The 288,358-nt window shown below is 36.7% G+C and overlaps 4 protein-coding genes and 2 pseudogenes across 11 annotated transcripts; 5 read left to right on the top strand and 1 right to left on the bottom strand.

Moving 5' to 3' along the window:
- The first annotated feature begins 49,065 nt into the window (after positions 1 to 49,065).
- CENPE (centromere protein E) lies at positions 49,066 to 126,750 on the top strand. 6 transcript variants are annotated; one of them, XM_047718123.1, is made up of 51 exons: positions 49,066 to 49,208; positions 50,697 to 50,788; positions 52,867 to 52,956; positions 53,072 to 53,190; positions 53,875 to 53,994; positions 54,406 to 54,487; positions 54,645 to 54,712; positions 54,785 to 54,850; positions 58,448 to 58,499; positions 60,500 to 60,587; positions 60,922 to 61,051; positions 62,436 to 62,555; positions 63,550 to 63,708; positions 66,630 to 66,774; positions 67,415 to 67,503; positions 68,161 to 68,328; positions 72,526 to 72,600; positions 72,821 to 72,940; positions 75,107 to 75,229; positions 75,313 to 75,478; positions 75,873 to 76,027; positions 77,737 to 78,051; positions 78,166 to 78,438; positions 78,594 to 78,752; positions 82,782 to 82,985; positions 84,609 to 84,767; positions 88,401 to 88,691; positions 88,816 to 88,974; positions 89,963 to 90,253; positions 91,700 to 91,942; positions 92,093 to 92,251; positions 92,664 to 92,951; positions 93,097 to 93,201; positions 93,381 to 93,668; positions 94,249 to 94,407; positions 94,575 to 94,856; positions 95,546 to 95,704; positions 96,797 to 97,066; positions 97,727 to 97,885; positions 98,064 to 98,354; positions 100,296 to 100,400; positions 102,742 to 102,960; positions 105,110 to 105,307; positions 105,966 to 106,169; positions 108,377 to 108,595; positions 110,595 to 110,780; positions 117,927 to 118,039; positions 120,079 to 120,176; positions 122,080 to 122,263; positions 123,196 to 123,482; positions 126,250 to 126,750. In XM_047718123.1, exons 1-51 carry the CDS (start codon positions 49,153 to 49,155, stop codon positions 126,342 to 126,344), a joined length of 8,445 nt encoding a protein of 2,814 aa, XP_047574079.1. In that variant the 5' UTR covers positions 49,066 to 49,152; the 3' UTR covers positions 126,345 to 126,750. The 6 variants fall into 6 exon arrangements, with proteins under 6 accessions (XP_047574079.1, XP_047574077.1, XP_047574074.1 ...); XM_047718121.1 differs by lacking the exon at positions 98,064 to 98,354 and having other exon boundaries at positions 93,381 to 93,524; XM_047718118.1 differs by lacking the exon at positions 98,064 to 98,354 and having other exon boundaries at positions 126,253 to 126,750.
- Positions 126,751 to 131,508: 4,758 nt separating this feature from the next.
- On the top strand, positions 131,509 to 154,089 carry BDH2 (3-hydroxybutyrate dehydrogenase 2). Its single transcript, XM_047718116.1, has 10 exons — positions 131,509 to 131,620; positions 134,789 to 134,880; positions 135,784 to 135,862; positions 137,991 to 138,087; positions 139,698 to 139,806; positions 145,486 to 145,546; positions 146,512 to 146,625; positions 149,711 to 149,769; positions 150,523 to 150,615; positions 152,974 to 154,089. Exons 2-10 carry the CDS (start codon positions 134,809 to 134,811, stop codon positions 153,025 to 153,027), a joined length of 738 nt encoding a protein of 245 aa, XP_047574072.1. The 5' UTR covers positions 131,509 to 131,620; positions 134,789 to 134,808; the 3' UTR covers positions 153,028 to 154,089.
- A 1,973-nt stretch (positions 154,090 to 156,062) lies between these two features.
- On the top strand, positions 156,063 to 222,989 carry SLC9B2 (solute carrier family 9 member B2). Its single transcript, XM_047718115.1, has 12 exons — positions 156,063 to 156,197; positions 167,914 to 168,048; positions 168,737 to 168,917; positions 174,087 to 174,257; positions 179,070 to 179,212; positions 180,034 to 180,161; positions 181,576 to 181,751; positions 189,887 to 189,993; positions 194,801 to 194,950; positions 210,943 to 211,051; positions 214,108 to 214,244; positions 217,682 to 222,989. Exons 2-12 carry the CDS (start codon positions 167,959 to 167,961, stop codon positions 217,901 to 217,903), a joined length of 1,614 nt encoding a protein of 537 aa, XP_047574071.1. The 5' UTR covers positions 156,063 to 156,197; positions 167,914 to 167,958; the 3' UTR covers positions 217,904 to 222,989.
- A 1,866-nt stretch (positions 222,990 to 224,855) lies between these two features.
- On the top strand, positions 224,856 to 287,621 carry SLC9B1 (solute carrier family 9 member B1). Of its 3 annotated transcripts, XM_047718104.1 has the most exons (14): positions 224,856 to 225,006; positions 225,261 to 225,386; positions 226,024 to 226,263; positions 242,667 to 242,736; positions 244,458 to 244,596; positions 255,615 to 255,785; positions 256,953 to 257,095; positions 258,350 to 258,477; positions 272,897 to 273,072; positions 279,218 to 279,324; positions 280,470 to 280,619; positions 284,558 to 284,666; positions 285,122 to 285,258; positions 286,888 to 287,621. In XM_047718104.1, exons 4-14 carry the CDS (start codon positions 242,668 to 242,670, stop codon positions 287,098 to 287,100), a joined length of 1,542 nt encoding a protein of 513 aa, XP_047574060.1. In that variant the 5' UTR covers positions 224,856 to 225,006; positions 225,261 to 225,386; positions 226,024 to 226,263; position 242,667; the 3' UTR covers positions 287,101 to 287,621. The 3 variants fall into 3 exon arrangements, with proteins under 3 accessions (XP_047574060.1, XP_047574059.1, XP_047574058.1); XM_047718103.1 differs by lacking the exon at positions 226,024 to 226,263 and having other exon boundaries at positions 286,888 to 287,620; XM_047718102.1 differs by lacking the exons at positions 225,261 to 225,386; positions 226,024 to 226,263 and having other exon boundaries at positions 286,888 to 287,619.
- On the top strand, positions 254,740 to 255,329 carry LOC125093229 (60S ribosomal protein L17-like; annotated as a pseudogene).
- LOC125093230 (60S ribosomal protein L23a-like) lies at positions 260,649 to 261,172 on the bottom strand (annotated as a pseudogene).
- Positions 287,622 to 288,358: the final 737 nt, after the last annotated feature.

Here is a 288,358-nt window from a genome sequence, read left to right as displayed (position 1 = left end):
CAATCTGACTATAAAGGACTCTTAGAAAGGAGATGAGTTTAGGCGATTGGCAGGAAGAGGCACAAGGTCTTGCTTTTTCCAGCATCATTAATAACTTTGTGTATGCATATTCGGAATCAGAAGGACAGATGTGAAATGTGAAATGCACTACCTCAATAAGATAAACAGCCCTTAACTTTGCACAACTGGACTAAGCTAATGACAAATTAGTACTCTTTACTCACCCATGCCTAAGAAGTATGATCCCATTATCCCTGCCTCAGCTGTTGGACCACCCATATCCAATGGCTCCTGGCTACTCACTGCCCCAGGCGAAACCTCCAAAAGACCAAGCAAAAGCTTCTTCTGACTTAGGTAATAAAAATGAAATAAAGTAGGATTCGCCATTTGGGGGAATCTGATGCTTGCTTTACTAAAATGTTGCAAAGTCAGACTTGACATTATTAGTAATATTATTCCTTAGATCAGGCAGATCCATGTGTTTATTTCCTTACTATGTTTCTCTCCTTTTTCTCACTCCATCTGGTCTCACCCTTGTCTCTCAGCAACCAAAGACTCAAAGCTGTGCCTGCAAGAGATTCCACAGAATTTGGAGAGAGCAGACAAGGCTTGCATAACTGCACAGCACCACCAACAATTTAAAATTAAGGATTAAACCTCCCTTCTACCACTTCCAACTTAGAGGAATTTTTCAATGACTGTGTCTTCCCAGGCCCCAGCCTCCTATCAGTCTGCAGTCTCCACCCTCTTCTTACCCCTCTGCTCTCTTCCTCTTCCCTACCTAGATTGCTCAGCTCTGAACCCTCTAAATTTGTTTATTTCTTAGTACAGAGAAGTTTAGCAATCTCTCTATGCTTCACTGAGCCCTATAAAGCCTTATCTTGGTAATCAAATATCTCTATTAATATAGGTTCCCAAATAAAGACAATTCTCTCATTGAGATAAACTCTCTAGCTTTGCTTAGGTTTCTCTCTACCACAACTATGAACGCACTTTATAATGGAATGGATTTTCATGTGCATATTTTAAGAAAACTTGACAAAATCTAATCACTTCCAGCTTACAGACACCATCAGTGTCCATACCATAAGGCTACAGAAAAGATGGAGGAAATACACCATTGGAAACTTCCTTTCCATGATAAGGATTTTTAAATTTTGAGGATTAAAATACACAGTACAAACCTCCAGACTCCCACTCCCTTTTGCACTACAAAGCAAATGCCAGAATTGTTTCACAAGGCAAGCTGACCCTGGCTGGCAGGCACAATCAACACTGCAGACTTTAGAGCTCTTGGTATAGATTTTTGCACACAGTGGGTGCTCAATAAATATTGCTGGCTGATTGATTCAGGCTCCAGTGATCCAGAGAGCTCACACAGAAGCAACCAGTTTGAAAGAGAAATTGTGCATGAGTTGCAAGCTAATAACTATTATACAAGCAGAATCCAACTAGGGAAAACTGATTCTAGAGTAAACTGAATGCAGTTTTCACTTTTTAATTTTCAAACAAGTACTCTTTTGAGGGCTGAACTGTAATCCGCAAATTTATATGTTGACGTCCTAACCCCCAATACCTAGAAGGTCACTGTCTCTAGAGATGGTCTTTAAAGAGATAATTAAGTTAAGAAGAGGTCATTAGTGTGAACCCTACTCCAGTATGACTAGTGTCCTTATAAGAAAAGGTGATTGGGACATAGACATATACAGAGGGAAGAACATGTGAAGACATTGGGAGAAGACAGCCATCCATAAGCCAAGAAGAAGAGACCAACCCTGCTGACACCTTGATCCCAGACTTCAAGCCTTCAGAATTGTGAGAAAATCCATTTTTGTTATTTAAGCCCCCCAGTCTATGATATTTGTCTGGCAGCCCTAACAAAGCCATACAGACTCTCATAACTTTCTAGTAATGCGGTCCTGAATATCTGGGGGAGGGGAATTTGCAGAACTCTCTAAAAGCCTGAAAAAAGTCTCTGAAATCTTCCTAAAATCTGCTCATAAGGGCAAAACCACAATTTTAATTTAATTCTAGGGGATTCATGGACCTTTTTGATCCCAGACCATAATTAAGATTCTCTGTGTGTTGTATCAAAAACTATCAAAAGATATGCATGAAAAATTTGCTTGACTAGTCCTGAGAGTTCTACAATTGGTATACCCAAATCTCCAGTGATTGGTATAAGAGGTATGGTCATTATCTTTGCAACCAAATAATAAATAATACATTAATTAAATGATTAATTATATAATATTTTAAAATTTCACAAAGAAAGGTAAGACACTAAGGAAACAAACCTTGAATATAACTTTGATTCAAAATTACAGTAAAATAGGGCACCTGGGTGGCTCAGTGGGTTAGGCCGCTGCCTTCGGCTCAGGTCATGATCTCAGGGTCCTGGGATCGAGGCCCGCGTAAGGCTCTCTGCTCAGCGGGGAGCCTGCTTCCCTCTCTCTCTCTCTCTCTCTCTGCCTGCCTCTCTGCCTACTTGTGATCTATCTCTGTCAAATAAATAAATAAATTCTGTAGAAAAAAAAAATTACAGTAAAATAGGGGCATGGGGCACCTGGATGGCTCAGTCAGTAAAGCATGCAACTCTTGATATTGGGGTCATGAGTTCAAGCCCCACATTGAGGGTAAAGTTCACCTTAAACAAAATTTTTTTTGTTACAAAATTATAGTAAAAAAAATTGTGAAAAAATAACTTAAGGAGCAAGTTGAATATGCTTAAATATCTCTCCAATCTAATACTCAAAATATTGATTGATGTTGATATTGATATTTAAAGTATTGAGTATATACCAATATTGAAATATTGATACTGATCAGGAGTTTTCAAAAAAGTGAAGAAAACTTCCATGCAAAAATGAAATGAACTAGAAAAAATATATTCTTTTTGAACTACGATATTATATGATTTGTGTCAATAAAAGAGTTTCTGCTGAATAAAAGAGAAGAAACCTGTCTCCCCCAAAACAGGCTATGAGGTAAGATAACTCATGACTGGAAGTGTTGGACCAGGGGACAGATAATCAGTTGTTAGGGGTATAAGAAAATATTCTGGTGGGGGACAGGGAGTTGAACTATATGTCTCAAACACCTACCCTTTACTAATAAGGGAAATGTTACATGCAAAATAAAATTCCACTGCAGAGTGTACTGTGTCTTAAGAAAGACAATTGATAGAGGAATTCAAAGAAAAGTGCTGCCTTTTGTACGTGAACTTCTAACTCTGAGTTCCCTGAACCTCTTTCCTTTGTTGTCCAACTGATCTCAGAGGTGAAGGGACAACATAATCAATTCAAGGTTACATCTCAGGGAGCACAAAAGGGGCAGCTGCCAACAAAAATCAAACCTGCTGCTTTCCCACACAAGCCAGCCAAGAAACCAACTAAAAACCCACATCCACTTTAGAGGAAGGAGAAGGAAGGAACCTTACAGGCACCATCAGCCAGCCACCAGCATGAGCACACATTTCCACACCTGCGACTGATGAGATCTCCAACACCAAAAGAGGGTTGTTCCTGCCTTTTTCCATTTTGTGTGAAGTATTTCTTGTTAATTTTTAGTTTTAAGGTTCACCTTGAAATATAGCTTATTCCAGAATATTTTTAACATATTCTGTTAAAAATAGAATATATTTTATGTATTATTTAATATAGAATATATTTAACATAAACATTCAGAAATAGATTTTCTCCTTAAAAAAAATGAAAATTTTCCCCATAAAAATTTATAATAGTTTAAATATTTTAGACCAAAAAATTTTAAGTCTTTAGCACTAGAGAAACTACCACATTAAAAAAAGCAGTTATTTTTATTTTTAAAAAATTCATTTGCAGATAAATATTACCTATCAATGTCTACTAAATGCCAGAGATGTTTTTTTTTCTTAATTTGTAGAAGTGGAAAGATATGTGTTAGTGAGTCATTTAATTACCTTATCAATATAAGCTAACATTTATTGAGCCACATAATGTGCCAAGCACTTTACATGCTTTATAGCATTTATACTTCACAATGGCCCTAAACATGATTAAAAACTCCATTTTGTTGATGAGACAACTGTAGCACAGAACAATTAAGTAATCTGCCCAGGATTACACACCAAATTAAGAGGTAAACCTACAATTTACCTCTGATTCCAAAGCACATGCCCCCTATGATATTCTGTTTAATTCTTCCCAGTCTTGGTTTGCTTGGTGTTTTTTGTTTGTTTGTTTGTTTGTTTTGCTTTCAGGAAGTGAGGGCCTAGGCCACCTATGGAGTTTTTAATAACCATAACAGAGTAGCTTTGAGAAAGTAGTTAAAAATTAGCAATATGCAGCCTAAAGATACAAGCAAAATAATACATGATACAAAAGCAAATATACAGAAGCAAATCATTTTATAGTATGGGAATCCCATTACTTTCCAATCAAGCACTTCATTTTTCAAGTACTATGCACTGAGCCACACTGCACTCCTCAAAGCATGGCACTCAGGCAACCACCTCCATCCCGTACACTCCACAAACTGCTCTGTCCATTTTTCATGAGTAGATTATGATGATACCATGACAAAGCTAAAGAAAGGTACTTCGGACTTCTCTGTAAGAGGAGGGTTCTCTTGTTCTCCTCACTGCCACCCACCGATCTTCAGGACACCATTTATCAACAGTGAGCTCCTTCTACTGTGGCTGGACCATGAGAGCTAATTTTACTCACAATCATGATTCTCAACAACACCTGCTCAAAGTACATAATTTGATCTTACAGTAGTCCCCCTTTATCTGGGGGAGCCATCCCTCCAGTGAATGCCTGAAACCACAGATAGTATTGAACCCTATATATACAGTGTTTTTCCTATACTTACATACTTAGAATGAAGTTTAGTTTATAAAGTAGGCACAGTAAGAGAGTAACAACAACTATAATAAAATTGAACAATTTTAACAATGTAAATGTGGTTTCTCTCTCTCTCTCAAAATACCTTATGGTACTATATTCATCCTTCTTCTTATGATGTGAGATGGTAAAATGCTCACATGATGAGATGAAGCATGGTAAATGATGAAGGCACTGTCACATAATATCATGCTACTATTGACTTTTAATGATTCATCATAAGGAGGACTGTCTGTTTCTATGGTTGACCTCAGGTAACTGAAACTACTGAAAGTGAAACCATGGCTAAGAGGGGACTTCAGGCATACCTCAGAGCTATCGTGAGTTCACTGCAAGAAAACCAGTATCACAATAAATGAAGTCAAACAATTTTTTTGGTTTCCCAGTGAATATTAAATTTGTGTTTACACTATGCTAGTAAGCCTATTATGTGTGCAGTAGCATTATGTTTTTTTAAATACATACCTTAATTAAAAAATACTTTATTGCTAAAAATATTGCTATCATCTAGGCTTTCAACAAGCCATACTCACTGATCAGATAACTATAACAAATATAATAATAATGAAAAAGTTTGAAATATTTTGAAAATTGCCAAAAGGTGACAGACACAAAGTGAGCAAAAGTTGTTGGAAAAAATGGTGCCAATTGATTGTCCAACACAAGGCTGCCAGAAACTTTCATTTGTGAAAAAATGAAATATCTAAAAAGTGCTATGACGTGAAGCACGATAAAACAAGGTATGCCTGTATTATATTCCCTCCATTCACTGAAACTTATATATGTTTCTTTTTTTTTTTTGCCATTTAATTTTTTTTATTTTTTTTCAGCATAACAGTATTCATTATTTTTGCACCACACCCAGTGCTCCATGCAATCCGTGCCCTCTACTAAACTTATATATGTTTCTATCTTGAAGTTCCACTTACTGCCTTATTCCCAATGGTTTTGAGGATCATCTAAAAACCACTCCAATATTACCTTTACTTATTGTTTATTATGGTCTTGATGTATAATTATATTTTCAGCTTAGTTCCTTCTGATTATTTCTGATTCTTTTTTTTTCTTTTTTATTGCTTGAATCCATACTTATATTTTTCTTTCACTGTATCCTAAAGCAAAGTCCCACTATATTCTAATTCTTATAAGACTAATGAACAAATGTTTTTCCTACACAGATTTTCTACTAAATTTAACCCATATAAATAAACATGCAAAAAACTGGTATACTCTTGTGCAAATTAAAATAGCCAGAATACTAGTCAGAATGTGCCCTAAAGAAACCCAAAAACATTATTCAGAAAAAAAAAAATAGCTAAAGTCCTTCCATGTAAAAAAAACTGATGCTGTCATTCACCCTCAACAATAACATTTAATTGGACATGTTGAAAGATGACATATGCTAGTTTTTTTTTCAAGGAAGCCTTCAGATCTTTTCTTGGCTTGAAAGGTATATTTTAAGGAAAGAAAAACTTTAATAACCTAGGTTAGCCTTGGACATAAAGGTAGGCAGGAATGCGGCAGAGACACAAAGGGGAACAGAAAGAACAAAGGGCCTAGTTAAGCAAATTTTGACACAATAATACAAAAGCCAATTACAAAATGACAGGCATTCTAGGTCATCATGCTTGAGTCCTTTGGGTTGCACTCATGATATTTAAAATCATGTTCTGTCACTGATCTCCTTTATGCAAGCAGTGGTTAATACTCACCCTCCATAAATTATGGGATACCGCAAGCACATACATGATGGCAAGTGGCAAGAAACTAAAAGTAAATATATTCATCAAGTCTACAAATCTGAGCCAAAGAGGAGCAACAGCCATATGTTGAGGCTCACTAAATAAGAAGACATATTCCTCAATACTGAACTTTTCAAATTACATATTATCAAATGTAGTGCCATGATCTTCCAATTGCTCAGACCAAAAACTTTGTACTTATATCAATTGACCAGCAAATCCTATGATACCTACTTTCAGATTGTATGCTGAGTCACTTCTCCTCACCTACACCACTACCTATCTCTTACCCCATTCCAATCCCCTTCCATCTCTTCTCTGGATTATTGCAATAACCGCATTCCTAAATATTCTCTCTGCTCCCAACACCCAATAATCTGTTCTCAACTGGGTAGCCAGAAAAGTCCTTTTAAACATAAGTAACATATCACTTTCTGCTCATCATTTCAACAGCTTCTCATTCCATTCATAGTAAAAGTCACAAGACCCACCATGACAGACAGTGTCTACGTAATTTGTCCACCCTCAGCTCCACCACCACTTTTCTTGTCTCTTTTATCATGCTCTCCTACTCCATTCCAGCCACACTAGCTGCCTAGCTCTTCTGCCAACATTCTAATTCCTTCCCATCTATATTAGTTATGGTTCTCTAGAGAGTAGAACCAATAGGATATATACAAGAGGAGATTTATTCTAAAAATTGGCTCATGCAATTCTGGAGACTGAAATTCCACAACTTGCTGTCTGCAAGCTGGAGAACAAGGAAACCCAGCAGTGGTGTATTCAGTCTGAGTCCAAAGCCCTGAGAACGGGAATGATGTAGTTCTGGAATGTTGGTGAGGTCCAGAGCCAACCACTAAGAATTTCTTGAGATGTTTTGGTGCAAAAAAAAAGGTGATTATAGCCCAAGGACAGGTCCGGTGGGCCAAAGGAGTTGCTACACTGGGGTTGTGAGGAATGGCTGATTACACACTTGGGAGTGAGGGAGATAAGGAAAAAAGGAGGTTTTCAAAAGGACTTTGATATGCCAAAAAAGACTCTCAAGATATTGGAGGCCTTGCCATTGCCAAGGTAAGATTGTTTTTCTTTCTTCTAGGAATTCATTAACATTAAGACAGTTGGGAGTTGAAACAGCTTCTGGAGAATAGGTATTATTTCTTCTTTGAATGTTTGGTAGAATTCCCCAAGGAATCCATCAGGTCCTGGACTCTTGTTTTTTGGGAGGTTTTTGATCACTGCTTCAGTCTTGTTACTGGTTATTGGTCTATTCAGGTTATCAATTTCTTCCTGTTTCAGTCTTGGTAGTTCCCAGGTTTCCAGGAATGCATCCATCTCTTCCAGGCTGTTTAATTTATTGTCATATAGCTATTGATAATAATTTCTGATAATTGTATTTATTTCCTTGGTGTTAGTCATGCTCTTCCCCTTTCATTCATAATTTTATTAATTTGGGTCCTTTCTCTTTTCTTTTGGGTAAGTCTGGACAGTGGTTTATTGATCTTATTAATTCTTTCAAAGAACCAGCTTCTAGTTTCGTTAATGTGTTCTACTAATGCATTTCTGCTTTCTAATTCATTCATTTCCAGTCTAATCTTAATTATTTCCCTTCTTGTGCCTGGGTTAGGTTTAATTTGTTGTTGATTCTCCAGATCTTCAACTATTCTTCTACAGCATACACAAAGATAAACAGACCCATCAATTGCCCTACTGGATATTTACCCCAAAGATATAGATGTAGTAAAAAGAAGGGCCATATGCATCCCAATGTTCATAGCAGCAATGCCCACAATAGCCAAACTGTGAAAAGAGCCAAGATACCATTTATCAGATGAATGGATAAAGAAGATATGGTCCATATACACAATAGAATATTATTCAGCCATCAGCAAGGATGAACACCCAACTTTTGCAGCAACATGGATAGGACTGGAGGAGATTATGCTGAGTGATATATATCTAGCAGAAAAAGTAAATTTTCATATTATTTCAGTTACCTGTGGAACATAAGGAATAGCATGGAGGACATTAGGAGAAGGAAGGGAAAATGAAGGGGAAGAAATCGGATGGGGAGATGAACCATGAGAGATTATGGACTCTGGGAAACAAACTGAGGGTCTTAGAAGGGAGGGGGTGCAGGGATGGCTGAGCCTGGTGATGGGTATTAAGGAGGGCATGGATTACATGCAAACAATGAATCATAGAACACTACATCAAAAACTAACAATGTACTGTATGGTGATTAACATAAAATAAAAATAATAATAATAATAATTTACTTCTTATTACAGAAAAAAAAAATGACAGTTGGGAGTTTCCTGGAGAAATGTTATACTCTTACAAGTCCTTGTCAGTAGGCTGCAGGTCATTAAGAAAGTTAACTTTACATTTCCTTCTGCCTCTGTTTCCCACATCACACATGGAAAGGAAGGTGATGCTAGGACCCCGGGGAGTTGAGTTATGGGACTCTGGGAGTTAGGTTATTGATAAGAATGCTTTTTCCTCAGCTTCCGCCAATGGCTACATCTTATATAATTATAGTCAAGTATCAAAACTAGGAATTTTACAAATAAAGCTATTATAAACAGTAAAAGATTTTTGTGCAAATAGTTTTCATTTCTCTGGGATAAAAGCCCTGGACTACAATTTCTGTGTCATATGGTAAACGTATGTTTAGATTTTTTAAGAAACTGCCATACTATTTTCTAAGGTGGCTGTACCATTTTACACTCCCACCAGCAATGTATGGCAGATTCAGTTTCTCAGCATCCTGGCCAGCATTTGGTATTGTCATATTTTCAAATGTATCTGTTCTTATAGGTATGCAGTGGTATCTCATTGTGGTCTGAATTTGCATTTCCCTCATGGCTAGTGATGCTGAACATCTTTTCATGTGTTTATTTGTCATGTATACATCCTCTTAGTGAAATGTCTCTTCATGTCTTTTGCCTATTTCCTTCAATTGTTTGCTTCTTAATGTGAATTTTCAGAATTCTTTATGTATTCTAAAAACTGGTCCTTTTTCCAACATAAGGTTTGCAAATATTTTCCCCTGGTTTAAAGCTAATCTTTGAGACTTCTTAATGATGTCTTTTACATTTAAAAAAAAAAATCTTTAATTTTGATGATATGCAATTTATTGATTTTTGTATTTTATGGATTGTGGTCTTTTGCGCCATGTCTAAGAACTTTTCACCAAGCTCTAGATCCAAAATATTCTTCTCCTATGCTATCTTCTAAAATTTGTATGTATTATCTTTTGCATTTATATTTATGATGCATTTTGGCTTTTTGCATAAAATGTGAGATTTAGTTCAAGTTTTTTTGTTTTTATTTTTGTCTATGAATAGAAAATTGCTTTAGCACCATCTGTTGAAAAGATTGTCTTTCCTTCACTGAAGTGCTTTTGCACTTTTGTCAAAAGTCAGGTGGTCATACTTTGTGAGTCAATTTCTGGGTTCTCTATCTGTTCCACTGATCTGTGTCCACCTCTGCCAATACCACACTGTCTTGATTACTGGTAATAGATAATAAATCTTGAAATTAAGTAGACTTTTTCTCCCACTTTATTTTTCTTTTTCAAAATTGTTTTAGCTATTTTATTTCCTCTATCTTTCCATATAAATTTTAGAATAATCTTGAGCGTATCCACAAAAAAATCTTGTTGGGATTTTTAATACTTGTATATCAATTAGAGAAGAACTGACCTCTTTATTATACTGATTCTTCTAATCCATGAAATTGTCACATCTTTCCATTTATGTAGACCTTCCTTGATTTCTTTCACCAGCATTGTGTAGTTTTCAAAATAAAGACCTGGAGATGTTTTGTTACACTTACAAATAAGTATTTCTTTCTTTTTTGAGTGATTGTAAATGGTATTGTATTTTTAGTTTCAGTGTCAACACTCATTCATGATAAAAACTCTCAGAAAACTAGGAATAGAAGGAAAGTTCCCCAGCTTTAAAGAACATCTACAAAAAACCCTTAGCTAACATCACACTTAACGGTCAAAGACTTAATGCTTTCCCCTAAGATTGGAGACAAAGCAAAGAATATTTTAACTACTATTACTCAGCATAGTATGGGAGGTTTTACCCAGTGCAATAGCAAGAAATGGGAACAAAGGGCTTGCAGACCAGAAAGGAAGAAATAAAACTGTCCTCATTTGCAGATGACACAATGGTTTACAAGAAAATTTCAAGGAATCTATTTTAAAAAACAAAACAAAACAAAGAAAAACAAACAAAAAATACCTACAACTAGTGAGTTCAGAAAGGTTTCAGGATACAAGATCAACATACAAAATCAATTACATTTCTGTGTAATAGCGGTGGGCACCCTCTCTCCTACCTCCTTTTGGAAGCAAAGACTTGAATTTTTATAGCCCCATCTGTCCCTAAGGCTCTGTTCATTTTTTTCAGTCTATTTTTTTTTTCCTCTGTTGTTCAGATTGGATCATTTCTATTGTTCTACGTTCAAAGTCACTGATTTTTTTTTTCACTCTGTCTTCTCCATTCTTCTATTAAGCCTATTCATTGAATTTTTATTGGCTTTTTTTTTTTTTTAGTTCTAAAATTTCCATTTGGCTCTTTTTCATATCTTCTATTACTTTGCTGATAATTTCCATTTTTTGCCCAGACTTTCTGTTTTTCAATGGTTTCAAGCGTATCTGTAATTGTTCACTGAAGCATTTTTTATGATGTCTTCCTTAAATTCATTGTCAAATAATTCTAACATATTTAACATCTTGATGTTGGTGTTGATTGTCTTTTCTCATTCAGTTTGAGTTCTTCCTGATTCTTGGTATGATGAGTGATTTCCTATTGAAACCTGAATATTTGGGGTCTTATAAGCATCTGGATCTTATTTAAATCCTTTTTAGCAACTTTTTAAAAGATTTATTTATTTATTTAAGAGTGGGAAAGAGACAGTACGCAAGCAGGGGGAGGGACAGAGGCAGAGGGAGAAGCCGACTCCCTGCTGAGCAGGAGCCCCATGTAGGGCTTAATCCCAAGTCCCTGAGATAATGAACTGAGCCAAAATCCAAGAGTTTGATGCTTAACGAACTGAGCCACCTAGGAGCCATAGCAACTTTCCTGTGATACCACTCCATTGCAGGAAAGAGGGCATCACTTTAGTACTACAGGCAGTGATGGATACACAAGTTCTCCACTCAGCCCTCTGTTGGAATCTGAGGGTACTAGGCATTCTTGATACTGCTGGACAGAGTGGGAATTCAGGATCCCACTAGGATGATACCCTGGCTGGGAGGGTAAGGAGTGCCATGTCACTTCTCCACTGACATGGCAAGCAAGGGAGGAGGGATTCATTGTGCCCAGCAGGGAATGAAAGTCTGTTTCTCACTCAGTCTTCTCTGACACCCCAGCATGAAGACTGGGGCAACTCCTACTGTCTGGCAAGGGTGGAAGTCCAAAGACTCTACTCAGTCTTCACTGGAAGGAGTCATCACAAAGCTGCAATTTTCTTCTGTGATATTTGGCTGGAGCAGATCATTTATTGTCTACATGTTTTCTGCCTTTCTAGGCTGCCCTTCCCTCATCCTTTAGTGAGAGAGAACAGGCTTTTCTTGGGCTTTGTTTTGCTTTGTTGTTTGTTTGGGTTTTGTTTTGTTTTTTGGGTTTTTGGATTGTTTGGGTTTGGGGTGGGGGCTATTTGGTTTGTTTTGCTTTTAATTTTATTTTGGTCTGGCCTATTGGCATTCTAACATGTAAAGCTTCTCCAGGACCCAGTTTGGGATACACAAGGCAAAAAGAAAACCCAAGGAATTCACCACTGTGTCATTCCTTGGTCCCAAGATACATAGGCAGTTTATCTTGTTCCCTCTACCTTTCAGGGTCTTCCTATGTTTGTGTTATATTTAACTCGAGAGTTTTTAATTGCTCTAAGAGGAGGAACTAGAGAAAAATTAAATCTATACCATTCTCCCTCAAGTGAAACATCCTTAACTTTTTTATAGAAGAAAATGAAAAATAGTCCACTATAGCCAAACTCAAAATTCCCACCGTTTATCTATTATTGAATTTTACTTTTATTTAATCATCAATAATTACTGAGTTCACCTGTCACTAAGTACCTCTTAATGAAAAACATTATGTTTAGGAGAAAATAGCCTCTGTTGTACCAGCTTTGGAAACACAAACCTGTGAAGTGATAATAAATACTACCCTATATGCAGTAAAGAACATCAGGTTATAAGAATATTGAGTTATTAGGTAAAATTATTCTTAGCTATTTCTGCCTTAAATTAAATATTTTTAAAAAGTGTAGTCTATACATTATCATGAGATGTTTAATTTTCTAATTATCGAAGCATATAATCCCCTCAGAGATCATAATGCTATAATTAACATTATCCTAATATGACCTATATTTATATCATATATCACAGTGCCTCATATTGTTCTTAATTCTAAGATATTTTAATTTTCCCCATAATTCTAAGCTCTCTGCTGAAGATGGCCATTGAAACATAGATTTTCAGAATTGGAATAAATCTTATATCTTAATTATTGATCTACTTTCTACTCATTTTCCAAGAGTTTCTCTGCTAAAACTGAGAAACTTGGCAGACACTGTAGATCACATTCCTCACTATAGGGCTTTAAAATATGCTGGCAGGGCGCCTGGGTGGCTCAGTGGGTTAAGCCGCTGCCTTCGGCTCAGGTCATGATCTCAGGGTCCTGGGATCGAGTCCCACATCGGGCTCTCTGCTCAGCAAGAAGCCTGCTTCCCTCTCTCTCTCTCTCTGCCTGCCTCTCCGTCTACTTGTGATCTCTCTCTGTCAAATAAATAAATAAAATCTTTAAAAAAAATAAATAAAAAATAAAATAAAATATGCTGGCAAAAATGGCCTTCAAATTCTGCTTCTTTACCATACCTATCACCTACCCTCTCCTTTTCCACTGAGAGGTTGCCAATCCAAATTATAAAACAGGTGAGGAAATTTTCTCTACTATAGATCCAAGACCAGGAGGAAAAGATTAGCAAAGCTAAATTCATTATTAACAAGATTGGGAGTGGGGGGTAGGAGGAGAAAGGGGGAAGTGACTGCCTTATCAAACCATGGACAAGAAGTTGGAAAGTACTGCCTTTTCACATGCAAAAAGTTCTTCCTCTCTTTTTTGTTAAGATATTATTTATTTATTTGTCAGAGAGGAGGGGGGAGCGAGCACAAGCAGGCAGAAGGGCAGGCAGGGGGAGAAGCAGACTCCCCACTGAGCAGGAAGCCCAATATAAGATCCAATCCCAGGACCTAAACCGAAGGCAGACACTTAACCAACTGAGCCACCCAGGCGTCCCAAGTTCTTCCTATCTCGAATAATTTTTGCAAATATATTCTACTACTAAACCAGATACTGAAGACAGAAATGTGTATTTATCTTTCTTGTACATGGCAATAGTCTTTCATATAGTGTACTTCTCAAATTGGTCTGTAAGTTTCTCATAGAGGTCATGCCCTACTTCCTGTGAATCTCTAAGCTCCAACCCAGTGTCAAGAACATAGTGATGTTCAATAAATATTTGTGAATAAAAAAATAAATGTACTTGAAGATCATCTACTCACTACCTCCTTAGATTTCAAGGTCAATTTTTCTAATTACTTCCTTAATCATACACACATATTATAACTCCATATGTAGTTAAATCCAACACTCCACCGATAACATTTGCTTTAGCACTGAACATAGATAACTATAAGCCACACTTGACATGTCTGACCACTCTCCTTGAAACACTTTCTATACTTGACTTCTGTTATGAACTGAATTGTATCCCCCTAAAATTCATATATTGAAGTGTTACCTCCCATTGTGACTGTTTTTTTGAGATAGGGCCTTTAAAAAGGTAATTAAGGTTAAATGAGGTCATAAGGGTATACCTTAATGCAACAGGACTGATACCATTAGAAGGGATAAAACACCAGAGATCATCTTTGTACATACACAGAGGAAAGGTGATGGAAAACATAGCCATCCACAAGACAGTTAAGAGGGTCCTCACCAGAAACCGAATTTGCCAGAACCTTCATCATTGAACTTCTAACCTCTAGAACTGTGAGAAAATAAATGTCTATTGTTTATGCTGTACAGTTTGTGGCAGTCCATTATGGCAGCATAAGCAGACTAGTACAACTTCAAACACATCACACTGTCCTGGTTTTTCTCTTACTTCCCTGGAGACTCCAAATCCATGTCCTTTGATAGTTCCTCCTCAGCTCTCCATCTTTCCATATCGGGGTGCCCCAGTTTCATTCCTCAGAAACATTCCCTTTACAATATATACTTCTTGTTTGGTAATCTGTCTCAACCTCTTGATATTCAGCATTAATTATGTGTTGATGATAACCAAATATATGTTTTTTTGCCCACACCTCTCTCCTGTTATCTATTCAGCATCTCAAATTTAACATATTGATCTTTCTCCCACAGCTTCTGCCACATTCTTCTCCATTTCAGTCAGGGGCAAATTCATCCTTCCAGTTGCTCAGACCATAAACCTGGGATCCATTCCTTGACTCCTCCATTTCTCTTATATAGTACATTCAATGTGTCTGAAAATTCTACTGGTTCAGCCTTCACAATTTATCAAGAACCAAACCACATCTAACCATCTCCCATGCCACCTCTATGGTTCAAGCCACCCTCACCACTCATCTGGATTACTGCAGGGACCACTTGGTCTCCCTGCTTCCACAGAGGATTCTCAATAGAGCAGCCAGTGTAACCAGTTAAAACATAAATTTTACCATGGCACTCCTCTAATCAAAATTAACTACAGTAGAGTAGATTTCATTCTTTACAGTCACTTTAAGACCAAAATGATCTGTATCCCACACACCATTCTTTCCCCCACCACATCTTTGTTCTAATAATATGTCTTCTCTCCTTTTTGCTCACTTTGCTCTATCCATAAAGAACTCTTTTATCTTTTTTCTAAAGAGAGAGCATGCATGAGGCAGGGAGGGGCAGAGGGAGAGGGAGAGAGAGAATCCCAAGCAGGTTCCATGCTCATTGCAGAGCCTGACACAAACAAGGTACTCAGTCTCACAATCCCAAGATCATGACCTGAACAGAAATGAAGAGTTGGACACTTAAGCAACCCAAATGCCCATCTTTGATGTTCCTCTAATGTACCAGATATTTTTCACTTCTGAGGCTATGTATTAACTATGGCTTCTTGTCCTATAAAATTAAAATAATATTTACCTTGGGTGGATGTCATTAAGGATTAAAGGTAATGTATAAAAACTAAAACACAAAACAGACATAGCTCTTAACATGGAAATTAAATTTCCTTATAAAAAGTTCAAAGCCCTATTTTTATTGCAGTTAAATAATATCAAATATTTTTCTGTAAAGAATTTAAAGAGTTTATTTAAGTCATTAGAAATTATATAAACTAAAGAAAATATAATAAAAATATCTGAAGTTTGGTCTTATCAAGATGCAGAAAGTCAAAAAAACATACTTCAGATACAAAGAACAAACAGCAAAACATAACATTTAACAGCAACAATTATTATCTATAATCCAGCATTCAAGACACATATCTCCTTGATTTTATATTCTAGGAAAGGGACACTAAGAAAATTCATAATATAAAATTTATAGTTCATTGTATTTTTTCTTCTTTATTTTACTAAAAAAAAAAAAAAAAAAGACATACCTCCTAGAGAATGTGAGAAGATATTTTGGTTTGGTTTGGTTTTTCCAAGACCTGTAACTTCTCACCATGGCACAATCCTTGGAATAAAACAGACTTAGAGACAGACCTCCCTTCATCCCAGTGTGGGCTTTGAATGAGCCTGAAAAAGCATGGGTTTCAGAATCAGACACATTTATATCTGAATCCCAGCTGTGATTACATGTAAGATGCTGGACAAGCCAGTAAACCTCTTCAATCTTTGGCTTCCTCATTTATAAAATCAAGATAGGAAATTTGCATGGGTTAAAGAAAATAAATGTGAACTCGCTGGCCCACTAGAAACTCAGGAAACATCTCTCTTATTACTGTGGAGATTAACTTCATAATATCAAGCTCTAAGAGATGGTGTTTGGCTATAGAGAACTTCTGTTGTACTAAATATTAGTAGCTTTCATTTGATATTCTCTATAACCCACTCAAATGGGTATACTTTCAAGCTTTTTTCCAGATACTTTTCTAACAAAATGGGAGAAAATTCCAACTCAAAGAATTATTGGCAAAAGCTGGTAGCAAGTTGTCTTTAGGTAATAAGCCTTACTACAGTATTTAACAATAGGTAAGAGAATGAATGAATGCTAGAATCACCATAGCTGAGGGTCAACACTGACTCTACTCAAGTGATCTTAGGCAACTCACTTAACCACTCTGCATCAGTTTCTTCTTTGTGAAATAGAGTTAGCTCATAAAATTCTTGAGGTTATTAAATGAAGTAATACATGCAAACTGCCTAGAACAGTGCCCAGAAGGAAACAGACATCCAATAAATGTTTTCTATTAATACTCTGAAAATATAAACTTAGAAACAACTTTCACAATTTCAAATGTCAGATGTATTTTTCATTACCTGATTATTTTTGTCATATGCAGATTTTTTTCTAATTCAAAAACCAGAAACTGGTACAAAGAATTCCTTAAAAATAGAATATATATATACCTATTATCCTTATAATCCTTATTTTTTCTGAGGACAAGGAGAGCAAAAATTTATTTAAATTATTAAACAAGGGAGAAATTCTAGATTTTCATTAATTCCATGTATAATTTCTATATTCTCTGTGGTAAATTTTTAAAAATCAATTCCACATTATTTATATTCAAAATAACATGCTTTGGAAAAGTGTCAAAGCTTAATGTCAATTCTAAACAAAATTCAAAACTAAATTATCCACACGTGATCAATAGATGACTTAAGAAAATAAAACGTCAAGAGTAAATAACGTCAAACTAATCTAATTTCTTTCACTGGCAAGTTTTCTTCTGAAGTGGGAAACAGGAGAATCTTATTGATTTTGTGATCTTTTTTAGATTTTTAATAAGATATTTGATGAAATAGTTCATATTATTTTTATGATAAAAAGAAGAAAGTATTACCTAAGTGAAACTACTACTGAAATGAACTTCCAATAATTTAAAAATAGCAGCCAAATTGGGGTGTCTGGGTGGTTCAGTCAGTTAAGTGTCTGCCTTTGGCTCAGGTCATGATCTCAAGGTTCTGGGATGGGACCCCACATTGGCTCCATGCTCATCAGGGATGCTACTTCTCCCTCTCCTTCTGTCTAGCCACCACTCATGTGCGTGCGCGCTCTCTCTCTCTCAAATAAGTAAATAAAATCTTTAAAAAAATAGCAGCCAAAGTTGGAATTACGCACATAATGGTGCATTAAAATCTATATGAATACACACACATATTTGTGCATTGCACAACCGGTGCAACTAAACAGAGGCAATGAATTATTAGTTTCTTCAACTATAAATGTGAAGGGATTTCAGCATGATCAAAAGTTTGGCATCAATTTAAAAGGGAGTCTCTAATGAAACACAGTAGTTTTCAACCCTTGGCTCTTTCCCACTTAACTTTTCCAAATCAATTACTTATATGAAAACAGAAAGCATTCTTCACAAATTCTCAGAAAGACAGCACTGGGATAATAGCTAATAAATTTAAAAAAATCAAGATCTAAAAGTCTGAATAGGCTGAATCATTAGCATGCAGTAATCAAAATGAAATTTAACAGTGTGGGGGTTTTTTTATTTTTTGTTTTTGTGTTGAGCTCTACACCCAATGTGGGGCTTGAACTCAGGACCCCAAGGTCAAGAGTCACATGCTCTACCAAATGAGCCAGCCAGATGCTCCAAAAGTGTGAATTTTTTTCCCCCTAGTTTTCAAAAAATCAATTGTACTAGTGTCTCAAGGAGAAAACCTAACTTGGTAGAAGTTCTTATGAAAAACACCTGAGAGATTTAGTAAACTTTAAGTTCAATATGAGACAAAAGTATAATGGACTTTACAAAAGAGCTAATGCAATCTTAGATGGTAATTGAAGTATATTGTGCAGGACTAAGTTACTGACAGTACCACTGTATTTTTCATTGGTCAGACTCTTCATGAAGCACTGTGTCCAGTCTGAGTATCAGACAACAAGATACACTGTAATAGAAAGTACTAAATCAGGTTAAAGTTAAATTATGGCCAATAGTATCTTCACAGCTGGTGAATTCAAAAAATCTATACAATTATTTCCTTAACTTTCATCTTAAAATCAGCCAAATCACCATTTAATTTCAATGCATTTTTGAGATCTTTATATCACTATCATAAATGGAAATCCAGCACCACTTCCCAAAAGTAGAGAAAATGAAAATAATACTATTACATCTTAGCTGGTTACTATTGTCAGCCAGGGCTCAGTTTGAGACCTGCTCCCTCTTTATAAGAAGTCACATTATGAAGTATTAGTTGTTAAATATATTCTACCATCAAACTTAGATCTTTCTTTACTAATGAGAAGAATTATAAAAGTTTTAAAAAATCTGTGATTAGATGTTATTTAAGACCATGTCCCTCAGGTGTACTGTCTAAAATTATCTCATTTTTAAGTAGCATGTGTCTCCACTTTGGGAAACTAAATTAAAATTTACTGGTATACCAGGCTATTACAGTCTGGAGATTTAATATGGAGAAGACTAGAAACACTAGAGAGCTCCTTACTCAAAATATCTCCCCTGAATAATGAGAAAATTATCTGGATATGTGTCTATTTGGTAATGGTGCCCCACCTACCATGATTTATCTGCTCTTGGCAACATCTACCATGGAGACAAGTCTCATGGGACAAAAGGATATGTGTCCATGAAAGATAGCGGGCTGAGGGGACGGGGTTGAGAGGGAATGGAAAGAAGTAGGAAAACTGAAGAAAAAGAAAAAAAGGATCCATGGTTTCTACTCTTTGGTTATCTTCTTCATCTTAATTCCTCTCTTTATCATTAACCTAAGTGTTCTGAAGAGACTGATATATCTGTGGAATTCATTGTCCTCAAATGCCTGAAACCAATTCATTCTCTAATCCAAGAAAACATGTTTGCTCATTATAATCCAAATAATTGAGATAAAAATTTCTACAGAATAAAATGTCCTAAATTCACAAATCATTAACAGACTCATTAAGATTATAAATCTTCTTGGCTTAAAGTTCTCTGACCTTGCAACTTGTTCAAAGGATGAATTTTCAATAACCCTAATTGCCTAGATAAATAGATAAATCAAAGAGCATATGAAATGTGAAAACAGCCCATGATAAATCTAAAGAAAGTCTTTATTTTCACATCAAATATTTAACACTAACACAGTGTCATACATACAGTAAGTGTTCAAGATGAATTATTAATTAGCTTTTCAGCATCACTCAAGAAACAACAATAGTCTGATTGAAAATAAAAAAAGAAGAAGAAGAAGTAGCATAGACCAGGAGAAAAATACATATATACTTATTCAGTGTCTGTTGCATAGCAAGAAATTCCCAAAATTCTTTTAAAATCCACTTAAGAAAAAAAATAAAAATAAAAAAAAATAAAATAAAATCCACTTAAGAGTTCTCCAAGTGAGAAAAACACACATACAGAACTGACAGAGTTTAAGTAATTTCTCAAGGCTACAGAGTTAATAAGTAGCAGGGCAGGAATTAAACCCAAGCAGTACAAACTTCCAGGTATAAGATGAATAAATTCTGCGGATGTAATGTACAGCATGGTGACTATAACTAATACTGTATTGTATTCTTGAAAGTTGCTAAAAGTAGATCTTAAATATTCTCACCATAGAACAAAAATTTTTAAAAAGGCAATTATGTGAGTGATAAGGGTGTTAACTAACCTCATTGTGGTAATCATTTTGCAATATGTATGTATTTGAAATAATCACATGTATGTCTTAAGCTTAATATTCTGTACTAATTATGTCTTAATAAGGCTAGAAAAAAAAATGCCTTAAAAAAGCTGAGGCAGCAAAAACTATCTGAGACTCAGTGATAGCACAAGTTATCCTGATCATCATCATCATCATCCTCATAGCATACCTTTCTCATCAGGTCTTCTCAAATTAGATTCTCAAAACTTAGCAGGCCACAAAAGACACATGAAAAAGTGTTCGACATCACTCAGCATCAGGGAAACACAAATCAAAACCACAATGAGGGACCACCTCACAGCAGTCAGAATTAAATTCTAAATTTAAATTAACAAGTCAGGAAACAACAGATATTGGCGAGGATGCAGAGAAAGAGGAACCCTCCTACGCTGTTGGTGGGAATGCAAGCTGGTGCAGCCACTCTGGAAAACAGCATGGAGGTTCCTCAGAAAGCTGAAAATAGAGCTACCCTATGATTCAGCAATCGCACTACTGGGTATTTACCCCAAAGATACAAATGTAGTGATCCAAAGGGGCACGTGCACCTAAATTTTTATAGCAAAAATGTCCACAATTGCCAAACTATGGAAAGAACCTGGATGTCCATCAAGAGATGAGTGGATAAAAATGTAGTGGGTGGGTAAGTGTGTGTGTGCGTGCATGCGTGCGTGTGTGTGTGTGTGTGTGTGTGTGTGTGTTTAGGAATACTATGCAGCCATCAAAAAAAAACCCAAGATCTTGCCATTTGCAGTGACATGGATAGAACTAGAGGGTACCATGCTAAGTGAAACAAGTCAAACAGAGAAAGACAATTACCATATGCTCTCTCTGATATGAGGAATTTGAGAAGCAGGGTGGGGGGCCGTGGGGGGTAGAGAGGGAAAAAATTAAACAAGATGGTACCAGGGAGGAGACAAAACCATAAGAGACTCTTAATCTCAGGAAACAAACTGAGGGTTGCTGGAGGTTGAGGTGGACAGATAGGGTGGCTGGGTTATGGACATTGGGGAGGGTACGTGCTATGGTGAGTGCTGTGAATTGTGTAAGACTGATGATTCACAGACCTGTACCCCTGAAACAAATAATACATTACATATTAATTAAAAAAAAAAACTTAGCAGGCCACATATTTTTTTTATTTTTCAGGCCACATGTTTTCAAAGATCTAGTATCTAATAAATAGAGACAGTAGTGTCTAATAGTTGTTGTATATGTGAATGATTGTGAATAAATACTATTTATGAGAATTATCAGCATCTATTGAAAATTACTTAAATTAGTTGTAACAGATACCCAAAAATTATGAAAATATATTAGTACTCCAATTACTCTTAACTTACAGTGTTTTCAAAGCAATAATGAAGTAAAAAGAGATATAATTAATAAGTGTGATATTCTTTCTTGTACTTCCAAGTTTCTTAACTCATATCTATGGTAAAGCACATACAGTATTGAGACTTTCAAATACGTCAAAGAAACCAGATCAAATAAATAAATAAATAAATAAATAAAATCTTTAAAAAAAAAGAAGTCAGGTTGGGGAAAACATGAATTTTCTAAAAGATGGTTTTTTCCTGTATATTTAAGTAAGGCCAGACATTCTCTGCCAATAATAGCATTCTAACAAGAAAAAAAATAACATTGTTATTGCAGACAAGATTTAACCTCTGTAAATTATGAAAAAAGAAATACATGTTTTCCTCTCTGGAATGACATTATGACATGGTCAAGTATAGGAAGAAAAGTTTAACTTTTCAAAATAATTGCCAGGCTTGTGCTTTCATGACTTTACTATTTCTGGTATTATGTTTATAAAAATGTTAATGAGTCACTAAGAGTATAAAGAATTTGCTTGTTCATCCTTTCTGCAGCCATAGGGAAAGTGGATGAGAGATAATGTATTAGCTCTCAACCTGACAAATCAGCAGTATTAAAAGCCAATGATAAAATTCATTACAGGCTACTGAATAGGTTCACAAAAGGAGAGAGGAGCAAGGGAACCCTGTAACCGTTTTTACTTATAAATCAACAAATATGAATTATAAACTAAGTGAAACCCAATTGCTAAGTGCTGTTGAGAATACAAAAACTTCATGTGACATGCAATTTCTATACTCAATAATGTGATTTTAAATTCAGAGAAATTTTTTAAAACACATAAAAATGAGTAAGCAATATGAGCAAGCAATTATATTAAATGTAAATATTATCTTAGTGCTTCTCAGCAAAGGTCAGCAGACAAAACAGACTACAAGCTTCCACTCTTCTTGAAAAGTAGAGAATCACCTGAAGACGATATTTTGCTTTTATGATGCACAAACGTGAAAGAATTCTGAAACACAGTAGAAGTCTGTGAGGAATTATTTCAACAGAAGATAAAAATAAAGTCAGAAGACTCATTACTACCACAGGCAGTAGCCAGGAAGAGATACAGAAGCATTTACTCTAAGCTGACCGACAGTTCCAACTGCTGAGGACATCCAAGGACTTACAACTTCAAGTAAAGTATCTCAAATGTATTACTAAATACATGCAAATTAAAGTCTGTGGATCAAAGTGTTACTGAAATACGCAAGTAATATGAATTAGAAGAGTACCAATGCTACAGAAGTTTGTGTTTATCCTGTTAAGAACACTATAAGAAATATTTCTCTTACTGTCTAATTTTGTTATTTATCATAGCATTTTATATTTTTAAGTAAAAGTAAAAACTAACCTGTATTTTATATAAAGCACGAGATGAATGAGACTAAAATACCAACCACCCGCTCAAGAAAACATGCTTCATTCAAGACAAACCTTAAAATTTTTAAATGGTAGTACTGTGAAAAAAAACCTAAAACGTAACCACATGTACTACAGACACATAAGCATTTGAGTATAGACATCATATTAAAACAGTGGCTGACCTATATTTTATTTTTGTTGATGTTTATCACCACAGTTTAATCCAACAGAGATTTATTGAGCACCCATTATGGACTAGCCAGTGTGACAGATGCCGGCGTAGAGAGATGAATGAACAAATTAAACGGTGGTTCTGAATCTAGCATCAATTTTCTTCCCACAATTCTCACACTCCCTCTTCCATTCATCTCATCCCACCTAAACTGAATTTTGAACCAATAAAAATTAACCTGATAAAAAGTATTTGGATATGTGCATATCATTTGAGATTCGATCAGGATATTTTCCAATTTCAGTGAAATAAGCAAAGTAACTCAATAATAAAATTCAAAATAGACTATTGCACAGTTTTACTTCCATTTTGCATTTTACAGGAATAGTCACCCTTTTCAAGAGTCCTCTTTTAATCTGTCTCTCTCATGCATACCCTTACAACATTAATCCACATTTAATCTTTTAGACGTCAATCATTCTGAGCTAATTAGCTAGCTTCTTGAATGATCATAATTTCAACATTGTCACTGGGCATGTATATTATTTAAAACCTAAAATCAAATAATGTGCTATCTCTCTTAACAGTATATGAAGTAAAGGCTATTAAAATAGCTGTAGAGTGAGTCAGGCAAAATATAAAACCCATATTGGATGTGAACTCATTTCTGCTGATTCACTGTGAGAAACAACATAGTGGGAAGGTAGAGGAATTTAACTTGAGCAGCCGGCGAAGCCTCACTTAGGTAACAAAGGGGGCACAGGGAGTGCTTCGTCTGCCTCTACTGAATGAAGGTCATGATTTTGGAAATGAAAACTGAACAGCAACTACACAGATGTTGCACAAGAATAGGGTTTATTCATTCATAAACCTTACGGTGCCAGGATAGTGGAAAGCATTTAGACGAGGGAGAAAGAGAATAATGATATCACTAGAGATCCCCACATAGAAGAAAGGAGTGACACTTCCCTGACAGAGGTTACAAATCCAGCACAAAGGCAAGAGATTGTAATCTCAATTAATCAGGATATTATGCTAAAAGTCACATCCTTCTTTAGAAAAAAAAGTACTCTGCTCAGAAATTCTTCCTCTCTCTCTCTCTCTCTCTCTCTCTCTCTCCTGGCACTCTCGCTTCTCTGATAATATCTTCATGCACAAAATTAAAAAAAATTAATATTTTATTTTGGACTCATTTGTAATGTAGATATGATAGAAATTTATATAGGGAATGGCCTCTTCATTTTTGAAATAAATAATAACAGAAGGAAATACTGGAAATGGTCCATCATAATCAAATTGCTGATACAAAATGTATTGAGAGAGAAAAGGAGAGAAAAATATGATGATCTCAAAGTTTTAAACACAAACATCACAACAGTGACATAAAGTCTTAAAATAGCTCTGGAAAGGTTTAAGCCCAGGATGTGCTGAAATTGTGGGAAATACAAAAAGAACTGAAATTCAGCTAATTCCAAAGAAGCAGTAATTAAGGAGTGTCTATTTCCCTGCTGGAGGTAGAGAATGGAATGTTAAGGCATAATAAAGGAAAGGAAGAAAGATCCATTAAGCAATTTCATTTTCATCTTCCCCAACGAGTACAATCTTTATCAATATGTTGTCTCATAAGCTTGCCTGAGCCATTAAGATACCAACTGCAAATGCTAAACGACTTATGGCTAGCCAATGAGGCAGGACTAAGTAAACCTTTCCCGTGGGGAACAAACATCAGACATTTCATTTCACCCATAAATGTTTTAGAATATATGTCTACCAGAAAAGGATTCTTAAAAAAATACCAACATCACTCTTCTTAAGATTAACAACTTTTTCATATTATCAAATACCTAGTCAATGTTCAAGTGTCTCTAATTGCTTCATTAATGTTTTAGAGTTGATTTGTCTCAAACAAGACAAAACCAAATCAGCTCCATATGTTGCATTTGGTTAACATGTTTCATAAATCTCTTTAATTCACACATTCCCTCTCCCTCTTCCTTTCCTCACATTTTATTTTATTTTATTTTATTTTATTTTAAAGATTTTATTTATTTATTTGTCAGAGAGGGAGAACAAGCAGGGGAGGAGCAGGCAGAAGTAAAGAAGCAGGCTCCCTGCTGGGCAAGTGGCCCAATGCGGGACTCAATCCCAGAACACTGGGATCATGATCTGAGTTGTAGGCAGCCACTTAACCAACTGAGTCATGCAGGCGTCCCACAATTTTTTTTTCATTACTTTAAAAAACAGGACTATTTTTCCTACACTTTTCCACATTCTAAGGTTTTGCTGACTATATACCTACGGTGTCAACATATTATTCCATCTCCTATGGATAGTTGGATATAGAGGTCGGATTAGATTCAGTTTGGTATTTTGTCAAGAATAAGTCATATTTTTGTGGTGTACCTCTACTAGGAAGTAGGTGGTATTCAGTTTTCCCTCTTTTTGTGAGTTTAGGTGTTGCTGGCCTGATTCTTCCATGAAAATGTTTTTAACAGCTATTATTGGCCTTTGACTAGATCTATTTTTTATTAGAAATTAGAAAATGATAATGGTCTCATCATTTGATTTCTTCTTTATTAGCTGGAATACTTCAGTAAAGATCTCCTTATGACCTATATGACTACCCTGAGGTTCTTCATACAGGAAAGACATGTTTGATATACTCCCTTCCTTACCAGGATGGAAAAGAATAAGTTGGTTCTGTAACATTCTTCGAAGGTAAAGAATGAGGATTTTTCTTAAGTTTTTATTTAAATTCAGTTAGTTAGCATACAGTGCAATATTAGTTTCAGGTGTACAATATTAGTGATTTAACACTTCCATAGAAGACCTGGTGCTTTTCACAAGTGTGGCCTTAATGCCCATCACCTATTTAACCCATCCCTACTATCTACTCCCCTCCTGGTAATCATCACTTTGTTCTCCATAGTCTGATTCTTGCTTAGCTCCTCTCTCTTTTTTTTTCCCCCTTTGCTCAGTTGTTTTGTTTCTTAAATTCCATATATGAATGAAATCATATGGTACTTGAGATTCTTTCTCTGACTTATTTTGCTTGGCATAATACTCTCTAGCTCCATCCACATCATTGCAAATGGTAATATTTCAATCTTTTTATGGTTGAGTAGTATTTCAGTGCCTGTGTGTATGTATGTATGTGTATGTGTACCACATCTTCTTATCCATTTATTTGAATATCATTATGAAGTCATGAAGTTTAACACATCTGATGCCCTTTTAATCTAATATAGTCATTAATCCTTATATGAGGAAGGCTCTTTAATTTAGTTCCTATGCCATTTTTGTCATAACTCATAATAGTATTTGGTAGCTTCCTAATTTTCTGGTATAACAAGGTCTTTCTGACTCCTCTTGTACACTCTCTGCCCTGGACTTGGAAACACTCATTTCTGCAAAAACTGTGGGGCTTTTTTATGGGAAAAAAAATTTAAAGACCACAGCTTGGGTACTATTATGTATTGTCTCAGGACTTTTATAGCAGACAGGGCTAGGAAACAACTCATTTGAAGAGAAAATATATCATCATGAATTTATGTTAATATTTCCAATCCATATTTAGCTTGATATTTTTAGTTAATTTTTTGTTTGTACTTTTTTTAAAAAGATTTTATTTATTTATTTATTTATTTATTTGAGAGAGAGAGAGAATGAGAGGCGGGGAGGGTCAGAGGAAGAAGAAGACTCCCCACTGAGCAAGGAACCCGATGAGGGTCTCTATCCCAGGACTCCAGGATCATGACCTGAACCGAAGTCAGTCGCCAACCAACTAAGCCACCCACGTGCCCTGTTTGTACCTTTATGTCTCTTCACTTATGCTAAAAATATTGGTTCCTAACAGCCTTAACATAATTACTTATTAATTAGTTTTGAACAATATTATCACTAACACTGATAACTGAAAAAAATTATTGAATATTTCTTTGCAGATCTTTTTCTCCTTGAAACATATTCACCAGAGTTGTACAGTCAAAATTACTATGTTTCAAGGTCCTTTGAAGAATCTACCCCTGGGGTGCCTGGGTGGCTCAGTGGGTTAAAGCCTCTGCCTTCGGCTCGTGTCATGATCCCAGGGTCCTGGGATCGAGCCCCGCGTCGGGCTCTCTACTCCTCAGGGAGCCTACTTCCTCCTCTCTCTCTGCCTGCCTCTCTGCCTCCTTGTGATTTCTGTCTGTCAAATAAATAAATAAATCTTTAAAAAAAAAAAAAAAAGAATCTACCCTCTGTGTCATTAACCTACCAACTCAATTTGTTTCATTTTGCTCCCAATTTTTTAGGAACTCCTTTTAATTTTTTATTAATTTATTATATAGCTATATAAAACATTCTCATGGTTCCAAAGTCAAATCTAAAAATTAAAATTAAAAAGATAAATTCTGAGAACTCCAATTTCCATTTCAACCCCTCTACACTGTTCCTTCCGCAATCATTGTGATTCTCAAAATAGTGTCCCCTTGGAACATCTGGCAATGCCTGGTTGTCACAACTAGGTAGGTACATCTGTAGGTAGAGGTATGGTGTTAACCATCCTATAATGCATGAGATAGTCCTACAACAAGGAATTATTCAGTCCAAACTTTTAATACTGTTACTGTTGAGAAACCCTGCTCTATAAATAACACTTAACTCCTTTTAGTTTGGGGTTACTCTTTCATTTTTCTAATACAAGCCAAAGAAAAATTACTTCCTTAGATAAACAGTAGTCATAATACATAGTTTTCTCCTTAAATTTTTTTTATGTCATGATCTACCCTGGAGCTCATTTCAAAGCAGCATATAGATATATTCTTCATTCTTTTTTTATAGGGGCATAGTACTTCATTATATGGGCACATAATAGTTTATTCAACCACTTCTTGGTAGTATTCTAATTCTGTCTAATTCATGGATATTAGACAGACTTGAAACTTCCTCTATTGAAAACAATTCTGCAATGAATAGTATTGTGCATATGTTCTCTTGTACTTTTGCAATGTCCACACATTTGGATGAACTTCTAGAAGCGAGGCTGTTAGGTCAAAGAGAAAATGCAAATATAACTTGATAGATATTGTCAATTCCCCTCCATACAGGTTGTACCTTTCTTCATTCTCATCAGCCCATGAAATATGTTTTCAGATTCTTTATTCTTGAAGATGGAGAAATCGTATGTTGGTTTAATTTTCTTTTGTGCTTTTCATTACATGTGAGTTGAATATTTTTCATTTCATCTAGGACTATGAGCATTTATTATTACTTTTAGTAGTTAACTTCTGCCAATGTTTCTTAGTGTTAATAGTCTTGTTCTACTGCAGTTTTAGAAGCTCATTTTGCATTAGCAATAGTAACCCTTTGTCTGTAATATAATCCCACTTTTCCCAGTTTTTTTTTAAAGATTTTATTTATTTATTTGACAGAGAGAGATCACAAGTAGGCAGAGAGGCATGCAGAGAGAGAGAGGAGGAAGCAGGCTCCCCACAGAGCAGAGAGCCCGATGCGGGGCTCGATCCCAGGACCCCAGGATCATGACCTGAGCCGAAGGCAGAGGCTTTAACCCACTGAGCCACCCAGGTGCCCCCCCAGTTTGTTTTTTATTTTAATTTTCTTATAGCTTTTTCTTATGTGAAATTTCTTTTTTATTTTAGCACAATCAAATTTATCTGTGATTTCCCAATGTCTTCTAAATTTTTGAATTTTTAGTAAGAAAATTTTCCCATTTATAAATTATAAAGGAATTCCCCCATTTTTTTCCAGTAGTTGCATGCCATTTCTGATACATTTGGAATTTATCCTGGCATATAGTTCAAGGAAGAATAAAATTTTATCATTTTCCATGTAGCTATTCAATTATGCCAATACCATTTATTAAAGTATCCATCTTTTCAGCATGGCTTTGATATGCTATCTTTATCTTACAACAATTTCTATATGCATTTGGGATTATTTCTGGGCTTTTTATTCTATTTGTCTAATTACACTGTTTTATCTATTACATTGGCCTATCTAATTCATGCACCAATAATATCTGCTAAAACTGGCAGCCCAATCATTTCTCTTCTTTTTTAGGGCTTCCCTAACTATTCTTGCTTGGTGTTCTTTCAAGTAAAAATTAAATAAACTAGTGTATCTCCACTTTTCATTTGAATAATAATTTATAAATTAACTTAGGATGAGTTGTCATTTTTCATTTCTCCAAAGAAGACATACAAATGGCTAACAGACACATGAAAAAAAAGTTCATCATCATTAGCCATCAGGGAAATTCATATCAAAACCACATTCAAATACCACCTTACATGTTAGAACAGCAAAAAATTAACAAAGCAGGAAAAAACAAATGTTGGAGAGGATGTGGAAAAAGGGAAACTCACTTACACTGTTGATGGGAATGCAAGTTGATGCACCCACTTTGGAAAACAGGGTGGAGGTTCCTCTAAAAATTAAATATAGAGCTACCCTATGACCCAGCAATTGCACTACAGGGTATTTACCCCAAAGACACAGGTGTAGTGAAAAGATGGGCTATATGCACCCCAATGTTCATAGCAGCAACGTCCTCAATAGTCAAACTGTGGAAAGAGCCAAGATGCCCTTCAACAGACAAATGGATAAAGAAGGTATGGTCCATATATACAATGTATGCCTCCATCAAAAAGGATGACTACTCAACTTTCACATCAACATGGATGGGACTGGAGATTATGCTAAGTGAAATAAGACAAGCAGAGAAAGTCAATTGTCATATGGTTTTACTTATTTTTGGAACAGAAGAAATAGCATGGAGGACATTAGGAGAAGAAAGGGAAAAATGAAGGGGTGGGGGATGAGAGGGGGTGCTGAACCATGAGAGACTATGTACTTTAGGAAAAAAAACTGAGAGTTTTAGAGGGAAGGGGAGTGGGGGGATGGCTGAGCCTGGTGATGGGTATTAAAGAGGGCACAGATTGCATGGAGCACAGGGCGTTATACTCAAACAATGAATCTTGGGACACCACATCAAAAACTAATGACATACTGTAGGGTGACTAACATAACATAATAATAATAAAAAAAAAAAGTTAGGGTTGTCATCTTTACCTTATTCAGTCTTTCTAGTTAATAATTTGGTGTGTCTTTCCATTTCTTCCAATCAAATTTTGTGCATTTTGAAGATGTCTCATAGTTTTCCTCACTTAGGCTTAAATATTTCTTAAGTTCATGCCTAGATACTCTATTTCAGTTCATCTTATTTTCTTTTTTTTTTTTTAAGATTTTATTTATTTATTTGACAGAGAAAGAGAGAGAGAGACAGCGAGAGCAGGAACACAAGCAGGGGAAGTGGAAAATGGAGAAGCAGGCTTCCTGCAAAGCAGGGAGCCCAATATGGAGCTCGATCCCAGGACCCTGAAATCATGACCTGCGCTGAAGGCAGAGGCTTAACAACTGAGTCACTCAGGCACCCCTGGTTCATCTCATTTTCTAATCATAGAGAGGATACTCCATTCCTGTTGTATTCTAATAGATTATTATATGTAAATACCAATACTATTGATTTTTTTCTGTTGATTCTTTAACAAACTATTTTCCTAAATATCAGATGTATTTGAGACAGTTTTGCATTCCTTTATAATAGCTGGAAGAAGTCCAAGGAAATACTGCTTTATTATGTTTGAGAGTTCCTATTTTTAGCTTAGGTTGATGTGGCCAAGGGAAACAGATTGCCATGAATCAGAAGAGTAAAACAAGTACCACTGAGAAAAAATAGAAGCCCCATCAGAAAAGGAAATAGTAAAAGCACACTTAGGGGAGGCAATTTTCTGAAGTGATGGAAATACTTTGTGTATCTTGTTGGATTTGTGCATATGCAAGTAACGCGAATTTGTCAAAATTTATGGGATTGTACATGTAAGATTTCTACATGTCACTACATAGAAATTTTATTTCAATAACCTGTAAATAAAAAGAGTACCTAGGTTTTTTTTTTATTTCTTACTTTTTTAGCCTAAATAAATATCCACTGAAAAACATCAAACCAACTGCTATAGATGGTTAAAAGTTTCCACTCCCTCCCCAAGCCTACTCTTCAGAGGAAATCACTGTCAATACTTTGATGGTCATAGTCCCAGGCTGCCTATAACATATAAATTCTCTCTGCATTCCTCCTTCCCTTCCTCTCTCTCTCCCTTCATTTCCTACCTCCCTTTTCTTTCTATCTCCTCTCCCCTTCCTCCTCCTCCTCTTCATCCCTCTTCTATTTCTTCTTCCTGCCATCCTCTCCTTGGTAAAGCCAAGAATCCACACAATCCAAATTCAAGGAAGAGACACCTAAAGGAAGAATTTTCAGCAACCAAAAGCTAATATCAAGTTCTTTTAGTTCTCAAATATAGCAAACAAGACATATGCTTCATAGTAATATTTCTTACAATCCCCCCCTTTATTTAAAAGATTTATTTATTTATTTAAGAGAAAGAGAGAGTGGGAAGGTGGGGAGGAGCAGAGGGATATAATCTGCAAGCAGACTCCTCACTGAGTATGGAGCCAGACACTGGGTGGGCTTGGTCTCAGGATCCAAGCAATCATGACCTGAGCAGAAACCAAAAGTCTGCCAACAAATCAACCAGGTGCTCCAAAATTCCCCTTCTTCCATCAATTTCTAGTACAAACGAAGGACCTTCATCCAGCTTCTAGGAACAATCCTGTGAATTATCTCTTCCCCCATTCTCAGATTACACTCTTTTTCTATTTTACCTCATTCCTTCTCTCACTTCTACATCACTAACACAAAAAGTACTCACAGCTTAGACTGCTGTTGGACCATTAGAGAGAAGAAAAAATGTGAGAAAGCAGAAGCCACCAAAGGGTGGGAAGGAAGCTGAGAACAATATTTGTCATAATAAAATTATATGCATATAGGTACATAGATACAAATTATCATCGTATTTCACAAACATCCTGCAGTATGATTTTCAATTTACTCAACTATAAATTCAAAATACTTAACTGTACCATAGACAGATTCTTTAATTATTTCAAGTCACTAGACAGGTCACAAGACTCAGAAGTGTGAATTGGATAAAATAGCTAGGTCTGGTTCCTGTTACTGAGAATAGTAACTAGATTGCTGATTAATGAGTACTGTGTTCTGGAGAGTGTTCTCTAGTGACTTGCTGTAGAATTCTATCCTTGTCTCTGCCCTGTTCAACATTTTTATTGCTAATTTAGGTAGTGATATAAAAATCATGCTTCTGAAAATAGTTTGACACAAGTATAAGAGGAATTGCTAATGCAATGAGTGACATAATCAGGATTCATAAGTTTAATTAAACGAAAAATCAACAAGAAAAAATATAAAAGTAAAATACAAAGTTTGAAATAAATCAAAACCTCAATAACTTAAGTGTAAAATGAAAAACACTAACAGCAATTCCAATAAAATAACCAAAAAAAGTACATGACCAAAAGTACAACATTAAGTAATAATAACTCATGAAATCTAAAATAGCTAACAGATTTCTTCATTTGCATTAACAGGAAGTTAACATCCAGATCAAAGGAGGTCATAGTACTCAATACCCACTGTAACCTGACAATGGTCAGCAACATTAATTGACTTAATTCTTGGCACCACATCATAAGAAGGACATTGACAACAGTGCATTGAGAGGACAACAAAAACAATGAGATATACAAAGTCTACTTTATATGGGGTGTGACTTAAATAACTAAAAGTGATTTACCTATAGAGGCCCTAATTAAACATCTGAAGATCTGGCATGTAAAAAAGAGGACAGATACAGTATGTATCATCCAAAAGGGAAAAATAGGATCAATGTATTGAAATTAGTGAAAAGCTATGCTTATTAGAAATAGCCATACACAATTTTAACTGTGCCAGCCTGTATATAAAGAGAGAATAAAGAAAAATGTATATTAATTTTAGAGACAGCACATCATTTATTTAATGTGTATTTTTTCCTTTGTTATCTGAAAAGCAAAAGAAAAGCAAAAGAAAAAAAATGTGTTATTACCAAGATGTCTATTTTTGCAAACTCTGCTTATGTAGAAACCCCCTATCTAACACAAAGTACAACATGTCTAACATGAGTAAGGTTAGTGACATAGAAGAATTGCATCATTTAAACTAGTGGTTTTGGGCCAGGAGTGGTGGTACCATACCACATCTGGAAAAATGTGAAGATGTTTTTATTGTCACAATAATTAAGGATGGTATTCCTACTTATTGGGTGGTACTGTGGATAATAAACATTCTGGAAAGCATGTGAGGCTACCTTAACAAACAAACAAGCAAAAATTACTCTGCCCAAACTCCCAATAGTTGCCATGTTGAGAGACACAGGTTTAGACCATGATTGTGTTCATGACACACTGTGAATACTAGAATTTTTAGCAGCAAATTTAAAGGAATGCAATTGTATCCACATATTATTACAGTATTCTCTTGGATGACCTTTATCTTAACTGTTTGAGTTGAGGTGTTTATTGCCTTGATTTCCATCCCATAAACTCCCCAGCCCAAATGCTAATTTGCTCCAGTAAACATGAACTTTTTGTTGGTGCTAACTCAGTGATATATGATACCTCTTATATGTTCCTTGTGCTCCACTCCTCACATCTTATAATGCTCACAGCCGCAGGTTCAGTCTGTCAGACATTCCTACAATAGTTTCTATTCTCCCTAATAGTCAAGACCCAGTGAGCAAACTCTAGGAACACATTTTGGGAGGATTTATAGCATGCATGCCACAGGAAACCAGTTGAGAATCAAGGACATACAGACCATAAGATTTTAATTTTACAAATTTGCAAGTAAATTCCCCAAGCTCTTTCTTTTCATATGCTAAGACTTCCTTTCATATTTTTCACCTAAATGAATATAAAAGCTCATAAGAATGATAATTTATCGGGGTGCCTGGGTGGCTCAGTGGGTTAAGCCGCTGCCTTCGGCTCAGGTCATGATCTCAGGGTCCTGGGATCGAGTCCCACATCGGGCTCTCTGCTCAGTGGGGAGCCTGCTTCCCTCTCTCTCTCTCTCTCTCTCTCTGCCTGCCTCTCTGTCTACTTGTGATCTCTCTCTGTCAAATAAATAAATAAAGTCTTTAAAAAAAAATTTTTTTTTAAAAAAAGAATGATAATTTATCAAGAGTCTTCAAATTAACACTTTGTTATTTACATCCTTTTCCAAATGAGGTATGCTCTGCTGTCAATAGTGATACCAATCATTGGTTAGTTAGGCCTTCTACTGCCTCCTTACCCTGGTCCACCCAGAGCTAGAACAGTTTCTTTGCCCTAGGATGCTAATCAAACTCGTTTTCAATAACAGATGGTTCAACAGCTGTTACCATTTGAGAAATCCTTTTGTTCTTATTCCAGAAAATTTTGTGTATTCTCACTAAATGCAAAGGGAAGAAATGAAAGAAAACACAAGAGAGAGAATGTGGACAAAACTATTTTTCAGAGAACTTTCTAGCTTAACCTATAAGCCATGAAATTAGTGATGTGCTAAACAAGGTGGAAATTTGACATTTAAAAATCCTCACAATAGGGGCGCCTGGGTGGCTCAGTGGGTTAAGCCACTGCCTTCGGCTCGGGTCATGATCTCAGGGTCCTGGGATCAAGCCCCGCATCGGGCTCTCTGCTCAGCATGGAGCCTGCTTCCTCCTCTCTCTCTGCCTGCCTCTCTGCCTGCTTGTGATCTCTGTCTGTCAAATAAATAAATAAAATCTTAAAAAAAAAAAGTCCTCACAATATAGGGTGGGCTATTTCCTTGCCCATGTACATACAGAAATAAATTACGGACACAAACTGCCATTTATGTAAACACACAAATAGAACCCCTAAGACAGGGTTTAGTAAACAGGCCCACAGGCCAAATCCAGGCTGCTACCCACTTTTGGATGGCCCAGGAACTAAGAATATTTTCTACATTTTTGAATGTTGAATGACTGAATAAAAACAAAACAGAAATATGATATGTAAAAGTTAACAGAAATTTAAGTTTCATTGTTGATAATTATTTATTAGAACATCACCACGCCATTGATTTATGAACTGCATATTCCTGCTTTCACACTGGGATGGCAGAGTTGAGTAACTGCAAAGCCTAAAACATTTACGGCATGGCCATGGCTTTTTAGGGAGAAACAAAGGATGAAGAGTCTCAGAAAAAGTTTAATCATGCAAATAGATGCTTAGTAAATACTTTTGAAACCAGTGGTAATGGGACAGAAGCATCGGAGCTGCACTTCACTTCTCATTCAGTGGCCAACAACTCAATCTTTAAAGTTTAGATAGCTCAACCATGAAATGGAAATGAGAATATTTAACTCGTCTTTTTAAAAATTAACTATGTAACTGAAGTATAATATACATAATATACAAACTACAGGAGTCAGCTCAACGAACATTCACAAAGTGAACACACATTTACAACCACCATGAATATCAAGACATAGAATACCACAGGACCCTCAAAACCCCCTTCTAAAGTACAATGCTCCTCTTCCCAAAAAGAAACTACTATTGTTGGGGTGTCTGGATGGCTCAGTCAGTTAAGCATCTGCCTTGGGCTCAGGCCCTGATGCCAGGGTCCTGGGATCAAACCCGGCATCCAGTTCCCTGCTCTGTGGAGAGCCTGCTTCTCCCTCTCCCTCTGCCTGCTGCTCTACCTTCTTGTGTGCTCTCCACCCCCCACCCACCAGCCCCCGTCAAATAAATAAATAAATAAATAAATAAAATCTTTTTTAAAAAAACCACTATTGCTGATTTCTAACACTATGAATTTGTTTTGCCTATTTCTTTTCTTTATTTAAAGTAGATCAGACAGTATATATATCCTTTTGTGTCCAGCTTCTCCTGCTCTGTGTTGTATCTGTGAGTTTTACCCATGTTACTGTAGGTTGCAGGACTCCCTTCATTTCATGTCTGTATTGTGTGTCATTGTATGAAAATACTATATTTATTCATTCTACTGTTGATAAGCCTGTACTTGTTTCCATGTTTTGGCGATTGCAAATAATGCTGCTATGAACACTTGGGGGGGGGGTTGGTGAGATCCTTAAGCAGCTACATACTCAGCACAGAGCCCAACACAGGGCTACGACTCAAGACCCCTGAGATCATGACCTGAGCAGAAATCAAGAGTTGGATGCTTAACTGGCTGACCAACCCAGGTGCCCCTGTTATAACCATTTTTATGTGTCTTTTGTGCACATATGTATGCATTTTTGTGGCATATACACAGTTTCTATGATATATTTACTTATACCCCAAAGAGTATTAGACAGTTTTAACAATTGCTATAGTCAGGTTGGAAGTATTATTAGTAGCTACTGTTTAAACTCCACCTAAAGAAGTATTGTCTGTTAGGAATGAAAGGTAATAAGACTCTGGAAGTACAAACTGGAGAGAAACAATGAGACCAAAAAAACCACTCTGCATTTTTTTCTTTTAATGAAGAAATGTATGGGTAAGAAAAAGTAAAAGAGAAGAGGAAAGAACTTACGGAGATAGAGGGATAAGACAACATGGCAGAAGGCTGTAGTCTATAGATGTAAGTGGTCTATGAGAAGTCACCAAAGAACTGAAGAAGAGGAATATTAAACATTCAATATTACGTTGCATGAACTGTAATGTGTAAACCATCTCTGTTTACTCCCACCTGAAAACTCTGCAGCTCATGCAAATTCCTTTGTGAGTAAATTGGTCAAATTGTTTCTTTCATGAACAGCAAAAAAAGAGGGAGTTACTACACATCTAGAGTGATATAGCACAGCAAATTTAAGAACATAATTAGAATACAGAACAGCAAAAAAAAGGAATAAGCAAATGTGTTGAGTGTCTGAAACAATTACTGTGTCTTATTTGTTATGGACTATGGAAGCAAACAAAGGTAAGCAAGATATAGTCCCACCTTGAAGTCCTATATAATTGGCAATCTATAAATATTAAGCAAATTATTTTTTATAAGTTATATGGCTTCATTTTTAAAAAAATTTTATTTATGTATTTATTTGAAAGACAGAGCACAAGGCAGGGGAGGCAGGGAGAGGGAGAAGCTGACTCTCCTCCCCACCCCCACCCTCACTGAGCAGAGAGCCCTGGGTGTTCAACATCAGGACCCAAAGATCTTGATCAGAACTGAAGGCAGACACTTAACCCACTGAGCTGCCTGGGCACTCCTCTACAGCTTTCTTTAAACATACAAAAAAACAAAACAACAACAAAAAAAAAATAACAAGCAAAACATTTATAAATGTGTTACCTATAGCATGAAGAGTCCATCTTCCACATTCATAGAAAATCTCTCTGATTAAATATTAATTCAGGGTGTTCAAAATTTTAACATAGAGATTAAAATAATCATTACAAAACTGCTAAACATTAAGTAGACAGCTTTTCAACTTTTAATTTTGAGATCATAGTAAACTCACAGTAAATTGTAAAAAGAAAAGTTAGAGGGAGGTACCATATGCCCTTCATCTAGTTTCCCCCAATGATAACATCTTTCATATTTACAGTGCAATATACCAAAGCCAGGAAAATTACATTGGAACAATCTATAGAACTTATTGAGATTTCACTAGTTTTTTATGTACTCACGGCTGTGTGTAGTTCTATGCTATTTTATCACCCATGTAGATTTCTATTAACACTACCACCATCAAGATACAGAACTGTTGTATCACAAGCTCCCCCCAAGGCCCTGACCTCTTTATACCAACTCCCACACCACACCCACCGCCTATCCCTAATTCCTAGCAACCACCCATCTATCTCAATGTCTCCATTGCATTTACCTCCCCAAAGAAAGCCTGTCCAAGCACATTTCTGCATTCAGGAAGTGGAATTAAAACAAGGATATTTAGATGTCACAATAAAGGACATTCTTAGTTCATCCATATGGCCTAACTTACACATTTTTAACTCTAATTTTTTTATCTAAATATAAAATTTGAGGATCTTCAAACAAGAACCTTAGCATGTTTCAACTACCCATTGAACACTACTCCTCTCTCATATCCCTTATTATTTACGACGGTTTTGTCTTTTCTTTAAAAAAAAAAAAAAGACCCTAAAAAACAAATTCTTTTTTAGAATCAGTAGTTGGTTAAATTTATCAGAATATTTGCCAGTGAATTTGTCACTGTTTCTCCCATTCCACTTCTCCCCTCCTCCCCCACCCAGCCCGGCCACAGCACATGTTTTGGTAGTTTTCTCAATGAATATCTAAGTCCTCTTATTATTTCTATGTTTGCAAATGTCAGTATAATTCTACCCTCACTCTTGTAATAGGTTCACTAGACATAAAATTTTAGATGACAGTTATTTTACCCCAGCATTTTGAGGATAATTAGTATATCACCTTCTGTTACATGTTTCTACTGGTGGGAAATTTGCTGTCTAATGCCAATCCTCTTACTCCTAGGTAATTTTTTTTTTTCCTTTCTGGAAGCTTTAAAAATATTTCTTTTTATTCCTCAATGTTACCCAATTTCACAAATCTGTGACTAGGTTTGAAATTACTTTTAATTATTCTACTTGCTCTTTGCAATACATTTTCAATCTCAGGAATTCTGAAAATTCCTCAAATTTTGAAAATTCCTCAGTCATTTGAATATTGAATATTTGCTTATTTCCTCTATTCGTGTTTGGAATTATTATTAGTATTAAGTGCAAATATTGGAGCTTCTCTAGCTATCCTACATATCTTTTAATTAATCAAAATCATTTTGTTTATCTGGGCTATGTTCTGAGCAAATTCCTTAGTATTATCTTGCAATTTACTAGTTCTCTCTCTGATTTTGACCTCTCTAGGAGGAAGTGAACTTCCACCTACAGCTTTTGTTGAATGTGTTTCCTAAAATAAATTTTCCACATTTTGGAATTTGGAGCTTTTGGGTTCTCTACTTGAAAGACTTGAAAGTCCTTGATGACTTTCTCTTTCCTCTTCTCACCTCTCTCTTGTCCAATATTTTGACACTCCAGAAACAAATCTCCTATCAGCAGCTCCAAGTTCCTCCCTCCCAGTAAATCTGAGCATACTACAAATCAGTTTGCTGCACCAGAGGGAAGCTTGGCTCAAGACTGGTCAAAACATTATTTCCAGAAATCTCTATAGACTCAAGCTTTGCATAAGCCACAGCCCCAGGCAATCAATGGTAGTAAGATTCCAGTCTCCCCAACTGAATAGAGAAGTCCTGTTGTAGCCTCTGGATTCAAACCAAACCCAACTTGTTTTTTTTGTTTTTTTGTGGGGGTTTTTTGGTCCTTACCCCTTTACCTCACAGGAGTCAAACATCCAGAAGATCCTCAGCTTTAAATTTTCATTCCTTTATACTGCTGTATCATTTCTGATTTATAGAAATTCTGACTTTATTTTAATTTTCTCCTCTTATATTGTATCTAGTGTTAATAATAGCTTTGGATGCAGAGAATAGAGTGAGGTTCTGAAATACTCAAAAGAAGGAATTTATAATCTCGGTTCTTTCTGTTTTATATTTATTAAATAATATTTCTTATAAAATAAGGGAACCACTTTCATTACTATATAAGACAAAATCCAATTTCATTAATTTAATTGATACTTAAAGAAATAAAATGATGTACATAATGCTTCAAATGCAAAAACACTGTGCTTGAGAGACATAAAATAAAAAACATGTAAATGATCACTTACCTTTCATTGTCTGTTGGTTGAAAACAACTCCTAACACACAACAGCTTAGCTAAAATAAAAATAAAACATAACAAAGATTCAGAAAGAATATATTAGACGGTCTGTAGCAGAAAAAAAGTAGGAGTGAAAGGAAATCTAATTAAAAGTACATTTATATTTCAGCATTTACCATTAAATACTCCAAATTTTAAATAAATGTGTGTGTGTGTGTGTGTGTGTGTGTGTGTGTGTGTGTCTATATGTCTGTATAAGGAGGAAAAACAGGTCTACAAGGAATGAAAATGCAGTTGCAATTTCAAATATTTTGGTCTAAGCCATTATTAAATGTGAGTAAAATAAAACATGCAAAATTAGGACAAAATATTTTTATGTTTTGTTCAAAGATGATTCCTAAATTCCTAATTCGTGGCACAAAGAGATACTCAATTACTAATTGTTGATCAATCAATAGTATGTGGCTTGACATATTGTATCTTGATTTCATTAACATAATTAACAAGGCTCTTGTTACTTGGGGAAAAATTATAGAAATAAGACTGAATAACAGGTACAATTACATAAACTAATCATTAGTTCCTGATCTTCCTCAATGTTCGTTTATTAGTGAATTGAAGTAATATGAATCAAAATGAAAATAAAATAACAGTTACAGACAATCTAATTCCAGGACAGACAGGAAGAATGCCAACTATAGTCACCCATTTGGAAAACTGATAGGATCCATCTAGAGGCACTTTCTCTAACAAGGTGTCATTAGCTACATGAGTTGCCTTCTATTTTAACAGCCTGCTTCCTACATAATCCAGGGAAACCAGCCAAAATTCTATTTTCCCTTTCCCTTTTACTTCACCTGAAGACCTGCTCTGGGTTGTCTGGCAACCCAAATGGATTTCACTGATGAGAACCCAGAGCGCAATACCTCTAAAAACAATGTGTTCGTAGCAAGCTATACCCAGGTAGCAGGCAGAGGAGGGGAGATGTCATCCTTGTCTCTATCTTTCCTAGCTTTCCTAGCTTTCCCCATGAACCATAAAATAAATCATTCTAGCTAACTTTCTCCAGACTATCAATCATGCTAGGTCAAATTACATAATCTGGTCAAAGAAACAAGGGCTGGTAAGAATTATAATTTGGACAAGCTAGAAACATTTTTATTTTATTTTACTATTTCTTCAATTAGCAATTAGCAAGCAAAGGAGATCAAGCACATTTAGAGGTACAGGTGAATTCTGCTTTCATGCTTCTCACAAAATCAAGACTAGATTTAGTGAAGGATCCACATCCATATACCCAAGTATGCCAGAACTACTAATGTTTGGATTTCATTCTCTTTTAGACAGGAAACATCAGTCCACCACACTAGTTTTTGGAAGCAAGGTGGAGAGGACTGCATTGGAAAGCAACCTTTTCTCTTTGGGAGTGCTTAAGGAATCTCTTACCTATGGTTCATTTGATATAAGTACTGATTCCTCCGTGTTATTTGGTCATAACTGACTCCTGCCTCGGCCACTGATCCCCTGTGTTTCATTCTCCTCTGGGGTCCCCTCACTCTAGGAGGGTCTTTGGAGGAAGACCCGCTTAGGGAGAACCAATCCAGCTTCCTTTCTGTTGGTGTACATCTAACCCATAAGAAATAACACAAGAACAAATGGCCAGATTTAGGGTTGATAAATTCTTTTTGCAATTTTTCTTTTTATAAGTTGGTTTATTTTTATTAAAATAGCATAAGCATATATTTTACAAATCAAGTAGTGCTAAAAAGCTTAAAACAAAAAGAACAGTTCCCTTATGCCCTCTACTCCCTATCTACTATCCACTCCCACTCCTCAGAGACAGCCACTTTCAAATCTCTTAACTTGTAATGTGGGCACTAAGCATGTTTCTAGTTAATAGATACACAAATTTCTACAGGATTAGGTTGTTATCATTGGGTTATTTGTTTGTTTCAGTCTGAAGAAGCCAAAGTTGGCAGTAAGAGAAAGGGATTAGCTACTTCTTAGGGATTCCCTGGGATTTGCTTCTACTTTCAGTTAACTTTCCAACAGTTTCTCATAAGATGACAGGTTATCTCACAAAGAGATCAAACCCGTTAAGAAAAAAACTGAAAAACAATTAAGAGTACATGCCAGCAAAAAGCTCAATGTTTTACTGGGGTAAGTGCTACTATTAGGTTTTCAAATAAACCCATTCCATGATTATTCTGTGTACCAAAAAAATCCATGCTGCTCCCCTGTATATATTTGCAAAAATATTTCAAAATAACTTTCAAAAACTAAAGCAGTCATGCTTACAATACTTAAGAGAAACATTCATAACAGTAAGGTTAAACCAGCATGTTTTACCGGTGAGTGATCTTAAACTTTACCAAATTAAATAAATATTAATTTTAAAAGGTCAGTGTAGGCTCTGGTACTAAGAAATACACATTTAAGATTGTAAAAGTCAAAGAAGCAAAAAACCAAATACATGGAATTCATAATCAAAACAATCATTCTTACCCACCATGCAAATGTAAAAGTATGTGCCCCACATGGTAATTTGTTCTGCCTTTTATGGATCCTAGAATGAAATGATGTGCTTCTCAATATTACTAGTATACACATATTCCGGGGATTACATTTCAGAGACAGCACTAGGCCTGAAAAAATTATGTGTTTAGGGTCCATTCTAGTTATAGTATACTTATTAAACATTTTCAAGAAGACAGTTACTTCATGTATATTTCCAGCTACTTCTCTCAGTACAGAAAGAAGATGAAATTTGATAGGTGATAAGGAATATTCACTCAAGGACTTCAGATAACTTTTTAAAAGCGATTCTTCTTTTTATTATTTTATAGCCTTTTTTCTGAAATAGAGAATAATTCCCGAAGCAAGATCCTGGAGAAGACTGAAGAGGACAGAATCAGCGTGTAAAAAGAAGAATCCACCTCAGTTTCTCAGAGGTGAAAAATGGCTCATTCTCCAGAAGTGTGTGTGAAAATAGAATTGGAGGGATATGGGTCAGTTGGGAGACCATGGGAGACTAAGGGTAGGAGAGCTGGGAGTTGAGACATCTTGCCTGGTTTCTCGGTAAGGATGAGTATGGGACTAAGGCATAAGGAGAGTGAGGGAGGTTTGGAACCATCTCTGAGGGAAAGAGGAGAATTGTTTACCAAGGATAAGGGAGGAAATGTGAGCCCATGAAGTTTTTATTATCTAGGCCTAGAAGTAGCAGCTTTAAGTGCAAGGCTTGCTTTCTGGCCAGAAAGAAAAGAATGGATTTTGGTAGACTCCCACATCTGTCTCTGCAGCACTGTGACTACCTGAGCTACCCTCAGCATGCTGCATGGCTTTGCCTACCCCCTCACTCACTCCTATTCTAGTTGACACTCATCCAAACTCAGTTTTAACAAGTTCCTCTTTTCATGAAGACGTCATAGACTTACTGAAGCTGGCAGGAATCCTAGATATTCTCTCAGCCAATCTCCTCATTTTGTGGATGAAGAAATGGTAAATCACATAGATAAATGATTTTCTGGTATTGTGGCATAGCTTAGAAACAGTGGAGTTGAGCTGACCGAGGTCAGTGCTACTTCCATGATGCCATTCAAATCCCATGTAACTATGATTAAAAGGAAAAGGATACTATGTTTGTGATCATTACAAATGGTTATAGCAAAATTAAAGATAAGACTTGTGCTTTGGAAATTAAACATTGTATCTATTAAAGAAAAAAGCATTCTTGTTGAAGGTAATATATGATATAAATACATATTGTAATTAATTTTATATGAAATCCATAAAGTAAGTGAGGACAAGAGAATAATTTGAATTGATGCTTATTTCTAATATCAGGAGCTTCCCTGAATCATAAAATTTGCTCCACATTTAAGAACTGCAAAACAATCAAGGCTATGCCATGCTTTTGGAAGGAGTATAGTGCCCTCTGCAGCTTCAGCAGAAATAAACACTGTTTGAAGGGAAAAACAGTAATTTAAACATCAACATGGAAGTGTGTGCAATTAACGTGTCTCAAAAATTTACTTTACCTTCCAAAACTGAATGAAAATATTTATGTAAAGATCACATTTTTAGCAAAGTGCGCCAAAGCATGTACAGCAGGTATTTTTGTAAAAAGATACGTAATATAGGAAAAGAAATACATGTGCACATCTACAGATTAATTTGAGGATAACACTCTACGAAATGGCAAAATTGCCTTTGGGAAGACAACAGCACCCTGGGGGTCAGATGTGCCAAGAAGTTTTATTTCTTACTGTGATTCTTCATGTACTACTTAAATGTTTTCATCACATGCATGTATTAATCTTCCAGGTAAGAAAAAAATTAATAAATGTTTTAAGTACCTTTTAGAGAAAGGATATTTATCCAAATCTTAAGCTATGCTCTCCAGAAGTTCCATAACTTCAGACAAGTTGTTCAATCTGTTAAAAAAAAAGGGGGGGGGGACCCAAAATAAAGTCATTTATGCCAATACTCGCATCACCAAACTGAGACTTAATTACGGTTTCAGCTCTCCCAGAAATGGAATCTTCAAATCAATCAATCAATCAGGAATCACCTAATCTGCACTAATTAGGTAATATGCCTAATAAGCCCCTACTATCCCCTAAAGGAAAGTAACTTTTCAATAACTGACCTGCTTTTTTTGGCTTAGTATAACTTCCTTATTCCCTTTCCCTTCTGCCCATAGAAGACTCATCTTGTACAGCTCCTCAGGGCTTCTTTCTGTTAGATTGGATGCTGCTCAATTCGAATCACTTTTTGTTCAAATTAACTTAAAATTTTTAATATGCCAGTTTATCTTTTAACAAATCTCTCTGCTCTCCCTGACATGTTAAAACATAGCTTCCTTCACTTTGTTTTATCTTATTTAGATACAGCCCAGCATCTTCACAATTTAAAGTAGTCTATACTAGTTAACCAAAACCAATCCTGGATGAGTAGATACTTTACATACAGTTTTTAATCTATTAACTAATTTCTTAAAGTTGAGGGAAATAATTAATATTCATTAATTAAGATATTCATGATAATGAAATAGCATCCAATGAAAGGTGAGTCTACTTTCTAACACACTCCCCCTCTCCAAAGATTAGTTGTCCTCTGTGTAGCTTTCCAGAAATTATGTTAATAAGTACTTATGAAGTGACTGAATAAGCAATTTTATAATTGAATGTTTCCTAGACTCCAAGTCTCTTTCTAGGTGCAGGGGGTAAAGGATAAAAACCAAGTTGCTAACCTCATAGAGCTGACAGTTTAGTGGGAGGAGACAAATAATATGTACATAAATTGATACATACATATTATTTCTGAAAGTTATAAGTCATCTTTTAAAAGAAGAGTAAAGAATGCAAAGTCACAGACAAGAGTGTTGTTATTTTATAGACAGAGTTCTGAGACGGTGACATCTGAGCAGATACCAAATTTAAATGAAAGAAGGAAAACATGGATATCTAGGGTAAGAGCATACGAGGCAGAGAACAGCCAATGCAAAGGCCTTCAGAGAGTACCTGTCCAGTATCTAAGAAACTGTCAAAAGACCATTGTGGCTGTAGCGGAAAGAGCAAAAAGAATGGTAGAGGGTAAAGCCAGAGGGATAACAAGGGACAATACCATGTCAGGGAAACAGCTGAGACTGTGGATCTTATTCTGAGAAAAATCAAGGTTAGGGTGATACTGGGGGTCTTAAGAGAGAATTAACATTCCCTAACATATTTTTTAAGGATCACTCAAATCACTGTGTTGTGAATAGACTGGTAGTGGAAGGTGGGCAAAGACAGAAACATGGAGATGAGTTCAGTGAGAGATAAGGATATTTTGGACCAACAGGTAGCAGAAGTTGTGATAGATGGTCATATTCTAGAATATTCTCAAGGTAGCCGCAACAGAATTTTTAGGCATGCCAAATGTACACTTTGAGAGAAGGGAAGTAGCTGTGGTTTGGGTAACTGGAAGGGTGGACTTGCCATCAACTGAGATGTTGAAAATTGCAGCTCCTCTAGATTTTGAGGGGAAGATCACAAATTTGGTATTTTAAGTTTGCAGTATCTATTAGATATCCAAGATGGAAGAAATTAAAGCATATGTTTGCTAAAGACCAGTCTATTAGAGAAGGGGAAATAACAACATCAGACAGAGAGAAATTAAGCAGGAGGGGACACGGTCTAATACAAACACGGAGAATTTTTCAGAGTAGAAGATAGATAGTTGTTCATCTAGTTACAATCTGGAAGATGAGGTAAATGGGCACAGACAAGTAGGTGGGTAACCAGGTTGGCAGGAATCAGTATAAGTTCTGCTATTTGCTTCTATTTTCATAATGAAATAGAAAAGAAAATCTTGTTTCAATAAATTAATGAAAACCTTTCTATCTCCTTGCTTAAAACATCCCATTAACTTTCTCTCACCATTGGAATAACAGCCAAACATTTATCACCGCCCACAAGACCCCACAGGACCTAGCCCTCACCTATCTCTCCATTACCCAAAATGTTTCAGCCACATGGGCCTTATTTCCATGCCTCAGACATGTACAAGACAAACTCATACAAGCCTTGGGTTCTCTGACTGGGACCCTCTGTCTGGGACAAGTAAAAGAGGTACCCTATCTTCCCAAGTATGACTAATTCTTATCATATAGGTCTCACCTCAGAAGTCCCTTCCCCAGACCTTTCTTGAACAACCCATCTAAAGTAGCACCTCCTTTTATCAAAAGTTATTTTACTTATGTGTTATTGTCTGCTTCTTCCCACGAATGTGTTTCATGAGAAACCATCACCCCTGACTCACCTCCACCTTCTCATTCTCTCTCCCCTGATCTGTTAACTCTTCTTCTCAATACTCATTACCACTGTATATATAGGGCATATCCATCTCCCCTGAGAGAATAATAGCTACATCCAGCACACAGTAGATACTCAATGAGTATTTCCTAATCAATATATTTGGGAAATTAAATGAAAAAATGCATGTAGAGCACACAACAGAGCACCTGGCACATAGTAAATTTCAATAAATATTAGCTGCTACAATGATGACAACAAAGACTACCACGGCAACAATCACAAGCACAACTATGAAAGGCAAATCCTCTGTGCTCTTGAACCAATCCCCTTCGTGCTGTCAGAGACTTTCACTAATTGCATGTCCCTCCTTCCTCTTTACAGACTCCTTCCCTTCAGCTAAAATGTGCAATATTTCACCACTATTTTTTAAAAATCAGTTAAAATATATTTTTCTTAACTCTGTCTTATCTTATTAAGTATAGCCAAGTATCTTCACAGGGTAGCTACAAAAAAAAAAAAAAAAAAAAAAGCCTATACTAGCTCGCAGTTGGTTAAACAAACAGATCTTGAAGGATCACTCATTTTTATTTACTATTTTTTTCTATTAGCTAGTTTCTTCAAGTTGAACAAAACTACTTAATATTTGCATGGTTAAAATATTAATAATTATAAAATATTACACCACATAAGGAAGATATATTATCTCTGTCCTCTCTCTCCAAGGAAATCAGGTATATTTTGTGTATCTTTCCAGAAATTATGTATGCATATCCAGACATATAAATATCCTTTGAAATATCAAATAGGATCATATTGTGAACACAATTCCACACTTTGGGTTTCTTTCAGGTTATGAAACACCTTGAATGGCTTTCCAAAGTTCACATTAAGAGCTATATCATTCTTTATACTGGCTACATAGCATTTCGTTGTATTGATAAAATGCCATCTATTTAACTAGACTCAAATGCATTATTTATTGGCATTTAACGTGTTTTCAGCCATTTCCTATTGTAAACAATGCTGTAACCCATATACATAGATCCTTGCACAGTCCTTTAAATACATGTATAAATAAATTCTTAAAAGCAGAATTGCCTGCATAAAAGGCACATGTGCCTTCAGTTTTTTATTGATATTGCCCAAATATCTTCCAAATAGTTTTATTAAATCACTAGAATTTTCTAGTCCTCTAAATAATAAAAATTATTAGTAACTGCAGGTCATATTTTTGGTGCGGGAAAGGGAATAATTCCTGAAGCTCCTTAAATCTACTAAAAAAGCGAATGAAATCACTCCTCAAGAAAATATTAATACTTTACCATGTTACGTGTTTTTTAAAAAGAAAAGCAGCACTATTTCTGGGAAAGAATTATTTTCCCACTTTTGCTAATAAAAGTTCACCTCATTTCTGTTTTTTTAGTCTTCAATAATTCTTTTTTTGGGCAGCCTGGGTGGCTCAGTCAGTAAGGGCCAGGGTCCTGAGATCCAGCCCAGCATGGGGTTCCCTGCTTGAAGGAAGCCTGCTCCTCCCTCTCCCACTCCCTGTTTGTGTTCCCTCTCTTTGTCTCTCTCTGTCAAACAAATAAAATCTTTAAAAATAATAATAATTCTTTTTCTAAACCTCTTAGGAACTCAAAGCCAATGGTAACAGGAGCTGAAAGAAAAAGGAAAACATTAAACTCGGTTTCTAGGGAGCACGACAAGATTCTTATGTTTCTGGGCAGTGCAGTGCAGTGACTTTGAATTCTTGTCGTTAGAGATGTTAATTAAAAAAAAATAAAATTTAAAAAAAAAAAACTGCTAGTGGATTCTTTTAAAGGTCTTAACTCTTGCCGATGAAAAAAATTTTTCTCTGCCTTATTTTCCCTACAGATTGCAAACTCTTGGGGTGAGGTGGACGACGGGGTTTGTAAACGGCTGCCTGCATTTTAGGCGCTTTTGGCGGATAGTAGCTGTCCCAGCTTTAGCCAGAAGAGCCGCTCACCTCCTGCTCCCCTCAGCCCGGCTCTGCGACTTCCTAGCCTGTCTCCTCCACATCCTTTAACCACCCCTTCCACCCTTTATCCGTGGACGCGCCGCCGGCCTCGCGTCCCCCGCGCTGGGCGCCGTGGAACAATCCGTGACGTCATGAGGCCGCGGCTCAATCAGACGCGGCGTTTGGGAAATTTTAAACTTAAAGGCGGGGCGACCCGTGCTCTCCGAAACCTAGAAGGTAGAGCGTCTGGGCCAGTTCTCTGGGGTCTAACCGAGCGGGATGGCGGAGGAAGGGGCTGTGGCGGTCTGCGTGCGGGTCCGGCCGCTCAACAACAGGTACGTAGGCCAGACCCAGACCGGGATCCCGCTGGGGCCTCGGGTGTGGGCCTGAGCCGGAGAGTTCCCGCTGCTCCTTCCCGGTTCCGTGGCTTGGGATCTCGGCCCCTTACCGGCTTTGTGTCCCTATCTATAAGTGACGGAGAAGGATCGGAGGATCTGGAAGATACTTTCCATCTGTAGGAGTCTCTTAAACGTGTAACTCAGGCTGGCCAACGATAAAGACCTTGCCGCTGGCACCGCACTGCCGTTCTCCATCTGAGCCTCCTTACCACACCCCACCCCATTCCTTAAAGGAAGTCGTATCGGGTAATTCTTACAGGCACTCATCACAGTTGGTCATTTTGCACCTAACTCTCTCCCTCTTCACTGTGTATTCCTTGAGAGCAAGGACTAGTCTGTCTTATTGCGCTGTATTCCTAGGCACTCAAGATTTCATTCAGTCAGTGGCTGAATTCAACGTCCGGAACGTTGAATGGCTGAAATTCATCAATCCTTTTTTTTTTTTTTTTTTTTAAGTACAGTGTGCACTATTAAACAGACACTACCATCATTGCCCCTGTGGATCCACATTAGGAGGGCAGACAGGAAATAAAGTAAAAAATATAGAATGTTAAGTTGACATTCATGTTACAGGAGTAATAAATGCTATAGAGAAAAAGCAGAAAGGGGAAGAAATGAAGTCTTTGCTTCTCTAGTCTCTGTCCCTTACCCCAGAATACTAACATACTTTGTGTTTGAGAAATATTTGTTAAATATCACAAGGTGTTTAATAAATGACAATATCAAAATGAGGAATTTCCTATTTTTTAAGGGTTTCTTATCTAATGCATTAGGAGACAGTTACGTAAAGAAACCATTACAATACATGGTAAACAAGTGTTATGATAGGTGGAGAGTGTTTGCTAGAGGAGTCATTAATCCCTCTGAGATGACACTAGTGACAGGGGTGTCAGGAAAATCCTGACACTTCATGAATTAAAGAATAGTTAAATAACTTAATGGAAAGGTTAGTCAGGGTATCCCAGACACAGAGGGGCTGCATTTCTTATTTCGATGGGGACCTTCAGGTAGCTGTATGGAGTTAGGTATATATCAGAATTTAGAGCAAGATAACATTAAAGAGAGAAATAAGCATGATCCAAGTCTAGTGTGCCATATTAAAAATTTTAGGTATTCTTTTTAAAGTTTTAAGCAAGAGGGATATAATTAGAGTTGCACTTTGAATGTATTTTTTTACCAACCAGTACTGGGTAGGAGGGTAGAAATGAAGAACTTGACAAGGAAATCCCCATGTGAAGGCAGGAAGTCACTGGCCCCCACTTAAAAGTGTAGACCCCTCAAAGGTGGATTTTCCATGTTTCTCATATATAGTATAAGTCGATACTGTCTTTTAAAGTATTCTTCAGAAGATGGAATCTTTTATCTGTCATATAACATGACTTCTATGATCAGTTATACTAAAATGCAGTGTTTTTATTGTTTCAGAGAAGAAGCTCTTGGAGGAGATACCCAAGTTTACTGGAAAACTGACAATAATGCTATTTATCAAGTTGATGGCAGTAAATCCTTCAATTTTGGTAGGCTTATAATAGCATCAAAAGTTAATCTGTTATCCTTTTCCTATTAGGAGTAAAAAGGCTTATCAGTGATAGTGGATTTGTCATTAAAGATCAGACTAAGTCTTATATAAACTGCTTCAGTAGAAACTAAAAAATTATTCATCCATCATGTATGATAAGTAAGATAATAAACTGATATTTAAAATGAAGTTATAGTCATAGTGCCTTATGGTTGAAACTAACATTCTTTCCTTTCTTCACTAGTTTTTTTGTGGCCTAAAACTCATAAACCCTAAAGTATGTTGCTTAATGTCAATTCATGTTTATGATCTTTCAATTTAGTATATATTTCCCACAGTTATTTTTGAGAAAATTCTTTAAAGAATAAATAGTAAAGATAGTCCTTCATTTTCTGTTGGAATACAGCAGAGACCTACCCTGGCCTTTGTGGAACTTATCATATGGTGAGAAAGACTTTAAATGAGTAATTATACTTGTGTTGACATAAGCTTTGGGAGAGTTTATAGCGGGTCTAACTAGTCTAAAAGGGTATCTAAGAGGCTACCACTGATACTGGGACCTGCAGGATAAGTGAGACCTAGCTAGGGCAGAGGGACATAGAGATTCCGAAGGTTGACAAGGCTGATTTGTGTATTGGTTTAATATGGATGTATTGGTGACAGTGTGTCAGACACAGTCATACAGACATATTAACTCAATTAACTCAATACTCCTGACAAGTTTATATTATAGGTACCTTTCTATTTCAGTAAGGAACTGACATAGGCCTGGAGTCACACAGCAAGCAAATGGAAGAGTCAGCCTCTAAATCCAGCTGCATTAACATGCTGCCGCTTAGGCACCTCAGAACAACATTGAGGTCTTTTCAAAAACTTCAGGAGTAAGAATGGTTAGGTTGTTGAACAAACATTAAACTAGAAAGCCATCATAAAAGGTTTTGGAGCAAAGATCTATAGAAGAGAAAACAATTTCTGGTAAAGGACTGTTTTAGAGCATTAATATAATTTTTAAAAAGGTAAAACAATATATCCCAGAGATTAAAAAACCAAGAATGGGGGATACACAAGCATTCAGACACATGAACTATAGATTCTCAGTAGCTGTGTATGTCCATAGAGGATTTAGAGTTATCCACCCATCTAAAGCAAATGGCATTAAGATTTGAATCATCCTACCATCTCTCCTTGCTCTAAAATCATAACCCCTAAGCCGCCTTCAGATGGCACTTTGGTTTTCCATTTTGTTCTGCCAAAAGCGCAGATGTGTAGTCAGAATGTAAGCAGTCTGACCATTGAATTTCTTGTTAGAGATAGATACATTTCCTTCCTGATTTACAAATCCATTTCTTGTGAGATTTTTAATATGAGGCCAGCATTGAAAGGTAGGCCATTTTTAATGTGCTAATTATGCTAACAAAAGCAGAGAACCACATCCTAAACTAGTGAACTCATCAGCACAAATGCACTGTAAACCCAGCCTCCTTTAGCAGCCAGCCAACTAGTCATTCCCTGTAACCTTTCAGCTTTTCTCAGGTCTCCTCCATATGTGTGCATTTCTCAGTTTAGTTCGAGGTAGACCTTCTTGTCAAATATGTTATAAACTTTAAAATTTCTCAAAGCATAGTAATAGTTCACATTTCATAAGTATTAACCATATATTCATAATAATTCTATGAGGAAGAGAACACATATCCATTTTGCAGATTAGGTAAGTGAGGCACAGAGACATCAACCACCTTGCCCAAAGTCACACAGCTTATAAGTGGTGGAACCAGATTTGCACACAGTCTGATTCTATACTCCTGAATTCAGCCACTATGCCCTATTGTCTCTTGAAAATGCATAGGATAGCTAAGAAGTCTGATGTGTATTTTTTCTTTGTGAGGACCAACACATCTTACATTATAGAGAAGTATATTTTCAAAGGACCGATAAGATGAAGAGAATATTGTGTCCTAAATATTTAATCTTACCATAGCCTGATAATCTTATTTCTTTGGACAACCACTAGGAAAACAAAGTTGATTTGTTTGATTTAACTTCAGTGTGTATGTGTATGGTTTTTTTTTTTTTTAGATCGTGTCTTTCACAGTAATGAAACTACTAAAAATGTGTATGAAGAAATAGCAGTACCAATCATAGATTCTGCCATACAAGGCTACAATGGTTTGTATTCACTGTAGAAATATCTTAGTATCAGTTCTCTATTCAAGTATTAATAGTTTTACACCCCATAGATTCATTTTTAATCTTTGCATGTGTGTGTGTTTTGTTTTTACAGGTACCATATTTGCCTATGGTCAGACTGCTTCAGGAAAAACATATACCATGATGGGTTCAGAAGATTATTTGGGAGTAATACCCAGAGCAATTCATGACATTTTCCAAAAAATTAAAAAGGTAAATACCTTAGCTAAATTTCTGTTAAATATAGGTAAAAGTATTAATAGTCTCTTGTAATGATGACAGGAAGTAGATTTATAGTTGTCTCTTCATTAGCCATGGGTAAAGAAGACATAACATAGATTCACTTTTTTCCCCACAAACTTACTTTGTAGGGCCTAAAGGCCTTTCAGTCATTCACTTAAATCCTGAAACAATGCTAATCACACCAAAAAGTGGGTGTTGAGGAACAAGAAAATCTTACCAGAATGGTTAGCTCCTCCTTGCTTGTTTGTTTACCTACCAGTGATTATTAAGGAGTAGAGGAAAAGTAGAGGTAGGAAAAAGGCCAGAATAAGCAACCTAACTAAAAGTTGGTTTTAGGTTTATTTTTTCATTACTGTTTTAATGATTTTTAATGTCCTTATTTGAGTATCTGTTGGTGGGGTTTGAGTTTAGAGAGTTGGACTGGGCATTCCCCTAATTATTTGATACTATACTTTTCATTATTTCTGAAACATATTTTTATATTTTTGTGTTTATCATCAATATTAAACCATATGAGGTTTCATTTCTTGTTTGCTTTACAAAGATAATTTCTGAGAATATTTTAATATTTAATGCTAGCACATAAGTATTCAATATTGGTTTTTTATAAATGGATGATCTCTGATGTTTTTATACATTTATTTTTCCCTCTAGTTTCCCGACAGGGAGTTTCTCTTACGTGTATCTTACATGGAGATATACAACGAAACCATTACAGACTTACTCTGTGACACTCAGAAAATGAAGCCTTTAATAATTCGGGAAGACTTCAATGTGAGTTACAGAGTTGAAATAGCTCTAAAAATAGTTGCTTATTGGGATTATTGTTCTTGAACATTTACCTTTAATTTCTATATTTTTAAACTATCTCCTGTTTTATGGTTTATTTTTTCTTTCGTGTTTATAAAGACAACATATGAACTATGTATAATTTTAAACATTGGCAATTGTAATATTTTGGTGTAAGTACCTTAAAAAAGAACAAGATGGAAGTATCAGGTTAGAATTTGCTGTGCTTTGGTATAGGAAATAAATTGTACATATCATAAGTTTACTTGTTATTTTCATACATTTTCCACCAGTAACTTCCACAAATGAATTCTATAATAGTTGACAAATTCTTTTTGAGATGCACACTTTTTAGTGACTTCTCCTCTACTCTTTTCATAATTAAACTTGTTTCAGAGGAATGTGTATGTGGCTGATCTCACAGAAGAAGTTGTTTACACATCAGAAATGGCTTTAAAGTGGATCACAAAAGGAGAAAGTAAGACTTTATAGTGTATTTCCCCAAAACACTTATAAAAAGTATTCAGTTAAACGTATTTAGGCTTCAAGTCACACTTTTCATTCTTAAAAATAGAAGTTAATGTTTTTCTTTGAATTTTAATGTACACAGCTGAAATATGACTTTCTTTTTACAGAGAACAGACATTATGGAATTACAAAAATGAATCAAAGAAGCAGTCGCTCCCATACCATTTTTAGGATGGTAGGTGACTCTCTGTTTGGCCTTTCCAGTTAAAAGTGCACTAATTTTTTACAAGCTTTCTTTTCTTTCTAGATTTTGGAAAGTAGAGAGAAAGGGGAACCTTCCAATTGTGATGGATCCGTCAAAGTGTCCCATTTGGTGAGTATTGATGGACCACGGTACTGTACTGTATGGGCCAAAGCATAATTTAATTTGGCTGCTGAATGTTTGGTTTCATAAGGACTGTTAACTAAATCAAACAAGCAAAAACATGTATAAATTGGTAATTTTAGTCTCATCGGTAAACATGGGATTACTAGCTAAAACATAGGAAGAATTCAGAGGGTCTTTCTTCCTGTTATGTTATGGCTGCCTCTCCTAAAACTTAGATGGAAGGACTTTTCCTAACCAGAGTTGTTGGGGGGAGATTTTCGATATTCATTTAAAGAGTTAAGAGTGTTCTTGGAACAGGAGTGGAAACCGTTCTGTTTTGTTGTTGTTGTTGTTATTGTTGTTATTTTGTCTCAGCCAATAGAATTGAGACTCATGAGATCAACAAAAACCTAGCTGGGACTGTTAAACAATAAATCACATTATTTAAGTATATTCTTAAATATAATAAGAAAATGTTTTATATTATAAACATAGTGTTTTAGACTATAAATTCCTTGAAGGAAAGAGTGATATCTTATCTTTATAGCCTCAACACATTATACATAGTTTATATTCAATACCTGTTTGTTGAATAGTGAATATATACATTATGGAAACATTCTTTTTTTGCACCAAGTAAACCTTCCATTTCCTTCTTGCTGCAATATATTATTTCTCTCTCTTTTTCTGTGCTTCCTTCCGTTCCTTGCCAATATTCTCTGTTTTCAAGGTCTAAATTTTTTAGCATGTGGGAAATGACTTAGGATTATTCTATCCGATTTGAAAATTTCAGGAAAAAAAAATCTATAATATGTTTTTTCATTTTCAGATTTGAAAAATCAGTCTTGATTAAATATCTAATTCTAGTTCACCTCCGTTATTTACTTTACAGCGTAAAATTTCTTTTAGTTAATGACCTTGCTTTGATTTAGCAACAACAATAACACAAAACCTAACTTCTGTTTTGTCTTCTAAACCTAATCTGTGATACTTCACTACAATTTTAACATTTCTCTTATTAATTTGTTTTTAATACTCTTGACATATTCAGTGATCCATTTGGTGACTTTTTCCATATTCTTTGATGCTATATCAAATGGTACTATAGATACCTTCTGGTCCAACCCTTCACCTTCCCACTTACTCTAAGCATCTTCGGAAGAAGTCTTCCCCAAAAAAGTCATTTTCAGGCTCTTTGGAGGTGGCATGCATGCATTTATTTATTTACTTACTTATTTATTTTAGTGTCTTTTGCCCTTTCGGTTCTTAATACCCAGCATCTTTCAGATCCATTCCTTCTTTACTCCCTTTGTGGTTTCTTTTTCCTACCCTCCTACCAAAAACATAGGAGTATTGTGCTGTGGCCTTCTTACTTCTGTTTGCCCTCAGACATCATTGCTATGTTGATGATAGTCAAATATTTATTTAGAGTTTCTGAGTTCTAATTCATGACTGTAAAGATGATTATATTGTGTGTCCCACTGTTGTTTCAAACTTCAGGGTGTCTAAAACAAAATTAATTTCTTCCTATAGTAATGAGTATTCCTGTTTTCTAGTAGTACCAGTGTTACCCTGGTCACCTAGGTCAGACCCAAGTCAATTCTGACTCATCTTTTTCTGCCTTCCCCTTTTGTCCAGGTATTGACGTTTCTTATTCAATATTCCAATGGGTGTCATACTCATTTAGGCTCTCATCCCTTGAATTAGTGTATCATTCTCCTAGACCTGGCCTCAAGACTCTGGTTTTCCTTTCTGCAATCTGTTTGCAGATTTCTAATTTTTCTAATATTACTATGTACTGCCCATGTTGTTTCGCCACTCTTAACTAACATACCTTCACTTCCTTCTACTCCTCGTGAGCTCCTCTCTTATGGATACATTGGGCCTCCTGGTGTCTTTGAACAGCGATACTGGTTCCCATCTTTATTCCTTAATTTATGCTGCCTTTCTCACCATTTTGCCCCTTTATTATGGTTCTAGGTCTTCTGTAATATAGATACTATACAAGAAAGATTACACTTTGAGCATTTTAGAGAAAGTAGTGTCTAGATAGGACATAATTAAAGCAGGAGTACATAATTACTGTCCATCCCTGAAAGTGTCCACAGAGAGAGAGAATTTAAATCTCTGACTTTGTTTTAATGCATTAAGAATATTTGCCGAAACTTCATCATGTTCTGTACATAGTACAGCTCCAAGATTCAAAGAATAAAGAAGATATCCCTCCACCACTTACATCTCCATGACAACCTCCCTAGCCCAGGCCTCTCACTGAGATTCCTGCAGGAGCCTCCTCACTGGACTCCCTCCTTCCACTCTTGCCCCTCTCCAGTCCTCCACCCAGGGACAACAGGCAATTCTTCAGAAAGTTAAATGAGGAGATGTCTGTCACTCTCGTACTAAGACCTTTCCTGTCATATTTAGAAAATCCAGAGTTCTTACTCTTCCTTACAGTACCCTCCACAGTCTGACCCCTACCTATTTCTCTTACCTTATATTGTCCCATCTCTCCTTCACCATGCTGCTCTTGTATTTTTTTGAATACACCCAACTCATTACTGCTTTATGACTGAGTGTACTAGCTATTCATTCTATCTAGAGTATGGTTCCCTTGGTCTTTGCTTGGCTGGCCCTCTCTTCTCTGTCATTCCAGATCCTAGCTTAATGTGAGGCCTTCCCTAACGCCTGGTCCAAAAAACCTGCTCTGTACTTTCCTCTTCCCTCTTCCAGCACTCTTTTTAAATTATCTCTATTACATTTACCATGATGTGTTTTTTATCTGTCTTTTTCTCATTTCTCATGAACATCCTCCTCTCCCCATCCTGCCTCATGTGGAATAAAAGTTCTGTGAGAACAGAGAACTTATTTGTCTGGTTCATTACCATATCCCCACCACCTAACACATGACAAGCAGTCACTTTTTTGTCAATAATATTTGTGAAATGAAGAAGAGACCCATGCTTTTAAAGATGCTGCAGTGTAGTCATAGACATAAATGACTAGCTCGGCACAGGAAGTACTAAAGATTAAGTCGTATCTTTAAAGACCACTGGGTACGCTGTTAAAAGAACAGCTCATTCAAGGTGTGAGAGAGGAAGGGTAAAGGTGGCGAAGTTTTACTAAGGAGGTAAAAATCAACTTTGGTCCTGAATAAAGAGTAGGGACAGAATAGAACATTAGAACTGAATAGACAAAGGGAATGGTGAAAGGTAGCTCTTGGAAGTATAGAAATACATGAGGCATTTAAGGCATAGCGAGTAGGTCAGCTAGAATTCTGAGTGAGTAATGGGTAGATTTAAGGCTGGAGCAACACAAGTGCCAGATTGTGAAGAATCATATTCACCGGTAAGGTTTTGAACTTTGTGTGTGAAATGGAGAACCTATTCTGAGAGCATTATGGAAGATATATCATAAAGAAGGAATAAGGTATACAGATGAATTTGACTCAGAAAGGGGAAAGCCTAATTAGCGCGATGAAAGACAAGCATCTAGATGGGGTATGCAAATAGGCTATATGTTAAAATTTGTTCTTCCAGTAGTTGGGTTTTTTTTTAGTTCAAGTTAGACTTAGTTCAAGTTATCTACCTTTCATCTATCTTACAGAATTTGGTTGACCTTGCAGGCAGTGAAAGAGCTGCTCAAACGGGCGCTGAAGGTAATGGAAACTCATAAATGTGTTGTTCTCAATGTCATCTTGTTCTTTTACAGAATTAAAAAAAAAATGCTACTTACACTTTAGAAACTAATAAATCTAATAATTTTGTGATGAAAGTTTTTAACATAAAAAGCAGCTTCTGGGGGCACCTATGTGGCCCAGTCTGTTGGGTGTCCAACTTCAGATTTCAGTTTAGGTCATGATCTCACGGTTGTGACATCAAGCCCTGTATTAGACTCCCACTAGGCATGGAACCTGCTTGAGATTTTCTCTCTTCCTCCCCTTACCCCTCTCATGTTCTCTCTCTCAAAAATTTTAAAAGAAAAAACATTTTTTAAGTCCATTTAAAAGGAGCTTCTGTTTATGGCAAATTATCTATTTTGGGCTTCTATAGCATCAGTTAAAAAACTAAAACCATGCAGTTGATAGGATTGCATAGCTGCAAAGCTTGTGAGAGTGCCATGAAAACCATCTAGATTTTCGTAATTAGTAAGGAAATTCAGAAAGGTGGTGGAGTACAAAGTTAAGATACAGACATTAATAACTCATAATACAAACAACAAGTTGGAACATTTAGTGTACAAAAAGACTCCATCCATTTACAATAATGACTTAAGAGATCTAATACCTAAGTAGAAACTCAACAAAAATTACCCAAGACCAAAATAAAGAACACTTTAAAACAGACCTAAAGGACATAATCAAATACTTAAACAAATGGAAAAGCATACTTAGATGGGAAGTTTCATAATCATGAAGATGTCAAACCTTTCTATGTCAATTTCCTACAGCCTGACACAGAGACTGCTCATCTGAGCATGGCCTACATCCACCAAACCAGTGGATCCTGCAACTAATTGGCCAAACTAATCTAATGGCCCTCTTTGAACAAGAAATACATGCTCATGTTTTAAGCTGGCATGTTACAGCAATGTAATAGCAGTAGCTGAATCATGCCCCTGTGAAATAGCAGGTGTCCAAAATATTTGTTGTAATACTTTCTGCATATGTGGTAGATTGAAATCCTGCATGTCCCTCAATAGGGTGCAGAGTGAATAAATTCTGATACATCCATTCAGTGGAATTTTATGCTATAAAAAAATGAAAAACACCAATGTTTACTGATAGGCTATATTGCCAAGCTTAAAAAAAAAAAAAGCATAAGACAAATTAGCCTATATAATGTGCTACTATTTGTATAAAAAGGAAAAGGAAGAAATAAATGTATGTGAACTTGTATTTGTAAAAATCTCTACAAGAGTAGACTAATAAAAATGGTTTCCTGGTAGGAGGATAGATCTGTTTGGATGGAGCATAAGAGTAGGAGAGAGCTTTTTCAGTGTCCTTTTGGATTTTTGGATATATGAGCCATGTGAGCATTAATTTAAAAATTAGAATTTTGTTGGTAGTGAGCTGATAGGAATTAATTTGATTAGTCTATAGTTGCCTATATTTGGAGGTTTGGAAAAAAAAACAGATTTGAACTGAGGAGTTAGACAGGCTCTCTTCGGAAATGAACTTCTCTTCCCTCTAATTCTTTTTTTTCTTAGCCATTTGTTTCTTTTTGCTCTTTCTCTCAGGTGATAACATTTCTAGTTTACTTAATAGGTTGGAGGAATAGGGAGAGAGCTCCTTTTACTAGAGGTATTAAAAGTGGGTTTGGGGCGCCTGGGTGGCTAAGTGGGTTAAGCCTCCGCCTTCGGCTCAGGTCGTGATCTCAGGGTCCTGGGATCAAGTCCCGCATCAGCCTCTCTGCTTGGCAGGGAGCCTGCTTTCTCCTCTCTCTCTCTGCTTGCCTGTCTACCTACTTGTGCTCTCTCTCTGTCAAATAAATAAATAAAATCTTTTAAAGAAAAGAAAAGTGGGCTCAGATCGAATCCAAAGCAGAGACTACAATCTGACCCTTTAATTTCTAATTTCTTTTATAACTTACTGATATATAAGTTCATCATCTAATACAGAGGTTAACTTTAGATTTCATATTTGCCTAATAAATACAGGTGTGCGACTCAAGGAAGGCTGTAATATAAATAGAAGTTTATTTATTTTGGGACAAGTGATCAAGAAACTTAGTGATGGACAAGTTGGGTAAGTTTATTCCATTGTACATTTACCTATTGTGCTTAAGGTTGAAAATTATAGTACTTTAGTAACACTCAAATAATGTACTGATATCTTCCCTGTATTAAAAACCTTTTGTGATTCTGTGAGCATGGCTAGCTTCTTAGACATATGACTGTAACCTACTAAATTTACTTTTTATCTTAAATATAATTTAGTTAGTAGTTTTAATGTGCCTCGTGTAACCTGTAAAGAATTAATTTTTAAACTATACCTAATTTAAGGTTCTGCATTAAAAACCAATCACATTTGTTGTATAAAAATTTCTATTTTTTTTTTCCCAAACCCTTTTCTCACTAAGTGGTTTCATAAATTATCGAGATAGTAAATTAACACGAATTCTTCAGAATTCCTTGGGAGGAAATGCAAAGACACGTATTATCTGCACAATTACTCCAGTGTCTTTTGATGAAACCCTTTCTACTCTACAGGTGAGTTTGATTTTTATTTCAATATGGGGGGAAATCATGTTTAAGCAGAGAAAATTATGCACTAAAATTAGGCATCTTTTTTTAATTACATAACATACCTGCTGCAATAAAATTGACATATTGCCTACTAAATACTATTCCTTTATTTTCCCAAATTTCAATCATTCATATCCCACCTCCATAATTTTTGCCACATCCAACACTTCTTTATAAAAAAAAACTCACTTTTTCTACTTATTACAGAAGGAAACTTTGTCAGTCCTATGAATGAAAAAGTAGTATCACTTTCAACAAATAGATGAACCAAAAAACACGTGTGTGTGTGTGTGTGTGTGTGTGTGTGTGTGTGTGTATTTATAACAAAGTAATTCTTGAACTCCTGCTAGCTGGTTGTTGCTTATCTTTGCTCTGAGCCTATGGCTTACATTTTCTGTTAAAAAAAAGGGGGGGGGGATGAGAAGTGTCAATAGAACAGCTGTCTCAATCAAGGATTCAGGGTTATTTAGTGGTCACCTTCATGGACCCACTTACAGTTACTTCTGCTACTCACATGCTAAGAAATATTATTCTAAATAGTTATCGAACACTGCATCAAGGTAGTGTCAGAGAAGCAAAGATAGAAAGTATAGTCCCTGACTTCACAATTTATAGCATCAAAATTTATAGTCTTAAAGGGAAGATGAGACCTGTCTTCCAATGTGATTGCCTTGGATTAATTAACTATTAATAAATAGACTAGAGTTCAGAGGAAGGAGAGATAATTTCAAGTGGAAGCAAAGCTTCAGGATAGAGGGGGCAGTTGTGCTGGACTTGAGAGGTGGCTGGGATTCCAGTAAGCCAGTGTTTGTAGGCTCTCTGTTGGCATGCATCCATCTTCAAGATATTTCCTTCACTCTTCTGAGGACTAGCAGCCAAGGTAAGTTACAAGAACATAGACTAATCTCCATGTTCAAAAGTATTAAGCCACCAAGGAAGAGTATTGATCTTTCTTTATAAAACTTAATTATAAGAAACCTAAATATTATTAATTATGTTAATTTTTTTTTTTTTTTAATGTTTCTGCTGAAGACCTTTTGGCTTACAAATTTCAAATAGGTGGCTGCTATTTGACTTCTGAGGCCCTCTTTTTTTTTTTTTTTTTTTTAAAGATTTTATTTATTTATTTGTCAGAGAGAGAGAGAGAGCACAGGCAGACAGAGTGGCAGGCAGAAGCAGAGGGAGAAGCAGGCTCCCCACAGAACAAGGAGCCCGATGTGGGACTCGATCCCAGGACGCTGGGATCATGACCTGAGCCGAAGGCAGCGGCTTAACCAACTGAGCCACCCAGGCGTCCCAATTATGTTAATTTTTTATTTGAACACTTAACACTTGTATCTTTCCCCAGTTTGCCAGCACTGCCAAATATATGAAGAATACTCCTTATGTTAATGAGGTATCAAGTGATGAAGCTCTCCTGAAAAGATATAGAAAAGAAATAATGGATCTTAAGAAACAGTTAGAGGAGGTATGTATGAACCATGTATTTCAGTAAAGATCAGGGACAGATTGAGAACTAAGATCTGCCCGCATGCCCAGAGATTCTTAATTCATCAGTATCCGAGGTCTGTAACCTCAATTTAAAACATCTTTGAAGGACAGAGAAATCAACTCATAAAAATTTTGGTTTAATTTATTATAAACTGAAAACTTAGATTTCTTGAAATTATTTTAGATTTTGTTTTTCATTTCCAAAGGGCAAAATTTGAGATTTTCAAATGAGTCAAGTAGAAACATTCTTTCTAAATTGTCACAAATACATAGGGAATTAGGTTAAAAAGAAAGACCATGTATAGTTACTTAAAACCTTATTTTTTGTATTTTCACAGTATCTTGAATTCTGACCTTAAGATAAAGTCTAATAAAGTAGCATAATCAGTTGTCATTGTAATTTGTTTGTTTTAACCATTGTGGTTTTATATTTCATAAAAACCTTGTATTTTAGTTATCTTTTTTTAAAGTAAGTTAAAATTTTAAAAAAGTAAAATACAGTGAGCTAAAATATCAAATGGAAGTCTTATGAAAACATCTGTTCTTTTGCCATAGGTATTTAAGTCTCTGCTTTTATGATTTTTCTGCCTATTATTTATATATTTATAGGCAGTTAATAGAATGGCTTTAACAGCCTTGCTATAATCTTATATATAGTATCTAGAATACACAGGAAGAAATGTGTATTTTACTTTATTATAGGTTTGAGAAATTACTGATTATGGTAACTGCCATAGTAGTAGTATTTTGTAGGTAGGGTATATTTCATTTCAATAAAACCCGATGCAGGGCTCGATCTTACAACACTGAGATCATGACCTTAACTCAAATTAAGAGTCAGACACTTAACTGACTGAGCCACCCAAGAGCTCCCACATACAAATTTAATATTCTATTCTTTTAAGTTACTTTCAAGATTTTAAAATCTAGCTACATTTATTACTAACATAACTTAATATTACATTCTATAGGTTTCTTTAGAGACTCGGGCCCAGGCAATGGAAAAAGACCAGTTGGCCCAACTTCTAGAAGAAAAGGATTTGCTTCAAAAAGTACAGATTGAGAAAATTCAGAACTTAACACGGATGCTGGTAACCTCTTCTTCCCTCACATCACAACAGGAATTAAAGGTAAAACTTAAAAGATGACAACTCAGACTTGTTATACAAAGACTAGGATTGGTATTCCTGTATGTTTATTACATAGTTACACATTTCTTATCCTTTGATATAGTATATTCAGAAAACCCGGAACATTTTGTGTGTTAGCCTATTCATCAGCAAAACCTAAGAAGTTCATTAAATATACTGATCTCTGATCCCTTCTCTAGAGATCCTAATTCAAGAAATCTGAAATACTGACAAGGAATCTATGTAAATATGCTTCTTAAGAAATTTTAATGAAGTTGATCAGGTAATTAAGAACCATCCCTATCTAGGTTGAATGATAATATTTTCTATTTAAAGAAACAGAAATATTAATCTCAGGAAAATTGATCTAGAATATAGATCAATATAGTGATCACAATTCTGACTTCTAGTATATGTACTTTTTGTTTTTACTAGAGCTGGGGGTATTTTCAGTCCAGTAGGCATTTTTTGACTGATGGTATCATGATTAAAAGGACGGCCTCTGGAGCTTGACTGCCTAGATTTGAATCCTGGTGCTGTCAATTCCTAATTCTTTACCTTAGGCAATTTCTTAAATCCACTTTGCTACAGTTTCTTTATCTATGAGATAGCTTGATTCCCAACTCCTAGGATTGTTATGAGAATTAGGTGAAATAATACACAGAATGTGCTCAACACTACATTTTCCAAATCCTCGATAAATGAATGGTCTAAAGATAATTATTAATAGTATTAATAGACATTATATTCAAGTCACCATACTAAGTATAAAGAAGACATTCCAAGAGCTATTTGTTGACTAAGTGATGAATAAGAAGCAGCCCAGTGGAACATACAGGGAAGAATATTTCAGGAAGAGATCCACATGTAAAAAAGCTTGGAGTCATAAAAACAACATAATGTATCCCTTAGACTTAAAATGTTTTGGTGGCAGGAGCATTTTAAATCATAATGAAGGATTTGAACATTGCATTATGCTCAGGGCAAGGAAACATCTTGCAGGTAACAGGATCACAGTTGTATTTCAGGAAGGTATGGCAGCTTATGTGCATCAGATTGGTTGGGGCTCTACAAGAACTGTGATTCTGGAGATGGAAAAAAAATGGGTAAATTAGAGACCTATGTGGGAGGTAGACTCAACAGGACTTCGTGATTATTTATATGTGCGGGGCAGAGAGAGAGAGAACAGTATCCAGAATGATTTGCAAACATTGCTGGGTAGCTGGTAGCAGTAGTCATTGTTAAGGAACACCGAATGAAGAGCAGCGCATCTCTCTGGGTTTTGTTTGGGATATCTCCAGTTTAAGATTTCAGACAATGAAAGATGTGAGATAGAGATATCAATTTGGACATTAGCTACTGCAGATCTAAGTCAAGTCCTGGGAATGGATGGGCTAGTTCTGAGAGCATGTTAGGAATGAAAAGAAGACCATATCCCAGAACAACTTTTAGATAAAGGTAGAAGAATCCCGAAGGGAGCCAGGATTCACTCTAGAGTTAAAAAGGAAACCGGGTGAATTGTGGTCACTAAGGGAAGAGAATATTTCAGAGAGGTAGTGGTCAGCGGTGTCCCATTTTACTGAGAAGTTAATTAAGATGAATATAGACAATTTTTTGGATTTGGAAACAAAAACTCATTTACAAAGCAATTTGAGTTATGTAGTAGGAGCGAAACCCACCTTACAGAGGGTTGAGATGACCCCAAGGGATGAGATCGTGAACACAGTAGAGGGGACTGATCTCAGAAAAAAAGGATCATTTATAGATCAGCTCACCTATAAAAAGGATGTAGTAATAGGATAGTTAGAAAGATCACGTAAGAGGAGATAGTACTTATATTTCACAGAGGCTCAGGAGAAGAATGGTAGCTGTGCAATATGGAAAAACACAAGCAGAGGAGGAGAAACCAGCAAAGCCAAATGAGTGGTGAGAAGTGGTGAGGACAGCTAGCTGGGTGGGATTAGCACCAGGAGACAGAGGTGTTCCTGAAAGGATGCGGAAGGAGTAGACAGATGATGAAGAAAGAGCACAAAAGAGAATCAAAAAGAAACTTGTAGCCAGAGAGAAGTAAGGAGTGAAGAGTTTGTTTTTTAAAAACCAAAAGTAGGGGCGCCTGGGTGGCTTAGTGAATTAAGTCTCTGCCTTCGGCTCAGGTCATGATCTCAGGGTCCTGGGGTCGAGTATCAGGCTCTCTGCTCAGCGGGGAGCCTGCTTCCCCCTCTCTCTCTGCCTGCCTCTCTGCCTACTTGTGATCTCTCTCTCTCTCTGTCAAATAAATAAATAAAATCTTTAAAAAACAACAACAGCAACAACAAAAGCAAACCAACTAGAGCATTCATTCATCAGGCTGTTAGGAGGGAGTTGGTGAGGATAACAGATGAATAGATAACCCAGGGAGCAAGGTCCCCAGGGAGAAAGAACAATGAGGTTAGGAGCGCTGAAGGAGGTATTAGTTTTACTTAATTGGAAGAGAACTGGCATTGTGAAGGCTGTGTGGATATTGACTCACTGAAGAAAGTTCAAGTAGACTATCTGTCTGTCCCTTCCCAGTTAGAGCTGGCCACCCCAAAGTGCTTTTGGTAGCTGTGGTGTGGTGGCAGCAGCTTCCCTGCTAGAGAACACTGGATTACTTGGAAAGTTGTAAGCCTATTCCTTTCCATTAAGTCCCAGAAAAGTTTGTAGGGAAACTTTCAAATAAAACATGAATTTTAAATAATAGTTTCATCAAATATTTTATGGGGTTAAAAACTGATTTTAAAGTTCTTAGGACATCCTTAGACTGGTATGTTATTAAAGTAGGCTTAGAAAGAATTCTACCAAGTCCATGGTTTCCAAAAAATGTAAACTAATTCCCTCATTTCATGATATTTGAGCCCAGATCTGTGTGAGGTAATTTTGATTTTTTTTTTTTTCCTCTTTAGGCTAAAAGAAAACGAAGAGTCACTTGGTGCCTTGGTAAAATTAACAAAATGAAAGACTCAAATTATATAAATGAATTTAATATGTCAACAAATGTAACAAAAACACGTAAGGCGGCTGTAAACATAGTGGGGGAAATTGATGAATGTGAGTGCTTTTTCAGCTGTTTTTAATTACAAAAGCATCCTTTTAAAGAACTACATTATTTACAACTCAGTTAATGTGATAAACACATTTAATAAATGTATGCATTTTAGATGCAATCACAATGGAGGTAATGATAAATAATAGTGATTTCAAGAAAGTGAACATTCTATATTATTTTCACACTCTTCAGAATGATACACTTTAGTTGAAACGTGAGACATTTTGTTGCTGGTTCTAATCATTATCCAATTAAATTAGTATCCATATAACATCTGCCTTAAACTTTGTTTAATCTTGAAAGGGTAACATTACACAGGCGTGTTTCAAAATAATGTCTCCAACATCAGCAGTATTTTTAAAGGGCATTTTAAAATCTATTTATAAGGATCAAATCTCAGAGTTAGTATTTGTCCCTGTTACCTATATTTTATCAAGGATCGAATATTTTATTACTAATTCTAACCAGGGATCTTAGTTCATATAATAATATAAATGATCATATATGTTAATGTATTCTTGGCATTCATACTGTGAGCACATTAGCTAATTGGAGCTTAGTATTACCCCTGATCAGATTTTTTTCTTAGTCTTTGACTTTTAAGAATCTTTATGGATAAATTTCTTTTTCTCCTAATTCTAGCTTTCTGCTCAGAGTCTGATATTTTCAGTAATACTTTTGATACATTAAATGAGACAGAGTGGAATCCAGCAACAAAGCTACTAAGTCAGGTAACTTAAATGTATTTTATAAAACATTATCCTCTTACTCTTTAAAATTCACTTTTTGTTCATGTTTACATTGTTGTAGCACCACATTGCTAGCTCTGACTTAATTTCAGTAACAGTTTTGGTTCTAATTACTCATTATACTCCTAGTTGATAACTGGCATGTAGAGGAAACTAAAAATTTTGTAATGCAGGTGTATGGTAATAAGTAAACCTTTGCATCTAGTTCTTTCCCAGCAGATCTTGGTATCTATGATTTTTTTTTTTTAGTTTCTCTTTTTCTTTAGACAATCCCCTAAGGGTTTTATAAAGTGTCAAAATTCTCAGGTATACAGTAGAATGACACAGCAGGGAGGGGGTAATATTGCCAAATCATACTGAAAAATAAAAGTGGTTTCATCAAAATTTTAGGGAATACTACAGTGAATACTTCAGTAGGTATATAGAGTCCATATTGACTTTCTAGACTACTAATGTCCAAAGAAGTACAGTATAGTTTTATAAATGTATTTGTTAAGAAAATTTCATTTTAGTTTTAGAATAAAATTGCAGTGATTCTTGGGAATTATTATTATCATTACTTAACCATTGTATTAGTTAAAATTAGGTGTTATGGTTAAAGTTAGGTGTTACAGTTAAATCTGGTTTTGGTTACAACAGGAAAACTTAGAAAGTGAGCTGAATTCACTTCGTGCCAACTATGATAATCTGGTATTGGACTATGAACAACTAAGACGAGAAAATGAAGAAATGGAATTGAAATTAAAAGAAAAGAATGATTTGGATGAATTTGAGGCCCTTGAAAGAAAAACAGAGAAAGATCAGGAGGTAAGAGATATGGAAACATGAAACTAAAACAATACTCTTAAAAGAAGTATCATTCTCTTAAAGATATTTATTTCTATGCATGATGTATGGAAAATCCAACTATTTTCTATGTGTACACACAATATAGAGAATTTAAGAAGTAATTCATTTATATTATTTTTAAAATATTTAAATCATTTGTTTCACATATGAATTATTTTGCTCAAATGTTAATGTGTTGAGCACACCAGAAATACTGTCTAGAATATAACCATTTCCTGCTGAGACCAATATGAATTTTACTATCTGGCTGAATGTTTTATGCATGGATACTCTGTGTTAATGGATTTCATTTTCTTTAAAAGTATATTCCCGGGGCGCCTGGGTGGCTCAGTGGGTTAAAGCCTCTGCCTTCGGTTCGGGTCATGATCTCAGGGTCCTGGGATCGAGCCCCGCTTCGGGCTCTCTGCTCAGCAGGGAACCTGCTTCCTCCTCTCTCTCTGCCTGCCTCTGCCTACTTGTAATCTCTGTCTGTCAAATAAATAAATAAAATCTTTAAAAAAAAAATTATTTAAAAAAAAGCATATTCCCAAATATTTAGAACATTATTAGAATAGCTGGTAAAGCTGATTTTGATCATGTCTTTTTCCATATCAGAGAGTTATGAAAATTAGTGTAACTAATACTAAATACTAGTAATGAAATTTTTAGAAATGAAACAGATCACTTAAATTTTCTAAATATATAATATTAAGCTACATGTTAAGAGAACCTAATCCAGAAACACTCAGACTTCAGACACTTAGAAATTGCCCAAGAAATTCAAGAGATTTCTTAAGAGCAGACTGTCCTTAACCTAAAGGTCACAGACATTATAAAATTACTCTGCAGAATTTTTAAATGCTTATTCATTACTCTGGAACAAGAATCTATAGCCATTATCAGATGATGAAGCAATCTTTGGCTCCCTCTACCCCTCAAAATAAGAGCCAGTGTTCTGGTGTAGTTAAAATATGAGTTAATTTGCAGCTACTTCTGAGATTTCTGTGAGGATAGCCCAAAGGGCCACAATGTTTTTACCTCGGTATTGTTTCATTTCTTACCCTCTTTTTTTTTTTTTAAATAAGGAAAAAAGAAGTCAGTGCCAAAAGTATTATTTCCATTCTACCTACAAATTAAAGTTAATCCTGGGACGCCTGGGTGGCTCAGTTGGTTAAGCATCTGCCTTCGGCTTAGGTCATGATCCCAGAGTCCTGGGATCAAGTCCCACATCAGGCTCCTTGCTCAGCAGGGAGCCTGCTTCTCATTCTGCCTGTTCTGCCTGCAGCTCTCTGTGCTCCTGCTCTCTCTCTCTCTCTCTCTCTCTCTCTCTGACAAATAAATAAATAAATAATCTTTTTAAAAAAATAAAATAAAGTTAATCCTGCATTTCATGAGTATGTATCCTAAGATGCAAAGTCTATATGTTCTCCACAGAGTTTCATTTAATTTGTTTTAAAATTTGCATGTTAACAAAATACAAAATGTTGTATATTGACCTGTAGACTTCAGTCAATAAAAATGGAGTTTTTCAAGGAAGTGGGTGATCTAGTGTCATGGTTAAGAGCATGGTCTCTGGAGCCAAACTTGCTTCTGAATAGGATACAACGCCTTGAGCGAGTCCCAGAATCTCTCAGGACTTACTTCCTTTTTCTCTCCACCCTGGAGGTTGAACCAGGTGCTTGCCAAGGCCCTTTCTAACTCCAAATTTCATCTAATTGTATCTTACTTATTAGAAATAATATGTCATAAAATTAACTTTGGCCAAAGTATAGCAATAATTTCTCTAAGTTTTTTACATGATTTATATGTCAATTAATAATAAAACTGAAGCTCATAGAGTATATGACTTGACTCACATCCTGATTTTTTTTCCTTTTATCCACAGTCAAGGGGGAAAATAATCCTATTCTTTTCATCTTCACTTGGACACAACTAAAATTCTAGGTTCTATATGGTAACCTAAAATATTAAGTAATATAAACTTACTCTTTTGAAAGGTAGTTCTATTCTATTTTAAACTAAAAATACAAGTCTGTGTATGCAGTAAAATATGTTCCCAAACCTCCATTTTGGGGAAAAGCTTAGCCAAAAGAAGTAAAAAATCAAATTATGGCCTTGGGACATGTGGTCATTGCCCTGGTTTGCCCTAATGGTCTTATAAATCACCAGAGCCCTATATCATTTTCAAATGGGCATATAGGAATACAGTATGTTTAATAATTTTTACAAGGAGGGGTAAACAAAGTCAAGTATTATCAAGCTCAGGGAACAAAGGAATTTCCAACCCTCTACCTGATTTAACTTGCTTAATTTTAGAATTTTAACAACTTGGAGGTTTTTGTCTTGAGGTATTAAATATTTTTTTTAATCTGCTGAACACTACAGTTGAAATCTGTAATTTTTTTTTTATATAGCCACCAACTAACTTTTAATCATATCATATATTTTCTCTTTATGCTTAGCATCCTAAATAATAACTCATTCAGAAGTTGTTGTCCAGGCTTTACAAAAGTTCATCTTTAGATTTAGATTAATGAGAACTAGTACTTAAAGTGCTATTTTAAATGAGAAGTGAGATAAGTTTTCTTTCTAGATGTTTATTTTCTAAAATAAAAGAGTAATTTTGTAGTTCTTCCTTATTGGTAAATGTGATTTTGTTGCACAGAATTTAGAAACAAGGAAAAAAAGATAAAAGATGGAGTTATTTTAAATTATAGCCAACACAAATGTCTAAAATTTTGCGGAACGGTTGATAGCCACTAACCACATGTGACGATTGAGTACTTAAAGTGTGGCTGGTCTGAACTGACTTAAAAATATGAAAAAAAGAGAGTGTAAACTATTTGGTTTTTTATATTGATTACATGAATAAGTAGTAATATTTTGGATATATTAGGTTCAAATATATTTTTTAAATTAGTTCTATTTTTTTAATGCAGCCAGTAGGAAATTTTCAATGACTCACATAATATTTCTGGATGATGCTGACCTACAATAGGAATGTCAACACTAGTCTGAATCTAAAACTAGTTAGAACTGAATTAAGCATTCAGAAAATATTACTTTAAAAAGATGCTACTTTCATAAATCCCTTACATTCTACAAGAATTTGCCTTTACTTTTTTCTTCTTTTTTAATCTTATTTTATTTAAATTCAGTTAATTAGCATGTAGTATATCATTAGTTTCAGAGGTAGAGTTCAGTGATTCATCAGTTGCATGTAACACCCAGTGCTCATTACATCATGTGCCCTCCATAATGCCCATCATTCTGTCACCCCATCCCCCACCCACCTTGCCTTTACTTTTTCAGAACTCATCGAATTATGAAGATTTCATAATTCTAAGAGAAAGTATGTTTATCTATGATAAGTTGTCATTTATGTGTTTTGACACAAAAAAATGTAGTATTCAAATATTTAATGCTCCAGATATTTGATGGAAAGGAAACTTTAATAGAAATATATGTATCTTTAGGTATTCTTTATACTTTTAGACAGCTGAAAAATATAAAGCAATAACATCATCTTTCTAATATTTTCTGTGGAATGAACCAACAAGGTAATAACTGATAATCTTATACATATCTCTGTACTTTAGTGAACAGTGATATTATTTTAAAAGCACCACAGGAAACTACCCTAATCCAAACCTAAATTCTAAAACATAAATCCTTAAAAAGTATGCCAGTATAAAGCTAAATGGCTAATTTGTGGGAAGAAAACAAAAAATCTTGTAGAATGAATACATTTCTGCACTTAACTTCCCCAAAACAAAAATTTATTAAGAGTTTTAAAGTTTGATTACCAGTATATCTCCTCCAAGGGATGCATACTAATTTGCTTTTGACATTTTTATAGCATTATTAACAGACAGCATAACTGTTACTTGGGTCATGCTGAGGTTTTTTTCTTGTTTGCTTGTTTTACGAGGTTTGGGGATATTTTTGTTTGACTTATTGGGTTTCTGTTTGTTTTGTATCTTCAAATAATGAGGTGCTCTGTAACAGTAGCTTGAACAATTGATCTCTCAATCCCTTTTTACTGTTTTGGTGATTCTGAAGCAGTGAATAAATGCTATCTTTTGGGGGGAGTTTCTTTTTTTCTTCTTCTTTTTTTTTTTTTTTTGCTTTATTAACTATTGGTTTGCTCTGTTGCCTGTTCACATGCTCTTACAGATGCAACTAATTCATGAAATTTCCAACTTAAAGAATTTAGTTAAGCATGCAGAAGTGTATAATCAAGATCTTGAGGTGAGCATTTATGTTGATATTTCTATTATAAAGAACTAGAACTATAAAATGTACATCATACATAATTATTTCAGAAAATAAAAGGAACATCTTGTTTTTTAAATATCAACTTTTTAAATTTTACTAACAGTTTAAACTATTAAACATAAGTTCTTTTTAATCTCCTAAGATTTAAATCCAATAAAATATGTTTCACTTTATTTTTGTTTCACACTTATAGAATGAACTAAGCTCAAAAGTAGAGCTGCTTAGAGAAAAGGAAGACCAAATTAAGAAGCTACAGAAATACATAGACTCTCAGAAGTCAGAAGATGTGAAAATGGACTTGTCGTACTCATCGGTAAGAATTAGGTTTATTTTGTTGTTTAATCATGTAGGCATTTGTAGTACACCATCATCATTGTTATAGCAAATGCTTGTATTGAACTTACTGTGTGCCAGATGTAATTTTTTTACATATAGTATTTTATTTAATCTTGTCAATGACTCTATGAAAGAGGGACTGTTAGTATCATTGCTGTTTTATGGGTAAAGAATCATTCGTACAGAGTTGAGGATATCATTCTTTGAATACTAGTAAGTCAAGGATGAGTTTCCATTAAAAATCAGTCACTCAGGGGCACCTGGGTGGCTCAGTGGGTTGAAGCCTCTGCCTTCGGCTCGGGTCATGATCCCAGGGTCCTGGGATCGAGTCCCACATCGGGCTCTCTGCTTAGTGGGGAGCCTGCTTCCCTCTCTCTCTCTCTGCCTGTCTCTCTGCCTACTTGTGATTTCTGTCTGTCAAATAAATAAACAAAATCTTTAAAAAAAAAAAAAAGTAATCAAATTTTTTTATTTTTTTAATTGTTTTATATAAATGCGTGCAGAAGTATGTAGTCAGTATATTCAGGTGAACACTTGTATTGGTATTGATAATTAACTAGAACTGTATATATGGCATGTAACTGAGCATGATTTTATAAATTTTATTAATATTAATGCGTTCTTATAATTTAAATAACTATTTTAACAGTTTGGTATTTTTCAGAAACTGTAGCTCTAGATGATTTTAGTTGGTATCAGATACGTCATTGGGGCGCCTGGGTGGCTCAGTTGGTTAAATGACTGCCTTCAGGCTCAGGTCATAATCCCAGGGTCCTGAAATCAAGCCCCCGAATTAGGCTCCCTGCTCAGCAGGGGGCCTGTTTCTCCCTGCCTCTGCTGCTTTCCTGTTCTCTCTCTGTCAAATAAAATAAAATCTTAAAAAAAAAAAAAAAAAAAGATATGACATTAAGGGTCTCCTGGGTGGCTCAGTAGGTTAAGGGTCTGCCTTCCGCTCAGGTCATGATCCCGGAGTCCCAGGATCAAGCCACATCAGGCTCAGTAGGGAGTCTGCTTCTCCCTCTGCCCTTCACCCCACAGGTGTGCTCCTTCTCTCAAATAAACAAATAAAATCTTTAAAAAAAATAATAATAATGGCATTAAATAACATTTAATCTCATGGCAAAATTGTTCATTTTTGCTACGTGCTTTCTATTCTATTTGCTTCGATATTCCTGATTACTTCAAGAAGGTATCAGTTTGATTCTAGTTTTTAACACTCTTTTTAAGAAGGCAACAGTTTCTAGCTGAAATTTTGGTTTCTGTCATTCTTTGGTTTCCATTTGAGTTTTTCTGGAGTACTTTTTATTACCTTCTATTAGGACTCTTCAGTTACCTGTTATCAATGACAAACGATCCTTTGTAAAAGTAATCTTACTGTTTTAAGGCACTGGGAAGATAGGCACTTTCCTGTTATCATGGAGTGTCTGTTGATAGAGTGGCAAGCAGAATTGCCCACTTTTTAAAAGTTGTTATTTCTTTCTCTTTATTCATCCAGTTTATTCATTCATTCATTTGTGCATTAATATTCTGCCAAGGATATATGTGGTTGAATTTATGTAAGCTGATTTTCAATTTGTGATTTCATATCCTTAATCTTAACTATGAACTACTCACCTGCTATGTTTTAGAATGACTTAAAACTACACAAGAGGGGTGCCTGGGTGGCTCAGTGGATTAAGCCGCTGCCTTCGGCTCAGGTCATGATCCCAGGTCCTGGGTTCGAGCCCCACATCGGGCTTTCTGCTCAGCAGGGAGCCTGCTTCCTCCTCTCTCTCTGCCTGCCTCTCTGCCTACTTGTGATTTCTCTCTGTCAAATAAATAAATAAAATCTTAAAAAAAAAAAAAAACTACACAAGAAATTTTAACAAGCTAGCTGAACAACAATTGTGTTAACCTTTTTTAAACGATAAGTTTTCTCAGTCTACATAATGCCTCTATAACTTGGAAAAGCATAGTCAGAGTTTTTTAAATATTTTTATTATGGAAAATATTATTTCAGCTTTCATAAATAATGAACTTGATAATTAGCATATTTTCACCATTCTTTATTTATTCAGAATAACGTCTATGTACATGTTCTCTAAAATCTTTTCCAACTCTTACCAAGTTAGATTTCACTAAATTCTTTTTGTCGTGTATATAGGAAATCACTGAAGACCTAAGACAAATGAAACAGACTCTGCTTGATGCTGAAACTGTAGCCCTTGATGCCAAGAAAGAATCAGCCTTTCTTAGAAGTGAAAATCTGGAGCTGAAAGAGAAAATGGTAATTGTTTCCTGTAATATTTATAATAAAGCAGTTGTCACAACCAGTACATTTCTGTGAATTTGCAGTGTTTCTCCTAACAGAAAGAACTTACAAGTACATACAAGCAAATGGAAAATGATATTCAGTTATACCAAAGTCAACTGGAAGCAAAAAAGAAAATGCAAGTTGATCTGGAGAAAGAACTACAATCATCTTTTAATGAAATAACAAAACTCACCTCCCTTGTAGATGGCAAAGTTCCAAAAGGTATTTCATAATTTCAGACTTAATTCTTTGCAGATCTGACTTTGTCTAGAAACCTACCTGAAGGATTTTGTGACTACATTCCAATGATTAGAAATTTTTTATTCTCATCTAATTGTTTTAATAGCCTAATAATGAGTTTCAGTATTATTTGAGATCAGTATTTATAACTGCTTCCCTGAAATTCTGATTCATAAGGGTTTAGGAATTATTTTTCAAATAAATTAGACCTGATTTTCAAAAAGTGGTTGAAGAACTATTAACTGTTCACCTGTTAACCAACATTGACTCTTCCTTTCATAAATTTTATACAGTCTGATTAAATAATCTAACTTTGGATGTAATATAGATTGTCCCAATAACTGCAGTCTATTATAATTTACCCAAAATGTCCTAGATTTGCTCTGTAATTTGGAACTGGAAAGAAAGATTACTGACCTCCAGAAAGAACTGAATAAAGAAGTTGAAGAAAATGAAGCTTTGCATAAGGAAGTTAATTTGCTCTCAGCATTGAAATCTTTACCCTCAGAAGTAGAAATGCTGAGGAAAGAGGTAAACACATTTTTAAGCAAATAACTCTTCTTTTGAAATAAAAACCTTTGTAATAGCACTTTAAATATTTTGCTGTAGTATATCTTAAAATAGCAGTTAAGAGACTGTAAAGATTTGACTCAACTTGTTAGGAATAGAAATGAATGTAGTTCCTCCTCTAATTTCCTTATATTATTAGAAAGCACATTTTCAAAGCCTATTTAACAGTATGCTTAGTGACCTGATCAACGTAACAACCATTTCTACAGTCCTCAAATGTTTCACTTAAATAGAATTCTAGGCAGACCTGGGTGGCTCAGTTGGTTGAGCATCTGACTCTTGATTTCGGCTCAGGTTGTGATCTCGGGGTCGTGGGATCCAGCCCCACAGTAGCAGTCTTCTTATCCCTCTCCCTGTGCTCCTCCCCACTATGTCACTCACTGTCTGAAATAAATTAAAAAAAAAAATTTTTTTTTTAAGCAAGGTTTTATGGGGGCATCTAGCTGCTCAGTTAATAGAGAGTATGAACTCTTGATCTCAGGGTTGTAAGTTCAAGCCCCACATTGGGTGGAGAGATGACTTAAAAATAAAATCTTTGAACAGAATTCTATGGTCCATACTTTTTTCATCTTTTTTTTTGGTACTAATTCTGTCACTATGTTGAATAAAAAAGAGCAATGAGATATAAAGGAGGGAATTGATAAAGTTTAGGGGTAAATCTTGCAGTGTAAATCTTGCAGGCTAGTGAACAGTCCTGTAAACCATCTGCCAAGCTTTCCTTTCTCTTTACCTTCCTAAAAGAAATAAAACTGACAAGTGGTTGAAGACCAAATGGCAAATATCATGCTAAAGAACTCTAGGAACATTAATTAGTCATTCTAAAAACTCTTTAAAGTAGGTGCTGTTTTTTAGCTCAGCAAGTAGTTATGAAGCCAATAGTTGAGCCAAACAGAAGTGTCTCCTATCCTGAGTCCATGATTGAAACAACCCTGCTGTGTTACCCCTGTCCTTAGTCTCTGCTTTAAGTTTATTTCTCTTCTTCCCACCATTTCTACTTTACCATTAACAATGATTGTACTGTTCATAAGCTGGATATGGTTTATTTAAATAATAATTCAAATAAACCTTAATTATTTAAATCATTCAGGGATTACATTTTTAGAAATTGGAGCTGCATTCAAAGGCTTTAAAAAAATTTTCAAATTCTAAGAAAAAAACAAAAAATGATACACCAAGAAGTTAGAAAATACTTTAGAATGATAGATAAGGAAATAAAGGCACATCCTGAAATAATGTTTTTCTACTGAGTATCCTTCTCCATTTGATTAGAAAACAAAACTGAAGGTAAAGTTAAAGAAGATAATACACAGGGATGGTAACAATAAAAATGTCTTTAGGGGCACCTGACTGGCTCAGTGGGTTAAGCTGATGCCTTCGGCTCAGGTCATGATCTCAGGGTTCTGGGATCGAGCCCCATGTCGGGCTCTCTGCTCAGCAGGGAGCCTGCTTCCCCCTCTCTCTCTACCTGCCTGTCTGCCTACTTGTGATCTCTCTCTGTCAAATAAATAAAATCTTAAAAAAAAAAAAAATGTTGCCTTTACTTAGTAAAATCTTTGCTTAATTCCAATGTCTTCGCCTCCCCCAACCCCAAGGAAACTTTTTTTCCCCTGAAAGCTGCTTCAGTAGATCCTACAATGCTAACATAGCTAAATTTTACTTCTTTTCCATAGATGCATGATAAATCTGAAGAACTTTGTATAATAACATCAGAAAGAGACAAATTGTTTTCTGAAGTAGTTCAAAAGGAAAGTAGAATTCAAGACTTACTTGAAGAAATTGGGAAAACTAAAAATGACCTAGCAACTACCCAGTTGAATTATGAAAGCACTGATCAAGAATTCCAAGTTTTTAAAAATCATCATATTGAATTTGAGCAAAAGTATAAGATGGTCCTTGATGAGAATGCAAGAATGAATCAGGAAATAGGAAATCTCTCCAAACAAGCTCAAAAACTTGGTTTAAGTTTGGATGCTTTGAACACAGAGGTTGGTACAAGACATCCTCTAGGAAGCAGTCTTTAGCCTTCTGAGATTTGGCTTCCATATATATACACCACAGAATGCTCTGCTTTTCACATTTACTTTTTTTTTATTTTAAAGCTTCCTCCCAAATCTGAAGAACTTCAGCCGAAAACAACTGAGAGTCAAAAAAGTTCAAATGAAGTGGAAGAGCTGAAGGAACAATTAGAAAATAGAGATTTGAGGCTGCAAACTATGGAAAAGGAAAAAACAATGATCGCTGAGCAACTTCAACAAACTTTAGCAGAAGTAAGAACCTTAACCCAAGAAAAGGAGGACCTAAAACAACTCCAGGAGAGCCTGAACATTGAGAGGGACCAACTCAAAAGTGACATTCAGGATACTGTAAACATGGTAAGGCTTTGACTGAGTAAACTCTGAACACTCAGAGCCTCTTTACAAACAGTACCAGAGACTTCACTCATGATTAATGATCAAGTAGTCACTATACAATTACTTCCACTATTTCACATTATTCTAATGGAAATTGTTTTATTTCTCTGACAAAGAATATAGATACCCAAGAACAATTAAGAAATGCTCTTGAGTCTTTGAAACAACACCAAGAAACAATTAACACGCTAAAAATGAAAATTTCTGAGGAAACTTCCAGGAGTTTGCATACAGAGGAGAACCTAGGAGAAACTAAGGATGAACTCCAGGAAAAGGTAAATGGTGTTTTCATTCAAAGTTTTATATATGTGTAGATGAGCTTTCTCTTCTACCTCAAACACTTAAGTACATGCTGATAATTACAATCTTGTTTATTATTCATAATGCTATTAACTAACAATACTTTATAAGCTGTAACCCTAATGTCTTTAAGATAATTTCAGATATAATTGCTTAAAATTAATTTGAAAAAAAAAGGCAAAAATTAATTCAAACTTTGAGCTAATATTTTCTGAGGCCTGACATATTTTAAATGTCTTTAAAAACCCCTCTGAATTCTAAGAATATAAGAGAGATTATTAATTATTAACCATGTCTAAAATATTTGTTTTATGTCAGATTTTACATATTAAACTTGCTTAGAGATCCCTATAAAATCAATGTGTATATTTTATTTATGCCTGTTTTTTAGGGTTTATGCCATAATTTTACTATCAGGTTTTTAAATCTCACCTTAATTTATTCTAAGTAGTATGGTTTATTTTGTTCTGAGATCTTAGGAGAATAAGATCTTAGCTGGTTATTTAATTATGTACAAGAAAGGCTACGAGAGGCTAATGATTTTTTTTTTTTTAAGAGACATGTGTTAGTCAATAGGGCAGCCATCACAAAATATCAGAGACTGCTGACTAAAACAACAGAAATTTACTTTCTCCTGGTTGTGGAGGCTAGAAGTCCAAGATTAAGGTGCTAGAAAATTTAGTTTCTGTTAAGTCTTCTCTTTGCTGCATACAGATGGCACTTTCCTTCTGTGTTCTCACAGAACCTTTCTCCTATGCTCAAGTTGAGAAGGAGCACTGGTGTTTCTTCCTCTACTTAAAAGGACACCAGTCCTGGGGCGCCTGGGTGCCTCAGTCAGTTGGGTGACTGATTCTTGATTTCAGGTCAGGTCTTGATCCCAGGGTTGTGAATTTGAGCCCCACGTCTGGCTCTGCGCTGGGCATGGAGCTGAATGAATGAATGAATGGACACCAATCCTATGGTATTAGGGCTTCAGCTTTATGACCTCATTTAATTACCTTAATTACCCACCTTAAAGGCTTTCTCTTCACATATAGTCACATAGGGTTTAGGACTTCAGCATGAATATTGGGAGGACAAAATTCAGTCTGTAACAGGTAATTGCCTATAATTTCATACAATGGATTCATTTACTATATACATTTCTGTTTTTCAAAAATGCCTTTGATATATATTATCAACAAGATATTTTATACTATCTTTCAGTTTTATGCGCTTAATGCTATTTAATCCAAAATATTTGCAACTAGGAATTTAAAACATCCATCAGTGGGAGACTGGTGAAATAATCTTTCATACATCCATAGCTTGGAATTGCATATGCATATATAATATGTATCTATGTATATAGATAATGCAACTGGATTTATACAGTCATAAAATTTTTTAAAACTGCGTATTACATGCAAACAGAAAAATCACCAGGATGGACATTTGATTAAATAAAAACAAATACTGCTTCAGAATAATTCAGTAAGCTCCAACTTATACAAATAAATCTCTTTATAGATTTATATGCTATTACTTTATATAATGAGCTTTTTTCCCGCATTTGCCCGGGGTACGTATTCTTGCCTTGGAAAAGCTTTTCCTCTCTCTCCCTATGCTTTAGTACTTCTCTCCTAGAAAAGCATTTTCACTTGTTTTATATGTTTTATGTTCTTAGCTTATCTATAGTTTGGATCAATCAAATAAGCCAAAGGCATTTGACTTTGATTTAAAATTTATAACTTTCACTTTCATTGAGGGCAGGTTTTTTGAAAAGATTTTTGAAAGTAAGATACAACAATTAATAGCTGCTTTTAAACAAATGCAAAAATGCAGTCATAGGGCCTCATGAGAAGTGGTGTAATAGCAGAAGAGTAAGGGAAACGAAGAGTTCTATTCACTGGGACCAGCTAAGTTTATGTTAGAAGCATCTATGTTGATAAAAAATGTCCAACAGGCTTTTTTGTTTCCCAGGGGTTTCTCAAATCTGGGATGGAAGGCTGGGGTCAGCTTGGTCTTCTGTTACTATGTTAATGATGGAATCCCACATGGACCCCTCTGTTCATCTGGGCCCCACAGGGCTGCATTAGTAGGTCTCTCATAAATCCCCTAAAAGTGCCCACATTGAATCTTGATGTTTCTCTCTCTAGAAAGGCAGTTTCTCTAGTGTCTTGCAACAGAAAGTTTAAACAATGATTAGTAAGCTTATCTCGTGTAAAGGACACAATTCTTTTTTTTTTTATTTAATAATAAAATCTGTTAGATTTTCTCATGGTAGCTGAAATACTTTCTAGGCTGAGTTTAGTTCTAAAATATCCTTCGGGTGTTCTCACATACTTTGTCTCAGCCTGCTTTATCTTTGTGTACAGTCCTATATTTAGGAGCACAGATGTAAGATTCTGAAGAACAGTATCTGACAAACTCATCCCAATGACCGTATGTTCCTTACATTAAGTTCTAATGTATTAGATCTGTGTTTGCCATTGTTAGAAACTCAAACATACTGCCAATAGTAAGGGATAGTAAAATAAAGTATGATTTGTCCAAACCCATTCTAGAGAATTGAGCAACTACTCAAAATTATAATTTGAAGATTAGGTAACAGCATGGGAAAATGTATGTGCTCTAAGTGGAAAAAAGCAAAATTGAATATTATATATATATATATATATATATATATATATATTAATTACTGTATTCAAAAGAAATTTTTCAAGGACAGACTCTGAAAGGAAATATTCTAGAATTCCGGTAGTGGGTTGTGTGAAGCTGGTATGTTGGATGATTTTTTTTTTTCTCTTTACTTTTCAGTTTTTTTCCAACGTAATTGTAGATTATTATAAAAACTTTTTTTAAAAGATTTTATTTATTGGAGCAAGAGAGAGAGCATGGGGAGGGGCAGAGGGAGAGGAAAAGAGAATCTCAAGCAGACTCCCCACTGAATGTAGTGCCTGACACATAACTCAAGCCAAAATCAAGAGTCGGATGCTTAACTGACTGAGCCACCCAGGTACCCCATTATTAAAATTTTTAAAAACATATTTAAAACTTCATAAAATACAGCCAATATGGAGCTATATTTATTTCCTGGGTGTGTAAGGTTACATAGTGATAACCTAATTTCACACCAATGATTTTAATGTCAGTCTTTGCCCCACTTGATCAAGAAGTATATGTGTTAGGTTACCTTTGCTTAAGACTTATTTATGGATAAATTAATTTATATAACGTGCTTTTTTTAAGCAGAACATAAAAAGTAAGTATTTTTAAAAGGTGGATTATACTACTATAATATGAAATCTATTTTTATCAAAGTTATTTTGCCCTCTCATATGATAAAACTCCAACCTTTTGTGAATACGACTGTTTCTGAAAATAATGATTTGTTGTGAGTGGGGTGATAGAGAATCATTTCCAGCTTTTGATGGAAAGAACATGGTGGAGTTCAAGGTGGCTTACTCTTTCTTTTTTTTTTTTTTTTAAGATTTTATTTATTTATTTGACAGATAGAGATCACAAGTAGACAGAGAGAAAGAGGGAAAGCAGGCTCCCCACCAAGCAGAGAGCCCGATGCGGGACTCGATCCCAGGACCCTGAGATCATGACCCGAGCCAAAGGCAGATGCTCAATCCACTGAGCCACCCAGGCGCCCCTGGCTTACTCTTTCTTAAAATTAGGTTGACCCATCATCATACATGAAGATAATTGTTAATTATCTACAGCTGTTCAGGTAGTTCTTAACCCATGAAAAAGAGTACACTTAAGGACACAAACTCTGGAGCCAGACCTCTTGGCTTCAAATCCTGAGTGACCTTGGGCAAGTGACCTATCATCCTCTCTCAGATTCATGTTCCACATCTGTCGAATGGAAATAATACTCGTACCTACCTCATAAGGTTAGAGTGAAGAGTAAAAATGAGAAGAATGCCTGGTAAATAATAAGTAATGTAAGTTTTGCCAACTTTCATTACTATTAAAATTGTACTTAACTGAGAAATTCTTTATTTACATTTTAGGTGGTTGACACAAATAAAAAACAGAATTTGAAAGCTAAAAATTCTCAAGCACTGATTGTGAATGTTGAAGATAATGAGCTAACTGAGCAACAGAGAAAGATATTTTCTTTAATACAGGAGAAAAATGAACTGCAACAAATGTTAGAGAGTATTACAGCAGAAAAGGAACAATTACAGACTGACCTAAGGGAAAATATTGAAATGGTAGGATTTAGCACTGTATACTTAGCAATATATTCTTGTCTTGTATGTTGTGGATTTTTACAACTTTATTGAGGCATAATTTACATGTGAGAAATGTATCTGATGCAAGTGTACAGTCTGATGACTTTTGACAAATGTCTCTATTTGTGTACCCTCCACCCCAGTCAAGGTGTAGAGCATTTACCTCTCCCTTCAGAGCTCTCTTGCGCCTTGACCCCTGCAATTCTGATCTCACTCTCTACCCCATATAGTCACTGTCCTGATATTTTTTAACCGTAGGACACTTTGTCTCTTCTAGAACTCCATACAAATAGAATCATACAGCATGTACTCTTTTGTACCTTACTTTTTTTACACTCCTTTTTATTGCTAGGTAGTGTTCCATGTATGAATAGGCCACAAGTTGTTTAGCCTTTCTCCTGTTAATAGAAATTTGAGTTCTGCCCACTGTTTGGCTATTTTGAGTGAAGCTGCTGTAAACATTCTTACACAAAACTTTTTATGAACATTTCTTTTTAAAAGTTCTCAAGTGTATCTAAATGGAATAGCAGGGTCATAGCAAATTACTAGACTGATTTCCAAAGTAGTTGTGCCATTTTACATTCCCAGCAGCAAATTAAGAGAATTCTTATGATTTCACATCCTCACCAATGCTTCATATTATTGTTGTTTTCAATGTTAGCCATCCTATTGGGTATATACCTCATTGTTTTCATTTGCCTTTCCCTAACGATTAAGGATATTGATCATCTTTTCATATGCTTATTGGCTATTGCATATCTTTCTATAAATTATCTGTTCTCTCAGTGATGTGTTGTGGATTTTAGTGTACATGTCTTTATCCACGTTTTGTTAAATTTGTCCCTAAGTGTTTCTCTTCATTTATTCTGTTGTAATTTTTAAACTTCGTTGTTAATTATTCATTGTTAATGTTTGCCATATTGTCAAATCTACTTTAGTTTTTGATTCCTTATTTAGAGGCAATATAATATGTATAGATTGAAATTGACATTTTTTGAAGTTTGCTGTGGATTACAGGAGAACCTGAACTTTTGTGTAATTTTCCATATTTCTTGGGGTTTTCTGGTCAAAAGAGCTAAGTTTAAAGAAGGATACAGACAAAAGTCATAGTCTGTTCTTGGTCTCATGTTTGCAGTGTTTTTGTGGTCATGACTTGAGACTGCACTGTTTAAGCTGATAACTAGGGTTAGCCTACGTCATGCTAGCAAAAGATAGCTGCCATTTTGAGCTTGCTGTTAACTGGTGCTCTAAATCATAACTATTCTGGCATATGAAGAGCCCATAACTAGTCTTGTCATCAGTCCATGAAAGTTAGAAACAGTCTCCTTTGGCTTAAGGGTAGAAAATGGGCAAACCTCTCAAGATAAAATACTAAATCCAGTTTTAATTTTCATGATAGGAATGTAAGTGAAGTAATAATGAAACAGCATAAAAAGCAGTTGTTTGGCATCTATATGATTAAATTAAAGACTCTAAGATAATCTTTTCCAATAGAATTTGCCATGATTTCTTCATTTTTAGGCTGAGGTAAATGCTGATTTTCACCTGATTTATAAATGTAAGGTAATATGTATCTTAATCTCAACTTTTTTTAAATTCTAGACTATTGAAAACCAAGAAGAATTAAGAATTCTTAGAGATGAACTTAAAAAGCAGCAAGAGCTTGTCGTACAAGAAAAGAACCACACCATAAAGAAAGAGGAAGAGATTTCTAGGACCTGTAAGAAATTAGTAGAAGTTGAAGAAAAGCTAAAGGAAAAGGTGAATTTTTAAGTTGCCTTCCTAACCATATTATATTTCCTGACTAAACTTTTTTTTTTAAACACATTTTGATTGCTCTAGAGCTAAATTCTAAAAATAGCATGTATCTCCCAAATGAACACATCTTAATGCTAATATTGTGGACAGTTTCAACTCATACCTATATTCAAACCAACATTTTTTTTTTATTAACATATAATGTATTATTTGCTTCATGGATACGGGTCTGTGAATCATCAGTCTTACACAATTTACAGCATTCACCATAGCACATACCCTCCCCAATGTCCACGACCCAGCCACCCTATCCCTCCTCCTATCCCCCAGGAACCCTCAGTTTGTCTCCTGAGATTGAGTCTCTTATGGTTTGTCTCCTTCCCGATCCCATCTTGTTTCATTTTTTTCCCTCTCTACCTCCCATGACCCCCTGCCCTGCCTCTCAAATATCAGAGAGATCATATGATAATTGTCTTTCTCTGATTAACTTATTTTGCTCAGCATAAAACCTCTAGTTCCATGCATGTCATTGCAAATGGCAAGATTTTGATTTTTTGATGGCTACATAGTATTCGTGTGTGTGTGTGTGTATACCACATCTTCTTCATCCATTCATCTGTTGATGGACATCTAGGTTCTTTCCATAGTTTGGCTATTGTGGACATTGCTGCTATAAACATTCGGGTACATGTGCCCCTTCGGATCACTACATTTGTATCTTTTGGGTAAATACCCAGTAGTGCAATTGCTGGGTCATAGGTTATCTCTATTTTCAACTTCTTGAGGAGCCTCCATACTGCTTTCCACAGTGGCTGCACCAGCTTGCATTCCCACCAGCAGTGTAGGAGGGTTCCCCTTTCTCCGCATCCTCGCCAGCATCTGTCACTTCCTGACTTGTTAATTTTAGCCATTCTGGCTGGTATGAGGTGGTATCTCACTGTGGTTTTGATTTGTATTTCCCTGATGCTGAGTGATATTGAGCACTTTTTCATGAGTCTGTTGGCCATCTGGATGTCTTCTTTGCAGAAATGTCTGTTCATGTCCTCTGCCCATTTCTTGATTGGATTATTTGTTCTTTGGGTGTTGAGTTTGATAAGTTCTTTACAGCTTTTGGATACTAGCCCTTTATCCGATATGTCGTTTGCAAATGTCTTCTCCCATTCTGTCAGTTGTCTTTTGTTAACCAACACTGTTTGTGAGGGTTATATTATTCTCGTCTTCAGATGAGAGAGGCCTTGATTCATTTAAATTATCATATAATACATTCATTCATCAGAAACTTTTTGGAAACTACCATAGCCCTAGATGCTGTTCTGGGTGCTTGAGATCCATTAGTCAATAACACAAAGATCCTGCCTTTATTAAGATATAGTAGTGATTCTTTAAAATGTAAGCTTTATGACTGTTACCATCTCTTAGACGTTTACAGTTTCCTGACTCATTTCTTTTATGGAAGTAAGGTGCTGTTGTAGTATTTGTATAAAAGCTAAGACTCTTGTAATAATTGTACCACCCATGTAATTCTAAAATGTACCACTAAGACTTTCTATTTACTCTAAGGACAGTGCCACATGCATTATAAATGATATATTATGATTTCCACTGCACTTCTGTGGAGTGTTTTTCTCCTAGTAAGTATTATTTCTCCTCCCTTTCACTATAACCTAACTAAATTTACTAAAACCTGATGTCTGTTTCATACTCATTCTAAAGAAGTTAAATTAATAGGCTTGTAAATTTAATGCCTCAGTAATGAGCACAAGGTATTATATAAGACTGATGAATCACTGACCTCTACCTCTGAAACTAATACTAAATACATTATATGTTAGTTGAATTTAAAAAAATAAAGAGATAGACTTATTCATATTTATTAACTTAAAAAAAGTTAATGCTTCACTAAAATTAACAACTCAGGAAACAACACGTGTTGGTGAGGATGCAGAGAAAGGGGAACCCTCTTATACTCTTGGTGGAAATGCAAACTGGTACAGACACTCTGTAAAACAGTATGGAGGTTCCTCAAAAAGTTATAAATAGAGCTACCCTACAATCCAGCAATAGAATTACCGGGTATTTATCCAAAGGATCCAACAGATTCAAAGGGGCATGTTCACTCCAATATTTATAGCAACAATGTCCATAATACCCACAATATAGAAAGAGCCCAGGTGTCCATTGACAGACAAATGGATAAAGAAGATGTGATGGTATATATATTTATAATGGAATATGACTCAGCCATCAAAAAGAATGAAATCTTGCTATATGCAATGATGTGGATGGAGATCATTATACTAAGCAAAAGAAATCAGAGAAAGACAAATACCATATGATTTCACTCATGGGTGGAATTTAAGAAACAAAACAGATGAACATAGGGGAAGGAAAAATAAAATAAGACAAAAACAGGGAGGCAAACTATAAATTCTCAACTATAGGAAACAAACTGAGGGTTGCTGGAGGGGAGGAGGGTGGGGGGATGGGGTAACTGGGTGATGGGCATTAAGGAGGAGACTTGAAGTAAGCAGCACTGGGTGTTGTATGCAACTGATAAATCACTAAATTCTACCTCTGAAACTAATACACTATATGTTAATTAAATTGAATTTAAATAAGTTTAAAAAAATTAGTGTCTCAGTGGTTTTTTTGAGCTACCCCATAAGGACCTTATTAGAAGTAAAAAATAGATTATCCAAAAATTTTTAAGAGATGAATTATAGTTATTTGTCAACTATACCTTTATATTTAATTAGTCTCTTTTTGTTTTTCTCATTTTCACTTTGCCTCCTTGATTAACCTACTGACACCGTATTAGTTTCCTGGACCCTCTTTATCAAATTACCATAAACTTGGTGGCCTAAAGAACAACAAAGTTATTGTCAGATGTCTGGATCCTAGAGGTCCAAAATCAAATTGCTGGCAATACCATGCTCCCTCTGAAGGCTCTAGGGAAGAATCTCTCCTTGCATCTAATAACTGTCCTTCACTCCCAGCTGCCCTTGGTGTCCTGGGCTTATAGCTTTATCACTCTTATCTCTGCCTCACCTTCACAGGACTTTCTCTGTGTCTCTGTGTGTCCTTTTTGTCTCTAATAAGGACATTCTGCATTTAGGGCCCACCCTAATCCAGTAGGATTTCTTCTCAACCCTTAATTAATTACATCTGCAAAAAACTGTACTTTCAAGTAAGGTGATATTCTGAAGTTCTGAATCGACTTGAATTTTGGGTAGGACACTATTCAGCCCACTACTGTTACTATGCTTGGAAGGATACTTTACTTTTAAAGCTGCTTGTCTGTATACATTGGGAGTATAGCCAGGGCTGTGATAATGATTATTTCAGTTCAGCAAAGTATATTTCACATGAGATTTTAAGAGTATATAGGGAAATTGATAATTAAAAATTTTATTTCTTGGGGCACCTAGGTGGCTCAGTGGGTTAAAGCCTCTGCCTTCAGCCTGGGTCATGATCCCAGGGTCTTGGGATCGAGCCCCGTGTCGGGCTCTCTGCTCGGCAGGGTGCCTGCTTCCCTTCCTCTCTCTCTGCCTGCCTCTCTGCCTAGTTGTGATCTCTGTCAAATAAATAAATATCTTTTTTAAAATAAATAAATAAATAAAAATTTTATTTCTTAAGAGCCAACAACTACAAGAAAAACAGGTACAACTTCTTAGTATACAAGAAGAAATGAATGAGATGCAGGAAAAGATGAATGAAATGGAGAATTTGAAGAATGAATTAAGAAACCAAGAATTAACATTGGAATGTATAGAAATGGAGAGGCTAGAGTTGGCTCAGAAGCTCCATGAAAATTATGAGGAAATGAAATCCATAACCAAAGAAAGAAATGATCTAAAGGAATTACAAGAATCATTTGAAATAGAGAGAGAAAAACTTAAAGGATACATAAGAGAAATCGAAGCTACAGTAAGTTATTACCCTTTTCTTTCATCTATTGAATGTTTCTTTAAAACGGAGCCAGTTGAAACAGGGGGAGGCAATGTTAAGATGATGTGGTTGAAATATTCATTAAATATCACTTCCTACTAAGGGTCTAGAAACAAAAGAAGAACTAAAAATTGCCCACGTGCATCTTAAAGAACAACAAGAAACTATTGACGAGCTAAGAAAAAATATTTCTGGGAAGGCAGCTCAAATAATAAATATTCAGAAGCGTTTAGAAAAATCCAATACTGAATTACAAGAAAAGGTTTGTCTCTTCTTCTCTCATTTGTCCCTTCTTCTTTCCTTTTTTCTTTGAAGGAAAGATGAGCAATAAGTAGTGACTATGTTAATAGTACATTCATTTATTGGATACTATTTGTTGAGCGTATAATGAGTCCTGGGTTATAGAAATAAAATGGGAACAAGGTGAACAAAATTTCTATGATTATAGAGCTTACTCTAGTAGAAAGAGGTAACTAGTAAATTAGCAAACAAATGAATAAGATAATTTAACATAATGGCAAGTCCTGTAGAGGAAATAAAACATTGGGATAACTGAATCAATTTATTTTAAAGGCTGCTGTGTGCCAGCCATTGAAACTACGGATATGAATAAGACATTGTTCTCTCCACACACAGCCCCCCCTCAGTATGGGCATATAAAATAATCCCTCAGTTTGAGTAGGACAAATGCAGAAATATGATATGCAAAGTTACATGGAACCACAAATGACCATAGGAAAGAAGAATTAATCTGTAAACAAAAAAATTGGCACATAGCATTGGAGCTCATCTGAGAATTAGGGACCATTATTTATTGAGCTATAATCTGCTCAGTGATTATTTCTCTCCTGCAGCATTTGGGAACTAGTATAGAAATGTGCAACTGACAGAATTAACAGTGTGTTAGTCAAGTATAAGAATTGATTCACTTTGGATGTAAGCTGGAGCAAAAGAAAATTATGGCAGAATATGACCAGCAGAAAAGTCATAAATAGCTTCAGTAGGAATCAAGTGAAAATTAATAAGTTGGAGTTCATGATCCATAGTAGGCTATGGTTTCAGGATCACTTTTATTTCTGTGGATAATATCCTCATCTTTTCCCTTTAAAAATTTATGATAATATGGCAGCAGTCTTTCTGGCCATGGGTCCTGTCCCCCTACTTTAATAAAATCACCTTTTTGCACACACACAAAAAATTATGATAATAATCTCTAGATAGTAACCTTGGTATTTTATGCATATCACAAGATCCCAGTGCTTCCTGGGGAACAGGAGCTACTGCGTAATGTGAAAGAAGTCAGTGATACTCAGGGAACAATGGATGAAGTGGAGCTGTTGGAAAAGCCGTCCAAAACCAATGAGTCAGTGACACCGTCGTGCACAGAAATAGAAAGGATCGAGTTGACTGTAAAACTTCCAGAAAGTCATGAAGAAACAAAATCTCTGACTGAGGAAAGAGACAACCTTCAAACGATAAAAGAAGCGGTTCAGGTTGGACAAGATCAGTGGCAAGAAGACATTAGAGAAACGTTGGCTAAAGTAAGTTTCATCCTTTCCTTCCATTTAATAAGTGTTTTATGAGAATCAATCTTGGGGAAAGGAAGCCCTTGTGTTATAGTTACAGTGTTATGATCATGTTTTCTTTAAATGTCTCTTGATTATGAAGTGATTGGAAACAGAACTAAAATTATAAATACTAAAAAACTGCTGAAATTGAGAGAAAACATTTCAGAAAAGACAGCAGTCTTCTTTTTCTTTTAAGATTTTATTTATTTATTTGACAGAGAGAGATCACAAGTAGGCAGAGAGGCAGGCAGAGAGAGGAGGGGGGTAGCAGGCTCCCTGCCGAGCAGAGAGCCCGATGCGGGGCTCGATCCCAGGACCCTGGGATCATGACCTGAGCTGAAGGCAGAGGCTTTAACCCACTGAGCCACCCAGGCGCCCCGACAGCAGTCTTCTTAAATATTTAAAAATGGTTTAGATAAACCAATGCCAAATTACAGGAAAGATAAAGCCAGAAAAACCATGTTTTTCCCTTCTTTAAATCTATTCCTACAGCATCTCATAAAGCACTTCCTCAATCTGAGAATCACCCTTCCTTCCCAGTATCCTTTCCTCGCACTCATTCTATAATCCAGGCACCAAACCTTGTTGATTTTAAGGTGTGTATGTGTGTCTGGGTGCATGTGTGTATGTGTGTGTGTGAAATCTTCCACCTTTTCTCCCCACATTGCCAACACCTTAATCCAAGCCATCATTATTTCTGTCCCTGGCTTTCTGCGGTAGCCTTCTTATTGGTCTACCCATGTTTATTCCTGTACTTCTGTAATTCATTCACCATTCTGAACCCAAGCAATATTTTCTTCTTAAAACCCTTTAATAGTCTATCACTACTCTTGAACTAAAGACTAGAATTCTTCACATGGCCTCTGAGGCCCTGGGTCCCATTCCTAGCTGGTCTCCAGCCTTATTTCTGCTCACTCTTAGCCCCGCTCATGATACTCCAGCTTATGCTTCCTCATCTCATGGCTTCCAGATGTTCTGGTCTCACCGCCTGCAGTATTTCCCTCCGCCCACACCTAATTAATACTCTCACCCTTTAGTTCTCAACTGAAGATTTCCATCCCCCAGGAAGGCATCTGAACCACTCAGGGTAAATTAGGTTTACCACATACCCTGCAGGAACCCAGAAACTCCTTTGGTAAGATTTGGCATAATATCTCTTTCCCTCTGAAGTGCAAGTCTCAAAAAGGCGAAGATCATGTAAGTGTCTTTTACCATTGTATCTCCAGCCTCTAATAGGATAGTAACAACACAGTGAGCCCTCAGGAAATAACTGCTCATACCTGAGTAATGACGAGTGGGAGAGTGAAAAGAATGCTCTGTAATGAGCCACTGAATCCTGACTTGATCATTTTAGAAAAGGTCCTGATTTCCTTTCCCCCAGACTAAAAGATCTTTGGCTGTCAACACTATTGTTTTTAGGATTCACTTAAGATCCAGGATCCTCAAGACAAACAAGATCAGTCCTTCAATGTGAAAGAAAAGGACAAGGAGGCTGAGGAAATCCTGAGTGAGCAGGAGCTACCGCAAGAGCAGCTCGAAGCCGGAGAGGCGGCACCGCCACAAGCAGGCGTGGACAGGCTCGAGATGGGGGAGGGGCTGCGAGAAGTTCTTCAGTCTGAAACTCACCAACTCAAAGAAAACGTGCGAGAAATGACAGCTAGGGTAAATTTCATCCTTTCCCCTGTGTGCTTTTTTTTTAATTATTTTATAAGCAGGTATTTTTGTAAAAATTAAACCTTTGGGAAAAGGAGTTAGAGTATGATGGTTATAATGTTTCTATAAATTTCTCAATAATTTCCTCTAATAATAAAGCACCTAGAAACCAAAGAGGAACTGAAAGTTGCTCGTTGTCACCTGAAAGAACAGGAGGAAACTATTGATAAGCTGAGAATGAATCTTTCCGAGAGGGAAACTGAACTCTCCAGCCTTCGAAAGGAATTAGAAACAACTAATAATGAATTACAGAGAAAGGTAAATTGGGGATGAAGGGCATGTAGGAAAAAACCTGAGGGAACTAGTTAACTGAACTACAGAAACTAATTTTGCATGCTAGATTGTTATGCAGAACATTCTGGGTGTTTTTCCTTTAGAAACAAAAACAGATCTGGGACTCCTGGGTGACTCAGACTGTTAAGCATCTGCCTTCAGCTCAGATGATGATCTTGGGGTCTTGGGATCAGGCCCCACATTCAACAGGAAGCCTGCTTCTTCCTCTATCTCTACCTCTTTCCCCCCATCCTCTTGCTGTCAAATAAATAAAATCTCTTAAAAAAAAAAAAAAAAGGGAAAACAGATCTGTATATATACACACACATACACATATATAAATACACACATTTTATATGTAAGTATATTTTGGCTGTTAATTTATTATTATTTTAAGATCCAAGAGCTTCATGAGAAACAGGAACAATTTATTAACACCAAAGAAATCACTGAGATGCAGGAAAAAATGAGTGAACTGGAGCAATTAAAGGAGCAACTCAAAGTCAAAGATTCATCATTACAAAGTGTAGAAAGTGAGAGGCTCAAGTTGACTGAGAAACTTCAGGAAAGTCAAGATAAAATAAGAATTATAATTAAGGAAAGAGATGAACTGAAAAGGGTGCAGGAGATTCTTCAGATGGAGAGAGACCAACTCAAAGAAAACATTAAAGAAGCTATAGCTGAAGTAAGTGTCCTTCTTCTAATTTTTTTTAGGTACAAAAATAGTGCTAAGGTAGTTAACAGTGATATTCAGTGTTATTAACTTTTATTCAATCAGAAAGGGACTGAAAATCAAAAAGGAACTAAAAACTACTTATGTTCTTTTGAAGGAGTACCAACAAACCATTAGTATGAGGAATATTTCAAAGAAGACAGACCAAAAAGCAAATATTAAGAGAGATGCAGAAAATTCAGATGCTGAATCACAGGAAAAGGTAAGGTCTTATTTTGTTAAGTTGGAAAATGACATCTGATTATTATGTTGCTCATTTCCCTGTGGAAGAAAACAGTATGTACATTAGAAAAAATGTAAAGATGACTGACTTAATTTAGAAACAATTCCTCTTTTTCCTACAAATTTCTGCCTGTGTCCTAACTTGTTTTATTTTCTCAGATTCCAGAACTTCAGGAAAAAGAACATCAGCTTCTTATGATGAAAGCTGTCAGTGAGACTCAGGAAAAAATATGTGACGTGGAATACTTCAAGAACAAGTTTGAGGCCCAAAAGTCAATTCTGGAAAATACAGAAATGGAGAATGTAAGGTTAACTCAGAGACTTCATGAAAACCTTGAAGAAATGAGATCTGTTATCAAAGAAAGAGATGATCTTAGGAATATAGAGGAGACTCTCAAAGTAGAGAGAGACCAGCTCGAGGAAAACCTGAGAGAAACTGTAATTAGAGTAAGTTACCCTCTTCCCCCAATCCCGTAAATATGATTTTGTGTCCTAAAAGAACCATGGGTGATAGGGTTGGTGGGAATGTAAAACTGGTCCAAACTTGGAGAAGGTTGGAGGGGGGATATTTGGTACTTTCTTTCAAATATTTCGGTAAGTTTATTCATTGACCCCAAAAGTCCAGTCATAGCTATTTATCTTGTACACATTAACACAAGTTGTGCAAAGATACCTGTAGAAGGATATCCATTGCAAAAAATTGTAATAATAAAATAAAGCAAACAAAAAAACTAGGAAAAATGCTTAATGTCCATTAGCAGGGTACTGGTTAATTAAGTGCCACACATTCAGACCATAGAATACTAGGCCACCAGTAAAGAAAGGTAGTACCATGGTGCTGATTTGGAAATATCCTATTAAGGAAAAGGGTAAATTGTGGAGTAATATATCTAGCATGTAATGACATTTAAGATGAACTTAGAGGATGAGTCCTAATGGAGGCAGGGGGCATAATTACCTCTTATCTTCTCACTGTTTAAATTTTGTTACTCTAATATATCATTTTCCTCTTTCTAATGTTATAAAGGAGCTGGAAAAACAAGAGGAACTAAGAATTGCTTATATGCATGTGAAAGAGCACCAGGAAACTATTGATAAACTCAAGGGCCTTGTTTCTGAGAAGACGGATGAAATATCAAATATGCAAGTGGATTTAGAAAACTCAAATGCTGCCTTAAAAGCACAGGTATTTTATTTTTTAATTTGAGAGTTTGAATTAGGTCCTCTGTGTAATGAAACAGGATATGAATTATTCTAAAATTAAAGGCAAAGATGAGCCTTCTTAATTTCAAAACGGTTATTTAGCATTTTTTTCAATATCTATCTATATCTTTATTTTATGATTATCTCAAGATCCAAGAGCTTCAGGAGAAGGAACATCAACTTCTGAAGGTAAAAAATGATCTCAGAGAAAATATGGATCAAACAGAGCAATTGAAGAAGCAATTAGAGACCCAGAGTTCAACCCTGGAAAGTGTAGAAACCGAGAAGTTAAGGTTAAGTCTGAAACTTCACGAAAACCTTGAAGAAATAAAATGTGTCACTGAGGAAAGAGATGGCCTCAGAAGCGCGGAGGGAACCCTTAGGATGGAGAGAGACCAGCTCAGGGAAAGCCTCAGAGAAAAAGGAACTAAAGTAAGTCACTCTTCCTATACTAGTGAGTAAACATGATGTTTTCCTGACAGCAATGAGCCTTTCTTTGACATAAGTGACGGTGTTGGTGTGAGTGAACTGGTAATAAAATTTCAGGCGGGTAATTTGGTATTGTTCTAAAAATATCAAATTCTGTAAACAGTATTTTTTTTTGTAGATTTCATCCTACATGTATATTTATATACTACACAAACACACATACACCACAGGTTGTTCATTGTAGCAATTTGTAATAAAAAGTGGGAAACAATCTAAATGTCCATAAGAAGGAAACTGTAAATATGATATATCAGAATACTAGGCAACACATTAAAAAAAAAAAAAAAGAAAGAAAGAAAGCAAGAAATAAATTTGAATGTCCTGATTTGGAAGCCCAAATCACTCAGAGGGAAAAGCAAATTTTGAATAGAATATAGATCACGTGTTTGCCTCTCAAAAGTAGAAGTAGGTTGTGGGGAGGTGAGGACTGGGAAAGGGAGACAGGAAAATCTTATAACTTCCTAAACTTATTCTTAACTTATCCTTATCCTTAACTTATTCTACAACAAAGATGTAGACTAAAAAGTAATAGTTTTATTATTTATACTAAGGAAATATATCACTTTCAGAAAAAAAAATGCTAGTTAATATTAAGCTGTGTCACCATTCTTAAAATTTCTCTAATGATAAAGGACCTGGAAAAACAAGAGGAACTAAGAATCGCTTACATGCATCTGAAACAGCACCAGGAAACTATTGATAAGCTCAGAGGCCTTGTTTCTGAGAAGACAGATGAAATATCAAATATGCAGTTGGATTTAGAAAATTCACATGCCAAATTACAAGAAAAGGTATGGAGAATGTGCTTGTTTGGATATTTGATTTATTTGTGCCCAAAGTCCTTTGGGGATGTAAAACTGTTTAGCCACGTTGGAAAACATCTTGGGAGTTTTTACTAGCGCTGAACATATACCTCCCTGTGGCTCAGCATTTCTGTTCCTGAGTGTACATAAGAGGAAACAATGCATACTTCCACATAAAGTTATGTACAAGAATGCTCATAACAGTTTTATAATCATAATGGCAAAAAAATGGAAGACAAGTGAAATGTCTGTCAATAGGAGAATGGATGAGTACATTGTGATTTTAAGTTCCAAAGCAGGCAAGACTCATCTAGGATGCAAAAATTTCAGAATAGTGGTGAGCTCTAGGAGGGGGTGCACACAGGAACTTTGTGGAGTGCTAGACAGTTTTTAAATTTTAGTCTGGGTTATAATTATATAGATGTATACCATACGTCAAGAATAATTAAACTTTACACTTAAGATTAATGTGCTTATAGGGGCGCCTGGGTGGCTCAGTGGGTTAAGCCGCTGCCTTCGGCTCAGGTCATGATCTCAGGGTCCTGGGATCGAGTCCCACATCGGGCTCTCTGCTCAGCAGGAAGCCTGCTTCCCTCTCTCTCTCTCTCTCTGCCTTCCTCTCCGTCTACTTGTGATCTCTCTCTGTCAAATAAATAAATAAAATCTTTAAAAAAATTTAAAAAATTTAAAAAAATTTAAAAAAAATTAATGTGCTTATATATATTATACCTCAAGAGTGCCTGGCTGGCTCAGTCAGTTAAATGTCTACCTTTGTCTCAGGTCATGATCCCTGGGTCCCAGGACTGAGTCCTACATCGGGCTCCCTGCTCAGCAGGGAGTCTACTTCTCCCTCTGCCCCTCATCCTGCTTGTATTCTCTCCTCTCTCTCAAATAAATAAATAAATGAAAGTCTTTTAAAAAAATTTATACCTCAAAGGAAAATAAATTTTGTGTAAAATTATGCAGAATATTAATGAGCAACATAGGAAGACTATTGTCTTAATCAATTTAAAAACTATTTTTTATTCTTTCCTTAAAAACTATCTGTATCCTAACACATTATTTTATGATTATCTTAAGATTCAACAACTTAAGGCAAATGAACATCAACTTTTTAAGTTAAAAGAAGATGTCAGTGAATCACAGAAAAAAATGTCTGAAATGGAGCGATTGAAGAAACAATTTAAGACCCAAAGTTTAACTCTGGATAAAATAGAAATGGAGAACTTAAATTTGGCTCAGAAGCTTCACGAAAACCTTGAAGAAATGAAATCTGTAATAAAAGAAAGAGATAATCTGAAATTGGAGAGAGACCAGCTCCAGGCAAACCTACAGGAAACAATAAGTAGAGTGAGTTGTGTGTGCTCTTTATATCTATCCAGTATATGTGTTTTTTTTCTTTTTTGTTTTTTGTTTTGTTTTGTTTTTTTCAGTATATGTGGTTTTAATGCCAGAAGCTTCCTTCTTATAATACTGTTGGTGAAAATTTAAATGTTATAACCTTTTAGGGAGACATTTTGACACTGCCTTATTAAAGATTTCTTAGCATATATATCTGCTACAGTGATTCTATCTGTAGTAATTTATCCTACCAACATATTCACACATTTGGGCAAAAATACAACATTTATTGCAACATTATTAGTGCTGACAGAAATCTAGAAATATCCACTAATAAGGCACTGGCTAAGTGGGGTCCATTTGTATAATGGGTTACTAAGCATGAGAATGGGCCCTTTTTATGTGTTAGTGATTTAGAATGATGTCCTAGTGGTATGAGAGAGAAGAAAGCAGTGGGAGAATGCACCAGGCAGCCCAACCAGGATGGAGGAGGCTAGGGAAAGGGGTTTTAGTTTGTATCCTTCTGGATACAATTCTAATCTGGGGGTGGTGTGCTTATTGTTTTTAATTATGAGCATGCACTTTTTAAGATTTTGTTTAACTAGTTCATCACTAAGGAAAGGTAATGTGCCTTGATATAATGATATTTCTCAATTTCTTCTAATAAAGGATTTGGAGACACAACAAAAACTAAAAATTGCTCATATGCATTTGAAAGAACACCAAGAAACTATTGATAAATTCAGAGAAAGAGTTTCAGAAAAGACAACTCAGATTTCAAATATTCAAAAGGATTTAAATAAATCTAAAGATGAGTTACAGAAAAAGGTATGTGTTGTTTTGTTCTTTGGGGTATAACTGTCTAAAACCATTTGTGGAATGAGATAAGATATAGATACAGATATATAGATAGAGACATAGATGTACATGTATAACCAGTAAACACTATTTTCCTTCCTTGAAGGAATTCTATTTGCATTCTAATTTGTTTTATAATTATCTCAAGATACAAGAACTTCAGAAAAAAGAGCTTCAACTTCTTAAAATGAAAGAAGATGTCAATAAAACTCATAAAATTAAAAACAAACTGGAACATTTGAAGCAGCAATTTGAGGCCCAAAATTTATCTATGCAGAGTGTGGAAATGGATAACTTATACTTGACTGAGAAACTTCATAAAAGCCTTGAAGAAATAAGAATTTTAGCTAAGGAAAGAGATGAGCTAAGGAAGATAAAAGAGTCTCTCAAAATGGAAAGAGACCAATTCAGAGAAATCTTAAGAGAAATGATAGCTAGAGTGAGTTCAGAATCTTCCCTTATTTAGTAACTGTTTATAAGGATCAAGCTTTTTTGGAAAAGAGAATAATTTGGTTTTATTTTTGTGGGGTTTTGGGGTTTGTTTTGTTTTGGGGGGACTTGTGGGTTTTGTTTTTTTTCTTTTTGGAAATTTCTACTAACAAATAAAGAATAATGGGAAAACTATAATTTTTCACACAAATAGAAGATTATACTGTTTTAAAAGAAGCCAAAATATTTTTCAGGAAATATCATTTAAATTATTTACTTTTATTTTTTTATTTTTTATTTTTTTTTTAAACCCTGGACTTTCTTTTTTTTTTTTAAGATTTTATTTATTTATTTGACAGAGAGAGATCACAAGCAGGCAGAGAGGCAGGCAGAGAGAGGAGGAAGCAGGCTCCCTGCCCAGCAGAGAGCCCGATGCGGGGCTCGATCCCAGGACTCTGAGATCATGACCTGAGCTGAAGGCAGCAGCTTAACCCACTGAGCCACCTAAATAATTAGGTGCCCCTAAATTATTTACTTTTAAGAAAAGATTTGTTGGGGTGCCTGGGTGGTTCAGTGGGTTAAAGCCTCTGCCTTAGGCTCAGGTCATGATCTCAGGGCTCTCTGCTTGGCGGGGAGCCTGCTTCCTCCTCTCTCTTTCTCTCTGCCTACTTTGATCTCTGTCTGTCAAATAAATAAATAAAAACCTTTAAAAAAAAAAAAAAGAAAGAAAGAAAGAAAAAGAAAAAAAAAGAAAAGATTTGTTACATAATGCAGACTATTTTCTTTAATGTAATTTTTAAAAGGGTTTTTTTTTTTTTAAAGATTTATTTATTTATTTATTTGACAGACAGATCACAAGTAGGCAGAGAGGCAGGCAGAGAGAAAGGAAGGGAAGCAGGCTCCCCACTGAGCAGAGAGCCCAACGTGGGGCTCGATCCCAGGACCCTGGGATCACGACCCGAGCTGAAGGCAGCGGCCTTAACCCACTGAGCCACCCCGGCGCCCCTAAAAGGGTTTTTTAAACTAGGAAATGGCATTATCCTCAATAGGAAAGGATATGAAGGACTAGATTTGTAAAACAATAAGTGCCCATTTCTCTGCCTCCACAGGACAGAATTTTAGGCATGCGGCCTTCTCAGTAAAGTTGGAGGGAGGTGGCCAGACACACAGAGGAAGGAAGTTGAGCCAGTGTGACTGTCTTAATGTATTTACAATCACATCTTAAAAAACTCAGCTGAATCCTCTAGAAAATAACATAAATTTCAGATAAAAAAGAAATTGTATAAAATCTATAAAACTCTTTTTTTATTCTCATAATTCAACAAGAATAGAAGACTGTGTCATTTGCAGTATTATCAATAGAAACATGGACACTTGGGAACCATCCTTATGAGGACCCTAACTAAATTTGTAAAGAATAAAAAAAATTCAACAAATATTTATTAAACAGTCATTCTTCTAAGTAGTGTAGTGAATAAATGGGAGAAAAGGTTTTATTTTATACTTCTAATTGGAAGTACAAAATGTAACAGGATATGCATTTTGTGTTCCAAGGTACTGGGAAGAGTATGAATAGAGATATTTCAGGTGGTTTTGCTAATGTATTATTTGGCAGCAATTCTAGAGACTAATTCTAATTCAGAGACTTGGAATTGTAAGAATCAGGTATAAATCTAATATCAGTTTTCAACTCTGATGGTTACAGGAATAAATCTCACCTCAAAAAATATGTGGTTCTTCCACATTTTTTCTCAATGAGTTGAGGCCACTCACTACAATACTTAGTAGTAGTGTTATTCATTTTCTAGACATTTTTAACTTTGTTTTTGAGTTATAAGTTTATAATTCCATTATTGAAATGATGGGGAAAAATGTAATTAGAAAAACATACAGACATTATATGTGGATGTAGTTATAGTTGAAGCTTGTTTATTTCTTTGTACCAATACAGGACCAACAGAACCATAAAGAGGTAGTAAAATATGAAAAACAGTTACAATGTAATGAAAAACACTACCTCACAGAAAGCCTGAGAGAAAAGTGCTCTAGGATAAAAGTAAGTGCCTTATGTTAAAATTACAAATGAACATTGGTATTCTTCTAAAGGCCTAAATGAAATCCAAGGAACATCTATGGAATGAATAGAAAGTGCTCAGTGTTTTTTTTAAACTTTATGATCTAGTGTAGGTGTGCATGTGTGTGCATATGTGCATACATTAAGACACAAAACAGTGGGGGGTTATGATTTTAAAGCCCTACTGGAAAGGTAGTATTTGAGCAAATATCTAAAAGAGGTAAAGGATTAAGACTTAAAGCTGCCTGGGGGAAGAATAGGATGAGAAGAAAAAATAGGGCGTACAAAGCTCTTGAGGCAGAAGCCTGCCTGATGAGTTCACGGAGCATTAAGAAGGGGGAAAGCTGATAAGAAATGAGGTCAGAGAGCTCATGGGGAAGATGCAAGCTGTGGGGCCTTGAAAGATCTTCGGGTTTTACTCTGAGTAAGATGGAGACCTTTTGGAGGGTTTTGACCATGAGAGAGACGTGATCTGACTTACATTTTAAAGGGATGACTCTGATTGTTGTGTTGAAAATGGACAAAGTGGAAGCAGGAGGAATATTTGAGAGACTAAGTTCAATAATCCAGACCAAGATGATGGTGGCTCAGCCTAAAGAGGTATCAGTGGAAGCAGTGGGAAGTACTTGGATTCTGAATATATGCTGAGGGAAAAGGCCAACACGACTAACTGTCACTCCTCTCTGAATGCAAGATTCCTAAAGAATTTTTGTGTGTGTTTATGTCACTTAGCACATTCCTATCAGAATATGTATTAAAAGTACAAATGAAGTAATAAAAAGTAATATGTATTTTTAAAAAGTATTAAAAAATATGTATTAGAAAGTAAAAAAGTAATATGTATTAAAAGTACATATCAAGGACTACACAGTGCTGTTCTATATCATAATGTGATTCATACTAAGACCAAAGGCAGGAATCCCCTTTCCAACATCCCAGATAAATGAACACCTAGCTTTTCCTTAAATTATTGAACAGGAAGGTCATTATTGTCAACAGCCCCTTATTCCATATTTAGCACCCTGAATTAAATGTGTTATTTATTATATGACTAACAATTTGAACTACTGTGTTCCTCCACTTATACTTTGACTGGTGTGTCCTCTGCGTGGCCTCTAGTCATTTGAGCTCAGAGGCCAGACTTTTTGAGTGTCTACCATATGCACTAATACCAGGTGCTTTTACCTCATGAGATGATCTTTATTGCTCCATTTACAAATAAACTGAAGCTTTGAGAGGAAGTTTAGTAGTTGCCTAAGTTCACATGGCCGACCTTCAAAAGGTCATCTTTGAAATCAGGATTTGAAATCAGGTATAAGTTTAAAACTTAAATATGGAAACAAATAAATTTTACAAATAAAATTTAATTTCCTTTAAGTCATAATGTCTGTATATAATTTATAGATTACAAATAGATACAGATATCCTATAACATTTACTTTCCCCCAGAAAACTTTGTGACAATCACCATAATCTTCATTTTGTAGCTGGGAAACTGGCTCAATGATTTCCCTAGTCAGGAAGTAGCAGAGATAGAACCTGAACTCTAACTCTGATAAAAAGTTAGAAAACTCAGATTCTAGGCAGATAAATAGAAATGTGTAAAGAGGCTACACCAAGCTGGCAAATAGCTAGTGTGAGTCTTTGTGAGCCAGCCTTCGTCTTGAACTATAATACATACTAGATTGAATTCACTCAAATTTATCTTCACTCTTTGTAGATGGTCATTTGAATCACAAGTACTCAAAAAACTTAAGAAAATGTATCAAAATGATAACAGTGGTTGTTTCTGGTTTTCTTTGTTTTGATTAAATTTTTTTTATTTCACAGTAATTAAATATTATTTCTATAATTCAAAATCAACAATAAGACTTTTTTTTTTAAAACACAAAGGTCTTAATTTATTTCTGTACTACAGAAAATGTTAAAGCATAAGTTTTGTTACAATTCTAGGGCAAGGGTCATAGGGAAAGAGAGGGAAAAAAAGAAACAAGATGAAACCAGAGAGGGAGACAAATCATAAGAGACTTAATCTTAGGAAACAAACTGATGGTTGCTGGAGGGGAGATGGCTGGGTGGATGGGGTAATTGGGTGATAGACATTGGGGAAGATATGTGTTATCATGAGCACAGGGTATTATATAAGACAGATGAATCACAGACCTGTACCCCTGAACCAAATAATATATTATATGTTAACTAACTGAATTTACATTAAAGAAATTAATTTAAAAATGAAAAAGAAAAACAATTCTAGGTCAAGGACTATTTGTTGTTAAGTTAGGATGAATTGTTAAACTGAATGATTTCTAATTTTCCTTAGGAGCTTCTGAAGAGATACTCAGAGATGTATAATCATTATGAGTGCTTAAATAGACTATCCCTTGACTTGGAGAAAGAAGTTGAAACCCAAAAAGAGCTTTCAGCTAGAGTAAAAGCAAACCTCTCACTTCCATATCCACAAATCAAACAAATTCAAAAACTTCTCACCGCAAACCAAAGATGTTCAATGGAATTCCACAGAGTCATGAAGAAACTTCAGGTACCATCTTTTTTAGTAATATCTTTGTAAATATTGCTATAAATTTTAGTTTTAACATCAGTGTATTTAAGTCCTATGTCCTACTTTGGGAGTTGGCATATTTGCTATTTAGTATATTTACTGCTTAATTAATGTGCATCTCAGAATAGTATATATAAGACCCACTGTGCCTCTAGGACCTGTTCATTCAACAAAACTTGAGCTCTACCTGTGAGCCTAGAAACCATCATGGTGCTCCAGATACAGATAGAAATAACGTCTCAGGTATATCCTACTCTAGCACACGAGGCAAACATATAAGGAGCCAGTAAATGTGATAGAACCACATGCAGGTTGTGTGACATATCAGATAAAGAGTTACAGAAAAGGAGATTGCAGGAGAAGCTGGAGTCCATAGTAATGCTTAGAGTTCATTTTGCCGAAGATGGGAGCCACTGGGCAGATATTTTTAAGTGGTAGTGGTAGATGACCAGATTACCATTTTAGCTACTGCACCGTACAAAAGCAATGAATTTGTGGCAGAGAGAAGAGACAAGAGGCAGTGATAGTGGTCCAGATGAGATATTTTAGGTGACCATATTACTAGGAAAGGATTCATAGGCACAGGAAGGATAAAAGAAATTAAATACTCAGCAGCTTAAAATAGTAGGTTCACATGATGGAGAGTGGAGGTAAGGCGGGAGATGCTTAGATTGAGTGCTGGGATTTGAGCATGGCCAGGTTTGTGGAGAGTGGTTACCATTAACTGACAAAGAGAAAAGAAAAAGGAGCAAGGCAGGCAAGGCAGGAAAAACGATCAGGTGTTTAGTTTGAGATGTTTTGAGGTAGAAATGATGGAGCCATGATGGAGCATTCAAGAAGAGAAACAAGTAGGCACTTAGTTGTGAGTCTGAGGTTTGTCAGGAGACAAGTCAGGACTAGAGATAAAGGTTTGGAATTCATCAGCATATAGATGTTAGATAATACACATGTGAGTAAGGTCACCCAGAAAGTGTAGTAGAAAAATAAGAGCCTTGGGATAAGATGAGAACTCTGGAAAAGATAAATTTTCAAGAGGCAGTAGCAGAAAAGAGAGCAACAAATGGATTTGAGGTTGGAAATGGCAGAGAAGGAGAAAATCAAGCAAAAGTGGTATTGCTCAAGTCAGTGGAGGACAGCATATCACAGATGAAGTGCTCAAGAGTGGCAGATACTGGGGCGCTTGGATGGCTCAGTCGATTAAGCAACTGCCTTTGGCTCAGGTCATGATCCTGGGATCCTGAGATTGAGCCCCACATCGGGCTCCCCACTCGGCAGAGAACCTGCTTCTCCCTCTCCCTCTGCCTGCCACTCTGCCTACTTGTGCTCATTTTCTATCTAAGTAAATAAATAAATCTTAAAAAAAAAAAAAAAGTGACATATTTCAAACAGCCAGCATATGAATTGGAACCATGCCCTCCGTTTGTTGATAATAGAGCTTATTGTTGACCTTTGTCAGAACACTTTTAATTGAGTGGTTAGGGAAGAGCCAGATTCTAAGAGGTTAAGGAGTGGTGGAAATTGAGGAGGTAGGGAGTTCCTGTCTGTCTTTTCTAGGTAGATTGCCTCTCAGGCCCTGATATTCTTCCACAAATAACTGGCAATCAGATATCCAGAATTTATCCAGGAGGTCCATGGACATATGCCATTCAAATTATTGTCACCTTGAGGCCAAACATCTAACTACATGTGAGAAGTACATCTTGAGGCTGGTATACCCACTTTGGTTACCCAACCAAGGCAGGCAGGAGAGGATGTTGAAAATGAATCTCAGGTATCTAGCTGGGATACCTACGTGATTGGTGATAAAATTAACCAAAAAGTTAGCAGAAGGGAAAGGTGAGTTTATAGGGAAAGAGATTATGTTACATTTTAACAGTGAATCTGAGGTAATTGTAGGACACCCATGAGATGTAGCCAGTAGGGAATCCGAAATAAGGAACATGAAGTCTAGAAGTTATTCTCTCAAGATACTGGGAAAAGAAAACTGGGGCTAGAGAGAGGCTTTTCCTTCTTCCTCACTTACCAGAGGATATAGATAAACAAGAGATGCCATCCCTCTTTGTCTTGAGGGTTTAAACTTTCCTCTAAATGTGATAAAAGGTTCATTTCCCAATTTGTTTTTTACAAGTATGTGTTAAGCCATGTTACAAAGATAAAGGAAGAACAACATGAATCCATCAATAATTTTGAAGAGGTTTTTATTGATGAAATGGAAAAGCAAAATGAATTGCTAATTAAAATACAGCAGCTTCAACAAGATTATGATGTACCATCCAGAGAATTAACGGACCTCAAGTTGAGCCAGAATATGGATCTACATATTGAGGTATTATTTGTTTTAAATGGTTTCATTAGTTTTTAACCCTTTTTATCATATAGAGAAGGTAACTTTGCATGCGCTTAAAACCATTTTCATTTTTCGGAAATCAAAAATACGTTGCAGGGTGACAACTGGCCAGATGTAAAGAGTACGAGGACTCCACAGACACAGAAAAATGGATTTAGTCCCAACAAGGGGGAATTCATAGAACCGCATAATAAGTTTCCAAATGCTTTCTAAAATGTCCTAGATCCGTGGCTGGGAGTCAGGAACAATGTTATTACAACTTGTCATGGAGTATCCTTTCTCTCCCCCAGCAATGTGAGGCTGGCATCCAGTTCCAACATGCGTGGAAGGCCTGGTGCACAGAAAAGCTACATGCAGAAGCCCTGCATATGTATGAGTAGTAGTCACAGATAGTTTTGGTGGTTTTTAATTCCAGCAGGAAGAATTTGTAGACATTCCTTACATAGCTTATACTGCCAGATTTTTATTATTCAAATAACTAGAACAAAAGTTTAAATTAGAATTATGTTTATTTCAATATGCTCAAAATATTAAGATGAGAGTTCAGTAAGGTATTTTCCCCTTTTCCTGATACTTGTATGATATTTAGATAAAAACTCTTAATGTACAGATGACTCAATACTTATTTTTCAAACAGGAAATTCTCAAAGATCTTTCAGAAAATGACTTCCACTGCATAAAGACTGAATTTCAGCAAGTGCTGAGTAATAGGAAAGAAATGACCCAGTTTTTGGAAGAATGGTTGAATACTCATTTTGATATAGAAAAACTTAAAAATGGCATCCAGAAAGAAAATGATAAGATTTGTCAAGTGAATAACTTCTATAATAATAAAATAATTGTAAGTAGTGATTTTTGTTTGTGTGGCTACCTCATTCTTTTTATTGTTTGCTCTAATTTGTCTACCTTTTTCTTAAAAAAAACTTAGAAGAGCAACTTAATCTTAGGTATACTTCTTTAATTTATTTGTATATACTTTATTTTTTGTTTGAAAAAAATGGGTAAACATGTTCTTCCTCTAACATGTTATATATGCTTCCTTATTAAGATAATTAAAAATAACCACTTAAACTTGTAAAGAAGATAAAATCTTGGGGTGTAATAATCAATTTCCACTTAGGGAATCTTGAATGCTCTTCCCTTTCTCACTTCTCACTGCCTCTGGAGGAATTGAGCTTTCCCCCAAGTAGTCTCAGACAGAGTGAGACTTGTAGCTCTTTCAGAGCTACGGGCAGCAGCTGTGGCCGTGCCAGAGACAAGTCTGTGCAGCGACGTCATGGAGATGTGCTTTTCATTTTGGTGGTATCACTGCCTTATGCCCTGATCCTTCAGCTCTGAGGTTCAGAGATGTGGTGTATATCTTTGTTCCCAAAGCGACTGGCTCTAGTGTACAGATTCACAAGAACCAATATGGCTTAAGACCAGCTTGTTAGGGGCGCCTGGGTGGCTCAGTGGGTTAAGCCTCTGCCTTCAGCTCAGGTCATGGTCCCAGGGTCCTGGGATCGAGCCCCGCATCGGGCTCTCTGCTCGGCAGGGAGCCTGCTTCCTCCTCTCTCTCTGCCTGCCTCTCTGCCTCCTTGTGATCTCTCTCTCTGTCAAGTAAATAAATAAAATCTTAAAAAAAAAAAAAAAAGTACCATTTAAAAAAAAAAAAAAAAAGACCAGCTTGTTAATTTGTGTTACTTTCCACCAATCAGAATATTCATTCTGCTCTCAAGTAATCCCTATCTCATATACCTGGTAAAATATGCAATAGTCAGAAAGTTACTTGTTGTATATGTGTCTGGAGCAAAGGGAGCTAGATTAATATTAAAACCTCTAAAATTGGTTTTACATTTCATATGTTTGGGTAGATCTTGTTTGACACTTTAATTTCATCTGAAAACTATACTTAAATCACACTGAAATATAGATAATGTTTTTAAAATATGCTTTCCTGTGAAGTGTGTAAACCTGGTGATTCACAGACCTCTACCCCTGGGGATAAAAATATACTATATGTTTATTAAAAATAATTTAAAAATACATTTACTTTAAAAATAAATAAATAAAATATGCTTTCCTGTGGATATTCCCGTTTGTGGAATACCTCAAGCTACCAAAACAGTAAATGACCTACTTCCCCAAAAAAAAAGTTCACAGCAGAGGAAAAGCATAAAAACCCATATTTGAATAAGATAATCCCCATAAAATTTAGTGCTTTTCTTGTAATATTGAGGACCTACTTGTGAATAGAAGGTGAGATTTCTACCATCTGAATGAGCATAGAGATGTGGCTTCTTCTAGCACCTTGAATGTAGGAATTGATAACTTTATTGGTATGAAGCCAGTAGTCCAGAACAAAGACGAGTCCAATATCCCAGCAAGAACACAACTAATTTAGCATCCAAGTCTGATAGAAGTGTCTTAAAGATATAGATAAAACCAATAAGGCATTAATGATGAGAACAAAAAGTATATCCCATAAGAATTAGGAAATAAAAAGATAATATGAATAATTTCAGAGTTAGCCTTCAGTGTAAAGGAAGGTAGTGATTGTTATTCCATGAACAGAAATACAAGATTTTCCGATTAATTACCAAAGGTCAGTGAATTCTTTCCCCTCTAAACACTGAGGTTTAAAATGAAACAGGAAAATAGATTGCTGTTAAGTTTACTGGATGTACTCTGCTATTATTTGTCAGTTAAAGTTCATACATGACATCATAAATGTCATAACATAATGACTTTAACCAACACAGTTCTGCAGATTTCTGCTTCATATGTTAGCACTGATCCAATAATGTGAGATTTAATCATCTTGCAAATCCATACAAATCCTCTCCAGTCCTTATTCTTCTTTTATTCCCATCATCAACATCCAACGCCTTCTGAAACTCCAGGAACTGAGGCAAACCACAAATGGTCACATTCTTATAAAGTACGGTTCTAGGATGTTCTAAATAATGAATTTCAGCATATGCCTTGTCCTAGAATTCTAGTAGTTTTCATAGTGTTTTTTATATGTAATTCATTTTAGAGTTATAATGGTGTTTTACTATTTAATAGGCTATAATGAATGAATCTACAGAGTTTGAGGAAAGAAATGCTGCTTTAGCCAGAGAATGGGAACATGACCTGAAATCAGTGAAAGAGAAAAATGAACAACTATTCAAAAACTACCAAACTTTGAAGATGTCTCTACCATCTGGTATCCTTGTTCATTCTGCTACAGAGGACAATAAGAATCTTCATGTTACAGCAAGAGCCACACAACTAACTGCAGAGGTGTGTGATTTCTTATAAGATGTTTTTCAATTTGCAATTTGATTAGTTAAAGCTATATTTTATATAACATTTCAGAGCAAAATTATAGTATCAAATGTATTAGACAACATGGACCATGTTTGTGTATGTGATGGGTTTCCTTTTAAAATTGAATTCTATTGTGGCTAATCACTCAAATAACTGCAGAGCTATGTATATTATATGACATCTTCCCTTTGAATTATAAAACAGAAGTAACTCATAGCTTAATTTGATTAAGAGGTATATATACCTCTCAAAGTGCCATTACTGTACATTATAAATTGCTTCAATCATGTAACTTTTTATTGAACTATAATCTGTGTCTATTGATAGAACTAGCTTAGAGGGGAAGGGCAATTCAGGTTTTATCTAATTATCATCAAAGCCTTAATATTGGTTAATGTTACATCAAAATTAAAATGGAAGGGTCTAAAAATATAACGGATGTCTTAGTGCAGATTTACCTGGATCTAAGAATCAATACATTATTTGAATGATTCAGTTATTTTATTAACTAGCCTTACTTGGAAATCTCTGAAGCAAACATGCTATTTTATTTTGTTAGCTCACAAAATGACTTAGTGAAGAACCCAAAAGTAAATTGTAATTTACCATTTTTACCAAAATAAATACCTAAAATATCAGCCACTAGTTTAATGATCAATTACCGGTGGAACCTAGAAGATCACTAGTATAGTTTATTGATTTGCTCATTCCTGCAGACCTCAGTAGCTAGTAAAGTCAAAAATAGCAGAAATATTAACCCCATCTACCAAAGCAAAAAAGAAGCTGAAGGAAATTCCACCTTCAGTAATCCCAGGAAATACCCTATCAGATAATTATTATATGCTATTACTTTGGTAATTATGACAAATTAGAGTATCATAGAATAGTTTGGTAATGATACAGAAATAGACAAATAGAGCAGTGGACCCAAGTAGAGAGTTTAGCAGCAGATGTACTCAGGGAGGAGAATTCAGTGTTTGATAATGGCAGCAGCCTACTCGGTGGGGAAAAGATGATTTAATTAATGTTTGATTCTGACAACCAGCTAGCCACCTGGGAAGAAATAAATCTGGGTTTCTACCTCACTCAAACAAAAATAAATTCTGGATGGGGCAAGAAGAAACAGATATTTTCTAGAAAAACCTGTATATGTGTGTATGTGGGTGAACAATCTTATAAATATGGACAAATTCAGGTATTTAAATTCAGGTGTTTTTTACTTGTAAAAAACTGGAAATAACCTAGATATTCGTTGGCAGTTGATGGGTTAACTAATTTATAGTACCTCTAAGAAACAGGATGTATGTATCCATGAAAACAAAAACGTGGAGAGATCTGTATGTGTTGGTAATGGAAATACATTGTCAGGTTGAAAAAAAAACCAAAACTATATATTCAGTATGTTCCTACTGTATGTATGACTGACCATTTTTATAACTATATATTCACAAATGCTCAGATAGACATAGAAAATTTTTGGAAGGATACACTTGAAAGAGTTCTGTAGTGGTTGCTGCTGGGTCAGCTAGGGTTCTGAGACAGGGAAACTTACCCTTCATTACATGCCTTCGAATTTTTCCATATACCTGTATTTTTGAATTTTAAAACTAGGTAATAAAAATAAAGGAAAAGATATGTTATATGCATTACTTAGAGAGTCAGTTAACGAGTGTATTTCCTTTAAGTGGTGTTAATTTAAATGTGTGTTTAATATGCTTAGCACAATACTAACCAGTACATAAAATAACACTAAACCTTATAATATAAAATTGGGTCTTTTTAATCCAAGAATCATCAGCTTCTAAATAAAGAAAATAACACTTGTATAAATTGAGTGACATTTGGTTTCTCTTCTATCCTTTGTTAATGCAACCTGAAACATTAATACCTATATATGACCATCTTTGTCTTACACTTACATACTGTGATTCTGCCTGCATGGCACATCTCATATGTGGACTTTTTCTAACAGAAAATTCAGGAGCTGGAAACTTCACTGCGTGAAGCTAAGGAAAGTGCTAAGTACAAGGAAAGCAAGATTATAAAGATGCAGAAAGAACTTGAGATGACTAATGACAAAGTAGTGAAACTTCAAGCACAAGTTAATGAATCAAATAAATGCCTTGAAAAAACAAAAGAAATGATCCAAGTACTTCAGGTAACTTAACGAACTCATTTTCTAATAAAAGGGGTTTTTTTTTCTTTTACTGTTGAATTTGGAGGATAATTTGGAACTCCCAATCTTTTACTTGAACTTCCTGTTACTTATGTAACATCTAAAGTTCAGTACTCAAGCTTAAAAAAGCAAGTGGAAATTTAGAAATGAAATGGAAGAGTAGATTTTCATGTAAGATAATGATTATTTTCTATACTCCTAGAAAAATTGTTTTTTAAAGACATATATTCTTTATAATTTAAGATGTGTATTTTTATTTTTCAGAAAAAAAAGCTCATCTAAATATTTACTCTTTATTAGATAAGTATATTTTAAAATTCTTTTTTTTTATTTAATCTCATTATTGAGCCCCACCTGGTAGCCTCTGGGCTGAATCTGATCTGTTTACTTTAGAAAGAACAGTAATTTGTCCTGGGATGCCTGGGTGGCTCAGTAGGTTCTGCTCAGGTCATGATTCCAGGGTCCTGGGATCCAACCCCACGTCAGGCTCTCTGCTCTGTGGGAAGTTTGCTTCTTCCTCTCCCTCTATGCATTCTCTCTCTCTCTCTCTCTCTCTCTCTCTCTCTCAAGTAGATAAATAAATTAAGTAAATGAGGGGTGCCTGGGTGGCTCAGTGGGTTAAAGCCTCTGCCTTCGGCTTGGGTCATGATCTCGGGGTCCTGGGATCAAGCCCCGCATCAGGCTCTCTGCTCAGCAGGGAGCCTGCTTCCTCTTCTCTCTCTCTGCCTGCCTCTCTGCCTGCTTGTGATCTCTGTCTGTCAAATAAATAAATAAAATTGTTTAAAAAAAATTAAGTAAATGAAAGGGGAAAAAAGGAAGCATAGTAATTTATCTTTGACTGTGAATGCCATTACACAAGTCGTACCTTCATTCATCACATCTTTACCACTCCTTTTTGTTTTAGTTCCTACCCTTCTCATGCTTCTTGTGCTTGGGTTTGACCCTAATAGGTACTTAAGTTTGCTATCTCTTCATTTCAGTTAAAATCAGGAGCAAGTCAAGAATGTCTGCTGCTTTCATCATTTTAACACTGTTCTAGAAGTTCTGGTTCATTCAATAAGACATGAAATAGAAGAGGCAATAAAAAATAGTCTCAATCTTTTTAAATGTAAAGCTAAAAAAAAAAAACCAAGAAAATCAATCGTAAAGCTTTATAATTTTTGAGAGTAATTATTTAATATGTCAAATCACATTCTTACTCAATCAAGATAGATTTGTTGAGTATCCGGTATATGTTGGTTTTTGCTCTGGATGTCATGTGTACAGCAGTGGAAAGAAATAAAAGTCCTTCATTTCTTTCAAGGAGCTTACATTCTGGTTCAGGAAGAGAGAAAATAAGCAACTATATATGTATGTCAGATGGTAAAAAGTATGGTAGGAAAAAATTAAGCCAAACTAGACAAGGAGTGTGTGGGTACTGGGTGAGAGTGGGGGTTTGAGGGAAGCAGATATGATCTTAAAACAGGTTGAGCTGAGGAGAGCTGTACCGCTATGCTGACCTGAGGGGATGGGTGAGCTATGTGATAGGGGAGCTATGTGGAAGGGTAACGGCCTTCCAAGCAAAGGAAATCACAAATAGTGTATGTTTAAGAAATAAGAAAGGAAGAAACAAGAAAACATACAAAACAAGTATGTATGTTTAAGAAACATTCTCCTGAGCAGAATGAGCAAAGGGAAGAGATGGGAAATAAGGTGAGAAGTAGCAGAGAGTCAAATCATAAAGGGTCTCGCAATCTATTATAAGAACTTTAGTTTTTATTTTGAGTGAGATGGGAAGTCATCAGAGGATTTTGGCAAAAGGATATAATGATCTGATGTAATTTTTTTTTTTTGAGATTTTATTTGTATATTTGACAGGCAGAGATCACAAGTAGGCAGAGAGGCAGGCAGAGAGAGAGAAGGAAGCAGGCTCCATGTTGAGCAGAGAGCCTGATGTGGGGCTCGATCCCAGGACGCTGGGATCATGACCTGAGCTGAAGGCAGAGGCCTTAACCCACTGAGCCACCCAGGTGCCCCCTGATATAATTTTTTAAAGCCTACTCTTTGAAGATAATATCCAGGAGGGCATGTTTGTTAATGTGACATATCAACTGCTACAACAAAGGGACCCAAACTACAGCAACTCCAACAAGAGGGAATCTTATTTCTCTGTCCCATATAAAAGTGTGAGTTCCACGTGAGTTCACCTCCCTTCCACGTGATCATTCAGAGGCTTACTTCTCTCCCATCCTGTTCTCCACCACCCCCTCAGGGGCTGTTTTTATGTGCGTGATTAAAGCCAAGTTGTAAACTGTCCATGCCTGGGTTCACAGGAAAGGGACAGATGGAGAAGCTAAAAATCGTCTTAAAATCTCTACTCTTAAAGGCCCTGACCCAGAAGTGGCACATACTCTTTCCTCATATTTCTTGGAGTCAGAGGTGATTCCAGAGTTTTTGGCTTGAACAACTAGAAGGATGGACTTGCTATCTATGGAGATGGGAAAGACTGTCAGAAGAGCAGGTCTGAAACCATGGGAGCTAAATCGAAACTAAGTTTTGGACACACTGAATTTGAAATGGCTATTGGGGACTCCCAACTTGAGATATGACTGAAGCAGTCATATGTATACACAAATCTATGTATGTGTGTATGTATGTATGTATACACATAGACTTGAGGTGTGAGTTTGGGGAATTGTCAGCATATAAAAGTCATGAGACTGGACAAAGCCATGAGCATAATGGTTAAGAAATAAGGAGTAACCAAAAGATACCAAGATGGAGCATCCAGTTCATTGGGAGTTGGGGAGGGGTGGGTAACAACACAGAGTGCAGACAGCGGTTTCAGTCTCTTCACAGAAGTGAAGGAAGTGTATCAAGATAGGAAGTAAGCAACAAATTTCTCCACATTCTGTGTAAATTGATACAGACATCTATGGAGAGATAAACATCTTTCCTGCTTACCAGAAATAACTATTTCTGGGGTATGGCATTGTGTATTACCTAAGGGAAAGAAAGCAGAACACAAGATATTCATAAAATCTTCATACAGTTTTGTGTGGGGTTTTTTTTGGTATTATATAAACATTCTATAAAATGCAACAATGTTTTTAACTCAAGACTTGGCATAAGAAAAAAATTTAACCTATTCACCACTATTTTAAAACATCTTGGATATAGCTGTCTAATATAATAATGTAGGGTTTGTTAATTGAATAGAGCAGAAAGTAATTTGAACAAATGAATCATTAACAATTTTGTTTAAATCTTGATACATTTCCTCTGTTACATCATTACAAATTGTTTATGTCAAGTAGCAGTGAATGGATCAAAAATTTAAACTGTAGTAGAACTTTATGGACATCCTGCATGAGGGGGAAAAAAGATCTTATTTATAACGGCCACAAAATCTAAAATAAGATGATTGAATGACTAACCTTAACAAAAAATGAGGGCAACATATATGAAAAGAAAAATAAAACTTTAAAAAGAAATATAGAGGAACATGTGGTTTATAAGAAACAGACCATTTCCTAGATTAGAACCTAAATACTATACAATCCTAAGTTTTTCCCAAATTAATTCCTAAATTTCATGTAATTCAAATCAGAATTTCAAAGGAATTCTTTTTCAGATAGAGCCACTAAAGTTTCTCAACTGAAACTCTCTAAAAATGCAAATGATAAATAGGTGTTGTTAACCATGAACTTTATATTTTCAGTCTTTTCCATTTATTCAGTAAATCTAAGACCATCAGTATTTCTTGAGTGCAGCTTTGGTCACATACTATATGTTTGAAATATGGAATTCTGTTATCTTTCATTTATAATTCAGTATTTTCAGTTTTGATTTCTTTTACGTGAGAATGTTTTAAATAATGTTATATATGACTAATTTATTTCATTATATTGTGGCAAAAAACTAATTTCTGCATTTCTAAAATATATTGAAATTTTCTTTTTAGTGTCATAAGTGAATACCTTTTTTCAAGAGTTCTTTGAACTTTTAAAATAATAATAAAACTTTTAAAAGAAAATTAAATCAATGGAAGAGAATAGAGAGCTTAGATATAGACCAACACAAACGCAGCCAACGGATCCTTGACAGGAGAGCAAAGGCAAGTCAGTGGAGAAGTTTAGTCTTAGCAACTAATGATGCTAGAACAACTGGACTTCCACAAACAGAAAAACAAATCTTAACACAGACCTTCTATCTTCCAAAAGGATTAACTCAGTTGATCAAAAATCCAAATGTAGGGGCACCTGGGTGGCTCAGTCATTAAGCATCTGCCTTCAGCTCAGGTCATGATCCCCGGATCCTGGGATGGAGTCCTGTGTCAGGCTCCCTGCTTCTCCCTCTCCCCACCCCCGCCTTGTGCTTTCTCTCTCTTAAATAATTAAAAAAAAAAAAAATCTAAATGTAAAAGACAAAACTAAAAAACCCTCAGAAGATAAAATAGAAAACCCAAGTGACTGTGGGTTTGATGGTGTCTTTTTAGATATAACATCAAAAGCATGATCCATGAAAGAAAAAATTGGTAAGTTGGACTCCGTTTAAATTAAAGATATCTGCTCTGTGAAAGACAGTTAAGAAAATAAAAGGACAAGTCACAGACCAAAGGAAAAAATTCTGCAAAACACATATCTGATAAAGAGCTGTTGTCCTAAATATGCGAAGAACTTTTAAAACTCGATCATAAAAAAGAAAGTCAATTAAAATAAATAAAATCTTTTTTAAAAAAAAGATTAAAAAACAGACACCAGGGGCACCTGGGTGGCTCAGGGGGTTAAAGCCTCTGCCTTCGGCTCAGGTCATGGTCTCAGGGTCCGGGGATCGAGGGAAGCAGGGAGCCTGCTTCCTTCTCTCTCTCTGCCTGCCTCTCTGACTACTTGTAATCTCTATCAAATAAATAAATAAAATCTAAAAAAAAAAAAAAAAAGCCTCTGCCTTTGGCTCAGGTCATGATCTCAGGGTCCTGGGATCGAGCCCCGCATGGGGCTCTCTGCTCAGCGGGGAGCCTGCTTCTCCGTCTCTCTGTGCCTACCTCTCTGCCTACTTGTGATCTCTCTCACTCTTTCAAATAAATAAATAAAATCTTTAAAAAAAAAAAAAAAGACAACAGTTCTGAGCAGACACCCCACCTAAGAAGATATATGTGTGACAAATAAGCATATGAAAAGATTCTCAGCATGGTATGTCATACCACTGCACAACTATGGTATCTCAAAATGCCATGATGGCCAAAATCCCATGCACCACACTAAAAATGCTGGTGAGGAGGTAGAACAGTAAGAATCCATTGCTGTAGGATGGCAGCTGGGACAGTCAGTTTGAAAGAGAGTTCAGCAGTTTCTTACAAAACTGCCCACGCTCCACCCAGTCACATGCCCAGGGAGGCACTGACATCAGCATCTGACTCAGAAGGTGAGGTATTGAACTGGTGCTGTGACTAAGCAAACACTGGGCTCCTCCAAGAATGAGCTTATCTTATGCAGTCCTCCACCTCCTTAAGCTGATCATCTATCATTTTTGGAGGTTTTGCATCTTTTTCGTCTTTGCTAGCCATGGTATGCATGTAAACGTTTCTCTGGAGGTTGGGTTGGGAAAGCCTAGAGGAATAAAGAGAGCTCTCTAGGTCCCTATTTATTTATTTTTGTTTAAAGATTTTATTTATTTATTTGACAGAGAGAGTGAGATCACAAATAGGCATAGAGGCAGGCAGAGAGAGTGGCGGGGGTGGGGGGGAGCAGGCTTCCCACTGAACAGGGAGCCCGATGTGGAGCTCGATCCCAGGACCCTGAGATCATGACCTGAGCCGAAGGCAGAGGCTTAACCCTCTGAGCCACCCAGGCGCCCCTCTAGGTCCTTATTTAGATGGATTTTATTTTTTGTTCAATATCTATGACTGTGGTACAGTGCTAAAAAGAAATGAGTGATTTATTCAGCAGTAATAAGAAATGAGCTATTGAGTCGCAAAGACATGGATGGACCTTAAATGCACACTGTTCATTAAAAAGAAGCCAAACTTAAAAGTGATTCCAACTATATGATATTCTGGAAAAGACAAAACCAGGGAGACAGTAAAAAGATCAATGATTGCCAATGGTCCAGAAGGGGTAAGGGAGTGAAGGACGAATAGGTGGAACACGGGGTTTTTAAGATAGTGAATGTATTCTGTATGATATCGTACCAAAGAACATGTGTCATTGTACATTTGTCAAACCCCGTAGAGTATGCAATACAAACAGTAAACCCGAACACAGCCTGGAATGTATCAATATTGGCCCATCACTAAAATGTGATGTTAATATATAGGGAAAACGGACAACATGAGGAGGGAGATAGAGCATGACAAGGATATATAGGAACTCTGTACTCTGCTCAATTTTTCTATAAACCTAAAGTTGCTCTAAAAATAAAAGTATTTATAAAAAAGTTTAAATATGTGTATGTATTTACATATGATGTTTTTTCTCTGAGTAGAAAGTAGATGTATTTTCAGCACTGGAATGAACCATCTTTGAGTACAAATATCCCAACAACATTTTATAGTACTTTGTACCTTGAATTCAATTCTAGTTTGATATTTATATTGTCATTCTGACATCTTTTTGTTTCATTTCCTGATTTACCTTTGTCTACCCATTATTTTCAACCTTTCTGTTTCATTTTGTTTATATCATTTTTAATTGGAGAAAAATTTGTTTTAGGAAATGAAGGGGCACCTGGGTGGCTCAGTAGGTTAAATGCCTGCCTTTGGCTCAGGTCATAATCCCAGGAGTCCCAGGATCGAGTCCTTTGTCAGGCTCCCTGTTCAGTGAGGAGTCCGCTTCTCCCTCTCCATCTGTCCCTCACCCTGCTCATGTTCTGTCTCATTCTCCCTCTCAAATGAATAAAATTAAAAAAAAAAAAAAAAAAAAAAAAAAAAAAAAACAGTGAAGGTCATGTGTTCTTAATTCCCTGTTAGCTTCCAATAATTTCATGTATACTTCACATCAAATATGTACATGTTGTTCATTTTAGGGTTAAATTCTGTGCTTTTCACTTTTCATGTATTTGGAGCTTACTGTTTTAAAATGTTCCTACCAAATCCTACAGCTCTTTAAAACTGCTCTGAAATTATTTTTCTTTTCTCTTAAAAAAAAATAGGACAAAGTTGCTTTAGGAGCTAAGCCCTATAAAGAAGAAATTGAAGATCTCAAAACGAAGCTGGTGAAAATAGACCTAGAGAAGATGAAAAATGCTAAAGAGTTTGAAAAAGAGTATGTCAGAATTTCTTATCTTTCAGGTTGCTTACCATACTGTTGAAATAGTTATATTTTTTTTTGTATTATGGAAACCTTCTGTATTATTACATATTTGTTTTACCTGTAGTTGGATATAAGTACTTATTTGAAATGTTTTAAAATCTGTGATTTTTTTCTGTCTTTTTTAGACAGTTATTAGTTAGCGTATCATGTTTTGAAAATGCCAAATAAATACTCACAATTATCATTAAAAAAAAAAGGAAAAAAGTATGTCTTTGCCTTAACTGAACATGACCTTAATAGCTTAAGTTTCAGGAACCCTGGTGGCTCAGTCAGTTAAGCATCTGCCTTTGGCTCAGGTCATTATCCCAGGGTCCTAAGATTGAGCCCCACATTGGGCTCCTTGCTCAGCAAAGAGCCTGCTTCTCCCTCTTCCTCTGCCTCCTGCTCCCCCTGCTTGTGCTCTCTCACTCTCTTGCTCTCTCTCTCTGTCAAAAAAATAAATAAATCTTTAAAAGGAAAAAAAGCTTAATTTTCCATCTAAATTTTTTTTGCATTAAAAAGTTAACTTTTTTAAATATATCGAAGTATTATTACTACTTTTTAACCCACTGAGCCACCCAGGTGCCCCTATTAACTGCTTTTTAAAATAAATACAAACATCCACAGATTTTAAATTTGTTAAATTCTCATTACATCAGTAAAATTTTTTAAAAACAAGCATAGTTATGATCAATTACTAACACATGTCTTTTAATGCTTCTTGCTGTCTTAAATAAACAGCATAAAAAATGGTCTTTTTATGCTTGAAATTGAATGTTAAGAACCTAAATATATGTGTATCTTTGTGTATTTAGCAGTTTGACTAAGATTTCTCTTGGTTCTCTTAATTTAACTTGTTCTTCCTATTGTGTTTTTGTGTAAAATTGTATATCATTTTAAATTATGGTACCTAATACCCAAAAAGCATGACTGAGTTCTTTTTATTTGTATATACTATATATAATGGCATGCCTGAGGTTCTTTATGATATAACATAATGAACATTAAACAGTCAGAGACAGTGAATTAGAAATATAATATTGCCACTTATTATTATATCACCTCACATATAAGCTGTTTAATCTCTCTGGTCTTTGTATTCATAATCAGTAAGGACAGGTTTGTATTAGATGATTTCTTAAGACTCCTTCTGACTCCTAATGCTTTTTGTTCTTCCTCTATATATTTAACAATGATACCAAATTTGCCCAAAAAGTAGCACTCTGAAGCTTCATGCATTCTAACCAGCCTTCCACTGGTAAGACTATGGGTTTTAGTGAAACTTACACCTATCAGTTTCCTCATTACAAAAAGCAATTTCAGGGGCACCTGGGTGATGCAGTCAGTTAAACATCTAACTCTTGGTTTCAGCTCAGGTCATTATGTCAGGGTCCTGAGATCGAGTTCTGCATTCGGCTCCACAAAGAATATTTGAGTTTCTCTCTCCCTCTCCCTCTGGCGCTCTCTCTCAAATAAATAAATGTCTAGCTCTCTCTCTCTCAAATAAATAAATAAATCTTTTTTAAAAAGGCAATTTCACATATAGAATAGAATCAGCAGATACTTTCAGAGTTTCTAAAGGCAGAAAGTCTCGTGATTTAACGCTGCTGATTAACACTTAGGCCAACAATTCCTAAAATGTCACTTTCTACTAGGGAACAGTGAGCAGAATTTGACCTTTGTATCACATTAGACTAGAGCTGCAGCCAGGGTTTGCTTCCCTGACGGTGTTGAAATAGGTAAAAGTTCTTTTCACTTTTATGCTCTGGTAATTGTATCTGATTAACAAAGCTATTGGGCTTCCAGAAATTTAAAAAGAATTTTAAAAATTACTCCCGCAACCAAATAGAATATTTCCAATTTGATGGCGTTACAGCTATAAAATACTTGATACCCTACTGCCATTTATGGGTTTTATGTCAATGTGATATATCTTATTAATAGCAGTTCTGTTTATTCTTCCATCAAAAAGTAGTTACAAAGCTTTTACATGTTTCTGTTGTTCTTTTTAGAATTACTTCTACAAAAGCCACTGTAGAATATCAAAAAGAAGTTATAAGGGTATTGAGAGAAAATCTGAGAAGAAATCAACAAGCCCAAGATATCTCAAGTAAGTAGAAAATACTGATATTGCCAGATTCTTTCCATCTTATTTCTCAATATACTTAGACATTTTGAGGACTGTTATATTTGTGACAGTCAAGAATAAACTGTTAACCACTAAGTTAGAAAAAACTATTTTTGAAATGAATTTATTGGGATCATATTTATCCTGTCATATCTCCTTAGTTTCCTGTAATCTCAACTATTTATCCATTATAGATTCTAAAAAAATAAGAGTTTTACCTTTGCATTATCTGATCTTTACATGTGGGTGAAGATATCTTCAGTACTAAAAAAGAATGAAGTAACTATCAAGGTAAAAGTAACCTTCCCAATAAAAATACAAACATATTGTAATAGACTTTAACCATGTGTACAGCAAAAATACAATCGGCACACGGTGGAAAAAAGGAAATAATATCCTACCTGTTCTTAGTACTGAAAATAGAGTTAATGCTTACTTGCAAAGTCGTTCAAATTTATCTTTTCAATACAATTTTCAAGTCTAATGATCAAATTTCTGCATGTGCATTCCTCAACCTATTCCCTTTTCCATATAACTGTCTCTTTGTTTCATTTGAAAAGAGAGGATGTTGAACAGTACTTGGGACAGCTTTGTGTAGTAAACAAGCAGTGAACTAAGTCAGGACCGGTCCTCATTTGATGGCTTTATGAAATCAAGGGGATGATACCTGACCTCCATATATATATTTATATATATGTGATATATATAAAATATATATAGTTTACATATTATATTGTGTATATATACATATATATTATTACATGTATATACATATTATATTACATATATACACATATACATTTATTTTTTTTACATATTGTGTATATATGTATATATATTTTTACATATTATATTGTGTGTATATATGTATATATATGTAAATATATATTATAATACATATATATGTATTGTAAGGATCAAACTGAAAGTTATGTGTAAAAGCACACTGAAAATTCTGAATGTCAATCCAACATAAGGTAATACTTGTGTGTATTATTATCCACACATTTAAAAAAAAAATGAGATAGTTTTAAAGATGTTGTCTCATACATGTTTGGCCTGAACTTCTCTAGTGTCTGTTGCTGGAGAAGTTCACCCCTACCTGGAAAACTTTAAGAGACAGAACTAGAAACAATCATGATTTGTTGTAATTACTCTTGATTTGTTTCTTTCCCAGGTACATATTATATCTGAACTCAGAGTAATTCAAAGGAAAATGGACACTGAGTATCTTCCCCCCAACATACCTCACCCTGTTTTGTAAATTGTCAGTTAAGCAGTGGCTTGTTCTACTCTATAAGCGCCTCAAATTTTTAGGCATTTTTAAATGCCTAAATTTTTAAATGCCTTTAAATTTTAAAATTTACAAAACATGTCCTTACCTTTTTTCCACACATATAGTGTAGAATACTTAATAATATATGCTTTTGTATCATTCTGAATTTTATTTAGTTACAACTATGTCTTGAGAATTTGGAGCGCACTGAATGACTGGTGGTGGACCCCACACACACATTCTGTGCTATAAGAAGCCCTCCGGGGTATCCACTGATGCAGAGGAGAGAGCAGGGAAGGACAACACTAATGGGGGGGTGGGTCGGGGAGCCGCTGCTGCCCTCATAGTGGACTTCCAGCCAGCAGTGTCGTGCTGATGGAACTGGTGGCTGGAGAGAAGCGGGAGGGTTCTAGAGACAATTAGAAGTGTTGCTCAACCAGGCTTAGGAGAGGAGGAAAAAGGAGGAAGGAAGGATGGCTTCTAGGGACCTGGTGATTGAGATAGTCTGGTTTTTGCATTGACTTAATGGCTCTTCGTAGTATTTCCTCTATTTTAAACTTTGGAGATAATGTAAATGATGCCCTATTGGTGTATTTGCCCCCCTCACAGTTGTGTCAGAATGTACGGACTCTCAGCCTTCAAATAAACCCTTAACTTGTGGAGGTGGTAGTGGCATCATACAGAGCACAAAAGCTCTTATTTTAAAAAGCGAATATATACGGCTAGAAAAAGAAGTCTCAAAGTTGAAGCAGCAAAACGAACAGCTAATAAAGCAAAAGAATGAACTATTAAGGTAAGATATGCTTACGTGATATTGAAATTATGCTTCTGGCTATTACATGTGGGGAGCTTGGTGTATACACTTCCATACAAGTTTTTGCAGTTGGCAACCCTTCACGCATACGGGGAAATAACTTTTAGAATATATGTAATAAATGTTTTTAAAAAGGAATAAGACTGTATTACCCCCATTCCAGATGTTTGCTATCTGTCAATTGACCTATTTTTAACAAAGCCAGAAACAGGAAGTAAACAAAGATCTTTAAGGGGCAACTTAAATCCTTTTTTTTTTTCAAGATTTTATTTATTCGTTTGACATAGAGAGGTCACAAATAGGCAGAGAGGCAGGCAGAGATGGGGGGCGGGGTTAGCAGGCTCCCTGCTGAGCAGAGAGTAAGGGGCAACTTAAATAGACCACAAGTCTGCATACCCAAGTCAAAGGAGAATTCTGTAAGTCCATTATTATTGTAGCCTATTTTCTTTTTATTTTATAAACAATTCTAACAAATTTAATATTTGGCTTTTATCAACAATTAGAATCTTGTGCCAAGCACTTTACTAATAGTACAATGGAAGAACAATAGATAGGAAACAAATAACTGTACAACTAATTTTTTGCATTGAGTGCTATTAAACAGCAAGAACAGAAAACCACAACTAGGACCTTATCTAGATGTGGGGAGGGGTGATGGTGCAGAAACTGATAAAAGAGTAGCTGTGGAAAAGGGCAAGAGTTAGGCCAGATGAAAGGAGAGACTGGAAAGCCTTTTAGGCAGAGGGCAACAAGTGCACAGGCTTTTGGTCACAAAAAATAACCAGTTAGTGGAACTGAAAGACACAGAATGTGGCCAGGGAATAGAGAACGAATGTACCAGGTGAATAAATGCAGGAATTGTACAGACTTAACACTCTCTCTCTCTCTCTCTTTTTTTTCCTCTATTCAAGCAATAATCATCATCTTTCCAATGAGGTCAAAACATGGAAGGAGAGAATCCTTAAGAGAGAGACTCAAAGAGAAGTTAGTTGTGAGAATTCTCCACAGTCTCCTAAAGTGACTAGAACACCTTCCAAAAAGAGGCCACATACACCTTCTCAATGCAAGGAACGGAATTTACAAGATCCTGTGCCAAGGGAATCACCAAAGTCTTGGTTTTTTGACAGCCGATCGAAATCTTTACCAACGCCTCATCCAGTTCGCTATTTTGATAACTCCGGTTTAGGCCTTTGCCCAGGTACGTAAATATACTGGTTCTTTGGAAATCAGGGGATAACTGTCAGAACTTATCTTTAATTTGTGGCCCCTAAGGGCAAGGTTAGACAGGATATAGTTGAGCAAGCTACAGTGCACAGACTTCATTTGGCATTTCTGGAATTTTGGCATTTTGGAAAGTTTCTCCAAAGCACAGCACTGATGTCCATCATTTTTTACCCCAAATTGAATCTTTATTCTACCTCTTAAACCTTCAACTTTTCCCTGAGATATTAGAAACTCTATTAAAAACATGAAGACACTACCCTATAAACAAAACTTTCACTGAAGAAGCCTTTCTTATCAATGCAGTGGGCCAGTATTTCCAATAGCATTATCTTCATTTTACACAAGCGAGATCATAGACTTGTTTCATTTACTTATTAATTTATCCAATCAGCAAAATATTTTGGTCTCCAACTATGTGTCAGAGAAGAGACCCTGATGGTACATTGATAAGCTAAGCCAGACATGGTCCCCACCCTACGGAAGCTTAAAGTCCTGCTGAGAGATACAGTAATCAAGTAATCAAAAATAAAAATAGGTAAAATTCTAGAGTGTAAAAGGCTGTGAGGCATATAATAGGCTTTTGTTTCAGGAATAGTAAGGAAGTCTTCCTTGAAGAACGGCACTGAGATCTAAAAGGTTAATGTGAGTCAGCTTAACAAAGAGAGGAGGGAGACGTATTTCAGGCAGATAGAACAGTGACACCCCCAGGGTAGGACGGACTGTAACCAGGGTCGGGGCTGAAAGAAAGCAAGCTGGCCAGAGCACAGTGAACCCAAGCTGCTGGGGTTGGAGGCAGTGCAGCCAAACAGAAGAAGAGCCAGGTGTGTGGCAATTTGTCGATTGTATAAAGGAATTTTTACTTTTTCCTGAAAACATATAGACAAAGACTTTGAAAGATTTTAAACAACATGATGGGGGGAATCATAATGAGTTATAAATTTTGAACACAGAACCTTAGCTCTATGGTGACCAACAACTAATAGGAGCAAGAGTTGATGACAGTTGTCCAAGCAAGAGGTGTGATAGTAGCAAGGACTTGAGCAGGCTCAAGGGAGATACAGAAAAATGGATGGACGGGAGAGATTTGGGAGTAAAATCAGCAGTGCTAGGCTCCTCACTGGTTGGAGGGAGGCAGTGTGAAGGGTCACCCCCACCTCAGCCCAGGTGCCAGACACAGAGGGGTGGATGGAGGATTAGCAGAGTGCCCCAGTCATACTATGGTGCCCCGAAAAACTGAGAAACTTTTAATCACCTTTTGATTTTATCTGATAGTGCCAGGGACATAGACCGATACAAATTAATTCAACCGCAAATAAAAATGCTTGAGTCTTTTTATCAATATATGCATCACTCTGGTACTGTTTTTAACTGAAGTAAATAAAAGAGTAAGCTGGAAGAATATATGAATCAAAAACTGACCAATTCAGGGGTGCCTGGGTGACTCAGTTGAGCATCTGCCTTCAGCTCAGATCATGGTCCAAGTCCTAGAATCAAGTCCCACATCAGGCTCCCTGCTGAGCAGAGAGCCTGCTTCTCCCTCTCTCTCTGCCTGCTGCCCCCCCTGCTTGTGCTCACTCTTCTCTCTCTGTCGGTCAAATAAATAAAATCTTAAAAATTTTTTTTTTTTTTTTTTTTTTTTTTTTCAGAATTAAAGGACATAGTCCCAGCCTGAATTAGTAAAATACCATTCAAAAAGAACTTTAATGTGGGGCACCTGGGTGGCTCAGTGGGTTAAAGCCTCTGCCTTCGGCCCAGGTCATGATCCCAGGGTCCTGGGATTGAGCCCCGAGTCAGGCTCTTTGCCCGCGAGGAGCCTGCTTCCCCTCTCTCTCTCTCTCTGCCTACTTGTGATCTCTGTCTGTCAAATAAATAAAATCTTTAAAAAAAAAAAAAAAAAAGGGGACGCCTGGGTGGCTCAGTTGGTTGGACGATTGCCTTTGGCTCAGGTCATGATCCCGCAGTCCCGGGATCAAGTCCCGCATCGGGCTCCCAGCTCCATGGGGGTCTGCTTCTCCCTCTGACCTTCTCCTTGCTCATGCTCTCTCTCACTGTCTCTCTCTCAAATAAATAAATAAAATCTTTAAAAAAAAAAAAAGAATTTTAATGTTAGTTTTTAATTTGAATTATAAAAAGATAAATTTTCTCAACAACTTGAGATAATTGCAAAGACCAGGTATGTGAGATTTATTTTAATTAATCATTTGAAAATGAATATTGCTTATAAGCATAAATACAGTTGAAGTGCTTTTTAAAGCCTCAGAGTGTTCAAAGAATGACTAAATATTCTCCAAAATATATACTATTTGCTTAGCACAGCTTTTTTTTTTTTTTTTCCTAAAATTAGGGCCAAGGAAAATTAGACTCAATCTGTGTTTGATTCACTTTTAATCTCAAACTGATGAATTTCAAGTGACACTTTATTACTTCTTGGTTTTATATACAAAACGGGTTAGGGTTAAGGTTATAACAGTTCTATAACAGTTGATTTTATGAGAAAATAGACAGTAAACTTCTCTACCTCAGATGAAGTGACATACACCTTTTTAATGACCAAACATGAGGACATTAATGACCATATTGTCATTTTTCATGCTTTATATCTCTACTGTCTTAAAATTGTTTCCATTTCCAGTTGTATTCAAATTGTGTGTGTGTGTGTGTGTGTGTGTGTGTGTGTGTGTGTGTGTGTCTGTGTGTGGTTTTTAATAAGATTATTTTTGGGTTTTCTTGTCTTTTCTCAGAAGAACAAACTGCTGGAGCAGAGAGTGTGGGTTCTCAGCCAGCTCCGTGGCACACCTCCTCAGGAAAAGATGCACCTGAGTGCAGGACACAGTAGACTCCTTTCCTGTTGCTTTTCTGGAGCCCCAGCATTCCCTGCTTGGACATGACTGTTTATTCCTTCATGTGCCTGTCCCTGGCAACGTTATCACAGCCCAACTTAATCTCAATTCAGTTTTCTTTTTGCCACTTGAAATCGAAGATGAAGGAATAGAGATTAATGCCTTCCAGTAATTTAGAATGGTGATGGCAATATCTTCTTGAATGTGGTAATACTTCAGCAGAAGTTGAATTGTTTTATTTATTTATATATTTTGTAAAGAATAAAATTATTGAAGGAATGTTCCAGTCTTTCCATGTATACATAAAATGTATTCATTTTTATTAATGTAATGTTATCCACATATGACTTAGATAATTCCAAGGCATGATGCATACATTAAAGTGTCATTTAATTAACAGAATTATAAGCTCCTTTTTAAGTACCTTGAACATTCAATAAATGTTTAATTAGTGGTTCTGAATCACAACTCCCTATAATGGTAATTAACGGTTTCTTGGTGGGGTACTCAGGGTATAATTGGCTCTACTTGTTTGTTGAATTTTTCAGAATCTCAGAATTTTGCTATGAGAATATATACATGCTTTCGGGATTTAAGTGGCTAAGGGATAGCAAAGTGCTATGACCTCTTCATTTTCTAGGCTAGTCTTTCTTTTGCTATAATAAATACAAAAATTCTCTCTCACTTTTCTGTCATCCACTAGCGCCCTAGACAAGCACTCTAACTTGGTTTGTTTGTTACCAGATTTTGTAGTCTACTGCATTTTACTCCCAGCTGGAAGAACTTTATGGACCATTTGGTCTACCCTTTTATTTCAGGCATGAGGAAACAGCACCAGAGTTTCTATCGAAGTAGAAAGTCTTCTAAACCGAGAGTCCCCACAGATATATAAGGCATCTCTGGATGGGCTTCTTGCAGTCTGTAAAACCTCAGAAATTTTATGTTAATTTGATAATTTTGTCATTTTTCTAGGATACTTGGATCCATACTTTTGTTATTAAAGGGATCTGTCACCCTACAGGAGGTTAAGAACTGTGCTTTTAGGGAGGTTTTATAGTACTACTTTTGTATCATATGACTTTGAAAAAACACATAAAACAGTAAGTTGCATAAGGTCTAGAACAGAGTTAGTGATTTCAACTCATTCTTGGCTCTTTGGTAAGATTCATTCAAAGGAAGAGATTGTGAATTATATCATAGCCATCATTTTACAATCCATGGATGGATATTTTCCCTTAATATACTATCATAAGAATTCAACAGGGTTAAGGGGAAGGTGTCCCTTTCTTTAATTCTCCCCCAAACCTGCATGTCTCTTCAGAGTCTTGTTTCTCCTTTTCACTCTTCCGCAAATAAGATACTATGACAGAGCTATAGATGTGATTCTTTACAATATCTGCTCCTCTGCTGAATAAAAGTAATTCAAAGTAGTAATTTCACCTGGATAATAAAACTAAGGCCATTAAAAGTATAATCAGTCATCAGGTATCCGTCCAGTCCGTAAAATGTTGGTTAACTCTAGAATTTGGATGTCCATATTCTTCCTCAACTTCAGGAAGTTTGGGGCCATTATTTCTTCAAATAAGTTTTTTGTCCTTTTTTCTCTACTAGAAGTACCATAATGCATACATCGGTCCATTTGCTGATATCCCATAAGTACCTCAGTCTTTCTCCACTTTTCTTTCTTTTTTTTTTTTTTTTAATTTCTTCCCTTCTTCCTTGATTCTTCCTGCTGCTTGATCAGGTCTGCTATTGAACTCCTCTAGTAAATATTTTTAATTCAGTCACTGTATTCTTCAGGTCCAGAATTTCTGTTTGGTTCTTCGTAATATTTTTTTTTTCTTTGTTAATACGTCATTTTGTTCATACCTCATTTTCCTGATATCATTTAGTTGCCTATTTGCATTCTCTTATAGGTCATTGAGCCTCTTAAAAACCATCATTCTGAATTCTTTGGTAATTCATAGATCACTGTTTCTTTGGAGTTGATTTCTGGAAATTTATTTTGTCCTTTGGGTCCTGTTTCGTGTGTGTGCGCGCGCACCTTCTGAGTTTTTGCTGAGTTTTATGCATTTGGAAAAGCAGCCACCTATTCTAGTCTACAGCGATTCTGGGGATCTCTGAAACCTTTTTAGGGGGTGTGACTTCTGGGCTGTGAGTATAGTTTGCCAATTAGAGAAGTTTACTTATTTCTCTTCTAGGAGCTGGGTCTCTTGCTCCCTCTGGTGTCTGTCTGCAATACAGCATGTTCCCTGCTCTTTTCTTCTCATTGGCCCCCAGGAATCCAAAGTCTTTCAGCTCCCCATTAGCATCCCAGGTAGGCAAGACAAATATCAGTCTTCGACAGCCCTCCAAAAAGTTGGAACACCAAGAACATACTCCACTCTTCTCGCTCTCTCCCAACCGTGATGAACCACTGCAGCCTCCATCTGGGGCACTGTAAGCCCTATAGTGCCAACTGTTGCCAGTTCCATCAGCACTCCAAGTCAGGCAAGACAGAAACCCTTGGGATGCCATAGAAAAGGCCAGAACTCTGGGTTAGTTTTCCCACCCTTCTCTTTCCCCCTACTCTCCTGGAGAAACCAGGAGCCAGAGGCTGAGCTGTGATGGCTTGGGCAAAGGGTGGGATGGGTGGAACCAGAGGTAAAGGGAAATGACCCTTCTTGCCCATTTCAATGAAGCTGTTCTCAGCTCTCCCCTGACCTGGGGTACTGCAGCTTCTCAACTGACTTGAGTTCTCATAAAGCTATTTTAGTCTGTATATTGTTTTAAGTTGGTGTCTCTGTGAGAGAAATAGAGGTAGAGCTTTCTAGTCCTCTGTGTTGTCAACATCTCCCTCAGAATGTTGCTTAACTCTTATGACCTGGGTTTCGATATCGTGATAAATGGCTGTGAAAGTCAACAATGAAACATGCAAAAAGGTTAAAAAGCAGTAATGTAGTCAGACACTAAAATGGTCTGGAAAGTAAAGTCAAGACCAAAGAAGACAAATAGATTATTATTCGTAGGAAACATTTTCTGGAGAGCCTGACAAAATTATATCCAGAAAACCTAGTAAAAGCCTACCATTCATACTCAGCAAATAAATTTAACTGCTGTTTACTGTGTGCCAGTCACTGAGCTAGGCACCAAAAGTTACTGCCTTTGCAAACATATTTAGTTGGAAAACAAACATCTCATAATATCTGCTGACTGCAACATAAGGATGAAAAAGATATGGTCCTTAACCTTGAAGAAATTTAGTCCATGGAAAATACACATGGGTAAGAAAAATTTTGCAACACCGTGTTACTTAGTCTGTCAGAGAGTCAGCATTATTGTTGGAAATCAGGACAAAGGGAGGCTCAAGAAAGCTGCACCAAGAAAGAAGTGTAAGACTTGGCCTTGATTAGATAATCCTCATATCCATAAAAAATGTATTCTAAAACCCTCAGAAGTTAAAGACATTGTTACTAAAGCAAGGAGCACAGTTGAGTATTTTTAGAGATCATTAGACTCCGTTAGAAGCTACCCTGGGCAATGAGAGACGGTCTTACCAAAGACTTTATGTGCATATGCTTATATATGCAGAAATTAGATCAGAGATTTTTTTTTCAATCCATTTTTGCCATCTGCTGTAATTGAATTATAGTCATCATTAACACTTATTAAGTACAAATGTAACAAATGGTGTGCTGGTAGTTGTGAATGCCTCGTCCTTTCTCCTCACATGCCTGAGCCAGGTGCTATGTTTACCTTCTTTACAGAAAAGGAAACTGGACCTTGGAGAGTTAAATGATTTACTGAGCTAGTGAAGAATGGGGGACTTATCTTACTGCACAGCCTTTCTTCTGAATCCATTATGACTGTTATGAGTATACTTCGCTCCAAAGACAAAAAACTTGGGGGAAAATGTAATCCAAAGAAGTTATTTTTTCTCACCTAAGAATCCCAATGGGGGACATGCCTGAGTGGGTCAGTGGATTAAGCTTCTGCCTTCAGCTCAGGTCATGGTCCCAGAGTCCTGGGATCAAGCCCCACGTCAGGCTCCCTGCTCAGCAGGGAGTCCGCTTCTCCCTCTCTGCACCCCCACCCACTGCTTGTTCTCTCTCTTACTCTCTCAAGTAAATAAATAAAATCTTTAAAAAAAAAAAAAAATCCCAGAGGAGTTAGTCTAAGGCTGTGGCACAGAGGCTGTCTTCAAGGAATCAGGTTCCTTTCCTTATCCTGCTCTGTCCTTGATGGATGCCTCTGACCTCATGCCAAGTCACACAACTGCTGCCATGTCCCAAGACAGATCCACATTCCAGGAAAAAAGAAGGGAAATCGTTTCAAAGGAGCCCTACCTTTCTATCCAAAAGGAAATCCTCCACAACTTGCATTTCATTGGCCAGCTCTAGCAACAAAGAAGGCTAGGAATGTGAGAGTTTTTTGTTTTCTGGTCTTTATAAAATAAAAGGCAGGGGAAAGTGTGGTGGGTAGATGTTGAGTGACCAACAAAAACAATACATGTACAAAATAACCGACGCAACCACTCTGCTCAATTATACACCTGCTATAGTATGACTTAGTAAGCCTAGCACACATGGCCCAGTTCTTTTCGATCTGTACTGTCCATTCTTTTCGACTAAACTTGATTTGTTGCTCTTACCCAACATGTTCCCTTTCAGGCCTCCACGTTGTAAATCTCAGAGTGTTACCTGGACCCTGCCCCTCCATGTACTTGCGGTGCCTGCACCCCGCCACTAAATATGGACAAGTGTTAGAAGACAAAGAGTGTGACAAAACAACCATAACTATACCTTAAACACAAGGGAATTTTTATTTCTCTCCCTCAAAACAATCTTGGTGAAGGGCCAGGAAGGAAGACTCCACTATCTTAAATGAACTAGGGTCCTTCTATGTCATTGACCTGCTGTCTTCCATATGATGTTTCTGACTCATTAAGTTTTTAATATCCTAGAACAGCACAGAGTAGGCACGAACAAACAACAAAGACTTGGATTAAAGTGACGGAAATGATTCCCATTTCCTAAGTAAGCCCTGAGGTGCCTTTCCATTTTTCACCTTCTCCTTGGAGTTAGCCGTTCTACCAGATGTCCAGTAGATGGCAGCAGCACACACACACACACACACACACACACACACAAACGTGAGCCTCCTTTTCCTAAAACCGAAGGAAACTACAAATCCCGGCGTGCATGATGCGCCTGACTTGCTTCTGCACAAAGGTCTCATCAAGTCTGTGGCTGGCCCAGGGATCTGGAGGACGACATCCACTTGCTGCTCTAAAGTAAGATTTCCTAATATTTTTTAAGTTACACTTCAGCCTGGGAAGGCGGGGGAGGCAGGGGGGGGTTCGATTTGCTTTGCTCTGCGGGGTACCTATTTCAAGATTAATCTTAGCAGTTAGATCAAGATAAGGGTGTGTTTTTAACAAGTTTGAAACTCTGGTATAGGTAAATTTTTCAATGTGGCTTTCACGTTGGATTTATTGAGAGTTGCCTCATTTTACCGTTTCAGGTCGTGTCTGCACTGACTTTCCCAAGTAAATTCATTTTATTTTTTTATATATTTTATTTATTTATTTGACAGACAGAGATCACAAGTAGGCAGAGAGGCAGGCAGAGAGAGAGAGATAGGGAAGCAGGCTCCCCGCTGAGCAGAGAGCCCTATGCGGGGCTCGATCCCAGAACCCTGGGATCATGACCTGAGCCGAAGGCAGAGGCCTTAACCCACTGAGCCACCCAGGCGCCCCAATAAATTCATTTTAGTTTGATAGTATCGTCTATTGTAACAGTAAGGATTTGTCCCCAAAATTTGGTTCCCGAGAGACAGGGCCGGCGAGAGAGAGATTTCAGAGTGAGCGAGGCGGCCCCTCCGTGCTCGAACAGTTGTTCAGCAAGCGCGTCTCCGAGCGTCCCAGATTTGTAGAGAAACCTCTGGTGCGCGCCTTCAGTGTCAGGCGCCTACGGCCGGCAGTGACAGGGGTGCGAAATAATAGCTTCCTAATACACGATGCCCACGATCGGGGCGCGGGGGTGGAGTTTATTGGAGTCTCCTCTTTCTAAAGCCTGTGTATCTCTCAGCTCTTAACGTGTTTACAGTGCAAATGCATCACTCGTGTAAGAATAAAGAAAAGCGAAACAAACAGCGGGACTCCCTGGCATCAGAGTAGGTCGGGCACTGTAAAAGTCGGCCTCCCGGGCCCCTAACGAGCGCAGACTCAATCCGAGGACTTCGGGAAGCTGCAAGCAGGTCCCCGGAGCGGGTTGCTGGTGGGGCCCTCTGGGAGGCAAAACTCCAACCCCGAATTAAGCTTGCGTCGCGTTACGAGAGGAAATGCTAGGGTGAGAGGAAACGAGAGAACCGGCCGTCGGATCCCGAGGGAGGACCACGCACCGCGCGGCTGGGAGGGAGGGCCGTGGCTGGGCGGCGCAGTGGCGGGAGGGTCCGCGAGGTCTCTGTGTCGCGCAGAAATGGTCCTGGAACTCACGCACTCGCCTCCGCGCGGAGGGCGCGCTGCGGCGTGCGGACCTAGGGCGCGGGAGGGCGTGCCAAGACCGCAGGAACAACGCAACCCGCGAGGTCTTCTCTTGCACCTGCAACCTGGAGGCCTAGGTTTGAATTCACAGCCCGGAGACAAGGGGAAGACCACTTAATCCTTCTGAAGGTAGTGCACTGGTGACCAGACTCAGTCTCCAACTGAAACACTGCTGTCGTCCAGCTCCCCTCCCCGTCTCCTTCCTCCCTGCGATTTTCACCCGCCCTTCAGGCCACAGCACACCCTCCCAAGGAAACCACCCGTCCCCGGGGTCTGCCCCATAGTGATCTTTCTAAAATACATGTCAGATTGTGTCACACTTTTTCCGTCAGTCCTTTAGTCCCATTGCCCACAAGAGTAACTGGCGCCTCAGCATTCCGAGCTTAACAGAGATGGGTTCAAAAAGAAAGATGGGTTCAAAAAGAACTGGATCATGTGAGTTCTCTAGGCAAGACTAGCTAGCTATCTGTTCTTTATCAGGCAGGTAATTGAGCAGGGTGATTGTGTAGGTTATCTTACATGCCCATTTAAGGGGGCTAGCTCCCTTTTCTCTTTTTAGAGAATAGAAAACAAAACTCTCAAATTCCTAGCCTCTGCTGCTAGAGCTGGCCTGTGAAATGAGGGTTGGAATTTCTAAGGAGGGCTTCCTTCTTGAATAGAAAGTGAGGACCTTCTGGAAAGCTTTTAGTTTCCACCTTTTTTTTTTTTTTTTTCCTGGAATGGGGATGTGATGACTTGGGACAAAGCAGCCATTGTGTGACTTGTGAGATCATAGGAACCCATTAAGGATAGTGGGGTGAGAAAATGTACTCAGTTCCTTGAAGAAACCCTCAGTTGATCATCATTTGACCTTAACTACCCCAATCCCCCAACCTCATCATGAGCCATTCCTCTCATCCTGAAAAGCTACCATCCAAGATCCAAATATCTTTCTTTCTTTCTTTCTTTCTTTTTTTTTTTTTTTTTTTTTTAGATTTTATTTATTTGACAGAGAGAGCAAGCACAAGAGGGCACAAACAGTGGGAGAGCTGCAGGCAGAGAAGGAGGGAGAAAAGCAGGCTCCCCTATCAGCAGTGAGCCCTCGTGGGGCTGGATCCCAGGGCCCTGGGAACATGACCTGAGCTGACAGCAGACACTTAACACTTAACCGGTTGACTGAACCATACAGGCATCCCAAGAACCAAATATCTTATGCATATCTTATTTCCCCTAGGTCAGAATTCCTCAGTCCTCCGTTCTGAAAATTACTGCTGGTATCTATTAAAATTCAAGTAAATGCTTAAACTTTAAGAGAGGATCAGCAGCGTTGTGGGGTGAAATCTTACATAGCAAAGGAGTCAGGAGGCCTGAGCTTAGTTCTCGCTCTGTCTTAACTGGGTCTGTGACCTTAGGAAGTCAAATCAGTTTTCTCATCTATAAAATGGGAGAATTGGACATGATTTGATTTTCCAGCTCTTTTGTTCAAAGACTCTCTGAGGCCAACCATGAAATCTTTCCAGTGACAAGGAAAAGCCAGAGACAACTGATAGTGCGAACCCCAAGAAAAGTTACAGCAGAGAAATTGAGAAGCAGCCCCCACTAGCAAGGACACATACAACGCCACAGCAGTTTGTAGAGGGACGGTGGGGACAATGGTGATGCTAGGGAGGGGAAGGACCCTGCCTCTGCTATGTCAGTATCAGATGCTATCTTCTCTAAGCCCTCAAGAAACCAAATGGTGGATTAAAGTCCAATATCTGTTATCACTTCAATGGGTTATGCTAAATGTTTTCTATATACTAAGCTAGGTATCTAGAGTCAGCATGCATGGAGAATTCAGATGACAGGTCATTACGTTCTTAAAGAGTTCATCGAACTGCTCAATCTAGAAGTCACTGCACAGGACTATATACTAAGCCGTTACACACATGTCTCTAGCTTAAACTGCAGGCTCCGTTATGGGTCGCCTTGATGGGAAGGTCATCGTCGTGACAGCCGCCGCTCAGGGGATTGGCCGGGCAGCCGCCTTAGTAAGTTATTATCTGTTGTTTGCTTACTAGCTTTTGAGGTATTGAATTATGTGGACAGATCCTGTGGCTATTTAATTCTGCTCTACTTTTTTTTTTCTTTTTTTTTTTTTTTTTAATTTTGTGTTTCTGTTGTCCTAAGTTACAAAAAGAAAAGTCGCTATCCCTCACCCTGGGCAGATGAAGGAATGAACACTTCACATGTTTATTATGTGACATTACTGGTACCTTTTGACTCTGAGAGACTTCTTTCTCTGCTAAGTTTCTGTGCATTATGATATATTTGCTGCAAGGACCCTACCGGAATGCATAGCTTTCTGAAATTATGTCAGTTCAGGTACAGGACTCTAGAGTTATGAGACTATCAGGTTACCTTTACCTTCCAATTTATGTCAACTTCTTGCACATTATAACCCCCACCTGAGCTAATTAATACACTTATGGTATAGTCGTATGGTATGGTTTGACATTTATGAAAACAGTAGTATACTCTTAGGTGAAAAAGTATTGAAATAACCCATTTTCTCTTATTACTTGGAATATAAGAGGAAATGGAAAATAGTAAGAACTTGCTCAGAAATGAAGTACAGGCTATCACATCACAGAATAGTATTTTGAGAGGTGTCAGTAACAGAGTCCTAGTTTTTAAAAACACGATTTTATTTGATAATGCTTAAAGAGACAAAGTCAAATGACAAGCACAATGTATGTCATGTTGTTCTAATTAACGATAAAAACAGTAACATGGGAAAGGTGAAGTGAGAATAGAGAGCTTGAAATTCCACCTATTTTATAAGGAAAACAATGAAAATAAGATGAAGAGGGAAAGGCTAACTGACTTTCTACTCACGAGAATGGAATCAAATCAAATAAACAAAGGATTTACTTGCACATTGTGTCTCTCAGGCTTTTGCAAGAGAAGGTGCCAAAGTCATCGCCACGGATATCAATGAGTCCAAACTTCAGGAACTTGAAGAGTGCCCTGGTAAGCAAGTTGACAGTGTGAACTTGGGATTCAGGTGCTGAAAGAAAATTCCTTAGCTACTTAGTTACACTGGCCTTCTCTTCAGAGCCTGATTCCCTGATATCCAATCCATATTGTGCGAACCCACAAAAATCTATATATTTAAATGTATAAGCAACATTTTAAGATGTATACCTAAAATATTTTTTTCTGAAACATGTTGAAAGATTCAGTACTCAGTGACAAAATAACACGAAAATTTAACAGTTGCTAACTTTTTTTAAGTAAACTCTAGCCCAACATGGAGCTTGAACTCATGATCCTGAGGTCAAGAGTTGCACGTTCTACCGACTGAGCCAGTCAAGTGCCCCTGTTAATGTTAACTTTTTTTTTTAAAGATTTTATTTATTTATTTCTCAGAGTGAGAGCACAAGTAGGGGGAGAGGTAGAAGTAGGCTCCCTGCTGAGCAAGGAGCCCAATGCTGGACTCAATCTCAGAACCCTGGGATCATGACCTGAGCCAAAGGCAGACGCTTAACCAACTGAGCCACCCAGGCATCCCTTACTGTTAACGTTTAATGATGACTTTCCACTTGAGTGCCTCTCTGTGAGGGAAGCACTATCCAATAGAAACATGATGTCAATGTTGATGTCAATGATGACTGTCAATTTTTGTAGTGGCTACATTTAAAAAGTAAAAAGACACAGGTGACATTAATTTTAATAATATATTTCTTAGGGGCGCCTTAGTGGCTCAGTTGGTTGGGTATCTGCCTTCGGTTTGGGTCATGATCCTGGAGTCCTCGGATTGAGTCCCAAATCTGGCTCCCTGCACTGCAGGGAGCCTGCTTCTCCCTCTTCCACTCCCCCTGCTTGTGCTCTCTCTCTCTCTCCCTGTCAAATAAATAAATAAATCTTAAAATAATAGTAATAACAATATATTTACCTAACTCAATATATCTAAAATATTATAATTTTTACATACACAGTATTAAAAAAGTTACTAATGGAATACTTTACATTTTTATACCAAATCTTTGAAATGTATGTGTACTTTACACTTCCAGTACATTTCAGTTCAGACTATGTGCATTTCTGATGCTCAGTAGCCACAAGTGACTAGTGGCTACCATACTGGAGATAGCTCAGCCGTAAAATCACGTATCATGATGAGAAACTGTAAGAGATTAACTTGTCTGGGTGCGTATTGCCCCTCACCGTACCACACTGAACCTAAATCCAGCATTAGAGGTCTTCTAGTAGCGTTACTCAGAAAGAAATCAGGACGTAGAACTCATTTGAAAGCTAACTGTTTCGGCAAAATAGAACTGGTTACATGATCAGATACAACTTAGTCCACTGAATTAGTTAACTGAATTAGACCGTGTTGAGTTACCATTTCAACAAGTCTAAGGGAAGCTGCTGTCCTAGAAAAGCAAGAAGCAAAGGAAGTTCTTCTGAAACTCGGTTTTAGTTTTCCCTTTCTTCATTTATAATCTTTCTTTTCTATATCCAAAACGGAAGAATAAAATAAACCATATATTTTTAAAATAGTAAAAGTAACTGCTTCTTTCATTAAAGCATATTTGTTGGTTTAAGTTGGGGGGGGGGGCTTGTTTGGTTTTTTGGTTTTATTTTAGTAGCTAGTACAACATGTCTTTCTCAGACCCCATGCCAGATCTCTCATGGTGTTTCCATCTTTTCTTCTGGCCTCATGTCTCTTCTTCCAATTCAGTCCAGAAATAAGTGATGGTACCCATGACCGACAAAGTCATTGCTAGTAAATAGAAGAATTGACATAAAGGTAAAGGGCACAAATAGAAACAATCGCTTCTCCCACCACCCCTGTCTTTCCCCCTGAGACAGAATTCAGGATCACTGTAGCAGTGATTCAACCTCTGGGGAAAGGAAGGGCTGGAATGGACCCACTTTCAGATGTTACTGCTGGCTTACAGAGGCATCTGATACAGAGCTCTAGATGAGGAGGACTATAAGATTCTGGGATTCCTAAGACCCTACTAATGGCCAACAATCCTGTGAAGCCTAACTGGACCAATATTGTAGTCTTTACACTTCAAAACAGCTAAATCTTCAAAGCTAAACATTTTTATGAGTAAAGGTAAATCGTGTCTTTTGTTTTATTTTTCAGGTATTCAAATTCGGACCCTTGATGTCACAAAGAAGAAACAAATTGACCAGCTTGCCAGTGAAATTGAGAGACTTGATGTTCTCTTTAATGTTGCTGGGTAATTCACACACTTTAATTTCACTGTCCTTACAGAAAATTTTCTCTTTTATTTAATGACTTTTGATACTATGGCAAAACTAGTCATCATGAACCATAATATATTTCTTAGGAAATACAGCTAGAGTTTAGATAGAATTTTTATTCCAAGATTCAGCAAGTGAGAAAGCCAGAGAAGTGGACATGGGCTGAGTCCTAAGGGGAATCATGGTCTGCTCAAGAGAACTGGTAGTAATCCAAACCTGTTGACGTTCTTAAGGCTGGTAATGCCTCACACTGGACGGGTTATGGATGTTCCACTAAGACGTATAAGATAAAATGAAAAACTGTTTTCCAGTAGATGTCTTTAAAACAAGTATATTTACCACAAATCAAGTACTCAGCCTATTGAAATGCAGGTGTTCCCCGTTTTTTGGCACAACGTTCCAGCCAGTCCTCTACACTGCCCAAGCTCAGGGTTTCTTACTGGAACAATGAGCCCCACCCAGCAAAAGAAGTTTCTGTGTTGCACTTCTGTATAGAGTGCAAGGAGAATGGCTTAATTGAACTTACTAGGGTTGTACCAACAGTCCTGAACCATGTGTGAATGAGGGGAGACTGGAACTGAAGCAGCCACACCGAGGACAGGCAGTGCTACTATTTCTCTACTCAGACATAGCCCAGTAGAGCTGAACCCAACAGACATCTACACAGGAACTAAGTGACATTCCACTTTTCTTGTTATATTTGTACTTACTGTTATATTTGTTCTTAGTGTTATATTTGCACTGCCTCATTGACAGAAAAATTCCAGAGTCTTCTAATATATTTTTGTTCTTCTTGCTAATCATGTTTCAGTGAAAAAAAAAAAAAGTCCATTTGTAGTTTGTCATATGTTAAATTGTGTGGAAATTAACTCAAAACAACAATTTATGATAATCTATTTTATAAACTGCTCATTCCTTATATGAGAATATACTGAGAGCCATCACAAAAAGAAAACCAGGAAAATTAGGTTTTGAACATCTATATATTAAATTTTCAACAAGGTAAGAGGTATAGAAATAGAGCGTGTGGTTCTTGCTGTCATATGAAAGATGAGCAGGTTATTTACGAATGTGACTTGAAAAGGAGTAAAGGCTGCTTGAAAAGTTTGGGTTTTTTTCTGCTTTGTTTACTCAATATGTTAGAACTGTATGATAGCAATATTACCTTGCAGCCCTGAGATTGTGGAGACACTGGTTTTCCTTGCAATTTGATTTATTTCCCTTTGAAAACACTAAATCTGTGTCACCAGAGGGCACTGTTGCTCTTGACATAGGAGTCAGGGCTGGCGTCCTAGTCTCACGTTTGTTTATCATTATTTCCTGTGCATTTGATGTCCAGCTTATGTTTGGTGGCCCCAAACCTCTGCCTTTCTTTTTTAAAAGAAAGATGTTTTCCAATAAATTTATTTAGCTTAAGTTGGATACTCATTAACCTAATGTACTAAGTCATATTCCAAATTGTTAAAATCTTCAAAAGGGAAGGTCAATGGCCTGAGTCAATATATGACAGTAAAAAGTGGTAAGGAAATGGAATACAGATCTTCTTAAATGATCACTTTTCCCCATTGATCAATCCTTCTTCCAGTTTTGTCCATCACGGAACCATCCTGGACTGCGAGGAGAAAGACTGGGACTTCTCAATGAATCTCAATGTCCGCAGCATGTACTTGATGATCAAGGCATTTCTTCCTAAAGTAAGGACCACCACCACTAGGAGAAGCACCACTGGATAAGTAGGCCTCCACACCGGGCACCCAGAAAGGGTCCTCGCATGTGCCGAGCAGTGACAGTAGCTACCCTAATGACTAACCTGTACTGAACACTTATATCAAGCATTTAATATGAATTAACTCATTTAACCTTCCAGTTAAGAAATGGTCAAGAAATATTAAGCACTTTCTATTTGCAGGTCTCTATTCTAGGTGCAGAAGACCCATCAGAAAACTAAACAAAGTCCCTTCTCTAAGAGAGATCCCCATTTTTGAGGAGTGAGACAGGATAATGGGTAATGAGACATATAACTTGGGGAGTGATTAGAAGTAATATGAAGAAGAAGCTAGGATCTCAGTAAAGTCCAGGAGGGCCTCTCTGAGAAGCTGGAATTTTCATAGAGTTCCAACTGAAATGAGGGTGCTAGCCATTCAGATATGTGAGGAAGAGGGCCCCAGGGAGAGGGACAGCAAGGAGGCATGCAGGACCAGAAGAATGTGATGAGGTAAGTGCTACTTTATCACATCCACAGTACAAAGGATAAAACTGGGCGGTGAGATAACTTGCCCAAGGTCACATAACTAGCAAGTGGTTAGAGCAGGATCTGAACCCTGGAAGTTGGGCCCCTTTTCGGATTTCAGTGTCCAGGCACATGCTCTCAAGATGGACGTACCACCATTGCTTTTCTGTTCCCTGAGTATTCTCCTTGTTTTTAGGTGAGCCACAGAGGCACCAGAGAGGTGAGAGACAGTGTATGCTAAAGAGAGAGCATTCCTCCTGGGTCTGCTGCCCTTGAATTCCACAGCCTTCACACAACTCATCAATGTTTTTCATTTTATTTTAGAAACAAGCGTTAAATGCCTTTTGATATAAAGTACACACTGGGTGTTCTGGGGGGAGGGGAGAGTAAATAGGAAAAAAAATGAGTTCAAATGAACTTACAAGCCAGTAGTAAGCCGACCACACAAGCTCAGACGATGAAAGGGGCAGACTCAGTACAGAACCAGCTCAGTCCAAAGTTGCCAACGGAACCCTAGTGAAATGCAGAGGAGCCATTCTTGTCTTCCAGCCCAGCCGGATTAGATGACAGACATGCCGAATGCTGCCAGCCCAGCACAGAGAAGAGCTTTTTTAATGGCAAGGCAGGGCTGATGCTTTGCTCTGAACATTCAACCTAATGTTAAGAAGGATCCAGATGAACATTAAAAGGGAAGTTAGGAAAAATTGACTTAGAAACAAAGAAATTTGTTTTAATCTGCTTGTTGAGCGCCTAAAAAGGATCTCTCAGTGGGTCCACAGGATGTTGACCAGCAATTTTTTTTTTAATACAAATCTCATTTTTTCTGCTTACTTGGAGTTCATGAGAATCTGTGCTATTTGGAACTTGGATTATTTTTTGAAGACTGATTCTAGGATATGGGAAAGAAGCAGAGGCTATGGTAAAAGGAGAAAGTTTAGGTCACAGTCACACCAACATAACCACCCTCTTTCATGTCTGGAATGCTTTACAAATATGAGTGAAGGCAGCAAGGGTGAGGTATGGTCCTGGAGCTAAAATTTATACTTGTCAGTAAGTGTTAACTTTTGAAATAGCAAACACTAACTTGCAAATTAGTGAGTTTACCTATGATTTAAAGCATCTTAACAATAATCTATATGAGCAGTAACACCCACTTATAAAAAAAAAAAATCCCAAGAGATATTAATGACTAGGATGGGCAGGATGAAAGTCACAGTAACCAACCTGACCCCAGATTTCGGACTCTGGCATCACAGCCTGAACTCTGCCCCTCCTTCACTGTGTGCCTTGGGAGATGGCACTTGCACTCTATTTAAAATGAGGGTGAGAAATTACATGATCCCTTCCAGGTCCAATTGTCTGGGATCCTCTAGGTTCAATTACTATGATGCACATTTCCAGGTTAGAACTTTCGGGTGGTGGGCGCCTGGGTGGCTCAGTGGGTTAAGCCTCTGCCTTCAGCTCAGGTCATGATCTCAGGGTCCTAGGATCGAGCCCCACATCAGGCTCTCTGCTCATCAGGGAGCCTGCTTACCCCTCTCTCTGCCTATCTCTCTGCCTACTTGTGATATATATATATATATATATATCTCTGTCAAATAAATAAATAAAATCTTTAACCAAAAAAAAAAAAAAAAAAAAAAAAGAACTTTCCAGGGGAAGCCAGTATTTAGAGTCCAGGCAGATCTGAAAAGTCAGGTGGTCAGAACAAAGAAACACTTTTGGAAATTTTTGTTCATGGGTAGACGTACTAAAAACCATTCCAGAACTGGAATATGAGTCAAGAGGCAAAGAACAATTTAAAAATACTCTAAGAAGAGGTCAGTGCAAAATCCAAAGTCAGGGAAATCTTGGCTATGTGAAGGTTTCTCTCCTTTGCTGTATCTTAGAAGACTCTTAGCACATAGAAGTGCTTTGTCAAGTATTTGTTGAATGAATGAATGAATCAGTCAATCAATCAATCGATCTAGGTTGTCAGTCCAGGAAAAGGTCAGACATGGAATCGCCAAAGACCCAAGAAACCAAGGTCTGCTAGGTTTAGGAGCTGAGGTCAGTGGGGACAAAAAGCTGGGTTGGGGTAAGACTAGTTGATCTAGTTGATGTACAGCTCGAGGGAATTTTCAGAGCTCTTTCCAGCCTCTGCCTGAGTTTCTGGGAGGTGAATCCTACAGAGGATCCCCACGTAGGAGGCATTTCACTTTATACAAGTCGTATTTGCCAGAGAGGGCTGTCGAGTGGGGAGCAAGGAAGAGCACCACACTCTACCAGTAGACACTGAGCCAGCGTTGAGAAGACTGCATGGAAGGAGGCAAGGACAGGGCTCGAGAACCAGCAGACAGACCTGGTTGAATGGATGGCACAAGTGTTAGGGGCAGCACTAACATCTCCTAGGTGACTATATTCTAAAGTTTTGCCTGAGGAACTGCTGCATTTCAGAAGATGAGAGGCTGAACTTATTTAATATTTCATCTTTATACATCCAGTTGGAGTCTATGTATCCTAAAGGCATTAAAAATGGGTTACATATGACAATGATAGCTCAGTAAAATGAAAAAAAAATAAAAAATATGTAAAAATGGGTTATTTGCAAAGTTGGATATGAAAGAATAATAAGGCTTTGTTTTCAAGCCTTGACTTACTCTCCTCGTCTTTTTTATGAGGACCCCATTTCATTATGATCCTCTTTATCACATAGCCAAGCAAGCTGGGTTCAATATGTTCATGCCTACTGCTGTCTTTGACTTGGATGGGTCGCCTCAGCACCCCGCTTGCACCCTTTAATCCAACACAATGCCTTAGCTTGTTTTAGACTCTCTGCTCCTGGGTGCAAATGGTAACTAAGTATCAAAACAGAAGGGAGGGGAATACTATGGGGAGATCTCTGGTGTGGAGGAGGCTCATCCTGGACCACTCAGTTACTCACCTCCATTCCTGCACCTCTCTGTCCAAAAGCTGCTAGAGCAACTCACCCCAGCAGAAGCAACTTCTCTCTATATACTGACTGCTGAGACACTTGCCTTTTAGAAACTTTTTCCTTGACTCTGATGGCCCATTGTGTCCCAATTTTCCTTCCTCTGACCAGCTGTTTTTACCCTTTACCACTCTCAGTGTCCACCATCCCCCTCCTTGTTCTTTGTGGTCATCCTCCGAGCCTCTGATTTCAACGAGAAGGTAATGCCCATTGGGCAGGGATTCTCTCCAGCTCTTGCTTCTTCCCCCAAAGGATTCATGGGTCCACATGCTCGCAGACATACCTACATGCCCTGGAAAACACACATACATGTTATACTTAAGTATAAATGCATCTGAAAACATTGTTAACTCATAGCAATTTTTTTTCATTCATTATATTATTCCTTTAGGTCTGGGGCAGAGTCCAGCAATCTGCACTTTACACTAGCATCCCAGAGTGCCTGCATGGCAGGGTCGGTCAAGCATCTAACTCTTGATTTCAGCTCGGGGCATGATGTCAGTGTTATGAGATCCAGTCTCCTGCAGGGCTCTGCACTCAGCAGGGAGTCTGCTTAAGATTCTCTCCCTCCGGGCGCCTGGGTGGCTCAGTGGGTTAAAGCCTCTGCCTTCGGCTCAGGTCGTGGTCCCAGGGTCCTGGAATGGAGCCCCGCATCGGGCTCTCAGCTCAGCAGGGAGCCTGCTTCCTCCTCTCTCTCTCTGCCTGCCTCTCTGCCTACTTGTGATCTCTGTCTGTCAAATAAATAAATAAAATCTTTAAAAAAAAAAAAAAAGATTCTCTCCCTCCTTCTACCCTTCCCCTACCCATGAGCTCTCTAAATTAATTAATTTTAAAAAGAAGCTTCCACCTCAAGAGATTCTGATTCATCACAGTGTAAGGCCCACCTACTGTATACCACATCTAGGAGGACAAAATAGCCACAGAACCTCCCCTTCAGACCTTCACACTTCGGGGGAATTCTGAGGGAGATGCTCTTAGGAAACACTCCTTCAATGAGGGAGTCAGGCCTCACTGTGTGTAACCCTTCACCATATCCTGCACTTACTACCTCAGCTCTCTCCACCCCTGTTGCCCACAGACATTTCTGCATCTCTGTCAGCTTCCAGTGGGTCTCCTTGACGTAGTGCCGCAGTAGTCTTAGTATTCCGCAAATGCAAACATGCGCTGCTCTGCATTAAACCCCTCATTGTCATCACCACACTGCCTTCAAGGTAAGGCCCAAATTCTTTTTTTTTTTTAAGATTTTATTTATTTATTTGACAGACAGAGATCACAAGCAGGCAGAGAGGCAGGCAGAGAGAGAGGAGGAAGCAGGCTCCCTGCTGAGCAGAGAGCCCAATGCGGGGCTTGATCCCAGGACTCTGAGATCATGACCTGAGCCGAAGGCAGCAGCTTAACCCACTGAGCCACCCAGGTGCCCCCCAAGGCCCAAATTCTTAAATTTAGTCCCCATCGGCCTCAGAAGCCTCATTCCTCCCAGGCTCGGCATTCCAACCAGACCCATCCCTTCCTCCCAGCTCCATGATACAGCCTTTATACATGTGGTTCTTCCTCCTTAAAACACGTTTCTCTTTTATTTTTCTGACTAATGACCCGGTTTTCAAAACTCAGGCCACCTCTTTCCTCTTTTGGATCCCTCCTCTGAGTGTCCCGCAACCTGGATTGGTCCCTTCCCGCCACCCCAGTCCCCCTCTGTGGAGGTCTCTGCTGTCTGTCGCCTGACGCTGGTTGTGTCAACCCCTGAGTCGGCAGGCAGCTGTCTAGAGGCAGGGAGTGTATGGTTTATCTTCCAAACTCCGGGAACTAGCACATATCTGATCATAGTAGGTCTTCAACAAACATGTGTCAAAGTAAGAGTTTTCCAACAAGAATACAAAGTAATGATTAATGTTCATTAACTTTCCATTTAGTTCAGAGCTCCTTGGTCTTGCCGACGCTCTTGGGCCAAAGGAAGGCGGTAATCCCCCTGGGAAATGTTTCTGCCAGTGAGTGCGTAAGCATGCCATCCTCTCCCAGTAATGACTGGGTGACACCGTTAAGACTGCTTAAAAGCACTTCATGTTAATAGCTAATAAGATGCTTCTGCAAACCATAAGTAAATGCAAATCTTTTAAAGAGGTCATATTTTTATCTTGCGGAGTGGCATTTTTTTAAATTTTTTTGCTTTGGCAGATGCTTGCACAGAAATCTGGCAACATTATCAACATGTCATCTGTGGCTTCTAGCATCAAAGGTAAGTCTGTCTTCCTCTGGGAATCACGATGCACAGACTCCCATAACTTCACGATCTATGGGTTTTCACAAATAGCATTGATTATAAAGCCCACACATAATTTCAAAACCACTTTTTTTTAAATTGGTATTATGTTCCTCACTGTCAGTCCTTTTTGCTTTCATTGTAAGCCAATCGTAAAAAATGAATTTGTTTTATTTGCTCTTCCTTGTATTCCTTCTAATGGATATGGAAATGAAAATCAAGCTGGAAGAAGGAAATATTTGTCCATTTAATTAACCAAAAAAAAATGTATTGAACACTATGTGCACCTCATGGCCGAAAGGGGGAGAGCGAGGCAAATGCATGTCTTCTGTAGTGTGATAGTATTACTACACGGGTTTGTGCAAAGTGCTGGCACGATACGGGGGAGTGCTTCACAAAGTCAGCTGATCTGGGCCCTAAACAAGTCAAGTCCATGAGCTAGGACTGTAATGCCAAGTAGAAATGACGTTACAGTCTGGCAAATGATTTGGGAGTTTCAAATGAAAGCGCTACTGCTGAGGTAGTGTCCCTTCTCTCCACAAGAATGCACGGGAAGCCCACCCAAGACAAGAAAGCAAAGAAAGGGCATGGGCCTCTAGATTTTTTGGACCGGTTTGTTCTGTTGTTCTTTCCCCTGATTCTCTTTTGGAATCTGCCCAAGGGTTCTGCCCACCAATGATGAAAACCTAAGACCACTGCTGTCCCCTACGTGTGGGTTCTCAACACCTCAGTCTCAACTGAGTTGTGCCAAGAATGATACTATTTTCCCAGAAATTTCAGAAACCAGCCCTCTTAAGGGAGAAAATCTGATACCAAATTTTTAAAAAGGTGGGATGGGAAGAAGCATGACAGGGGTTACTGGGGACAGTTATTTATGTTCCCTTTCTCAAGGGGACTGTTGTTTTGTTCTTTCAATTGTTGAGCCTTCCTTTCACCCTCAGGAGTTGTGAACAGATGTGTGTACAGTACAAGCAAGGCAGCTGTGATTGGCCTCACAAAGTCCTTGGCCGCAGACTTCATCCAGCAGGGGATCAGGTGCAACTGCGTGTGTCCAGGTGAGGTGGGCACCACAGGACTGCACACCTGTCCTTCCTGACACCCTGGCTGCCACTGTGAAACCTATCCATGGAAGCTTGTTTACCATGTTATATTGTATCCTGTCACTGGGAAAAAGCTCAAATGAAAAAGGGTTTAGGCTTATTAAGGTAACAGTCCAGCAGGGTCACCTGGGTGGCTCAGTCAGTTAAGCATCTGCCTTCGGCTCAAGTCATGATCCCAGAGTTCTGGAATTGAGCCACAGGTCAGGCTCCCTGCTCAGTGGAGAGTCTGCTTCTCCCTCTCCCTTTGCCCCTCCCCCAGCTGGTGCTCTCTTTCTCTCAAATAAAATAACATCTTTTAAAAAAATAGATAAGAGTCCAACAGTAGGCTGGGGATGAGATACTTAGTCGGAATGTACCATAGATGCAAGGGGTTTAAGTGGTATTCGTGTGTGTGGAACAATTCCAAATCTCATGGCCAAGACACGTAACTGGCCAGAGCTTGGTGTTCTGAAAGCAGACCAGAGATGACCTTGTCAAGGGAAAGACAAAAAGTAGACCATGCTCTCAGGACCACAGGAAGAAAGTAAGAGCATCCTCCCAGGACACAGGGAGCTACTGAGTCTTATCAATCACCTGGGGTGAGCCATAAATAAAAAGGAGGGATTAACACCTTCCTTGATGCTATCAAAAGAGGATCAGCACACTGTGGCCTGCACGAGGAATCTGGCCCACCTCCTGTGGAGTAAAGACAGTCATAGACTGAGACGTCCCATTGAGTTTGCATACATATTGTCTATGACCATGTTCCTGCTTCAAAGGACCAAATAAATGGTTCTCGAAGCAAAATTATTCCCTATCTGGCTTTTTGTCAAAATGTAGGCTGACCTCCCATTGAAAAGAAAGAAGAAAAGCAGAACTTAGTAGATAAGACATTCGATCTCTCCAAACAAATGCATTCTGTAACTTACTTCATAGGAATAACTTACTTTCTTAATTACTGTGTGTTGTGTAGGAAGTAGATAGGCCCTTCCACTGGCTCCACTGACCCAAAATGAATACAGGGAGCCTAAGAAGAATTACTAACTTCTTCTCTGAAAAGGAATTAAATATCACACCTCCAGGATCAAAGCGGCCCTCAGGGTTTACAGCTGGTATTGGCGAGTTCAGGATTTTGCGCTTATCTGTGGAACTTTTCGAAACCTAAAATGCATGCCAGAATTGGGGGAAAGAGCGGATGAGGAAAATTTTTGTCATTTGGAAAGTTCCACACCAGATTTTTACATATTCCACCATGCTCTCCCTTCAAGTGAAAAACCACTGATTTATCAGTTTGAAAGAGGAATACAAAACACCCTTCAAGCTACAGAATTTCCAGTTAAAGTGCTCTGCTTGATTTTTCTTGGACTAGAAAAGTAAACCTAGGTAACACCAAGAAAAAGGAGGATGTAGTCAAGCCAGTTTCACTGGGTTTTAACATACCACTGGTGACACTTGACTCTAGCTATTTCGGGTGCCATTTACCCAGTGGAATAAATGTCAAAATGACATGGAAAATGTGGTTGTTTGAGCAGCTGGACTTTTCAGAAGACTGGAAAATATATTATCAAACCGTCTGGAACAAGGAACTAGCTATGACTCAATAGCCAGTCACAGAAGAAAAACTGACAAGGGATGAGTGTGTCTGGGGTGGCGCCAACAGCGGTAGAGTCACAACTCTTCCACCAGGCTCGTGTAGACTGGCACAGGCCATGTCAGTCTGTGCCGTGACACAGGAGACTCAGCACAATGGAATTAAGTAGAAAGCTTGCTCTGTGGTTCCATTTAATAGCCATTAAGAGCAGCCATATGAAAGAGATGATGCTCACTTGTCTGAGCAGGTGGGAAGGTATCAAAGTTGCATTTTTTAAAGCTGGATTTTGAGGATATTGTTTAGTGAAGGCTTCGGGTGTCTTAAGCATACTGTTGGTAGGGTCTTGGACTGTTAGGAGGCTATGGATGAGAGAAGTGAGGAAAATATTATTGGAAGCGGAATCTTTTTTATGTGACTCCAGAACGTTTATCAACACTATTGCCTGCAGTGATGTGGAAGGTAGAAAATGTTCCTAATGAACCAGGTGACCTACTGAAGGCAGTTTTCCACTCTGAGGTCGAAAGGGCTGCCCACTTCTGGTAAAGTGTTAGAGGAGACAGGTAACCTAAAGAAAGGGTGTTAAACACAAAGGAGCTAGAACTTCGTGAATGAAGATTCCCACCTTCTCCAGGGAAATGACAAATGATGCTAAAATTGAGAAATGGTTTCCTGGTAAACCCGATGGCACTCTCAGGACCAGAGGATATGACTCTAAAATCACTTTTTATGACGTTACATGTATCATGTGGTTGCCCAAAGGGCTGTCAGCCCACCACAAAAAAAGGCCTTCTGAAGACAATTTATAGATTATATAAATTAAGAAAAAAATTTGGGCAACTTGCTCTGTGGGAGCCTGAACCAAGTGGGATTTTAAAAATGTTAGCGTCATTCTTACTTTTTTTAAAGTGAAATAATTTCAAATTATATTTTTTATGAGAAACATGAAACCGTTTAAATATAGGAATCTGAAGCCAGTGAAAATAGGCAAGATAATGAGGAAAATGTAGAACCATCTAAATTACTGATGACCACAACAGGCATGGCACAGTCCCCAAGAATCCCCAGAGTGAACCTGACAGCGAAGAATGGTTTTGAGATCATGAAGGCATCCTGTGTTCTTGTACTGGGAAGCACTTATATGGATGTGTGGACATCTCAGGGTTGTTCTGAGAAGTAACTGAGATAATACATGTAAAAGTGACTAAAATCCTTAAAGTGTCATGTCAATGTACTGTGACTAAAATATGTCTTGGGAATGCTGGGCAATTCATCCAGATTCTTTGCCTTGTGTCACAAGGAATTATGATCTGTATTTTTAAATATCATAGAAAATGGAGGTGAAACTATCATTCATATTTATGGAAAAGGGTTTCACCAATTGCTGTATCATATGTAAAGGAAGTTTAAAGTTTGTCAATGTCTTTTTCAGTTTGAGTAATTAACCAAGCTAAATGTCCCCCTTTGATTTAGGAACGGTTGATACCCCATCTCTGCAAGAAAGAATACAAGCCAGACCAAATCCCAAAGAGGTATATCTATTTTAAATGTGTTTATATCTTCTGGTTGAAAAATGTCCTCTTTCTTACCTAGAGTAGACAAATTCATAGAGACAGAGAGTGGCTGCCAGGAGGTGGTGGAGGAGAGAAGGGGGAGTTATTGGTTAATCGGTATAGAGTTTCCATTTTGAAAGATGAAAAGAGTTCTAGAGATCTGTTGCATGATAATGTGAATGAACTTAACACTACTGAACTCTACACTTAAAAATGGTTAAGATGGGGGCGCCTGGGTGGCTCAGTGGGTTAAAGCCTCTGCCTTCGGCTCAGGTCATGATCTCAGGGTCCTGGGATCGAGCCCCACATCGGGCTCTCTGCTCAGCGGGGACCCTGCTTTCTCCTCTCTCTCTCTGCCTGCCTCTCTGCCTACTTGTGATCTCTGTCTGTCAAATAGATAAATAAAATCTTTAAAAAAAAATGGTTAAGATGATAAGTAACATACTATGTGTATTTTACCACAGTTTCAAAAATTTAAAAAAAAAACCCACTTCTTTAACTGATTTGATATAGTGTCTGTAAGTTTAAGCATAACACATAGTTTGAGTACCTTGGAAGTCACCATAGTCCAACTTGGTCCACAATGAATGAAATTAATGATATTCTCATTATAATACATGATTACTCAAGGTAGCACACCACTGGTACCTCTATAGACTCTTCTTGCCTTTGACCTCCTGAGTTCTCACTACACCTTATGTCACTGATACCTGGTATGGTTTCTGGTCTTAGGCACGGAACGATTTCCTGAAGAGACAGAAGACTGGAAGATTTGCAACCGCAGAAGAAATAGCCCTACTGTGTGTGTATTTGGCTTCCGATGAAGTAAGCACTATTCTTCCCAGGGAGTTCATTATCCTCACTTGGCCATGATTGGCTTATCAAAATAAGGTCACATTAGAGAGTTGCAACATACATACGCTAAGAGGTTGCACTTACAAGCTAGGGATCAGTTGTGATTTAATTTGCTCAAAGAAAGACCATGTGATCAGAGCCACCAACTCTTCCTCATTCAACTCTACACGTCACTAAATCTTGTAGCAAATGACGGGGAGGATAGAAAAAATTAAGTTGCTCAATTTTATGAGAGACGATTGCTTTCAAATATTGTAATTGGGGAAAGCCTGATTGAATGTAAGTCAAGCAATGAACCTCCAAAATTATGAAAGCTTCAGGTGAAATGGGGAGAGAGTTAAACAGATGTAATTGTCTCTAGAAGACACAGGATTGGCATCTGGTATTTTTAGTTTAGGAGAATCCTACTGGCTATTTTTTCTATGAATTCTTGTTTGTCATCACATATGGGAATTCCTATCTTTAGCTCTTTCCACTTTGCATCTATTTCGTAACCAGTTTCTCCCTTAATAGCTATTGTATATATTCTTAAATGGCACACAACTACAAAAGCAGAAACTACATTTATAAGGCATAGAGAACAAGAGAATCCCCCTGTTTTATGTGTTTGCATATGACATGACCAGGGAACCGCCATGTATGAGGAGAGAGGAAGAAAGGGACCCAGGCAGGAATAAGGAGGTGTGTTACTGATGCATTAGCTCTTCTTTACAGTAACTTGGTACACACCAGGCGTTTGATGAATGTGACAAATACAGTGGCTGAAATGTGTTAATGACAGAAGCTACCACTTCTCAGATTTGTTAACTACAGTTTTTAGTAGCTGCGGGAATTGCTAAACAAATTACTAATGGAATAAGTTCATTGGCCTTTGTGGTCTCTTTGACTCTGTATCTACAGAAAGGCTCGTTTGATTTGGGGTGCTGCTGAGGACCTAAATTGCCCTTGTTTAGTCAGAGCTTAGGTTATCAAATACTTGGAAATGTTCTGGCTTGAAATGTGCAATAAAAAGATCTTTGGACTTTTAGAGGAACCCAGAGGAGTCCATATGTATCAGAAAGCTTACTTTTTAAAAAAACACTTTGAGATTATGCTGAGTGAAATAAGTCAAGCAGAGAGAGTCAATTATCATATGGTTTCCCTTATTTGTGGAGCATAACAAATAGCATGGAGGACATGGGGAGTTAGAAGGGAGTTGGGGGAAATTGGAAGGGGAGGTGAACAATGAGAGACTATGGACTCTGAAAAACAATCTGAATGGTTTGAAGAGGTGGGGGGGTGGGAGGTTGGGGGATCCAGGTGGTGGGTATTAGAGAGGGCACAGATTGCATGGAGCACTGGATGTGGTACAAAAACAATGAATACTGTTATGCTGAAAATAAATTTTAAAAATGATTAAAAAACATTAAAAAAAACACTTTGAGGATTTGGGGTCATTTCTTGGTAAAGTGCCTGATAACCCCTTAATTTATCTACAATATTTGATCAGTTTTCATAGGTTTAAGTTTAAAAATTTCTGTTCTCATACTATGATGTCTTTCCTTCCTGTCTCTTCCATTGTCTCAGACTTTAGATAAATTTAAAAGTAAGAACAGAAATTTAATATCCATGCTTAAGTTAAAAGATTTTGAAACCTCTACCACAATGATCATTTAGCTTTATTTCTTGGGAAAATGAAAAGTTTTATGGAAAAAAAAGTAATTTTTTAAAATTCCCTTAGTTTTGCACAGATTTAGATATCTGAAACTAGTGTAGAATATTTTTTCATATTTTAATAGCTATAATAATATTATTCATATAAATTTAAAAACACATTTAGTGTGCTTCAGCTCCTGGAAATACCTATCTATTTTGATCAACTAAATATACAATATCTTATATAAAAAATTCTGTTTGGTAATTGACATGATCACTTTATGACTGACACTTGATGTTCAAAAATTTATTAATGTCATAAAACTCAGCTACTTTAGAATAGTTCTGAATTTTAAAATGAAAATGTGCTATTTTAGCCTATACTTTATCCTAATTTAGGGAGTGGCTGCATATCTCTAAACTTAATTTTCTGATTCTGAGACCAAATAGCTGCTTAGAATGTGACATGTGCTAAAACACTAGCCAGAGGCCAGTTAACTCCAGATCTCAAGAACATGCAGCTGTTTCAAATCATCCAAAACTTAATTGACATTTTCCTAAAATGTTTGTTAGGTAAGTATGCCTATTACTATGAATACATTGTTTAGCTATCTCAGTCATGGGGAAATTGGAAAAAACACAACCTGTGTTAAACCTAGTAATTATTCTGTCTCCTTGTGTTTATCACTGCAGTCTGCCTACGTAACAGGTAATCCTGTCATCATTGATGGAGGCTGGAGCTTGTGACTTTGATCTCCTTGCTGGGAAGGAAGGCAGGCCCTTCCCGTCCACAGTGAACCTGGTTATGAAGAAATTCACCCATCATGTCTTTCCTATTAATGGCATATTAATGAAAACAACCCCTTTTTAATGATGTCATTGTTCACGAGAGTCAGATTCTTTAAATATATTAATCTCTTTCTAACCTCTTCTGAAATCATTGTAGGGAGATGACATAAAGGATAATGAACTCACTGCAAATGAGTAGTTTTAAAATAAACCACAATTTGCAAGCATATAAAATGAAAATGGAATATGAAAAATGGAAGGTTTTTAAGAAAAAGGTATTAATTTGTATTTTACTTCTATTTGAAATTATTCAACTATTTTGTACAATTCTGCATTGGTCTGTACATGGATACTAATTTTAAAATTTTCACCATTATAAATGAATACAAGGTAGGAAGGAATTTAGCTTCAGTAACTTACGTTAAAAGGAGTTTAGATTCGGAACTATACTATTGATCTGTTATATAAAAGAAAATAATCATCAAGTGTTTATGCTTAATGGATGTTATCACTCAAAATTTAGTACTGTTTTCTTAGCTTAAGTAAAAAAATATTTCTTAAAATAAGCAATGATCATTAGTATGAGCCTAAGAAACTTATAATGAACTAGCAATATTATCAATTTGAGTGATATTTTTTAGGTTAAGTGTAGATTTTTTTCACCAAATTCCAAGTTAATAGTAAGAGGACATGAAATTTAGAAACAGTCTCTGGATAAATAAATGTAAGTGATTCATATAACAGGAAACAAAATTAAAGAAAATAAAATTTTCAAGGGATAGGTGAAATAGATAAAGAGAATTAAGGAATACAAACTTCCAGTTTTAAATAAGTCACAGAGATGAAAAGTACAACATAGGGAATATAGTTGATAGTATTGTAATAACATTGTATGGTGACTATACTTACCGTGGTAAGCATTGAATCATGTATAGAACTATTGACGCAATAGTTGTACACCTGAACTTAATACAGCATTGTACATTAATTATAATTCAATTAAAATATGGTTACAAAGTTTTTGGGTTTGTTTTTTTTTTTTCCAAGAAAAAGCTTAAGCAGGGCACCTGGATGGCTGTTAGGCGTCTGTCTTCAGCTTTAGTCATGATCCCGGGGTCCTGGGATGGAGCCCCAAATTGGGCTCCCTGCTCAATAGGAAGCCTGCTTCTCCTTCTCCCTATGCTGCTCCCTTTGCTTATGCTCGCTCTCTCTCTCTGTGTCAAATAAATAAAATCTTTAAAAAAGAAAAGAATAGAAAAGAAAAAGCTTAAGCAAATTCATGGATGATAATTCGATAAGAGATTATTGGGAAGAAATTTTTTCTTGTTCTTTTAGTTTTAGCATTTTATGTTTGTTTTTTATTTGTTGCTACTTCAAAAGACTAAATGGTATTATGCACATATAGATACCCAATAAATGAGCACTTATTCTTAGTCTTTCTTTTTAAAACCTTAATTAATAATATTATCATAATCAAAATGCTGTAACTTCTCATCAGGTGAAGTGATGGAAGACTGAAGCTTATAAGTATGTTATGAGGTACTTTCTGCTGTGAGCCAGTATACATGTGTATGTATAGCTATGACAAATGAATTCTAAATAAACACACAATGAATCCTGCAAAATGAATTCTAACATTAAAAAAAGGCTTTCTCAGAGTTCTCTCAGCTAACTATAAACAATAAAACATTATAAGTAAGAGCAGAGGTAAAATATCACCAAAAAGTTCAATGTTCTCCAAAGTCCTATTAATCAAATGGGGTGATGTGTCAATGAAGATCATATGACTGAAAGAAAAGGAAAAATATATTTCATTCCCGTGGTAAGAGGAAGCTGGATACCTCCAGAAATTTCTGCAAGCTTTAGGAGAGGAAGAGCGAGCAGTTTAGGAAAATACAGTAATCACCTTAGATGCCCTGAACATTATTAGATGGATGTGGGTTCACCCACACTACTCACAAAGGAGGACCTGAGAGACAAGAATGAGTGGTTTCTATCTGGTAGAGACATCGCATTGATGTTGTCCTTCTTGCTTGAAAAGTGATGATTAAAACTGACCCAACGAGTGAAAAACAGGTAAGAATTTTTATTCCTGAAGGAAATGAAAATTACCCTGAAAGAGGCACGTGCATATACACACACTCACTTGAAAAGCGGAAATATAAAGGAAAGGAAGACAGAAATGTAAGGGAATTTTTTAAAAAAGATTTAATTTCTTTATTTGAGAGAGAAAGAATGAGAGAGGCAGCATGAGAGGGGAGAGATCAGAGGAGAAGCAGACTCCCTGCTGAGCAGGGAGCCCAATGCTGGGCTGGATCCCAGGACTCCAGGATCATGACTTGAGCGGAAGGCTGGCGCTTAACCAACTAAGCCACCCAGGTGCCCCTGGAAGTAATTTTAAAGGAAAAAAGAAACTGCTGATGGGAAAGTTAAAATCTGAAATGATACAGTAAGACGGGCTGGTGTTAAAGAAGCAATAAAGAAGCGCGGGGAGGGGGACGGAGTCCTTCATCCCACCTAATCGGGTCACCCAAAGAATCCTGTCTTCCCACCGCATCTGAGAAGACACTTCTAAAAAGCACATCTGAAAGGTGGAGCTAAAATCCAAAATGTAGAAGTCAGTTTAGGTAACGTTAAACCTCGTAAGTGGCTGTCCGGCCTGCACCCCTGCGCGCCCTCGCCAGGGTCTCGTAGTCGCCGCGGTCCGAGCTCGCGGGGCGACCTTTCCTGGGGACCCGCTGGTCCGGGCACCGGCGGTCCGCCAGGCCAGAACCCAAGACTGAAACACCGCGGGGCCGCGCCGAGGTCTCGGGAAGGGGGCCAGGGGTCGGCCAGGCTTCCCCGCCCGGAAAGGCAGAGGGCGCCTGGGGCGGCCGCGCTGGGCCCAGAGGAATCACTCCTGCGCCACCCGGCCAGACCTTTTTCCGCCGGGCCGCTCCGCGCGTGCGGGGAAGGCGGAGCCTCGGAAGCCCCCGGCACGCCCAGAGCCCGGATATTTGCATATTTCGCAGCCTTGGGCTCCGCCTGGGGAGATGCTCTGTCTGGAGACCCTGCGCGCCTGGCAGGACCAGGCTTCTCCGCAGATATTTTACCCTGTTTCCCACCCTTCCTGCGCTGGAGACCACGAGGTGAGTAGTCCTCAGAGGATACTAAGGGCCCAGAGCGAGTTTTTGTTGTTTGTTTGTGTTTTAGTTCTCAAATGAACTGGAGGGTGTTGCTACTGTGGGATTCGTTAGCATCGCGAAAAGCTGAGAACCCCAGATCCTACTGGCTGGAAATTACAACCACCTACTCAAAGTGCACACTGCCTGTGGCTTTTTTTTAACTTATCAGCCATCGGCTTGTTATCTCACCCTCCACTCTGGTGATTTGTTGCCCTAAAAGATTAATATCAGAAAGCCACCATTTCCTTTAGCCTCCTGTCAAGAAACGGACACCAGTGGACAGAGAGAAGACAACTACCTTATTTAGCCTGGTTAACCTCTGTTTTCACTAAAAGACTGACACCCCACTCCTCCACTCTATAAGGGGAACTCCACCTGAGGTTATTGCTGCTGAAAACTGCTGTCATAAAATTCTGGCTTTCTGTTTCTCTCTAAGAATGAAATATTTCACTCTATTTTTTTAAGACTTTATTTATTTATTTGACAGAGAGCGTGCGCACAAGCAGGTGGAGCAGCAGGCGGAGGGAGAGGGAGAAGCAGACTCCCTGCTGAGCAGGGAGCCCTGTATGGGCTTGATCCCAGGAGCATGGGATCATGACCTGAGCCTAAGGCAGACGCTTAACCAACCATCCAGGCGTTCCTGAAACATTTCGCTTTAGCAAATACCTGTGTGTCTTCTCTGGGCCAAGCAGGCATGGGAACAAGAAATACAAATATGAATTAAATACAGTTTCTGCCATTCAGCACCTCAAAATCCAGTGAATCAGAATATACTGAAGTAATTAGGTACTGTGATTTGTGCTATACTATTGATGTGAGCAAAGTGGTTGATTCACATAATATATTTTCTAGAATATTAATATCTTTAGAATTATAACCCTATTGACTAGAGTTTTGCCTTTGTTTTTTTTTTTTTTAAGATTTCTATAGAAGTGGGAAAAAGTCTGTGATGTAGGTCTGTCTTGGAGCTACTCTAAAAATTGCTGTGCTGCATATAGAAGGTTGGCATTCACATCCATTCCTACCTACATCTAGTATGCCTTCATGTACAGAACAAACTGAAAAATTAAAAACACTTCCTAGACTCCATTCCAGCTAGAGCTCTAGATGTAAAATTAGGGTCTGGCAAGTAGATGAACTTGTCTGAAATTTCAAAAGCAGAGGTAAGGCACAAGCAATCTCCTGCTATTTTTGGCTGTTTGCTATTGGCAGGGAAGGTCCAGGAGATGCCAGTCCTAGTCTTCAGAACTGTGGGTATGGGGAGAGACTGAAGAGCAGCAGTGACAACCAGACTCAGCATTGTCATGTCATATCACCAGCTCTGTGGCTGTCAAGAAGCAGTTGAGGGAAGTGGTGAACCTTATGTTCCTTGTCCAGGCAGCTTCCAGATCCCAGCTCCTTGGAGTCACAGCTACAGTGGTGTTCTTGAACTCCATAGTCCTTGCGAGGCCTTCAGATTGTAGCAAAAATAGTAAATTCTTCAGTGGCTCATTGGTTAGTGTTCTAGATGTCATTCCTGGAGGCCCAGTCTAGAACCTGCACTTCTAGCCCTTTCAACATTCTCTAGCCTTTAAATAATTCACTTAATTCCCTATGTAAATCTTCTTCCTGTTTAAAATACCTGAAGTGGTTTCAATTTCCTATACTGACTGATTAATATGTTTGCTATGTGGCTTCTGTCACATAGCAAATCTCTTCCATTTCTTTTTTTTTTTTAAGATTTTTATTTATTTATTTGTTTGAAAGACAGAGATCACAAGTAGGCAGAGAGGCAGGCAGAGAGAGAGGAAGGGAAGCAGGCTCCCTGCTGAGCAGAGAGCCCGATGCGGGGCTCCATCCCAGGACCCTGGGACTATGACCTGAGCTGAAGGCAGAGGCTTTAACCCACTGAGCCACCCAGGCGCCCCTTTCTCCCATTTCTTTAGATGGGAAATGAAACCATGAGATTAGATTCAGGGGCTTGCAGGTATGTGAATGCCCTCAGTTGGGTTCCACCCTCTGCAGTTGCCACAGACCCCCCCCCAACACACACACATTTGAGTTTGGTCCCTGAAGGTATTTGAGTTTGTTACCCTATGACTAGGTTAACTCTGAATTCACCTGCTCTAATAATGTAACATCAAATACTTCACTTAAAACTTCTACAGAGTATGTTCCGTAACAAAGGATTGTTGAATATCTATTTAGTATTTTCTAGCCCTGTTGATAACTGGTAGGCCAGCGAATCTTGGTCAGCACACAAACACTAATGATAGAACACATCGTTCCTCTGAGAGAAAAGGATTTATAGCTTTTTCCACACAAAGCCTAAGAACATTATATATGGGAAAACAGAGCTACCTATATATGCACTTGTGTAATGAGGGAGTGTTTTAAGTATTTTGTAGTCATGTGTCACACATGTTAAGAAGAGTACAATTATGAGAAGTTTTAAAGAGTTTTTAACAGCCTCCTAAAGTCATTGAGTGTCTCTTATCCATATAATAAAATCTCTTTACCTTTTTTAGAAATCTATTTTATTTATTTTTCTGTAGTTTAGATTAAAAGGCTTGAATTTGGCACTCTTCCTTATCTGTGCTTTTCAGTACAGTATACATATGCTTTTTTCTCAAGGAAAATCTTATGAAAGGAAGATAAAGCATGGGGAGTACTCTATTAATACTGTATTAGGATTTTCTGTGACAGAGGCATTATCACCATTTTACAGTTGGGAAAAAACCTATCCAGACTGGCTAACTAACTTGCCCAAAATGGCCCAATTAGGAGGCAGTGACCCAAGGATTTACATTCAGGGTTTTCATCTCCATCTTCCTCTGACTGCTCCACATGTTTGCAGCATTATGCTCATTATACTCTAATTAATGCAAATGTGCATAGAATTCCCTACATGCACTTTTCCTTTTCTCTCCTCATCCAATGGTGCCCAACAGCCTTGCCCGCAGATTCTATTGGCAATAAGTAAATCATGCTCAGCCCTAAGCCAACAGCTGGCATAAAGGAATGGTGGCACAGAGATTGATTTAGACCAAGCATGATTTATCCCTAGGGGTGGAGAAGGTACACACTGGCATACCTGAGTAATGGCTCTTAGTAGGTAATAGGTTGCATTGCCACACTTGGGAGATTGAATCTTGGAAATTCTGATTTCAGTAGGCCTAGAGGTAGTATTTTAAACTTTGAATTAAATGCATTTGTCCTTGGTAGGGAAAGGAATTAGAAAGCAGAGAAGCAAGTATTGGGTCTCTTCTTACTAAGAATAATTTGCTTGTTTTCATATCTCATTACATAGTGTTTTACTTCACAATGATTCAACCAAATCACTGTACCAGCTAACCAAATAGAACAGCAGTTGTTTTCCTTTGATTACTTGGTCTTGTGTGGTCGGCACACCTAACACTTTCAGATAAGGTCATTTTGTTCCAGGAAACATTCTTAGTCATTTTAGTAATTAATGCAAGGAAATTTTAACTTGACCTTCACTTGACCTGAATTTCTCACTGCTGGGTAGGTATCCTTTTGGGAAATGAACATGAGATCAGAGTTGATTAGCAGAATCCAGAAACTGGAAGGTTTCTGTATGTTCCACACAGACACTATATCAGACTGCGAAACTCCACTTTCAACAAAAGCGATAAACAACAAAGGTAGGAGTTTTTATTGTCATTACAGTGTACTTAATAAAGAGTCGTGGAGATGTTCTTTCAAATGTATGATTATAGCACATACAGTACTCTAGCCACGTATATAAATTCTCATTAAGATTACCCCATCACGTGTTGGTCTGTCCCCAGCTCAGACAAAAAATAACAAGAATTACCAGCCTTTATCTGTGTAATGATTCTTTTACAGTAATTTAGCTGATAGCAATAAGCATATTTTACTTGACCAAGAGCCTGTGGACATTCACAAATTGAGAGTTCTTTTATTTCCTCTAGAATATTACAGAAAGCACTTTTAAACATTTAGATTACTAAAAAAATCCAAAAAAGAGAAGGCTGACTTAACAGACATCTTTCTATATGTGAAAGCATATTTACAAAAGTGGTTTTCAAAATGTGCTTCACTTGCCAGGAGGAATAGGGGTCAGTGAACAGGGCTCCTGCGGCTCCATCTTTATTGGTCCTATGTGTTAGATTTCAGGATAACGTTTTATTTGATGAAAGATTTCTTTACTTAAAAAATATTTGAAAACTGCTGTAGAAGATGTTAGGCTCTTCTCCATCTTCTTAGAAAAACACAAAAACAAACAAACAAACAAAAAAATACCTTAAATTGTAGCATCAGGATTGAGTTACCTAAAATAAAATTAGTAGATTTTATCTCTGAAAAATATTATTACTGAGGAAAGCTGTATCATTTTCTTTTCACTAAAAGTTTAAGAATTATATAGCTTTTAAAAATGTATTTTGAATTGCATAAGAAAATCTTCTTATCATAAACATCCTAACAATGCAAAAATATGGAGAATAAAAATGAAATTCCCTCTAATTCCATTTCCTTCCCCAAAGGCAACTACTATTAACAGACTTTTTCCATTTATTTACATACATGTACATATACTAATCATTCATATTCTTGATCTGTTATTCTTTTTTTTATATATATTATTTATTTATTTGGCAGAGATCACAAGTAGACAGAGAGGCAGGCAGAGAGAGAGAGAGAGAGAGAGAGAGAGAAGCAGGCTCCCTGCTGAGCAGAGAGCCCGATGTGGGACTCGATCCCAGGACCCTGAGATCATGACCCTAGCTGAAGGCAGCAGCCCAACCCACTGAGCCACCCAGGCGCAACTTGATCTGTTATTCTTGATCTACAATTTTCTCTCAAGTTTAGAGGAAGGATTTAGGAGACTGTTCTTTTCAAGTCCACAGCTCTATGATTTTGGTGGCATATGTCCCTAGTATTGCAACATGAAGTGCAAATTAAGCCAATATGGTTTCTAAGCATGTAGGTGAGTTCTGGAGGAAATTCTGTATACTGGGAAAGTTAAAGAGAGGCATAAGTGGCCAACAACCTTTGCATGTGTTTTTAGAAATCTCTTGACCTGTTAGTGGGGAATCACAACAGTCATAACAGCCACATCCTTTGGCTTAGTTCAAAACACATTCTTTGGGGCGCCTGGGTGGCTCAGTGGGTTAAGCCGCTGCCTTCGGCTCAGGTCATGATCCCAGGTCCTGGGTTTGAGCCCCACATAGGGCTTTCTGCTCAGCAGGGAGCCTGCTTCCTCCTCTCTCTCTGCCTGCCTCTCTGCTTACTTGTGATTTCTCTCTGTCAAAACACATTCTTCTATTGAAATCTATATTTGAGTCACAGAACTTTAATTAAATTAACATGATTTACTGAATTATGAAATCTATAAAATTCTACCATTTGACATGAGATAAATTTTTTCTAATATGGTTTATTGTTATGTATTGGTCTGCATAATGCAATATCTTGATTGAGAGCAGAAAAAAAATTTCTTCTGTTTGTAGACACTTTTAGTATTTATCTAAAATGTGCTTTGCCTTCTTACTTCTCAATAACATTTTTTATATACAAAAATCTCTCAAAACATCTTAGTTTAACTGATATTTTTAAAAAGAGAGTTCCTTATTCCTTAGAATCTTAAGGTATATTAAAATGACAAGTTGCCACTTAGCCAATTAATTAATAATTCATAATATGTAAATAATATTTGTCCTGAGAACAGATTAAAAAGTTCCTGTTTCATTTATTTTGTCACCAATGTTGTGTAACCTAAATGGACTGGTAAATTTTGTTGTTTATAATAAATTGTATAACAGTCATAACAATGAGAAAGAGTAAAGCTGAAGATATTACAGGATAGAAAATAAAAATATTTTCTTGTAGGGTATGTTTCCAAACTTATAATTAATTATAGTTATTTATGAGTAGTATTCTAATCAAAATGTTACAGCAAAAATATAAAATAAAATGCAATGATTTGGTAGAAATGACATGAAATCAAAGATACAGATTAAAGAATTCTCTCATTTCACAAATTTTTACACAGTTTTACTATGATACTTGGCTGATACTGTCTGTGTTTATTGAAAATAGTTATTTAGCTTCGCTAGCCTTTAGTTTTCTCATACAAATATTAAAGATATTGAACCAGGTAATTTCTAAAGATCTTTCCAACTTTTATTATCCCATTAAATTGCAATTCTTAATTACTAGGAAACCATCTAGTCTCTCCATATTTCCCCACTTTTTATTTTTTATTCAAGACATCCAAGCACCTCTGTTTAACAGCTTTCTTGAAGCCTTACTGGAATGAAAGATTTGAAAAGACTTTCATGAATACAGTGAAAAAACAATTGTCTCATTTAAATAATATTGTTGAAAATGAAGTATCTCTTTTATTTTTTTTTAAAGATTTTATTTCTTTATTTGACAGACAGAGATCACAAGTAGGCAGAGAGGCAGGCAGAGAGAGAGGAGGAAGCAGGCTCCCTGCTGAGCAGAGGGCCCAATGCAGGGCTCGATCCCAGGACCTGGGATCATGACCTGAGCCAAAGGCAGAGACTTTAACCTACTGAGCCACCCAGGTGCCCTGAAGTATTTCTTTTAAATTAACTTTCTGGATAACTAATACCTATTTTATTGAATACCACATTTTCTAAACATTCTCTTTACATTTCTAGGCCATACTATATACTTTAATGACTCCTAAAACAGAAAATATTAGTACATCATTTTTTTCCCTTTCATCTTCTTGAAGATGTAAAATCATCTTCCTAAACATCTGTTATTATACAGGGGATCCTTCAGGGTAATTCAGGTATGAAGGTTCTTACTGAGAATTCATTTGGTGACAAGTGACAGAAATTCAACTCAAACTGGTAAGGAATTTATTGGCTTAGCTATAACTGAAAAGGAGCTGCTTCCAGGTATATCAACAATGTGGTTATCAATTTGAGGCTTTCCCTTTCTCTCTTTTCATATTAAGACACTTCATTCTTTGGAAGGCTTTTCTGTACATCACAAGGATTGCCAATAGTGAGTCTGGGCTTAGCAAACCCAACAAAAAGAAAGCTCTTTCTCAGTGGTTCCAGTGAACACCTTAAAGCTGACTCTCATTGGCCAGGTGTGGATCACATTCTCATGCCTAAAACAATCATTGTGACTGGGAAAGAAGTTCCCTCATTGGCCAGGCTTGTCCTTATCTTCAGAGCATTGGTAGAGCATGGGGATTGGGAAGGTGAGGAGGACATGAGTTTCAAATGAACCACATGGATGGAGAAAAGAGGAGATGGGGATTATACAAAAGAAAATTAGTATGTTAGAACCAAAAAGCCAGGGAGAAAGAAGCTTGGCAGGCCAAAACTGCAAATATGGAAAAGATATTTATCCCTATGTTTTTGCCTTAAATTTCTATCTTTCTGTCTCCTTCCTGTCAGCTATCACTCATACTGCTCTCAGTTTGCCTCTATCACAAACTCTTCCTACATTTTATTTTATTTTTTTTAAGATTTTATTTATTTATTTGACAGAGAGAGATCACAAGCAGGCAGAGAGGCAGGCAGAGAGAGAGGGAAGCAGGCTCCTCGCAGAGCAGAGAGCCCGAGGCGGGGCTCGATCCCAGGACCCTGAGATCATGACCTGAGCCGAAGGCAGAGGCTTTAACCCACTGAGCCACGCAGGTGCCCCTCTTCCTACATTTTAACTTATAAATCCTATCTTCTGTGGGTTTGTAAAACCAGATGAGCAAAGTCATTTGAGTTGAGAGTTAGTGGACTCAGTGAGTACTTGATAGCTTCTCCATAAGTTAGGAGTATAAACTTTCTACTTTTTAATGGATTTCATGACATATTTTAGACTCTTTAAAAGGTCATTTTTGCATATTCTCTGATTTATTTGCCAAAATTGTCTTCATGGTTGGGGATACACTATTGTAATGTCAAGACTCAAAATTCCCACAAATAGCATATATTGTGCAACATGCCAAGTTTGGGTTATTTACATTAAAAGAGAGTAGAATAACTAATAAAGTAAATTCTCAAGGCTCCAATTTAGCCAATAGTTTATGTCTATTAGAACTTGTTAGCTATTTAAAAATATTCTACATAAATGGCATAATTGGCTGACTTTGGAAATTTAACAAAGGAGTTGATTCTAGTGACATTGCCCAGGAGTTCTTGTATAATTCTACTAGCAAGACAGATGAAGAAATGACAATGATGAGTGTTACATTCACCTTATCAAGAAGCTGGCCTTGAAATAAAGAGGTACTATCAGACACATGAAAAAATGTTCATCATCACTAGCCATCAGGGAGATTCAAATTAAAACCACATTGAGATACCACCTTACACCAGTTAGAATGGCCAAAATTAGCAAGACAGCAAACAACATGTGTTGGAGAGGATGTGGAGGAAGGGAAATCCTCTTACACTGTTTATGGGAATGCAAGTTGGTGCAGCCACTTTGGAGAACAGTGTGGAGATTCCTCAAGAAATTAAAAATAGAGCTTCCCTATGACCCTGCAATTGCACAACTGGTTATTTACCCCAAAGATACAGATGTAGTGAAGAGAAGGGCCATCTGTACCCCAATGTTCATAGCAGCAATGGCCACAGTCGCCAAACTGTGGAAAGAACCAAGATGCCCTTCAGCGGACGAATGGATAAGGAAGATGTGGTCCATATACACTATGGAGTATTATGCCTCCATCAGAAAGGATGAATACCCAACTTTTGTAGCAACATGGATGGGACTGGAAGAGATTATGCTGAGTGAAATAAGTCAAGCAGAGAGAGTCAATTATCATATGGTTTCACTTATTTGTGGAGCATAACAAATAACATGGAGGATAAGGGGAGATGGAGAGGAGAAGGGAGTTGAGGGAAATTGGAAGGGGAGATGAACCATGAGAGACTATGGACTCTGAAAAACAATCTGAGGGTTTTGAAGGGGCAGGGAGTAGGAGATTGGGGGAGCCAGGTGGTGGGTATTAGAGAGGGCACGGATTGCATGCAGCACTGGGTGTGGTGCAAAAACAATGAATACTGTTACGCTGAAAAGAAATAAAAATTTTTTTTAAAAAAAGGAAAGAAAGAGGTAAAAGGCATCATCAAAGAAAATCAATGGGATTAAGTAGTAAATTCTGTAAGACGGGGTGGGGTGGGGTGGGGTGGGGTGGGGGGGGCCCTGTCCTGCTTAATAAGGAAAGCAAAAAGAATCTTAGAGATTTATATTAATTAGGGAAAAGGATTTGGGTGGCTCATAACCAACACTATTGAATGTTTATCATATGCATGGTTGGAACCACTCTTATCTCCATTTTATAGGTAAGGAATTAGTTACAAGGAGGCTAAGAACTTTGGTATATGATGGAACTAGACTACAGACCCACCTTTCTTCAACTCCAGACCCAGCAGACATCACCACTTACTATATGAGGGGTCATTGTCTACATAGAGTAAAGGCCAAGCGCCATGGTTTGGGATATGATATCCTGACCTTCCAGCCTCATTTCCCATTGCTCTCAGCCTCCCAGCACATGCTGCAACAGAGTTTCCCCTTACATCCCACTGGCTTTCATACCTCCATACCTTTAAGACAAGGGTTCTCTGAACCCAATATTTTTTCTGTCAAAATGCCATTCCTTCTCATCATGAGTCTAAATTTTAGAATGAGTTTATAAATTTTAAAAATCATATCTGCATTTATACACATATATATAATTATACATACATGAACTTATTATATATGATATATAATAAAAACCAAACTGAAGGTTTTTTGAGATGCCAAGCTGGCCAACATTGTATTTTATAAGGAAGAAAAATAGTGGTGGTGGTGATAATGATGGTGGTAGTGATGGAAATGATATAATATTCTTTGCAAACATCTTGGCAATTTGTTAATAGAAAATGATTCCTTGAGGCAGGGGTCCTGTCTAATTAATCCTTTTTGGGTTAATCTTTAATTATTAATTAAATTAATACTTTAATTAATTAATTTTTAATTAATCTTTATGGCATAGTGTAGTGTGTAGGACATATTAGGTATGCATATTAGGTATGTGTTGAATTCAATTATCTCTTCTCCCACATAATTTTCTTTGCTTCTACCAGGGTTTATAGTTCATACCTCCATTAAAATATCTTCAAACATGTTGCATTTGGAGTAAGGTTGATTACTAGTAAAAAGAACACTTGACTAACAGTGGTTTCAACAATTGCGTCAAAGTTTGGCATCCTAGATTGATGGAGCAATTCAAGGATATCATCAAGGAACCAGCTCCTCCTATCTTAATTGTCACCCTTAGTGTAGGGCTTTTAATTCTCATGGTTCAGAGATGACCACTGGCCTTCCAGATGATATATCTACATTCTAGGGAGGAAAAAGAGAAATGTTAAAGGACAAAGAGTAAACAGTATGATCCTCAAGAAAACTTGCCTTATTGTCTGGGAATGAAAGCCCTACCCAGGGACTCTCAATTATATCTCATCACACAGAACTGTGACACTTGACCACCCGGAGTTGCCAAAATGAATAGGAATTGGAGTTTTTGACTTTTCAGCCTATAGCATGGGAAGCCAAGGGCAAAGAGATTGAGGTAGTTGTCTATGGAGTCAACTATAAGTCTGTTGTACAGGGTTTTTTTTGGTTACTTCATGTAAGTTTATTTTTCCTGGTATATTGTCAACCTACAGAGAACAAAAATATGTTTTGGTAATCTCCAAATTACCCACAATGACTATCAAGGGACAAGGCATCTAAGACATTGTGGCCCTTCAGTCAATGCTGTATTATTTTCACTTTAATTTAGAAATATGAACATGAAGGAATTAATGATTCTAGTTTCTCTGAAAATGATGGAATCCATAGATTTCTCTTCTGTGACTCATTTCAACATTGAAAAATTGCTTGGAGCTTTCCTGTTTCGTCAATTTGGCCCATTGAAGAGAATAATTTAACAATAATATTGCTTGGCATATTGAAAGAATAACTCAAAAAACAAGGTGGGAGGGAAACCATATAAAAATATTAATAAGGCCTTTATCAAGAGAGGTAAAGGTAAATAAGAATTAGTATAATATATTGCAATCAAAGGAAAGATTAGCAATTGAAAGTTAAGAATAGGGATTCCTGGGTGGCTCAGTCTGTTAACACCTGCCTTCAGCTCAGATCACCATCCCAGGGTCCTGGGAGAGTCCTGCCTCCAGTAAGTAGCCTGCTTCTCCCTCTGCCTGCTGCTCCCCCAGCTTGTGCCTTCACTTGCTTGCTCTCTCTCTCTCTCTCCCTCTCTCTGAAAGATAAATAAATAAATAAATTTTTAAAAAGAAAATTTTTTTGAAAGTTAAGAATAGTCCAATTTAGGGGCGCCTGGGTGGCTCAGTGGGTTAAGCCACTGCCTTTGGCTCAGGTCATGATCCCAGGTCCTGGGTTCGAGCCCCGCATCGGGCTTTCTGCTCGGCAGGGAGCCTGCTTCCTCCTCTCTCTCTGCCTGCCTCTCTGCCTACTTGTGATTTCTCTCTGTCAAATAAATAAATAAAATCTTAAAAAAAAAAAAAGAATAGTCCAATTTAAAGTATTTTAGACATTGAGAGTTCTAAGGGAAAAAATAAGTGCAAGTCACTCATTTAAATTGCTCAAAGTGCTGCTAAATCCATTCATGTAAATCTCCACCTTATTCTATATCTATACTATTTCTCCTTTAAAACAGATCCTATTCCTCTTCCCTGTATCATCTTGCTTCTAATTGTAAGTCATGGGGGATGAAGATAAAGTCATTGAACATGAAGATTTGGAACCATCCTCAGGAATGGATCACACAGCTTCTGCATATCAAGAAATACAGGTAAACCTATGATCAAATGTAGAACATTCTAACCATTTCCTTAAGGAAGGGACTATCTGTTTCCAAATCTATGATACATTTGTGTTCTCTTCATTCTCCATTACTCAGTTAACAATTCTCCCCATTCTTAATACCCAAACTTGTACTGTAGATGTGACTACAAGTTTTCCTGGTAGTCATTAGTATCTAGACCCACATAAGGCTGGAAAAATAGAGAGCCTGTGAAATGCTTTGTGTTCCCAACCTAACCCCTGGAATGGTTCTGGTTTCTCCCCTCTCTCTTTTTATTGCTTAAATTCAAGTAGATGAATGAATTTGAATTTGTTTTCACCACAAATAGTTCTCTTTTTCTGGACCACTTTGATATATTTACCAACTATTGCCTTGAATAAAACCTTAAACAGGCTAATTTTAAACCCAGTACTACAAAACAAAATGGAGTACTATGTGGCTCAAGCATTTATAATGTTACCAATAGGGACTCAATGTTAAATACTCCTAAACATAGTTTTGATTCCAAGCATTTGCTCATTAGCTATTAATATAGTTGTGCATTTCCACTATAAAGTGTTAGCCTTGATTCTCGCAATGGAAATTTGATCTGTGATGTGATGGCTCTAACTATAAAAATGTACAGCAAATATATTGTTTTCTGTATTTAAGGTTTCTTAAATTGCTTTAATAACAGGAGGAAACAGTTACGAACTCCAAAGCAACAGACGCCAAAGAACCAACAGAAGGAAGTAACCTCCTGAATAGCCATGAAAAAAAGCTACAAAAAATACCAACTGAATCAAATAATTTGCAAAGACTAAGACAAACATTTTCTTGTCCCCCACATGGTTTTCTGGATAGAGGAATAACAAATGGTATGTAAATGGTAAAAAATAATTCAGAAAGAGAGGGTAAAAGATAAAATTGTTATAATGAGAGATTCCAAAATAATATGGTTTAAAGGATAGAAAGAAGTTTACTTCTTTCACACATAAAAACTACTGGGTGAACAATTTACTTGGTATTTGGCTCTGCTCCACAAGTCACTGAGGGTCCCATGCTTATTTATGGGTCCACCATCTTCAACATAAGGTTTCCCACAGTGCTGTTGCCACTATCATTGTAGCAAGCAGGGAGAGGAAAAGAGCAGAGATCAATGACATTTTCCTTTCTTGTATCTGAGTAATTTCACAAGATTACATTAGGACTCCAGAAAGAAAAATGATTGAGAAATCACTTGTAATCAGAAAAACACTAAATAAATATTGGTTTTAATTATTATTAAATAATGGAACTAATGTCTGAACAAACACAGCTCAATGTATCCTTTCAAATGAATCCATCATTCTATAAGTAAGGATCCTAGTTTCCAATTCAACTTATTCCAGTATAACTACAATTACCTAAAATATCTGGGGGCTTTTTCTTTGGGAGTTTATCTCAGCACTATTTCAAATATTATCTTTAGGAATGGATTTGGTTTTTTGAGGCAGCCAAACATTATTTTGATAAAAGATGGATGTTCAGATTCAGTAATGCTATTTTTTGTTCAAAAAAGAAAGTTGTGTGTATGTGTATGTGTGTGTGTGTATTAACTTTGTACATTGAAGGATATGTAGTATAGCAGGAAAAAGGAGAAGGTGTTTGAAAATTGTCTATAAAGGCAAATTTAAAGACAATTTCAAAAATTATATTGAGGAATGACAGCACCACTGGAGCATATATATGGCTTCCCAAATAATTATGTTGAAGAACATAACACGTTTGATCTAAAAGTTGTGTTTACTAAAAAATCAGACTCATTTCTTTATTGTTATACTTCATTTGTGGGCTCTGAAAGACATTTTACCCTTCTCAGCTGGAACAATGGAAGCCAAGTATAATGTGTTATATTCTAGCCTCCACATGTGGTTTTAATGAAATTAGGTAAGTTCCAAAATATACCTCAGTTGATAAGGCAACAGTTAATTTAATACCTATTCTGTCCTTTTTATTATTTTTTAAACTTTCACCATTCAAATTATGGCAGATTTCTAGTTTAAATATTTATAGTAAAAACAGATAAGGATTGCATTAAGGAAAGAGTATAATGAATGAAGTGATTTGGAGACTCATTTCTTTAAATTCTATGATCATTGTCCAGAAAGTGGCCTGAGAAGTGGGAACTTGTGATATAAAAACACCTCTTTACTTGTTTTCCTGTGCCTCTGTTCCTGAGGCTTACAAGTCTGCTCTTTTTACCCTTGTACTCCTTCCCATGTCCTTTCAGTGTACTTAAGTATTTTTCTTAAGAAGTAGATCTTACATGTGAAAATATGATTTTCCAAAATCACAAATGAGAAGTAAATTACTAACTGAATTAAATGTGATTTAGAGAAATCTTGTAAATGTACACTTATTATGTATTTAGAACTGCATTTTACATATGAGAAAGGAAAGAAATGTTAGAGGTTTAAAAGAAAAGCGGTCTTGAAGTGGAAAAAAATAATTCACCTTCTGAATTTAGTACAAAACAGGTTTTATTCTGTGATAAGATAAAGTTTAATAGCTGGCAATTCCTCCTTTCCCATTGCACCTCCCATACTACATAGAAATTTCAACTCCTATACCCAAATGGAAAATACAGAGGATTCTTTAGTTATTTCATTGTAATAGCATCATAGTCTACAAAATCTGTAATAATTCTGTGAGGGTTAAAAAATGGGACATTGGATTTGATCTGCAGCAATATGGTAGATGACACTCAATGAACAATCCTATCACTTATGTCAATGAAAACATCTGAAAATAATATTTTAAGTCTTTTAAAATACCTTTTAAAGTACCTGTCATCTGTCAAGAAAACAGGAACTTGTCAGACACCAAAAACAGTATGCCTAGGAGAGATAAATAAGCACTCACATTCGTTTTCACTCTGGAGGCTTCTGCAAAACAACAGCGAACTTGAGATTCATTTTGAGAACCTTGAGAGTATAGGAGGCTATGCTTGAGTCTGCCCAGGTTGGGAGATGTTTCATAGGAGACATCATTCTCCCTTCACCCACACCGGGAAGCTGGAACCCAATGTGATGGTGAATTTGAGGTAAACCTGTCATGAAGAGGCAGCCAGCCACTAAACCTTATCTGTCTAAATTGTAGTGTTCCTGGAGGAAGGAAGAATCTCCACTAAAAATGTGGAGCTTCACACTGATTTGTATTTCAAAGTCACAGAAAAAACTCAAGCTGAAAATATATTTTAAAATTAGTCCCAGGGGCGCCTGAGTGGCTCAGTGGGTTAACCCTCTGCCCTCAGCTCAGGTCATGATCTCAAGGTCCTGGGATTCAGTCCCACATCGGGCTCTCTGCTCAGAGGAAGCCTGCTTCCCCCTCTCTCTGCCTGCCTCTCTGCCTACTTGTGATAAATAAATAAAATCTTTTTAAAAATTTATTTATTTATTTATTTGACAGAGATTACAAGTAGGCAGAGAGGCATGTAGAGAGAGAGGGGGAGACAGGACCCTGGGATCATGACCTGAGCTGAAGGCAGAGGCTTTAACCCACTGAGCCACCCAGGTGCCCCAAATAAATAAAATCTTTAAAAAAAAAAAAAAAAAAAGTTCACCATCTTTAAAAATAGTCCCAGATTGTTAAGATTCTAAGCACATGGTAGGAACAAGTTCAGATCCTATCTGGGAAAACTCACATTCACCTCCAACAATTCCCAAAGACAAAGTGTCAGGGAAGAGCTCACTGTTGCCAAAACAACAAAACCAAACAAACAAAAACAGAAATCACAACACAAACAAGGAAATAGGTTTCAAAATTTTGCATTATCAGGAAATAAAATATAAAATATTCTCAATATCTATGAAGAAGTTAATGAGGTAGGAAATATAAAACAAGTAACTGTTTATAAATATGAATTGATTTTAATAAGCACCAAATTGAACTTCTAGAAATGAAAGACATGGTACAGTAATTGAAATTCAAAACCCAGTAGATCAGGCAGCAGAGTAAGTGAAAAGAAGATCGATAATCTAGCAAATAGATCTGAAGATATTACAAAGCAGTACACACACAAAAATATGGACAGCATGAAAACTAGGGTTAGGCAAATGGAAAAAGGACTGTGACTATTTAATTATTTCATCATTGTTCCAGCAAAGAGGAAATATTTAAAGAAATAAAGATGAATGTTCCAGAATTGATGGAAAACATAAATTCCAAGCAAACTAAAAGGAAGCTGTACTGAAATTAAACATAAGTACTGAACGTATCACACTGAAATTGCAGAAAACCAGAGAAAAAAAATAAAGATCTTTAAAACAGCCAAAGAAAAAGATTTCCCTAAAAGAGACTTAAAAACAATAATGAAAGCCAGAAAACCAAGGAATAGTATTTTCAAGGAAGTGGGAGAAAGTAACTCTCAGCCTAGAAGTGTATACCCTAGAAAACTATCTTTCAAGAATGAGAATAAAGGTAATTCAAATAAATAAAACCAAGAATTTACTGCCAACAGATCTTCATGAGAAATATAGTGTACTCTGATACAGTGTTTCTGTACCATGAATTAGTTCATATACGATGATAAATAAGGAATTGTGTCAGTATAATACGAAATTTTGCATTATTACATATTTTTTCCTGTCATGCTTACATTTTGCATCATCAAGCAATAGCACATGAATGCAAAACACATTGAAAAGCAGAAACAGACGAAAAAGATCAGGTGTATGGTTTCTTACAATTAAAGATAAAGTCTTACTAAAATGAGGACTTTTCATTTTAAGGATCTTACTTATTTATTTGACAGAGAGAGAGAGAGAGAGAACAAGCAGGGAGAACTGCAGGAAGTGAGAGAAGCAGGTTCCCCACTGAGCAAGGAGCCCAATGTGGGACTCGATCCCAGGACCCGGGGGTCATGACCCAAGCCAAAGGCAGCCACTTAACCAACTGAGCCAACCAGGCTTCCCTAAAATGAGGACTTTTAAAAAAGCTTAACTCCTTCAGGCTGTTAGTTACTGGCTTAGGGGCTTCAAAGACTTTTCAACTTCTACACCATTAAACTGTCTAATGAAACCACATGTGGATGTAGAAGCCGACAGTACGGTTAAAGTAGCTGCCAAAACTTTTTCCTCAGTTAAAACAACAACAAATATTTGATTGATGGAAAAAACTATAATCTGGATCAGATCTAGATGGAACTGCTTTCTATTGAAAACAAATGCTTTGAGGATTCTACATGTTGAAGTTGTGTGACTCCAGGGATTAAGTCTGCAAAAAAGAGACCATGTGATACAAATGTCAGTGGAGATTTAACTGCACTGGTACTTTTATTAGGATTCTTACGTTTTTTGTCAGTATTTTGGTCACAAATTCTGAGTTTTGAGTGGTCTGCACAACTGTTTTCTGAGGAGTCTTTGTGTGTTCAGCATACAATTTAGTACAACACAAACTTTTCAAACAAGGAAACATTTCATATCCTAATAGAAATGCCTCTATTAAAGGAAATTCTTCAGGCAACAAAATAATTGTTCCAGATAAAAGGGTTGAGTTAGCATAACGAATAATGATCAAAATAGAAAATAGATGAGTATGTGGGTAATTCCAAACAAACATTGACTATAGAAAAGAAACAATTAACAGTGTTTAATTCAAGACAGAACTAAAAATACTTGAATGTGATTGTTCAAGCATTTTCCTGTTCCTATGAAGATTGTAAAGATAGCCAATGTTACTTTTTTTTATTAACTGTGACTATTTTTGGTAAATTATAAAGAAAAATAGGGGAATGGTTAAAAAAAAAAAGTTTCTTCTGGCACTGTGGAAGGAGATTGGGGATAGGATCAGGAGGGGCCGTAGGTGGATCCAAAGGCACTGGTAATTGCTTATTTTTTAAGATAGTTGAGAATTACCCAGTTGTTCATATTACTAATGTTCTTTAAAATTTACATACGGTTATAAATGTATGTATGTATATTCAACATTTTTAAAATTTTTACATTATACTAAAACCTGCATATGACAAGTTACTGGTTGAAACTAGTTTTCCTGGTTTATTTCAGTTACCATGGTTGTTCTTCTCTGGGCTGTAGTTTGGTCAATTACTGGCAGTGAATGTCTTCCTGGAGGAAACCTATTTGGAATTATAATCCTATTCTATTGTGCCATCATTGGAGGTAAACTTTTGGGGCTCATTAAGTTACCTACATTGCCTCCACTGCCTCGTCTTCTAGGTAAGTGCTAAACACTTACTGTTTTCTTCAAGAATATGTCATATTTTGGGGCACCTGGGTGGCTCAGTGGGTTGGGCCTCTGCCTTCAGCTCAGGTCGTGATCTCAGGGTCCTGGGATTAAGCCCCTTGTCGGGCTCTCTGCTCAGTGGGGAGCTCTGCTTCCCCCTCTCTCTCTCTGCCTGCCTCTCTGTCTATTTGTGATCTCTGTCAAATAAATAAATAAAATCTTTAAAAAAAAGAGTATATCATATCTTAAAAATTGTAGTTTGGAAAGCTTTTGGAAATAGATATAAAATATTTCTGTATTTGCTGTGCTGGCACCAAAAGCCAATAGTTAAATTTTGAGTTAAACACAGAAATTTTTAAAAATTAAATTCAATTTGCAATTTTAATTTCAACTTCAATTAAATAATTTGCATTAAAAACAAGACCAATAGATACTCAAAATTGATCACTTCCTAATTATTTTACTGCATTTTCCCCTTATCTATGCTCCTAAAATTATAGAACTAATATATAATGGTGTGCCACTGGCTAGCACTTCCCAATTGCATGTTCATTGACATCATGTTGATAGGTTAACATCAACCATGGTAGAAGTAACTATAAGATAGAAGTCAGCAAATACTACAAAACAGGGCTCAATATATTGTAAGTCACTCACATCATTGACAAAGGAGTGAGGGGGTCATCTGCCAAATCAATATCAGGAGGCTGTATCCATCCAGACCATCGGCAAAGGAAACAGTGTCCCAGGGAAGTTGTTTTCACGTTCATTTGGAGAATAAAAAATGCTTCCTCATTCCCTTCCAACAAAACTCCAAAAGGAACTCTTAACATATTTTTGAGTTTTTGTTAGATTATTATTTCTTTTGAACTGTGCTCATTTCAGCGTTCTTTGTAATGAAAGGCCTGAAAATTCACTTGAAGTCCATTAATTGATCGAGAAATTATAGGACTTCCAAACATGAGATACTATTGCAACTATTTATTTAAAAGACTTGTTTATTTATTTGAGAGGGTTGCAGGGGGAGAGAATCTCAAGAAGACTCCCTGCTGAGCATGGAGCCTGGTGCAGGGCACAGTCCCACCATCAGGACCTGAGCCAAAACCAAGAGTCAGACACTCAACCAACTGAGCCACCCAGGCACCCTGACACTGTTGCAACTATTAAAAAAATGAGGCACACACATAGGTACAGAAGCATGCTTAAATTGGTATAGAAACCCTCAAGAGTGAAAAACTTTAGTGAATGAAGATCTAAAAGTTTGCAGTTGTGGTGTCTTGTACTTGTCTCTTTATACTTGTCAGTAATGTTTTAATTTACCATGAGCATAGTGTATCCTTATTATTCTTTTAAAAACAACAGTTGTAGGCCAGTTCATACTTGCAAAAATTCTGGAAAGACCCTAACTGCAGAATTCAGAACTTAAGAGACCTTCTAGATGAAATGGTAGTTGTGAGAGATGCTTGGAAGTGATACTTCTTGGCCTAATGGGGTCTGGAGCAAGTCACAAAAGCTGTGTTTGTAATTGGCTTCTATTCTCTCAGCTTACAAACAGAACATTTCAACATTAGTAAGTTTGTTTAATCATTTAATATGTCGTGCTCGTAAGGACGTGGTGAACAGAGGATACTGCTGGGGAAGAACAGAGGATACTGGTGGGGAAGAACAGAGGCTGGCAGCCTCACAGTGTCTGACAGAGAAGTCTTTCCCATTATAGGGGCATGTGGGATCAGCAAGGGCACAATTCTCTCACAAACTCCGCAGCTCCCTCAGTCACTGTCAACTACTTATATTTCCCAGAATGTATCACACATCATCTTCACACCTTGGAAGAAACTGTTAACCCATCCAGAAACTTTTCAACTCCCAGACCCTTCTTCCCTTCTCTGAATCCCTCTGACTCACCCCTCCTGTCTGAGCTCATTCAATACTTCCATAAAACTGAGGTCGTCAGGGGGCACCTGGGTGGCTCAGTGGGTTAAAGCCTCTGCCTTCAGCTCAGGTCATCATCTCAGGGTCCTGGGATCGAGCCCCGCATCAGGCTCTCTGCTCCACAGGGAGCCTGCTTCCTCCCCTCTCTCTCTGCCTGCCTCTCTGCCTACTTGTGATCTCTCTCTCTCTGTCAAATAAATAAAATCTTTAAAAAAAAAAAAAAACAAAAAAACCCTGAGGTTGTCAGTTCATTTGCTCCCCTAGCGGCTGAAAGCTTGTTGACTTGAAGTATCAAGTTTTTGTTCATTATTATATTTCTAATACCTACTATGGTGTCTAAAATACTGAAGGCAGGGCTCCTGGGTGGCTCAGTCAGTGAAGCTTCTGCCCTCAGCTCATGTCATTATCCCAGGGTCCTGGGATTCAGCCCCACTTCGGGCTCCCTGCTCAGTGGGAGTCTGCTTCTCCCTCTCCCTCTGCCCCTCCACCTCACTCATGCTCTCTTTCTCTCTCTCAAATAAATAAATAAAATATTTTTAAAAGTTAAAAAAAATTAAAATACTGAAGGCATTAGGTAAATGTTGAAAGGCTGAACAAAAGAGTCAGCAGCTGACATGACAAAGCAATGTCTATTTTATCATAACTCACCTATAGGCCTTTGCAAAGCAAGTTATGTATTTTGTATCAAGTTATCTGGCCTGCCTCCTTAGCGCAGTAGGCAGCGCGTCAGGCAGCGCGTCAGTCTCATAATCTGAAGGTCCTGAGTTCAAGTTATCTGGCTTGAAGGTAAAATAGAACCCGTACAGGTATTTGTTGACAATTCAGGTAATCCAACATAGCAAATAATTTCAGGAGCTGTTTGCTATTTGCACACAAAAGGGTAACTGAATTGGGTATTGTATTAAAATATTCTGTTTAGAATTTGACCACATTTCTATCCAAATACTGCATCCTATTTCTCCCTTGCAGGTTCAGTTATTTAGGAACAATTAGTGATTCTAATCATTTTTTAAAGATTTATTTATTCATCTTAGAGGTAGAGAGTAAAGGGTAGGGGCAGAGGAAGAGAATCTTTAATCTGACTCCGACTGAGCGTGGACCCCGACATGGGGCTCTATCCCACAACCTTGAGATCATGACCTGAGCTGAAACCAAGAGCCAGATGCTTAACTGACTGAGCCAAGTAGTTGTCCCTGATTCTAATCATTTTTATCTGCACATTAAAGCCTTTTTTTTAGCTCCTCTAATTTAACATATTATTGTAATTTTTTATCAAGTTTAACATTATTTCATCTAGGGACTAAGCATAAAGGATGTGGTTCCTGGGATTACAAGGTAGTCTTTTTCACACCTGAAGTGATAGGAAATACCTGGCAGAATGGCTAAAATAGACAACAAAAGAAAAACAAGTATTGGTAAGGACGTAGAGAAAGGGGAACCCTCTTGCACTGTTGCTGGAAATGCAAACTGGTGCAGCCACTCTGGATAACAGTAGGAAGGTTCCTCAAAAAACTAAAAATAGGGGCGCCTGGGTGGTTCAGTGGGTTAAGCCTCTGCCTTTGGCTCAGGTCATGATCTCAGGGTCCTGGGATCGAGTCCCGCATTGGGCTTTCTGCTCGGCAGGAAGCCTGCTTCCCTCTCTCTGTCTCTCTGCCTGCCTCTCTGTCTACTTGTGATCTCTCTCTGTCAAATAAATAAATAAAATACTAAAAACAAAAACAAACAAACAAAAAAAACTAAAAATAGAACTACCCTGCAACCCAGAAATTACACTCCTAGGTATTTACCCGAAGAATCCAAAAATACGAATTCAAAGGGACACATGCATCCCAATGTTTATAGCAGCATTATCAATAATAGCCAAATTACGGAAATAGCCCAAATGTCCATCAACTGATGAATGGATAGGGAAGATGTGCGAGATATATATAGATATAGATATATATACAAAATGGGATATCATTGAGCCATAAAAAAGAATGAAATCTTGCCATTTACAAGGACATGGATAGAGCTAGAGAGTATTATGCTAAGTGAAATAATTGAGAAAAAGACAAATACCATATGATTTCACTCATATGTGGAATTTAAGAAACAAAACAGTTGAATATGGAGGGGGGAAGACAAATCAGAAAACAGACTCTTTTTTAAAAATTTTACATTCAATTAATTAACATATAATATATTATTGGTTTCAGAGGTACAGGTCTGTAATTCATCAGTCTTATATAACATCCAGTGCTTATTACATCGCATGCCCTCCTTAATGCCCACCACACAATTACCCCATCCCTCACCTCTCTCCCCTTCAGAAAGCCCTCAGTTTGTTTCCTATGATTAGGAGTCTCCTGGGGCGCCTAAGTGGATAAGTCAGTTAAGTGTCTGCCTTCAGCTCAGGTCATGATCCCAGAGCTCTGGGATCAAGTCCCACATTGGGCTCGCTGCTCAGTGGGGAGCCTGCTTCTCCCTTTCCCACTCCCCCAGCTTGTGCTCTGTCTCTCTCTCACTCTATCTGTCAAATAAATAAGTAAAATCTTTTTTTTTTTTTTTAAGAGTCTCTTATGGAGGAAAACAGACTCTTAACTATAGAGAGCAAACTGATGGTTACCAGAAGGAGGGGTGGGTGGTGGTGGGTTAAATAGGTGATGGGGATTAAGGAGGGGTCTTGTAATGAGCACCAGGTGATGTATGGAAGTGTTGAATCACTATACTGTACACTTGAAACTAATGTTACACTGTATGTTAACTAATTAGAATTTAAATAAAAACTTTTAAAAAAGAATATTAAAGAGACATGAACCCAAAAATAAAGTGCCAAAAATATTTTCTGTATTTGTATACTAACTTAAGAGTTGTTGGCTTCTTCATCCTAGGCATGCTGCTTGCTGGGTTTCTTCTCAGGAATATCCCTGTCATCAGTGATAACATACAGATCAAGCACAAGTGGTCTTCTGCTTTAAGAAGCATAGCCCTGTCTGTCATATTGGTCCGTGCTGGCCTTGGACTTGATTCAAAGGTATGAAGTGTAAATTTCTAGTTGTTGACCAGGAATTGTGTTCTTCCAATACTGCAGTTCTTGGGAATCACTGAGCTTTAGACACTATGTGTGACAGTCTCAAGAAGAGAATGGAGTTTATTTCATGCAGGGCGACTCTTCCCAGAAGAGGTCTCATATTTTTTTCTTGGAGTGTTGTGGAATTACTGTCTGGGGACAGCACTAAGAATAAATGCTCCCCTTTTCTCTGACAGAGATCTAGGTCATCCTTGTAAATAATGGTCATGAGAGAAAATACTATATTTTTGGTGGGCAAAGCCATATGCTAGTATTTAGGGCTAATTATACCAGCTCAAGAAGCTGTGTGGTACATAAGATGAGTCTCAAGCATGCTTATTTTAATGCGATTTCTAATGCATGTTTTTGAATGAGGGAATGAATGTTCTTACGGATGAAGATTTTCACTCTGGCCTCTTTATTAAAAAAGTTAATTCAGAGTGTTCAGTCAGCTAGTTTGGGTATTACTGAGCACAGACTCTAGAACATCCTGCCTGAGTTCAAACCTAGCTGCATAACTCACCAATTTCATGATCTTGGGCGACTGACTTTAACTGGTGCATTTTTAGATGAAGATGTCTAAAAATAATGGGGATAATAATATTACCTATATCATAAGGTTGCTATGAGGACTGAAAACACTTAATGTTTGTTAAGTAAAACTCATTACCTGGAAAATTCATGATAACCCAGACATGGTCTGAGTACTGAAGAAAAACTATTAATGTCATAATCTCTTCCTGTCTTTACAGGATTATTTTAGCATCTCTATTTGTATATTTCAGGCCCTGAAGAAGTTGAAGGGTGTTTGTGTAAGACTATCCATGGGTCCTTGCCTGGCGGAGGCGTGCACATCTGCTCTTCTTGCCCACTTCCTAATGGGTTTACCATGGCAATGGGGATTTATACTGGGGTAATGGTTTTTTTTTGTCATATGAAAATAATGCAGGGATGTTGAGGGCTTTCTCTGATTCCATACAAGAGAATCCACAACAAATTTTCTTAAGGATGTCAGAAATTACAACATAGATATTCTAGCATCATCTAAATATTATAACTTCAAAATATACTGTATATTGAATATCTCCAACTGGGTGACTGGGTGGCTCAGTCATTAAGCATCTGCCTTCCGCTCAGGTCATGATCCCAGGGTCCTGGGATAGAGCCAGGGAGCCTGCTTCTCTCTCTGTCCCCCCTCCTTCCTGTGTTCCCTCTCTTGCTGTGTCCGTCTCTGTCAAATAAATAAATAGAATCTTTAAAAAACAAACAAACAAAAAACCCTAAACATTTAAAAAAGAAAAAAGAGTATCTCTAACTTTCACAACGATTATGATTTAAACTATTGAAAAAGTAATGGTCTTTTACCTACACCTGATGCCATGCTGGTAAGAGAAATGCCACCTTTCAACCTCAAAGTCTGTGCAAAAGATAATAAATACGTCAACTGTAATCAACCTCTAATGCTGTTTTTCTCCTTCTGATACCAGACAGTTGTGATTAGGTGGTTCTGCTGTCTCTTCCTTCCACTGACAGTTCTTCAAGTGGTCAACAGCCATGAGAAGTAAATAAATGTAAAAGTACTTAGTAAGAATTTAGTACTAATAAGTAGGCAAGAAGCAAGAAATTCTTACTTTTTATGGTGGAGACTGTGGAGCTGTACTGCCTGCATTCCAATCCCAGCCCTGTGACTTTACAGTACATGACCTTTGGCCAGGTCATGAATCCCTCCACATCTCAATCTCCTAATTTGCAGAATGAAGATAAGATTGTTGGATTAAATTAGTTAATATATGTAAAGGACTTAAAATAGTGTTTGGCACCCAGTAACCACCGTATAACATTTTCTGCTGTTAACAGCTCCTACTGGGGTTACTATAGCCAGCACTGCCATTGTGGCCTTCTCTAATCCATTGTCTATATTACATACCAAGTCCCGACAGAAGGTCTAACATCAGTCAGTTCCAATTTAAAAAGTCCACAACTGTGTTTTTCAGCCGTCATACCATGAATGTGTGTGTTTACTTTTAAAGGCAGATTCTTGAAACTTAACCCCATGAGGGCTTCCTTACCACCCATAATTATGTATTTTCCAGCAACCTAAGTAGTTCCAGTACAACTTGTTTATGGCCACACTTGAAAAAAGGCTCTATAGAGTTTTGTGGGTGTGAGTGAGTGTGCGCGCGCGTGTGTGTTTCTGGCTTAGTGCTTTGCTGCCATTGTAGTTGTTTAAAGTGTAACTTCTAAAACAGTAGAGTTTACTAGAATTTCCACAACAGTAATAACAATGCGTAAAGTGCTATCAACTGTTTGAAGTGCTGCCTACTTAGTTTTGTTTTAGGTGCTGTATCTCCAGCTGTCGTGGTACCCTCAATGCTCCTTTTGCAGGAAGGAGGCTATGGGGTTGAAAAAGGCATCCCGACCTTACTCATGGCTGCTGGCAGCTTCGATGATATTCTGGCTATCACTGGCTTCAACACATGCTTGGGCATGGCCTTTTCCACAGGTAAACTGGTCAGTTCCCAATGAGCTGTTCTCTTGCGCTGTAAAGACATAAATAATGATGTGACAAGCTAGGCATATTTGCTTGGTAGTTGAATAAGGCAGACTGAAATAGAGAAAGCAACTCTAAGAGTTAGTTCTATACCCAAAGCGGGGCCAGTAGCTTTCTATTTTATTCCCTTCAACCTCTGGACATGGACTCTCCAAGTGGTCTGGTAAGTGCATTAGTGGGGGATCCAGAGTAGCCAGGTTTAAGGAAGGATTGGAATGGCTTTTGCAATGAGCCTTCTGGGAAAGTGAAATATTGCAGACTTCACACATAGATGAGTAGGTTTTTCAAAGAGCACAAATGACCTGCAAGCTGTCCAAGCAGAAGGAGCAGCATTCTTCTAAAATAGGAATAGTTTCTGCTCTCTTCTCTTTAACAATTTATGGGCAATAACCACAATGATTTTAATGTGTATCTTATTAGTACTCACAAGTGTCCGATATAGATATATTTTGTGCTAGATAGTAATAAGAGAAGGGCGCAAGGCACTGTTTGTCCCACCCTATTATCAACACTTTTACTCTCCTTTAACACAGCACAAGTTTCTTTTTAATCCGTGTCCAAGATTGGGAGATAAGATCTGCAATTCAATATTATTGGCAAAATGTAATTGTGGCGTAAGTTTAGTTTCCAAGAATTATGGGAAACACTTTCTTGAAAGGTCATATGTTCTCAATTTCTCTACCCCCCATAGTATCTTCCCAATTACAGTTTATGCTGATTACCTAGAACCTCACCTCTTCCCATTGCCCTAACGTTACCTTTAGACATCCAATCACTAAATTAATCTTACCAAAATATAGTTCTCATAGTGTTACTTTTTGGTACAAGAACCAATGAGGATTTGCTATTACCTATTATATCAAATCTATACTCTTGTCTTTATTTTCATTCTGCTGTATGTGTCCAAACATGTTCTCACTGATCTCCTGGTATGCTTCTTTATTTATTTTGTTATTTTGGTACTCTATTGTTTTCTCTTTCCCAGCTTTATTGAGGTATATGTGACAAATTGTAAGACATTTAAAGCATGTGGTGTGATGCCTAGTATATATGTATACATTGTGAAATGATCCTCTTTTTGAATTAAATAACACTTCCATTACCTCACATATTTACCTTTTGTTGTTGCTGTTGTTGTTGTTGAGAACATTTAAGTTCTACTTTCTTAGCCAATTTCATTTATCCAATATAGTTAACAGTTACCATGTTAAACATTAGATCCTCAGACCTCATTCATCTTACTGTGAAAGTTTGTACCCTTTTACCAGCCTCTCCCCTTTTCCCCTACCCCCTAACCCCTGGCAACCACTTTTCTACTCTCAGTGTCTGAGTTAAACTTTCTGTTTGTTTGCATCTTTGAAACAGTGTTCTCAACCTCAGTTGCACACTAGAATTACCTGGGGAGCTTTTAAAAATACTCATCTGTGGGCACCACCTCAGACCAATTAAATCAGAGCCTTTGGGAATGGAAACCAGGCATCAGAGCAAGAGTTTGCATTAGAACCATAGGGGTTGGAAAGAAGAGAAATTGGGGAGGTGAGGGAAGGCTTACTGGGGTTTTCATAATCTGGGGAGTATGGGCTATGGATAGTTTAAGAATTTTCCTGGTCAACAATGCTATGTTCTCTCTGCCCTGCTCCACTAAATGTAGTGCTTAGATATTTTGGGTGGGAACTACCTGGAACCTTTTAAAATGTGGATCACAAGCCCTCCCAGGCTTACTGAATCAGAAATTTTAGAGGTGGGTCCAAGAAGTCTTTTTTTCTTTCTTAAGCAAATTTACATACCAGAGACTAAAACTAATTAGTTAATTTCTACACATTTATAGTAAATTATTTACTGTAATTGCTTGAGACATATCACAGCTAGATGCTTCTGACAATCACACCATCACCTAACAAAGAGCTGCTCTAGCAAAATAAAATTACTACTGAGGTAATTACTTTTTTAAATAAGAGAGATGATTGAAACTATCAGGAAGGAAAAACGGTTGCCCCTCTACCCACCTTAGGTCCATTGGCTGGGGCCCTGTAAATCAGACTGACAAATACAAATTAACAAGAGAAAAGCAGTTTGCCAGCCTGTGCACCAGGCTTACAGAGGAGAGTACTCAGTGATGACTAACTCAAAGGGGTGGTTAGAATTTGGGGGCTTATCTCTATGGCATCTGAGCAAAGAACAATAATTTTGTAGAGAAGTGCAAGGTAAAGAATAAGAACTTAGCTGTTGAAGGCAGCAAATTGTGGAAAGGCAAATTGGAACACTAATGGTAGCTAGGGCTGCTTTTAGCAAAGTTTGTTACACAGATTCCTCTGATCCCATCTTTAGGCTGATAAGAGCCTAAAGTTGTCTCAGCGGTTAACTTCTGTCCTTCCTGATAGAGGGGAGAAGGACACTTTAAAAAGGTATGTCCTTCTTTTAGGTAAATAGGGGAAGATGGACATCTTTTCTTGATTTTGTTTCTTCTCAGTTGTCTTCTGCTCAAAATAATCCTATGTGAAAGTGGCCTACCTTGGGATGGCATGTTCTGTTACCCTAAACTACCGTAATGAGAGACCACATAACTAGTTAGTACGTTTTTTCTTAGAACAGTGTGGGAGAAAGGACCTTATGTGTTTGAGCAATTTATTATAATTTTCTGTACAATGTGCTAACAGGTTTTTAAAATTATTCTAAATCTGTTTGCTATGGAAGAAAATAGAGGTTCTACTTACCTATATATTTCTTGTTTTATTGTATTTTGGGGCTTTTGTTAGTTTGATTTTTTTATGTCAAGTTTTTTTTTTAATCCCAGTTAATATAAAGTGTAATATTAGCTTCAGGAGTAGAATTTAGGGATTCATCACTTATATACAATGCCCAGTGCTCATGAGAACACGTGCCCTCCATAATACCCATGACCCATTTAGCCCATCCCTCATCCACTTTCACTCCAGAAACCCCGTTTGTTCTCTCTAGTTAAAAGTCTGGGGGCACCTGGGTGGCTCAGTGGGTTAAAGCCTCTGCCTTCAGCTCACGTCATGATCCCAGGGTCCTGGGATCGAGCCCCACATCGGACTCTCTGCTCTGCAAGGAGCCTGCTTCCCCCTCTCTCTCTGCCTGCCTCTCTGCCTACTTGTGATCTGTCTGTCAAATAAGTAAATAAAATCTTTAAAAAAAAATTTTTTTAATAATAAAATAAAATAAAAGTCTGTTCCTTTTTTTTTATCCCTCTCTCTCATTTTTATCCCTATGTTCCTCTGTTTCATTTCTTATTCCATGCATGAGTAAAATCATATGGTATTTGTCTCTGACTATCTAGCTTAGCATAAAACTCTCAAGCTCCATCCATGCCATTGCAAATAGCAAGATTTCATTCTTTTTCGTGGCTGAGTAATATTCCATTATTTTACCACCTCTTCTTTATCCATTCATCAGTCAGTGGACATTTGGGCTCCTTCTATAATTTAGTTATTAATGATAACACTGCTATAAACATAGGGGTGCATGTATCCCTTCAAATCATTACTTTTGTATCCTTTGGGTAAACACTCAGGAGTGCAATTGCTAGATCATAGGGTAGTTCTATTTTTAACTTTTTGAGGAATGTCCATACTGTTCTCCAGAGTGACTGCACTAGTTTGCATTCCCACCAACAGTGTAAAAGGGTTCCCCTTTCCCTATATCCTTGCCAACACCTGTTGTTCCATGTATTGTTAATTTTAGTCATTCTGACAGATGTGAGGCAATATCTCATTGTAGTTTTGATTTATAATTTCCTGATAATAAGTGACATTGAGCATCTTTCCATGTGTCTCTTAGCCATCTATTAGTCACTCACTTCTTTGGAGAAGTGTCTATTCATGTCTTCTGCCCATTTCTCAACTGGATTACTTGGGGGGGGTGCTAAGTTTTATAAGTTCTTTATCAATTTTGGATATTAACTCTTTATCAGATATATCATTTGCTAATATCGTCTCCCATTCTTGAAGGGTAACTTTTAGTTTAGTTGATTATTTCCTTCACTGTGCAGAAGGTTTTTATCTTGATGAAGTCCCAATAGTTCATTTTAGCTTTTGTTTCCCTTGCCTCAGAAGACATATTTGGTAAGAAGTTGCTATGGCCAGGGTCAAAGAGGTTGCTGCCTATGTTCTCTTTTAGGATTCTGATGGTTTCCTGTCTCACATTTAGGTCTTTTATGCATTTTAAGTTTATTTTTGGGTATGGTCTAAGAAAGTGGTCAAGTTTTCCCAACATCATTTGTTGAAGAGACTTTTTTCCACTGGGTATTCTTTCCTGCTTTGTTGAAGATTAGTTGACCATAGAGTTAGGGGTCCATTTCTGAGTTCTCTGTTCTGTTCCATTGATCTAAGTGTCTGTTTTTGTGCCAGGGCCATACTGTCTTGGTGATTATAGCTTTGTAATAGAGATTGAAGTCCAGAATTGTAATGCCTTGAGCTTTGCTTTTCTTTTTCAAGATTGCTTTGGCTATTCAGGGTCTTTAGTGGTTCCATACATATTGTAGAGTTGTTCTAGCTTTGTGAAAAATGGTGGTTGTATTGTCATAGATATTGCGTTAAATGTGTATATTGCTTTGGGTAGTATATAAATTTTAGCAGTATTTGTTCTTCCAATCCATGAGCTTGGAATGTTTTTCCATTTCTTTGACTTTTCTTTCATTTCTTTCATAAGTGTTCTATAATTTTCAGAGTACAGATACCTCTTTGTTTAAGCTTATTCCTAAGCATCTTAATGGGTTTTGGTGCAATTGTAAATGGGATTTATTCCTTGATTTCTCTTTCTGCCGCTTCATTACTGGTGTGTAAAAATGCAACAGATTTCTGTATGCTGATTTTGTATCCTGCAACTTTCTGAATTTGTGTATCACTTCTAACAATTTTTTGGTGGTCTTTTGGGTTTTCTACATAGAGTATCATGTTGTCTGCAAATAGTGAAAGTTTGAGTTCTTACTTACTGATTTGGATACCTTTTACTTCTTTTTGCTTTTTGATTGCTGAGGCAAGATCTATGCTAAATATGAGTGGTGAGAGTGGACACCCCTGAATTGTTCCTGACTGTAAAGGAAAAGCTCTCAGTTTTCCCCATTGAGAATGATATTTGTGGTGGATCTTTTGTATATGGCCTTTATGATATTGAGGTATATTCCCTCTATCTCTATTTTGTTGAGCATTTTTGTCAAGAATGGATGCTGTACTTTGTCCGATTTTTTTCTGCATCTATTGAGAGGATCATATGGCTTTTATCCTTTTTTTTCTTAACACGGTGTATCATGTTGACTGATTTGTGAATATTGAACCACCCTTACAACACAGGAATAAATCCCACTTAATCGTGGTGAATTATTCTTTTACTGTACTATAGGGTTCCCTTTGCTAGTATCTTGTTGAGAATTTTTGCATCCATGTTCATCAGTGATATGGACCTATAAGTCTCTTTTTTAGTGTGGTCTTTGTCTGGTTTGGAGGTCAAGGTAATGTTGGTCTCATATCATGAGTCTGGAAGTATTCTTTCCGTTTCTACTTTTTGGAACAATTTGAGAAGAATACATATTAAGTCTTCTCTAAATGTTTGATAGAATTCCCCTGGAAAGGCATCTGGCCCTGGATTCTTGTTTGTTGGGAGATTTTTACAGTCAAATGCTCTACCACTGAGCTATACCCCCAGTTGGGAGATTTTTGATTCCTGATTCAGTTTCTTTTCTGGTTATTGATCTTCCTGTTTTGGTTTTGGTAGTTTATATGTCTCTAGGAATTTGCCCATTTCTTCCAGATTGCCCAATTTGTTGGCATATAATTTTTCATAATATTCTTTTATAATTACTGGTGTTTCTATGATGTTGGTTGTGATCTCCCTTCTCTCATTTGTGGTTTTATTTATTTGGGCCTTTTCTCCTTTTTTTTTTTTCAATAAGTATGGTTAGGAGTTTATTGGTTTTATTAATTTTTTCAAAAAAACAGCTCCTGGTTTCATTGATCTGTTCTACTGGGGTTTTTTGTTTGTTTGTTTCTATATCATTTATTTCTGCTTTAATCTATATTATTTCCCTTCTTCTGGCTTTAGGCTTCATTTGTTGTTCTTTTTCTAGCTCCTTTAGTTGTAAGGTTAGATTGTATATTTGAGATTTTTCTTGCTTCTCTCGGTAGGCCTGTATTGCTATCCACTTCCCTTTATGACTGTTTTCGCAGCATCCCAAAGGTTTTGGAGTGTCATGTTTTCATTATCATTTGTTTCCATGTATTTTTTTATTTTTTTCTTTAATTTTCCTGGTTGCCTCATTCATTCCTTAGTAGGATGTTCTTTTTTCCCCCCAAGATTTGATTTATTGATTTATAGAGAGAGTGAGCAGGGGAAGGGGCAAAGGGAGAGAAAGAATCTCAAGCGGACTACACCTGGAGTGTGGAGCCCAGTACAGGACTCAGTTTCACAACACTGAGATCATGACCTGAGCTGAAATCAAGAGTCAAACCCTGGGGCGCCTGGGTGGCTCAGTGGGTTAAGCTGCTGCCTTCGGCTCAGGTCATGATCTCAGGGTCCTGGGATCGAGTCCCGCATCGGGCTCTCTGCTCAGCAGGGAGCCTGCTTCCCTCTCTCTCTCTCTCTCTCTGCCTGCCTCTCCATCTACTTGTGATCTCTCTGTCAAATAAATAAATAAAATCTTTAAAAAAAAAAAAAAGAGTCAAACCCTTAAATGACTGAGCCACCGAGGTGCCCCTCGTAGAGTGTTCTATAACCTCCATGTATTTGTCGTCTTTCCAAATTTTTTCTTGTGGTCGACTTCAAGTTTCATAGTGTTGTGGTCAGAAAATATGCACAGTATTATCTTAGTCTTTTTGTACTTTTTGAGGCCTGATTTGTGACCTGGAGAATGTCCCATGTGCACTTGAAAAGACTGTACATTCTGCTTTAGAATGAAATGTTCTGAATGTATCTGTTAAGTCCATCTAATGTAGTGTGGCATTCAAAGCCATTGTTTCCTTGTTGATTTTCTGCTTCAATGATCTGTCCATTGATGTAACTGGGGTTTTAAAGTCCCTTAGTATTATTGTATTATTATCAATGAGTCATATTATGATACTTAAAGAGGCTATGCAACAAATAAAGACTCTTCTTGAAGCAATTTAAAAAATAATTTGTTTTCAGACTTCTAGAAATAACTTTTGAGGGATACCTGGGTGGTCAGACAGTTAAACAGCTGCCTTTGGCTCAGGTCATGATCTCAGGTGCCTTGGATGGAGCCCTGCATTGGGTGCCCTGCTCAGCAGAGAGCCTGCTTCTCCCTTCCCTTCTCCCCTATTTCCTGCTCATACTCTACTCTTTCTCTCTATCTCAAATAAATAAAGAAAATCTTTTAAAAGAAAAAAAAATAACTTTTGTGAAAGAATAGATCCCCTATACTCACTATAGTAAGAAAAGATTCTTGGGGCTCCTGGCTGGCTCATTTGGAAGGGCATGTGACTCCTGATCTTGGGGTTGTGAGGTCAAGCCCTACATTGGGTGTAGAAATTACAAATAAATAAATAAATAAATGAAACTAAAAAAGAAAAATATTTTTTATTTTAATTGCCAGATTTTTAAGATACTATATTCTATACATATCAGAGCTACTAAAATCAATATATATTATTAGTAAAAAAAAAAAATTAGGCTCTTAAATGGCAATTTGAAAAGTAGATGTGTCTTCTCACCTAGACTTTGCCTATTGTATAATAAAACAAATTAGCTCTGACTCATCAATTTTATCTTTCATATTTTCTTAGACCTTTTAAGTAAATTTTTATTGAAGTGGATAAACAAAAAAGTACAGAAATCATATCTTTTGCCTGTCTTGAAATTTATCTTCAATGATATGCATAGCTTTCATATAATATCTTTTATTTTATTAAATATTTTATTAAATATTTTTATTAAACATTTTAATTTTATTTTATTAAACATTTTAAGTCACATATATTTAAGAATGTGGAGAACAGGAAATATCTATATAATTTTCCTTCTATGTAATTAGATGCTTTATGTTGATGATTAAAGTCTAAATATTTATGGATTTAGAGTTCTGTCTAAAGTTTTTCTTTTTATATGTTTTTAAGGTTCCACAGTTTTTAACGTTCTCAGAGGAATCTTAGAAGTGGTAATTGGTGTGGCAGCTGGATCTCTTCTTGGATTTTTTATCCAGTACTTTCCAAGCAGTGACCAGGTAAAATAAATAATCTATGGGAAAGTAATCTTTAAAATGTCATTGGAAAACATTCTGGAATAGTCCCCTGAAAGCCAATGTGAAAAATATAATTTAGAAATGGCTCCCCATTCTAAAACTGCTTATTGCCAAATCAGTCCATCCAAGAGATTTATAAAGAGGTCTAGATACACATTAGACCCTTGAACAATGTAGGGATTAGGGGCACAGACCCCCTATATGGTAAAAAGTCCATGTATAACTTTTGAGTCCCCCAAAATTTAACTACTAATAGCCCACTGTTGACAAGAAGCCTTTCTGATAACATAAACAGTTGATTAACACATATTTTGCATGTCGTATGTATTATACACTGTGTTCTTACAATAAAGTAAGCTAGAGAAAAGAAAGTATTATTAAGAAAATCGTAAGGCTTCATTAGAGAAGTGTCTGTTCATATCTTCTGCCCATTCTTTCTCAAACTCAACACACACAAAACAGATAATCATGTCAGCAAAGTGGGCAAAAGATATGAACAGACACTTCTCCAATGAAGACATATAAATGGCTATCAGACACATGAAAAAATATTCATCATCACTAGCCATCAGGGAGATTCAAATTAAAACCACATTGAGATACCACCTTACACCAGTTAGAATGGCCAAAATTAGCAAGACAGGAAAAAACGTGTGTTGGAGAGGATGTGGAGAAAGGGGAACCCTCTTACACTGTTGGTGGGAATGCAAGTTGGTGCAACCACTTTGGAAAACAGTGTGGAGATTCCTCAAGAAATTAAAAATAGAGCTTCCCTATGACCCTGCAATTGCACTACTGGGTATTTACCCCAAAGATACAGATGTAGTGAAAAGAAGGGCCATCTGTACCCCAATGTTCATAGCAGCAATGGCCATGGTCAGCAAACTGTGGAAAAAACCAAGATGCCTTCAAAGGACGAATGGATAAGGAAGATGTGGTCCATATACACTATGGAGTATTATGCCTCCATCAGTAAGGATGAATACCCAACTTTTGTAGCAACATGGACAAGACTGGAAGAGATTATGCTGAGTGAAATAAGTCAAGCAGAGAGAGTCAATTATCATATGGTTTCACTTATTTGTGGAGCATAACAAATAACATGGAGGACATAGGGAGATGGAGAGGAGAAGGGAGTTGAGGGAAACTGGAAGGGGAGGTGAACCATGAGAGACTATGGACTCTGAAAAACAATCTGAGGGTTTTGAACAGGCGGAGGATGGGAGGTTGGGGGAGCCAGGTGGTGGGTAATATGGAGGGCACATATTGCATGGAGCACTGGGTGTGGTGCATAAACAATGAATTCTGTTACGCTGAAAAGGAAAAAAAAAAAGAAATTAAAAAATAAAGAAAGAAAGAAAATCGTAAGGAAGAGGGGCACCTGGGTGGCTCAGTGGGTTAAAGCCTCTGCCTTTGGCTCAGGTCATGACCCCAGGGTCCTGGGATTGAGCCCCTCATCTGGCTCTCTGCTCGGCAGGGAGCCTGTCTCCTCCTCTCTCTCTACCTGCCTCTCTGCCTACTTGTGATCTCTGTCAAATAAATAAATAAAATCTTTAAAAAAAAAAAAAGAAAAGAAAATCATAAGGAAGAGAAAATACACTTACAGTACTGTATTGATAAAAAAAAATCTGCATGTAAGTGGACCCATTGCAGCTCAAACCTGTGTTGTTAAGCATTAACTGTATAAGATTTTAATACAACCCTAAAATTTTTTCCTCTAATTTGTATTCGGTAAACTTTAAATTTCACTGAAGAATAAATAACACCAATTTCCAAATATGTAAGCCGTTTTTATTGTTTTTATTTTTTATTTTACTATTATAATGTTCAAGTAATCAAAATGTAAAATGACTTTTGGGCCCCCTTTTTTAGTATTAGCATACCCTAGATTCTAATACCATCAAATACCTAAACCTTAACATCTCCTTATAGTATCATCCAATATTTCTTACCAAGGAGATCAAAGTTCTTTGTTATACACAATGACTTCTTAATATTACAGAGTTCTTTTTGTTTTGGGATAAGTCTCTTGGGATAAACGTATAAAAATCTTGTTTGTTTCCTATAAGAAATGGCATTATTTTGAGATTTTAGGGCATTTTGAATGGAATTAGAAATTTAACTAACGTAGAATGTGAAGAACATTAATATTTCCATTAGCAGAAGGTATGCTGATTTGAATTTTTGCTATGCTCCAAAAATTTCCAACTAAAATTATAAAAGATTTTATGAATGCATAAAAGAAAATCATGGGATTTTCTAATTATACAACAAAATAAAGAGAAAAATAATGACTTACTCTTTGTTGCTTACTCTATATAAAATGAGAGGTAAGTACAGTAAAGTGCCGTTCCATTCAATATGGCAGCCACTAGCTAGTTACATGTGGCTATAGCAAATAGAGAACATTCCAATGGAGCATATATAGAAATTTCCATCATCACTGACTGTTCTTTTGGAAAGCATTGATCCATTGCAAGCATATAAATCTATGCAATCTACTGTAAACCACATAAGACCCATGAAGCAAGTACTATTAATATGATCTTTTTGCTGATGAGGAAATTGAGATTCAGGAAGAAGTTGAAAAAGTTCACATAGCTGGAATGCAACAGAGCTGGGAATGAACTCTGGTAGTTCTCTACCAGAGCCTGTGTGCCTCCAAATCAAGTACTTGTAAAGACCCGCTTGCCTTCTAAAGTGATCAAGAAGCTTGGACCATGACAACATTTTTCTAGATATGTTTCCTAAGGCAAGGGAAACAAAAGCAAAAATAAGCTGTTGGAACAACATCAAAATAAAAGGCTTTTGCATAATGAAGGAAACCATCAACAAAACTAAAAGACAACCTACTGAATGAGAGAAGATATTTGAAAATGATATAGCCAATAGGGCTTAGTATCCAAAAAATATAAAGAACTTATACAATTCAAAAAAAAAAAAGAACTTTATCAAAAAAAAAGAACTTTTACAACTCATCACCAAAAGAACACAAATAATCCAATTAAAAATGGGCAGAGTACCTGAATAGATATTTTCCCAAAGAAGACATACAGATGGACAACAGACACATGAAAAGATGCTCATCATTACTTATCATCAAGGAAATGCTAATCAAAACCACAATAAAACGTTACCTTACACCTGTCAGAATGGCTAAAATAAAAAAGACAAGAAATAACAAGTGTTGACAAGGCTACAGAGAAAAAGAAACCCTTGAGCACCATTGGTGGGAATATAAATTGGTACAGACACTATGGAAAACATTATGGAGGTTCCTCAAAAAATTAAATATAGGAATACCAGATGACCCAGTAATTCTACTACTGGATATTAACTCAAAGAAAACACTAATTTGAAAAGACTATGCACCCCTGTGTTTACCACAGCATTATTTACAATAGCCAAAATATGGAAGCAACATAAGTGTCCATTGACAGATGAATGGAAAAGGAAGGTGTGGTATGTATACAATGGAATGTTGAGCAGCCATAAAAAAGGTTGAGATCTTGCCATTTGCAACTACATGGATGGCTCTAGAGGGTATTATGCTAAGTGAAATAAATCAGACTGAGAAAGACAAGTAGCCTATTATTTCACTCATATGTGGAATCTAAAAGCAAAACAAATGAATAAACAAAAAGCAGAATCAGAACTGTAAATACAGAGAACAAACTGTTGATTGCCAGAGGGGTGGGGGAAGGGGAAATGGGAAAAAAAGAGTGAAGGGGAACGGAAGTTACCTGCCTTCAGAAATGGAATAAGTCATGGGAATAAGAGGCATGGCACAGGGAATATAGTCAGTGATACTGTAATAGCATTGTGTGGTGACAGCTGACAGCTATGCTTGTAAGCATAGCACACCGTAGAGAGAAGTGAATTACTGTGTTGTACACCTGAAACTAATGTAACATTGAGTGTCAAATACACTCAAAAAAATTAAAAATAATTTTAAAATTTAAAAAAAGTAATGAGAAGTTTAAAAGGCTGATGAGAGAAAAGTAAAGGAAGAGAGGTGCACATTTCTTTGAACTTTAACAACAACAACAAAACTACTCTCAATCTATACCCACTTAAAGCTTCTCGATTTTGAAGGGTTTAGAAAGAAAAACCAGGAGAGCATCACAATGAAGAGTCAAGAGACTAAAAATAATAGAGATATCACATCTATAACCTTCACAAAAACCCTGTAACATAACTGCTTTCAGGGAGGAGGAAACAAAGCTTGAAGAAGTTAGGTAATGGGAGCCCTCCATACGCTAGGGGTGTAAAAGAGCTGGAATTCTAACTCTGGTCTGTCGGGCTCCAAAGCCCATGCGCTTTTTTCTGCTGTTGCATTCAGCCCTCTGAAATTCCATTTTTGATAACTGCAGAGGAAGGTAAATGGCGTTCCTGAAAGAGGAACCGGCATCTGTACATGTGCCAACTCTACCTTCATTAAGGAAAAGATAGCAAATGTTATGGCATGCATTTATGGGCACGGACAGACATTTTATTTCCCACAAAGTCCTGAATATGGAAAAATCAATCATTAAAAAATCAGGTATAGGGGCGCCTGGGTGGCTCAGTGGGTTAAGCCACTGCCTTTGGCTCAGGTCATGATCCCAGGTCCTGGGTTCAAGCCCCACATCGGGCTTTCTGCTCAGCAGGGAGCCTGCTTCCTCCTCTCTCTCTGCCTGCCTCTCTGCCTACTTGTGATTTCTCTCTGTCAAATAAATAAATAAAATCTTTAAAAAAAAATCAGGTATATGAAATAATTGATCTAATCACCCTCTTTTCTCTCCTCAAGGACAAACTTGCGTGGAAGAGAGCATTCCTTGTTTTGGGGCTGTCCGTGCTAGCTGTGTTCAGCAGTGTGTATTTTGGTTTCCCTGGGTCAGGAGGACTGTGCACATTGGTCATGTCCTTCCTTGCAGGCTTGAGATGGGCCAGCGAAAAGGTAAATTTTAAGTTCTTCTACTCATTTAAGTTATTTCTGATCAGATAAATTTTTTCTTTCCAGATACTTTCTTCATATATAGTTAATAAATTATTTAATCATAAGAGCTATTTTCTATGCATGTGTAAATATATCCCAAGTGTAAAGACACGTGTCCTCTTCCCCCTTATATACAAATCTATAATTTGATATCTTTTTTTTATTTTATTTTTTATAAACATATAATATATTTTTATCCCCAGGGGTACAGGTCTGTGAATCACCAGGTTTACACACTTCACAGCACTCACCATAGCACATACCCTCCCCAATGTCCATAACCCCACCCCACCCCCAACCCCCCTCCCCCCATCAACCCTCTGTTTCGTGAGATTAAGAGTCACTTATGGTTTGTCTCCCTCCCAATCCCATCTTGTTTCATATACTCTTCTCCTACCCCCTTACCCCCCATGTTGCATCTCCTCTCCCTCATATCAGGGAGATCATATGATACTTGTCTTTCTCCGATTGACTTATTTCACTAAGCATGATACCCTCTAGTTCCATCCACGTCATCGCAAATGGCAAGATTTCATTTCTTTTGATGGCTGCATAGTATTCCATTGTGTATATATACCACATCTTCTTTATCCATTCGTCTGTTGATGGACATCTAGGTTCTTTCCATAGTTTGGCTATTGTAGACATTGCTGCTATAAACTTTCGGGTGCACGTCCCCCTTCAGATCACTACGTTTGTATCTTTAGGGTAAATACCCAGCAGTGCAATTGCTGGGTCATAGGGTAGCTCTATTTTCGACATTTTGAGGAACCTCCATGCTGTTTTCCAGAGTGGTTGCACCAGCTTGCATTCCCACCAACAGTGTAGGAGGGTTCCCCTTTCTCCACATCCTCGCCAGCATCTGTCATTTCCTGACTTGTTAATTTTAGCCATTCTGACTGGCGTGAGGTGATATCTCATTGTGGTTTTGATTTGTATTTCCCTGATGCCGAGTGATATGGAGCACTTTTTCATGTGTCTGTTGGCCATCTGGATGTCTTCTTTGCAGAAATGTCTGTTCATGTCTTCTGTCTTGATTGGATTATTTGTTCTTTGGGTGTTGAGTTTGCTAAGTTCTTTATAGATTTTGGACACTAGCCCTTTATCTGATATGTCATTTGCAAATATCTTCTCCCATTCTGTCAGTTGTCTTTTGGTTTTGTTAACTGTTTCCTTTGCTGTGCAAAAGCTTTTGATCTTGATAAAATCACAAAAGTTCATTTTTGCCCTTGCTTCCCTTGCCTTTGGTGATGTTCCTAGGAAGATGTTGCTGCGGCTGAGGTCGAAGAGGTTGCTGCCTGTGTTCTCCTCAAGGATTTGGATGGATTCCTTTCTCACATTGAGATCCTTCATCCATTTTGAGTCTATTTTCGTGTGTGGTGTAAGGAAATGATCCAATTTCATTTTTCTGCATGTGGCTGTCCAATTTTCCCAACACCATTTATTGAAGAGGCTGTCTTTTTTCTATTGGACATTCTTTCCTGCTTTGTCGAAGATGAGTTGACCACAGAGTTGAGGGTCTATTTCTGGGCTCTCTATTCTGTTCCATTGATCTATGTGTCTGTTTTTGTGCCAGTACCATGCTGTCTTGATGATGACAGCTTTGTAATAGAGCTTGAAGTCCGGAATTGTGATGCCACCAACTTTGGCTTTCTTTTTCAATATTCCTTTGGTTATTCGAGGTCTTTTCTGGTTCCATATAAATTTTAGGATTATTTGTTCCATTTCTTTGAAAAAAATGGATGGTACTTTGATAGGAATTGCATTAAATGTGTAGATTGCTTTAGGTAGCATAGACATTTTCACAATATTTATTCGTCCAATCCAGGAGCATGGAACATTTTTCCATTTCTTTGTGTCTTCCTCAATTTCTTTCATGAGTACTTTATAGTTTTCTGAGTATAGAGTCTTAGTCTCTTTGGTTAGGTTTATTCCTAGGTATCTTATAGTTTTGGGTGCAATTGTAAATGGGATTGACTCCTTAATTTCTCTTTCTTCTGTCTTGTTGTTGGTGTAGAGAAATGCAACTGATTTCTGTGCATTGATTTTATATCCTGACACTTTACTGAATTCCTGTACAAGTTCTAGCAGTTTTGGAGTGGAGTCTTTTGGGTTTTCCATATATAGTATCATATCATCTGCGAAGAGTGATAGTTTGACTTCTTCTTTGCCGATTTGGATGCCTTTAATTTCCTTTTGTTGTCTGATTGCTGAGGCTAGGACTTCTAGTACTATGTTGAATAGCAGTGGTGATAACGGACATCCCTGCCGTGTTCCTGACCTCAGCGGAAAAGCTTTCAGTTTTTCTCCATTGAGAATGATATTCACGGTGGGTTTTTCATAGATGGCTTTGATAATATTGAGGTATGTGCCCTCTATCCCTACACTTTGAAGAGTTTTGATCAGGAAGGGATGCTGTACTTTGTCAAATGCTTTTTCAGCATCTATTGAGAGTATCATATGGTTCTTGTTCTTTCTTTTATTAATGTGTTGTATCACATTGATTGATTTGCGGAAGTTGAACCAACCTTGCAGCCCTGGAATAAATCCCACTTGGTCGTGGTGAATAATTCTTTTAATGTACTGTTGAATCCTATTGGCTAGTATTTTGGTGAGAATTTTTGCATCTGTGTTCATCAAGGATATTGGTCTGTAGTTCTCTTTTTTGATGGGATCCTTGTCTGGTTTTGGGATCAAGGTGATGCTGGCCTCATAAAATGAGTTTGGAAGTTTTCCTTCCATTTCTATTTTTTGGAACAGTTTCAGGAGAATAGGAATTAGTTCTTCTTTAAATGTTTGGTAGAATTCCCCCAGGAAGCCGTCTGGCCCTGGGCTTTTGTTTGTTTGGAGATGTTTGATGACTGTTTCAATCTCCTTACTGGTTATGGGTCTGTTCAGGCTTTCTATTTCTGCCTGGTTCAGCTGTGGTAGTTTATATGTCTCTAGGACATCCATTTCTTCCAGATTGTCAAATTTGTTGGTGTAGAGTTGCTCATAGTATTTTCTTATAATTGTCTGTATTTCTTTGGTGTTCGTTGTGATCTATCCTCTTTCATTCATGATTTTATTTATTTGGGTCCTTTCTCTTTTCTTTTTGATAAGTCTGGGCAGGGGTTTATCGATCTTATTAATTCTTTCAAAGAACCAGCTCTTAGTTTCGTTGATTTGTTCTATTGTTTTTTTGGTTTCTATTTCATTGATTTCTGCTCTGATCTTTATGATTTCTCTTCTCCTGCTGGGTTTAGGGTTTCTTTCTTGTTCTTTCTCCAGCTCCTTTAGGTGTAGGGTTAGGTTGTGTACCTGAGACCTTTCTTGTTTCTTGAGAAAGGCTTGTACCGCTATATATTTTCCTCTCAGGACTGCCTTTGTTGTGTCCCACAGATTTTGAACCATTGTGTTTTCATTATCATTTGTTTCCATGAATTTTTTCAATTCTTCTTTAATTTCCTGGTTGACCCATTCATTCTTTAGAAGGATGCTGTTTAGTCTCCAAGTATTTGGGTTCTTTCCAAATTTCCTCTTGTGATTGAGTTCTAGCTTCAGAGCAATGTAGTCTGAAAATATGCAGGGAATGATCCTAATCTTTTGATACCGGTTGAGACCTGATTTAGGACCCAGGATGTGATCTATTCTGGAGAATGTTCCATGTGCACTAGAGAAGAATGTGTATTCTGTTGCTTTGGGATGAAATGTTCTGAATATATCTGTGATGTCCATCTGGTCCAGTGTGTCATTTAAGGCCTTGATTTCCTTGTTGATCTTTTGCTTGGATGATCTGTCCATTTCAGTGAGGGGAGAGTTAAAGTCCCCTACTATTATTGTATTATTGTTGATGTGTTTCTTTGATTTTTGTTATTAATTGGTTTATATAGTTGGCTGCTCCCACATTAGGGGCATAGATATTTAAAATTGTTAGACCTTCTTTTTTGACAGATCCTTTAAGTATGATATAGTGTCCTTCCTCATCTCTTATTATAGTCTTTGGCTTAAAATCTAATTGATCTTATATAAGGATTGCCACTCTTGCTTTCTTCTGATGTCCATTAGCACGGTAAATTCTTTTCCACCCCCTCACTTTAAATCTGGAGGTGTGTTCGGGTTTAAAATGAGTTTCTTGTAGGCAACATATAGATGGGTTTTGTTTTTTTATCCATTCTGATACCCTGTGTCTTTTGATTGGGGCATTTAGCCCATTAACATTCAGGGTAACTATTGGGAGATATGAATTTAGTGCCATTGTATTGCCTATAAGGTGACTGTTAATGTATATTGTCTCTGTTCCTTTCTGATCTACTACTTTTAGGGTCTCTCTTTGCTTAGAGGACCCCTTTCAATATTTCCTGTAGAGCTGGTTCGGTGTTTGCAAATTCTTTCAGTTTTTGTTTGTCCTGGAACTTTTAATCTCTCCTTCTATTTTCAATGATAGCCTAGCTGGATATAGTATTCTTGGCTGCATGTTTTTCTCGTTTAGTGCTCTGAATATATCATGCCAGCTCTTTCTGGCCTGCCAGGTCTCTGTGGATAAGTCTGCTGCCAATCTAATATTTTTACCATTGTACGTTACAGACTTCTTTTCCCGGGCTGCTTTCAGGATCTTTTCTTTGTCGCTAAGTCTTGTAAATTTTACTATTAGGTGACGGGGTGTGGACCTATTCTTACTGATTTTGAGGGGGGTTCTCTGAACCTCCTGGATTTTGATGCTTGTTCCCTTTGCCATATTGGGGAAATTCTCTCCAATAATTCTCTCCAATATACCTTCTGCTCCCCTCTCTCTTTCTTCTTCTTCTGGAATCCCAATTATTCTAATGTTGTTTCGTCTTATGGTGTCACTTATCTCTCGAATTCTCCCCTCGTGATCCAGTAGCTGTTTGTCCCTCTTTTGCTCAGCTTCTTTATTCTCTGTCATTTGGTCTTCTATATTGCTAATTCTTTCTTCTGCCTCATTTATCCTAGCAGTGAGAGCCTCCATTTTTTATTGCACCTCATTAATAGCTTTTTTGATTTCAACTTGGTTAGATTTTAGTTCTTTTATTTCTCCAGAAAGGGCTTTTATATCTCCCGAGAGGGTTTCTCTAATATCTTCCATGCCTTTTTCGAGCCCGGCTAGAACCTTGAGAATCATCATTCTGAACTCTGGATCTGACATATTACCAATGTCTGTATTGATTAGGTCCCTAGCCTTTGGTACTGCCTCTTGTTCTTTTTTTTGTGGTGAATTTTTCTGCCTTGTTATTTTGTCCAGATAAGAGTATATGAAGGAGCAAGTAAAATGCTAAAAGGGTGGCAACAACCCCAGGAAAATATGCTTTGGCCAAATAAGAAGAGATCCCAACTCGTGAGAGGGGAGAAAGAGGATAAAAAGAATTTCAGAAAGAAAAAAAAGAAAGAAAGAAACAATTAAAAAAAGAAAACCAATAAAGAAAAAACATAAAAAGGAAAAAAATATATATATATATATTAGATAAACTAGTTAAAAAACGTTTTAAAAGAAAAGGGTAAAAGTTAAAAAAAATTAGCAGAAGAAGAGAAAAAAATTGAAAAAGAAAAAAAAATTAAATTAACTGCAAGGTTAAAGAATCATGGGGAGAAAGCCATGAATTCCGTGCTTTGCTTTCTCCTCCTCTGGAATTCCGCTGCTCTCCTTGGTATTGAAACTGCACTCCTTGGTAGGTGAACTTGGTCCTGGCTGGGTTTCTTGTTGATCTTCTGGGGGAGGGGCCTGTTGTAGTGATTCTCAAGTGTCTTTGCCCCAGGCTGAGTTGTACCGCCCTTACCAGGAGCCCTGAGTAATCCGCTGGCGTTTGCTTTCGGGAGCTTTTGTTCCATGAGCGCTTTCCGTAGAGTTCCAGAGGATGGGAATGAAGATGGCAGCCTCCCAGTCTCTGGCCTGGAGGATCCGAGAGCCCGGGGCCCCACTCCCCAGTGCGCCCTCAGAGAACAGCACCCAATTACTCCCGTCACCCTGGCCTCCGGCTGCATTCCGAGCTGACCGAGTCTGCGACTGGTTCAAGGTAACCCCGAGCTTAGAGCTCACTCCTCGGCTCTGTCTCTGTAGCTGGCTTCCCCGTTCTAATACCTGTAAGCTCTGCGACCCTCATACACCCCCAATCCTTCTGTGACCCTGTGGGACCTGAGGCCACACTGACCCCACGTGGGCTTCACCCCGGTTAAGCCTCTGGAGCGATGTCCCTCAGCAGAACAGACTTTTAAAAGTCCTGATTTTGTGCTCCATTGCTCCGCCGCTTGCCGGGAGCCGGCCCCTCCCCCCACAGTCTATCTTCCCGTAGCTTTGGATTCACTTCTCCGCCAGTCCTACCTTTCAGAAAGTGGTTGATTTTCTGTTTCTAGAACTGCTGTTCTTCTTCTCTTCGATCTCCCGTTGGATTTGTAGGTGTTTGCAATCTTTAGATAAGCTATCTAGCTGATCTCCCGCTACCTGAAGTAGTCTCAGCCTGCTACTTCTCCACCATCTTGACTCCTCCCCCCGGTTTATCTATAATTTGATATCTTTACTTAAAATACATCATGGTCATATTTCCATGCTGCCTTCCTTATTCTTTGTAAAGGCTACAGAGTATTATATTGTGTGCTGTATTATAATTAACCAGTCTCATATTAACAGATACTTGGATTGTTTCTGGTTTTCTGCTAATATAAAAACTGTTTGAGGGGCGCCTGGGTGGCTCAGTGGGTTAAGCCGCTGCCTTCGGCTCAGGTCATGATCCCAGGGTCCTGGGATCAAGCCCCGCATCGGGCTTTCTGCTCAGCAGGGAGCCTGCTTCCTCCTCTCTCTCTGCCTGCCTCTCTGCCTACTTGTGATTTCTCTCTGTCAAATAAATAAATAAAATCTTTAAAAAAAAAAAAAACTGTTTGAATAAAATATCCTACCATATTTTATATATCCTGCCATGTAAAATATCCTGCCATATTTTATAAACTCTAAGACATCATCAGGTATAAAAAGCACCATTATTTGACCATGCCACCAAGAATTTTACATGCCACCAAAAATGAAAAACAATGCTGTTTTTAAACTATGATATGACATCCTAATTTCAGAAATGAGAAATTGGGGGAAAATCAACAAAATATAATATACTTTTTCTACAGGATAAATTTCTAGGAACACAATTCCTCTATGAAAGAAAATGCACATTGATGCTTTTAATAATATCAGTTTACCCTTTTAAAAGACTGCACCAATTTGTATTCTCACCAACAGTGTGTTACTATGATCTGTTTTTCTTTCTTTAAATTTATTTTTTCATTTAACCTCAGTTAATTAACATTTATCCTATTATTAGTTTCAGAGGTAGTGTTCAGTGATTCATCAATGTTATATAATACTCAGTTCACATTATATCACGTGTCCTCCTTAATGTCCATCACCCACTTACCCCATTCTCTCAGCTCCTCTCCTCCAGCAGCCCTCAGTTTGTTCCCTATAGTTAAGAGTCTCTTATGGTTTGTCTCCCTTTCTGATTTGTCTTGTTTTATTTTTCCTTCCCTTCCCCTGTGATCCTCTGTTTTCTTTCTTAAATTCCACATATGAGTAGGGTCATATGCTAATTGTCTTTCTCTAATTGCCCTAGTTCACTTAGCATAATACCTTCTAGTTCCATCCATGACATTGCAGATGGCAAGATTTCATTCTTTTTGATGGCAGTGTAATATTCCATTATATATGTTTATGTATATATGCATATATACCACATCTTTTTTATCCAGTCATCTGTTGGTGGACATCTGAGCTCTTTCCTTAGTTTAGCTATTGTGGACATTGCTGCTATCAACATTGGGGTGCAGGTGCCTCTTCGGATCACTACATTTGTATCTTTGTGTTAAATACCCCGTAATGCAATTTCTGGATCATAGGGTAGCTCTATTTTCAACGTTTTGAGGAACTTCCACACTGTTTTCCAGAGTGGCTGCACTGTTGCATTCCCACCAACAGTGTAAGAGGGTTCCCCTTTCTCCACATCCTCACTGACATCTGTCTTTTCCTGATTTGTTAATTTTAGCCATTCTGATCACTGTGTGTGGTATCTCATTGTGGTTTTGATTAGTATTTCCCTGATGCTGAGTGATATGGAGCATTTTTTCAGCTGTCTGTTGGCCATGTGTATGTCTTCTTTGGAGAAATGTCTCTTCATGTCTTTTGCCCATTTCTTGATTGGATTATTTGTTCTTTGGGTGGTGAGTTTGGTAAGTTCTTTATAGATTTTGGATACTAGCCCTTTATCTGATATGCCATTTGCAAATATCTTTTCCCATTCTGTCAGTTGTCTTTTGGTTTTGTCAACTATTTCCTTTGCTGTGCAGAAGCTTTCAACTTGTTGAAGTCCCAGTAGGTCATTGCCTTTGTTTCCCGAGCCTCTGGAGACATGTCTAGCAAGAAGTTTCAATGACTGAGGTCACAGAAGTTGCTGCCTGTTCTCCTCTAGGATTTTGATGGATTCCTGTCTCACATTTAGGTCATTCATCCATTTTGAGTCTATTTTTGTATATGGTGTAAGAAAATAGTCCACTTTTATTCTTCTGCATGTGGCTGTCCAGTTTTCCCAACACCATTTTTTGAAGAGACTGTCTTTTTTCCATTGGATATTCTTTCCTGCTTTGTTGAAGATTAGTTGACCATACACTTGAGGGTCCATTTCTGGGTTCTCTATTTTGTTCCATTGATCTAGGTGTCTGTTTTTGTGCCAGTACCATAACTGTTTTGATAACTACAGCTTTGTAATAGAGCTTGAAGTCCAGAATTGTGATGCCACCAGCTTTAGTTTTCTTTTTCAACATTCATTTGGTCTTTTCTGGTCCCATACAAATTTTAGGATTATTTGTTCCAGCTCTATGAAAAAAGCTGATGGTATTTTGATAGAGATTGCATTGAATGTATAGACTATTCTAGGTAGCATAGACATTTAACAATATTTGTTCTTCCAATCCATGAACATGGGACGTTTTTCCATTTCTTTGTGTCTTCCTCAATTTCTTTCATAAATGGCCTGCAGTGTTCAGAGTACAGATCCTTTGACTTTTTGGTTAGGTTTATTCCTAGGTATCTTATGGTTTTTGGTGCAATTGTAAATGGGATTGACCCCTTAATTTATCTTTCTTCTGTCTTGTTGTTAGTTGTATTAGAAATGCAACAGATTTCTGTGTGTTCATTTTTATATCTGGCCACTTTGCTGAATTCCTATATGAGTTCTAGCAATTTGGGGATGGAATCTTTTGAGTTCTCCACATAGCATATCATGTCATCTGTAAAGAGTGAGAGTTTGACTTCTTTGCCAATCAGGTGCCTTTTATTTCTTTTTGTTGCCTGATTGCTGAGGCTAGAGCTTCTAGTATGTCCATGTTGAACAACAGTGGTGATAGTGGACATTCCTATTGTGTTCCTGACCTTAGGGGAAAAGTTCTCAGCTTTCCCCCAATAAGAATGATATTTGCTATGGGCTTTTCATAGATGGCTTTTATGATATTGAGGTCTGTTCCTTCTATTCCCTACACTGTGAAGAGTGTTAAGAAAGAATGCTGTACTTTTTCAGATGCTTTTTCTGGATCTATTGATTAGATCATATGATTCTTATCCTTTCTTTTATTAATGTAGTGTATCACATTAATTGATTTGCAGATGTTATACTACCCTTGCAGCCCAGGAATAAATCCCACTTGGTTGTGGTTCTTTCTGTAACTCCAGGATCCTGAGACCACACTGTCTCACCTAGGATTCCACCCCATTTCACCACCTGAGTGCCTTTCAGGTGGGGACATGAGAACATCCCTCACCACAGCAGACTTCTAAAAGTTCTGATTTTGCACTCCATGCTATATCACTTTCCTGTAGCCAGCCTACGGAGGCGCCCTCCCCCTGGGGTTTATCTTCTGATATATCATCTCTGATTCACTTCTTCGTACCTCCTATCTTGCAGAAAGTGGTAGCTTTTCCATTTGTAGAATTGCAGCAATTCTTTTCTTAGATCGCCAGTTGAGTTTACAGGTGTTCAGGATGATTTGATAGCTATCGAGCTGAATTCCTGGGACCAGACAAAATTAAGATCTCCTACTCCTCCACCATCTTCCTCCTATCTCCCAGGGATCTATTTTTCTGAAGAAATTATTAAAAATCAGATATTTTGCTAACCTGAGAGGTGAAAAATGTATCTCATTATTGATTTGATTTACATTTTTTTTTTGAGAGAAGCTAATTGTCTTTTCCTTTGCTTACTAACCAATTTGTTCAAAAGTTTGTGTCCATTTTTAAAAGATTGTTTTGGTTTTTTCTTACTGATTTTCAAAATTATTAAGATTATTTCTCCATATGTAAAATGGAAATTAGCTGGTGGCCATTCACTAATTTTAATTTCAAGTTACATTTTTGTAGATTTGAACTTGACAGAAGCAAGTGCTGTTCTATTTAATGAAGAAATTAGATGTAGCTGACCTAACTAAATGCAGATATATCATTTTGGACAACCTGGAAACAACTGTTCAAAGTGACTAAACTTAAAATAATGCCATATGGAAAAACATGTGAGGGTTATAAAGCTTGAAGTTAGGTATATATTCAAATTCAGTTGAGTGAATCTCTGTAGAGGTATACTAGAGACTTAATTTCCTTGTGAGCAAAGAACACTCAGATGGGAGGCTCTCACTCTACAAGGAAGTGATTACAAAGTTAGGACAAGTATAACTGAATGGTCTTGCTTCAGAGGAGAGAGGGATGTTAGGGACTGCCTGGAGCATTGTCTAGAGAAGGGTATTGAGGCCATGAGAAAGATAGCACAGATGGATGGGCTTCAGAGGAATGGAGAAAGTCCACATATGGAGAAATCATATAGTATTTGTCTCTGACTGACTTAACTAGCTTAGCATAGCACTACTCTGTAACTCCATCCATGTCATTGGAAATGGCAAGATTTCATTCTTTTTGATGGCTTTGTAATATTCCATTATATATATATTCCATCTCTTCTTTACCCATTCATCAGTCAATGGACATTTGGGCTCTTTCTATAATTTGCTATCATTGATAATGCTGCTATAAACATCATGGTGCGTGTATCCCTTCAAATCAATATTTCTGTACCATTTGGGTAAACACCCAGTAGTGCAATTGCTGGGTCATAGGGTAGTTCTATTTTTAACTTTTTGAGGAATGTCCATGCTTTTATCCAGAGTGGCTGCACCAGTTTGCATTCCCACCAACAGCATAAGAGGTTTCCCCTTTCTCCACATCCTTGCCAACACCTGTTGTTTCATGTATTGTTAATTTTAGCCATTCTGACAGGTGTGAGATGATATCTTGTTTTTTTGATTTGTATTTTCCTGATGATCAGTGACATTGAGCATCTTTTCATATGTCTCTTAGACATCTGTATGTCTTCTTAGGAAAAATGTCTGTTCATACCTTCTGCCCATTTTTTAATAAAATTTTATTGCCAATCTGTATAGTTCTATGCTAGGCACTAAGTGGATATTCTCATTTATTTTCAAGCACAAAAAATTTAAAAGTATTACCATTTCCATTTTATAGAGACTATAAATCAGAAAGACATAAAAAAAAAAAAAAAACATGTTCAAGGTCACAAAATTAGAAAGTGGCACTGAGATTCAAGTCAGGTTTACCTGACTGCAGAGTGTACTACTCTGTAATACAACTGCAGCATTCTTGTGCAGGACACATTTTCATATTTTGACATCTATTTGAAAACACATACCAAGTGTATTAAAAACACATTGCTATGCTTTGCAATTTAAAATTAAGTCTCTGGGGGTGCCTGGGTGGCTCAGTGGGTTAAAGCCTCTGCCTTCGGCTCGGGTCATGATCCTGGGGTCCTGGGATTGAGCCCCACATCGGGCTCTCTGCTCAGCGGGGAGTCTGCTTCCTCCCCTCTCTCTGCCTGCCTCTCAGCCTCCTTGTGATCTCTGCCTGTCAAATAAATAAATAAATAAATCTTAAAAAATAAAAAAATAATAAAATTAAGTCTCTGAATTCATAAATGATAGGATAAAAAAATAAATAATGAAAAGGAGCCATAGCATTTGGGATAGAGTATAAAAGAGTAGTTTTAGCAACAGGGAAATCAAGGTGGAGGCTAATGCCTATGGTAAGTGTGTCTCAGCTGTGGGCATATAGAGACAAAGCAGGGAAAGGGAAACTTTGATGAGTTCTAGTCACATTACTCTTCTGAAAACTATAATATGGATAATAAAGAAAAGATTGTTATAAGCCAAAACGCAGTGTCTGTTCGTCTGCAATTGACATAGTTTTGTCAGGATTGCCTGAAGCCCAGCTGATTATGTAGGTAAGTGTAATCTCACAACCCAGTAAAAGAGCTAGGTACTTTTTTTTTTTTTAATATTTACCTCAAATACACTCACTTTTTGAAAGTCTCTGTCATGTCCCCCCTATCTATTTTCAAATACAGTGCTGCTTCTGATGAATTTTTGTATTTGTGGGATGGTTTTCTGACATATTTTGAATCTCCTGAATCTTGAAATGTTCTTCTGTCTGAGAAGGGAAGTATCAGCTTAAATAGATATTGAAGTCATAATAAAACCTCTGTTTCTGCTAATTTTCTCCTTTTGTTTATCCTTGAAAGTGATTTATGTTCTTAAAGATTCTTACTCCTAGTGCAAAGGGATGTGTAAAGTAGCCTTACATCTCAGGCTGATTTCATGAGTGTTCAGAGTGTTCTGGTAGATATTTAGCTCATTTTAGGGGACCGGTTGAAACAGGGTCTCCTCCTTCTCCACCATCTTGCCCCTCCTGGCTCTAACGTAACCTTAACATTAAGTGGGGACAACATAGTCTTCATTACCCTGTTCTCTCTTACACTTAGCCTATTTGATGACTCCATGACTCCATTTTCTTTATAAGCACATACATTTTAGTTTTGAAGTTATGAAAAAGCATTAAGAAGATACATTTTACTTACCTCCCATTTTTAAGTTTTAGAGTATATACGCACATGTCTGATATTCAAATAGTCTAAAGTATTACAATAATAAAACAAATGGTGGCCTTTGCCTACAGTTTAGAAATAAAGACAATTTGATAGGGAAAACTTTTTAGGCCATCTGCTTTCATTGGAGTTCTGAGTATGTGTATATATGAGTTCTGAGTATTTTTGAGGCCTTCCCTTAAATAATTAGTCATGGCAACAAAAGGCTAAGTAACCTAAGATTAATAGAGTCAATATTTGTTCTTCATTAACATGGATACCAACTGAAGTCTGAGCTTTAGCTATGGTATACTCTAAAAACTAAATTAAAGATGGAAATGTGGTGACTGGACCTCAGTTTTGGTAGAACTAGTCATTGTCACTAAATGATAAAGGATCTTGGATGTTATCTTATAGAAAACTCTCATTTTAAAGATGAGAATGAAGTGATAAGGGCCTTGCAATTTAACTGGTGGCAGAATTTGAAGCTAAGTCATTTTCTGATTCCTTATGATATGAAAACCTAACTCTTTGCATGATATAGGAATAGAACTGTATAATTAAATCAACCAAGTCCCTCGCATTTGCACTCTGCCTTCCAACATTTTTAAGCCAAGAAGAAACAGAATCTTTACCCTAATAAACATATCAGAACTAATTTTTAAAAATAAAGAAAATAGAGACACAATATAATCCTCCTTTGTTAAACTGTTGAAAATAGATATGGAAAACCAGATCATCAAAGATGTGTAACTTTAAGAGCAAAAGTCCTGTCCAAAAATATAGATTCTTATTAGTTGATTGGAAAAATCTCTTCAGTATAAATTTTTAGAGACTGTAATGGGCACTGCTAAATTGCCCTCCAAAAAAAGCACTACCGGTTTGTTCTACCAATTAGTGAGAGTTTCCTTACATCACAGATACTTGACATTATAAAAAACTTTTTACTATTTTTTCTAATATAGTGCCCCCCAAATGTGTCATATCATTTTAATTGCATTTCACTGGTTACTGAATGTTAGCATCTTCTGTTTTTTTGGCCATTTGTGTTGCTTTCAGCTGTGAATTACTTGTATGTATGCATTTCCCATTTTTCTATTGGGTTCTATGTCTTTTTCTTATTGGTTGGATATTGCTCCTTATTCTGTTACACACAGTGCAGATATTTTCTCCCGGTTTGTCATCTTGTTGTTCTTTATGTGCTTATGGTTTGTTTTGCCACACAACATTTTAGTTTTGCTATAGTCAATTGTGTCCCTCTTTTTTTAGGGTTTTTGCAAAATGTGGTATAAAGTTCATACTTATATCAGTTAGGATCTTATCAGGAAAGGGAAATCACATAGTTTAAAATATAAGTTTATAATTATAAAATATAAGTTTATAATTCACCAAACCAGGGGATCAGATAACAAGGGATTGGCTTCTGAGAGGTAAAAGACGCCTGGCAAATATAGGAATAGCAGCTATAAACAGCAAACGCTGAGATTGAGCCATCCACTTACACCACCCTACTCCACCCCACCTACTCCCCAGGCCTCAGAATCCAGATCTTGGTAGAAAGCCTTTGTTCTGGGGTGCCTGGGTGGCTCAGTGGGTTAAGCCTCTGCCTTCGGCTCAGGTCATGATCTCAGGATCCTGGGATCAAGCCCCGAGTAGGGCTCTCTGCTGAGCAGGGAGCCTGCTTCCCCCCCCACCCTACCCCCTCCTCTCTGCCTACTTGTGATCTCTCTCTGTCAAATAAATAAATAAAATCTTGAAAAAAAAAAAGAAAGAAAGAAAGCCTTTCTTCACTGGATGGTAGAGAAGACACCCATGGTGTCCTGTCTGGACAATTTGCTGGAAATATATATTCCAGATTTGCAGGAAATTCACCCTCCAGTGTGCATGGGGAGGTATTTTGCCCAAGGGATTTGGCTATGAAACTCCCTTAGGGTAAGCTTAGGGCCGCTGCTGGCCACTGGGTGCTACTAGCTGCCATGCACTGCTGGAGCCCAGCACTGTGGAAACCATCTGTATACTAAAGAAACCCAAGTGTGCTATAGAATCCTGCAGCGAGGAGCACAGGAAATCGGGAAGAGCTTCTTCCTTGTAATATCTCTTCAGTACCCTCTACTGACAAAATTTAGTGATGCCACGTAGCAAAGGAGAAATATTTAAAGGCCTCAACCTCATTTTCTCCGGAGCAACAATGAAATGTGGTTTTGGAGCCAAGGAGTAATAAAATAATAACCACAGCACTTTACTATACATGAATTATATTTTTGTGCATGATTTGGATAACCTTAAACTGTTTTTTATTTTTTTATTTTTTTTTAAATTCTTATTTATTTATTTGACAGACAGGGATTACAAGTAGGCAGAGAGGCAGGCAGAGAGAGAGGAGGAAGCAGGCTCCCTGCTGAGCAGAGAGCCCGATGCGGGGCTCGATCCCAGGACTCCGAGATCATGACCTGAGCTGAAGGCAGAGGCTTTAACCCACTGAGCCATCCAGGTGCCCCTAAACTGTTTTTTATAAAGATAAAATTGGAAACAACATAAAGGCTGGTCAATAAAGAAATGATTGAATATACTGATAATTCCATACCACAGATTACTATAGAGCAAAAATTAGATGTGTATCTAGATATATTTACTGCTATTATAAGATCTCTGAATGATATTGCTGAATGAAAATTAACAAAATTTTAAACTATAAAGTAATACTAAGTATTACATATATACACACACATATCACATATTCAGAAGTAGAAATCCTTATAAGATTATTTTATTAGATTCTTATAATTAGCATAATTTATAAACAAACTCTAAAGCACCTCATATAATAACTTTGTTAGAAAGATCTTCATATAATTTTCTGTTCTCTTATTTCTGTTTTCTTGTTTATAAATGTCAGAGAAATAAAGCCTATCTCAGGTCAAATTGACTCAAATTTCAAATTAGCAAAATTCTTAGAACTTGTAACTTCATATAATAAAAATCTGTGTGGGGGGGTGTTTCTTTTAGGCAGAGGTTGAAAAAATCATTGCAGGTGCCTGGTACATTTTTCAGCCCCTTCTCTTCGGACTGATTGGAGCAGAAGTATCTATTGCATCTCTCAGACCAGAAACTGTAGGTAAGAATTTCAAAATAGTACATTTGCTAAAATCAACTTTTATATTCAGTAGAATACCTTCAGTAGGTATAGTTATTATCACAATTGTATAAAAAGTTAACAATAATCTAAGTCTCTTAGAGCAGTTGGCCAGAAAATAATTCTTTTCAATCTCAGGCATAAATTTTATACCTTTAATGTTATTCCTTGTAAAGAAAAGTAACACTACTAACCACTATCCAGAAGATGCAGGTCTTAAAATTTTTTTTCCAAGGACAAAAATGTTCAATTAGACTTGTTTTGATCAAGGGCCAGAATTATTCATCAGTTCTATAATATATATCCATGGAACAACAATGTTTGTTCATTCATTCATTCATTTATTTATTCATACATTCTAAAGTCATCGTATTAAAACTTTTGATTTCATAACACTGCACTTAAAAATTTATTTGTGCACATATACTCATTCTTTCCTCCATTCCACTCATTCCATATTCTTCTATCTTTACTGGGAATCCCATCTCCCACTACCTCCTTCAGGACCTCATACATAGATTCTTCCCCTATTCTCATGTCACAGTTTTCTCCTCTTCAGAATTTAAATAAATTCTAATCTCTCCTGTCTTAAAATAATGTCTTTCCATTCCAATACATGCTACAACGTGGATGAACCTGGAGGACATTTGTCACCAAAAGACAAATACTGTGTGATTCCACCTATATGAGGTATCCAGGTAGTCAAATCATAGAAACAAAAAGTAGAATGGTAGTGGCCAAGGGCTTGGGGGAGGGGGAAATGAAGTGTTGTTTAACATTAATGTTTAATGTTTAATCAGTTTTGCAAGATGAAAAAATACTGGAGATTGGTTACACAAAAATGTGAATGTTCAGCTTAATGCTACTGAACTGCACACTTAATAATGATTAAGATGGAGGGTGCCTAGGTGGCTCAAAAAAAAATGATTAAGATGGTAAACTTTGTTATGCATATTTACCACAATTTATATATATATATATATATATATATATATATATATATATATAAACTCTTTTTCCACTCAACTTGCCCCTTCACCCACCAAACTTTGTTTTTACTCCTCTTTTCGAACTTTTCCGAAGAAGTGATTATATTTCCCTTTTCCATTTCAACTCTCACTCTCTTCTTCAATACATTTCAGCCCAGCTTCTGTCCATCATACAACCAACCCTGCTCTCACCAAGGTTATATTGCTAAGTACACTGAATACTTATCAGTCTTTTTTTTTACTTGATAACTCAGCAGCATTTGATGCTATTGATCTCTTTAAAACATGTTTTACATTGAATTCTGAAACTTCATATTTTTCACTGCACTCTGAGTCCTCACTTACACTACATGTAGCTTAAATGCCACTCTTCATCAGGGTTGTTCCAAAGGTTTCTAAGCTTCTCTGTGTCATTTTTCTGAGCTTATCTACATTCAGTAGCTTTGATTATAAACCACATAATTCCAAAATTTTTATCTCTAAATCAGTGTATCTAATTGCTGATTGGACATCACTACTTGTAAATCTCACAAAACTTCAAACTCGGTACGTTCAAAATTTCTAAATCCTCTTCTCCCCAAACCTTCAATGCTCCCTCCTGGCAATGGTATAATCTCTTTTGTTTTTTGTACTTCAGGCAATAAATGCTTTTGAAAACCTACCAACTTTTGAAAACCATTGAGGGATTGAGCAATATCCCTCAATAAAAAGCCACAACACCTTTCTATAAAGAAGCCATATTGCAGATTCACAATAAGTCCTCTGGCGCTGTCTATCTGGTTTTATTATCTGTTTTACTCACCTTTCAAACTTGAGAAAGTCATTTATCCTTTCTAAACTTCATTTTTTTCAATTGTAAAATAAGAAAGATTACCCCACAGATTGTAAGAGTTAGGTGCTGAATGCACTTAAATTTTAATACAGAAACTGATACAGAGTGAACACTTAACAAATGCTACTTTTTAGAAAACCACCATATTAGCAATCACCTTAGCTGTGCCTTTCTCAGGTTCAGTAACCTAGTCACAATCCCCAGCGTGCAAATCAAGACGAACTTATCTTTGACAGCAAAGGATTCTAAAGGACGGAATGAAGTAGCTGTACATGTGTACCTGGGCTAATGGGTAGTCAGTGTATACACCAATATGGTGAAACATGTGTAGACAGCCAGTGTCCATTCTGATTGGTCAGTGCTCTGCCAGTTCTGTTCTGATTGACTGATTGCTTTCATCTTGGCTAATAAATATCTTTAATATCACCTCGGTTTATATTCCATAAACAATTCTCAACCATTTTAATGAAAATATTAACTTTTTCTTTTCTATGACTTCTTACCAGTATGTTTATACTGTATGTACCTTATAGTACATTAATTCATTATGTTTCTGTTTTCCTCTGACTTTGAAGTTCATAGTGGCAAACAAAATCTGTACATTATACATTTTTGTATACCCAACACCTAGTCCAAATCCTGTCATGCACAGTTATCATTTAATAAGTTAATGTTGAAGGGGCGCCTGGGTGGCTCAGTGCGTTAAAGCCTCTGCCTTCGGCTCAGGTCATGATTTCAGGGTCCTGGGATCGAGTCCTGCATCGGGCTCTCTGCTCAGCGGGGAGCCTGCTTCCTCCTCCTCTCTCTCTCTCTCACTCTGCCTGCCTCTCTGCCTACTTGTGATCTCTGTCAACTAAATAAATGATCTCTGTCAAATAAAAATCTTTAAAAAAAATAAGTTAATGTTGAATAAACACATGGAAGAAAGTTTGGTTCATACGATAAAGCATGAGAGAAATAACATTCGTATCTCCTCTATAATATATATCAAATATGTTTAATTAATTTCTGGCTTAATCTAGGAAAAATACCTTCTTTTAAATAAGTGATTTGATTCTTGTTATTGATGTTTTGATAAATTATGCCTAAACATTTTGTCTTCTTAATTTTTAATATATTTAGATAATTACAGTTGATAGTATTTTGAATCAATTACCGTGAGATACAGTTTCTCCCCCAATGCTTTATTATGTCTAAAAATTAAATATTTCTTACAGGCCTTTGTGTTGCCATCCTGGGCATTGCAGTATTGATAAGAATTTTGACTACATTTCTGATGGTGTGTTTTGCTGGTTTTAACATCAAGGAAAAGATATTTATTTCTTTTGCATGGCTTCCTAAGGCCACAGTCCAGGTAATGATGGATTGGATGGTGTAGCATTTTAACCCCCATTTCTATATGACACCCTGAAATTTTAAACAAGAGGGTTTATTCAAATTTGGTGGAAAAGATGTAATCTAAATTTGATTTGTGAAAAGGGTTTATACTAATCTATTCTTTAAAAGTTTTATTTTACATATACTGATTTCCTAAATATGATGGCTCATTTAAATTTATCTAGATGATTAGCTTTATTTTAATCAACTAAAAATCCAATAAATTCCCACACTAACTAGAAAGCAGTAGTCATGAGAAGAAAGAGTTTGAATTTTTATCAGTCAGAGCCCTCTAAATCACCCAGAAAGATAGTTGTTAAACCTTTTCATTTCAATATCTTCCAAGAAGAGAGTGAAAAAGAAATAGCATGGTGTATCTTAGTATTTGGAAATACTTCACTGTCAATATAATTGATGATCAGTTATGCTTGACCACAGTCTTTATATATAAAGGAGAAAATTTATTGAAAAGCAACTGAGAATGCTTTATTGGTTTTCTAGATTATTGGTTGGTAGTAAATTTTTCAAACTAGCTAAAACTTCTGTCAAATATATCAATCACATGACCCCAAAATTGTGCACTGTAATGAATAAGGCATGAAGAGATAGGTGCTTGAAAGTATTAACCAGGTATTTGGTAGAATTTAATTACTAATTAAATTGAACTGTATAGATTATTTGTTGCAAACATAATATATTTCTGATTATGTTATTTTCAAAGTAATTATAGCAAACAGTATTGAACTGTCTCTTCTCTGATTATTTTGTAATTGTTTAAACACGGAAATTTTTGTTTTATGAAATGAAAATCAGATGTCTTCTTTTTTTGTTTTAGATTTATTTATTTGAGAGAGAGAGCCTGCACCCAAGCGGGGTGGGGGCCAAGGGAAAAAATCTTCCTTGGGGCTCAATCTCACCACCCTGAGATCATGTCCTGAGCCAAATCAAGAGTCAGATTCTTTTTTTTTTTTTTTAATTTTTTTTTTTATAAACATATAATGTATTTTTGCCCCCAGGGGTACAGGTCTGTGAATTGCCAGGTTTACACACTTCACAGCACTCACCATAGCACATACCCTCCCCAATGTCCATAACCCCACCACCCTCTCCCGACTCTCCCCACCAGTAACCCTCAGTTTGTTTTGGAGATTAAGAGTTTCTTATGGTTTGTCTCCCTCCCAATCCCATCTTGTTTCATTTATTCTTTTCTAAACCTCCCCACGTTGCATCTCCACTTCCTCATATCAGGGAGATCATATGATAGTCGTCTTTCTCCAATTGAAGATTCAGATTCTTAACTAAGTCACCCAGGCATCCCCAAAATGAGATGTTCTAAATTTAGGAAGCTTTGGGGATCTGTATGCACTATAATTATAAGCCATATAATTATGGCTGTGGCTGTGGGCTTTGGCATTATTCCAGAGAAGTTTTATTTCCATCAGACTTTCAAAGAAGTCTGAGACATAATGGATAAGAATACTGTGAGGTCAATAGCCAAACTATGGAAAGAACCTACATGTCCATCAAGAACCTTCTTTATGAATGGATAAAGAAGATGTGGTATATATATATACAATGGAATACAATGCAGCCATCAAAGGAAATGAATTCTTGCCATTTGCAATGACAGTGGATGGAACTAGAGGGTATTATGCTGAGAGAAATAAGTCAATCAGAGAAAGACAACTATCATATGATCTCCCTGATATGGGGAATCTGAGAGGCAAAGCAGGGGTTTGGGAGGTAGGGAAGGAAAAAATGAAACAAGATGGGATCGGAAGTGAGGCAAACTATAAGAGACTCTTAATCTCACAAAACAAACTGAGGGTTGCCGGGGGAAGGGGGGTAGGGAGAGGGCGATTGGATTATGGACAATGGGGAGGGTATGTGCTATGGTGAGTGCTGGGAAGTGTGTAAACCTGACGATTCACAGACCTGTACCCCTGGGGCTAATAATACATTATATGTTAATTTTTAAAAAGTAAAAAAAAAAAAAAAAATGAATACTGTGAGGTTAGTAGTACAATAAGTGGAATAGTTTCTCCCTCAGAGTATCTTCAGCTTCCTTGCTACCTCTGGTAACTTTAATGGGTAAATATCAAAATAATCACTCTAGTAACTTTGGTATGAGGGATGAGTTCCTAAACATTAAAATTTGAAAGATGGCACTCTCCTGCTACCAAAGCCAGTATAAAATAAGGAAACGTTATCAAGAACATGTTGAATAATGTATGTTCATCTAGTTGTAAAGAAGGCTGAAAAACTGTCTGTACAGTAATATGAACAGCTGAAACTCAAGAGTTCTATAATAGAAGAGTATATTCAGATATTTGTGGGCAATTGGTAGTCTCTGCCATGTGTTTCATGCATACTGATATTTTCTCTTCTGTTTCATTGTCCTAGAGGCTAATGTTGTTGTGTTCTGTGGAACAAGGGAGTAACCAGATTGTTTAATATATTATTTCCAGGGCACCTGGGTGGCTCAGTCTTTAAGCATCTGCCTTTGGCTCAGGTCATGATCCCAAGGTCCTGGAATAGAGACCCACATCTAGCTTGCTACTGGGCAGGAAGCCTACTTTCCCTCTCTCACTCCCCCTGCTGTGTGCCTGCTCTTGCTGTCTCTCTCTCTGTCAAATAAATAAAATCTTAAAAAAAAAAAAAAAATATATATATATATATATATAATATATGTATATAATATATATATGCATATATGTTAATTTCCCATGTGCATTAATGTTGCATTTTGCCTGTAAAAGAGAATAAAAATTTTCATGAAACTTTCCAAAAGAATAAATTTTAAATAAAATATTTTACCAACTCCTGAGGCAAAAATTAACTAAATGTCTAATAAGATTAACTTCAAGTTTTGAAGGAGCTTCTTATTTTCAAGTTTCATGATGTTTAATTAGTTAGCCTCTAAAAGCAGTACCTATTCTTATAGGTTGTTTTGTGGGGTTTTTTGTTTTGTTTTTTCATTTAAAACTTCACCATCTTCAAGTATCACTGCATTTTTTCATCTTTCTTTTTCTTACTTTGAAATTACTAAAGATAAAAGAATAAGATGAGCGGTAACTCTCATCTTTACTCAGGTGGAATTTAGTAGATATGGTATCATGTTCTAGTTAATTAATATCATGAATCTGACTTTGCCTTGTGTTTTGACATATATTTGCCTGATATTTTTGTAGCCCTACCTTATGCAAATAGGTACATATAAATCATTATTCTTTCCCCAAGCAGGGAGAGTTTTCAAACAACCAAAACTCACTGCAGTATACTTTGAAAGAAAACTAATAGAACTTTCTTAGCTGAGCAAAAGAACAGTAATTTGTTTTTGCAAATGACAAAATAATTCACCTTTTCTCTATGCACTTGTCTTATGTTTCCCTTGTTACCTTTAAACTTTTATAGGCTGCCATAGGATCTGTGGCTTTGGACACAGCAAGATCACATGGAGAGAAACAGTTAGAAGAATATGGAATGGATGTGTTGACAGTGGCATTTTTGTCCATCCTCATCACAGCCCCAATTGGAAGTCTACTCATTGGTTTGCTGGGTCCCAGGCTTCTCCGGAAAGCTGAACATCAAAATAAAGGTGAAGAAGTTCAGGAAGAGACCTCTATACAAGTTTAGAGGTGAAAAGAGACAAGGCTGAGTGTAATGATTAGAAAGCTGCTGCCAGAAACTTCTTTTACCAACTAGCGAAGTCTATGTTATCTAGATGCATATTGAGATATGTAATGTTTAAGCTTTAAATGTAATAGAACCAAAAGTGTGGCTATTTCTTTAAAGAGCATTTTTAGCCGTCCTTTTCATGTCGGTGGTAATATTCTACATCTCCAACCTAATTTCTTGACCTCTCTTTTTTTTTTCAAATACCTCTTCATTGTGTATCTTAAATTATTTAGTAAAATGTACTACCACAATTTATTTTTTTCAGATTTTACCTATTTATTTGACAGAGACACAGCAAGAGAGAGAACACAAGCAAGGGAGTGGGAGAGGGAGAAGCAGGCTCCCCACTGAGCAGGAAAGATGCTGGGCTTAATCCTAGGACCCTGGGATCATGACCTGAGCCAAAGGCAGATGCTTAAAGACTGAGCCACCCAGGCTCCCCACTACCATAATTTAAAATTAACATGGAAAAGATTAAGTTCAGTATCCTGTTCTACTAACCAAAAGCTTGATCTAACTTACTGTTACTGTCATAATTTCATGATTCATGGTCACCTGACCACTCAAACCTTGAAATGTTTTGGACTCCTCTATACTTTTTTATTTTTAAATACCATAATGCAACCCTTCATGAGTTTCTACTCCCACTTTCTGTGCCAATCTGCCTCTTCTCCATTTCAACCTCTCTTATTACCCTTCTGTGAATTATTGTAACTGATTGGTCCCACCAAAATTTTCAAGTGTGCCAAGTGTCTTCATTGGCTCTTCTTCTTATACCTATCTAGATGTCAAAAGACCTTATCCTTTCTCCTAACTGACAACCAAGAGTCTCCCATTTTAGCAGCGCTTCTGAGTTTGCCTTCCCCTAAGGGGTGCCCAGGTTCAGCCCTTTCTTATCTGTTTCTTGTGACCCATATCTTTAGGCTCTTCCTTTGCTGTAGGTGAGAGATAACTAATTGTCAAATTTATGCCAACCTCATGAACGTAATATTAATTAGAGTAAGGTAAACTGCTATAATGAGGAAACAAAAAATATAGTACTTAAAATAGAAATTTATTTCCCTTTTGTGAAACTGGCTGACTGGTTGATGCTGTCATGATTAATCAGTTCATGGATTTCCTCAGAGACCCATGTCCTTCTATCTTGAGGCTCTGACATGTCTTAAGCCCTAAGACAGGTTAAAGATGAATTTCTCCCATGTCTCCTTTCTAGACTTCAGGAAGAAGTGGAGAGGGTGAATCCAAGGCAAGCAATTTATTTTTAAGTAAATGATGTGAATTTGGCCACATATCTCCTCTTACATTCTACTGGTGATGACCACACCCAGCTCTGAGGTCTGATAGTATTGCCTCCCACTAAGCATCCTTTAGTGAGATTCTTAGGAGTAAGAAAAGTTCAGATTTGGGAGACAGAGGTACCATTGTATGGAATGTTACCATCACTTAGTAGCATAATCTTGCATGTTAGCAGGCTTTCTAAAGATAGTACCTTAAACTGAAAGAGTGATTTCTATGGCAAGAATTTCAAACATTGTGGCATGCTTGCAGAGAAGACAGTAGAAGAAAGGCTTATCTATATAGGTCACATTTTATCCCACTTACTCAACAGACCATCTTTGCTTTAATGTATCATCTTTAAATTCTCTTTGACTCTAGGTCAATTCCTGCCTAGTTGCTAGAATAATCATATTTGAATACAGTTCACAGTGTTTTTCATGGTGTATGTATCCCTGAAGCATTTATTACTTACTTGTCATATCCCTGAACTCAGAACTCTTTAACCCATAATCCAAAGCTCAGTCTAATCTTAAAGTAGATATTAAAATGTATTAAATGAATAGATTATAAATATTCTGATCCTACCAAGATGATTTGCATAAAGCCTATCCATTCCTCTTTTGTCCTTAGACTGGATCTGCTGTTCCAGATCCTTTCTCCATGCCTTTTACCTCTATTTAAAACCAGCTTAATTTTTATTAAGCTTACATATTATGAAGCCATAACAGCTTCATTTTTACATCAGCCTGATGTTGGTTACTCTGTGGTACGGTGTTTTCTTCTAGTTCATGCTCTTTATTTGGATTATATTAATTTACACAAAAATTCAGATAGGTATTTCAAACTGAACTTAATTGGTTAGGTGTACATTGGTGGCAGCAACATAAACCCAATGTTCATCTGATCCTCTCTTTTGACAGGCTCTAAAACCAGATTCATTCAACAAATACTTAGTGGAAGCTTTTGATGACCTAAGCACATCATCAAAACTGTTATTGTTCCTGTCCTTAAGGATCTGTCAGTCTGATGGAGGAGACAAATAAGAGATTTCAAAACAGTATGATAAGTGCTATAATGCAGCAAATATGGGAGTCTAGGAGGCTCATAACAGGAGCACCCACCTAATCCAGGGGTGGTGCAGTTTAGGCACAGCTTCCAGAGAAAGTAGGGTCTTGGCTAGGATGTGGGGATGATTAAGACTTAGACAGCAAAAGACATGTGACCCAGAAGGGTGCTGGAGTTAGTGCTAGGTCCACATTCTCCAATAGTTTTTGTCACAGTAACGGGTTCCAAACGCTTATTAACTTATAAAAAATACAACTGGTATAAGTTAATAAGAATGTTGTTATAAATAGTCAAGGCCCCAAAGAAGAATGAGAAGTGGAAATTCACAGTGTAGAAAGGGCGGAAGAAGCCATTTAGGCACTGCCGATAGCCTGTTGCATTTTGGAGAGCATGCAGCGAGTTCTCCTTCTCCTCGGTGAGCAGCCACCATCTAAATCTCTAAATGTCCAGTATGGGCCTGTGCAGGGCTCACCACTGAAGCCTAGGTTTATCGCCATATTGTGAGTCACAGCTGTCCACTTGGTTGGTGAACTCAGAGTTAACTTGATATAGAGTGTTGACTCAGGTCAGCCAAACCTACCCAACCCCAACCACAGATAGAAACAATTACTCTAAACCCCAACCACAGATAGAAACAATTACTCTAACCCCTGAGTCCCTATAAAAGGGATGTATGTATCCTACAAAAGGGATATGTATAAAAGAGAAGATACTTCTATTAGAACACTTATAACCCTTTTTTCAGTTTGTCTACATGCTTGTCTCCTATGAAATCAGCTCCTTAGGGGTGAGAGCCTTGTCTTGGTTACCTTTGGACCCTCACTAGTTTGCACATGGCATGAAATACAGTAAGCAATTAATAAACATTTGTTGACTGAATTACTGAGGGGATCCTCTTCCAGTATAGAAAACCACTTGCCAGGGCACCTGGGTGACTCAGTGGGTTAAGCCTCTGCCTTTGGCTCAGGTCATGATCTCAGGGTCCTGGGATCAAGCCCGGCATCGGGCTCTCTGCTCAGCGAGGAGCCTGCTTCCCCCTCTCTCTCTGCCTGCCTCTCTGCCTACTTGTGATCTCTCGCTCTGCCAAATAAATAAAACAAAATAAAATCTTAAAAAAAAAAAAGAAAAAAGAAATCCACTTGCCACATAACAGTTCAGATCTTAGTCTCCTTGCTCTGTCTTGGTCTGCTTGGGCTGCTATAAAAGATATCACAGACTGAGTGACTTAAACAACACACAGTTATTCTCTCATAGTTCTGAAGGATGGAAGTCCAACATGAGGGTGCTAGCATGATCAGGTTCTGCTGAGGGCTCTCTTCTGAGCTTGCTTATGGCCTTCTTCTTTCGGTGTCCCCACATGGTAGGGAAAGAGATGAGAATGGGGTGGGAGAGGGGGAGTATGTAAACTCTCTGGTATCTTTTCTTACAAGCACACTAATCCCATCATGAGGGCCCCACCCTCCTAACCTCAGCTAATCCTAATAACCTCCAAAGGCCCCATCTCACAGAACAGCACATAGGGGATTAGGGTTTCAACATATGAATTTGGGGAAAACAGTCCACAACAAGGGTGTCATACTTCAAGAACACTTCTAAAAAATATCACTATAAGTACTTGTTCTACCATGTCCTTTTTTTCCTAGGATCAGTGCCATCCATCTCTCCTCCCAAGAGTTTTTTTTGTTTTTTATTTGGGGGGGGCAGGCTGATTAGGTTTCAGCTCTAAATTGTTTTCATATTCCAATATTTTTCTCTCTGTTTTTAACTCCAGATAACCTTGATTGGACCTGGGTGTCCTTAAAGGTTCCTCAGCCACACATTTGCAAATGATCTAATCCTTTACGCTCTTTAAAAATAGTATTTTTTTTCCTGATTGCAAGATAAGACATTTTCACTGCAGAAAATTTAGAGCACAGAAAAGTACAAGGAACAAAACTGAAACTAATCAATGTAAACATCCACTTTATTTTGATTCTTTTACATTTTACTCTTGCAGTTTAAAGGATGTCTTAAAGATACATCATCCACTGACTTAGGTGAAAGGCAACATAAATACTTTATATTTGATTTCTGTGAAGATATACAGATTGAAGAACTTTTATTGTATATAATGAATACTGAACTTTCCAAATACTCATTCAGTCACCTGGTAATTGTCAAATATTCATTTTGCAATGAATAAAACTGACAAATCCTTACCTTCATGGAGCTTATGTTTTAAAATCCATTCATTTACGCACTCAGAATGCACTCATAATACTCTACTATATGCCAGGAATTATGCTAAATACCCAGGAATTCAGCAATAGCCAAGATGTTCAAGGGTTCTGCTTAATGGAACTTGAATTCTAGTGGGAAATGGACACTGTGGAGAATACAAATATGAATAAGACATGATACTTTTCTTCAAGAATTGGATCTTCAATTTAAATTGATGTATTAATATTAGAGAGTAGGGTGAAGAAGGAAACAACTAGGTCATGAATGGGCATATTAGGAAAGTTTGAAATAGTAAAGACTGGAATATAGTAAATAACTGGCACTTAAGGTTGATAAAGAAAATTAGTGACAGGAGGATTGGAAAATAAAATTGACAGTTAAATTGTACAAAGTAGATCACTGACCACATTTCTATCTTTATTATTTGACCACCTTTCAATTTATTGCTTCCCAATGTACAAAACCATTTATATAGAAGATATTTTTAAAGCTATTTTTATCATGTCAAATTTAGTGAAAAATGCTGTCATTAATAAGTTTCTCCTCATTCCTCAAAAGTGTTTTGTTTTCAATGACATGGTTGCAATCATGTAATCAGCTTCATTATTAAGTTACTATTGAGTTTTTATAAGAAAATGCATCAATGTTTTTTGAACCATTATTAACTTTTCATCATGTTATCTTTAAATAAATGAAGGACATTATTTTTTAAATCTTTCAGAACATTGTATTTCTAAATGAATAGTTTATGTAGTTCTTTGTAAGCAGTGGGAATTGCTTTGCAATTTAGGAGTAACACGGTTTTAGTTGATGAGCCCAAATTAAACCTGGCTTGAGCCTTCTGATGAAAATTCCAAAATCCCACTTGTTGATGTGCCTCCATCCTCCTTAGATGGACCCTAAAGCACTAAACTCTTCAGTAGCTCATTGCATGTGGAGCACAGAGCATGGCCCTGGAGGCTATCAGACTCCTCTCAAAAGCCTTCCTAACCAACGCTACCATTTTGACCACCACCAGTACCCTGCTTTTCCCTTCCCTGCCAGGAGAACAAAGCATTTCCCTAATCCTATAATCAGAAAAAATCTGGTCTACTCTCCTGAAACAAGGGAGAAAATAACTTTCAGTCCTTGCTGGGATGTGTACACCATGCTAAAGATAAATATATATTTTTTTTTGATCACCCAAGAAAGAGCTGTAATTTAAGTCAGATTTTAAAGGATAAATAAGAAAAGGGGAAAGAGAACACTCTTGATAGAATAACTTTAGGGGCGCCGGCGTGAGTCCGTTAAATGTCCTACTCTTGATTTTGGCTGTCGTGATCTCAGGGTCTGGGATGGAGCGCCTCCTAGGGCTATGTGCTAGGCCTGGAGCCTGCCTGGGATTCTCTCTCCCTCTGCCCTGCCTCCATTCCCCACCCCCCAGCCCCCACCCCTGGGCATACACACTCTCTCTCTCTCAATAATAATAATAATAACTTCCAAAAAACCACATAGACTAAAAGGATTACAGTGTGTGCAGGAGTTGAAGTTCTTTGGAGTAGCAGGAGCAAAGTTAGACAAGGGCAATTTATAAGAAATTTGGACTTAATCCAATGACAGTTGTTTATCATCTTTTAGGAATCTTGGAGATTCCATCAGAGGAGCCTTAGGATTAAGAATCCAAAGCTTCAAAAAAAAAAAAAAAAATCCAAAGCTTCTAGGGGCCCACCCTCAACTAGAGTAGCTCTGCTTTCGTTTCATAAGGTCTCCACATAAGATTTCATGTGGGGGGAAAAATAGGTTTTTTGGTAATAACAGGACATTGAGTGTTTACTTTGTACCAAGCCCTGTTCCAGACACTTGTCATGTATCAGTTCATTTTTCTCACACCACCAGCAACCACGTCCTTTACAGCAGAGAAAACGGAAGCTCAGGGCGGCTACATATTTGTCTGTCATTCCATAGCTATAGAGTGCAGTGCTGAAATTTGAACCCAGACAGCCTTAATCACAGAGACTATTCTCTTTTACAACTGATATTTCAGGTGACTTAAGAGGAAACATAATGTGAGTTGTGACAAGTCACTTCTGGCAGGTGCCGCCGCCTGGTGCTGCTTTTTGGCTGAAGGGCCCTGTGATGTCTACTCTGTCCCTGGACTTTGACAACCCAATAGATCAATATTCACAAGAGACGTGGAAAGGAAAGGGTCGAATAAACTGACAGACACCAGTCGGTCCCGGCAAACCCCAAACCCCTCACCTCCGCAGGCCAGAGCGCCCACCACGCCGCTTAAAGGCGCTTCCGCCACTAGCCCCGCCCCGCCCCGCCCCGCCAGGCCCCGCCCAGACCCCGCCCCGGCGCCCTCCCCGGAGCCTGCGACTGTAAGCTTGGCCCTAGCGGCCCGCGTGGGGGTTGGGTCTTGGCGGGTTTCTCCCGCCCGCGTGGCGCGTGGTGTACGCGGCGGTTGGTGGGCGCCAGGGCCGCTCCCGGGGTAGCGAGGTATGCTGAAGGAACTGTAGGTACGGTCCATTTTTCTCAACTCTCTCCCTTTCCAGGCCCTTGGGCACGCCTGCTCCCTGGTCTCCCGCGGTCCTTCTCTTCCTGTGGACCTGAGGAACTCCTTACCTCCCGCATCAAGAGGATGCGTAGCTCCGAGGCTGGGGAAACAGCCACAAACCCTTTTCTCCCCTCTCCCTGACTCGTTGCTCTACTCCCTCATCCCACATCTCTTCTTTATTCTTTCCCTTCCTCCTCTGTTTCTCTCGTTTTACAGGTAATTCCCAAGTAAGAAAAAAGAGGTCAGTCAAGATTGACTGCAAAATTAATTTTATTAAGGGCAGACTGTTGTACAAATGGTGACTATCTGCAAATGAACCTTAACATGCTCTTGTGACTGGAGGTGTATTCCAGGATTCGTTTCTTATTATCCCTGGAAGACCTTCCTCCCTAATTTATCCTCCTCTGCGTTCCCCCGTCCCCAGCCCCTTCCTGTTGGCTTTATCACAGAAGCCAAGCCCTTTAGATCAATCAATGCTTTTGAAGGATTAAGGACAGTTGTTGCACAGGTACAGGTGTCCAGTACATCATTCAGGAGTCATAAGAGCTCTGCAGGCCCTACCAAGTCCCTGACACCCCTGATGTGTGTCCTAGAGTCTGTGAAAAATTAGATGGTGCAATGGGAGAGGAGCAATTGACCCCCATACTCCCTAATTTTCCATGAGGGTAAATAGAATTGTTATTTGTGCAACAGCACTGTGGAAAAGTAACACTTGTTGCTATCACAACTAAAGAATTCATGACCCCAGATGGTGTAGTTACTATGTGCCTATGAAAAGGGCATTCATATTTATTGCCTTCTGTGAGTACCAAAATTTATATAGCTTTTTATCAGTTGGCTCTTGTCATGAGGTCCCACCCATTACCCAACAAAAGGAAAGAGGCATGTGCAGTAGTGGTACTATATAAATAACATGTTTATGCTACATCTCATTTTGTACATTATTTGCATATTCATCCTGTTTATACATTTCTGTGAGATGGAGTTGGTTCACAAAATTCCAGTTTACTGAGGAGGGAACTAAACACAGATTAAACAGTACCTGGAACTTAGTATAATATACATTTAGTAAATATTTGTTGAAGGAATAAATGGATGAGATCCTCAAGGAGCCATGCCTTTTGCACCTTTGTATTCCCTGGACACAGAGCTAAGTCTAGCCCCAGGAAGTTCGCAAATGTGAGAGAGGTCAAGTGAGTCACTCAGGAACGGGCGTTCAATAAGTATCTTTAGGGAGCTACTATTTTGCCGTTATTCTGAATACAATGGTAAAAAAGACTCGCAAGATCCCTGTTCTCATGAACTTAAAATTTAGTGAAAAGGGAAACAAGATACAAAAAGGAAATTTTGGAAAATGTTAAGTGACTTGAAGTAAAACAGTATGAAGTGAGATACTGGGGAAGAAGTTCCTTTAGATTTATTGGTTATGGAAGGGCTCTCCAAAGAGCTATCATTTGTGCTGAGACCTCAGTGATGTAAAAAAGCCAACCACAAAATATTTAGGTTCTGAGCTTTGCAGTTAAAGGATGCTCCAGTTGCAGAAATCCTACAGTAGGAAAGAGCTTGGCTCTTTCAAGGAACACCATAAGATTTCTGTAGCTGGAATATGGATAAAGTGCTGTAATATGACCTTAAAGAGATAAGTAGGAGCTAAATCACAGAGGGCTTTGAATAGGTCAAACTTTCCATAAGTTTGGAATTCATTTAAAGCATGATGATAAACCAGCAGGGAGTTTTCTGGAAGGGAGTAATATAATCTGATTTACATTGAAAAAAAGATGTGTTCTTCCTGTTATGTGGTTAATGTATCATAGGGATTGGGGGAGAAGATTAGTAGCAGAAGATAGTTGTGATCCAGGAAGAAATGACAGTAGTTTGGGCTTAAGTGGTATAAGAAGTGGATGGGTATGAAATATATTTGTAGGCAGAACCTACAGACTTGATGATGTTATGAATATTGGGGTGAGAAAAAAAGAGAAGCTCCTAGGCTCTTCTCTTGAATTTGAGTGGATGGTTGTGCCATATACCAAATGAAAAAGACTAAAGAAAGTGTGAGTGTGTGTGTGTGTGTGTGTGTGTGTAGGGGAGGGTTTGTACTTTGCTCACCTTAAGTTTGATATGTTTATTAGAAATCCAAAATAAGTTCTGTGTCTTGAGTTCTGTGTAAGGAACCAAAGATAACAAAGTTGAGATTTATCAGCACATAGAAAAAACTACCTGGAGAAAGTGTATTCATAGAGAGCATTCCAATGATTAGAGGTAAAGCAGAAAAAAAGAAGCAAGCAAAGGAGATGGCGAAGGAGTAGCTCAGGAAGTAGGAAGAAAACCCAAGAATGCGGTGGCCTAAAAGCCAAGACAACAAAGCATGGCTAGTGTTATTGAAACATACTGAAAAATCAAATAAAGAGATATGATCATTGGATTTTGGCAACATGTAGTAGTTATGTGCCTTGACAAGCAAAATGAAGAGAAAATGTAATGTGAAGAAATAGACATAGCACTATAGATACCTCAAGATATTTCATGAAGAAGAGTGAGAAAAGTAGGTAATAGAGGAATATGTGGGGTCAAAGTAGAATTCTCAGAGATGAGAATACTGAAGTGTGTTTCTAGGCTAATGGGAATTATTCCATAGAGGAGAAAAATTATAAGAGAGAATGTGTATATTTTAAGAGTGAAGTCTTTGAGAAAACAAGAGGGAATAGGATCCAGGGAATATGTAGACGTAATAGCTCAGAAACATGAACATAAAATTTATAGTAATAGGAAAAAAGGCAATGAGTATAGATAGCCATGCAGACAGATAAATAGATTGAGTGATCTCAGGAGAGAGTTTCTGCCTGATACTGATTCTCTTTTTCTCAAGAAAGTAGAAGGTCTGAGGCTAGATCAGTAAGGAGAATGAAGGAAGAATGTTTGGGTAGAAGTTTTAAGGGGTGAAAAGAAGACATAAAATAGACATTTTATTTTATTATTTTTTTAAAGATTTTATTTATTTATTTGACAGAGAGAACAAAAGCACGGGGAGCAGCAGGCAGAGGGAGTGGGAGAAGCAGGCTCCCGAGAGCAAGGAGCCTGATGCTGTGCTCGATCCTAGGACCCTAGGATCATGACGTGAGCTGAAGGCAGACACCTAACTAACTGAGCCACCCAGATGCCCTATAAAATATCATTCTAAAGGACAGAAGGCTGTCATACTTGCCTTGGTCTGTGTGAGCTGCTCTAACAAAATAGCATAGACTGGGTAGCTTATAAACAATTTTATTTCTCATAGTTCTAGAAGCTGGGAAGTCCAAGATCAAGGTGCTGGCAGATTCAGTGTCTGGTGAGAACCCTATTTCTGGTTCACAGTAGCCAAAATGGAATAAGGAGCTCTCAGGAACTCTCAACAAGGGTATTAATCCCATTCATGAGGATTCTGTCCTCGTGACCTAATCATATACCAAAGACCCCCCCACCTCCTAATGCCACCACATTAGGGGTTAGGATTTGAACATATGAATTTTGAGGGGACACAAATATTCAGTCAATAGCAATACTAGAAAAGCATAGAGTAGCATAGCTGGGCAGGATCAAGTGCCTATTTGAGATTTGTGGCCTTATTAGTGGGTAGCTGAGATAGGGTGGAGGAAAAGATCATAATAGCCAAGGAGTCATAAGACCAGACTGTTGGGAGGGTTGGCTACCTGGTTATTAGTGATAAATTAGTGACTGAGTAAGTTCTTGAACCCAGATATCCTGACTTCCCAGCTCAATAGGTTACCATTTTACTGATAAATGGCTCACAGCATTATTCCTTGGTGCCACCTACCCTTCCAGTTAACATTAAAAAAAAAAAAAGACTTGATTTTTCTTTGATCCATGTTTCTAAATTCTAGATTTTCATAGGCTGCTGCTTTTTACTCTCTTATCCCCTTTAATATTTACTTGTTAAATTTTAGGTTTGTTTTTGGTGTGTGGGGGCTATCGCTTCTCGGCCTTTTGGCTAAGATCAAGTGTGGTGTGTGGGGGCTTTTTTTTTAACCACTTCCATCAATATGTGTTTATTAAATTGCAAAACACTAACTCTTAAATAGTAAAGTGGGGATGAAGGATGAAATTTGGAAATCCTGTTGCCTATAGAGCTGGAATGACCAGTAATAGGGAGACCTAATTTGCATTTACTCAAATAATAATAATAATAATAGTATATAATAATAATAGTATATAATAATAATAGACAGCATTCGGGTAGCCTTTTGCATTTTATAATATGCTTTTTTTTTCTTTTTTTTTAAATTTTTTATTTTTTTAAAAACATATAATGTAATTTTAGCCCCAGGGGTACAGGTCTGTGAATCACCAGGTTTACACACTTCACAGCATTCACCATAACACATACCCTCCCCAATGTCCATAACCCCACCACCCTCTCCTGACCCCCCTCCCCCCAGCAACCCTCAGTTTGTTTTGTGAGATTAAGAGTCTCTTATGGTTTTTCTCCCTCCCAATCCCATCTTGTTTCCTTTATTCTTTTACTACCCCCCAAACTCCCCACGTTGCATCTCCACTTCCTCATATCAGGGAGATCGTATGATAGTTGTCTTTCTCCAATTGACTTATTTCGCTAAGCATAATACCCTCTAGTTCCATCCACGTCGTTGCAAATGGCAAGATTTCATTTCTTTTGATGGCTGCGTAGTATTCCATTGAATATATATGCCACACCTTTATCCATTCATCTGTTGATGGACATCTAGTTTCTTTCCATAGTTTGGCTACTGTGGACATTGCTGCTATAAACATTCAGGTGCATGTGCCCCTTTGGATCACTACGTTTGTATCTTTAGGGTAAATACCCAGTAGTGCAATTGTTGGGTCATAGGGTAGCTCTATTTTCAACTTTTTGAGGAACCTCCATGCTGTTTTCCGGAGTGGTTGCACTAGCTTGCATTCCCGCCAACAGTATAGGAGTGTTCCCCTTTCTCCGCACCCTCACCAGCATCTGTCGTTTCCTGACTTGTTAATTTTAGTCATTCTGATTGGTGTGAGGTGGTATCTCATTGTGGTTTTGATTTGTATTTCCCTGATGCAGAGTGATGTGGAGCATTTTTTCATGTGTCTGTTGGCCATCTGGATGTCTTCTTTGCAGAAATGTCTGTTCATGTCCTCTGCCCATTTCTTGATTGGATTATTTGTTCTTTGGGTGTTGAGTTTGCTAAGTTCTTTATAGATTTTGGACACTAGCCCTTTATCTGATATGTCGTTTGCAAATATCTTCTCCCATTCTGTCAGTTGTCTTTTGGTTTTGTTAACTGTTTCCTTTGCTGTGCAAAAGCTTTTGATCTTGATGAAATCCCAATAGTTCATTTTTGCCCTTGCTTCCCTTGCCTTTGGTGATGTTCCTAGGAAGAAGTTGCTGCAGCTGAGGTTGAAGAGGTTGCTGCCTGTGTTCTCCTCGAGGATATTGATGGATTCCTTTCTCACATTGAGGTCCTTCATCCATTTTGAGTCTATTTTCATGTGTGGTGTAAGGAAATGGTCCAGTTTCATTTTTCTGCATGTGGCTGTCCAATTTTCCCAACACCAATTGTTGAACAGACTGTCTTTTTTCCATTGGACATTCTTTCCTGCTTTGTCGAAGATTAGTTGACCATAGAGTTGAGGGTCTCTATTCGGTTCCATTGATCTATGTGTCTGTTTTTGTGCCAGTACCATATTGTCTTGATGATGATAGCTTTGTAATAGAGCTTGAAGTCTGGAATTGTGATGCCACCAACTTTGGCTTTCCTTTTCAATATTCCTTTGGCTATTCGAGGTCTTTTCTGGTTCCATATAAATTTTAGGATTATTTGTTCCATTTCTTTGAAAAAAATGGATGGGATATGCATTTTATAATATGCTTTTATTTTCTCTTATCTCATTTGATTTTATAACTACCTTTTCAGATGAGGACACTGAGGCTCAGAAAGGTTAAGGATCTTGATCAAGGACACATACCTAGTAAGTGGCAGAATTATTAACCACAGTGTTCTGACAATAAGTCCCATATTTTTTACTGTAGTAGTTTGTCTCTTTGATTTTTATACATTATTATATCCAAAATGATATCAAAGAAAAACAGCTAGGTAGAAAGTAATGGCTGGCTAGAGGCCTTTTACAATTCAAAAACTTTTTCTGTATGTTTAAAATTCAACAGTTAATGAGACTAAATAATTACCTACCATCTGTGTTAGGTAATTCAAAGAACTCAGAGATGATTATGAAATCACTGATTTAATCTAATAGGGTAATGCAGGTCACTAAACAGCATTTCTTGCACCCTCTCCCAAGCACATTTTATATGTGCTTCCACAATACCCTGTATTGACTAAACTCTATGTACAAAGGAGAATGAATTCAGTACCAGTTACACAGTGAGCTGTCAGTGAATATTTGTCAAATAATAGCATGATGATAGTTAAACGAGCAATTATAATAGTGAGATGAATGCTGTGGTAAGGGATGGATGCTGTGATAAGGATGCATCCTAAAGGGAAATTCTAAAGGGAGGAGCGTTACACTGATATAGAGTTATTTGTACAAAAAACAGTGGTGTAGGGTTGGAAGACAATATACAGAATATATAAAGTCTCAGAGATATGAGGCTTGGCAAGTTTAAAGAACTAAAATACAGCTGAAGTTTAAAAAGCCAAGTAAAAAATGAGATTGGCAAGGACAAGTTTAGTCCTTATTAAAGTGAGTTCCATAGCTGAGTTTGAGTTTAGACATTTTTCTTCTATGGGGAGCCATTGAGAAATATTAGGCAGGAAGTTGCCATAATCATGCTATATTTTAGATTATGCTGTACTGTGGACATTACAAAGGGAGGCCCAAGACTCGAGGTAGGGAGACCAGTTGAATGGTCCTTACAGAGCTTATGGGAAAAGGTGCCTATAGCCTGGACTGGAACAGCAGCAATTTATAATCAGAGCAGTGGACAAAATTTTCAGTTACTTAGGAGCTTGTATTAACATGATTTAGTAATCAGTGATTATCAGCAGGGAAGGAGAAGGAATGACTCCTTGGTTTCTAGTTTCAGCAATAGGTAGATGGTGGCTTCGTTCTCTGAAATAGGAAATTCTCTGAAGAAGGAATAGACTTAGTGGGGGAAGGTTTTGAGTTCAGTTGTGCATATATTGGGCTTAAGATGCTTGTAAAGACAATGAAGTAGAGATATCCAGTAAATACTTAAATACACTATTTAGAAACTCAACAGAGCTTCTCTAGGCAGACTCATCAGCATATTGGTCATCATTGGAGCCATGAGAATAAAATAAATTTCTTAAGAAATGTATGTAGAATAAGAAGAGAAGAAGGAATAGGGAAGAGTGCTGAGGAACCCCAACACTGAAAGGATGGATAGAGAAAAAGAAGACCAAGAAAGGACAACCAGAGAGCTAGAACGAAGGCCGGACAAGTGATAATGTGATGTGAGAATTCAAAAAAGAAAGACGACTTCTAATTTTGTGCAATGCCTTATAGGAAATTCTATTGGAAAGACCCTTAACCAATACATTTCATTTACAAAGAAGAGATGCAGTGGTAAAGTATTACAAGCAAAGAAAACAAAAAATGCATGAGAGAACAAGTAACAGTGTAATGTGACTGAAATGTAGAATCAAGAGAACTAGAGAGAAAGCCATGATAGTTTGATGTCCTATTGTGGAAAACCACGGATTCTGGGCAAACTGTTGGTAACTTTACTATTTGGTGAGAAAAACCATTGTGGTTAGGGCTAAGGGGAAAACAAGGATATAAAACATGTTCTGAACCCTGGAAAACCTTACCATTTTATTGTGGAAACAAGATCTCGGCACCTGAAAAGAATAAAAATTCAAGATAATATCTGATTAATGAGAACAAACACTTAATACTATAGGAATTTTAACAGTGGCAAAGTCGATTTGAATTGGAGTACTAATTTAGTCCAGATTTGTACTGTCCTGATTAAATAATAATGCCAACTAGTCATTATCTTAAAAACAGAACAAAAAGTCCTGTTCTAATCTGAATGCTCTGTATAAAGAATATTCTCTTTGTAGATACAGCTTTCAAATTCATTTGTTCAGAAAGGCTTGTACTGAGTTTTTACTTGATGATCTTTGACGTACACTCAAAAAGACTTCTTTGTATGAAAGATAGCAATAGCTCCAAACATCCTAAAACAATACATGTAAATACATATTGATGCTTATGCTTTACCTAACATTAATTTAATAAATATATGTTAAATGAGCATTATGTGTCAGTAATACTTAGTGACTCTGGGCATGGGCTACATATTGAAACACACCTGAATTCAAATCCCAGTTCTGCTTTCAATGGAAGGAAAAAAAAGTTGCAATCTCACTTAGAATAGTTTATACTTAATTCTAAGTATTATGATTTTTTGAAAGAAATTTCCGTTATTATGTATCCAATTATTAATGCTGCTGTCAAACTTAATTGATATTTTTACATCTGTAGGGGAGAGAAATAAGGAATGATTTTAAAGTATTTGGTTAAACCGCAGAGTGAATGATCCATATTTAAGAGAACTAAGAATTGGCCATAAATTTTGCTGAATGGTAGGGATAAAGTCCCTAGATGTCGCCATTGCACAATATTGCTTCAAAATGATAAACCCAAAGTACAGTATAGAGTACAAGAACACAGACCAAGGAAAGACAACTAGTTGTTTCTATTATATAATATACATACATACACATATATACATATTTATATAAGATGTGTCAGTAGTTCCCAAGCAACATGTGTTGATATTCTCTCATGCTGTTTCTTAGTAAGTTCATAAGTTAATAGAAAGGAGCATAGACTTAAAACTGGCAAAAACCTTTGATCATCTAACCTCCTCCCTCTCTACCCCATTTTACAAGACTGGAATTAAGGACAAGGAAGTGAAGTGACAAGAAATTGACTCAATACTATGTAGCAGATTAAAAGCAGAAAGCTTGGATTTCCCAACTTTATGATACCATACTGTTTCTGTTAACATTTATAATCAAAGAGACATTCTAATAAAACCAGAGCCTCTTAAATCCATCAAAACTTTCTACCACTTTAAAAGCAAAGTCTAACAATATGATAGCATCCCCCATTTCTAATAAAAATTATCAGTTGAATACCATAGCTTTTGCTATGAACTGTAAAAACATCTCACTTTATCCCCATAATAGCAAGATATGTAGTCTGTATTTAATTATTTCTGTCTTATTCCAAAAAGGATTTTTAAGAAATTTATTGAGGGGTACCTGGATAGCGCAGTCCGTTAAGCATCCCACTCTTAGTTTTGGTTCAGGTTGTTATCTCAAGGTCATGGGATTGAGCCCCTCATCGTGCTCCACACTCAGCATGGAGTCTGCTTGGGATTCTCTGCCCCTCCTTGCCAACTCTCTTAATCTCCATCTCAAATAAAGTTTTAAAAAGAATCTTACTGAAATAAATATATCATAAAATTAAAAATGAAACTGAAGTGATCATAAAAGATATTAGAATATAAACCACTATTAAGTCTTCTTTTTGTTAATATATGAAAATCATGCCTTAATGTCTAGTAGAATCAGATTTGATTGGCTAGTCTCAAATTTTGTTCTGCCTTCTCTACCTGTGAGCACAAAGTAAGAAGAGTAGATAGTATTATGCTCATTAAAAGATAACCGGATACTATAATTTCCCCAAGATCATGCAAGTAGTATATTTCTGATTTCAAAGGCCTCATTCTTTCCATTTTGCTAGCTATCCAGACATATAATGAGAGGACTCCTAACAAGATACAGTCACTGTAACCCCTAGACACCTGGATTCCCACAATTCTGATTTATACAGGTAGGCTATTGTTTATATCAAATTTATTTTCAAAATTGCACAGAGCTGTTGACAAGATTTATTCTGTCAAGAAACTGACTCCTAAAAATTTATTAAAAGAAAGATAAATGTTATGAGCTTATCTACATTTTAAATTACAAAATTTGTATTGTATTAAGGAAATTGGCATTTGAAAAATTGATTATCTAAGAAAAAGACATCTCCAGGGGAAGTGAGAAGTCCAAAGAAAAACAGAGAGGAGATATCTAGAGCAAAGAGGAAAACAGATAGGCACAATATTAAAAAAGAAAGAAGGGAGCAATGGGGAGAGAGCTAAAGCTCATATATCCTGCCTAGCCTGATTCCGATCCTTATATTACTCAGGTATCTGGATTTTCCTCTTTATCTTACCCCTTTTTGTACCAAAAATCTTTTTAAAAATCTTTAAAAATCTTAAATCTTACCTTAGCCAGGGTCCTAGCTCTTCAAACCTTCCTTTCTTCTTAACATGAAGAAATGTTTCTGTTTTTGTTGTCATCTTGAGTATGTGGCATTTTAAAATTCTCAGTTCTTGGGGCACCTGGGTGGCTCAGTGGGTTAAGCCTCCACCTTCAGGTCATCTCAGGGTCCTGGGATCGAGCCCCACATGGGGCTCTCTGCTCAGCAGGAACCCTGCTTCACTCCCCTCCCCCGCTGCCTGCCTCTCTGCCTACTTGTGATCTCTCTGTCAAAAAATAAATGGAATCTTTTAAAAAAATAAAAAAATAAAATTCTCGGTTCACTCCATATTTGTTTCACAAATATTTATTAAGTGCTTACCACATGTAGATCAAGGGTAAAATTGGTTATTGTCCCTTCTCTCGTGGAGCACACAGCTTTCCAGTTCCCTCCAAGATGTAATAGGTCCACTGCAACCTCTTTTTTTCACTGCTCACAGTAAAAAAACTTGACAAAACATGAAGAGCAACTACATGAAGATCAAAAAGTAAAAAAAAAGCAAGTGGATTGTGAAGGAGAGTCAAAACTACAAGACTGAATTTCTTTTGCAGCTCTGACCTGAAGACAGGCTCCAGTCACAAAACCAATGCAATGATAGCACAGGAGGCCAAAACTACAGTAGAAAACCTATTTTTATGACCTGCAGATGTGGGAAAATGGACTCTATAGTTTAAAGAGAGCATGGGGAATCCTTGTTATTGATGATGTTTTCCTTTTGTGATCTTTCCCCAAGGGCAGGTCCTATTAATGACATTATGGGCTACTACAACTCAGAGAAAAACCCCATCTTCAGACCGGAGAAACCAGGAAAAAAGACCTTGAGAGATATAGCAGGGTACAGATATAGGAGAAGAAAAAAAATAGAGAATGAGTTTCCTTAGTTCTGCATATGAACCCATCCAGGGGCTTTGGGTCATCTCCGTCTGTGCATGCATGAGACAGAACATTGAAAATAGGAACAGACTCAAAGGAACCCTAGAATTTTTAGTTAGCAGTTAGCAGAAAAAGATGTTAAAAGACTATGACTGTAAGAACTAAAACTAGGAAATTCTTAGAAGAAAATATAGGGGAAAACCTCATGATATTAGATTTGGCAGTGATTTCTTTGATTAGATAGCCAAAGCACAGGCAATAAAAAAATATAGATATATTGGACTATATCAAAATTTAAAATGTTTGTGTGTTGAAAAACACCACCAACAGAGAGACAAGACAACCCACAGAATGAGAGATTAGTGCAAATAATTTATCAGGTGAGTGATTAATATCCAGAATATATAAAGAACTTTTACAACTTGAAAACAAAAATAAATAACCAGTTAAAAACTTGGCAAAGGGGTGCCTGGGTGGCTCAGTCACTTAAGCATCTGCCTTCAGCTGAGGTTATGATCTCAGGGTCCTGGGATGGAGCTCTGCATCAGGTTCCCTCCTCAGCAGTGAGTCTGCTTCTCCCCCTTCCTCCCCCTCTGTGATGTCTCTCTCAAATAAATAAACTAAAATCTTTAAAAGAAAAACTGAGAAAAGGACTAAAATGATATTTTTTCTTTTAAATTATTTTTATTAACATATAATGTATTATTTGCCCAGGGGTACAGGTCTGTGAATCATCAGGCAAAATAGATATTTTTCTTTTTTTTTATATATTTTATTCATTTATTTGACGACAGAGATCTCAAGTAGGCAGAAAGGCAGGCGGGGGACGGGGGGAAGCAGGCTCCCTGCTGAGCAGAGAGGCAGATGTGGGGCTCGATCCCAGGACCCTGAAATCATGACTCGAGCTGAAGGCAGAGGCTTAACCCACTGAGCCACCCAGGTGCCCCAAAATAGATACTTTTCTAAAGAAGTTATACAAATTGCCGATAAGGGCTCAAGGATGCTCAATAATCATTGGAAAATGGCAATGAAAACCACAGTGAGATACCATTTCATACCCATTGGGTTGGCTATTATGGAAAACAAAGTAACAGGTACTGCCAAGTATGTAGAGAAATCAGAACCCCTGTGCAGTACAAGTATATGAAAAAGGATGGTATAGGCATAGTCACTGTGGAAAACAGTGTGGCAATTCCCCTAAAAATGAGACAATTACCATATGATCCAGCAGATTTCCTTCTGTGTATATACCCAATATAATTGAAGGCAGATACTTGAACAGTTATCTGTACATCCATGTTCTTATCAGTATTATTCACAATAGACAAAAAGTGGAAACGACACAAATATCCATCAGTGAATGAATGGATAAACAAAATGTGGTATATATATACAATGGGATGTTATCCTTAAAGGGGAAGGAAATTCTGATACATGTTACAATATGAATGAATTTTGAAGACATTATATTAAGTGAAATAAACCAAATGCAAAAGGACAAATATTGTAGATTCCATTTATCTGAGCTACTTAAAGTACTTTACTTCATAAAGATGGAAAGTAGAATGTGGTTTCCAGAGAGTTAGGAGAAGAGAGAATGGGGAGTTAATAGGAAGTTGGATACAGAGTTTCAGTTTGGAATAATAAAGTTCTGGAAATGATAGTAGTGATGGTTGCTTAATAATATGAATGTACTTGATGCCACTGAATTGTATACTTTAAAATGGCAAGTGTTTTGTTATATATATTTTATCACAATGGGAGAAGATTTTTTAATGACTATGATTAATATCAGCCAAGAACATATTATCTTCAAAGGAGCATGGTAAGAATTAACAGTTAATGTCTCAATAGAAATCATGGGAGCCAGAATAGAGAGGAACATCTTTAAAATTCTTAAAGAAAATAACTTCTGATATGGAATTCTGTATTCAGTGAGAATACCTTTCAAAAGTAAAGGTGAAATAAAGACATTTAAGGCAAACAAATAAGGAATGTATTGCCAACAGATATATATTAAAACAAATATTGAGGACAGACAATACCAAGGTCAACAAGGATATAAAACCGTAAAGACAGGTTACAACTAGTGCAATAAGGAAAGAAAAAGATAAAATATATAAAATTTAGGAAGGAAGAAATAAAACATTTGCTGACTATGTGCTTGTGTACTTAGAAATCTAAAAGAATCATTAGAATAACGTGAATTTATCAAGGCTTAGATATAAAGTAAATAAATAAAAATTACTTGTATTTCTGCATACCAGCAAAAAAAACAAGTAATAAATTTTTTAAATGGTACCATTTGGTACATCCCAAAAAACATCAATACCTAGAAATAGGTGTAATGAAAGATATGTAAGAGCTCTACACTGAAAACTATAAACATTTCTAAGATAAACTAAAGAAAATCTAAGTATGAAGAGATACAGTGTTCAAGAATTAAAAGAATCGTAGTGTTAAGATGTCAGTTCTCCCCAAATTGACCTACAGATTCAATGCAATTTTTTTTTATTCAATGCGATTTCTGTCAAAATTCCACCAGAGAGAGAAAGTAAGAGTGTGTGTATAAATAGACAACCTTATTCTAAAATTTATGTGGAAATATAAAGAGATAAAGAGTCAATCCTACTCTGAAGGAGAACAAAACTGGAGAACTTCCAACACTAGGTAACAATTCCTATTATACAAGTACTAGTGTAGTGTTGGCATAAGGATAGACAAATAGCCAGTGGAACAGAAGAAAATGAAAAATAAATTCACATATATGTGGTCACCTGATTTACAACAAAGGTGACACTGGAATGCAATGGGTAAAGGATGATTTTTTTTTTAAGATTTTATTTATTTATTTGACAGAGAGACAGCAAGAGAGGGAACACAAGTAGAAGTGGGAGAGGGAGAAGCAGGCTTCCCGCTGAGCAGGGAGCCCGACTTAGGGCTCCACCCTGGGACCCTGGGCCCTGGGATCAAAGGCAGACACTTAGTGACTGAGCCACCCAGGTGCCCTATGGATGATCTTCTTAATAAATGATGCTAAGTCAGTTTGATATTGATACGAGAAAAAATGAATTTTACCTCTTCTCAACCATACATAAAAATCAATTCCAGATGGATCTTAGACTTAAATGTGAAAGGCAAAACATTAATGCGTCTAGAAAAATATATAGGAGAATACCCTATAATTTCAGGGTTGGCAAAGACTTAAAAAATAATAAAGCTCTAATTATAAAGAAAAAAAGATAAATTAGACTAAATTAAAATAAAAATTTCTGTTCGTTCAAAGACATCATCAATGTGAAAAGGCAAGCCACAGAATAGAAGACAACATTGCCCATTTATATATCTAATAAAAGATTTGATTCTGGAATACATAAATAACTCAAAAAAATCAGTAAAAGTCTGCCAATACATTTTTTTTAAATGAGCAAGAGATTTGAACTAACACTTTACTACAGAAAATATTCAAATGGCCAATAAATATGTGAAAATAATGTTAGTCACCATGAAAATGCAACTTAAGGGGCACCTGGGTGGCTCAGTACATTAGAGCTTCTGACTTCGGCTCAGGTCATGATCCCAGGGGGCTGGGATCAAGCCGGGCATAGGCATGGGCTCTCTGCTCAGCGGGGAGCCTGCTTCCCTTCCTCTCTCTCTGCCTGCCTCTCTGCCTACTTGTGATCTCTGTCTGCCAAATAAATAAAAATTTTTAAAAAATAAAAAGAAAATGGAACTTAAATCCACAGTGTAACAGCTCCAGAATAACTAAAAGGAAAAAGATGATACCAAGGTTAACAAGGATTTAAATAGTGTTAAAGAGTATTTGGTTCAAATTCCAGCTATGCCATTTGCTAGCTGTGTGAGTTTGGGAAAACCACTTACCCTTTGTGGGTCTCAGTTTCAACATCTATAAAATGAGAATAAGAAGTAACTCATATTATGCTAAGCAAAATAACTCAATTAGAGAAAGACAGTTATCACATGATCTCTCTGATATGCAGAGTTTGAGAGGAAGGGTGGAGGAACATAAGAGGTATGGAGGGGGAAAAATTAAACAAAATGAGACCGGGGAGGGAGACAAACCATAAGAGACTCTTAATCTCAGGAAACAAACTGAGGGTTGCTGGAGTGGGAGGGAGGGATAGGATGCCTGGGTGATGGACATTGGGGAAGGTATGTGCTATGGTGAGCGCTATGAATTGTGTAAGACTGATGATTCACAGACCTGTACCCCTGAATAAATAATATATTATATGTTAATTTAAAAAAAACTCATAGTGTTGTGGAAATGATTCATGTTAAGTGCTTAACTTAATCCAACTTGTATCAGCTTTTATATCATTTAATCCTCACAATAACCAATATATTTAGCAATATATTATTACCGGTAAGGAAATTGAGGCCTATGGAAATAAATCACTCCTCAAGGTTATTAAAAGATAAAGGGGTGAAATACTTTTCTATCTCAGCTCCGAAGTCCTTACTTTTAGTTGCTCTGCTTACTATCTACAGTTCCTCTCTTGGCAGATACGTAAAGAGAGTATTGAGTAGTTGCCAGGCACAAAAGTTACTTGACACAGTATCAAACTTCTCTTACAGTGGCTAACATGTACATTTATTATTCAGACTCCTTATCTAGGTTTTGAAGTTCTGTTGCATGGTCCGCTTGCCTGGATTCCAAGTCCTGCTATCCTAACCATGACCTAGTTATAGACTTTTTTTTTTTTTAAAGATTTGTTTATTGATTTTTAGAGAAAGAGAGAGTGGGGGCTGGGGGAGAGCAAAGGGAGAGAACATCTTAAGCAGACTCTGTGCTGAGCACAGGGACAGACTCAGGGCTCAATTTCACAACCCTGAGATCACAACTGAGCCAAATCCAAGAGCTGGAGGTTCAACCGACTGAGTCACCCAGGTGCTCCAACATAGCTGTGGATTTTAAAATACGCTGCCTGGTGTCTTATATGATTCTTGGTGTTATGTTTGCCTCTTCCTGTCTACCTGCCTAGTTATGACTCACAGTTTCTCCTAAGTTAGGTCACAGCTCAAATGTCACCTTGATGATCATTGTAACATCTTCTAGGCTTATTTTCTCCAGTACTTAATCACAACCTGAAAATATATTGTCTTTCTCTTCCTCTCACCAAAAATATCATCTCCATAAGAGCAGAAACCTACCTTTGTTTTATGTTATTTTGCTGTTTTATCTTCAAAGCCTAGAAGAATAGACATTCAATAATTATTGTATGGATGGGACTTTGTGCCCCGACCTCACAACTCTTGTGCACTCCAGCTCAAATTTCTTAATATTTCTAGCTCTCAGCCTATCCTTTCAGAACTTGACACAGCTTAGGTGATTTCACTTAACCTCCTTGTTCATACAGCTAACTCACTTTTAACTTCTAGTCTAACAGTTAATGACAGGTTCTCATTCTAATGACCAAATTAGTTTCTATATTCCCTTTCATTAAAATGGAATTTTACTTTAAAGGGACTTAGCTATTTTTCATCACATCTTAAAAATAAAAGTTATTTTCTGTTTTAATGTCATAAATTAGTTATGATTCCTTATAGGATTTTGTACACTAATATTTTACTTCATTAAAATGAGGCAGTAAATGTAAAGCACCTGGCATATGTGGTGGATACTCAAATGTTAATGATACTTTAAAAATTTTCATTATTAAAATTGCTTGTCTTTTTTAAAAAGTCTAGATACTGGAAATACTGTGGGGTTTGGTCTTATCAAGTACCTAAAAATTCAGACTTAAAGTTTTTAATTTTGTCCTCAACAGTAACTCAGGAATTGAAAGATATTTTTATGGCAGCAAAAATCACAGAGAAGGTAGAAATAATAGATATTTTAAAATAAGTTTCCAGACCTAATTCTTCTCCTGATGTGGTCCCATTTCGTTCTCTTTTTTTTTCTAGTTCATTGTTTCATTCATGAAACTTATTTTATTTTGTTTAAATGTTGCACCTATGGATCTTTCAAATGGACTACATATAAAGATACTATATATCAGTAACTTACAGATGTAGGTATAATTGCAGTTGATCATATTTAATTTTTAAAAAATTTGCACTCTTCTGACAGGGATGTGACTGAAATGCTGGAAATTATTTCAGTGCATAAAATAAAGAACTGGGTTTTCTGATACATGCTTTTACGACATGACCTACCATTATGAACTACTGAGAGGTATTAAATTTCTGTGTAATAATGGTTTTTAAAACATCTGTATATGATTTTGCTTCATAACTTTACAATGAATATTTGGAGCTGTCTTAACTATGAAGATATCTGGCTTGACTGTGAAACAACTTTATGATAAAAAATCATTAAAAAATTAATCCCTCTTACACATGTTTGTTTCAGATGTCTGTATAGTACTATTTTATTCAAATTGTTTTTCTTTTAAACATTAGCATGTACACCACAGAATCACAAAATGAACATTTGGAGGATAAAAACACCCCATCATCTACAACTTCTCAGGTAAAAACCTAAAACTATTTTGTAATGTACAATATAAAAATCAATCTGATCTTAAAGTTTATTGTTCAAGTTTACCAGTTAGGTTTCTATTATATGTCTGGTTAAAAAATGAGAAGGGGTCACTTAAAAATAACTAGTTTAAACAAGTACTAAGAAATGAGCAAAAGGAATGAAAAGATGGAAAGGGGTGACTAAAGATTATTTTGGAGTAAAGAATTCAGATATCAAGAATAATGGAAATATGGCTCATTATTTCTTGCCATATCTAGGAAAAACTCAATAATTTAGACTGCAAGAGGTAAAGAAATTAATTAAAATGTTGTGTTATATATTTGAAAAGAACCAAGTTTTTATTTTTCTAAGAGTACAGAGTAAGTCTTAGACCTGTTGGTCTATTTTACTCCATAATAATTGCTTATGATTAGAATTATAAATTATTTACTTTTTAAAAATCTGTTTACTTTTTTAAAACAGTTTCTATAGTTCTCAAGGGCCCAAAAGTTTCTTCTTTTAAATATTTAAAATATTCACCATTGATTCAAATTATTTGTCTATAAAGACTTTATCCTAGTCTATGTCAATTTGTTATAAATTCTGAAATAATAAAACTTAAAATAGTATGGTCTTACCTCATATGACCTTTGACGCACACTAATCAAAATTCATCTTTGTGTCTTTACCTTGGCCCTTGTGTATAGTGACAGACTTCCACAGAAGTCTTAATACCAGAACTCCAACAAATTAATCACGATCAGATTTAAAGAACTTTGATATTAAAAGAACTACATAATTCATTTACATCAGCTGCTATGATGCCTTTACCTCCCTAGTCATTAAATGTTTCCTCTTTGCTTCCTTAATATGTCCATGCCTCTAGCCTTTGTTACCATTTCTTCTGATAATCCAGTGTTCTCTCTCCACTGCACTCAAAGTATTATCAATACACTCAAAGTGTTGGACTGTGTGTACACATGCATACATGTGCATGCACACACACACATCATGACAATGAGGCAAAACTGATGATTTCTATTTCAGGGTTAATGCTACTCTGTTTTGTTTTGTTTTGTTTTGTTTTTTGTCTTGTTTTGTTTACCTTGGTAGAAACCTCTCAATATTCTTACCAACTAAGATGTCTTTTTTTTTTTCTAAGTCAGCAGTTTCATAATTAGACTAACTACATTAAAAGCCTGGAAGATGCAGCTAAACCCATGAATTACCTAAGGATGTTATCTATAATTAATAGTGGGAGCATGAACCTTAAATTTCTGAAAGCCTGATCTGTTTTTCTCATTTTTTTCCAGTTATATAATTTTTCAAAGAAATGAGTCCAAGTAAAATTATATTTTACCTCCTTTCCAACATAGTTGTATTTTCAATCTACAAAAGTTTTATTAAATAATCGTTGGCAGTAAGACTGAAGAGGAACAGTTTTAATTATTCTGCCTACACTATAGCTCACTTATTCAGTATGCATAAATCACAAATTAAAAATAGCAGGGACTCAAGTCTATAAAAGCTAAATCAAGGTGCTCTACAAAGTGCTCTCCTGTGACATCCTCAAATACCTATTGATATAGTGCATGAATATTCTTTTATATGTGTAATTCTCCAGGGTGACAGTAATGATATGAATTTAATTATGAGATTTGGTGGTTTTGTACTGTCATAAAATTGTATGAAAAGTGTATTTCTTCAAAGATTTCCTTGCTTTACTTCAGATCGTCAAAGATAGTAGTATTAGTGAACATCAAGAAACTAAGGAAACAGTCTTGTCACAAACAGAGGAAACAAAACCACAGATGGAAAAGACTTCTTCTTGTCCTCCACAAGGAAAACTGAATAAATTTATTACAAATGGTATGTGAAATAAGAAGTGTAAGTAGAGAGAAAACCGGAGATGTATTTGATAAATATATATTTTTAAAGATTTTCTTTATTTATTTGACAGAGATAGAGCACAAGCAGGGAGAGCAGCAGAAGGAGAAGTAGGCTCCCCGCTAAACAAGGAGCCTGATTTTCAGGGGCTTGATCCCAGAACCCTGGGATCATGACCCAAGCCAAAGGCCGACACTTAATTGACTGAGCCACTCAGGTGCCCCTAATTTGATAAATATGATAAATATTAAAACACGAACCAACAAAGCCACTGCTAAATCTATATATTTACTGTACACTTTAGCTATATACTTCAGTTCTTATTACAAGCAATATGTGAACAAAGAGGAAATATTTCCTTAATTGTCAAAAACTAATAATAATTGCTTAACAGATACATATTTTAATTTTTTCATGACTTCTTCTATTAAATCTTGGGGATTAGAAACAGCATGGATTAAGGGGCGCCTGGCTGACTAGGGCAGTAGAGCATCTGACTCTTGATCTCAGTGTTGTGAGTTCAAGCCCCACAATGGGTGTGGAGCCTACCTGGAAGGAAGAAAGAAAGGAAGGAAGGAAGGAAAGAAGAGAAGGAAGGGAGGAAGAGGAGGAAGGGAGGAAAAGAAAGAATGGGCATTGATTAAATATTTTTATTTAAACCCTACTTTTGATATTTAGTTTTTTTTAAAGATTTATTTTTGAGAGAGAAAGAGTGAGAGTGGGGAGAGGAGCCGAGGGAGAGAATCTCAACCAGACTTCCCATGGAACCCAGAGTCCAATGTGGGGCTCAGTTTTACAACCCATGAGATCATGACTTGAGCCAAAATCACCAGTTGGACACTTAAGCAGCTGAGCCACCCAGGTACCTCTGATATTTAGTTTTAAGTCAGCTGGAATGAACATTATACCTCTGGCAATATTAAGGTTCTTAGTAAAATTAGGACCCAAATTTTTAAAGAGCTGCTGCCTTGTAAAAGATTATATAAATTTGCCTTACCATTAAAATTTTAAAGCATCTCATTGTCATATATTTATATGTTGTCACCTAATATTAATAAAAGATTTTCTTGATTTTTTTCTAGATATTCTATATGATTTAACTTAGATTTTGGTCTCCATAAGTATAGAGCCTATAGAGAACAATATTTAGTTTAAAATATGAGGAACAAGTAACTGAAGTATTAAAATTTTCTTTTTTTTTAAGATTTTATTTATTGAGAGGGAGAGAGAGCATGCACATGCGCAAGCTAGGGGAGGGGAAGAGGGAAAAGTGGGGAGAAAATCTCAAGCTGACTCTGCACTGAGTGCCAAGCCTGACACAGGACTTGATCTCATGACCCTGAGATCACAACCTGAGCAGAAACCAAGAGTCAGACACTTATAACCAACTGAGCCCTCAGGCACTTCTAAAATTTTACTCTATTTACTGCTTGCTAAATTGAAACTTTTGAAACCAAATTTTACTAATTAATTTTTCCCTTAGTAAAAGTTACTTTTTAATTCACATCAATATATTTTTTTAAGATTTTATTTATTTATTTGACAGACAAAGATCACAAGTAGGCAGAGAGGCCGGCAGAGAGAGAGGAGGAAGAAGGCTCCCTGCTGAGCAGAGAGCCCGATGCAGGGCTCGATTCCAGGACCCTGGGATCATGACCCGAGCTGAAGGCAGAGGCTTTAACCCACTGAGCCACCCAGGTGCCCCTTAACATCAATATTTTTAAGGATTCTAAAGCTGAACTTGAATATCCGACAGTGAAAAGTGATTGGACTTTTTTGTAAACATAATTTCTGCACATAGATCTTACATGCACATTCCCATGACCGTATACTCTGTGTAGTGGGCATTGTCTATACAGCAATTGTTAGGAGTAGGGTCAGGGCCTGTGAAGAGAGGAAAATATATTGGTCACCAAAGATTATCCACTGAGATTGAGAACTGCAGTTTGCTCAGGAACTAATTTAGGAGTTTTATAACACCAGTATTGCAACTACAAACATACTTGGGTTTATAACTGGTTTTCCCTTTGTTTGCTTTCATTTTTGATTTTTCAAATTCAGAGAAATTTATAGGAAAAGGATCTTCCATGTTTCTATCTTAGGGGATGCATATTCTTGTATTCTCTTTTTCTGTCTCTGTCTCCATCTCCATCTGTCTGTCTGTGTCTTATCTCTGTCTCACACACACAACTGTACACCCTATATTGGTGTACAGAAACTCTTAAAACATATTTTCTAGGGGTGCCTGGGTGGCTCAGTGGGTTAAAGCCTCTGCCTTCGGCTCAGGTCATGGTCTCAGGGTCCTGGGATCAAGCCCCGCATCGGGCTCTCTGCTCAGCGGGGAGCCTGCTTCCCTCTGTCTCTCTGCCTGCCTCTCTGCCTATTTGTGATCTCTCTCTCTCTCTCTCTCTCTGTCAAATAAATAAATAAAATCTTAAAAAAAAACATATTTTCTAGATAATAGCATATATTCTAGATAATGAAGATAGAGCTGCAGTTTCTCTATAAATCATATTTAATTCACCAATCCCATAATGTATATAAGTTAATTTAGTAAGAAATCTAAACTCTCAACCACATGCAGAAATCAGTCTCATCACTTTTAATCACACTATTTATGTCTTTTATTCGGGTGGTAGCTTGCCTAGTACCAAAGAAATGGATATTCTAGGGAAATAAGTTTAGGTCTTAGGCTATTATTCTTTTTTTGTTTAAGTTTGCTTTCAATAAAGATACTTTGTTTTCAATAAAAAGTACTTTATAACTATTTTCTTAAAGTTGTTTTTCCTTTAAATGAATGAAAGGAAAGCTTTATTGTATGTCCAACTATGACTTTCAAATAATCTTAGGGCCAGATTTTCTCCATTAAAATCTTATCATCAATGTTATGAAGTAAGCAGTCTTGAAAGTTTAGAGCTCAAAAATAATATCCCAGACACTTTGAATTTCTGGTCCAGCATCATCCCTCCACCTTAACATATAAAAAGCTGAACAAACTGAAAAATTAACGATTCTTCTTAGTTCCACCAAAAAAGTAAGGCTAGAGGGCAAATAACTGCCCCCCAAATTGGAGACGGCATGTGGATACAAAGGATCATAACTTATTAGAGCAGAAACCTCTGTGAGAACCAGTTCTAGGGTAGGTATATCTAAATTTTAATTGACAAATTGGCTAGGGACTCAGGGTGGATAAGTCTGACGGGGGTAGGCCAGTCATGGTGTGGGAAACACACTTTTGTGAGTTTTACCTCCAGGAGCCATCTGGCAGGCGGAGGGGGAAAGTTATCATATGCAGTTTACTAGAGCTTTCTGCTCTTCTTAAGAATACCTTCCCTCAAGAGAAACTGTTTTATCAGAACCTAACCTATGGGGATTTTATCTGAACCAAACTGACCAGGGAAAAGAGAAATAACCGAAACTTACCCCCTCTGTATAACCCCCACTAGCCATCCTATAAAACCTAATGGGATAGGAAAAAAACAAAACAAAACTAAGAGGCACTTGTGAGGTTCATAGTGCAGGAGCAAAGGCTCACTAAAGACTGGTTCAACTCTATAGAAGTCTTCCCCTCCCCACACAACTTACCACTATATTACCAAAGGTCTTTTTACCCAGGACAATATATTCACTTTTAAGCAAAAATATGTAAGATGTATTTAAAGACCAAACAAACAAACAACAACAACAACAAAAAAAAAACAGTTTAAAGAGACAAAGTATCAGTAGACCCAGATATTGCAGGGATGTTGGAATTATCAAACTGTGAATTTAAAAAACTATGACCAATATACTTAGGGCTCCAATGGAAAAGTAAACGTAAGAATGGAAGGGTAACGCGTCCGGCTCTCTGCTCAGCAGGGAGCCTGCTTCCTCCTCTCTCTCTGCCTGCCTCTCTGCCTACTTGTGATTTCTCTCTGTCAGATAAATAAATAAAATCTTAAAAAAAAAAAAAGAATGGAAGGGTAATGTAAGGAGAAGATGGAAGTCCTCAGAACCAAAAGAATGCTAGAAATTATAAACAGTAATGGAAACAAATGTCTTTGATGGCTTCATTAATAGACTATACACAGCTGACGAAAAAATCTCTGAGCTTGTGGATCTGTCATTAGGAAATTCCAATGCTGAAAAGTAAAGAGGAAAAAAAGATTGAAGAAAAGGAACAGAATACACAAAAACTGTGGGATGAGTACAAAACATAATGGGATTAGCAGAGAAGAAGAGAAAAGGCAGCAGAATAAAGATTTGAAAGCAATAATAACTGAGAATTTCCCCCAAATTAACACCAGGTAGAAAACCACAGATCCAGGAAGCTCAGAGAATTCCAAGCAGGATAAATACCAACAAATAAACAAACAAACAAAAATACTACACTTGGATATATCATATTCAACCTATAGGAAATCAAAGATTTTTTAAAGTCTTGAAAGAAGCCAGGGAGGGGGAACACTTTAGTAATAGAGTAGCAAAGATAAAAATTATATCTGACATATCCGCCGAAATGATGCAAGTAAAAAGAGAATGAAATGAAATATTTAAAGTGTTGAGACAAAAACAACACACCAGCCTAAAATTCTGTATACTACAAAATCATCATTCAAAAGTGAAGGAGAGGGTTTCTTGGGTGGCTCAGTCAGATAAGTGTCTGATTTTTGATCTGAGGTCATAATCTCAGGGTTGTGAGACTGAGCTTCGCATCAGGGTCCACACTGGGCATGGAGCCTGCTTAAGAGTCTCACACACTCTCTCTCTCTGTCTCCCACTGTTCCTCACCCCCAAATTAAAAAAAAAAAAAAAAGTGAAAGAGAAATAAAGACTTTCTCAGACCAACAAAAATCAAACCAGTAAATCTGCCTTGCAAAATGTTAAAAGAAATTCTTCAGAGAGAAAAAAATTATATAGGTCAGAAACCCAGATTTACATAAAGAAGGAAAAGCATCAGAGAAGGAGTACATGAAGGTAAAACAAAAACTTTTTTTAATATTCTTAAATGATTGAACACATAACATTTCACAATAATAGCAAAAATATGTTCACTGATTATATGCATTATTCTCAAGCTTACATGGAACATTCACTAAGATGGACCACATTCTGTCATATGCATACAAAACACCATAATTAATCTAAAAGAATAAAAATCATACAGTATATGCCCTCGGACTATAAAGGGTTTAAGCAAAAATTCCAAAGGCAGTTGGAAAATCCTAAAATACTAGGAGATTAAACAATACATTTCTAAATAATACATGTGGAACCTCAAGTGATATTTTAAAATAGTTGGAACTAAATGAAAATAAAAATACAACTTATGAAAATTTTTGGATGCAGTGAAAGCAGTGCTTAGAGGAAAATTTATCAAATTTAGGGGCGCCTGGGTGGCTGTCTTTAAGCATCTGCCTTCAGCTCAGGTCATGACCCCAGGGTCCGGGGATTGAGCCCCGCATCGGGCTCCCCACTCTGCAGGAAGCCTGCTTCTCCCTCTCTCTCATTCCCCCTGCTTGTGTTCCCTCTCTCGCTATGTCTCTGTCAAATAAATAAGTACAATCTTTTTTTTTTAAATAGCAAAAAATCAATGAAACCAAAAGCTGGTTCTTTTATAAGATTGATAAGCTCATTAGACCTCTAGCTAGGCTAAGAAAAACACAAAGAAGATATATATAATCCACTAATATTAGAAATTTAAGAAGGGGGGCGCCTGGGTGGCTCAGTGGGTTAAGCCTCTGCCTTCGGCTCAGGTCATGATCCCAGGATCCTGGGATCGAGCCCCTCATTGGGCTCCCTGCTCGGCAGGGAGCCTGCTTCCTCCTCTCTCTCTGCTGCCTGCCTCTCTGCCTACCTTTGATCTCTGTCTGTCAAATAAATAAATTAATTAATTTTAAAAAATTTAAGAAGGGACATCACTACATCACTACCCATGGACTTGTAGAAAGATATTAAAGATAAGATAAAAAGATAATAAAGGAATACTGTGAACATCTCTTAGCTCACAAATTTGATAATTGAGAAGAAATAGACCATTTTCTTGAAAAACACAATCTACCAAAATATACACAAGAATAGACAATCTTGGGGCGCCTGGGTGGCTCAGTGGGTTGAAGCCTCTGCCTTCGGCTCAGGTCATGATCCCGGGGTCCTGGGATTGAGCCCCGCGTCGGGCTCTCTGCTCAGCGGAGAGTCTGCTTCCTCCTGTCTCTCTCTGCCTGCTTCTCTGCCTATTTGTGATCTCTGTCAAATAAATAAATAAAATCTTAAAAAAAAAAATAGACAATCTGAATAGGAATATATCTATTAAATAAATTGAATCAATAATTAATAACCTCCCAAAACAAAAGGCACCAGACCTAAAATGGCTTCACTGGAGAATCTTACCAAACATTTAAGAAAGAAATTATACCAATTTTCTACAATCTCTTCCCAAAGATGGAAGCAGAGGGACAGTTCCCAAACCATTCTGTGAGGTCAGCATTTGCCTCATACCCAAATCAAAAACATTACAAGAAAAGAAAATCATAAACCAGTATCCCTGATAAGCACAGAAGAAGATCCTCAACAAAATATTACTAAATCGACTTAACAATGTATAAAAGAATTATACATCATGCAACCATGCGAGATTTATTCTAGGTATGCAAGGTTGGTTCATATTTGAAAAAGAATGATCGTAATCCATAACATGAACAGACTAAAGAAGAGAAATCATATGATCATAGTAATAGGTGCAGGAAAAACATTTGACAAAATCCAATATCCATCATAATTTACAGATAGAGGGAAACTTCCTCAACTTGATAAAAAAAAAAAAAATAGACTAAAAATCCACAGCCACCATTCTACTAAATGGTGAGAAACCAGAAGCTTTCCAACTAAGACCAGGAATAGGACAAGGATGCCCTCTCACACTACTCCTTTTCAATATCATACTAGAAGTCCTAGCTAATACAATAAGAAAAGCAGAAACAAAGCATATGAAGAAATAAAAAATACAAAAACAAAGTATATAAAGAAATAAAACTTCCCTTGTTCATAAATGACATGATTGGGTAGAAAATTAAAAGAATCAAGAAGAAAACTCCAGAGACAACAAATAAGCAAGTATAACAAGATTGCAGGATAGAAGGTTAATAATACAAAAGTCGGTGATTGTCTTCATATGTATCAACAATGAATAAATGGAATTTGAAATTGAAAATACATTACTATTTCCATTAGAGCCCCTAAAAATAAAATACCTAAGTATAAAGCTAATAAAATATGTACAAGATCTACACAAGGAAAACTGCAAAACTCTAGTGAAAGAAATAAAAAAAGGACTAAGTCAATGCACAGATTTTCCTTGTTCATGAAAAACTCAATATTGTCAGGATGCCAGTTCTTTCCAACTTGATCCATAGATCAATACAACCTCAGTCAGAACCCCGACAAGTTACTCTGTGGACGCCCACAGACTCGTCTGAGGTTTATAGAAAGTGGCAAAAGACTGAGAAGAGCCAATGTAGTATGAAAGGAGAAAAATTAGATGAGAATTGACACTACCCAACTACAAGACTTACCATAAACCTACATATCCTGTGGTCATCACATCGATATAGAAGAGCCTTACAGCAATATGACTTTATTTATCCCTCCTCTGCCTTCAGTGCAAGATTTATATATACTTTTACTTCTACATTCTTACTTTTTGCTTCTACATTGATGTATATATTCTTACTTCTACATTTGCTTTTAAAAGCCAACAGTCTTTTTTTTAAGTTTAAAAAAGTCTCACATTTGTCCACATATTTACATTCTCTGGTTCTCTCCATTTCTTTCTGGCAATCTGAATTTTCATGTGGAATTCTTTCCCTCAGTCTAAAAATCTTCTTGCAGTGTTTTTTGCAGTATAAGTCTTACGGCATTCTTTCAGCTTTTGTCTGAAAGTGTCTCAATTTGGCTTTTTTTTTTTTTAATTTTCTAAACAGAGGTATAATTGACATATAATCTTATATTAGTTTTTAGGTGCACAATATAATGATTCCATATTTGTATATATTACAAAATGATCACCACAATAAATCTAGTAAACGTCCATCATCATACACAGAAACTTTTTTTCTTATAATGATAAATTTTAAGATCTACACTCTTAGCAACTTTCAAATATATAATACAGTATCACTAACAATAGCACCATGTTATACATTACGTTCCAGTAACTTATTTATTTTATAACTGGAAGTTTGTAACTTCTGACCCCCTTCACCTATCTTGTCAACACCCCCATCCCTGCCTCTGGCAACCATCAGTTTGTTCTCCATATCTGTAAGCTTGATTTTTAGATTCCATGTAGAGGTGAGCATGCAGTATTTGTCTTAGTCTGACTTACTTCACTTAGCATAATACCTTCAAGGTCCATCCACGTTGTCTCAAGTGGCAAAGAGTTTTATCTTTTCCTTTCTTTTCTTTCTTTTTTTAATATTTTAAAGTAATTTCTACATCCAACATGGGGCTTGAACTCTCAATTACCAAGACATCAAGAGTCACAAGCTCCAATAACTGAGCCAGCCATGCACCCCAGGTTTTTTCTTTTTTGTGACTGAAAAATGTTTGATTGTATATATATACCACAATTTATCCATTCACCTTAAATGAATATTTAATGTTGTTTCCCTAGCTCGGCTATTATAAAGAATGCTGCAGTGAACAGAAGGAGGGTGCATATATCTTTTTGACTTACTGTTTTTATTTTTGTTGTATAAATACTCAGAAGCAGAATTGTTGGGTCATATGGTATTTCTATTTTCCTTTCTTCTTGAATCAGTTTTGGTAACTTGTATCTTTCTCTGGATTTGTCAGGGCGCCTAGGTGGCTCAGTTGGTTAAGCAACTGCCTTCGTCTCAGGTCATGATCCCAGGGTCCTGGTGTCAAGCCCCACATCAGGCTCCCTGCTCCTTGGGGAGCCTGTTTCTCCCTCCCTCTCTGTCTGACACTCCTCATGCTTGTTCTCTCTCTCTCTCTCTCTCTCTCTCTCTGTTAAATACATTAATAAAATCTTTTTTTAAAAAGTAGAATTTATCTATTTTATCTAGTTTTTTAGCTTGAAGTTTTTTACAATATTTCCTTTGTGTTATTTTAATTTCTCTAAATCTAAAGTGATGTTTCCTCTTTAATTCCTAATTTTGGTCATTTGTACCTTCTTTTTTCTTTGTCAGTCTAGCTAGACATATCTATCTTATTGCTCTCAAATAATTAATTTTTATTTCATTGGTTTTCTCTAATGTTTTTGTTTTCTATTTAATTATTTTCCACTTCAATCTTTTTAATTTCGTACATTCTACTTACTTTTGGTTTGATTTACTTCTCTTTTTTAAGTTGTTAAGGTGGATGTTTTTATTGTCAATTTTAGATAATTCTTTTTTTCTAATATTTTTAAAGCTATACTTTTCCATCTGTACACATCATATCCCGTTAATATTGATATGCTGTGTTTTCATTTTTATTTGCTTTAAGATAAGTTGTAAGTCCCCTTGGGTTTACTTCTTTGACTCCTGATTATTGTTTGCATAAAATGTCTTTTTTCATCTTTTTACATTCAGCTTATCTGTTTCATCCAAAGTATCTTTCTTATAGATACCAAATAATTGGATCTCTTTTTTTTAATCCAGTAAGATAATCTTTGCCTTTTGAATTTAGACCAAACACATTTAACATAATTACTGGTTTAGTTGAACTTATGTCTACCGTTTTATTACTTGTTTTCTGTAAGTGTCATGTCTTTTGTTTTTCTGTTCATTCTTTACTTCTTCTTTTGTGCTAACCAAATATTGTTAGTGCACTATTTCAATTTCCCTGTTAATTTTTTAGTTATATTTTAGAGGTTTTAGTTTTAGTGATTTCTCTGTGGATTATAATTATTATCTTCAATTTTTCACAATCTACTTCAGTTTAACATTGACTTAATTCCTGTGGTATACAGCAGCTTTGAGCCAATAGACCTCTATATGCTATAAATTCAACAATATTTTGTTATATTTATTGCTCTTAATAATCAGTTTAGCACTTTAAAGGACTCACATATACTTTTAAAATATTTTTTTAAATGATAATACTTTGGCTCTTCCCCCAAGTGGCCTGAGGGGACCTCAGAAAATGGTTTACTATTTGCTTGACCCAGAAAACCATACAAAATTATGCAAATCTAGAGGTTCAGATCTGTGTACTCATTTTAGGAACACATATGTAACTGCCCAGGCCAACAAGGGTATGCATATTCAAAAAGCCACCCAGTATCTGACTGATGGTCACTTTGCAGAAGCAGTAAATGCCATTCCGTTGCTATCATGATGAAGTTGGTAGGTGTGCCCAGGCCAAACAGTGGGGCTGGACACAGGGTCAGTGGCCCAAGAAGAGTGCTGAATTTTTCCTGCCCATGCTTAAAATTCCAGAGAGTAATGCTGAACTTAAGGGTTTAGATGTTGATTCTCTGGTCATTGAGCACATCTGGGTGAACAAAGCCCCCACGATGCAGCACAGAATTTACAGGGCTCAGATCGAATTAACCCATACATGAGCTTTCCTTGCCACACCAAGATGATCCTTACTGAAAAAGGGCAGATTGTTCCTAAACCAGAAGAGGAGGTTGCACAGAAGAAAACGATATCCCAAAAGAAACTGAAGAAACAAAAATTTATGGCCCAGGAGTAAATACTGCACAGAATAAATGCAAATAAAAATAAAAAGAGAATGTTGGTTGTCTCTTATTATTAAACATATTTCAAGTATCCTCAAAAAGAAAATAATAATAATACTTTGTTAAAAACTTGTCCCATAAATTGATAGGAACTTTGGAATATATATTAAATGGATATGATTTCAATTATTCTAACAAGCAAACATTAGTCAATGCTATGTATCATTCATTATATAGGACTATTAATAATGACATTTGATAAAATAGAATTCATCTTTTGTATATATATATGTCTATGTAGATATATGGTTATATGATTTTTTTTATATTTCAGGAGTTACAATTTTTATGGTATGGTGTGTAGCCTGGTCATTCTTTGGCACTGAAGTTCTCCCTGGTGGAAATTTATTTGGACTATTAATGATCTTTTATAGTGCTATTATTGGGGGGAAGCTTTTGGAACACATTAGAATACCTTCAGTACCTCAACTTCCACCTCTTCTTGGTAAGTGTACAGTTAGCTCTTTTTTCTTTGTTATTAACTATATGTAAATGATGAACATACTCTAGACAGAATAGATATAATATAGAAAGATTTCAATGTAATATGATCTTTATTTATGTATTTACCATATATGTATGCTTATAGCTCATTTCTAGAACTATTCTTTCTACAAATGAGCACACAGATTTTTTTCTTAAAATATTTTTGAAATAATTTAAATATATCCAATATATGATTCCTGTTGCCTTATTGTTTAATAGGACATTTTTTAGTTAATTTTAAATATATTGTAGAAAAAGAAACATTTGGAAAAGACTGAATTTTTCTGTAGATAACCTAACTCAAATACAATTATAAGATTCAAATACTGTAGTGATTAGGGCATAAGAAGGTTTTATGACTCTTGAGTAAGCTATATGGGCATCTCTACTATGTACATTCTTGGATGCATCATCTGCCTAACTAGTATTTTATCATTACCATTACCATATAATTCTCCATCTGGACAGAGGAAAATTAGTGAAAGAACGTCTATTAGTGGTGTCTCATATTTTCTAAATATTCAATACACCCAAATATTCAGTACACTTTCATTAGAGATAATCACTCCATCCTATTGCTAATACCTTTTCTATGTCCACAGCACCCTTTCAGCACCTGCTAGGTATTTATTGAATCTTTTTTTTTGTCCAAAACTTCCACTCTTGTCCTAGCTTAGGCGATTTGTTTTCCACTTTTTGATGGACTATGGCAGAGCCTTCTAATTGTTCTCCCCTCCAGTTTTATGTCTATCTAATTCATCAAGACCATCACGTGGAAAATACCAAGACTCGTTATGTCACTTCCTCCTAAAACTTTCCTATGGTGCATTACTCTGGCAAAGCAGTGCAAATGGAGGCTGCAGGGGGGTTAGCTTTATATTATGTGTCCCCTCCTGCCCATTTTCCTACTCCCTTCCTTGCCTTTTATGTCCCAACAACACTGAATTACTTGTTGTAGCCTTTTAAGGTATGTCATTTTTTATGCTGCTTCCTCTATTTGTATGTAAGCTGCCCTTCACCAAAGCAATGAGATACAGTGTGTATGAAGAAGGGAAATTAAACATTTCTCTCTTCTAACTTGGAAAAATTAAATGAATGAGACGTGCTTTATTTTCTTTCTTTTAAGGGATGTTACTGGCTGGTTTTACTGTCAGAAATGTTCCATTCCTCAGTAATTACATCCATATTAATAACAGGTGGTCTTCAGCTTTAAGAAACTGTGCCCTTACCATTATCCTAATACAAGCTGGACTTGGACTTGATCCACAGGTAGATTTCTAATTATATCTTTAAAAAAATATTTTAAATATTAGGGGCTTATAGAAAAGAAAAAGAGGCAAAATTTTTGTTATAGCTATTCCAAATGAAGCCTGTAAGCAAAACTAAGAGAAAAGGATTTTGTAGAAATATTGGCATCTTATAATTTCTACTTCTGGTCACCATTATTGCTGATATGAAGAGAATCATTATGATGTGAGATCTCTATTAGAGATCATCTGTAATGATACGAGATCTTTATTAGAGCTCATCTTTAATTATTTGTATAGAGATAACATTCTCTTGTACAGCATTTGTATTGTTTGGGAGCTGCAGGTTTTCTGTGGAGAACTATTTACTTTCCAGTTAATAAAGGATAAGGTCCACTTCTAAACTGTTTTTGCTTTTCTTTTATTTTGTTTTTCAGAGGGGCTGAGTATTTTGGTAATATTTTTGTTTCGTGATTGTTACCTACCCACCCCCCCACAGAATATATGCCTGATTAACTTTGAATTATTGTAGAAGCTAATCCTTTTAAATATTTCTTAAAATATTAATATCTAGAATGGTAAATCTATTTGGCTTTTAAAAAGATGATTATTCATGAGTATAACGGTACTCAAACAACAAGTATAAGAGTTTAGTGGAAATATCTCAAGATATTTTTAAGAGCATATTTTCAAGAGCCTAAAGACAGGGGCACCTGAGTGGCTCAGTTCGGTTAAGCATATGCCTTCCGTTCAGGTCATGATCCCTGAATCCACAGGGTCCTGGGATTGAGCCCCACATTGGGCTCCCTACTCTGTGGGGAGCCTGCTTCTTCCTCTCTCTCTGAAGCTCCCCCTGCTTCTGTACTCTCACTCACTCTTTCTCTCTCTTTGTCAAATAAATTTTAAAAATCTTTTTTAATTAAATTAAACAAGTCATTTCTAAAAGTTAACTGATGGAAATAAACATAGGTTACTTTCATTATATTATTTACAAGGAAGATTAAGGAAGGTAGAAATAGTTATTTAATTACAGACAAATTGATCTTTTAAAATAGTTTAGATACAAAAATGTTTTACAAAATGTGAAATAGTTTATAATCCAATGGACCTACAAAATGAGCTGCATTAGCATTTCAAGCCCAGTGGGACAATCTGGAAGATTTAGCTTAGTAAAAGCTAATTACTCAAAAAAGACTATATATTTCAGAATTTACTTAAATAATTTTCTTGTTGGCCATTATAAGTTTGTCTAAATGTGATTATTTTTATATTTCAGGCTTTGAAGCATTTGAAGAGAGTTTGTTTAAGGTTGGCTATTGGTCCTTGCCTCATGGAGGCATGTTCGACTGCTGTTATTTCCCACTTCCTTATGAAATTTCCCTGGGAATGGGGATTTCTGTTGGGGTAACTTTTTTTCATTTTCTCTACAAAAATATTCAGTTAAGGATGCTCGGTTTAAAATTATTGAAAATAGGGGCGCCTGGGTGGCTCAGTGCGTTAAGCCGCTGCCTTCGGCTCAGGTCATGATCTCAGAGTCCTGGGATCAAGCCCCGCATCAGGCTCTCTGCTCAGCAGGGAGCCTGCTTCCTCCTCTCTCTCTGCCTGCCTCCCTGCCTGCTTGTGATCTCTCTGTCAAATAAATAAATAAAATCCTTAAAAAAAATAAATAAAATAAAATTATTGAAAATAATTCAATAAAATTATTGAAATAATCAGAAAATTATATAGACAAATTTCTCATTAAAGTTCTTTTCACGGTGGTAGAAAACCTTGAAAGTTCATTGGTTAGAAGCAGAGCCATGTTCTAAATCTACCATATCCTTAACAAACATGCATAGTCCCTAAATGTTTAGGGCAAGATAATTCACTTGATCATTTTATTCCTTCTCTCCTATTATAATCTATTTCTACTTTTTAACCCATCCAAAGGCCTTTTCCTTATACATTGTGTACATATATATATATATATATATATATATATATATATATACATACATACACATGGGAAAGATTTTATATAGATATAGATATTATAACAAAAAAAGACTCTTTCCTATATCTAGTGTCCCATGTATTTTTACCCACTATCCATTTCCCTTCATGTTCCAGTTCCTTAGAGTAATAGTCTATAATCACTCTCTCTAGATCCTGAACTTATTTTCATTCTTCAATGCACTTACCTTTTGCCTCTACTTATCCATTGGAAAATATAGTAAAGTTCACCCATTACATACTTACTGCCAAATGCAATGGATTCTTTAAAATTAATTTTTATTATAAAAGTAATACCGAAGTACATTTTACTTTCAAAAAATAAGAACTTGGGGGCGCCTGGGTGGCTCAGTGGGTTAAGCCGCTGCCTTCGGCTCAGGTCATGATCTCAGGGTCCTGGGATCAAGTCCCGCATCGGGCTCTCTGCTCAGCAGGGAGCCTGCTTCCCTCTCTTTCTCTCTCTGCCTGCCTCTCCGTCTACTTGTGATCTCTCTCTGTCAAATAAATAAATAAAATCTTAAAAAAAAAAAATAAGAACTTTACAGACAAAAGTAAAAAGCCTTTTAACCATGTCTTCAAATCCTAGTGCCCATACCCCTACCCAAGGTAATAACTTTTATAAGTTTTATGTTATCATTCTAGACCTATAAAATTAACATTCCATATAATTTATATGAAAATACATAAAACAGGGGCACCTGGGTGGCTCAGTAGGTTAAAGCCTCTGCCTTCGGCATCGGGCTTTCTGCTCGGCAGGGAGCCTGCTTCCTCCTCTCTCTCTGCCTGCTTCTCTGCCTACTTGTGATCTCCATCTGCCAAATAAATAAATAAAATCTTTTAAAAAAAAAAGAAAATACATAAAACAGTCCTGTTTTCCAGGGATATATGTACTATATATATATATATATATATATATATATACATATGTATATATATATATATATCATATAAATTGTATCAAAGAACATATCACTTTCTTTGCAATTTTCTCAACAGTATTTTTGAGATTATACACATTTAAAAATGTAGTTCATTTAATTGTTGTATAGTGTTACATTATATGATAAGACCAGATTTTATTTACCCTGTTACAACAAGTACATTTTATTTGTCTCATTTTGCACAAATCTCAGTTTTTCTAGAATAGTTACCTAGGTTATGTGCATTTTCAGTTTTGACGGATACTATCAAAATGCCTTCAGCTCATACTAGTTTGCCCCATCACCAGCAGGGTATGAAAATAACTGTTATTCTTTCACATCCTTGCAAATTTTTTTTAAAAAGATTTTATTTATTTATTTGACAGAGAGAGATCACAAGTAGACAGAGAGGCAAGCAGAGAGAGAGAGGAGGAAGCAGGCTCCCTGCTGAGCAGAGAGCCCGATGCGGGACTCGATCCCAGGACCCTGAGATCATGACCTGAGCCGAAGGCAGTGGCTTAACCCACTGAGCCACCCAGGCGCCCTCCTTGCAAATTTTTGATATTGCCGAACTTTTATGATTTCTTCTAATCTGGTGAATGAAAAATGATATCTCATTGTTGTTTTAATGTGCATTTATGTGTTTATTAATGACCTTGAGTATTTTTATGATGAAAAAACTGTATTTAGCTTTAGCCAGCTGGACTCAGATTAGATGATCCCAATTTTGTTGGCAACATCCAAAGGATCATAGTCAGGGGCCAGTAGAACATATGCCTTCTTCTCTCCATCAGGTCCATCAAGGTGTTGACCTTGGCCACATCAATGTCCTAGAGCTTCTTCACAGCCTGTTTGATCTGGTGCTTATTGGCCTTGACATCCACAATGAACATAAGCGTGTTGTTGTCTTCTATTTTCTTCATGGCTGACTCAGTAGTCAGGGGGAACCTGATGATGGCGTAGTGATCAAGCTAGTTTCTCCTGGGGGTGCTCTTTGGAGGGTGTTTGGGCTGCCTTCGGAGACACAGAGTCTTGGGTCGTTGGAATGTAAGTAATGTGCGGATCTTCTTTTGTGTGTGTGTGTGACTGTAGATGACTTTCAGCACCGCTTTCTTGGCCTTCGAAGCCTTTGCTTTGGCTTTGGCTTTGAGAGGTGCAGGGGCTTCCTTCTTAGCTTTCGGCGCCATCTTCGTAAAAGGAATTTCCCGAGTATTTTTATGCTAGCCTCTTCATACCCTTTTTCTATTTTTCTGTTGAGTTATTCTTTTCTTTCTTATTATTTCAATGTTTTGTTATAAATATTGCAAATATCTTGTCCTAATACACCACTAGATATTCAACTTTGCTTATGGTGACTTTCTATCTAAAAAGAGTATATATAGGGGCACCCAGGGGCACCTGGGTGGCTCAGTGGGTTAAAGCCTCTGCCTTCGGCTCAGGTGTTGGTCCCAGGGTCCTGGAATCGAGCCCCACATTGGGCTCTCTGCTCAACAGGGAGCCTGCTTCCCTTCTTCTCTCTCTGCCTGCCTCTCTGCCTACTTGTGACCTCTGTCAAATAAATAAATAAAATCTTTAAAAAAAAATAAAAAGAGTATTTTATTATTTCCAACATATAGAAGAGCAAATACATAAAACCATTCCTTGATTTTGAAAATCAAAAAGAAAAATGAGGGCATGGGGAAACATAACTGCTTTTGCTGTACCGAAGGGTTTTTTTAATGTAATCAAATTTATCAATATTTCTTTTTCTGTTTAATGCCTTTTCATGGGTCATTCAAAAGGTCCTTTTTAACCTATAATCACAAATTTATTTATAATTTATTCACATTACTTTTAAATTAATTTTTAAAAATTCTTTTAAAATAGCTGGAGTTTATTACATATGAGGAACTAGCTACATTCATTTCCACATGAATAGGTAGTTGTCTCAACACCATTTATAGAAAACTTTTTTCTTGTCCCCATTGATTTGAAATGTTGATTTTATCATGTAACAAATCCCATAGATTTGTTTTTATACTTTGTGTTCTATTTTCTTCCAATCTCTTTTGTCTATTTCTGTGTCAGTATTCTAAAGTTTTTGCTATTTTGCCTCTACAAAAACAGTATCCTCTTTTTTACACACACACACACACACACACACACCACGTCCACGTCTTCATTATCCATTCATCTGTTGATGGACATCTGGACTGCTTGCACTTCATTTTGGACATATTTTATTGCTATGTCTTCAAGTTCATTGATCTTTTCTTCTGCAGTGTTCAACCTTCTCTCAGTCCTATCCAGCAAATTTTTAAAAATTCAGATATTGCATTTTTTTGTCATAAGCCATCATACATTTCTTTCCAACTTTATTGAGATATAATTCACATATAACATTTTGTAAGTTTAAGATATACAATGCGTTGAGTTGATACACTTATATATTGCAAAATAATTACCAGCATAACATTAGTTAATGCCTCCATCTTGTCACATAATTACCTTTGTGTGTGTGTGTGTGTGTGTGGTGAGAACATTTAAGACCATCTCCCTTAGCAACTTTCAAGTATATAATACAGTACCATTAACTATAATTACCATGTTTCACATTAGATCTCCGAAACTTATTCATCTTGTAATTGGAAGTTTATACTCTACTGACCGACATTTCCCCATTTCTCCCACCCCCCAGACTCTAGTAACCACCGTTTTACCCTGTTTCTATGAGTTCATCATTTTTAGATTCTACACATGAGTGAGATCATACAATATTTGTCTTTCTCTGTCTATTTTACTTAGCATAATGCCCTCAAGGTCCATCCATGTTGTTGCAAATGGCATTTCTTTCTTTCTCATGGCTGAATATTCCATAGGTGTGTGTGTCTGTGTGTGTGTGTCTGTGTGTGTTATACACACACAGACACACACACCCCACAGTTTCTTTATCTACTCAGCCATTGGCAAAAACTTAGGTTGTTTCCATCAGATACTGCCATTTTTTATTTCCTAAAGTTCTCTTGGTTCTTTATTCTGTCTTCCACTTTTTTCTCCATTATGTTCATGTTTTCCTTTAGATTCTTAAGGAACATATTTATATGTAACATATTTATAACAGCTGTATTAACATATTGATTTATCATTTCCCTCATCACTCTCATTTGTGGATCTGTGTTCTATTAACTGATTTTTCACCCCAGTTATAGGTTACATTATCCACCCCTTCATATGTCTAGTGGTGAGATGCTGGATTTTGAAAGTTTTACATGTTGGGTTTTTTTGTTTTTTTTTCTTTTAAAGATTTATTTATTTATTTGAGAGAGAGGAGGAGATAGGAGAAGGTCAGAAGGAGAAGCAGACTCCCCACGGAGCTGGGAGCCCAATGAGGGACTCAATCCCGGGAATTCAGGATCACGATCTGAGCCAAAGGCAGTGGCTTAACCAACTGAGCCACCCAGGCACCCATGGTGGTTATTTTTCTTTAGAATTACACTTTGTCCCAGAGGGCAGTTTTAAATTATGTGTGAATTCGTTGATGCTTTCAAGTCTCATTTTTAAGATCTTTTGGGGATTATCTAGAGTAGCCTCACTATAGGGCTAATTTAGTTTCCTTCTAAGGTGTGGCCCTTCTGAGTTTCTACTGAATGCCTTATGTACTTGACAAGGTGTCTCCACTCTAGTTGGTGGGACCCCAGAGGTTTTCCCAGCCTTGTGTGAGCTCTGGAAATTATTTATCCTACTACTTCAGTGATCTTTCTTTAGGTGTTGTACTTGCCCAGATTTCTGGGGTTTTACTCTATGCCCATCCTCACTGGTATTCAATCAAAGACACAGAGAGTCCTTCATGCAAATTTCTGGAACTTTTGTCTTTCCCGCCCTCAGGTACACTGCTCTGAAAATTTTAACTGCCTTGGCTTTCCCAGACTCTTTCTCCTCAACTCAGCAAGTTTGTTGGGCTTTGTTTGGTTTTACTCTACCACAGCCTTGAAATTGCTCCCAAGCAGAAAACCTGGCTCAGTTGGTGGTAGAGCATGTGACTCTTGATCTTAGTGTTGTGAGTTTAAGCCCCATGCTGGGCATAGAGATTACTTTTTAAAAAAGAAAATTTTTAGAAAGAAAGAAAGAGAGAAAGAAGGAAGGATGGACGGAAGAAGGAAGGGGGAAGGGAGGGAGGAGGGGGGGGAAGAGAGAAAGAAAGGAAGGAAGAAATAAAAGGGAGAGGGAGGAAGGAAGAAAGAAAAAGGAGAGGAGAGAAGAGAAGGAAGAAAAGAAAGAGAGCAGGCAAGAAGGAAGGCAGGAAGGGAGGAAGGAAAATGTCCAAAATTATTTTCCTTAAACTTTTAAAAACTGTTCTGTTTTCCTTTATCTCCTTGCTATTGAAAAGTCTGATGTCAATCTAATTGTTATTCTTTTAATCTTTTTTTTTAAAAGATTTTATTTATTTATTTGACAGAGAGAGATCACAAGTAGACGGAGAGGCAGGCAGAGAGAGAGAGAGAGGGAAGCAGGCTTCTTGCTGAGCAGAGAGCCCGATGTGGGACTCGATCCCAGGACCCTGAGATCATGACCTGAGCCGAAGGCAGCGGCTTAACCCACTGAGCCACCCAGGCGCCCCTAATTGTTATTCTTTTGTAGGTGATCCTCTGTCTGGATGTTTTTAGACTTTTCTTTGATTTTCCTAAATATTACTGTAAATTATTTAAATATGGATTGTTCCATTGTCTGTGTGACCCTTTATTTAGATTTAAGGTCTTTTGTTTTTGTTTTTGTTTTTAAACAACTTTGTCTTTTTTTTTTTAAGATTTTATTTATTTATTTGACAGACAAAGATCACAAGTAGGCAGAGAGGCAGGCAGAGAGAGAGGAAGCAGGCTCCCTGCTGAGCAGAGAGCCCGATTCAGGACTCGATCCCAGGACCCTGGGATCATGACCTGAGCGGAAGGCAGAGGCTTTAACCCACCAAGCCACCCAGGTGCCCCAATCTTTTGTTTTTAATTAAGGGAAATTTACTTTCATTATTTTTTTTGAGTGTACCATCTTCTCTAATTTAATATATTTATCTTTCTGGCACTCATTTTTTTTTAAAGATTTATTTATTTATTTTAGAGAGAGAGTGATCAAGTAGGGGAAGGGGCAGAGGGAGAGAAAATCCTAAAGTAGACTCCCCACTGAGCATGGGGTCCTGTGCAGCTCAATCCTAGGCCACTGAGATCATGACCTGAGCTGAAAACCTGCCATTTAACCAACTGAGTCACCCAGGCCCCCTTCTGGCACTCTTATCATCTAAATAATGAAACATCTACTGCTATTCTGTTTTTTTAAGATTTTATTTTTAAGTAATTTCTACACCCAACGTATCCTTCTCAGTCATTTTAATCCTTATCTATCTTGAATTCCATTTTGCCAGATATTAATATTTCTCTTCTTACTTTGTTGTGTGTACCATATTTAGAATGAACTTCTCCATCCTTGAATTGTTAAACTTTTTATTAAAGTACAACTCACATACAAAGTAGTGTAAAGATATGAATGTACAGTTCCTTGAATGATTAAAAAATGAATATTCACGTAACCATCACCCAGATAGGACCCCAGAAGTGCCCTTATGCTCTCTCCTAATCATTTCTCTCCCTCCTCTCCACAGATAACCACTATACTAACTTCTAACACTATAATTTAGTTTGCATGTAATGAAATCATATAGTATATATAAATGAAATCATATAGTATATATTCTTTTGTGTGTAGCTCTTAAACTCAACATTATATTTGAGATTCACCTATGTTATTGTGTGAACAGAGTTCACCTTCTTTTTCACATAGTATATCATTGTATAAACATACTAGTTTGTACATTCTATTGTCAGTGGGAATTTGCATTGTTCCTAGTTGGGAGTTGTTATTACCAATGCTCTTACAAACATTTTTGTAAATAACTCTTGGTCCACAGTTTTCTATAGGTATATAACTAGGATTTAAATTTTGGTTCACAGGGTAACTATATGTTTAAAAGTTTGGATTATGTCAAATTATTTTTCAGAATTCCTAATTTACATTTCCACCAAGTAGTATATAAGAGTTCCTATTATTCCAATTCCTGCCAACACTTGGAATCATCAGTCTTTTTAATTTGAACCACTTATATGCTGTGATATCTCATTGGGATTTTATTTCTATTACCCTGATTTATAATAAAGCTAAAGAGTGCCTGTTATGTTTCTTTCCCATATTTCTAATGGGCTTTTTGTTATTGTTGTTTTTTTCTGATTTATTGGTAGGAGTTCTTAACATATTCTGGATATTGGTCCTTTGTTAAATGCATTGCAAATATATTTTTCCATTTATCAACTACCATTTTCACTCCATTAGTGGCAGAAATTTTTCATTTTTAATGTAGTCCAGTCTTTCATTCTTTTTCTTCATTATTGGTATTTTCTGTTTAAGAAGTCATTCCCTATCCAAAGTCATAAAGATATTCTCTATATTATTTTCTAGCAATTTTACTGTTTAACTTTCACATTTAAATCCATAATCCATAAATCCATAATCTACCTTAAAGAGAGAAAAGGGGAAGCAGGCTCCCTGCTGAGCAGAGAGCCAATGTGGGGCTCCATCCTGACCCGAGCCGAAAGCATAGCCTTAACCCACTGAGCCACCCAGGCACCCCTGACTGGTACACTTCTAATATTGAGTTATTCAACTCAAACCCATGGTGTGCCCCTCCATTTATTTAGGTATTCTCTAATTTTTCTTAATCAAGGGGTTTTTATTTCTTACGTAGAGTTCCTGTGTACATTTAATTAGATTTATTCCTAGGCATCTGATAGTTTTATTACAATTATAAATAGTACTTATATATTATGTTTTTATTATTTGTCACTGGTATTTAGAAATATTATTTAATTATTTTCTACACTGCTTTTGTCTCCAGCAACCTTGTTGGGCTCATTAATTCAAATTTATCTGTAGGTTGCTTTGGTTTTTCTGCATGTACAGCTATATCATCTATGGATAATGACAGCTCTACTTTCTTTCCAATAAGTATACCATCTATTTTTCTTTCTTTGTGGCACTGATTAGGCCCTTAAATATAATGTTAATTAGAAGTGGTGATAGTAGGCATCTTTGTCTTGACTCTGTATTTGTCAAGTTTTTTGTAGCTGCTCTTAATGAAATTAAGGAAATTTACCTCTATTCTTAGTTTGCTACATTTTCTTTTTTTTTTTTTTTAAAGATTTTTTATTTATTCATTTGACAGACAGAGATCACAAGTAGGCAGAGAGGCAGGCAGAGAGAGAGGAGGAAGCAGGCTCCATGCTGAGCAGAGAGCCCGATGCGGGGCTCGATCCCAGGACCCTGAGATCATGACCCGAGCCGAAGGCAGCGGCTTAACCCACTGAGCCACCCAGGCGCCCCAGTTTGCTACATGTTCATTAAAGATTGGTGTAGAGGGGCACCTGGGTGGCTCAGTCAGTTAAATGTCTGCCTTCAGCTCGGGTCATGGTCTCAGGGTCCTGGGATCGAGCGCCATATTGGGCTCTCAGCAGAGAGTTTGCTTCTCCCTCTCCCTCTGCCTGCTGCTCTGCCTATTTGTGCTATCTCTCTGTTAAATAAATAAATAAAATCTTTTTTTAAAAATGGGTGTAGAATTTATCAAATAATTGTTTTGCTTCTATTGAAAGAGTGTGAACTTTCTCCTTTATTATAGTGAATCATGTTGATTAATTTTCTAATGTAAACCAAACTTTCATTTATGAAATGGATCCAGTTTATTTACCAAACTTATAATTTTCAACTTTCTTTGTACCATTTTGTCTTAGATGTATATCTCACTAACAGAGCTAAAGTTTTAAAATTCAGTCAAAGAGGCTCTTTCTTAACAGGTCCATCCAGCCAATTCCTTGTAGGTCAATTTAGAGTTAACCTTGACTTAACCTTATTTCGTTTTTTAAAATATTATAGATTCATGTGAATTTCATTCTTTTTTCACTTTTCCTACCTTTTGTTGAATTAACAGTATTTTCTTTGTTCCACTTTTGTTTATTCCTTTAATATTTAGAAATTACAAATTCATTCTCCTAGTAATTTCCTATAATTTTGGGAAAAACATACTTAAATTTATAACATGTTTTCACTATCCTTCACTCTCTCCTATATTCTCCCACCAGTTGATATAATCTAGAATTTTACTCCCAAATTATTTTTAAGTTTTCTTTACAGTGAACACTTCTATAGATTTAGCAATTAATTTCACTGCTCATCATTATCTCTTGTGATGATAATCATAATAGTTATAGTAGTAGCATACATTTATATAGTGCTTACCATGTGTCAGGTACTTTGTAAAGTACTTGATAATTAATTTATTTAATCCTCACAAAGACCTATAAAGTTGATACTATTATTATTACCACTTTTTTGCATATAAACAGAGAAAAGAGATATTACATGGTTTTCCTAACATCACACAACTAAATAGATATATCAAGAATTTTGGCTATGGCTAGAGCCTTTATTCTTAACATCTATATTATGCTGCCTCTGCCCTTGTATTTTTTTTTAAATTCCTTTCTTTTGTACTAAATATTCTTCCTGACAAGTTGATCTTCTAGTTCTTTTAAAACTGATCAGTGAATAAGAAACTGTATCCTTGAGTGTCTGAACATAACTTTGTGACTCAGTATTGAATTTTAGATTCAAAATTCTTTTCCCTCAATATTTTAAAGATATCAGTGTCATCTCTTTGCATTAGTTTTGCCCATGAAGAATCTCTTATCAAACTAATTTTTAATTCCTTTTCTAGGTAGAATAATACAATCTTTTCTCTCTCTCTATCTTTGGAAGCTGGGTTTTCCAAATTTTTCCAATTAAAAATTTCATGCTATACAAAGTATGTTCCTTGGACAGCAACTTTAGTATCACTTAAAAGTTATAAATGCAGAATCTTGGGCCCCATCCCAGACTTTTTGAAACAGAATCTGCATTTTAATGAGATTCTCGTGTAAATAATTTTTATATTAAAATTTGATTAGAGCAGCCTCAGGTCTTTTTATTTAGTGAAAATTTTCAAACATGTACAAGAGTAGAGAGAATAATAACAAAATAACAAGCACCAAATATCCTTAATTTAAAGTTAATAGTCCCTAATGAATCCTAAAGTAAATTACACATAGGATGGCATTTCATCCCTATACCCTAGAGGATGCATTTCTAAAAGGAACAGCATTTTTCTTACTAAATTAACAACAATTCCTTAATATCATTAGGCGAGTCTTTTTAAAATTTGTTCTACTCGGTATCTGGTGTAATGTTTCAATCAGAGGATTGTGTATCTTTTTCCAGGTCTTGATTATATCTTTTACCTCTCTGAGGTAAGAGTTTTCTTCTATTATGTCCTTCTATTATGTCCTTCGAGGTAATAGTTTTCTTCTATTATGTCCTTCTGTAATTCTCTTCTCCATACCTATTAAGTTTTCCTTATACTTTCTATGTGTTTACCTTTTTTACCTTCTATGTGTTTTACCTTTCAGTGTGTTCAGTACACACTGAAAAATTTTCTCTGCACAGTTTCCTAGCTTATTAAATCACTCTTCAGCTATGTTTATATTTTTTTTAATTTGGGGAATTCATTGTTAATTTCTAGGAACTATCATTAAAATTTTATGGATAGATGTAGTGTACTTTCATGATTCTGAGGATATTTATAGTTATTCTGAAGTCGTTTTGGTGGCTTTCTTCCTATTGTATCTCTTTTCTCAGTATAAATTCCTTCCCCTTAATGAACATGTACCTTGAAGTGATAGATTTCCCTAAATATTTTGCAATACTTTTAATTCCCATTAACTTGTGATTACTTTAGCTACTGGCTTTTGTCCTCTCGCAGGGAATAGTCCAATCATGTTACCAAGCAAGGTATCTTAGAAGCTCAGGCTGAGATTAAGCTTCTTATGCAAGTAATGTATTGAGGGAGGTCTCCATAGAAACCTCTGAGTGAAGGAAGCTAGATACATTCTGGAGAAAATCAGTGGTTCCCAAACTTTGCTATGTATTAAAATCACCTGGGGGCACCTGGGTGGCTCAGTGGATTAAAGCCTCTGCCTTCGGCTCAGGTCATGGTCCCAGGGTCCTGGGATCGAGCCCCACATCGGGCTCTCTGCTCGATGGGGAGCCTGCTTCCTCCTCTCTCTCTGCCTATCTCCTCTGCCTACTTGTAATCTCTGTCTGTCAAATAAATAAATAAAAATCTTTAAAAAAAAAAAAATCACCTGGGGAGCTTTCGCAAATCCCAACAATCGGAAGAATAATGTCGCCAAGATGGCATAATAGGAAGCCCCAGGCTTTCCTTCTGGCACAATACTGACTTAAAAACATAAGAACCAGATTACCTTCGTGAGGACTCCAGAACCCACTTGAGAAGTTATAGCATCTCATCCAAGTGCAAGGCCAAGAGACACATTGGAGCAGTTAGAACAGTTCATTGCATTTACCCACTATACCTCATCCCCTCCCTGCACAGCAAGGTGTAACCAGGAGAAAACTCCCAATTCCTGGCCTCTCGATCAGAAGGGAAAGAAAAAAGCTGGAGCATGTGTCCTACAATTTGGTTTTTTGACCCAAGGGACTGGTTTCTGTCTCACCTGACTCAGAATGCTAGCAGAAAAGAGAGTGGAACACTTTGGATATCTGAGGCCCATTGAGAACAGAAGATCTCAAAGAAATATATGCACATCCATGTTTATTGGAACATTATTTGCAATGGCCAAGAAGTGGAAGCAGCCCACATTGACAGATGAATGGATAAAGAAAATGTGGTATATACATAGGATGGAATATTATTCACCTATAAGAAAGAAAGAAAAGGAAGGAAGGAAGGAAGAGAAAAAAAGAAAGAATCCTGTTATATTCTCCAACATATATGAATCTTGAGGACATTATGCTGGGATAAATAAGCCAGGACAAATACTGTGTGATTCCACTGATATATCTAAAGTGGTCAAAATCATAGTAATAGAAAGTAGAATGTTGCTAGGGTCTTGGGTGAGGGAGAAAGAGGGGTTGTTTGTTGGATATAGAGTTTTAGCTTTGTAAGACAAAAAAGTTCTAGAGATCTGTTATACAACAATGTGAATATAGTTAACACTACTGAACTGTGCACTTAAAAATGGCTAAGAGGATAAATTTTATACTATGTATTCCTTACCACAATTTTTTAAAAATTATTTAAAATCCTAATATTCAGGTCAAATTCCATTTTAAGTCAGGTCAATTTGTCTTAGAATGGGAATCAGAACATCAGTATTTTGAAAGGTCTCCAAGTACAAGGTAGTCAGCCTCTAAGATCACTCCAAGCGATCCCTGCTTTCTGATATCTATACCTTTGTGTAATACCTTCTTCTTGAATATGCGCTGGACTTACTGACTTGCTTCTAATGAACAGAATACAGCAGAAATTTTAGAATGTCATGAGACATACTATGCCATGAGAAGACCATGGCTCCTATTTTGCATGTTCTCTCTTGTTCTCTGGAGAAGCCAGCTGCCATATTATGAGTAGCCCCGTTGAGAAACCCCCAGAGCAAAATACTGAAAGCCTGCCAACAGTCATGTGAGTAAAGCAGATCTTCTACCACTTGTGAGAGACCTTGATTCAGAGGCATACAGCTAAGTCACACCCAGATTCCTGACCCACAAAAATTGTGTGATAATAAGTGCGTGTTGTTTTAAGCTACAAAATTTGGGAATAATTTGTTAAGCATCTACGGATAAATAATATACGAGGTGATTCCAACGTGCTGTAAAGATGAGAAACAATCGAACTAGGCAAATAAGTATTTTTAGAGAATTCTAGGCTCTTCTTGAGTCCACAGGGAAATTTTGAGAGAAAACTATAACAGACTGTACAGCCAGAGAAGCAAAGGTACTAAACTATCCGACCCTCTATATCAGTCAGTAATTCACAGGAGCTGTCTGGAAGAAGAAGGAGTAGGAGGAAAATCTCCTTAGCAACCTCAAGTAAGCTCTTCTCAGCAGGGTAATATTGCTAGAAAGCTGCAGGTGTCAGAGGTTAGCAGCCAACAAGCGGGGGATGTGTGCACTGGCCTGCTAAATGTGTTCTGGTTTGGCACCAAGAACATCGCTACACAAGGTATATACTTCAACCTTATATAAAGTGAATGTGGAAGAGATGAGGTAAGGTACTGAATGAGATACACCAACAAAGGACATCCTGAGTGGGAATGTCCTCATTCCTCATGGGTGTCATCATCCATCCCAGGAATTTTCTCAGTTGTCTTTGCAACTTTGGTGCCTACACTCATTGTTCCTTCTTTGGGACAGATATCTGTTTCTTACTGACTTGTTCAAGAGTTAGAAATGGGGTGGAGAGTACATTTGTCTGGCCATTCTTACAGTGGTACTCCAAATAGTCACCCATTGGATTTCCTCAGATTTCTTCTGCTCACAGCATCTGCCATTTCTGTATTTGGAGCATTTTTAGAAGTATACCATATTTTTTGTAGCAACATTTACTCACACACACTTGATTTATGATTTCCTTCTTCAATCTTAAACTCTTATCTTCCTGGGATATACTTGGTTTCTTATCCATTTAGGTGTCTCCTCTTTTTTTTTCTAGTTAGGTTATGGGTTTTCATATTATCTTTATATCTTCATCTCAAAGGATTTAGGGATGAAGGGAGAGGCAGTTTGTGCCCAAACCAACATCTTGAATGAAATCTCTATAAACTTTTAGCCAGCAGTAAAAAATGTGTGGAAAATTTTACCACCATTAAATGACATTGACTCAGCATTTTTACTTTTGAAGTTATAGTAAATCTGCAAAGGTTAATGTATTTGTTGTAAAGTTTAATATAAAACACTACTTTGCTGAAAGAATGTTTTAAAATTGGTTTTCAAAATCTTTCTCGTAGTTTTGTAGTAGGTGCTGTCTCTCCTGCTGTGGTTGTCCCTTCCATGCTCCTTTTGCAAGAAAATGGATATGGCATTAAGAAAGGCATCCCAACCTTACTAATGGCTGCTAGCAGTTTAGATGACATCATAGCAATCACTGGATTCAATACATGCTTGAGCATCGTCTTCTCCTCAGGTAAACAAAAAACAGCAACTGCCATCTTATTCACAGCTTTTTCTGGTTCTTTTTTTTTCTTTCTTTCTTTCTTTCTTAAAAGATTTTATTTATTTGACAAAGAGAGATCACAAGTAGGCAGAGAGGCAAGCAGAGAGAGAGAGAGAGAGAGAGAGGAGGAAGCAGGCTCCCTGCCTAGCAGAGAACCCAATGCAGGACTTGATACCAGGACCCTGAGATCAGCTTCTTCTGGTTCTTTAAACAAGGTTTCTGGCTTTGCTTCTTTATTAACAGTTATTTTTACATGTAACATCTTTTTATTCTTCACAAAAAGCTCATTCTAGAGTAGAGAAGAGAAAGTGGATTAAGAAACCACTATTTAACACACATTATTTTATTTTCATAACCATATATTGTAATTTAAAAATCTGATAACCCATATTATTACCTGTTTTTTTGTTCATGTTTCTTTGGAAGTTTATCACAGTTTTCAATAGAAAATTTTAAGTAGCAATATTACTAGTACTGCTATTTGATATATATTTCTAAAATATGCCTTTTTGGCCATCATTATAAATAACTGGTTGCTCTATTACTAAGACAACCTAAATACATAGAGTATGGACAACTGTGTGCCTTTTTTGGCAGTGGTGGGACAAGCTCAGCAGCAATTCTGAATCCCAAGATAATATTTGGTCTTGGATGTCCCAAGAAATTGTGAAAGTAAATGTTTCCAAGTTTTTTAATGCTTTAATTATCTGCAATGTTTGAAATTCTGTCTTCTGTATTATTGAAGCACCAAAATATTTCTTAAGTTGAAAAGTAATATGTCTAGTTTCTCTTAAGATCAAAAGACATAAATAAAAAGGAAAAAAAGGAAAAGATAAAAATAAGCCCTGCAACATACCCTCAGGAATAATAACTGACTCTTTTTTTTTTTAAGATTTTATTTATTTATTTGACAGACAGAGATCACAAGTAGGCAGAGAGGCAGGCAGAGAGAGAGGAGGAAGCAGGCTCCCTGCCAAGCAGAGAGCCCGATGTGGGGCTCGATCCCAGGACCCTGGGACATGACCTGAGCCGAAGGCAGAGGCTTTAAACCACTGAGCCACCCAGGCACCCCTAATAACTGACTCTTGATATAAATCCAGATTTCTTCTTCTCCCTCTCTCTTCTCACCCCTCCCCCAGCCGTTCTTTCTGACTTCCTCCCAATATTCTTATAAAATTGTAAGAATTGATCATACTTTCTCATAACCTGAGTTGTTTTGTACTTAATTGTATATCACCAACATGTTTCTCTTCAGTAAATATATTTCCATGACATTTTTAATGGTTATGTAACATGTTGAAAATTGAAATTGACTCCAATATTCACCATTAAAAGAATGCTTGGTTGAACGTCTTATGGCTAAATAGTTTTACCTAACCTTAATATTTTCATAGTCTCAAAGTGGAATTGTTGAGATAAAAATATAAAAGTTATAAGGTTTTTATGGGGTGGCAGGGTAATGGACATTGGGGAGGATATGTGCTATGGTGAGTGCTGTGAATGTGTAAGACTGATGAATCACAGAAATATATACATTAAAATATACATTATATGTTAATTTTTAAAAATAAAAAACAATTCTTTCCACACCACAGAGTAATGATACATTGTCTTAAGTCAAGTGACCATATATATGTACATGTATTTCTGGACTCCATAATTTGTTCATTTGGTCTAGTTGTTTATCCTTGCAAGGAGTAACACAGCCTTTTGGTTACTACAGTTTTATAGTAAGTGTTGATCTCTTTAGTAGTGTGAGATAATCTTTTAATATAGATATATTTTATCTGTATATAGATAATTTTTGTTATCTATAGTAGTTGTGCATTTCCTAGCTTTGTTATTATTCTTTAAGATTGTCTTGACACTTCTTTGTATTTCTAAGTCCATTTTAAATCACTTGCCACCAGCAAAATCCACCAGCAAAAATAATACTAGAATTTTTATTGGAATTGTATACAATTTGTAGAGAGAATTTGGAAACTATTTACATCTTTACAATTTTGATTCTTCTTATCCAAGAACATGGCATTTTTTGGGAACTTCTTAAATTTCTTTGAATAATATTTTGCAGATTACTGTGCAGAGAACTTTCACTTCTTTCATTAAACTCATTGATTTCTATTTGGTCTTTCTATGCTATTGTACATGGTGTCATTTTAATTTCTTCCCATTTGTTGATTGCCGATATATATAAAAAATGATTGGTCTTCATATATTAACCCTAACCCTGTGACCTTACTAAACTTACTTCTATGTTTTAAGAGCTTGTGGGTTTTCTTACATTGTATATGTACATAATTATGACATTAATAAAGACATTTTTTTTAAAATATTTTATTTATTTATTTATTTATTTGTCCGAGAGGGAGAGAGAGCACAAGTAAGCAGAGCGGCAGGCAGAGGCAAAGAGAGAAGTAGGCTCCCTGCTGAGCAAGGAGCCCGATGTTGGACTTGATCCCAGGACCCTGGGATCATGACCTGAGTCAAAGGCAGTGGCTTAACCAACTGAGCCACCCAGGTGTCCCAAGACATTTTTTTTAAAAAGTTTTAAGTTTTTCGAGATATATTATCACAATGTTATGGCCTACCAGGGTGTAAAAACTTGCCAGTTTCTCTTCACCTTCTTCAAAACTCAGTATCACTAGTCTTTTATATCTTTGTTAATTTGATAGGTGAAAGGTGAGGCCTCTTTAAATAAAGTACTTTGAATACTAGTAATATTTTTAAATGTTCATATTTATTGACTATTGGCATCCTGGAATGTTTTATAAATTGTTTTTCTTGATATCTTTTGCTTATCTTATAGGCATTGTTCATCTTTTGTTCTTTTTGTCAAGATTCAGCATAAAATTAGGAATGATAACCTTCTGTTTTATGTCCTATAGTTTTCCACATTTATAATTTTTCTTTTAACTTTATCTTTTTTTGCAATTCAGATTTTTCAAATTTTTAATCTGACAATCTTTTCCTTCATGACTAGTATCAATAATTCTTTTTAAAAATATTTTTATGTTCCTCTTCCATTGTGTCAACAACTGTGCCAAACACTGAGGGTAAACAGTGATCTACAATACTAGCTTTTATAATCGCTTGGTGCTTGCTCCAAGTTCCATAGCTATTTCCACTCATCTCATTTCCACTCACTCACCCCACAGTATGATATTCATTTTACAGAATAGGAAACTAAGGAACAGGGGTTAAATAACTTGCTAAAAGTCACAGATCCAAAAAGTAGGGAAGCCAAAATGCAATCTGGCAATCTGACCCTAGACCCACATTTATAAATGCTATTCTACACTAGTTACCCAGCAGAGAAGAACATATGGCTCATGTTCTCAAGGAATTTGTGTTAAACAAATAATTACAAAATGTGATGAATAATACATAGTGTAGGGTACTTTGGAACATGCTACAGAAGATCAAACCTAATTTGTGGAAGACAGAAAAAGTAAAAAACCGAAAGCAGCTACATGCTTAGATAATCCTCTTGACTCGTGACTATGTATACATCACTTAAAATGTTAAGGACTTTGGGGGCACTTGAATGGCTCAAGCAGTTAAGGGTCTGCATTTGACTCAGGTCATGATCCCAGGGTTCTGTCCACTACTCAGCAGAGAGAGTCTGCTTCTCCTCTGCCCCTACCCCCTCTCATGCTCTCTCTCTCTCTCAAATAAATATTTTTTCCTCTCAAATAATTTTTTTTAAATGTTAAGAACTTTTAAGGTTTTATTTTTTTACATAGATCTTCAGTACATCTATATTTTGGAATATGGTAGTTACAGAGACCTAATCCTATCTTCTGGATCAGTTGGCCTTTTTATCATTGTATGATGTCCTTCTTTATCTCTTATGACTTATTTGTATTTGACTTAAATTCTATGTTGCCTGATATAAGTGTGACCACCCTGCTGCCTTTTGGTGATCATTTGCATGGACTCTCTTTTTCCATCCATAGTTATAAAAATTTGAAGTGATAATTTACTTTCGCTCACATATAAAAATTCTAATCCTTTACATCTCGCCTCTTTCCTTTGTTATCCAGGTCACAAATTATTTCTTTTTATGTTGTCTATCTATTAATACAGTCATTTTTAGAAATGAAATCTTGCCATTTGCAACGACATGGATGGTACTAAAGGGTATTATGCTTAGCGAAATAAGTCAATCGGAGAAAGACAACTATCATATGATCTCCCTGATATGAGATAGTGGAGACGCAATGTGGGGGGTCTGGGGATCTCCCTGATATGAGGAAATGGAGATGCAACGTGGTGGGTTTAGGAAAAGAATAAATGAAACAAGATGGGATCTGGAGGGAGACAAACCATAAGAGACTCTTATTCTCACAAAACAAACTGAGGGTTGCGGGGGGGCGGGTAGGAATAGGGTGGTGGGGTTATGGACATTCGGGAGGGTATGTGCTGTGGTGAGTGCTGTGAAGTGTGTAAACCTGGAGATTCACAGACCTGTACCCCTGGGGCTAATAATACATTATATGTTTATAAAAAAATTTATTTTTATTTATTTATTTTTTTAATTGGGAAGCAGTCTCCCTGCCGAGCAGAGAGCCCGATGCGGGACTCGATCCCAGGACCCTGAGATCATGACCTGAGCCGAAGGCAGCGGCTTAACCCACTGAGCCACCCAGGTGCCCCTATAAAAAAATTTAAAAAATTTTTTTAAATACTGTCTTTTTTTTTAAAGATTTTATTTATTTTTCAGAGAGAGAGAGAGCACAAGGCAGGTTGAGGGAAAGGGAAACTCCCTATTGAGCAAGGAGCCCAATGTGGACTCCATCCCAGGATCCTGGGATCTTAATCTGAGCCGAAGGCAGACACTTAACAAACTGAGCCACCCAGGCATCTCTATTAATACAATCTTATAGTTATGTTTATGTCTCTAGCTTAAATTCTGTAACAGAATTGAAAGTGATTTACTCACCACCATTACAGTATTACAGGATTCTGAATTCATCTATGTATTTACATTTACCAAAGATTTATATTTGTGTGCTTTTGTGTTGCTAACATCTTTTTACTTCTACTTGAAGGATATCCTTTAACGTTTCTCGTAAGACAGGTGCAGTGGTAATGAACTCCTTCATTTTTTTGTTTATCTGAGTCTTAATTTTTCCTTCACTTTGAAAGATAATCTTGTAGGATAGTATTCTTCCTTTGACAGTTATTTTCCTTTCAACACTTTGAATTTCCATCACACCACCTTCTGGTCTGTAAGGTTTCTGCTCTGAAATCCTCTGGTAATTTTATAGAAGCTTCCTTGTACATGATGTGTCATTTTTATCTTGCTGCAACTTCTTAATTAGTTTGTGGAGTTCTTTTAAGGCTTTTGGACTGTATCTATTGTTGTTAAGTTAATGCCTCTTTGGGGAATCAAGGTTCTAGGGCTTCCCATTCTACCATCTTGCTATTGTCATCCTGCATTTCTGTTATTTTTTCATGGAAAAACATTTCTAAAATATATATATTTGCACACCTCATTGAGCTAAAATACCCATAGCATAACAATTTTTTAGTGTGACGTAGGATTTTTAAATTTTTTTTTACTCGGAACTACAGATACAGGTACATAAAAATATGTTGGAAACTCAATTGACTGCTGACTCAGATATTCCTAGGGTTGACCCTGTAGTAAATCTTTTTTTTTTCTGTTGTTGTTAGATTTTTCTTTGTATGTTTAAGTCATTTGTTCTTTGTCATAACAGGATATCAGAGAAGGAAATATTACCAGACATGTGCAAGGTGCCAGAGGTGCTCCTTTGTCCAGTGTCTGTCCATTCTTCCACCTCAGTGGGTCTTTAAAGTTGTGTTTATAAGGGAGCACACTGTGGCTGGTTATTTCCTTGTTTCCTGGCCTGCATTTTCAATGAACATTTCTAACTTGTGTGTATTTATTAAATTATTTGAGGGTACATAATGTATCAAATAGATCTTTATGTTTTCAAGGACATGAATATTAAAGGCCCATTTTTGTATATGTGTTCTAGAAGATATATGCTTTTCTCTATGAACCACCTAGACTTGATCTTCTGATATGTTAGGTATGTGAAAATATTACTCTGTGAGATGTTTCCCTTATTGTGTGCCCTTACAGGTACTATACTTAATAATGTCCTTGCCTCTTTTCGGGATGTACTTATTGGCATGCTGGCAGGAGCTGTTTTGGGAATTTTTGTTCAGTATTTTCCCAGTGGAGATCAGGTAAATGAAAAGTTAATCTATTTTTTAGAAGTATAGTATTAGGCATTTCTTTCAAAAATTTGAATTTCTGGAGGATCCATGAGCTTTTAAATATAATATTTAATTCTCTTTCCCCAAAATAGCCCCTAATGCTACTCTCTGCTTAAAATGGAGCACATTTGTGATTGATACAGGTCAACGGCCTTGATGGAAGTCTCTGCTTCCTGATTCAACAAATAAGAGTATCGGAAAATGTACTTAGGGCTCCTAGGTGTTTCAGTCGGTTAAGTGTCTGCCTTTGGCTCCTGTCATGATGGGATCAAGCCCTGCATCCAGCTCCCTGCTCATTAGGGAGTCTGCTTCTCCCTCTCCCACCGCCCCCACCCCACCCCGACTTGTGTTCCTTCTCTCATTGTCTCTCTCTCTCTCTCTCTCTCTGTCAAATATATAAATTTTAAAAATCTTTAAAAATATAAGAAATTAAAAAAAAGAAAACTGTACTTAACCCAGAGTACCTTCTCCATTCCACCCCAGCCCTATATTCATTAAATTGCCTCCTGACCACTGGCAATTTTCCCTAATCTTTTGCCACTCAAATTTTCCTCTGAACATTTTTTGGAAAGTAGATTGCCATTTATCTCTGCATATTTTCTGACTTAAATTTACTCCCACTACCTTTGACTAAGGCAACACTAATAAACTCAACCCTTTCCTTCCCTAAAGGATATGCTATTACTCTTGTATTTCTGTAACTTCCATCTTATCTGTAACAGCTATCTCAGCTAAAGAGATATTCAAAACTTTATTTTTTAACTAGATATGTTATAGGAACTACAATATGTATATGTATATGCTAGAGGAACTACAGTTTATACAGTTTACTTTGTTTATATGGGTCTCTTTCCTTCCTTCTTCACTTATAGCTGAGGTACTATAGTCATTTTATTAACATTAGAGATGTGGCAGAAGATAAAACTTAATAATTGCAGATTTTTTCACTTGGTCTGCTAAAATATTTAGTGAGGAAGAAAGTAAAAATTTTAGACACTATTTAATATAACATCTAGAGACATGATACCAAAGGGTGAATAATACATGGTAGAAGATATAAATATTGTTTCATATATTAAATGTAAATTAATTTCTAAATATCTATCTAATTCTAGACAAGACGTCCAGTGAAGAGAGCTTTCTTTATTTTGAGTATGTCTCTTACTGCTGTCTTGGGCAGCCAGCGTATTGGTTTACATGCAGCTGGAGGATTATGCACACTAGCATTAACTTTTGTTGCAGGGATGAATTGGTCCACAGAAAAGGTGACTATTTTTAATACATCACTTTTTAAGATAAAATAACCGCATTTTTTTACATCTATAATAGATGTTTAGGAAATCTCTTCGTTCTAGTTGGAAGATGTTCCAGAAATTTGTGTCTTCAAGTATGTGTATAAATCAATTGAGGAAATAAGATATTTAGGAAAAGGATCTGGAAATACACTAAAATGCAATCAGAAGTTGAGTTAACAATCAGGCTGCTTTCTTTTTCTCAACTTTTATGCAATGTGATTATAGAACTTATATTGATTTAATTATTTTATTCATTAAAATTATAGTTATACATTTAATCCATGAAAATGCTCATAAAAGATTAGAACAATACAAAAAGCCCACATATAGAACAAAATGTAAAAGACTCCTTTTCCCCTACCTCTCCCAAATATCAGACCCCCTTCCCAGAATCAATCATCTCCTTTAATCAGTTCTCCATTTGTAGACATTTAGATCCTTTCCATTTTTGTTATTACTAATGTGAAGCCGTGAACAATTCTGTTCATGTATCTTTTTGCTAATGTAAAAGTGCTTCTGTAAAACAGATTCCTAGATATGTAACTGCTGAATTTAGAAATGGAATGTTTCTATTTTGAGAGGTACTGCAAAATTATCTCTTCAAAGATTTTAAGCAATCTGATGGGTAAGAAATGATACAACATTATTATTCTTCGTTTATATTTCTCTGATCAATAGTGCAGTAACCTTCTCTTCATACATTCTTTTTTAACTACCTATTCATCTTTGCCTGGTTTTTAATGGGTTGATTTGCCTTTTTGTTTCTATAGTTCCCCTATATTAGTGCTACTAATCATTTGTTTTGTATATATTGCATATAATTTTTGCTTATTTTTAACTTTGTTTATGATGTCTTTTGTGTTGAAGTAAAATTACCTGTAGTCAAAACTATTTTTCTTTTTGTTTTGAATTCTGTATCTTGTTTAAGAAGGATATCATCACCCAAGATTATAAGATTGTAACCATAATGTTTTCTATAGTATCACCTAATACTTTGGTAGTTTTTGTTTGTTTTATTTTTGCATTTAGTTCTTTAATCCATCTGGAATTTATTTTTGTAAGTGCTGTGAGATAAGGATATGTGTGTGTGTTCATAAACATGTATGCACATACATATAATATATATATGCACATAAACTGGGTAGTCATTTTTTACTAAATTATTTATTGACTAATCCATTATTTATTCAGTGATTTTAAGAGCCTCTTTTAACATGAGCTAAATATATATATATGTATATGTATATACATATATATGTATTCATTGCTGGAATCTGTTTAATCCTACCTATCTAGTCCTGTGCCAGTACCACTCTATTTTAAATCTGTCATTTTATGTCTCAAAATCTAATATGGAAGATCCCTCTCATTGTACTTCTTTTTCTTTTTTTTTTTTAAGAATTTATTTATTTATTTGACAGAGAGATCACAAGTAGTCAGAGAGGCAGGCAGAGAGAGATAGGAGGAAGCAGGCTCTCTGCAGAGCAGAGCCCGATGTGGGACTGGATCCCAGGACTCCGAGATCATGACCTGAGTCGAAGGCAGAGGCTTAACTCACTGAGCCACCCAGGCGCCCTCATTGTACTTATTTTTAAAGTATTTCTTGACTGTTCCTGCACAAATGCTTTCTTAGATAAATTTTAAAATCAGCTTGAGAATTTCCCAACCCAAAAATTGTATTAGTGTTTTGTTTAGTATTCCAATAAAATCACAATCGTAAAAAAATTAAATGGTCAATAATAAATTACAATTAAATAAAATGAAAACTACTAAATTTCACCTGAGACACCTGGGTGTCTCAGTCAGTTAAGTGTCTGCCTTCAGCTCAGGTCATGACCTCAGGATCCTGGAATGGAGCCCTGGGTCTTCAGCCCTGCTCAGTGGGGAGAGGGAGTCTATTCTCCCTCTCCCTCTGTATCCACCACTGCCCCCCTCCCAGCTCAGGCTCTCTCTCTCAAAAATAAATAAAGTCTTTATTAAAAAATTAAAAGAAATAAAAGGGATAATGTGCCACCATGAAGAAAGAGTAAGATTGTTTTTTCTTTGTTTTTTTTTTCCTTTTTTTAACTTTACTTTTATAGATTAGAAAACCCAGTCATAAGGGAAATAGTTACAAACGTAATTTATACCCCAAACAAAGGATATCACAGTTTTATGTCTCTTTAAAAAAAGATAAGCCCAGGGGCGCCTGGGTGGCTCAGTGGGTTAAAGCCTCTGTCTTCGGCTCAGGTCATGATCCCAGGGTTCTGGGATCGAGGCCCCCATCAGGCTCTCTGCTCAGCGGGGAGCCTGCTTCCTCCTCTCTCTGCCTGCCTCTCCACTTACTTGTGATCTCTGCCTGTCAAACAAATAAAATAAAAAAATAAGATTAGATAAGCCCAGACTGAAACTAAAATCTCTTCATCCAAATTCCTTGAGAAGAGCCAGAGTACTGTTACATCAACTGGGGCCTTTGTTGTAACCACATAATCGGGGAAGTAGCATTGGGAGAGGTTCATTCTCAGAAAGGAGAGCCAGGCAGGCAACCAAATTAGGAATCTATTTATGTTTTTGGTTTGGTTTTAAGGAAAAAATAAAATTGAAGTTTTCAACATGGGTTCTTCAGAAGCAGGCCTAACAGATTACTGACATTTTTTGCCTGGTAGCTTAGGACATCTCAAGATTAACTTTCATGGGATTGGTTTCCAAGACAATTATTAGTGGAGGTCTTCTCAACTCCCTTTTGAGAGCTGAAATGGTTGCATAATATTGAGTATGTGCTCATCAGGCATGATGTAGTTCTAGTTCTGTCTCTGTTCACTTACCTTATAAACAAAAGCTAGAATTGTTATTGAACCATTCAAAAACATGTCTGGAACTCCAAAGACCTTATTTCTTTACTGACAAAATTACCAAATAATATTTTTACTGAATAGCTTTATAGATTTTTTTCTGGTTTCAAGGACCATTTATTTTTATTTTACTTCTTTTTTTAAGTTTTTATTTTAATTCTAGTAAGTTAACATGCAGTTGTTATATGTGTATCAGGTGTACAATACTGTGTTTCAACACTTCCATACACTATCCAGTTATCATCACAGCAAGTGCACTCTTTAATCCCCTTTACCTGTTTCACCCTTCCCCCCACCTACCTCCCCTCTTGTAACCATCAGTTTGTTCTCCATAATTAAGAACCTATTTCTCGGGCCGCCTGGGTGGCTCAGTGGGTTAAAGCCTCTGCCTTCGGCTCAGGTCATGATTCCAGGGCCCTGGGATCGAGCCCCACACTGGGCTCTCTGCTCAGCAGGGAGCCTGCTTCCTCTTCTCTCTCTCTGCCTACCTCCCCACCTACTTGTGATCTCTGTCTCAAATAAACAAATAAAATCTTAAAAAAAAAATAGAACCTGTTTTTTGGTTTTTCTCTCTCTTTCTGTTTTTTCCCTCTTTGCTCATTTGTTTCTTAAATTCCACATGAGTGAAATCATATGGTATTTACCCTTCTTTGATTCATGTCACTTAGCATATACTCGCTGGCCCCGTCTATATTGTTGCAAATAACAAGATTTCATTCTTTTTTATGGTTGAATGTTATTCCTGTGTGTATGTGTGTGTGTGTGTGTGTGTGTGTGTACACACATACGACCTGTTCTTTATCCATTCATCAATCAACGGACAGTTGGGCTGCTTCCATGTCTTGACTATTGTAAATAATTCTGCCATAAGCTTTGTAGATTTTTTTTAACCAAATTCTACTCAAGTGTTTGAATAAAAGGATTAACCTATTCAATTTTTAAGCTTTAACATTTCTTCTACAAATAAAATATCTTAAGTTTATTAAATGTTGAGAGACTTTAATTTCTAAAAAGCAATTATTTTTGTGTCACAATAACTAAACACAATAACTAAAAATACATTATTCTTTCCTACAGATTAGAGTCCAAAGAATTATTAAAACTACATGGTATATTTTTCAACCCCTTCTTTTTGGTTTGGTTGGATCAGAAGTTTCTGTTGCATCTCTTAAATCAAATGCTATTGGTAAGAATAATTACAGGCACAAAAAATATGAGATTTGAAAATATTTAAGAAAACCATGAATAACTTTTTTATTTTGTTTACAATATGTCTTGAATGCTATAAGAACCTTCTTCAGAAACTCATGTTGATACAGTTAATAACATACATTTGCTCTTTTGTTACCTCATATGCTCTTTGTTACCAAAGCCAGCTCTGAATACCTTCCCTGAGTGATCTGAGGAAATGCAGTTTGAAATTCTTTTCTGACCAAAAATATTACATACTATCAGCAGCTTTTGAATACTTTCATTTGTAGGGAAAGTTCAAAGTCTATTAGCTCAGAATTAAATAAATATAATCTATCTTATCTTTCATGGTACCTCCACCATAAGATAATCTCTTACACTTTTTCTAGACATAAAGAACCACTTTTTCCAAATATTTCATTGTTTATGGTTTTTTTATATCTGTTGTAGGCATTTGTGTTGCTACCATGAGTTTGGCATTATTGATTCGAATTTCTTTTACGTTTGTATTGATGTGTTTTGCTGGCTTCAATTTTAAGGAGAAAATATTTATTGCTTTATCGTGGATGCCCAAAGCTACGGTCCAGGTAAGAACGTATTAAGTCATGTTAATAATTTTTAATGTTAATGATTTTTTAAAATTCCAAGTGAAATGTTACCTTAATCACAAAATGTAGATTATTATCCTTACTTTTAAAATATTTGAGCATAACTACTTACTGAAAATAATGTAATCTTTTTCAAAATGTTTTAAAAGCAATTCTTCCGAAGTTGAAAAGTGTACCTTTAATGACAAATACTTCCTAAACTTCTGAAACATTTTTTTTTCTGTTTTCCCAAAATATAAGAATATATCTGGATACTGGAATGTTTACATTTTGCTGAATATTACAGTGATAAATGTAATGACTTTAAAGTGGAGATACATTCATTCTTTTTTTTTTTAAAGATTTTATCTATTTATTTGACAGAGAGAGAGAGACAGTGAGAGAGGGAATACAAGGAGAGGGAGTGGGAGAGGAAGGGAAGCAGACTGCCCACCAAGCAGTGAGCCCGATGCCGGGCTCATCCCAGGACTCTGGGATCATGACCTGAGCCGAAGGCAGACACTTAATGACTGAGCCACACAGATGCCCCGAGACACATTGATTCTTTTAAAAATATATCTTTCCTACCCTTGTCACCCACTCCAGCATATATGAATGCACATATATTATTTTTAATTATGCATTTAATTTACATGATTTTAATTAATGACTAAATCTCCTCACCAGACTATCTGGGAAAGACAGGAACAGTATTTTCTTTCATTAATTTTCCCCTAGTACTTAATATACTGCCTGGCATGCAGGAGGTACACAATTAGTAAGCACAGCATACCTACAAGAATGAATAATGAATGATGAATGAATGAATGAATGGGGAGATCTTAGAGTTTTGCCCTCTGATTGAATGTTAGTCTGCTCCTACAAAGAGGTATTACTACTTATAGTTAGACTTTTTAACATGGCAGCATAATGTCTTGATTTCTGGAGTTTCTTTTTTCCACTGTTACTCCCAAACAGAAATTTGTGAGTTCTTGTACAACAAAATTCTTACTATGTCATGGTTGGAAAAGCAGGTCGATGGGACCAGCCTGAGTGTTTTGAATATCATGTTACTTGCCTAAAACATTAGGCAAGTTACTTCCTAATCTCCCCTGTCCACTTTGTAGATTCCAAACCTCTTGCCAGTTTTCCTGGACACACGGCCTCCCAAGTAGGAAGAACAAGAAGATAAGCAACAAAATCCTAGAGAACCATAAGAAACCCTAGTATTTTGTGTTGTCTTATTATACCCAAGAACTTTATAGTCCGTGGTAAAGGTAAATAAGCAAAATCCTGCTTTAGCTAGAACTCCTGAGGTTCTGAGAGTAATGTGAGCACTCAAAAAAGATATTTAAACAGGAGAAAGCTGAGATGATAAAAATACAAAATCGGCCCCAAAATGCATGCACGATGATTTATCAATATTTCACCTTTCATCCAGATATATTTCCTAGGGAGAACATAGAATTGATGAGTAATTCCTGATAATTCCTCAGCACTTTAAGGCTTGTCTCTTTTCTGATGGCCTACTACTAGGTTTTGTTTGTTTTAACAGGGCCATTAACTTTTGTCATGTATTAGCTATTTAACATTTTTCTTTATGCCTCATTTTTTACCCCCTAAATGCAGGCTGTATTAGGTCCTCTGGCTCTAGAAACAGCAAGATTCAGCGCACCCCACTTGGAACCATATTCGAAGGATGTGATGACAGTGGCATTTTTAGCCATCTTGATTACAGCTCCGAATGGAGCTCTAATTATTGGCATACTGGGGCCCAAAGTACTTACACGCCATGATCCAAACAACATCAGTATGGAACTGACAAAGATGGAACTTCATTAAAAAGTTTATTTGCCATCACCTGCCTTCTTCTTTTAATAAATTATCTTACATGAGAGAAAAATTAAAACATACAAATATGTGGAGATTGTACATAGTACCAAGGATTTAATAAATATGTGATTTCATTACAGAGCTTTCCTATGATTTTTTACTCCAAGGTTAATTTAATAAAAACAATGTAAATAGAATGCCCAATAGTATTTATGTGTTTTAAGAACAAAGTAAATCTGTAAATATTCTAGGAAAGTTTAATCCATTAGGCTGAATCTGCTGTCACATTACAAACTTGGTGTAATAAAAAATTAAATTAACCCAATGACAGAAAGGTAAGATAGTCTAAACCTCCATACAGGAGAAGTAGAACTCATCATCTGTTTAGTAATTTAGTTAAAAAGATCACCAGAAAAGGGGGAAAAAATGCCAAGAATAAGTGGGTCAACAAAATGGATTTCAAATTCTGCTTTTTGTGACTATCTGAATGAATGGTATATTAAATAAAAGAACCAAAATTAGACTTATTTACTTCTGCAGTACCCTTAAAATGACAAGTTTAATAGTTTTTAAATGAAACATTATGTGAAGTATTTATTTATAGATATAAAATTAAATCACAAATGGATATAAACCATGATTTTTCAGTGAGTATAACATAAGGAGTTAAAGTCAGCCTGCAGAAATGAGGATTAATAGACTTGTCCATGTGAGCTTTTCTTTTCCTCAGTAATACAGAATCTCCTTTCAATTCTAGCTGATTAAATCTGCTATGCTGATATAGAACCAATCACAAGCAAAATGCAATTTTCAGTTTATTTCAAGATTATTTTAAAGTTGGAAGGGTCATGTAAAATCTTCTCAAATAGCCTTAGTGGATGGCTCCTTAAAGTCATTCAGATTTCTTTGGCAAAAGCCAAATGCAGGAATTAAACATTACTTGGTTTCCTATTCCCTCTTCTATGTAAGTAAAATACTAAAATAGCACAGAATGTAAAATTTACACATAAATTTGCAAAGTGAAGCAACTATAATTTAAGGCAACCAAAACTATACCAAAACGATATATGTTATATACTGGGACCTTTCACAAAATATAACACTAAAACTGTCAAAAGTTCACACACATACCTGGATAACTCTGGGAGGAGATAAAATCGCTGCTGTTCTAGAAGCATTTTCTTCTACATTCTTATAACTCAGCATCAATCCTATGCCTCATTTTCAACTATTTTAATTCTAGTACTAAAATTCTAAAAATTTAAAA

The sequence above is a fragment of the Lutra lutra genome, chromosome 2 (genome assembly GCF_902655055.1).
Source record: "Lutra lutra chromosome 2, mLutLut1.2, whole genome shotgun sequence".
NCBI lineage: Eukaryota > Metazoa > Chordata > Mammalia > Carnivora > Mustelidae > Lutra > Lutra lutra.
This window is presented reverse-complemented; position numbering and strand designations above follow the sequence as displayed.

Excerpts from the sequence above, each read along its gene's own strand:
- CENPE (XM_047718123.1), top strand. The coding sequence starts at position 49,153 with ATGGCGGAGGAAGGGGCTGTGGCGGTCTGCGTGCGGGTCCGGCCGCTC. Across the intron at positions 53,995-54,405 it reads TAATTCGGGAAGACTTCAAT|AGGAATGTGTATGTGGCTGA; the intron begins GTGAGTTACAGA and ends AACTTGTTTCAG. Across the intron at positions 54,713-54,784 it reads CCCATACCATTTTTAGGATG|ATTTTGGAAAGTAGAGAGAA; the intron begins GTAGGTGACTCT and ends TTTTCTTTCTAG.
- BDH2 (XM_047718116.1), top strand. The coding sequence starts at position 134,809 with ATGGGTCGCCTTGATGGGAAGGTCATCGTCGTGACAGCCGCCGCTCAG. Across the intron at positions 146,626-149,710 it reads GTGCAACTGCGTGTGTCCAG|GAACGGTTGATACCCCATCT; the intron begins GTGAGGTGGGCA and ends CCTTTGATTTAG. Across the intron at positions 149,770-150,522 it reads CCAGACCAAATCCCAAAGAG|GCACGGAACGATTTCCTGAA; the intron begins GTATATCTATTT and ends TTCTGGTCTTAG.
- SLC9B2 (XM_047718115.1), top strand. The coding sequence starts at position 167,959 with ATGGGGGATGAAGATAAAGTCATTGAACATGAAGATTTGGAACCATCC. Across the intron at positions 194,951-210,942 it reads TGAGATGGGCCAGCGAAAAG|GCAGAGGTTGAAAAAATCAT; the intron begins GTAAATTTTAAG and ends TGTTTCTTTTAG. Across the intron at positions 214,245-217,681 it reads TTCCTAAGGCCACAGTCCAG|GCTGCCATAGGATCTGTGGC; the intron begins GTAATGATGGAT and ends AAACTTTTATAG.
- SLC9B1 (XM_047718104.1), top strand. The coding sequence starts at position 242,668 with ATGTACACCACAGAATCACAAAATGAACATTTGGAGGATAAAAACACC. Across the intron at positions 242,737-244,457 it reads CATCATCTACAACTTCTCAG|ATCGTCAAAGATAGTAGTAT; the intron begins GTAAAAACCTAA and ends GCTTTACTTCAG. Across the intron at positions 273,073-279,217 it reads GAGCATCGTCTTCTCCTCAG|GTACTATACTTAATAATGTC; the intron begins GTAAACAAAAAA and ends GTGCCCTTACAG.